General features: G+C 41.1%; 5 protein-coding genes, 3 long non-coding RNA genes and 1 pseudogene across 12 annotated transcripts; 5 read left to right on the top strand and 4 right to left on the bottom strand.

Annotated features, from left to right (window-relative positions):
• The first annotated feature begins 7,512 nt into the window (after positions 1-7,512).
• On the top strand, positions 7,513-30,405 carry LOC149998144 (U3 small nucleolar RNA-associated protein 6 homolog). The gene is made up of 19 exons (XM_090292346.1): positions 7,513-7,721; positions 8,945-9,029; positions 12,141-12,182; positions 12,420-12,512; positions 13,403-13,450; positions 13,894-13,957; positions 15,330-15,448; positions 18,549-18,626; positions 19,373-19,454; positions 19,927-20,008; positions 20,856-21,040; positions 21,586-21,665; positions 22,022-22,099; positions 24,578-24,757; positions 25,580-25,660; positions 25,866-25,975; positions 26,769-26,835; positions 28,831-28,903; positions 29,813-30,405. Exons 1-19 carry the CDS (start codon positions 7,630-7,632, stop codon positions 29,968-29,970), a joined length of 1,797 nt encoding a protein of 598 aa, XP_090148472.1. The 5' UTR covers positions 7,513-7,629; the 3' UTR covers positions 29,971-30,405.
• Positions 30,406-33,621: 3,216 nt separating this feature from the next.
• On the top strand, positions 33,622-39,542 carry LOC149998145 (coordinator of PRMT5 and differentiation stimulator-like). The gene is made up of 4 exons (XM_090291468.1): positions 33,622-33,772; positions 35,792-35,862; positions 38,385-38,602; positions 39,123-39,542. The coding sequence occupies exons 1-4, from the start codon at positions 33,674-33,676 to the stop codon at positions 39,290-39,292; spliced, it is 558 nt and encodes a 185-aa protein (XP_090147594.1). The 5' UTR covers positions 33,622-33,673; the 3' UTR covers positions 39,293-39,542.
• Positions 39,543-73,816: 34,274 nt separating this feature from the next.
• Positions 73,817-152,480, top strand: LOC149998146 (SKA complex subunit 2). 5 transcript variants are annotated; one of them, XM_090291111.1, is made up of 6 exons: positions 73,817-74,029; positions 77,163-77,249; positions 82,220-82,396; positions 95,230-95,283; positions 109,452-109,521; positions 120,871-120,945. In XM_090291111.1, exons 1-6 carry the CDS (start codon positions 73,997-73,999, stop codon positions 120,888-120,890), a joined length of 441 nt encoding a protein of 146 aa, XP_090147237.1. In that variant the 5' UTR covers positions 73,817-73,996; the 3' UTR covers positions 120,891-120,945. The 5 variants fall into 5 exon arrangements, with proteins under 5 accessions (XP_090147237.1, XP_090147238.1, XP_090147239.1 ...); XM_090291112.1 differs by lacking the exon at positions 95,230-95,283 and having other exon boundaries at positions 73,819-74,029; XM_090291113.1 differs by lacking the exons at positions 95,230-95,283; positions 109,452-109,521; positions 120,871-120,945 and adding an exon at positions 148,710-149,019 and having other exon boundaries at positions 73,820-74,029.
• On the top strand, positions 83,325-84,052 carry LOC149998147 (enhancer of rudimentary homolog pseudogene; annotated as a pseudogene).
• On the bottom strand, positions 104,321-106,828 carry LOC149998148 (uncharacterized). Its single transcript, XR_016514156.1, has 3 exons — positions 106,781-106,828; positions 104,734-104,788; positions 104,321-104,652 (listed from the first exon to the last, which is right to left on the bottom strand). It is a non-coding gene; the product is annotated as an uncharacterized LOC149998148 (long non-coding RNA).
• LOC149998149 (leucine-rich repeat-containing protein 37A2-like) lies at positions 131,141-142,243 on the bottom strand. The gene is made up of 6 exons (XM_090292299.1): positions 141,896-142,243; positions 140,948-141,657; positions 138,564-138,635; positions 134,932-135,003; positions 131,864-131,935; positions 131,141-131,225 (listed from the first exon to the last, which is right to left on the bottom strand). Exons 1-6 carry the CDS (start codon positions 142,241-142,243, stop codon positions 131,141-131,143), a joined length of 1,359 nt encoding a protein of 452 aa, XP_090148425.1.
• Positions 152,481-155,510: 3,030 nt separating the features above from the next.
• LOC149998150 (uncharacterized) lies at positions 155,511-158,427 on the bottom strand. The gene is made up of 3 exons (XR_016514080.1): positions 157,971-158,427; positions 155,924-155,978; positions 155,511-155,842 (listed from the first exon to the last, which is right to left on the bottom strand). It is a non-coding gene; the product is annotated as an uncharacterized LOC149998150 (long non-coding RNA).
• A 23,906-nt stretch (positions 158,428-182,333) lies between these two features.
• Positions 182,334-225,616, bottom strand: LOC149998151 (HEAT repeat-containing protein 6-like). Its single transcript, XM_090257551.1, has 26 exons — positions 225,389-225,616; positions 222,841-222,948; positions 220,949-221,089; positions 220,339-220,454; positions 219,400-219,514; positions 217,519-217,620; positions 216,515-216,652; positions 214,285-214,583; positions 213,360-213,537; positions 207,862-208,068; positions 207,412-207,511; positions 205,177-205,532; positions 203,569-203,691; positions 203,114-203,200; positions 200,087-200,221; positions 199,176-199,298; positions 198,091-198,215; positions 196,939-197,035; positions 195,685-195,889; positions 193,636-193,751; positions 192,906-193,371; positions 192,146-192,725; positions 189,762-189,833; positions 186,125-186,196; positions 183,057-183,128; positions 182,334-182,418 (listed from the first exon to the last, which is right to left on the bottom strand). The coding sequence occupies exons 1-26, from the start codon at positions 225,605-225,607 to the stop codon at positions 182,334-182,336; spliced, it is 4,437 nt and encodes a 1,478-aa protein (XP_090113677.1). The 5' UTR covers positions 225,608-225,616.
• A 6,189-nt stretch (positions 225,617-231,805) lies between these two features.
• Positions 231,806-252,115, top strand: LOC149998152 (uncharacterized). Its single transcript, XR_016514038.1, has 5 exons — positions 231,806-231,940; positions 234,218-234,411; positions 245,347-245,418; positions 248,981-249,052; positions 252,049-252,115. It is a non-coding gene; the product is annotated as an uncharacterized LOC149998152 (long non-coding RNA).
• The last annotated feature ends 36,243 nt before the right edge of the window (positions 252,116-288,358 follow it).

Genomic DNA, 288,358 nt, shown 5'->3' on the forward strand with positions numbered 1-288,358 from the left:
AATTAGATTCCAAAGTACATGCCCTTAACTACAGCCCCAGAGCTCTGATACTTGTGCCTGGCCCTATCCTGGGGGATAGGTCTGCTCCTAAAGATTGTGGGGCCCAGAGAAAAAGTGCAAGTAGATGCTCATGTGCCTTATGTTGAAATAGTTACAAGTGATAAATGAACAGTTTGTTTATAAACTTAATGTATATCATATAAATAGGTAACTTAGCTATAAATCAAATTAATGAACTGTCATAAAACAGGATCCATCCTCCCATCATTCAAATATATCTTCATAACAATAAGTTCAAAATATAATGGACAAAATTGAAAATCAGTAGAAAGCAGACTATTTTTGATGGCTAAATACAAATTGCTTTGTTGATGGGCCAGTGATATTTGGATGAGTAGTAAAATAAAAACATGCATAATTCACTATTCATGTATTTTATATCATTTATTTTTGCCTTTTAAGAAAAACTTAGCTAATATTTTCATATAATTTGTGTTCTATTTATAGTAATCTTTTAAAAATAAAATGTAGTTGTACTCAAAATGTATGACATTTAAATATATTTTCATCAAATGCATAAATTAAGGTAAAAGTAAAAATTAAAAACAATTTATTTTGTTTAAAAACATTTTTTTAATCTACTAAACCAGGGCCATGGGCTAGATGTCTGTTTTTGTAAATAAAGTTTCACTGAAGTACCTGTTGATCTGCATATTGTCCAATGTCTGTTGAGTCGTCATAACAGAGACTGAGCAGCCTGCAAAGCCAAAAGTTTTTACCCTCTGGCCTTTTGAGAAAATGTTTGCTGGCCCACATTCCGAATCATTCAAAATTATCTATTTAAAATTGAAGGTGAAATGCAAATTATAATTAATGTCAAAATATTAAAATAATTTAAGTAAAGCTAGAACCATTTGTATTTTGGGGAATTGAATTAAATCTTATTAAATATGTGTATTAAAAACTTTTTGCAGTTTTGAAGTCCAGTGTCTATCTAGTTGCAATGTAAAGAATTGGTGTCACGCTTCATGTGTATCTAGACCTGGGTATATTCAAATTTAACATAAATAGGAATTGTTAAATATTGCAAAGTCCTTTCTCAGTCACTTTTGTGCAACTCTTGGGAACACCATAGCAATTTGTGAGTAATGCTAGAACCACTTACAGGAACCAGAGAAGGAAAACTCTGATTCCAAAAAACCTCCGCTGCCTTGCGGCATACCTCTTCAGGGGCAAGGCTAAGGGAGTAAACCCCGACAGAAAATCCGGAGCCGGAGTCCCTAAGGCGGTTTGACGTTGTAGTCAACACCGGCAACTCCTGCGGCGCACCTGAAGCCAAGCTGTATTGACTCCGTCTTTCCCTTGGACCCTTCAGCTGCGAAGAGAGGGGGGGTCTGCTGCATGGGCAACAGCAGACCCTCCATATCACCCAGCCCAGGCTCTGTAGCTTCAGCTCCACTGGAGAGGACACTCCAGCGTCATCGCAAGATGTCGATTCAACACGGGAGGAGACAGATACCGTGTCACTCCCGAGTCGGACTGCACAGCCATTCTCGGCGGTGCAGATAGACTCTTAAGAAGCTACACCATCGTCTCTCGAGACGGACGGCTGCCGACGACGACGACGACGACTTACAGGAACACAAAAGGAAGCGAGAAAACTACTTAGCATTCCTGGGAAATGACACACAGAATGCAAGGATGCATTCCTGCCGTGTGAGAGGAAATGTTTCACAAGTTATTGAATTTGTCTTTTCTCTCACCCAAGTGTGTCTGCTCCTTGTATCCTCTCTGCACAGTGTCCCGTCCACCCTTGGCGGTGGCGAAGCCCACAAACCTTCGTGGTATGTTTTCTGGGGCCTGAGCAGTCAGACACGAGAGCAGATGTTCAGGGTTGGGGCTGAGGGCCAGATCCCGAGTGACGGAAGCACTGGAGTATTTGTTAATAAATATATTTGTGTGCATTTGTCAAGCCCATGATGGGGGCCCTTCTTATCTGGTGTCAGGTTGATTCTGGTAGGTTTGCAGCTTTCAGGACTTCAAAACTAGGAATGTTTACTCTGGGGAAGGAAATTTCCTTTTTCTCTGCCTTGTCTTTATCCCTTTCTCTCTCCTTCCCCTTCCTCTTTTTATTTTTATTTTTTTGCCCCTACCCTCCCTGAAAGGGTATCATGGAAACACTTAACCTCGTGCTGCTGCAGAAGCCTGGAACTGGACCAGGAGCTGGACATTACATGGAGAAGGCTTTTGGCTCAGCGACAGTCAGAAGGTTCTAGCAGTGAGGCCTGCCTGACATTAGATTAGGCAGCCGGCAGAGGAAGGGGGCGTCCTGCCCTGGAGGTGCCCAGTCAGAGGTTCATGGTGCTAGATAGAGAATTTGTGTTGGGTAGGGAGGTGGGCTAGAGAAAGATTCTTCCATTCTGTTGCCCCCAGGGAACCCTCACTAGTCTGTGGAATATCACCCATTCCAGTCTTAATCTGGGTTCTGAGTTAAGGGTGGAAGTGGGGATGATGGTGAGGGTGGGCTGAGACTTGAAGGTTAGCCAGCTGCAGACCAAAATGGTCAAGGATAACCCCGGCATGACTGACCTTGGGAGGATGGAGGTTTCCAGCAAGGTCCTGGGTAGGGTTGCCCCAGTCTCCCATCTCTGTATAATTTCCTGAGAAGCCACTTGCTTTCCCAATCAAACCTGCTCCTGTTGTTATTATTCTTAATCCTCACGCAAGGATGTATTTATTGATTTGAGAGAGAGAGAAAGAAAGAGAGAGAAACCTCAATGTGAGAGACATCAATCGGTTGCCTCTCACATGTACCTGGATTGTGGACAGAACCCACAACCCAGGTATGTGCCCTGCCTGGGAATCAAACATTTTGGTGAATGGGATAATGCTTCAATCAACTGGGCCACCTGGCCAGGGCAAACCTCTTCCTATAATTAATGCTCTGAAGCTCATCAATGGGAGGCAGAGATGGATGCAAGCCCCAGTTCTGCCACTTACTAGCTTTGTGAACTTGGGCAAGGCACTTAAATGCTTTGAAGCTCAGTTTCCTCATCTTCCAATGGAAATAGGAATACACTGTCTACCATATGTTTGTTGAGTGGAGCAAAAGGAGGAATGGGTCTACATGTGGTCCTGTCCATCAAGAAGTGTTTCCCCCACCCCCACTGGCTACCCAGGGGGAATCCCAAAGTCGATGGAAGCAAGCCCCCTCCCACTAAGAAAACCAGAGAGGGAAGGTGCGCTTCTCTACTCCCTGGCACACAGGGAGTGCCAATGACCTAGACTCAACTCTATGCTCTTGCCTGGGTCTTTGAACCCTGAGGAAGTAACACAAAGACACCTTGCCCTGCCATGGAGAGTTAGAGACTTCTAAGGTAGCGGTGGGAGAAGAGAGGTCTGGAGTTCAGGGTTGGTGCCATCAAGAATGGCTACTGTGAATGTTTAATTGCAGCAACACCGATGATGAATACAGTACATGGTCGGGTGCCTTCTCAGCATTCATTTTCTCCTTTTTACTTATTAAAAAAACTATGATTTTATTCAGATAGCCATTCCTTCCCATTCCTTCCCCATGTGGCCCATGTGCCTCAGGGAAAGCTGATCCCACCCCAGCTATTGGGGTGGACCTGAGCAGTCCAAACTTAAGAAATCTCATCTCTCTTGCCAGGGATTGGTTCAGTACTCCAGACATAAGCCAATCAGTTCAAGAGATTCCTCTAACCGTAGTTATTGGTCAGTGCTGGGCGCAGGGCTTAGGTTGTACCAATCAGACTAAATGAAAGGACTTCAATTTCATGATTAGGGAAGAGGCTCATTGGACTTGAACACCTAGAATATTGCCAGCACTCCACGAAGTTCCTGTGTGTACTTTTTCCATTGATAATGCTCTTCTTCCCCCATAGACATAATTACTGTCCTGATTCTTATGATAATATTTTTCATGCTTTTTGTTTGATTCCTTCCTAATCTTAAGGGTCTAGTGGAGATAAATGGAGACTTGACTGGAGTTGATGAACACACAATAGATGCATTATAGATTTGTACACCTGAATAGTGTATAATTTTATTAACCAATGTCACCCAATCAATTCAGTAAAAATAAAAATAAATTTGTTTTGCATATTTTAACATACACATTTTAGAAGAAATTGAATTTTACTAAATGTATCCTTTCGTATTCATTGTTTGCTCAACATTATATTTGTAAGCTTCATCTATGCTGTTTTTTACGATTTTGTTCATTTCCCTTGTTGCATAGTACTCCATTTATAAATATATCCAATCTACTATATGGAGATTTTAGCTGTGTCTAATATTCTGGTTTTGGCCCTGGCTGGTTTAGCTCAGTGGATTGAGCGTCGGCCTGCGAGCTAAGTGTCGCTGGTTCGATCTTCCAGTCAGGGCACATCAGAGAAGGAAAACTCTGACTCCAAAAAACCTCCGCTGCCTTGCGGCATACCTCTTCAGGGGAAAGGCTAAGGGAGTAAACCCCGACAGAAAATCCGGAGCCGGAGTCCCTAAGGCGGTTTGACGTTGTAGTCAACACCGGCAACTCCTGCGGCGCACCTGAAGCCAAGCTGTATTGACTCCGTCTTTCCCTTGGACCCTTCAGCTGCGAAGAGAGGGGGGGTCTGCTGCATGGGCAACAGCAGACCCTCCATATCACCCTGCCCAGGCTCTGTAGCTTCAGCTTCACTGGAGAGGACACTCCAGCGTCATCACAAGATGTCGATTCAACACGGGAGGAGACAGATACCGTGTCACTCCCGAGTCGGACTGCACAGCCATTCTCGGCGGTGCAGATAGACTCTTAGGAAGCTACACCATCGTCTCTCGAGACGGACGGCTGCCGACGACGAATATTCTGGTTTAACAACAAACTTGCTGTGGACATGTATTGCTTATGACTCTTGGTGCAGATATATACAAAAGTCTCTAGGTATGCTTATATTTAACTTTACCGAGAATGTCAAACTGTTCACCAAAGTGTTTGTAACAATTTATTGGTCATGTAAGCAATATATGAGAGTTCCTGCAGCTCCACATCCTCACAAAATACTTTATAGTGTCAGAATTTGATATTCTTTATGGTACATATGTAGTCCTATCACTCTGTGGTTTCAGTTAGCATCTGCCTGATTGTTAATGACATTGTGCATCTTTTCATATGTTTATGAGTCATTTGGATTTGCCCTTTTATGAAATGCCTAGGAAATTTTTTGCTCATTTTCTCTTGCGTTGTTTGTTATTTATATAATTTTGATATTACTTTTTGGGGTCTATTCTATGAGTTGTGAAACCTTCTCTCTGTGAACTGTCCTTTTGCTCTCTTAAGAACGGGAGTTCTTAATTTTAATGTAGTCAGGATTATTATTGTTTTCCTTTATGATTTGTGCTTTTTGTGAGTGTGTTTAAGAATGTCTTCTAAAAAATGTTAAATTCATGAAAGCTAAAACTGTTCCAGATTAAAGGAGACTAAAGACACATGATAACTCTAAAAAAAAAAAAATTCTTCTCCTGACATCTTGAAGATGTTATCCTATATTATCTTCTAAAACTGTTGTCTCTGACATGCAGGTTTTTACTCCATCTGAAATTGATTTTTGCATATGGTGTGAGATTGGGGTTTACCACTCTTCCAACCCCTACATAAGAATGCTCAGCTGTCCCAGTGCCATCTATTGTCATTTCGGTGGGCATTATTCAAACATAGTTTCTTTTGCTGTGTTGGGCTTCCTCTAGTAGGTGCTTTTTACCTCTTCAAGAGCTCCTTCTTGGGTTGATATTTGAAAATATTTGTGATAGCAGGTTAGTTAATATATAAAGAACTAGAACAATGCCCATTGTAGCCAGGCATGCAGTAAATCCTAGATAAGTAATAGCTTATTATGAGGTGCAGAAGAGACAAAAGAAGACTTTACCATTATCATTATAATGATTCTTACAGCAAGATAAACATAGAAGCCAAATTTGAAAATCAAAGAGGAGAGTGTTTTTGGTTGTGTTGATTTAAAAATCAATTATCTATCAAATTTGCCTTTAAATGAAAGATTACAATCTTTCAGAGCTTCTTGACTCCCTTGTACCTAAAGGAATTTATGAAGTGCCTTTTCTTATTCTGTCATGCATTTATCATGTTTATTACATTCTAGGCATTGTTCTAGGCTCCCAGGTTATCTAGTGAACAAAATAAAAATTCCTTGCCCATATGGAACTTACTAGTGGCATCCCCACTCCTACTGTTAACGCAAGCCACAGAGATTTTCCTATCACAAGGAAATTTCATCTTTGTTTTACTTCCATTATTTCCTTCCACTTCCCTAATGTCTTAAAGCTGAGGGAATTAAGAAATGATGACGCTCAAGCCAACCTTTGCCTCAATTCTGACACCAGTAGGCTAAAATGTGAAAGGGTGGGGGGGGGGAGAAAGGTACAGAGGTGAAACATGGTTAACGCTAAGCCTATTCCCCTTTTATAAATCACACAGAGGATCAAGGTGCTGATGTGAATCTGGAAATAAACAGATCTAGCAAGAACTCCTGCTTTGGTTCTTTACCATCTTAAAAAAGAACTAAGCCATGTAATTTTGAGTTCAGCAATTACACCAACAATGTGGCTTCCAAGCTGGGTTGTCTGATGGTTTTCTTAGAAATGCTAAATTGTTTGGGCAATGGTTTATTGATTTATTTGGGTAACTCACAAACATTCCAATACCAGAATCTTTCCTAAAAATCAGTTTCTGATATCCACCCAGGGCTATGAGTTTTGAAACGTTTTGTCCTACACAGCAAGAATAATTATTTAAATAATAAAAATATCTCCCCATTTAAAAATTAATAGATCAATTATTGGTTCTAACTGGCATGTGAAAAACTAGTGTTGTACTGGTTTACTAAATCTAGCCGAAAGCAAAGACATAGTGTTTAGAATAGCCTAGTCAGTTTTAATGCTCCCTACGATTTTCATTACTGACTTTTTGAAATGTTTACTATAATTATACAGGGGTGGGCGGAAGTAGGTTTACAGTTGTCAGTTTGTGAAAGTTTATTCTTATATTGTTTATTAACTATTGTATTATTTTCCATACTAACTGTAAACTAACTTTTGCCCACCCTGTATTATAATACCCTCTATTCTTCTCCGTTGCTTCTTTTGGGGGGGGCTGGCAGTTATTGCTGTCGGAAAGCAAGGATGTGGGAGTGAGCGTAACAAAAGGAGACAATGCCTTTGACATCTTTCCCAGGTAACTCTTGCAGACCGCTTTTTTCCAACTCCGCCGACGTCTAGCCTCGGGTGGATTTACCCCGCCTCACCCTAGCCCCACTCTAGCCCCGCCCTAGCCCCGCCCAGCTCCGCCCTAGCCCCGCCCGTCCACTCCAGTCCACTGGAGCCCTCCTGTGCGGGAGGGTCCCTCGCTGCAATGCCACAATCAGCCCCAGGGAGGAGACCGCGGCCGCGGGGGCCAGAGGGCCTTCTCCGGCGGCGGAAGCGGAAAAGGCGGGACCTAGAGCTCACGTTACGCCAGCACGTGCGAGCGTTAGGGCTGGGTCTCCGGAATAGAAGGTGGGCGCTACAAGTGTGTGTTGGCTATTGGCAACCTCTCTGAGGTTCTAGAGTTTGGCCCTCATGGCGGAGATAATTCAGGAACGCATAGAAGATCGACTTCCCGAATTGGAACAGCTGGAACGCGTTGGACTGTTCAGTCATGCAGAGATTAAGTGAGCTGAGGAAGAGGAATGGCTGGGGAGGGCAGAGAGGAGGTTGCGGCGAGTGTGTGTGGCGGGGGCAGGGATGGGGAACCGCTTGAATTTTGTTTATTTTTCTTCACGCGGCGGAAGCTTATTTCTGATATTTGATGATGCCTAGAGTTAATTTCTCTTTATTGCAAAGTTATCCGTCCCACCAAACTTACTGACAGCTCTTCATTGGAGCCAGGTCTGGGGGCTATAAAGGTGATAAAACCAGGAACCCTTCCCATCAGGAGCTAAAGCGCCTTGTGTATGGTGGGGGAGACAGATGAATTAAGCGTTTTGACTGCAGTGTGGTGTACTCGCAGTTGTTTATAGTAGAGTGTACTGCTCTAGAGATACGAAGAGAGGGCCGAGGGGAGCCCCGGAGTAGATCAGTCTAACAAGACTTGAAGACGGGGACCATTTACTTCAGTTTCGTATTCTACCCTAGGGCTCAGTCAGCAGTATCTGGCACAGAGTTGGCATTCAGTAATTTGTTAAAGTTAAGTTTAATAGTTTTAAATGATTTTCCACCACTATTTCTTAATTTTACAATGACTGAATGTAGTAATGTGACTGGGATCCTTAAACATTGTTAATGAAACGCAACATATCTATGTGAAGTCTTAATAAGGACTCAGTAAATGTTATTGTTTTAATTAACTAGAGACAATTATCGGTCTTGCATATCTTGTATTAAATTCCCCTTATATGCACGTGTTGTGTGTTCATTCCTTAGCTAAATACAGTGAATCTTCTCCCATAAGTCCTTTGTAGATATAATAAATTTTTTTAGGTAGAGACAATGTAAAGTTTTTAAAAAAATTTTCATGTTGGAAACTCCAAAGCAAGAGGAATTTAAGAACTTATTAAAGTTTAAGTGACCTGAATTTGGAGGAATCTTTATTGATACTATATGTAAAAAATGTAAAGTACTTAAGATTATTTGCTTTGCTGGTGGGACTGTTAATCGTCCTGGCAATTGATTAAGGTAATTTTCATGAAAATTTTAAAATATTCTGATGCCTTTAAGAACACTGAAGTGGTCCTGTAAGAGAATATTTGGTTATGAAGAATAATTATTTGGGAATTATATGCTTTGGTAAATATATTTTAAATACATAAAAAAATTTAGAAACTTAACAAAAACCCCAAAGTTATTTAAGTCTTGTTTTTTGTAAGTGTTGCACTTTAATTGGCTTTCTCCTCAGGGCTATCATTAAGAAAGCTTCGAATCTCGAATACAAAATACAGCGAAGAGCTCTTTGTAAGGAAGACTTTGTCAATTATGTTCAAGTAAGTGAATAATTTCACTATCTTTTAATCTCACACATTTTAAATTAATAATAGAATGACCAGCTTGATGTCAATTTTCAACAAACTTCTGGAACTGGTCATTAGAAAGGTAACTTATGGACAAAAACAGGTGGTCTGGGAATAGCATTGCTCCATTAAGGCTTTATAGTCCTTGGCAAACTGAACTTATTTTTTCTTTTCTTTTATGGGGTTAGTGGATCAGAGACTGCCAAAGACATATGTCAGGATTTCAGCAAGAGATTTGACAGACCACCTTGTGTGGGGAACAATAAAGGAGAGTGAGTTTGATGATAGTAGCTGGTTGGAAAGTTAATACTTAGGTGTCTGTAAGTCTGTCAGCTTAGAAAGAAGTATGCTGCAAGATTCTTCAGTCCTGTAAGTGAATGGAAGACTTGAGTGAAGGTAAAATACATGTGCTAGACCTATTTTCAGGTGGGAGAGAATGGCTTGTATGTTGGATGACAAAAGCAGGATTCATAAAGAACCCAATAACAAGATGGAATGTTTTAAGACTAAAGGCTCTAAGCTTAGGTTAAAAACAACTAACGATATAGGAAACCTGGTTAAGAGTCTTGTATTTGGAAGAAGTCCTAGGGCTCATAGTAGATTGCTTATTCAATGAGCATATTATGTCAAAAAATATAATCTAACTGATTACATGAACAAGGTAGCTGAGCGGAGAACATTGCAAACAGTAAGCACTCAGAAGATGCTGGTTTGAAAAAGACTGTTCTGCGCTTATCAGACCATGCCTGGCGCAGTGTTTGAGACTCAAGGCTACATTTTAAGAAGGACTCTGAGAGGTTGGTTGGAAGGCAGCCAAGATAGAAACCTCGTTCTAGGAGGAATTGTTGAAGAAAATAGAGATGTTTAACCTTGAGACTTAAGAAGTGGCAAATCATTTCACTCTTCAAATATTTAAAAGTTTTGTGTGGGTTAGATTAAAACCACGATTAAACACTCATATATATTACCACCCACCTCCCCCCACACTTGCACAGAACCATGTAAATTTGCTATAAGGTATAAGTGACATTTTAAATCAATGAGTTACTGGTTACCTACATTAAAAAAAATTAGGTCTCTTCCTCACATAGTACACAAAAATAAATTCCTGCTGAATTGGCAAGCTAAATGTGGGGGAGGGACTTTAAATCTGCAAAAACTATGAAAGAATGATTTTAGGTAGGGGAAGAGTTATTAAATGAAACTGAGAAAAATTACTTGCCTGTTAAAAGTAAAAATCGCTGTGCAGACAAGATACCATAAATAATGTGAAAAGACAAGCCACAATATGGGAGAAAATTTTGGAACATGTAATTAAGATCTAGATTATATAAAGGTATACAAATCAAGAAGAAAATGACAAAAAACTAGAAAGAAGACGGAAAGAGCTGGAAAAATGTGAACATCCAATTTTCAAAGGGGAGACATCATTTGTTGGGCAATTTATGAAAAGCTGTTAGCCTCATTAGTAATCAGGTAAATATAGATTAAAACCAGGGTGCAGTACTACTTTATATCCATCATATTAGCAAATGTTTTTAAAGACTGATATTGTAAGTATATGATAGGCACAACTACTTGGAGAGCAACTTGGTAATATTCCATAAAGTTGAAAATACATCTACTCTGACCCAGCAATTTCATTCTTTTAGCCATAGAGTAAATATTGAGTACCTACTCTCTACATGGCACTGATTCAATCCAGTAGAGCTACAATAATAAATTAAGCAGACAAAAGTCATTGACGTGAAGAGCTTATGTATTAGTGGTGGATGTCTTATTAGTGGTGGATGTCAGTGTACACCCTGGAAAAGTTCCTGGATATGTCCACAAGACGATATGTACAGGAATATCAGTTATAACTTTTCGTAATAGAAAAATTGGAAACAAATATACATCACCAGAAAGGACAGGTAAATTGCACATTCATACAATGAAATACTGTGTAGCAGTTAAAATGAATGGACCGCAATTTCATGTGTCAGTAGGGATATATCTAAATTTGATGCTGAGTAAAAATATGCAAGATGGGTACAATATGATACCATTTATGTAAAGTTTGAAAGCATTCAAGACAGCATTTTAATAAAGTCCAAAGTCATGCTTGGGAGTGATAAACAGTTACATCAAGATAGTCATTTCCTCTGTGGAGGGAGAAGAGTGGAATCAGATGTGGTACATAGTCTTATTTGAATATTTTCTTTTAAATAAGATTTGAAGCAAATATAGCAAATGTAGACTTTGATGTAGCTAGCTACATGAGTATTCCATGTGCTTGAAATATTTCATTAAAGCATGCAATCTTGTGAGTTTCTGAGCTTTCAGCCTGTAATAACCTTTAAGCCAAGGCATGGAGAGGAATTGTATAGTAGTGGGTTTTAGAGAGCCTTAGAGGTTCTAAGCGGTTCTTTAGTGGAGAGTAGAGAGCCAATTATGCATTCTTTTTCAGCTGGTACAAACCTATTTGTTTTATTTGGTTGTGCATCAGCTAAACTTTTTGAAAGGTTAATTGCTAGAAGTTTAAATACACTGTTATAGACCAGGAAGTTAGCTTGATGTTATAAACCTTATGTCTTTTGATTTTAGTAAAATGCTTTCTTTGTAGCTAAGATGTTTATATGCTTGCTAATGTATGTACTGTATTTTTGAATTCTGCAAATGTAAGGTGAATTTTCAGTGAATGCTAGACATTTACTGTAGATTATGCTTTAAAAAAAATTTATTTACTCATTTTTAGAGAGAGGAGAAGGGGGGGAGAAAGAGAGGGAGAGAAACATAGATCGGTGTGCAATGGCTACATCTGTAAATCAGCTGCCTCTCGTACGCCCCCAGCTAGGGATCTGGCTTTCAACCCAGGCATGTGCCCTGGTGGGGAATTGAACTGGTGACCTTTTGGTTTGCAGGCCTGCACTCAGTCCACTGAGCCACACCAGCCAGGGCAGATTATCCTTCTTCACAGCAAATTATGTTCTGTTTTATAATCTTAATTTTATTTACTTTATGATTTTAACTAAATGTATTTTCTGTGCATGTGAAAGGATATGATTTTCCTTGTTTTTCTCTTTTTTTCTTTTTCTTCCATAGTATGAAATTAATCTCTTGAACTTGATCCAGAGAAGGAGAACTGTAAGTAGATGATTTTCTGGAAGTTGGAAAAGTATATAGAATGAAATAGGATGGCTCTATAGCTAGATCTTGGGTTTGGGAAGCAGTTGGCATTGATGAATTGCAATGCTGGTGTATGCATAATAGATATTTGTAATTATTCGCTTTTTCTGTCATTACTGTTTAATGATCAGGTAGGAATGCCACTTTGGATAAATGTAATTAAACTGAGGCTTTGTTTTTTATGTTTATTTTTAGCGCATTGGGTATTCATTTAAGAAGGATGAGATTGAGAGTTCTATTGTACACCGGGTGCAGGGTGTCTTCCGACGTGCTTCAGCAAAGTGGAAAGTAAGTGATCAGAGCTTCCTTAACTCTTAAGAGATGTGAAGATATGTATTACGCATTTATGACTTGGATAGTCAAATGTATGGTTGTCTGTTCTTGTCTTTTGTGTCTCAATACGTACTCTTTTTATTTTAAAGATTTTATTTATTTTTAGAGAGAGGGGAAGGGAGGGAGAAAGAGAGGGTGAGGAACATCAGTGTGTGGTTTCCTATCCCATGCCCCCAACTGGGGGACCTGGCCCTCAACCCAGGCATGTGCCCTGACTGGGAATCGAATAGTGACCCTTTGGTTCTCAACCTGGCACTCAATCCATTGAGCCACAACAGCTGGGACTCAATACTTATTCTGACGATGATGTCATTACTTGAAACCACTTATCAAACCATTAAGAAAATTGATCTAATTACCTTATATTTATTCTGTGAGGATGGTGCTGAAAACTGGGTTTGCTACATAAGTAATGATCAGAAAATTGTCTGGGATTTGTTTGTATGTATCTAAAGTATACCAAAGTCTTGGCTGTGGATGATAAATGGTTAGAATAGGGGCAGTACCTTAGTAACTTGATTTTCTTCACATTTGGCTCTGGAACTGGGACATATTATATGGGAAGTACATTAGATTACTAGGAATGACAAATTTTGGGTTGCTTCCCTTGATCGAGGCCATGTACAAGCTGCATTGAACAAATTGGATAGACAACAGATTTTGTCTTGGAGCATGGTAGGGGGGAGTAGGGAACAGACTGAGTTATTGTGGTTAAGAGACCTAAGGCCTAATAGGCTGAGGGCTGTTGTAACACAGTAGATATTCTGAAATCTGCTTCTGTTTAGGTGTATGTGTTATATATAAAGTTCAAACTCAGGGAGCTTACTGCATTTCTTTTCTTGCAGGATGATGTTCAACTTTGGCTATCCTATGTAGTCTTTTGTAAGAAATGGGTGAGTATTTGGGGAGCTGTGTCATACTCCCTTTCCTTCTTTTGTTTAGTTGGCCTTTTAAGTCCCATGCTTGATTACTAAATTCTGAGTTTTCTTCAAAGGCGTAGGGTTAACAAATGGAAAAAGAACCCAAGGAGGCTGACTGTCAGAGTAACAACATTTGCATATCTGAATGAGTCGGTGGCTTTTACTTCAGTAGAAAAGAAAATTATCTTGATGTGTATTTTGTTCATTAAAGTTGAGAACTTTTTTGATATTTAGAATGTTTATATAGTGAGCTTTAGGTAGAAGAAAGCTGTGTCTGTATGTGTTTCTATGTCCCTGGCAGTAGCAGATCTTGCCCCACTGGATTTTACAGTTGGTAATGGTACGGGACAGATCACTTAGAGAGTAGTAACAGTGATTTGCTGTGTAGGAAGTGCAATTTTTCTTTTTCTTTTCAGGCTTCCAAACCTCAACTTAGCAGGGTATTCTCTGCCATGTTGGCCATTCATTCAAACAAGCCAGGTATGGTGAAATCCTTGTCAGTTCTTTTCCTACCTTTTAGGTAGACTCAATACTGTTTTGGAATTTACTTTGCTTCATAAACCTAAAAGAATTTATTTTGTGAACCTGAGCTTAGGCACTTGGCCTCAGCAGATTTGGTTCCTGAATAGCTGGTGTGTGTTCATCCCTGTCTATCATATACTAGTTAATGTGCCAGATATTATATGTGTGGGCATGTAGGAATGTGCTTCTGCTTCAGTTAATGCTTAAAGAAACTCTTTGGTCCTTTGAGGGACATTCTATTTGAAGGCAGTCATATGTAAGGGATTTCAGAAACTTAACAGGGGAAAAGATAAATGTAGATTTTACAAGAGTGCCTGGCACAGAGTAGGTGCTCATGTGTTGTAAGAGAAAGACTTCTCTTTGTGTATATTGTGTGAATGGCACATGATTTTACAGTGGAGGTGCTCCAGTGTCTTTTCTCAAGTATTCGGCTCAACCAGACATTTTACAATACAGAAGACTTATAGGCTACATTTGGCACCAGTTTATTCAGAAGACTGCAGCAGGACAGCTTTAAGTGCATTTCTTCAGGAGGATACTCTTAGCATCTCGGAGGCTAGTAACAGTTCAGGTGTGAGGGAAAGAGTGAGTAGAGGAGCCCCTCTGCCTTAGAAGACCTGGATGAGCATAGCTTCCAGGGATCCTAGGGAGGACCGTGCTCAATTTCAGGAATCACTTGCTCAAGAAAGCCCAAAGCAGTGGCCCTCTACCATTTATAGTCCTCCTCCTAGTCCTGATGTAGTTGCCAGTTGTAGGTCATTTTTACCAAAAACAATCACAATCTTGCCTAGTAACATAGCTCACCTTTATTAAGTTTCTAGGGAAATGGTTAGAATGCTAACTCAAGGTTAATTTCCCATGTAGAAGGACAAAAGATTTTTTTTTTAAAGTTTTTATTTCCAGTAGGTATAATAAAATTTTGTTTTTCAAATTGTGAGCCATTAAAAAAATTTATGCGTTACTCTATAGAGAAAAGAGCAAAATAATTTTAGTTGATTGATTCTAAGATGCACAATTTTTTCCAGCATTTTAACACTTAAAATTTGTATGTGACTTAAAATGATGTTGACCTTAGATCTGATGAAACAGTAATAGGCACATAATAAGTACTTTCAGATGTTAACATTTACCTATTTCCTTTATGATACTCATGTAATTTTAGATAAAGCAACAGTATTTTACAGATAACTATTACAAATTTCTTCTCCCCATTTCCTTCCTCTTGATGGGATTAAGAAATTCTTTTAAGCATTAAAATTGGAGCATTGGCCTTTTTTTTGCCTGAGTTGATTAATTTATTAAAATGCAGTATGATGTTTTTCATTTATAGCTTTGTGGATTATGGCGGCCAAATGGGAAATGGAAGATCGCTTGTCTTCAGAAAGTGCAAGACAGCTTTTTCTTCGAGCTCTGCGCTTTCATCCCCAGTGCCCAAAACTTTATCAAGAAGTGAGTGTGTGTGTACATAACATGGCAGAATGATGTCTCAGTTTGATCCTCTGGAAACACATATTCTTTAAGTGAAAAAAGACTTTGAATTGCAAAGGCTAGGAATTAGCAGGGAGCTGCTGTAGAAACGGGGCCAGGAAGGTATTTTTTGGCCAGTGGTAGGTTTTGACCATGTGCATCTTCCAGGTTCTTAGTGAGAGATTAGAACGCCTACCTGCCCATTACGGTTGGGAGGGGTAGGGAACTGGGCCTTCCCTTTTTTAAATTGGAGGGCCAGGGTTCAGCCATCTTCATACCGTTGTTCTAATTTTTTTCTTACTCCTTTGTCCCTTTCTCTTTCCCTCCTTTCCTTCCTTACCTTCCAGCCCTCCCTATACCCCATTTGGCTTCTCCGCTTTCCCCCTACCCCCCCAATTTTCTTCTCATTCTCTTTGTCTCTCTTTCTTGAGATAAGTACTTCTTTCCCCTCTTGGTAGACTTATTCCCCCGTGGAGGGGGTACACTAGAACATTGATGACCATACTTTTGCTGAAAGAAAACCAAGCAAATGCTGGAAATGGTGTATTACTGGAAACTACACCCTTTTTTCAGAATAAGGGAGAAATTGCTGTTTAGTCTTCAAATGAAAAGTTAAGCCTGTGTGCTGAGGGGAAAAAGATACGGGTTTTCATGCTAATTGGTATTATAGGTGTCCCAACCATATATTTGGTCAGGTAGTAATTTAACAATGTTTTATATTATTGTCTTGCATCCCTTTGTTTTTTTCATATTCTGTTAGACATTTCTTTGTTGGCTTTATTATTCTTATTGAGGAACTATTGTAAGACTCAATCCTCCTGTTGTTAGAGGGTTATTCTATACTGCTCTTATTTTATATGTTTTTTTTGGAGGCTTTCATGAATGCTTATATTTGTATTTTCCAAAATGGTAGTAGATTTATTGCTTTTTCTTATCAAAAGTAATTAGAACTTAGTTATTTTTTAAAAGATTTTATTTTATTTATTTATTTTTAAAGATTTTATTTTTATTTATTTTTAGAGAGAGGGGAAGGGAAAGAGAAGGAGGGAGAGAAACATCAGTGTGTGGATGCCTCTTGCACTCCCCCAACTGGGGACCTGGCCTGCAACCCAGGCATGTGCTCTGACTGGGAATAGAACTGGCAACCCTTTGGTTCTCAGGCTGGTGCTCAATCCACTGAGCCACACCAGTCAGGGCTATAATTTGTTTATTAAAAATAGTTCAGAAAAAACAGTTCATGAAAAAGTAACAGAAAAAGTACTTATATCTTATCATCCATACATTATGCCTATCACAAATATTTAAAACAGGTTTTATTTCTGAAAAGTGGGATTCTACTATGTATTATTGTATTCTGTATTTTTACCTAATACAGCATGAATATAGTTCCATGTTTGTATGTATTGATCTATAATATAATGATGGTGTTCAAACTTGGTCTTCTTTCAATCTTAAATTACTGAGGAACTCAAAGTTCTTTTGTTTATATGGGTTATAGCTATAAGTTTTTATTTTATTGAAAATTAAAACCAAGAAATTAAAAATACTTATTTAAAAATAATAAACTCATGATTTGTTAATGTAGATTAGTTATTTTTAAATGAAAGTTGCTCTTCTAAAACAGTTTAAAAAGAATGGCATTATTACACATTTTTGTTAATCTCTTGAATATCTGACTTAATAGAGGACAGCTGGATTCTCAGATCTCCTTTTGTTAAAATTATTGTTTATTGATTTGAGAGGGTGAGAGGCATTGATTTGTTATTCCACATACTCATGTGTTCATTGGTTGCTTCTTGCATGTGCTCTGACCAGTGATTGAACATGCAACCTTAGTGTATCAGGACGGTGTTCTAATCAACTGAGCTGCTTGGCCAGGGCCTCAGATCTCCTTTTGCATTCAGTATGGGTGATAGGACCCATCATAGAGCCTCTGAAAAACTTTAAACTCTTAACAAGAGCAAAGACTCTTGTTAGTATTATTATGCAAGTAATTTTGACCTTGCCGACCCCCTGAAGGGGTGTCAAGAACCCCTGTGTAGCCCCAAGTCACATTTTGAGAAACTGATGAACATTATCTGTTCTAATAGTCACATTTAAAAAAAAAACCCTAAGTATTTTTACTTAACACTAGCAAAGTAAGGTGTTTGTAGAAAATCTTGGAGAAAAAAATCAGAAAAGCAAAAGCCCTGAGAGGGAATAAGTTTGATTGAGGACAAATGTTATTAATAATATGGTACATTTTTTTTCCTGTGCAAAATTTTTCACATAGTGATAATTGTGTGATATGAAAATTTGTAGCAAGCTTTTTAAAAAAAATTCCTCACCTGAGGACATTGATTATTGATTTTTAGAGATGGGGGGAAGAGAGGGAGAGACACATAGCTGAGAGAGAGGTAGACCGATCGGTTGCCTCTCGTATGTGCCCCAGCTGGGGACTGAACCTGCAGCCTACGTATGTGCCCCAACCAGGAATCAAACCTGTGAACCCTTCGGTTCATTGGGTGATGCTCCAACCAACTGAGCCACACCAGCCAGGGCTAAGTACTTTTTAAAACCATGTCATTTTAATATGTCTTATAACAGAGAATTCAGAGTATTAAAACTTATGGATAAGTCATCTTTACAGTACATGTTAATCATGCATTAGTTTTGCTTTATATACCTGATATTACATATTTACCATAGATTTTTACTTCAAAATAATTATGGATTCCCAGGAAGTTAGAAACATAATACAGTGAGGTCCTGTGTACCATTTACTCAGTTTTCCCTGATGGTTACATTTTATAAAATTACAGTATAATATCAAAGCCAGGAAATTAACATTGGTATAAAGTGCATATGGTTCTGTTTTTTTCCACATGTGTAGATTTGTGTAGCCACTGCAATAAAAATATAGAAATGTTCCATGATCACAGAGATCTCCCTTCTTGTCAGTGTCAGCTAGTTTCATAACAAATATACCACTCCCCCCCCAACTTCCAGATCCAGTAATTATGGGTAAAAAATGGCATCTTATGTGTTTCTGATTTAAAAAACTATCTCCCAAGCTTTTCAGTTCATCTTTTCCCTTCTGTAGTACTTTAGGATGGAGCTGATGCATGCTGAGAAATTGAGGAAGGAAAAGCAAGAGTTTGAAAAAGCCAAAATGAATATGGTAAGATCCTAATATATTGTCACTTATTAATGTATAGTGCTTTGAGTCTGCTTAGGAGTAAGAGAAACTCTTTACATAGTTTTCTTTCCAATTTAATGCTATATTTTGAGACTTTAAGATGAGTCTAGAGTTGACTTAATAAAATGGGCTTAGAAATAAAATGGAATTTGTGCTTTAGAAGTAGACATTTGGACTAATTGAAGTGGTTCTCAAAATTATTACTGATGGAATGGTCAAATGCTACTCTTTTATGCTTTTATGATTTCATGAAATGACTTATTAATGGGTTGAAGGAGTTGGAGATAGGTGGGGAATTCTAGTCTTATTTATATAATTTTTTATGTGACGGAATAATTTAAAAAAAAGTTTTAGAATGTTAGAACTGAAAAAGCAACTTTGCTTTCATCTGTTACTGTGGTTTCCAGTTCTGAAATTTTTTATACAAATGAAGTTGTACACAGAAGGGTCAACAGGGCATGTGAAAGTTGACCTATTTTGGTCGAAATGGAGAGTGAGATCTTAAGCAGAGTGATCCTGCTACCACTCCAGGAGCCCGAGAGAACAGAGTTTGAAGATCAGTGGTCTTGTTCAAGTACGCACTTTGCAAGTGAGGGAACTGGCCCAGAGAGAGACGGGATTTGCCAGAGGTCGTATGGCAGCACCATAGGACTGTTCATATTTACCCTAGTGCTTTTTCTACTTACGGACACTACTTGCTAAGTTATGTGCAATGCGACACTCTTTAGGAAAATCTTGATTATCCTGAAGAACTCCTTACAGGCGAGTTGGCACGGATCATCTATAAAAATTCTGTAAGCATAATTAAAGGTAGGTATTTTTTGAAAACTTATTTATGATGGGAAAGTGAAACAATCTCTTTATAATGAAGAAGACCTTTAGCTAGTTATGAAAATATGTTAGAAATTCCATTAGAATGTGTATAAAACTTGGATTATAGAAATAATATCCTATTTCTTTCAGAAGGCTTTTTGCCCCTTAGGATATACTTGAACATTTCAATAAGTTTTTATTTAGTACTTAATTGCTGTGGGGAATTGAAAAGAAATAGATGAGTTAATACATTCCTTTATGCCTTTAAGAAGTTTAGACTAAAAGCTACAAGTACTTAGGAATACTCCAAAATATTTGTTTTGTTTGTGTAATGGGACTGTGGGTGATTTTTTTGTTCTTTGTTCTATTAATCAAAACAAATAAACTACAGTACATCAAGAAGGCGGTACTTTCAGAGTAAAGTGATACTTGAGAGTCTTACTCCCCTCTCCCACTTAAAAAATTTTAGGTGCAGAGTTTCATGTGTCACTGCTTTCAATTGCACAGCTATTTGACTTTGCCAAAGATCTGCAAAGAGAAATTTATGAAGAGTAAGTAAAATATTGGAAAGGTGAATGTGGCCGTTTCTTATTTTGTGGTAAGGGTTTGAGGTTGGGTATTTAGAAAGTGGGAAAGAAAATACCCCACTAAATCCTTGGAGGAAAGCTAAGTTTTAGGACCATTGTATCATAGTAAATCCTATTTAAAATATATTCCTGGAAAAGTTGACTCACTTAATGGCTTTCCTTGGAAAATGGTTTGCCTTTATTCAACAAATAGTACATCTTACAGCTTTTATAAAAATCTGTATTTCTGCTTTGCTGGCATGTCTTTTGTCCATAAACTAAGAGTTGTACTCATGAATGTTTAAGTTGAGTGCTGCAGGTGATTTCATACTTTAATGTCTGATTCCATAGTTTGAAAATTAGTTGCAGCCTACCTGTGGGTACTTCACTCTTAGGTAGTACCCCTTACTTTCACAGGAGATAAAATAGGACTTGAATCCATTTTCTCTTTTGACATCTTCAGGGTTTTGGTAGAGGATTAGGTTGTTGCTTTTTCTCTGCCTTTATTATAGAAATGGAAGAGCCTGGATAGAATAAATTTCTCCAGGGCTCAAGGAGGATTGTCTCGTCACACCTCCCTGCTGATTTGATTTGAAAGTTAACATTTGTGAATGATTTCTGGAACATTCTGAAACCTAATAAATGTGTGACAACTCTGATCCATAGACAAAAAGTATACAGTGTGTGTGAGGATATCTGAAGAGCCTGTTCATGGTAATGGAGTTGTTCGAGGGTGTTCTGGGTACATTTTTAGAGCATAGGGAACTGCCTCTGTTTGATATTCTGATTTAGTCTTGTGCCGTACGTCTCACGCCTGCACTCTGCTTTTCAGCCTGCAGGCTATGCACACAGATGACCCTCTCACTTGGGATTACGTGGCGCGGCGGGAATTAGAGCTCCCCTCGCAGCCAGGGGCAGAGCCACCCGTGACAAAACAAGCCAGAGCGGAGGAGGTGGGCCGGCGGGAGGAGCGGGGCTGTGCTGTGTACGAAGAGGCGGTGAAGACTCTCCCTACAGGTAGACTGCACCTCACCGTGGTGTGGGATAGAAGCAATAGTGTTTGTGAACGTGAAGCTGAAGCTCCCGTTCCCGTGACTGAGATCGGCTTCAGGAACCCGTCTGGTAGTTTACAGTGCGCCTGGCTTCCCAGCGTGCTCTTTCTGGGTGGTGGAAGATGGGCCTTTTATGACCTTCCTGGATAGTAGTGGTATATATGTGTTCATTTATTTATGGGAAATGATACCTAGGAGGATTGTTTAATTATAATTCCTTAATTATCTTCTGATATAGATTTACTTTCTAATTTTGTAATATTGGAGTATTAAGGTAGAGGGGATATACAACATGGATGGGCTTTTCATTTTTATATTTATATCATTACTCAGTTGTTTTTCCCCCAGTATTTGATATGGTTTATTGGCTGTAATCAGAATAACTTTTTTTTTTAAAACCAGTTAGTTTAAACTCTTTTTTCAGAGGAGTTCTCCCTTAAAAGATGCATGATGATCATTCAACTAAGAGAATTGGTGATCTGATCTGTGTGATCTTTCTGGCTTTTTCAGAGGCCATGTGGAAGTGTTACATCAACTTCTGCTTGGAAAGGTTTGCTAAGAAGACAAATAGTCAGTCCCTCAGAAGAAAGGTAAGGGCATGGCTGTAGTGGCTGACTAGAAAATGACTGTCTTTTGAAAGAAGGACAGACTCTTTTGGGGCCTGGGGCAGCTTCCGAGAACTTCATGCTTAATTGCTTTCTCCTTGAGTCACCTGTCATTTTGAAGGTCTGAGTCTGCTGTGCCCTTACACTGGCCACTGGTCTGGGAGGTGCTCTCTCCCTGGGCTGTGCGTGGTGTGGCTGTGTAACTCCTCTAATCATAAGTGAAGCCACCTCAGCCCCTGCCCTCAGTTCTCAGAAATGTGCAAAGTGCTTTTGTTCCTGTCAGAGGCCAAAGACCCTTTTGGGGGTCTTTGTAATGACCTGAGGCGTTTTTCTGATTTCAGAGGCTGGAAAGAACCATGACTGCATTCAGGAAGGCACATGAACTCAGACTTCTACCAGAATTCCTATACAAGCAGTGGGTAAGGATATGAACACATTCACTGTCAATTAACGTACTTAATTCTAATTGGTTCATGTTGGTAGCATGTGTTTTTATACATGTAGTTATGTGACTAAGGCCATTTGGAAGTTTGGTGTGATAGCTATAGAGAGTATTTACATTTGGCTGTCAGTATTTGGCATATGTCAAAAGTGAAATCTGTACCAGTAAAGAGAAGAATGTTATGTATCAGAAAACACTCACAACAAGGAGTTACAATTTGGCTTTATTTTGTTTGTCCACGCTTCCATTTTTTACTGAACATCCCTTTCCTGAGTTTTCAATCTAAATGCCCGGCCCAGACTAACCATTGGTACAGTGAAAACAAGTTAGATGTATTCCTTGTGTTTCAGAAGCTGACATTCTAGTAAGAGGCATGTTGATCCATCCCTACCTCTGGGGTGGGTAAGGATTGTGATAAGAGACCAGAGTAGTGTCCTGTGGAAGATATAATATAGTTCTAGAACAGGTTTTGCCACTTAATAGCTTGGTGACTTGGGCAAATCACTTAACCTTTCTGAGTTTGTTTACTTAACTTTAAAATAGTGATAGTGAGCCTTGTTTTTGCCATGTCACAGAGTTGAGAGTATAACAGGATAACGGATGTGTTAGTGTATTTAAATACCTTTGTAGGGCTAACAGGGACAAAAATCTTTATGTTATCTAGTGCCTTTAACTTGTATAACTCCTTATTCATATCATTATACAATTTTTATGTAATTACAACTAATGTTTTGCCATTTTGTATTTTATTTTATATTAACATTTAAAAATAATTTTTAGCCCCGACCAGTGTGGCTCAATTGGTTGGGCATCGTCCTGCAAACCAAAAGGTTGCTGGTTCCATTCCTGGTCAGGGCACACACCTGGGTTGTGGGTTTGGTCCCTGGTCAGGATGCATTCGAGAGGCAACTGATTGGTGTTTCTCTCTCACATCAATGTTTCTTTCTCTCCCTTTATGTCTCCCTTCTCTTCTCTCTAAGATAAATAAAATCTTCTAAAAACATTAAAAAATACTTCTTACATATAGTCATGCATATCCTGTATACTAGTTGATTACATTATACCACTACTGAGGTCCCCTTCTCCCTCTATGGCATCTGTCTATCCAAAATCCCAGACCTAGGTGAGTTCAGCTGCCCTCGTTTGAGTTACTGAATGCTGGCAAGACAGTCACATGCCGTATATCCAGATGTGCTTTGCTTTGAGTATTGTCTAGGCAGTCCTGCTCTCTGTCCATTATTGCTTATTTTGCCATTCACCACTCTGGCTATTTGAAACATCCTCTGCTCTCCAAATCTCTCATGTTGCCCTTCTGAACTCTACCACCTAATCACTCATTTGGTGACTTTAATGAGAGTTCCTCAACATGCTGCCGCTGAACTTAAGAAGCTTTGCTGATTCTTACATCCATTTTCTCCAGATTAATTGCCACAGAGTGATCTTTCAAAATTGATTATCAGATTATTCTGTGACTGGTCACTGTCCTTTGGATAAAGCTGCTCAGTCTCATTAATTTGGCCCCTGCCTGTGTTTCTAGCCTCATCTACCAGTTCTCCAGCTTATATTCTTCCCTGCCAGCCGTTCTGAACTTTGATTTCCTTTTGCATCCCAGCTATCACCTGCAGTCTCTTGTACATACTGGTTAGGATCTCTGATTTCACTTGACTGATGCCTGCTCTTTCTTAAGCCTAAATGGTGCTTCCTTTTTTGGAGTCCTTTCTCATCACTGCCACCTTGTTGGGTGCTCTTGCTTTGTACTCCGATGCCTTTTCTGTCATGGCAGATATTAAGATGGCTGGACTGGAGACTGGGTGGTAGATAGTATGTAATACAAATGCTTATTGAATGAATAGATTGTACACTGTCATTTATTTGCTGTTCCACAATTTCATAATTAGGTTTCTTTTTTTTTCCCTTCTGTTAAGATAGTGTGGATACAGGCATTTTGAACAGATGAGATTTTCTTCTGTTCATGTACTTGTTGGGTCATATTTGTTAAAAAACAATCCTCAAGTTTAAGTTATGACGCTTTTATGATTCTTGCTACATAATGCCAAATTATACTTCAGAGAAATTGTACAAGTTTATAGTGTGCCCACCTCTGAGTGAATAAACTTGTTTCCTTACCAACCCACAAATACTGATTTTATCTTTACTGATTTTTATATTCTGTTTAGTGGGTATGAGTTTTAGTATACTGTAGGAAACTATTTTATTAAAAACTAAATTTTCAGTCGAAATGATTTAGGCCCTCTACTTTTTACCTCTTTCCTATTTTTTGATACCCCTTGGAAGTAGGAGCAGGGAATGGAGGAGGAATTCCAAATTGTGCACTTTGTGCCTGTTTGATAGCCATGGTGAAAGGCCATTGAAATGATGGCCTCATTTGTCCCCCATTATACAGATAATATAGCTTTCAGTAGTTAATTTTCCAGTGATCCCTTGTCTTACCTAGATTGAGTTGCTGTTGCATCAAGACTTCCTCGAGGAAGCTCTGCAGGTGGCAGTAGCTGGGATTGAGCTGTTTAGAGACTCGGTGATGATGTGGCAGATGAAGCTGCAGGTGCTGATTGAAGCCAAGAGCCCGGATGTAGCCATGCTTTTTGAAGAAGCCTTTGTGCACCTGAAGCCCCAGGTCTGTGAGTTGGGTCTTGTGTATTTCACTGTTTGGGAAACCATTTAAGACTGTCAGCGAAAGCTTATTTGGAGCGTACTTGTCTGATGAGAGCTGGCCCTCGAGTGCGTTTGTGCTGATGGCTTAGGGGTTGGAGTAGAAGAACTTAGTTCCATTTAATGACCCATTTCTAATTCTTTTTTTGAAAATTGACTAATTATATAAAATTTTATATCCCATCTAGATATCTTACAAGTGAGAAATATTAATAGAATATTCTCACTTGCTTCCAAAGCTAAACTTAAGCCTGATTTTTAAACACACACGTATTTCTGAACCTTAAAGTTGAAAAGACTAAACCTTAAAGTTTTGCTGTGAATCTTCTATATTAGTATGAAAAAAGTATTCCAGAAGTTAAAGCAGGAAAAATAAGTCTTAATTATTTTACAGCTTGTGTGTGCCTCTGAGACACACATGAGTGAAGATCAGGGAGTTCAGCCTGAATAGTTAGTACTTGTGTTGTGGGTCCTAAACAGCAGGGACGTTAGCTGGGTAGTCCTGGGTCTGACTAGCTATGGGTTGTTAATTGCTTAATTAATTAGCAGGTAATTGATGATGTTAACTGTAGGCAGCATTCCCCAGCATAAGGGAACTAGCATTGACAGGACTTGGTCAGAAGGCTGTGTTCTTGCGTGTCATTTCTGTTGGGCACAGTGTGGACAGACTGGGAATGAATCCGTATTTTATGTATTGATTATCTTAGGATGAACCTGTCTTTATAGTGATTAGTTTTCAGACTGTAGTGCTAAGCTGCCATTTTCTAACTTATTCTTTTGTGAGCAGGTTTGTCTGCCATTGTGGATTTCTTGGGCAGAGTGGAGTGAAGGTGCCAACAGCCAAGAAGACACCGAAGCCATCTATAAGGTGTGGGCCCGGTGTTCTCTAAGTCTTGTAGGGTGTGGGGAAGGAGCAGGCAGCTTTACTAGTTGGCTAGCTTCAGGCTTATTTCTGTAGCAGCTATTCCTAAAAGCACTGTTAATTGAGCAGCCTGGGATGATTCTGGGAAAATTTGTTTTGATATTTATAAATCTCCTCACACAGCTTGTGTCTTTTTTCTTTTTAATTATAGAAAGCTATTCTAGCTGTCAAGGGTGCTGACTCAGTCACTCTGAAGGATAAGTACCTGGATTGGGCTTATCGAAGTGGTGGCTACAAAAAGACCAGAGCTGTGTTTAAAAGGTACTCACAGATGTTCATAACTGTTACTGTTCTCTCCACTCTGCTCAGCTCCTCATACCCAGGTTTTATGTATCACAGATAGGATCTGAGGAAGTAATCTAAGAGACTTTTTCAAGAAGTTTCATTTTTCTTTTTTGGAACAGTAAAAGCAGTTTATACCTATTTTGGAAAATTAAAAAAAGATAACTAATAATTCATTGTAATCCCATCATTGAGGAAAAACCATGTTGATACATTATATTAAAATTTGTCTTTCACATATGTGAGATTATCCTATAATCATATTTTGTTTATCACTTCTGTTGGTGAACATTAAGACTGGCCTTTTCTCTATTGGCAATAATTTTTCATTAACATCATTTATTAAAATAGCTGTATGATATGCCCCTCTGTAGATGTGTAGTAACTTATTTGGCACAGTAATACTGCTTTGATGAACATTTCTACACAAATATTTATCCACATTGGGAATTTTTTCCCTAGAATATATTCTTAGCAGTGGAATTATTTGTCTCCTTCAAAAGACCTTGAGATATAGTAGAAGAGGGAACTTAGACTCTGAAAGTGAGAAAGAACAGGAGGAAAACAGGATGGGAAAGGATTTGGGGTGGTGAAGAGTGTCATCGGCGTTTGAAAGCGTTGAAAGGACTGATGGCAGGCCCGGTCCTTGCACAGCCTGCAGGCGGGCTTTATTAAACCGCGCTTTGTGGAGGCGCCGGCGCGGGTATCATGTCCACGGCGTGTCAGAGGCTTTCTGTCACGGAGGAAGGTAACAGTTGCCCCCTCTTTCTAGTTTACAGGAAAGCCGTCCATTTTCAGTTGATTTTTTCAGGAAGATGATCCAATTTGAAAAGGAGCAAGTAAGTGTCCTATCTGTGCATTTCTTGTCTGGGAAAAAGTATTGGTTGTTACTAATTTATGGTGGCATTTTGATGTTTAGAAAGCTCTCATTTTAATACCAGATAAATTTCTGGTCCCTTTGTGTAATTCTTTTTTTCACGGAGATGGTTTAGGAATGGTAATCAAGCAAAGAAGAGGAAGTGCCAGTCTGGAAAATAGAAAAGTTAGATTTCACCTCTTATAGGAAGCCCTCCTTGCCAGGCTGGGTGAGAAACTCGCTCCTGCCTCCACAGCATCCTGCCTGTCTCTTGTGTTGGGCTGTGAGGTAGAGTAGGCACTCAGTAAATGTTTCTGGTATGGGTAACGACATGTGAACGAGGAAAATGCATGAAATCCATATGTATCTGTAATCCCATCATAGGAACACAACTAACCATGTTTCTTTTTCCTTTTATTTTCTTTAACTTTTTGTTTTCTTATATGCACACAGTTTTGTACTATTTTATTTCTGACTTCTGTGCTGTATATAGAAGTTCTCTTTTTAACTTTTTTTGTAAACAGATTTTCTGTGTTTTTACATGGTTATCATTTTTAATGGTTGTAGTGTTAAAACCATAATTTTCCTATTCCATTACATATAGGTTGTTTCCAGATTTTTGATAATGAAAACAAAGAGTGTTGCTAGCATTTTGTTTATATAGCTTTTTTTCTCTTTTGATTATCTTCTTGAGATAAATTTCTAGGACTGGAGAAACTAATTTTTTATGGTTGTTTATATATTGCCAGATAGTTCTCCAAAAGAATTATACTTATGCATAGTGATAATCACACCTTCTCAAAGTATTCAGTTTTGCTTTTTCTTCTTTATTTTGGCCTTTTGATTGGTGTTTATTATTTTTATTTGAATTTGGAAAAATTAGAGGTTGAACTCTTGTTTTCTTAGTTTTGATCATTGTGTGGGTCAATTATCTGTTCTTATCCTATAGTATAAGAGGTAGTATAGAATAATAATTAATAGCTAGGCTTTGGGTTGATAACATAATAGTTTTGTGCCTTGGGCTAGTCACTTAATTCCAGGCCTTGGCATCCTCATCCGGAAAGGAGGTCGTAATACTTTGCAGGGGCGCGAGGGTTGTAAGGCAAAGAGCTTATTGGACAGAGAGGAGTTTGCCCAGTGCCATGCACATTGTGAGCCCTTAGAAAAGTGTGGTTCTGATTTTCATGCATGCTTAAGATAGGAGGTTAAATTGACTTTCTATAAAATAATAGTGTCAGTGAAGAGAAATTTGAACGAGGAACTAGTTATTTGACTATACAAAAGGATTTATAAACTGAAGATGTTAATCTGCTTTGAAAATGAAAAAGGATGCATTTAAGTGGAAGTAGAGGTAAAGAATTAACATTTCTTGACTATGAAGTTAGTACCAGCTATTTGGCTAGGTGTATAATTAATCAGCATTTTAATTTAATCTTTGCAGTTACTCTGAAAAATCATTATCCTTATTTTATGGGTTATGAAGCTTTTAAGATCAGAGGGTTTAAAAAATTCGCTGAAGGTCATATAACTAGTATTTATATATACTTTGGCATGATATAAAAAGTTTTAAGGTGGATATAGCTACTATGTGCTAGAGTCCAGATATTTCAAAAGAAAGAAGTCCCTAGCTGTAGGGAGTAAAACTGTCTCCATTTATTTATTTCAATAGTACTCCTCCCTTTGGGCTTTCAGATACACTTTTCTGTGAAGCTGCCCATGTTCCTCCAACTGAGAATTGATTATGCTTTTTATATGCTACCATATAGCAAAGTGCTTTTTATCACTGTTTAGCATTTACTTGGCTCTGGATGTAAATGCATATAACTTTTCTCTGGGTAAGTTGAAAGCCAGGCTGTGCTCATCTTAAGCCACACCCTCCTCTCCTTCAAATACCTGCTTAACAGTGGTTGAAATGAATTTGTTACATTGTAAATTAAGGTTTTTGAGGCAAGATTGTCTGATTATTTATTTTTGATAGGAATCCTGCAAGATGCCAAACTTAAGAGAATATTATGAGAGGGCTTTGAGAGAGTTTGGATCTGTAGATTCTGGTAAGTAAACTTAAGTTATAGACACACAAGTCTGTATGTGTGGTCTGTAACCTATCAGTATGGTTAGAAGAGTGTTTCTTAACTCTTCTGGGTCATAGTTGTCTTTGAGAATAAAACTTGCATTTCCCCCCTGCTTCTTCCCTCATTTTGGGCACAAATACTTGCAGATATAATTTTATTTCAAATTTCAAATACACAAGCTCAAGAGTCCATGGGTCTTGCATTAACTCTGGCTTAGAGAAAGATTTGCTTGGTTTGGTTCTCTTTAAAAAATGTATTTTTAAGGGAAAGGTTAATAATGTAGGTCAGAACAAAAAGGAGTGGGAATCACAGTAAAGGGGTAGTGTCAGGCTAATCGACATCAGTTGTCATTGGCTGTTGCTACATTGTCCTCGTTTATAGGACTGGTGAAACGTACTTCTGGGTGTAGGTATGTCACGTAACACCTGACATGTGTAGTTGTTTAACTCACATTTAAAAAGATACATTAGTTCTTAAGAGGTTTCAACAGACCTTCTGATGGAGTGCATGAAAATAGCATTTTTACTAACCCAAACAAGTTTTGGTAATGAGGTTATAGTGAGCTCATTGAGGTCAGTATCACCCTGAAAGAGATTCAGCAAAATCCTGCCTTTAAAATATTTAGTATATTTGAGGTTGTCAGATATATAGACTATATCATCATTAAAGTGAAGTTTAATACTTTTAAAAAATAGTTTTTATATACCGTAGTGTAAAGATGATGAGAGGTATTGTTTCACATAGGGTTCTGTGGAAATAACAAGAAGTTAAGTTTATTAACTTTATTAACTTGTGTTGAATTTGTATTAAATAATTAAGTTTACCTAATAAAGCCTCATCAGTTATCTAATTGTATGTTTATGGTCATTTTTTTTGTTCCCTTGAAAGATCTTTGGATGGATTACATCAAAGAAGAATTGAACCACCCCCTTGGCAGACCTGAGAACTGCGGACAGATATATTGGCGAGCCATGAAAATGTTGCAGGGAGAGTCAGCAGATATGTTTGTAGCTAAACATGCTATGCATCAAGCGGGCCATTTGTGAAAGGAGTAAGACCATAGCTAGCTTTGTGAAATAGTGTTGTAAGCCCTCTGGGAAGGTTTGTGTTACGAGTTCATCTGCAATTTGCAGACGAGATTTTGAGACCTGTTTTAATTGTGTTACTATGTTAATCTTTAATTCCAGAAACAAGAACTGCTATTTTGTGGCCAGAGGCTATTTTGTGTTGAGGCTGGATCTACTGTAGGTCCTAAGTGTTTTCCAAAATATGTGGAAACTGTACAACTGAATTTCTTTTATTACCCCAGGTTAGGAGTGAATCACTCTAATCTAGACCTAGGGGCCAGATGAAATGGAGGAGAAAGTACAGTTCTGTTTGTTTATTCTCTCCTTATTAGAAACGTATATATGGTATGTATTTGTTGTAGAAAATATGGTGAGAATAGAGTAATGAAAATAAAATAAAAGCATTCTATAATATCATTTGTAATTAAACCCAGTAATGTGGTGTTTTTTTTTAAAATCAGAATTGGACTTATCCTATTAGATCATTTACTTATTCATGCATTGAATGCCCATCATAAGGCAGGAAAGAAGGGAAGTCTTTGGGATGGAGATAGGGGTGAGAGTAACGGAGCTGGGTGTCCTGAGAGCTGGCTGAAACAGCAGAGAAGGATGCTGGGTATTGGGGGAAAAGTTATCCTTTAAGGAGATTAAGACATTGTCAAAAGTGTCGTCTATCTCTGGGACTGAGCTACAGAGAAATATTTACAGTGGGAATGAAACTGGAAAAGTTTGTGCTGCCTGTCACTACCAGAACCAATAAGTAGAGACAAGGATTGAATCTTCATGGGTGCTTTATTTAGATGCTGGTGATCTGGGAAGATAACAGGTTATATGTCCTAAAAACCATCTTCACATCTCATCTCAACCTGACCTTTTTCTGAGGAGAAGAAAAGGGCAGGTAAGGAGTTTGGAAAAAGGTTAATCAGATAAGAGTTGCAGTCCAGCTAGATTTTCCTAGCATTTCTTCGTCTGCTGACCAGTAGTTCTTTATCTGCCTCACAGGTCACAGGCATTTGCTCCCAGGAACACAAGGGCTCAGATACCCCATTGCTTGCTGACCCCCGGGAGCACAAAGGTTGAATTGTTTGTCAACCTCCTGGAGTCACGTGGGTCATGTATTTCAGTTCCTGGAATAACAGCTTTGCACATGCATCAATCACTTAGGTCTATCAACTGTAACTGAAGCTAAAATCTTTACCTCTTCAGTTCCCCTATCAGGAAGATCCAGCAACCAAAGAAAGGTGGGCAGGGGTAGGGAGTAGTTTAGAGCTGCAGAGAAGGGCTTCAGAGGCATTGGTGGAGGGTGGATGGCTTGGAGCAGGGAAGGGCATTCTGGGAACAGGGCAGGCCATTATTTGAATTTTATATCCTTTAACTTAATGTTATGATGTCACTGGGAAAAGTATTCAGTACAGTTCACTTATTTCACTTAATGTTATTTTTTCACATCATTAAAATAGCCTTAAAAACATTTCATTCATAGCATTCTATTGTATAGATGAGCCATGACTTACTTTATTAATCCCCTATGGTTGGACCTTGTCATTTCTCATTTTTTTCTTATTATAAGTGTTGTTGATGAAGATTTTTATAAATCTTTATTTATATCCCTGGTTATTTTTTAAGGAGATTGACATCTGACAGAATTATTGGATTAAAGGATATAACTTATTAAATGAATGTTGATATATAGTGCCAATTTGCAATGTATGAAAATACTTTCAAGCAATGTACGATAATGTCAGCACCCTTAGGTACAGTGGATATTTTTAATTTTTATCATTTTAATAGGTAAAAATGGTATATCATTGTTTTGTGCATTTCTTTGACATTAATGAAATTAAAGTGTTTTTCCTGGTTCTCTATTTTTTTCATGTTTGACAGTTTTTAAAAACTTCTTACTAATTTATGAGTTTTTAATATATTAAGAATATTAATCTTTAGGTTGTCTCTCCTTTATTGCAAATTTACCCTAGTTGGTTTTTCTTTACTTTTTTTTCTTTCTCTTTTTTTCTTTTCCTGCATGATTTCTACTTTTGATAACCCTTTTTCGTGCCAAGTACAACTCAGATTTTTCCCTTCAACACCATTTGTGGCCATTTTTCTTTCTGCTGATTTGTAATAATACCTTCATATTAAATATCTATGAATATTAGAGTCTGTTTTAGGGCATTTTTATTTTGAGCTTTTGTACTCTAAATGTTTACTTGTCATTTGTTTTAAAATAAGAAAAATTTCCTTTTTCTCATTAAGTCCGCGGATGTTTATCATTCTAAATCTGTACATGGCATTTTTATTTAGTAAAGTGATACATGTTGCATGTGAGAGATGAGAGCAAAGAGGGTGGTGGCTGGCTTTGGGTCCCCGGGGTTATCACCACCCTGCATGTGGTTCTCACCCTCGCAGGTCATGAAAATGCATCTAGCTAGTTCACCTGGAGCTACTCCGTTAGATGTGGTAGTTTCTAGCTACATATAGCAATTTAAATTTATTACAATTCAGTGTCTCATTTACACTGGCAACATTTCAAGCGTTTAGTAGCCCTATGTTTACCATATTAGACCTCATAGATAATAGAACTTTTATTTCTACCACTGCAGAAGGTTCTACTGGACAGAGTTGATCTAGATAAATACAATTAGATTTGGGGAAACTGACTCATGGGTCAGAGCAGAGAACACATTAATCTGTCACATTCTCTTCCCTCTAGGAAAGTATACATAGTGGAAAAGAAAAGGGAGTATCATGTACCAACTGTTACACTAATTTTTTCAAATATCTTACATAGTTTACAAGCAACACATACTTTGAAGGAGATGATGGAATAGGTTCTATAACCTCCCGAAGGTTGTATGAAGGGGGTCTGGTAAGGCAGTTTACAGCTTTCTGCTACTTTAATGTTAACGTGATTATCACACCTTGAGCTGGTTTGTGAAGAGTTCAGGCCGTGTGGGTAGGGAAAGGCAGTGAAGCCTGACCTTGCCTATCTTCTGCCACCTTCAGGTTGCATAGGGCCACACCCGAGCAATTAAAAAAGGATCTTTTCCCGGGTCAGATTACGGGCTGCACAGAATCTTTAGGGTTACTATGACCAAGTGTCATAGCATACATGTTGTGTTCAGTACATTGTCGGTTTGTTTTTATCAACAGCCCTGGTTTCTCATGGACTGACTTTAAGAACTATCATTAAGTCAAGGTGGAGAATCGCTGGGCTGCTGTGTTGTGTCATCCATCTGTGCTAGTCCAGTTCCAGCACGTGGCCTGGAGAAATTTGTAAGGTCGAAAGTAAAATGTGGTTGGAGCTACAATTGTATTAAAAGTTGTTACAGCTTAGCTTTATACATTAAGTGGACCCGGGTAACAGGAATTGGGGGTTTTGAAGCTGCGTAGGGGTAACAGTTGGCATTCTAGGCTCAGTCGTGCAGCCCTCGGACCTGCACGGCCTGGCCGGAGCTACAAAAACGGTATTGAGGGCTGCTAGGTGGGCTCTGGCTGTGCGGGGTGCCCTGCCTCTCCCGCGCTGCCCCGCCCCCCGCTTCCTCGTGACCGCGTGTCCCGCCCCCTCCGCCGGGAGCACCCCTGGCTGATTGGCCCCTCCGCGGCGTATCCTCGGGCTGGCAGCAAGGCCGGTGCGTCACGTGGCCGAGCGGCGTCCAGGGCGCGGAGCCGCGGGCCGCCGGGCATGGACCCGCAGAGCGCCCGGAGCGTGGCGCCAGGGGCTGCGAAGCCGCCTCGGGGTCCACAGCTGCGGAGCGCGCGGGAGGCGCCCCCCAGCCCGGAGGTGAGCGCCGCGCGGGGGCCAGGCACAGCCATCACCTGTGGCCGGAGGTGGGAAGTTGCGGGGGCCGCGGAGCCGGGGAAGCATCTGGGGCCGCTCTGGGAACGTTGAGCGCCGTTTGGACATGCGCTCGAGCTGGACGCAGCCAGGCCAAGGGACCATGGGGTGCGGGGCTTTGGGGCGGGGCACCCTGAAGGTGTGGGTGGGCGTGCAGTGCTGGAAAGGAAGGCTTGGGCCCCCTGTCGCCGCTGCGTACTTGCTAAATGGGAGGCGATATGGACCGCTGCGGGGGGCCTGGACAGGGGCCAGGTGAGGGTGCTGAGGAGAGACCTTTCCCGAAGGACCTGTGTCCACTGGTGAGGATGCCCAGCCAGCGCTGGGCTCCAGATGACGTCTCAGGCCGTCTCTTCTTTTCTATTCAATGAAACCTAAAGGCCCGGCTTGACGCAGGGTTTTCAGAAACTTGTTTTCATTGGTGCACCAGGCAGCTCCTGGTTTTCAAAGACCGTTATTACAATCATACATAGCCTGTCCTTCTTTGCAGTCAGTAATTTCTGGTAGGTGGTGAACTCCTTGAGGGTAGAAATAACTGTTTACTGCTGTTAACCTGGTGCCGAGCACAGTGCCTGGCACGGTAGACACGCTTATTAATTGGTTGGAGGAGTGGCGTGCTTGTTTAAGCATCAAAGATAGTACGTAACCAAAATAAGAAGAAGATTGTAGCATTAGACTTACAAAGCAAATTACTTTGGATTGCAGTTATGATGAGACTAATTTTGTCAGGGCACCGTAGGAAGGGACATGCGCTCCCTCTCCAAGGTGAGAGGGAGGTGGTGCCTGCAGAGGTGTGATGTGGGAAGTGTGGAAAGGCGGGAGCATGCAGCAAATGCCGGGACCTTGGGCTGCAGAGCTGGGCAAGTGCTATGCTCAACAGGTTGATGGAGTGTGAGGGGGAGGTGTCACTGCCTTGGGTATTTGCTCCTGCAGTAGAGCTGAAGATCAAAAAAAAAAAAATGTTTATTTATAGAGAGAGAGGGAGGGAGGGAGAAAGGGAAAGAAACATCAGTGTGTGGTTGCCTCTCTTGTGCTCCCAACTGGGGACCTGGCCTGCAACCCAGGCATATGCCGTGATTGGGAATTGAACCAGTGACCCTTTGGTTCGCAGGCCTGCACTCAATCCACTGAACCTCACTAGCCAGGGCTGAGCTCAAGATTTTTAAGGAGAGTAGTAATTAACACTGCAGGGCTAGGCAGGATGGGTGAATGGGGAGGCAGTTAGGGGGTTATGGCAGTGGTGGAAGTGAGAGGCCCCACCAGCTGGTCTGCAGTAGTGACCCAAGTGTTGTCACTGACTATAGGAGGTGGAGGTGATGCTTTAAATCTAGGTATGACTACATCATGAGCTAATTGGGACAGGTGCCAAATGCAGTGTAGATGTAGGGGCAAAGCAGGCGGGCTTAAGAGTCAACAAACATTACATTCCTGTTCTATGCCAGGTGTTTTCATAAATGTTATGTTATCATAAGCCCCCTGTTAGGTCAGAACAGCCATCTTCAATTTCCGGAGAAGGAAACCCAGGCAGAGTGGTTGAATCACACGCTGAATGAATGGCAGAGCTGAGATTGAAGTCAGATCTTCTCATGGAGGCTGTGAACATTTCTTGTTCCATTTAGAAGGAGGTCTTAGAGGTGATAGGACTTTGGGAACTTTGGAGTGGTGAGAGCAGAGAGGCGTATGATTGACTGTGGGGAAAAAAGATTTCCCTCAGCATCGTAGAGAAATGAAAGCTCTCTTGCCCCTGTGTATCAGTCAGGAGACAGATAATTTGATAGGATAAGTTGTTAAGACCCTCCGTCCTTGCTGAATCTTGACAGGGCAAAGCAGAAGTGTGGGTTGCAAAGTCCCAGCCCCACACGCAAAGCGGGGGAGTATGGATGGGTGGGTTTGCGGCTGAGAAGAGAGCTTAATAGTGGGGATACCCCAGTTGTACAAGTCCTGGGTAATTGTTTCTTCTTCCAGCAGGCTGGCTTTGGCCCAGATGACCACTCCAGTCAGGAGAGAGAAACAGAGAAGGCCTCGGATTGCCTAGGCAAGTAGATGGCAGAGCCTGGGTGAATTCTGGGAGAGACCCAGGAAGCAGCAAGAGGGACGGACGGCCCCTATGTGTTCTTTATCATCTCTTTTTAGCAGGTCTTCTTAGCTGCCAGATTGCCTTTTTTTGCCTGGTGTTTCAATAGGGCTCTTGTTTGGAAGCTCCAGTGGAGCTTCCTTAAGGGAAGTCCTGAACTTGTGTCCAAACTTATCCCTTCTGCCGAGGAAGGCAGCTTAGGAAGGCAGGAAGATAATCGGCTTTGGAGGCAGGCGAAGCTGCCACTTTCAGCTCCGAGTCAGAGCCCTGGTCTGAGTTTTGTGGCCTTAGATAAGTCACTTTTCTTTATTTTTATCATTATTTTTAAAGATTTTATTTATTTTTTAGAGAGAGGGGAAAGGAAGGTGAAAGTGGAAGAGAGAAACATCAATCTGTGAGAGAAACATTAATCAGTTGCCTCTCGCATGCCCCCAGCCGGGGACCTGGCCCACAACCCAAGCATGTGCCCTGACCGGGTTTGAACCACTGACCTTTCAGTTCAGCGCTTAATCCACTGAACGATACCATCTAGGGCTATCTTTTCTTTATCTTTAAAATGAGGACAATAATACTTACCTCAGAGGGTTGTTCTGAGATTAGATGAGAAGATCTAGAACTGCCATTGATTCTGGTGCAGTTTAAATTTAGGCTAATTATAATACAATAAAATGAAACAGTTCCTTAGTTGCACTAACCACATTTCAAGTGCTCATAGTCACATGTGGCTAATGCTAGTCTGTTGGACATCACAGGAAGTGCCGTTGGATAGTGTGGTCTAGATGAAGCTCCGGACACGTAAGGGTAGTCATAACAACTCACACTTTGAGTTCTCGCTATGTATCAGGCGCAATTCTGTTTTTTCTTTTTCTGTTTTTAAAAACTCACAAGAATCATATCTCCATTTTACAGATGAGGAAACTGAGGCACAGAGTAAAAATTTTTTAAAATTATGATAAAAGACACATAACATAAAACTTACCATTTAACAATTTTAAAGCATACAGTTCAGTGGCATTTAGCACAGTTACAATCGTTATGTAACCACCACCACTACTTAGTTCCAGGATATTTTCATCACCCCAAAAGGAAACCTTATACCCAGTAGGTAGTCACACCCCATTGCCCCCTTCCTTGTGCCCCTGGCGACCACTACTCTGCTTTCCGTCTTTATGGATTTACCTGTGCTGGACTGGCAAATGTAAATTGCATGTAAATGGAATCACATATTATGTGGCCTTTTATGTCTGGCTTCTTTCAGCATAATATTTTCAAGATAAATACATGCAGCATGTATCAATACAGGCATACCTCAGAGATATGCGTTTGGTTCCAGACCACTGCAATAAAACTACTATTACAATAAAGCTGGTTGTAATCTTTTTGCTGGTAGAGGGTTTTGCCTTCAGTTTGTAAAAATCTGTGAAGTGCAGTAAAGCAAAATGCCATAAAACAAAGTATGCCTATACTTCATTCCTTTTTATGGCTGAATAATCCCACCGTATGTGTAAACCAAATTTTACTTACCCATTCATCGGTTGGTAGGTATCTGGGTTGTTTCCACCTTTTGGTGATTGTGAGTAGTCCTGCTATGAACATTTTTTACAAGTTTTATTTGAACACCTGTTTTTAATTCTTTTGGGTACACATTTAGGAGTGGGTTGTATGTTAATTCTGTGTTTAAGCTATTGTGGGAATCAGTTGAGTATATTTAAGCTCAGTAACCCTTTTAGTAATTAGCAAGCCTGGGATTTGGATCCAGGCAGTTTGGCTCCAAAACACATGCCCTGAAGTATTAGTTTATTCATTATAGCTGTCATTATTATATAGTGTTAATAGGCTGATTCATTTTCCAGCTCTGACCTGGTGTCTCCGTAGCACTGTATGCTTGTAGGTTCATTATCCTCCCTAAACTTTCTCCCATTATTTTGAAACCTCTTGAAAATGTTCCTCCCAGCCCTCCTCATGTTGGGGGGTGGGGATGTGGTGGCTTTCCTTTGTTACTAGATGGGTTCTGCTCCTCTTCTGTGTCCTTTGTCACTAGATGGGTTCTGCTCCTCTTCTGCCCACTTTTATCCTGATCCCCCTTATCCTGTGCTCACCTCTCACGTGCTCTTTGAGGATAAAAGGAGGAGGAATAGAAGAGCAAAAATTTGTTTCACACCTGCATTGTTTTGCTTTAATGACATGTAAGCTACCTAAAAATGTAAACTGTGCCCAACTCCCTATGTGAATTACAAGACCAGGCAATTAATGGCCTTGTTTAAGGCAAAACATCCTATTGAACATAATTGATCAACTCTACTTCTAAAAATGCCAACAGACTTTTTTTTTTTTTTTTTAAGTACTCAGGTGGCTAAAGAACTCTGCACACTTGTTTTACTGCTACCCTTTTAGTAAGTCTGCCAAAAATTTTCCAAGCACATGAGTAGGCCCTCTGGTTTTCCAGTTGTTTTAAGACCTCCTTCCTTTTGTTGATTTCTTAACGAGGGGAGCACAGAGCATCCCTAACGATAGTCCTGCGGGTGGTGAGGGCACCCATTCTGAAGAGGAAGGCTTTGCTGTGGGCGGTGAAGATTATGATGGGGAACTGAATTCCTGGGAGCTGCCAGAAAGGATGTCCAGCTGTCCGCCCAAGGAACAGCCTGCTGAACTTTTCAGTGAGGACTGGGACTCGGAGTTGAAAGCAGATCAAGGGAATCCATATGGTAGGTGTGGAGTTTCTGGGGTCCTAAGCAGGGTTTCAGACCCTCCTACCAGGTTACCCCTAAAGGCAGATAGGGTTAGAAGAGGGACCCACATCTGCAAGCTTAGCCTGATATCTGTTACAGATTTGCAATTTCTGTAACAGCTTCTTTTTGAAACAAAAAGTACGTGCAAATTTTTACATTTGACTTCATAATGTATCAGTTAGTTTGAACATTGGAACAATGTTACTCTCTCCTAATATCTTTTGTGTGAACTGAGCAGCTGCAGACAGAAGTGTCTTGTTATCCAGTTGCTTCCTCTGCACTGCCAAGAACCCTTGGCTGAGAAGCACAGCTGTGGGTTGCCTCAGAAACAATATGCTTGCAATTCTTTGGGAAAGGAGGAGTGAGTGTGTGAGTGTGTGTGTGTATGTGTGTGTTTGTGTGTATAATTCTTTGGGAAAAGAGGAGAGTGTGTGTGTGGCTATTTGTTTTCACCTTCACTCCTTCCTTTAATCTTGTCTTTTAAAATGGCCTGCAGATGCTGACGACATCCAGGGCTGCATTTCTCAAGAGGTCAAGCCTTGGGTGTGCTGTGCCCCACAAGGAGACATGCTCTATGACCCCAGCTGGCACCATCCACCTCCACTGATACCCCATTATTCCAAGATGGTCTTTGAAACTGGACAGTTTGATGATGCTGAAGACTGAGTGTGTAGCTTTTACCTGGCGGATAGGTGGACCCTCAAGATCAAGGTGTCTCTTCCTTTCTTTGAAGTGAGATATCATATGTGTGGAAATATTCCCAGTGATCCCTGAGTCAGGCACACAGACTGGTGTTAAAACAAGGTCCCACTGTCCCATAGTTCTTTTGTTGTTGTTTTTACGAACTCCTCCTTGGGTGTGTTTGTTTCTGTGTCAAGAGTAGTTGTGTTCTTTATAAATAAAATAGCAAAAACCATCTGTGTCTTTGTCTACTACCCTACCATCCCCTTTAATTAGATTCCTCCGAACAAAGCCTTAGTCCTTCATTGAAAGCCCCTGACTTACATTTTCAGGATTGGAGGACCTGGAGACTTCAAACTACTTTGTGAAAGAAAATACTTCTTTAGTTTTGCGTCTGTAGATCTGGCACCATTGGTCAGGGATTGGAATCCAAGAAACATTGGTGACTTTGTGGCTGATTTCTTTTCCTATTGATGGAAAATTGATCATTCACTTACTTAACAAGGACTTTCTGTGGGCTAGAACACTAAATGGCAAATCGATTATACCAGCAATTATATAACCCTCAATTGGAATGAAAGAATTTTAAAATTATTTTCCATTTAATGTTTTAAGACTTACAATTACTTATATGAAGTCACTGTTTTTTAAATTTTTGAAAAATTACCTCATTTGAGAGATGAGGAAAGTAAGACTGACAATGTTGACCTGTTCAAGATCACAAGTAGGAAATGGCAGAGCTGGGACCTAACCCCACGGGTGACGTGAAGCCTGTTCTGTTGGTTGGCCCTGTGTGTGTGAGGGCCCAGAGGTGAGATCGGGGCTCTGCCTTGGCAGGTCTGTGATGCATCAGACTGTCAGCTTCCTCTTTTTGGCAGGCTGAGGGATTGCTTCTTACCTCCCTGCCTTCTTATTGAAGCTGAATCAAGAAGTTTCAGATCTGAAGTCTGAGCCAACTCCGTGGCAATTCAATGAACATTTAACCTTTTAAACTACTTTTTCAGAGGTGCCACAAAGGTGAACAGGGAAGACCCTTAATGCGGAAAGGCAGTGGTTTTGACTTGAGGGGCCTCATGGCCAAGGTTGTCCTAGGAAGACAAAATGTTCCTTCCACTGTCCTTGCTGAAGGGACAGTCGTAGACCCTTTCGCCACACTGCTCTTTCCTCCTCTCAAAGCCATAGCTGAAAATGAGTATGTCTGGCATGATAAGGTGAACTTGAGAAACTGAACCATGACCTGTTGGGGGGCTTGAGGAGAATAGCAGAATTGCTGAATGGGAAGGCTGTGTTATTGATGGGTGACTTTGGCACCTGTGTGAGCTGAAACAGTAAAAGGAGGAGTCTTGAGGTGGGGAGAGTACGTACGTGTCCGAGGGAGGGAAGAAAAACAGTATGAGAAGCCCCCGCGCATAAGGGACAGCAGAGGATGCTCACAAGACTCTGCTGTGACCCACGGAGCAGCTGTGGATCTAGGACTCCTGCTTTTTAGACGTTAATCAGTTTCTCCTAGTTATTTTCAGCAAAGCGGGTGTGAGGGAAGTGGGGTCTACTGAAGCAAGGACCTAGAAAACTTAAGAGTTAAAAAGAAAAACAGCAGGGCTTTTATGGCTGAATGTTGGGTGTGTCAGGAGAACAAGAAGGGGGTTGCTCGTCAATTGTTCTGATTTACATATTGTTCTAGTGCCCCCCATAGGCGAATCAAGCCTAGAGAAAGATGTTGAACGATAACTTCCCCGGCTGTGAACACTGGTTATTTCAAGGGGGTGAGAGGGGAGTAAGGAAAAAAGGTAGTGAAATGGAAAACTAATGACATAAGTGGAAATAAGTGACTGAAAAACTAGTCGGATAATGTTGCGAATATAGACACATGGAAACAATTAGATTACATTGTGGAGGTGTAGGCAATTCGCTTTTCTAGTTTTGTTATTTTAATACAGGTTTTGCAATGAGGTATTTAAAATAAAGACATGGCAGAGTTGCCTCCTCTGCCTGGTCTTTCCTGCTCTCTGACAAACATCAGAGCACCTGCCTTCTCTCTCTGCTGCAGTGAGGGTTTGAGGGTCTGCCTCCGTCTTGAGGGCGGAACTCTTTGCATGTAGGACTATGTCTTAGTCCTCAGCACCCCTGTTTCATAGCATGCGTGGAGCCCAGCATGGAATTGTTCAGTAAATACTGGCACAAATTCAATTCAGTAATGGTGTACGATTTGCCTTGGCTGTATAGGGGTGCGGCAAAAGTAAGTTCACGGATGTGAGTACTCAAAACATAATGTATTCTTTTATTATTATTTATTAATTATTGGATTAGTTTCCATATGCACAACTGTAAACCTATTTTTGCCCACCTCTGTATTTACAATTGAACATCCCAAGCTGGTGATGAAGAATCTGGGCTGCTGATGAGTAAAATATTTGAAGAACTTTTAAAAAATCTGTGTTACATCAGATTAGGATTTATTTAGGTTTCCTTTTCTATCAACTTATTATTTTTTACAATGTATGGAAATAGAGCAGAGAGAAATGCCTAGAAGCAGTGACCTTTGCAACCATGCATTAATTGAAAGCCTTCAATCAATGACCAAGTAAATTGTGCTTTAAAAACTAGGGTGTGGCCCTGGCTGGTTTGGCTCAGTGGATTGAGTGCAGGCCTACAAATCAAAAGGTTGCCAGTTTGATTCCCAGTCAGGGCACATGCCTGGGCTGCAGGCCAGGTCCCCAGTTGGGGCGCACAAGAGGCAACCCCACACTGATGTTTCTCTCCCTCTCTTTCTCCTTCCCTTCCCCTCTAAAAGTAAATAAATAAAATCTTAAAAAAAAAAAATACTAGAGTGTGTGTATGACAAATGAATCTATAATACAAATTATTTGATAAACAACAAACCATGATTATAAAAAAAAATTGAAAAAAGAACTATCACAATTTCTAAACTGTTTTAAAATGAAGAATTGTAATTTTATGTACATAACAAGAAGAAACCCAAAATCCTTCTATATATCCAAATTTCTGAATGCTGAGCTGAGAAGTATCAGTCTCAGAAGAGGGAGAGAATGTGAATATTGCTTGGTTCAGCTTTGTGCTATATGCAGGAGTCCTCTCTGCCCACTTCCACTCGTGGGGGCTCACTACCTTAGAAGGAGTCTATCTGTTGCTGGCTAGTGCTGTTGGTTAGAACATTCTCCCCTGGACTGAGGTAAAATCTACCCATTTGGTCCGGGTCTGCTCTGTGACCCTAACACTTTCAAATACAGAGAATTAGCAATTTATTCTCTCTCTGGCCTTTTGTTTTCTAGGCTAAACAGTCAACAGGAATGTGTGTGGAATCAGAAAGGGAGATGAAGAGGGGGAGGAAGGAGGAGGGAGGGAGAGGAAATGTCTTGGGAATGTTTGAGGTTTGGGTAGGTGTTATGACACTGAGAGAGGCTGAGTTGTTCATGGAGGGTATGTAGAAAGAAAAGGGGGGTGAGGACAGGAATTAGGGCGCATTAGCAATCAAAGGATAGATGGAAGGATCAGCTTCCAAGGGCAGCCTGTGGCAGTGGAAGGGGAGGGAAACCAGGTGAACATCATTCAGGCCAAATCTAAGAAGAGAGTTCTAAGGAAGAAGGAATGACTGTCTTTTATGTAGAGGCCAGGTAAGATGAAGGCTAAAAAGGGTATTTTGGGGTGTGGGAATTAGAAAGTGTTCACATAATGTAATGACATGGGCCAGGTGCAGGGGTGGGTGCATGGACGTTGCAGGCTAAAATGTTTGGGGGTTGTGTGTGGCCACCTGAGCTGTTGCCTTTAGTACTATTGTTGCTCTCGACTGGGGGGCAGTGGTGACTTCTGGCCAGCTTCTCAGAATGTGTGAGCCAGGCTGGGAAGTGGCAGAGATAGGAGAGAAAAGTAGGGAATGGAGAGAGGTACAGAAGTAGACAGAGACTTCTGGCCAAGATGGAGACATAGGTAGACATGCTTTGCCTCCTTGCACAACTGAAAGAAGGATTACAACTAACTTCAAAACAAAAAACAACCAGAACTACCAGAAAATCGAACTGTATGAAAGTCTGACATCCAAGGATTTAAAGAAGAAATACTCACCCAGATGGGTAGGAGGGGTGGGGATGGGGAGCCAGGATGAAGAGGAGAATGCAGTGTGGCAGCGGCGACCAATATAATGGACAGGTCCACACTCACATGTAGTGAATAAAAACTAGGAGGGACACTTGGGGAGTGATCCCAGCCCCAGGTCAGACTGCGCAGCCCAGTGTTCAAGTGCTGGGAAAATAAAGCCTTGTAGCTTCTGCCCATGAAAACCAGTGGGGGTTGGAGCAGGGGAAGAAACTACCTGTCCCTTAGTTCTAGAGACATGGTTCCAGAATGTAGGCAAACTCACCCACTCTGGGAACCACAACCAGGGCAACAACTAGAGGGGTGCCGGTTGCATGTGGGAAGTGGGTGAAGTGACTGGGAAAGGAGTGAGTGCTGAGCAAATGGTATTGTTCCCCACGTACAGCACCCCAAAGCAGTGAAACAGGTTGCCCAGCACAGACTAATACCTAAGGCTCTGTCCCTTACAATGTATTAGGTGCACCAAAACAGGGAGTCAAAGCAGCTCTACCTAATACACAGAAGCAAACATAGGGAGGCTGCCAAATTGAGGAGACAAAGAAATATGGTCCAACTGAAAGGACAGATCAAAATTCCAGGAAAAGAGTTAAGTGAAACAAATATCCAACCTATCAGATACAGAGTTCAAAACACTGGTGATAATGATGCTCAGAGTAATGACTGAGTATGGCGAGCACATAAGGGAAGAAATGAAGGCTACGCTAAGTGAAATAAAAATCCACAGGGAACCAATGGTGAAGGGGAGGAAGATGAGGTCAAATCGATGAATGGGAACATAAGGAAGAAATAAAGTCAACCAGAACAGAATGAAGAAGCAAGAGCTCAAAAAAAATGAGGAGAGAATGAGAAGACTGGGACATCTCTAGAAGTGCCAATGTCTGATTCATAGGGATGCCAGAAGGAGAAGAGAAAGAACAAGAAATTGAAAACTTATTTGAAAAAATAATGAAAGAAAACTTCCCTAATTTGGTGAAGGAAATAGACATACAAGTCCTGGAAGCAGAGAGTCCAAAAGAAGTTGGAACCAAAGAGGACCACATTGAGACACATCATAATTAAAATGCCAAAGGTTCAAGATAAATAGAGAATCTTAAAAGCAGCAAGAGAAAAGTAGAGAGTTACCTACAAAGGGGTTCCCATAAGACTATCAGCTGATTTCTCAAAAGAAACTTTGCAGGCAAGAAGGGACTGGCAAGAAATAGTCAAAGTGATGAAAAGCAAGGACTTAAAACCAAGACTACTCTATCCAGCAAAGCTATCATTTAGAATGGAAGGGCAGATAAAGTAAAGCTAGACAGACAAGGTAAAGCTAGAGGACTTCATTATCACCCAGCCCTTATTAATGAAATGTTAAAGGGTCACATTTAAGAAAAAGAAGATCAAAGTTATGAACATTAAAATGACAACAAACTCACAATTATCAACAACTGAATCTCAAAAACAAAAACTCAGCAAACAACTAGAACAGGAACAGAGTCATATGTTTGGAGATCATATGGAGGTTTATCAGTGGGGAGATGGAAGAGGGAGAAATGGGGAAAAGGTACAAAGATTAAGAAGCATAACTAGTAGGTACAGAATAGACAGGGGGATGTTAAGAATAGTAAAGGAACTGGAGACACCAAAGAACTTATATGCATGACCCATGGACATGAACTAAGTGGGGAATTGCTGGAGGGAAGGAGGGTAACAAGTGGAGGGGGGCAAAGGGAATAAATTTGTGACAACTGTAATAGCATAATCAATAAAGTATACTTAAAAAAGAAAGTGGACAGAGGCTGCTGGAGAAGTACAGCTACTAAGGGAAAAAAAAAGAGAGACTTATTCTGACATTTCTTTCAAACATATCATTTACCAAGGAAGAAATCACAACCGACCATAGTCAAAATCTTGGGTGACTGAAAAAGAGTGAAATTGTGTTTATCAAGTGTGGCTGGATGACATATGAGATCTGCTCTTGTTTCTCTCATGCAAGCCGGCAGTTGGCCCTCTGCTCGTTTCCTTAGTGGAGGCATGTGACAGGGTCGAAACAGCCAAGACATCTTTCTAGCTTTTGTTTTACAAAAAAAATTTTTTTTTGGTAAGGAAGCAATGGGTTTTAAGCCAACAGATTATGTGTCTTTAAAATTTTTTTTATTGTATTTTTTCCATTATCATTTATCCTCTTTATATCCCCTCCTCTTGCTATCACCACCCTATTGTCCATGTCCATGAGTCCTTTTTCTTTTTTGCTTGGATCTCTCCACCCAGTATGCCCCCCACCCCAACCTGGAGCTGTCAGCATGCTCTCTATCTATGAGTTTGTCTCTACTTTGCTTGCTCATTAGATTCTGCACATGAGTAAAATCGAATGACATTTGTCTTCCTCTGACTGGCTTATTTCACTTAGCATAATGTTCTCCAGGTCCATCCATGCTGTCACAAAGGGTAAAATGTTCTTTTTTATGGTTGAGTAGTATTCCATTGTGTAAATGTCCCATAGTCGTTTTATCCACTTAGATTATGTGTCCTGAAGAAATCTGGCGGGAAAGAATTTTCCCAAGGTCAGTGCCTCCCACAGCCCCAAACAGAAAACCCAGGGTGTGAGAAGAAAGATTCGAATAAGAGAGACATCTGAGGATGCTAAGAGCAGAACAATTGGGAGCCTGGCTTCCTGGTGTGTCCCTGGGGAGTTACGTACTCAGAGAGTGATAGATGTTGGTGCTTCTAGGCAGTCAGGACCGTCTTACAAAAAATGCCTATGCCCTTGAGGATGTCAAGTGCAGCAGAGGGAACACAGTCGATAATAATGATGTATGGTGTCAGATGGGTATGCGAATTATCGGGATGATCACTTAGTAAGTTATATAATGTCTACTCACTGGGGTGTACTCCTGAACTAATATAACATTGTATATCAACTGCAACTGAAAAATAAAAATAAGTGCCCATGCCTTGAGTCTACAGAGAATCTGGTGGATCCAGAGGGGCCGTGGGACAGGGAGGACCTCTGAAGATGGACATTGGATGACCTACTGTCCCACCCCCATTTGCTTTGGCACTGCATGGGCAAGTGAGGAGAGACCCAGAAGGCCCGGATGGAATCTTGGGGTCAGGAAGTAGGACGGTCAGAGAGAACCACACTTTTATTTCTTGAACCCCCAAGATAAAAGAGATGCAAAGTTCACAAGCCTGTATGAGAACAAGTATTTGGGGGCTGGGGGCAGATGGTCAGCTAGGTAGAGGTGGTATATATTCAGTATCATCATGGGTTGATTAATACCAGAGTGCTGATCACTTTTTCTGTTTATTTTCTATCTGGATGAAAAACTTGCAATTTTTGTGCATTAGCGGAACAAGCAGAATTGCCATTCACAATTGGTAAAGGTAATTTTGTATATTTTTTATGGCTCCAGTGTATTTCTGTCTGTCATGACTTTCTTCCCTTTGGAAAATTGTGAGGGAGCAAACTCTTTCACCCCACTCCTAAATTAGTTTGGTGCTGTGTTTTTGGTGAGGACCCCAGGAGGTTATAGTGGGCAGTGCTTCCTCAAGCTTTGCTCTCAGACACTTGCGTGGCTGGGTGTGTTGGCTGTAGAGGCTGCAGAGACCACTGTCTTTATGTCCAGAAGCAATTGGCTGGACACAGCAAAGCCCCACTGCCCCGAGGAAATCACAGCGTGTCTTCCAGGAAAGCAGAAACCCACTCGTTGGCTAAGGAAACGTCTTGGCACTGCAGCCCTGGTGTTCCCGAGTCTGCTTTTTTGGGCCCAACTTCTCACCGAGTGGTTAGAATATGGAGAAAAGAGGGGAAAAAACAAAAAACAAAAAAACAACCCCAAACTCTGGCTATAGCCCATCTGGATTCTGCCTCCCAGTTCTCCCAGAACAGATTCCCCACCCAAATAACTGAGGATGCTGGAGCTGGAGCGCGCATCCAGGGGGGTAGGGGGTGGGGGTGGGCGGGGGAGAGGGAGAGAACTTGCGTGTGAGTGTGGCAGGCCAGGGAGAAGACGTTGGAGGGTGTAACAGGAAGGCAAGCGGCGGGGCTGGCTCCCGCTTTGTTGACTTAGCGAGTCTGGCTGCAAAGCCAAGGCCTTTGGAAAGAATGGCCTCCCCGCTTCCGGCAGTTTCTACTGAGCTGTTCTGGTACTGAGCGAGATTCTGCAGGTGTTTATGGGCTGGAGTATAGTTCAGTTGGGTTCAGGGCACCAAGGTTTGGAGAATTCCACCAGGATTTGTACTTGATGGTGGCCTGGGACGTAAGACACAACCGTGGTTTCAGAAGGTGCTATTTCTCCCCACCTCACGGGGTTGTCTGGTCCTCGCCTTGGAGCTCATTTCCCCAGGAGGCCTGCTTCCACTTTATGACCATTACAAGGTGCAGTTGGTTTTCCTTTTTTTTTTTTTTTTTTTTTCTGGTGAGGTGATTTGATTTCAAAAGCAATTTCCTCTGACAACTTCTCATTGGCTGTTGAACAAATGTGGCAGATATAAGTTAGAGCCATGTGTTTGGCAGCTCCAGGCAGGCGTCTGAATTTCGGGCCGCTGCCTGTGGGCTTATTCTGTTTTTCCACCAGGTGGCGGTAAAGACCCGTTGACTGGGCTCTCTCTTGCGAGCTGGAGAGGAGAGTGAGGGGCCCTGGAGGAAAAGCAGAGCTGGCTCAAGGACTTCCTGCTGGCTGGCAAACTCACCTGTGAATTTATGAGTAGGATTTACTTCCGATTTTATAGATGAATCTTCTCAGAAAAGGATACTGTGAAATCTAGGGTCAGGGTTGTCATTGTTACCACTCAATTCCTATCCCAGAGTCTGACACAGAGTAAGTGCTTAATAGGTGCTTGTTGACGTCAGCCAACGTGTGTGCACGTGTGCAAAGGAAAGAGAAATGCACTGTGTCCCACCTCCCTGCCAGATGGTGTGTTAGGTGGTTTTTCTGATGAAGTAAGGCTTATAATTCTCATTTTATAGAAAGAGAAATTGAGGCCGAGGGAGATAAGATAATTGGCCAAAGTTCATAAAGATGTGACCCACGATTTATATGCCTGCTCTACCGGGGCTGGTGATCACTAGATTTAGCAAAAGTCTAGGATGAATTTTATTTCAGAAAAAACAAGGGAATCCAGTGTAGATTTGATCTTTATTCATCGATTTATTTCTGGTATATACTATGTACTCAGGATGGAGAGGGGTAAGACCTGGTTCTTGCTTTTGGGGAGCTTTGAGTGTAGGGGGTAAGGGACGGCCCACAAATGAAGCACCACAAGAGAACTCCACAAGCCCAGGGTGCAGGGGAACCCTGAGGAAGGGTTAGGAGGTCAAGGAAATCCCCCAAAGGAGAGAGCCTCAAAGCTGAGTCCTGGAGGACTTGGACAGGCAAGGCGTAGTGAAGGATCATCCAGGCAGAGGGAGCTGGGGTGCAAAGCCCTCCCCACCCCATGAGAGAGAACCTGTGTATTTGGGGAACTGGTAAGGTTCAAGGTGAGGGATGAGGTCAGGTAAGCAAGGGGCTTCAAAAGCTATGAAGGGGCTTGAAGAGTTTTCAGCAGAAACGTGACATTTTTAAAAGTTCCTTATATAATTTAATTAACCAATGTCACCCCAATAAGTTCAATTAAAAATGAAAGATCCTTCTAGTTTCTGGTGGGGTGGTGGGCGGAGGCTGAGGCTAAGCCAGAGAGGCCACCCAGGACTGTCTCCTAGTAGGAGAGGATGGTCCAGGTCTAAACTAGGGTCATTGCTCTGGAGATGGAGGGAGACAGACAGACTGGAACGACCTGTAGAAGGTAGAGCTGATGGGAGTGGGGACAGATTGCCTGTGAAGGAAGGGTGAGGGGGAAGGAAGAGTCTGGGATGACTTTGAGGCCTGTCCTGGCTTGGGCAACCAGGTGGATGGAATGGTTTCCAAAGTGTGAATGATGTTGACAGTTCATAAGCACATTCACACCTTTTTCAAGAGGAAGCTGCTCCATGTTCCAGATGCTCAACTTTGTTTTCAGAGTTCGGAGGCTGCCCTTGGGCTTTGTGAACATGTGAAAGTCACACCTTTAGGGTACCCTTTGTCTTTCATTTGCTCTCTTCTCTCAGAGCAGATGCTCAGGATATGGTACTTTTTTGTTTTTGTTTTTTAAGATTTTATTTACTTATTTTTTAGAAAGAGGGGAAGGGAGGGAGAAAGAGAGGGAGAGAAACATCAGTGTGCAAGAGAAACAATCAGCTGCCTCTCACACGGCCCCAAAGGGGACCTGGCCCACAGCCCAGGCATATGCCCTGACCAGGAATCAAAGCAGCAACCCTTCAGTTTGCAGGCCTGCACTCAATCCACTGAGCTACACCAGCCAGGGCAGGCTATGGTATCCTTCTAGAACAGGTGTCTGCAGTGGACACTCTGGTAGCCTCTCCTACATGTGATCCGCTCCTCTAGATGACCAACCCTTCCTCATGCATCTCGTGGACCTTGGGGCAAGCTAACCCCACCCTGGACATAAGGGCAGAACATGAGGTTCAAGCCTAAACTGACCCGAATAATTGTGTTTCTTGTCCTCTGTATTAGTCTCCTGGCTGTGCCTAACAAATTACCACAAACTTGGTGGTCTAAAATAACACAATCATTTTCTCATAGTTCTGGAGCCCAGATGTTCAAAATCAAGTTATCAGCAGGGCTGTGCTCCCTCTAGAGGCTCTGGGAAGAGTCTGTTCCTTGACTCTTTCAGCTTCTGGGCACTACTGGCAGTCCTTGGCTTGTGGCTGCTCACCCTAATCACTGCCTTGTCTTCACAAGGCTCTCCTCTCCGTGTCTGTCTTCTGGCTCTTATAAGGATACTTGCCATTGGACTTAGGGCCCACCCGGGTAATTCAGGATGATCTCCTCTCAAGAGCCTTAACTTAATTGCATCTACAGAGACCCTTTGTCCAAATAAGCACATTCGCAGGTTTTAGGGTTTAGGAGAGAAAACTATCTTTTTTGAGGCTGTCATTCAACCCATACTGCTTCTGTGGCTGGCAAGACAGAATGAACTTGGGACTGTGATGACATCGCTGAACTCCTGTCTGCCATCCTGGAAGCCTGCCTGCTTCAGGACTTCAGTTATGTAATTCAATAAATCCTCCTTATTGGTTTAAGCCAATCTGACGTGCCCTTTCCTGTCGCCTTCTGCTGAGTGTACCCTCACACATGTGCCCATCTGGAGTCCTGCATGCAGGCAGTTCGTTGGGTGTGGGGCAGAGATCACAGCAATTGGAATTCTCCTCTGCTGGACTCCATTGTTGTCGCTCTGTGTGACCTTGGGCAAGCCACAGCCTTGCTGACCATCAGTCTGAATACGTAAATGGAGCCCTTGTCCCTGCAAAAAGCTCTTCAAATCGAAGCTGCTGTGGTTTGTGTTGTTATGGCCTTTGCATTCCAAGAAAGACGTAATAGAATTGGGAAAGAGCCAGACAATGGAGTGATGAAGGGCTTTTACCATGAGGGCAAGCTCCCCATTTAGGATTCTTCAGCCTGGAGAAATGGAGGCTGAGGAGGAACGTAATTGAAGTCCTTTATGTGAAAGGTGTATTGATAAGGTGGGACAGACTTGTTCATCAAATCCCAGAATCCTTAGAAGCCTAGGGTGCTGCTCCTGAAAGTTTGAGCAGTGGTTTGAGGGCAAACAATGGAGATACTCCTTTACCCAGTGCAGAGGCGAACTCAAGGCACTGGAGCCGCGTGGTGTTGCGCACCTGGGGTCAGGAAGACGTGGGTTCTGCTCCTGGTTCCAGCTGTGTGACTGTGAGCAATCCTCTTTCTCCCTGAATCTCAGATTGTTCGTTGGTAAATTGGGGACAATAAACCTGGTAATAAACCAGGAGTGAACTTCCACAGATTAACCACCCCCTCCCTGCCCATCAGCACTGGCCCAGGTGATTAGCGTCCTGCTTGTTACTATAAACGGACTAACTGCAGATCCCCCACCCAGGCATGCGATCTCATCTCTCCCTTACTCAAGACCCAATAAGCAATTCTCTCCTGCTTCTCCTGCATCTCTGTGTCCCCCTCTCTACCCTATCATTGTCATAGGCACAAAAGCCACTATCATTTCTCCCACCTGAAAACAGCCCTCTGTTGATTTCACTTCCCCCTCTAGCTCCTGTCCACATTCTCAGCTCCACTGTGCAGCCAAACTACTTGGAAGAATTGTCTATACTTGAGCTGAACAAATCTTTACAAAATGAACACACTCATGACACTACCATCCAGATTAAAAAAAAGAGGAATATTACTAGCACCCTAGAAACTCTGAGTTCCTCCCAGGCACTTACCCCTTTCTATCTCCAAGGAAATCACTGTCCTAACATCGATTAGTTTTCTATTTTTAATTTTATCATTGAACGTTACCATTTTAACCCTAACCATCACCTAGTTTCAGAATGTTCTCATCACTTCAAAAGGAAACCTCAAACCCATTAGCAGTCAGACCCCATTTCCCACTCTGCTCAGTTCCTGGCCACCATTAACCTGCTTTTTGTTTCTGTGGACTTGCCTATTCTGGGTATTTCAGATGAAAGGAATCATACGATATATCGCCTTTTGTGTCGGGCATCTTACTCAGCATAATGTTTTCAGGGTTCATTCATGTTGCAGCAGGTATCAGAACTTCGCTCTTTTTTATGGCTGAGTAACCTTCCATTGTATGGCTGTACAACATTTTTTTTTATCCATTCAGCAGTTGATGGACGTTTGGGTCGGCTCCACATTTTGGCCATCGTGAGTATTGCTGCTGTGAACGATCACGCTCAAGTTTTGCTTGAACGTGTTTTACCTGTTTTTTTTTTTTTCCTTCTTTATATTTTATTTATTTATTTTTAGAGCGAGGGCAAGGGAGGGAGAAGGAGAGGGAGAGAAACATAAATGTGTGAGAGAGATACCTCGATCAGTTGCCTCTTGCACGCCCCCACCTGGGGACCTGGCCTGCAGCGCAGGCCCACGCCCTGACTGGGAATCAAACTGGCGACTCCCTGTTTTAGAGGCTGGTGCTCAGTCCACTGAGCCACACCAGCCAGGGAACATTGTGCCTGTTTTTGAGCTTTAAGTTGGCCACATGACTTATACTGCTTTTCTGTCTGTCTGGAGGCCCTATTCTATAATGGGAGATCCATCCGGCTGCAGCACTGCACATCGGGAACTTGCTCACTTACATTTACTGGGCAGCATGTCACTGTGTGAATGGACCACCGTTCATCTCGCCTGTTGTCGACGGGTTGTATCCAGTGTGAGGTGGTTATGAGGAGTGCTGCTCCACACGTTCTTGTTCCTTTCTTCTGGTGAGCACACTCACAGATTGCTGTTAGACACATACCTAGGAATGGAATGTCAGGGTCACAGATGATGCACATGTTTAGCTTTACAGATACTGCCAAAGGGTTTTCCTAGGCTATTCCAATTTTCACGTCCCCAGGAGTGTGTGAAAGTTCCAGTTGCTCCACAGCGTCGCCGACATGTGACATTTCCACCTGAATGTTTAATAGACATCTCTAACTCAGCAGGACCCAAGCTTAACTCCATGTGTCCTCCTCAACCGGTTCCCTCTTCAGTCGATGGCAGCTTTGGCCTTCCAATGTGCTCAGGCCAGAAACCTTTGTCATCTCTCTCTCTCTCTCTCTCTCTCTCTCTCTCTCTCTCTCTCTTTTTCTTTTTTTTTTTTTTTTGATTTCTTACATTCAGTGTCAGGAACCTATTTGGCTCTTCCTTCCAACACACCCAAAATATGACCTTATCCCTTATCTGCTCCCATCCTTGCTGGAGCCACCATCATTTTTCACCTAGTTTACTAGCATACCTTCCTGCTGGGCATCCCTGCTTCCATGCCACACATTCTTAGCACAGCAACTGCGATAATCGTTGTTTTTTTTAATTGTTATAAAATAACATATAATTTACCATTTGTATGTGTACAGTTTAGTGGTAATAGAATATTCACGTTGTGGAGCGACCCTCATTCCTCCAATAGCTCTGCATTTCAGAGGAAGACTCCAGCATTTTACAATGGCACACCAAGCCTTGCCCAGCCTGTCTCCTGTGACTTCTGTCACTTTATCTCCCACGTCTCCTTCTCCTTGGTTCTCTCCACTCCAGGCCCTTATGTCTTCTTGTGTTCCTGGAACAAGCCAGGCATGATGCTGCCGTAGGGCCTCTGAGTTGGCCGTTGCCCCTGCCTGCCCCAGGTATGCTGATGACTAATCTCTTGCCTCTTGAAAGTCTTGCTCAATTGGCTTGAGGGTTTTTGACCCCTGCTGATGAATTTAAATAGAAGAGCTGACTTTTGGTCAAAGAATTCTCAGGGTAAAAATGTTATTTTCCTTTCCACCTTCTTTCAGTGTTTAACATGGGCCATTTCCCTTGCTCTTCTGTGGGGATCCTGAGTTTATTTCTAAGTATTTCTAGCCCACTCTTGTCCTGGAGTCGTGGCCAGTTTCACAGGAAGTTCCTCTTTAGATTCTCCATCTTGAACAGGCTTGGGTTTGTCTCCTCTTTCATGTGCTCTACCAGGCCTTGAAAGCCTAAGTTCACAATTGCTTGGCTTTGGCACATTTCCTCAGGGAGAATGGTAGTTTCCACATCCTCTCCTGGTTCTTGCTTTTTCTTCTCCTTTGGCCTTTTAAACCCTTTTTGCTAGCTCACTTCATTGCCTTTAAATGATTGAAAACATTTTATTCAGCATTTTAAATATTTCAGTAGGAAGTAGTTCAGAGTGTCTAGTCTTTATTGCCAGAAACAGAAGTCCATTAGACATCAGCTTTAGGAATGCAGCCCATTATAGGAGAAAACACAGGGGTTCAGGAATCCTTGGTCCCAATCCCAGCCCTGCTTTCAACTAGCTGGGATTTTAGACAAGTCCCATGGACCCTCTAGGCCTCAGCTTCTTACCTGGTAAAGTAAGGGCATAGGGTCTGTGGCCTCAGAGATTCTGTGATTCCATGTTACTGAGAGACTGTTTCTGGGTTTTGGTTTTTGTTTTCTTTAATTCTCATCCAAGGATATATATATTGATTTTAGAGAGAGAGGAAGGGAAAGAAAGAGAGAGAAACATCAATGTAAGAGAGACACATTGATTGGTTGCCTCTTGTATATGCCCGGACCAGGGATCGAACCCACAGCCTAGGTATGTGCCCTGACTGAGAATCCAACACACAGCCTTAAAAAAAAAAATTTTTTTTTAAAGATTTTACTTACTCTTAGAGAGAGGGGAAGGGAGGGATAAAGAGTAGAGAAACATCAGTGTGTGGTTGCCCCTCATGAGCCCCCAGCTGCAGTCCTAGCCTGCAACCCAGGCATGTGCTCTGACCAGGAATCAAACCGGCGACCCTTTGGTTCACAGTCCGGTGCTCAATCCACTGAGCCACACCAGCCAGGGCAACACACAGCCTTTTGGTGTACAGGATGATGCTCCAAGCTACTGAGCCACTGAGTCAGGGTGAGACTGTTTCTGTTTTGATGAAACTCATGGCTGTTAGAGGCAAAGCTCCCAGCTCAGGCGGGCTGTCTGTATTCTCTCAGTATCTGCCAGGCCCTGGGCCTGGTTTGTGAAAGAGATGACAAATGTAGAATGTCAGAGGCAAAAAATGTGAGATAAAGAACAATTAATCAAAAAAAGAAAAAAAAAAAGATCTGGGGGAGTGTGTGGCAAGGGAGCAGGGAAGAGACTGATATTACACACTGGATAAGGGCCACTGTTTCTAGGTAGGTAGGTGGTCAGTGTGTGGGCGAGGCTGCCTCGGTGCAGGGATCTGCCATCCTGCTGATACCTTGGGGCCTTGCAAAAGAAGGTCCTGGAGACAGAGGCTCAGGACCTGGTCAGCACCCTGCTCCCTCCCCCTCCTCTCCTTCATTTTATATATATGTCTATACACATATGATTTTACATTTTGTAATTTTACATATAATTCTATGTATTTACGTAAAGTTATTTATAGACTATTTTAATTAATAGGCTTTATTTTTTTGATTTTCAGGAAAATTCCGACAATAGTACAGAGAGCCCCCATATGCCCCACGCCTAGTTTTCCCCATTATTAACATCTTACGTGAGTGTGGTACACTTGTTATAATTAATGAAATAATGTTGATACATTACGGTGAACTAAAGTCTATAGTTTATTCAGACTCCCTAGACTTAATGCCTTTTTCTGTTCGAGGGTCCCATCCAGGATACCATATTACATTTAATTGTCGTGTCCTTTTAGGCTCCTCTTGACTGCTGTGGCAGTTTTTAGACTTTTCTTGTTTATTTATTTATTGATTTTGATTAAAAAATCACGGTAAAAACATACATAAAATTTACCATTTCAACCATTTTTAGTGTACAGTTTAGTGGCATTCAGTGCATTCACACTGTTCACCTTCAGAACTTTTGTATCAACCCAGACTGAAACTCTGTACCCATTAAAGAACAAGTCCCCACTACTCCTCCTCCCAGCTCTATGCTAACCGCTGTTCTACTTTCTGTATGAATGTGACTATTCTAGGTACCTCATGTAAGTGGCATTGTGCAGTCTTTGACCTTTTGTGTCCTTCCTGCCTTCCTCCCTTCCTGCCTTCCTCCCTCCTTCCCTCCCTCTCTTCCTTCCTTCCTTCCTTCCTTCCTTCCTTCCTTCCTTCCTCCCTTTCTTCTTCCCTCCCTTCTTTCCTTCCTTCTTTCCTTCCTCCCTTTCTTCTTCCCTCCCTCCTTTCCTTCCTTCCTTCCTTCCTTCCTTCCTTCCTTCCTTCCTTCCTTCCTTCCTTCCTTCCTTCCTTCCTTCTTTCCTTCCTTCCTTTTTAACCCTCGCAGTTTGGAGAAGAGTTACTTACTGGTCAGGTATGTAGGTTGGCCCACTATTGGAATATCCGATGTTTTTCTTATAAGATTTGGTCTTCGATGTATGTCTATCATTCTATTCCAAACAAGATGCCAAGTGCTGAAGACTCGAAGATTAAAGTCTAGAGGCTCAACTTATGCTCATTTTACAGATACCACCTGATCTCAGAGAATTTTAATTTACTTGCCCAGGGTCATGCAGTCGGTTAAAGGCAAGAATGGGATCTAAACTCTCCTTGTGACTTCAGACTGCACTTTTTCCTCCTCACTCCCTTTCTCTAGGCCAGCCAGAGCCTGTGCCCCGATGCTCTTCTGCAGGCCTTTGCAATTAGTGGGGCCTGGTCAGGGCTGGGCAGGTGCTGGGCTACCTTCACTGAGCAAGCAGCAGCTCCTCACTCAGATTTTTCTTAAGTTTTTTAAAAAATTTGAAATATTTGATATATGCACATGAGTGTATGAGATCAGTTTAAAGAGTCATATTAAAAATAAAACCCTTGGACCCAGAACCTAACTTAACAAAGACAGTGTTTTCAATACTCTATAACCTCCCCGTGTGCTTCCTTCAAACCCCAGCCTCACTGCTTCAAATAATCATCATCCTGAATATTCTGTTTTTCATTCTTTTGCTTGTACAGCTTTACCACATAGGCACATGTTCCTAATCAATATGTTGTTTAGTCTGGAGAGTTGGTGGACTTTTATTAAATGAAATCGCACTGTATTTATTATATTGTGACTTGCTTTATTCATTCAACATTGTGTTTATGGGATTCATTGGAAAATTATAGCTTATTTGTTTTTCATGGCTAGATAGTATTCTGTTGTATGACTATATATTTTCTAATCCATTCTCATGTCCATGGGGTGTTTAAACTATTTGTAGTTTTTGTTTTTATGAACAATGCTGTTATGAACAATGTGGGGCCCACATGGTGGGAGGGTTTCTCTAGGTCAGGTTATGATGCGTAGAACTGCTGGGTGTCCCAGATAATGCTGCTGTGTTTTCTGAAGGCCTGAGTCCATTGACACTCCTGTCAACAGTATATGAGGGTCCTCAACACAGCATGTCCTAAGCTGTCTTTGGTGTTGGTTTGTCTCCCACTCAGCTGTGTCCACGTCTCAGAGGCCCCTTGGCTATACCCAGGTCTCCCTGGGCCTCTGGCCTGAGTGTCTCTGGCTTGGTCACCTCCAGGCCCACCTGGACTTCCTGCTTTCCCGAGAGTTGGAGCCTTTGCTCGTATTGTTGGCTCAGCCTCTAGGAGCTCTCAGCACAGTGCTCCAGATTTGGGTCCCAGGGGTGCGCTGTGTCTCTGGGGATCAGGATGGTTAGACATCACTTCCTCTTGCCAAGCCAGGTGGCATTGGAATTTTCTACCATAGAGGGGGACAGTGTTGTTTCCCCACACCCCCTGAACCAGGAGTCTGCAAAGAGAGCTTTAGAGGCTTTCATAAAGGCCTTTTGGCAGGTTAGCGCCAGCACTGTCAGTGCTGGCAGGAGCATGTGACATCTGTGCTGGCTGCAGACCAGGCTGAGTGAACATCTCTGTGCACAGAGTCAGCCAGCTCATTTAGCCGAGGGCCTCAGGTGTGTGAGGACGCCCAGAGCTGGGCCCCCTGGCGAGGCCCGTCTGGGAGCCCACTTCCTACTGCATTCGTCCTCCTGAGAGATGCTCCTTTTTGACAGGGCAGTGCCAGAAGTGCTGTCCGCCCTCCCCGGCCCAGAGTGCCTGGGTTTTCCTTGTTGTGGGAAGTTACTGTGATATGGTGGGAAGAACTGGGTTTGAAGCTAGAAGGACCTGAGGCTGTCACCTCTTAGTTGCGTCACTTAGCCTGTCTGAGCCTCAGTTGTCCCCATCTTCACAACGGTAATAGGAATTTCTGCTTCATTGGATTCATCGAAGTAAAATAAGTAAAGAGCCTGGCAGACAAGAGTCGTTCAATAAATATCAGTGACTATTATTACATGAGATAGAGGGGATTTACTTTCACTAAAGGGAAATAAAGGCAGAGTGACATAGAGACTGATTATGTCTTATAAAACAGCCCAGACTTCAAATTTTCAAGTATTTAAAAACATATTTTCAAAAAGAATACATCATAAATATTTTAGAAAAGAGAAAAGGAGAAAAAAAAACACCCCAAACTGCCCTAAGAGCCCACCACCTGAACACTGCACCTGGAACATGGTGGTGTACTTCCTTCCAGGGTTTTTTCACAGCATTTTATTAAGTGGTTGTCATTTTAGGATACACACATCTCTGTATTCCTTTTCCTTTACTTAACATTGTACCATAAACATTTTCCCATGTTGCTACATGCTATTCGTAATTGCAATTTCTTATGGCTGCCTACCAGTCTTAATTAAGACTTTTATGCGGAAAGTTCTCCAGTATTTCAGGTCTTTCCCTTAGGATTCCAGAGGCAAATAACTGGGTCATAGGGCATAAACACTTTTTATAGCTTCAGATTTATATTGCCAAGTTGCTTTCCAAAAAGGTGGTATCAATTTGCAACGCAATAATGCCTGATAAAGCTCATCCAACTGCATATTCTTTGGTATTGGGTATTATAAATACAGTCTTCTTTTGGCGGATTTATGAACTGGGCCTTGTCTTTACTGGTAGCAGTTGCCAAGTGAAAAAAGTAAAAAGGAGTTAAGAAACCATAACAAATTTCATTAATGCAGAATCATGGAGCTGGAAAGAACTTGAGTGGTCTATTAACTTCTTGTCTCCCTTGATTTTACCTTCTGCACGTATTTTAATTTAAATTAATTTTTAATTTTTATTCTAACATAAAAGTTTATTTTTATACATGAATAAAATATAATTATTAAAGACATTTTGGAAACTACAGAAAAAGTTGAAAGGTAAATCACGCTTAGTCCCAAGGTTAACATTTGAGCGTATTTTTCATTCCCCCCCTAGATATTTTTCTCCTTTTATTTAATTGCGAGTATACTATATGAGCAATTTTTAAGTTATATATTCTTATGAGTATAATATAGTTATTTATCTATGTAACTGTAAAGATATATAGACACCCTTTTTATAGCCCATTTGTTTTATTTTTATTGGCTTAAAAAAAATCCTGACCCGAGGATATGTTTATTGATTTTAGAGCGAGAGGAAGACTGGGGGAGGGGGAGGAGAGAAGCATAGATAGGTTGCCTCCAGTATGTGCCCTGACTGGGGATTGAACCTGCAGCCTTTTGCTGCACAGGACGATGTTCCAACCCACTGAGCCACCTGGCCAGGGTTTATTGGCTTTTTTTTTTTTTTTTTTTTTTAAGAAACTACATACTCATGATTTAAAAAAATTCAAATAGTGCAGTGTGTACAATGAAGGGCAGTGTTCCAACTATTGACCTGTCATCCTCCCCAGAAGAATCATTGTCATTATTTTCTTATGTATTCAGAGAAGTTCTGTGCATATTTAACATAAAAAAGCTTTTCTACACGAATTGTAGAATACCAGACATATTGTTTTGCACCTTGCTTTCTTGTCTTTTTCACTTACTATATCTTGGAAATCATTCCACAAAAGCATATATGGTTTTGACATAGTCTTCCTTTTTAACAGCTAATAGTATATATTGCATGCATGTAGCATCATGTATTTTCCAGTGTCCTATGGAAGGCTATTTCTTTTTTTGATCCTATAGACAATGTGTCAAGCAACAGGCTTGCCCTTCATGCACACATGTGAGTAATATCTGTAGGATAAATTCCTAGCAGTGAAGTTTTGCTAGGTCAACAGATGCATTTAAAAATGTACACTTTACATTTTGATAGATATCATCAGATTGCCTTCCACAGGAGTTGTACTGATTTAAACTCAATAACATGTAAAAGTACCCCTTTCCCTATGCCATTGCCAACCCAAAGTGTTAACAATGTCTTTGGTCCTGGACAAACTGAAAGGTGAAAGTAGCATTTCGATTTTGTTTTAGTACATATTTTTTCTTTAAGAAAGGCTAAATAACCTTTCAAAGCTGCTTATATTTTGTTTTCTGTGAACTGACTAGACATTGTTTTCAATTGCTGAAAACAATCCCATGGAGAGGATTTTCCATAACGTACCTGACCATTTCTGTGTTCTTTCTAAACTTTCTCTGTTACAAATAATACCGCGGTGGACTTTTTCGTGTGTGTGCATAAAACATCTTCAGCATTTTGTTTTGTTTTCTTGGAGAAGATTCTTGGAAATGAAATTTTTGGGTCAAAGGGTATTTATTAGTATTTTAAAGACATGATTGCCAAATTGTTCTTGGAAAGGTTGTACTAATTTACAACCCCACAAACAATGTGCCCATGTGGCCAGCTCACTGCCCCATTACCAGTACTGGCTTACCACGTTTAAAGGATCTCCCAGGCTTCAGATTCTACAGATGTATTCCACGCTCTCATCCAGCATTCACCTAACCTTTAAAGCCAGGAGATGTTCCCTATTTGTATGGCAAACCAAATCCCTCCTGTCAAACCGAGGCTCAGCTTTGTTCTGGAAGGACTTAGAGTTCTGCATCAGAGATGGCAATGTCTGTTTTCCTTTCTCTGTCAAACCCCACGGCCAAGTTTGTGTGACTCATTGTAGAAGAAAAACGCTGCTGCTGTTCCAAGAAATGCTCAGATGCTTCTCTGCTGGATAACTGATTGGAACAGAGGACCTGCCGCCCTGGAGGTATGGGCAGCACAGGGTGCTGGGCTCAGCCCAGGGAGGTATCATCCCATTCACTCTGGCTGGGGTGCGGCAAGTCAGTGAGGGCGGCCATGGGGAAGGTGTCCTGTGTGTTGGGCTGCATCAGAGCAGGTGTCACCTGGGAGAGGAGACATTTGTTTTTATCTGCTCAACATCTCTTTCCTCTTCTGGTAAGACAGGGGCGTCTTTCGCTCTTGCAAACTATTGTATCGTGACCCAGCCCTGGCCTAATAGAATCCCCTTTCCTCTTGGCCAGAGTGACTGACTCATGAGCAGGCACTTGACCCAAGAAGGACCAGTTACAATCCTTCCTGGAATTTGACATATGGATGCTGGAGGAAGAAACTTGGTTTCTCCCACAAAGTCTGGTAAACTGGGATGATTTAGGCTTAAGGCTGCTGGTAGTTCTCTTTCCCACCATGTGCAAAACACAGTCTGCAGCAGAAGTCTGGGAATATGGACTGAAGGAAAGACACGGAGATGAGGCTAGAGAGGGGAAAGAGGCTGTTTTTACTCCAGCCATTTGTGCTTGTCTGAACTGTATTTCTTTTGGGAATTATAACAGAAAAACTGAAGTTCACCCTGAGAGGCCAGAGAATTTGCAATGTGAGAGGTGAGTCCAGAGAGTTCTAGAAAGAGGGAGCTGAGGGCTGATGCTAGAGGCAAATAGCAGTTGTCAGATTCAAACAGCTCAGATGTTTGAGTTGATAGGATGGAGCAAGGTAAGAACTGGTGGCTGGGAATACGAGAAGCTAGTCAGGAAGTGCAAAGCCAGAGAAGATGAGGGAGTCCTTTGCGTTCACCTCGGCACAAGGTGAGCTTGAGCCATGTTGGCAGTGGTCGCAAGGAGAATTGTAAAGGAAGAATCCACAGGACTCGGAGACTGATTGGCTAACTGTATTGATCTGCTTGGGCTGCCATAACAAAACCCCACAGACTGTGTGGTTTAGAAACTTTCTTCCTCACAGTTCTGGAATCTGGAAGTCCCAGGTCAAGGTGCCAGCAACATTGGTCCTGGTGAGGCCTCACTCCTTAGCTCAGAAATGGGGCTTTCTCGCTGCATGCTCATATGACCTTTTCTTTGTATGAGGGTGGACAGAGAGCACTTGCTTCCTCTTTTTGTAAGGACACCAGTTCTATTGGATTAGGGCCCTACCCTTATGACTTGATTTAACTGTAATTATCTCCTTAAAGGTCCTATCTCCAAATATAGTTGTATTGGGAATTGGGGCTTCAACATATGAATTTTAGGCAGGGGGCTGGGGGTGGCGGTGGTTACAATTCACTCCATAACACTAACCAAGTAGAAATAAGTCTAGGGTAGAATGATTAATTTAATTTGTTTGGGTTTATTTTTCCTTGTGCTTTAAAAAGATATTTGTAATCACAGGTACATGTGATTTAAAAAAATCTCGTTCTTTTCACTTGTCATTATATCATAAGCATTTCTCGGTATTGCTATGTGGTGTCCATAACTAGCCTTTTTAAAAGCAATTTGTGTTCCTGGTGGCCGGTACCCTAGCATTATTCCTAATCTTATCTTAACTACATTCGCTTAGATAGCCCAGTAGCTGCAAACCCTATCCACTTTTACTTTGCTAAGCTCATTGTAGCCATCCCTTTCTCCTTACCTGACTGCTAACAACACCCTGCCTTAAGGCCAGATCATCTCCCGCCAGGGCCTTCCCCACTGGTCCACAGGTCACCCTGCCACTCCACCCCTCAATACCCAACAAGAGGAGGCAAGTGTATTTTAAGGCTTTTCACCCTACTTCTCCACCTTAACATTAATTGGATGATGAAGTCCAAACTCTTAAGCTAGGCATTAGATGTCTTCCGCAATCCAATAAGACTTCCTTCCAATTAGAAGTATTCCAATCCTAACTTGGTTCCACTCACCTACTCTGTTTCTATAGGAACCTTTTCTAGAGTCTGACAGGCCCTTCACTGTCCTCCAATAAGATATCCTGCGATTCCCAGCCCATTAACTTTATTTTATCTAGATGTCCTTCTGGATTATCTAGTCATGCAAACACACCTACGTGCGTATTTGACTTTCCTGCTAGACCATATCCTTGCAGGTAAGGACTGTGCCTGAGTCACACAGTCCAATGTGCCGACTCAGATAAACCCAAGTTCATCTTGATTCAAACCCTGGCTCTGTCCTGTACAAACTATATGATCCTGGACAAGCTGCCTAACATTAAGCCTCAATTTTCTCATCTGTAAAATTGGGAAAATAATGGTACCTAATTCATATGGCTATTGTGTGTAACATGTATTGAACGTGGTTATATGTAAAAGTCACCTCACCAGAACCTGGGATGTTAGCGCTTACTTGTTTTGATGATGATGATGATGATGATGATGATGATGATGATGATGATGATGATGATCGGCACTCTGGAAATGCTCGTTGAGTGAATCTCGGACTTGGCTCATGCACAGACAGCAAGGAGCAATGGCTTTTCTTTCTCTTTTGTGATCCTCAGCCTCTTCTCTGCTCAAACATACCCGTCTTCCAGCCCTGACTCAATATACGTAGCCACCAGCGAGAAGCCTCCAATGCTTAGTTTCTGTCTGGGTAGCTTGAGTAGGCTTACCCTTAGGGCCCAACACTTTCTGCCCAGGAACCAGCTTTATGGGGTTGCATTGACTTTTCAAATAGGACATCCTGACTCACCTGGCTGGTACCCTCTGCGAGAGTCCCCTGGAGTCAGAAAATGGTTCCCGGCCCACGGCCACGACCACCGCAGTGCCTCTCATTACACCTGCCCCTACAGCTGGAGGAACTCATGACACAAAAGGAGCCCTGTATACCATCTGTTCAAAAGGTTAAAAGTTGTAAGTCAAGCTATCAAAGTGTTAAATGTGTTCCATCCCCCTACCTTGTCAAACGTACTCTTGTAATGACAAGATTTAAAAATATGTGGAAATATGTGTAAAAATAATGTACACAGCTATGTCACTCCCATTGCCGAAATTGACGAAATAGTAAATATGACTGAATTTAATCATAATTGTTTCTGTTTGGATGCTCTGTAGTGGGCAAGCCATGTTTGAATGAATATAATACAAATGTGAGAAATTAAAATTGTTTTATATGTTTTCAGAAAGTTAATATTGAATATTTTAGAAGAAAACTGTATTAAAATTAAAAGGTATCCATAAAACTCCCTATTTACTTAGATTTTCTTTAATTTTTTCAAAGGAGTTTTACAATTTTCTCCATAAGGCACTACCTAGCTTTTGTTAGATTCACTTATTTTAGTTTATATTTTTGGTATGATTATCTTTTTAAAAATTACTTTTTAAATTTGTTGCTGGTTGTAGAAACTCATTGACTTTTTTATATTGCTTTTTTAAATTCAGCAACCTTGCTAATAATTTCTTCATAGATTTTTGCATTTTCCATGTTGCTGATAACATACGTAAATAATGAATGTTTCATTTCTTCTTTTCAATACTTATACCTTTATTTCTCTCCTCTTCCTTCAATACATTATTGAATGAAAGTGTTATAAGCACTTTTGACCTCAATCATTCACTCTTTCACCATTAAATTTTTGCTGTCAGTTTTCTGCAGATATACTTTAGGAGGTTAAAGGAATTCTACCGTAGCTTTCTTAGGGTTTACTTTTATATATTTATTTTTATCATAAGTGGAAATTTAAGTTTATCAAAATTTTTTCATTTACTGAGATGTACCTGGGTTTTTTCTCTTTTAATCTGTATGAATTATGTGAATTTGGTTTTCTAACATTAAAACAATCTTGTGTTCCTGTGATAAACCCAACTGAGTCATGATTCTTTTACACATTGCTGGAATTACTTTGTCAATTTTTTTATCTTCTCCCAAAGACATACTTATTGATTTTTAGAGAGAGAAAAAGGACGGGAAAGAGGGAGGGAAAGAAACATCAATGTGAAAAAGAAACATGTATTGGTTACCTTTTATATGCATCCTGATCAGGGACCAAATCTGCAAACCAGTCATGTGCCCTGACTGGGAATTAAAGCAGTGAGCTTTTGGTTTGGAGGCTGGTGCCCAATCCACTGAGTCACAGCAGCCAGGGCAGTAGTATTAATCTTTTAAAAGAACCAAATTTTGGATTCTCTCTCAGGCCTCATAGCACCATCAAGAGGTAGGAAATACTAGACACATTTTAAAGCTAAGGGAATTGAAGCTCAGAGAAAGGAAGTCACTTGCTTAAGGTTGCAGTAGCCTCAGCACTGGCTCTGTCCTGCCCTTGGCCTTGTGCTCTGCTGCCTTGGTGGGAGTCAAACTGAAGAGGAGACCATCATTCCACCTCATTTCCCCCTGAGCCCTGGGTCCTGGGATCCCTGCAGAGGGTCTCAGTCATCAGCCAGATTGTTCTCCTGTGCAGGGCCTGGCGCTGCCTCAACAATCAGTTCCTTTTTCCCTTTTGAACCTCAACCCAAACAGAGCCATGGATACAGAAATAGAACCTCAGCATGGGGAGGTAGGGAGGGATGTGTGTGTGCCCGCGAGCACGTACGCATCCCTATGACCTGGGCCACTATAAAGGAAACTTAGACATTAGCCTTCATTCTTCCAACTCCTACCCCCACCGCTGCCTAGCCTGCAACTCTACTTTTACATGTACCAGCAGTATGGATGCTTCCCACCCGGAGGAAGCACGCTGAGTGCCCAAGAGAAATCATAGTGTTCGTCTTGCTCTGTGAATTGCCAGTGGGGTTTCTGGAAGCCATTTCTGGAATTTGTCTTCCAAGCCTATAGTGTCCAAACACTGTGGTTACAACTGTGTTTAAAAAAAATCATATAAAGGAAAAAAAATGGGGTTATGAGTTTTTTAATTTTCAAAATTTTCTGTAATGTGATTATTTTTATAATTAAGAGTTATGAAAAAATGCAATGAACTGCACAAGCTCTATGTTGCTTTGCTCTGTGTAAAACACCTGCCGATTGCTCAGCGTTGCTTTTGACAAAGTGGTATGTAATACGATATTGCCAAGGTTTCTAAAAACTGTTTTAATTTTTTATTGTGGTAAAATATACATAACATAACATTTACCATTTTAACATTTTAAGTCTATAGTTCAGTTCCATGAAATGCACTCACATTGCTGGGCAACTGCCACCATCATCATCTCCAGAACCTTTTCATCTTCCCCAAATGAAACTCTGTCCCTGTTAAACACTGACTTCCCCACAGCCCCTGGTTATGTCTATTCTACTTTCTGTCTCTGTGGATCTGACTATTCTAGATACTTCATAAAAGTGGAATCATATAATACTTGTCCTTTTGTATCTGTCTTATTCACTTGGCATAATGTCTTCAAAGTTCTTCCATGTGGTACCATATGTTGGAATTTCCTTCCTTTTTAAGACTGAATAGTATTTCACAGTATGTATACACATTTTACTTATCCGTTCATCCATGGATGAACATGTGGGTTGTTTCTATCTTTTGGCTCTTGTGATAAGGCTGCTATGAACATGGGTGTACAAATATCTACCTAGAGGTGGAACTGTTGCCAAGGAGATTTTTAAAACTTGATTTTGGGACTTTCCTTCGGACCTTATTTTGAAATAACCCAGCTAAGGCTGCTCATTGTCCGTTGAATGTAGATTTTACTTTTAGAAACTTCCAGCAGTTTTGCAGGGGCATCAAAATGGATTGGTTTCTTACTATGTGTTGCCCTGGTGCTACAAGGTTTAGACATACTGCATCTTCTAATAAAGCAAGGCTGAGAAGTAAGGACAGGTGTCTTGCTTTCCAGACGAGGGAACTGAGACAGAGGGGAAGAGCCTGCCCAGTGTACAGTACCAGTCACAGGGTCAGGGTTCGAGCTCAGATCTGTTTGAGCTCAATGCCTGGGCTTGGCATTTTACCATGTTCTCTTACTTGGAAGCAATCGTTGGGCTACCAAATTAGAAAATACCATTTTGGATCAAAAAGGTATGATTGTGGAGACAGATATTAGAATATTCATTATAAAATTTTCCAATCAAAAGGAAAATAAATGATCATTTGTCTAAATTTTGGAGTATAAAGAAAAGCAGAAAGAGAAAAGTTACCCATGGTTGTGCCCTCACTGTCAATCAATCGTACCGTTGCATAAAATGTTGAATTGCATTTCCTCCACAGTTCAGCTGGGCATGGTGCTCATTTGATCATTGCAGGTCAAGAAGAGAAGCATTTAGTCACCTTAACGAAGCTGTGTCTTTTCATTTACAAAGGATTACTCTGTCAGGAGACGTCAGAGTGTGGCAGCTGCACAGAGCAGGAAAGAACTTGCGAAGTGCTTGCCGCAGCGAGAGAGGGCTTTTAGCTGAGAGCCTCCCGCTGCCCCGGTTGGAGCCAGCCACATGCCTTGCCCAGGCAGCTCTCCAGCCCGGACCGAACGCGGTGGGGGCACCAGCACCCACTGTTTCTGCCCAACAGGGGACTCCTCGAATGGGCAACTGTGCTCCACTGCCCACGGGGTTGCCCAAGACTTCGCATAATTTGCGCTGCGGTCTGAGACGTTCCCCTCCCTGTTTTTCTCACTCCCCTCTCTTTTTTCACAGGTGTGGGTCTGCACGGCACTCTGAGGGCTTTCCCTGCCCAGGCCTGCCTCCTCCCCCTTTTCCTTCATAGTTATTGTCCCCCGATAAACCTCTCAATCCTGACTCCCGCTCTGCACCTACTAACTCCTAACTCCACCAGCCACTACCGGGAGCACCCGGCTCTGGGAACACAGGTGGCGACTGTTGATGGCAAGCTCCGTGCACATTTCTGAGTTTTTCTTTAGTCTTTCAAAAGCAAAGCTTAGGATTTCTACATGAAGTGATGTTCAACATACCACCAGTTTTGGACTTAATGCAGAGCATAAAAGTATATATTTATAATAATGGTGTTTTCTATTTTTTTTGACTCAACCGTATGTTTTAATATTTTAAGAAGTATAAAATGGTAGTCTAACAGAGTGAAATCCTCGTCTCCCTGTCTCTATCTTAATTGTAGCCTGCATTTCTCCTGTGGCCTTTAGGCGAATAGCTCCTGCTATCACACTGATAATTATTAAAGGAATTCTGCTTGAAGTTTGAGCTTTCAGCAAAAACTTGCCGAGTCTCAAGACCAGATTCAAATTAGCTGGGGTCAACAAAACTGGGCAACAAAGAGATGTAGAGATTTCCCGCTCTTCCTTGGATTCCTGTTGGCGCCTAGGTGTCTCGTTCCTCTTGGCCATCCATACCTCTTGGGCTGAGCCTCCTCCCTTTTCTTGACATTAGAGACACCTGAATTCTGGGCTCTTTTAAAATGGGTTTGCCGAAGCTCTATGCCCACCCCCTCCATTTTCTCTAGCTGGGGTCTCCTGGATCAATAATCTTCTCCTCACTCCAAGCTCTGACATTTTGAATATTGGCCTCTTTTATTGAAGCATTGGGCACACGAACCTTGAATTGGTGACAGTAGAATAATATGTAAGAACTCCGAGAAATCATAGAAGAAACACTAATGAAAGACTGGAAATGAAAGAGAATGAAACATGGAAGCCAAACCCTGCAATAACGAAGATGGACAGATAACACTATAAACGAGGGGAGTGGTGGGACATGAGGCAACTGTTCTCTGGAAATCCCGGTTGTGACTAATCAATAAATTCTGATTAATGTGGAAGAGGATAACATAGTAAAAATGTGTTAACAGCTGAGTGTCTTATAATGCAAGCTAGTGGAATTAAGTGCTAAACACATAAAATAAATATATGAAAGTAGCTGTATCTGCTGTAACTCACACCACTGCAGGGGCTTTGAAGAGCTGCTAATACAATAGGAATGCATTTTCTGTCTCTGTGTTTGGAGATACAACAGGCCATTCCCAGGAGGCCACGCTCCCCACCTCCCACAGTCAGGAAGGGCAGTCGGGCCTGTTCACCACTCCTTTGCATTCCGTGTACCTAGTGAGCAGCTCCCATGATGAAGGCGGAGCGGAGTCTTAGGCTGTTGGAAGCATTTTCATCCTGACTGCACATCTAAGGCCTGGCCTGCGATGTCTGCAGCTGCCCACTGGGAGGCAGGGGCTCCATCTTGCTCCTGTCTTGAGTGCCTGGGTCGTGTGTCTGGGACATTGAGATCACAGGCCTGGGCATTTTCTTTGTTGCTCCATTTATTTCCCTGACATGAAACCTACCCCCTCATGCTCCCTCCTCCCCCAGGATGTCCTGATTGGCCCCAGAAGCTCATCTTTGCTTAGCCGGGCTGCTCATTCACTAATGCCCAGGCCGCACTCAGAGCCTCCCAGGTGTTAACAATGTACAGCCAAGGCTAAGAATTGCCGGCTTAGCTAAACCCATTTTCCCCTCTGGGAGGAAGGAAAAAAGGCCATTTCATTGGCCACACCACTGCCCCTCAGGACAGAGCCAGGTCACCCTCACCTCATCCCATTCAGCAGTGCCTGCCGTAGCTCTTACATGCACACAGTCTTGTCCTCTTATGGAGGGCCCTTAGGTTTAGTTCTCTCCACCCTCCCACCCAAACCCTCAAATGAGCCAGATGGGTGTGGAATTTAGGGTAAAAACCCAGAATCAAGATCTATCCTTGACCACAAATGGACAGCTAGCTCTGGTCATGCTCTCTAACCCCTATGAGGCTGAGACTTTTACATCCAAAAATGAGAGTGGTACTTTTGCTCATCAGTCCTCCTTTCCTGGGAGCCCGGATAAGAGCTAAGGCTTGACATACAGCATTTGCAATCCTCTCAATACCCAGTTAGGTAAATCTTTTCGTTACCTTTTTGCTAATGGGAAAATAGACTCAGCTGAACGCACTTGTTAGGGTCATGCAAGGGGGTGGGCTTTGGGATCAGACAGACTAGGTTCAAATTCCCGCTTCACTTCTTGCTAGCTGGGGAATCTCCAGCATGGTAATGAACCAGTCCAATGGTCCATTGCAATGGGAACCCTAAGAATTTTCTGCTGTACTCTCAAATCTCTTCTGGGCAGGCTCTGGCTGGGCAGTAGTAGGGTCAAGAGAGCAGCGTAGGAAGCTCAACCCAAACTGAGGGAGTGACCTTCTCCCCTTCTCCAGTCTGGGGCTCCCTCCAGGCAGAGGTGCTGAAGAGAAGAACACATGAGACCGTTTGGATAAGCGAGTGCACAACTGACAAGTCACACAGGCTTTGACCAACCTCAGGGGGAGCGGCAACAGGTATGGGATGAACCCCCACGTTCCTTTGAGTGTGCAGCTCCAAGATGTTCCTTTATTATGTGTAATTCCGATGATATCTCCCACAGCCTCATTTTATGTTGTGGCACAAACTACTCTCAAACTCCTGCTCAGAACTCTCCCTAAGGTGGAGCCAGCTGGACTCTGTGAGGCCCGATGGGAGCGATTGTTTACTTTATTTGCATGTGGCTTTTTCAATAGAATGTCATATCCTAAGGTGCGGGGCCCGTTGCCAGGGTGACAAGATGTAGGGCATATACCGGTTTAGCCTTTGCTGAGTTCTGACTCTCTTGGCTTACACCTCTCCTGTGTGCTAGACTGTTCTAGACCATTTCCATGGTCACAAAAACATAAACATGCTGAAATTTCTCCTTATTTTCTCTGATTCTCTATAGGTTCTCCTGGAGCTTCACCTTATCCTGAATTCACCGACTTCACTTTTTATTTCTGTTGACGTATTCTGATACTGTCCCCACTCCAGTGTAATAAATTATTAGCTCTGAGCGATACAGGCACCCAACCTGTCCCTCACAGGTAATTGTGAGGAGTAATTGAGATAATGTGTGTAAGCACCAAGCACATTGTAAATGCTTATACAAATTAGCTATAATTATATAAACAATAGTCATACTGTGTGGCAGAGCTATGCTAGCAGGAAGTACAAAGTACACTAAAAATGCTCAGTAAACTGAGAAATGGTAAACAGTGATGGGTTGTAACTACTGCGTGGTGTCTGGGAGACCTGAGCCCCAACTAATACCTTTATTTACTTATTCACCAAACGTTTACTGAGGTTAGTGGTGGCAACTTGTCACATTCACAGCTGCCCCATGTTTCCTTTTCTTTTTTCAATTGCTAACTTAAAAAATACTTTTTTATCCTCATCAGAAGATATGCTCATTGATTTTAGAGAGAGGAGAAGGGAGAAAGAGAGAGAGGGAGAGAAACACCGATTGGTTGCCTCCTGTAGGTGCCCTGATGGGGACCGAACCCATAACCTAGGCATGTGTCCTGAATGGGAATCGAACCTGCGATCTTTCTGTTTATGGGACAATGCTCCAACCAACTCAGCCACACTGGCCAGAGCAAAAAAAAATTTTTTTTTAAATTGTGATAAAATACACATAACAATATCTACCACCTTAACCATTTTTAAATGAATGGGTCGGGGCATTAGGTACATTCACATTATTTTTGCAGCCAGTCACCATCTATCCAGGGCGCCTTTTTCATCTTGCATGCTAATGTCTTTTGAATTGTCTTTCTGTCTCTGGGGAAATTCCTCTTCTGCCTTCCCAGCGAGAAAGTCAGAACTCATGTTTCTACCTGTCCTGGGACTGGGCTGCAGGTCTGTGACCAAGCTCCACCAACCAGCAATCAGATGCGGCTGTGTAGACCGGGGTTCAGACGGGAGCCAAGGAAGAAATAGGCCGCAGGGGAAGCCGCCATATTTGCTGGCATAGGTGGCAGCAAAGATGTCCAGCTTTTGGTGGTGGTGGCTGCAGTGGTGGTAGTTCCCGCAGGTGGCAAGGTCAGGTTTCTGATGCAGAAGTGAAAACAGCGCAGCTGCTGTAGCGATTGCAGGATGACAGGTTCTGGGCACTTCAAGCTTGGCATTGGCAGTAGTTTCCGTATCTCGCCATGGTTTTGGGTGTCACATCTGGATTGTTTTGTCTCAAGTCTACTCACGAGTAAATTTCTTTTCCTTCCTTCCTTCCTTCCTTTCTTCCTTCCTTTCTTCTCCTTCTCCTCCTTCTCTCTCTATCTGGAACTCTGCCAGTCATTTGCATCAAAAGGGCCACAGAGAACGGTGAGACCAAGGCTGCCTAGCCATCTTGTTTTTGGATGCTGTTGGCAAAGCTGCTCCACCCTTGAGCTCCTTTCTAATGAACTGGTCAGGCCCCAGCTCTTCCCTCGTCTCTCCTTGACTCTAGTCCAGGCAGGGAGGGCTCTGGGATGCAGTAGCTCCTCCTTATTGTTGGGATTCCTGGGAGAGAAATTATTTTCAGAAACTGTCACTGTTCAGATCCCAGGCGGCTGGGCGAGAGGGAAGACGAGCTCTAGTCTCACTGGGTCTGCAGATGGTTGACCATCCGGCCACAGGACAAGCTTCATGCAGTCAAATTTCTGAAAAGTTCTGCAAAAGCTGATGTATATCATTCTGGAGATTATTTTTCAATGAAAAAAAAATCTAGGAACTAAATAATCTTTTCTCCTCTTCTGTGGCTGTGTGCATATGATTGTGTGTGTGTGTGTGTGAGGGAGGGAGAGAGAGAGAGAGAGAGAGAGAGAGAGAGAGTGTGTCTTGAGCTCTGGGTCATTGTCACTCTAATAGACTTCTAATTAAATACAGTAATCAGCACATGCAGAGAATTTAGAGACTAAGTCAAATCTGTTAGTATCAAAAGGTGCAGTCTGAGATATTCTCAAATTAATGTTACATTAAAATATAACCACAGGTCTATCAAAAATTAAAGATAATTAATTCCTACCTGAAACATGACAGAGGACTCAGCGAGCTAAGGTTTGTATTTATTATCATTGGTTTATTAAAAGTATTAGGTGTTGTGTAGAGGACAACTGACCAACTGAAAGAGTATACAGCAGTCTTCCTTGAGGTTAAAATACATATACTTGTTCCCTTTCCAAATGAGTAATGAGAGATACAAATTCTTTTTACTGGGTTAGGTAAGATTCCAATTGCTCATACTAGGTAGAAGCTCATTTTCTTATGATTATTCAAAGTATTTTTCCTTTTTTTAAAAAAAATTAAAAAGTACTCTTCCTTGCTTTTTACCTCCCTTGTTTTGAAAAGATTTTAAGGGCAACTAAAAACACCCTGCATCACCCTGGCCCCAGTGGCTCAGTTGGTTGGAGCATTCTCACACACCAGAAGTTTGTGGGTTTGATTCTGGTGAGGGCACATACCTACGTTGCGGGTTCTAACCCCAGTCGGGATGCAGCCGCTCAATGTTTCTTTTTCTCTCTCTCTCTCTCTCCTTCTTTTCCTCTCGCTCAAATCAGTAAACATATCCTGGGGAGGGGGTTAATAAAAAAGAAGTATTAGAAATATGGTTAAGGTAGAACTCGGCATGACAGTTTTAACCGCCTCAGACCTCCGCCCGGCTCCATCTCCCCTCGAGTGCAGCCAGTCGCCACCTCGGAAAATCTTAACAACACAGGCAGCAACAGGCCCAGCCACGGAAGACGCGAGCCGGGGTAACACAGGAAGATATCCCTGCACTTACTAGTCTAAAAGCCCACGGGTTAGCTGAAGTCCAGGGAGCGGCCTCGCCCTCATCATGAAGAAAATTTCAAAATTGAAACCTTACTGTGGAGGGACCAATCGTAGCCACGTTCTCTCCAAGAATGGCGTTCCCAGTGACGTAAGAGCACAATCTGGATTGTGATTGGCTGAGATAGCAGCACGCTCCGGCCAATCATAGCTGAGGTGCTTTGGTATGAATAAGCAGAAGGCGGGAGCGAGGGGAGGAGAAGCAGGAGAGGAAAGAAGGTGTGTCACTTCCTCCTGTGCGGTTTGTGGAAGCCGCTGTGTCATTGGTTGGCTCTTCTTCCGATTGCACCAATCGCAATCTTCTCTGCTGAGCCCTAACTAAGAAACTGAAAGCAGAGATGAGGGTGTAACCAATGAAAAAAAATAAAAAAAAGAGTGCAGCAACCAATCTTTTTGCCCAACAGGAAAAGGAGTTTCCTAAGGAAAGGTGTTACCTAGTCGCCAATGGGCGGGCGCCGCCGAAGCGGAGGAGCCAACGAGTGCAAGACGTTGAGTGACAGCTGTCCAATAGGGACCCTCAGTGCTAGTACGGTTTGTGGTTTAAGCGCCGCGGCGGCCTGAGGAATGTCAATTATTCAACATGGAGGAGGAGGTCGATAAGCTGGAATTGATGGTGAGTGTAAAGTGAAGGAGATCTACTGGGTAGTTTATGTTTCCCCGGATGGCCGCCAAAGTGGGACGCAATTTGGAATCGCCGGAAACCCTGGGCGGAGGCTGGACCAAACCTGAGTTCCCTCCTCCTGCACCAAAGGGAGCTGCCTGCTCTTTTAACCGCTGGGGGTGGGGGGGGGGCGTGCAGAGAAGGGGTTACATCCGGGCAACTAGTGAGGGAAATGTCGGGAGAGGCTGAGGGTGTGGGGCCATTGAAATAGTTTGTTCCTTGCCCTCACCTTTCTGCCCCTCAAGGAGCTGTAGCTGGTGTGGACGTTCGTATTTCCACCCAAAGATGTGACTGGAATGGTCCCCACAGGCCCCTAGAAGGGGAGAGGTCGGTCACACTCCAGAAAAAGGGGGTGGAGGGTGGGGTTTGGTGGGGATAACGGAGTGTAGCGGAGAGAAATCTGTTCGGGCCTGAACTGTTCGCATCCTCCTAGGCGGGCTGGGAAGTCTGAGAAAGGATGCCAGACTTGCGGGCTCAACTTCCTAGCGGCCAAGAACGCCCCTAGACACGTTTTTGTTTGGCCCACAGGGGCAGGCAGTCCTTGGGCGGGGGAGCGAGCGATGGGCACCTGGACCTTAAGCTCCTTTCCTGGAGCACGGGCGGGATCGCACGAGGAAGGCTCCCTGCTCCTGAGGTGCCTGGTTTCGTTCGTTTGTGAAGGTAGGGGGCGGGGGCGAATCGTTGGAAAGGACTCCCTCAGTGCTCGTCCTGCACGGGGGCGCCAGCTGGAGAGTGTCCTAGTTTTCTTCTATGGACGCTTCTCCACTTGCCCTCTTTATTCACTCCCTTCCGTCCCTAGGCTACTAGCTACTAGCTTGATCGGCCGCGTTTTTTAATCTTGTTAGTTCCCTTATTTTACCTTCAGCGTTACCAGTTTTGTTTTTTCAATTGGGCTGGCTTCCTTTAAAACATGGAATTTGGCGGACTCACCCGTCATTGAGCTCCTGTCGGTTTTTCGGTAAAGAAAAATAAGGTTAAGAAGCCAAAAGCTTTCTCACCCCGCAGTCCGCCCCTCCCCCCCTTGCCATTCGCCGGCATTGCTCCTTCGGAATCACACATTTATGCCTGCGTTGCTTTCTCCAAGCAACGCTTTTGCACTGTTGGTGGGAATGCAGATTAAGAATATTTACATTGCTGTGCAGTCACTACCATCCATCCCCAGAGCTTCATCTTTCCAAACTAAAACTCTGCACCCATTGAACAGTAACCCTACATTCTCCCTTCACCCCAGTATCTAGTGACCACCGTTCTACTTTCTCTAGGAATTGAACTACTCTAGGTACTCATTTAATATTTGTACTTTTGTGACTGGGTTATTTCACTTAGCATAATGTCCTCAGTGTTCATCCATGATGTAGCATGTATCAGAATTTCCTTCGTTTATAAGGCTGAATGATATTCCATTGTATGTATGTACCGCATTTTGTTTCCTCATCTGTTAATATGGACACGTGTTGCTTCCACCTTTTGGCTATTATGAATAATGGTCCTATAAACAGGGGTGTACAAATATCTGTTTCCGTGCTTTCAGTTTTTTTTTTGGTGTATACCCAGAAGTAGAACTGCTGGATTGTATGGTAATTCTACTTTTAATTTTTCGAATTTTCTGTCTCTTAAAGCCTGTTTATAATTTTATTGTCTTCTCAAATATTTTGTAATTGGAAGTGTGTATACATTACTTAAAAGGGGCATGGGAAATTTTTTTTTAATCCTCATCTGAGGATATGTTTATTGATGTATTTACTTATATTTTTTAGGGGGTGGTCAGGGAGGAAGGCAAAAGGAGAAAGAGAGAGAAAAACATCAATCAGTTGCCTCCTGCACACCGGGGATTGAACCCAGCAGCTTTTGGTGTATGGGAGGATGCTTCAATCAATGAAGCCCCCTCGCCAGGGGCTAAAGGGGCATGGGAATTTAAAAAAATAAAAAACCGAAAGCAGTGGTATAAACCCCTGACTTTTAGCATTTGCCAAGTTTCCTGTGTAAATATTTCCATCCTGATCAAATTTTAGCTACCCCTATGATGTCCTTGAAAGTAGAGTTGGAAAGACATGTGTATTTAGCACATGATATTGTATTTCCTCTATACAGTTATGATATACCTCAAGAGCACAGATAATAGTAAAATAACTGGGAAGTTATGATTTTTGAGTATTTATTTGTTTTAATAGATTAATTATAAATTCACATAATTTAAATCTTAGTGATACCTGTGTTTAACAACTGGCTTGCAAAAGTCCTTGAAAATTTAGCTGACTCCATCATCCACCCAACTGTCAATTGAAAGCACACTCTGTTGTATCTTTCTTTTTTTTTTAAATATTTATTTATTTTTAGAGAGAGGGGAAAGGAAGGAGAAAGAGAGGGAGAGGAACCTCAATGTTGGAGAGAAACATAGATGAGTTGTTTCACACACCCTGACCAGGGATTGAACCTGCAACCCAGACATGTGCCCTGACCAGGAATTGAACTGGTGACCTTTTGCTTTGTGGTAGGACACCCAACCAACTGAGCCACACCAATCAGGGCTCTGTCATATCTTGTAAAATATAAGTTACTCAAAAGCAGGAACCACTATTTTTTGTTACTATTTGACAATGTTAATACATTGTGGACTTCCAGGTATTACAAGAAGTCATTGCTGAAATGACTCTCTTAAAAAAAAGATATTGTTAAATGGACTATGGGATTATGCTAGTTAAACTTTAAGCAGAAGTAAAATATCAAGTTAAAGAACACACATAGGCTTAAGGGTTTCTGGTTCATAAATAAGTTAAGGGCTTCTAAAATAGAGATTGTTTTAAGGGAACCCTGAAGCCACACATGTGATAATCTTAAGAATTCTGTGGTAATAGAGAAATTTTCAAAATGTTAAGTAGTTTTAAAAATTTTAATAGACCTTGGGTATTATATATAGACCATGGAAGATTTTTATATATTTTTTATTTCCTTTTTTTCAAAACGAGTTATATATCACATTATCAAAATATTAAAAAATATAAAGAGAAAAGAAGGAATAGTTGCAGAATTGTGTTTATTAATATGCCTCTTACTTCACAAAATAATGATTTATGCTGATTTTTAGTTCCAGAAAGCTGACTCTGACCTGGATTATATTCAATACAGGCTGGAATATGAAATCAAGATTAATCATCCTGATTCAACAGGCGAGGTAATCTGGAAAATCAATGTCTTTTCAAAAGAAAATTTTATTACAAGATTTTCTGATAGTATTTCTAATAATAGTGGTTATAACAATTACAGTATTAAGTACTAAGTTTATAGAATCTTAAAATCTTTTTATGTGGGAAACTTGGTCACAGCATATGAGAACACACTATTGTTTCCATAGTCAAGGGAATTTGTGGCTACCTTTTTTTTTTACACTTAAAAATAATTATTGAGTCAGGAAATAATGAACCATTGTGGAAGCCTCTGACATTGTAACATTTTTTTGATTGAGTGGAAGTACAAATTAACATATTATTTTATATAAAATTGGTAAAGCATGGTGAGTGTTTAGTTTTTACTGAACATTCTAGCTCCTTACTAGGACTATTCTAGCTCCTTAACTGACTTAGCTTTTTCTTTGTTTTTCTCCTCTTTTCTCTGACTGAAGAACAACAAACCAATTCTGGTCCAGTGGTACCACCAAATGACTGGCCAAAGGACTCCTCTGAGTCAGTGTCCTTCAAGAACTATGTGGAAGGCATTTCACATGATGCTCCAACTTTCTCTCCATTTTCCATCTCATCTTTGTTCCACTTCCAGTTATTTTTCTCTTCTACAACTTGTTTTCAAAACAGCTTTATTGAGTCATAATTCACATAACTATAAAATTCATCCTTCCAAAGTATACATTTCAGTGGTTTTTAGTATATTCAGAGATGTGCAGTCATCGCAACAATCAATTTTTGAACATTTTCATTACCTCAATAAGAAACACATGGCCATTAGCAGTCACTTACCAACCCCACCCACTGCCTGCTCCAAGCAGCCACTAATTAATTACTTTATATTTCTGTACATTTGCTGTCTGACTATCTAATGTGAATGGGATCACCTATATGTTTTTCAGACACATTTCATATCTTTTAAATATTCATCCATGTTGTATCATGAATCAGTACTTTATTCTTTCTTAGAGCTGAATAACATTTCATTGTATGGCTATACCACATTTTCTTATTTATTCATTAGTTGATAGACATTTTGGTTCCTTTTTTTGGCGACTATGGTAATGCTACTCTAAACATTGATGTACAGGTTTCTGTGTGGAAATTTGCTTTTATTTCTCTTGGGTATATACCTAAGAGTAGAATTGCTGACCAAATGCTAACTCTACATTTAATACTTTCAGGAACTGCCTATTATTTTATTTTCCAGAGCACCAACACCATTTTACATTATTATCCTTTTTTGTTTTTGGTGGTAGACTATACATAACAAAATTTACCATTTTAACCATTTAAGTGGTATTAAGTATATTCACATTAAATGCAACCATGATTACCATCCATCTCCAGAACTTTGCGTCTCCCCAAACTGAAAATGTATCCACTAAACAATAACTCCCCGTTTCACCCTCCCTCCAACCCCTGGCAATCACCATTCTGCTTCTTATCTATGAACTTGACTACTCTTGGTACATTAAAAAGTGGACTCAATACAGTATTTGTCCTTTTGTGATGGCTTATTGCACTTAGCATAATGTCCTCAACATTCACCCGAGGTGTAGTATGTACCAGAATTTCCTTTCCAAGGCTGAATAACATTCCATTGTCTGTAGGTACCACGTTTTGTTTATACATTCATCTGTCAGGGGGTGCTTGGGTTGCTTCCATCTTTCGAATATTGTGAATAATGCCACTATGTACATGGTTGTACATATATCTGATTGAGTCTTTGGGCTGTTATAACAAAATACCACCAACTGGGTCTCATGTAAATAACAGAAGTCCAAGATCAAGGTGTCAGTATGACCAGGTTTGGGCCCTCGTCTCTGGTAGACTTTTGATTATAATCTCACATAGCAGAGGAGAAAGATCTCTCTGAGGCCTCTTTCATCAGAGCACTGATTCCATTCATAATTACTCTGACCTAATCGCCTCCTGAAGGTCCTACCTCCTAAGTCCATCTCCATGGGGGTTAGGTTTTAACCAATAAATTTTGGAAGGACACATTCAGACCACAGTGATTATGACTCTGCAAATATTGCTTTTATCTAAAGTCATAGTATACTGTATTTGCTTTTCCTTTCTTACACACTTCTTTTTCTGAAGCTTTAAATTATTTTTTTTTCTTCAATCTCTTTAGTTTCCCTGTGCCTTTATCATTCATTCAGCCTCAGACTTTCCTAACAGAACTGTAAGACTTGTCAACATTGTCAGACACATCACATGATCCCTCAGTTCCATTTTCCCCAGTTCTTTCCCATATCCCTTCTTGTGCTGTTTTTCTGCTCCAGTCCGACCTGCGCAACAGGCCCCCTGCCTGGCTGTGTTTCTGGGATTTCTTTACCAACATTTCAGTAATTTCTTTAGTTTTTCTCCTCGTTTGGATCATGTGTTTCACTCTTTCTTGTTTTACTCCCTTGATTAGGTGAAGCATATCCTTCAGAAACTTTGAGGAGGAATACACAAAAGGTTAACTTTTTGAGATATCAGATGTTTGAAAATATCTTTATTTAAGCCTTATTTAACCCTTTAGTCAACAGATGGTTTGGTTGAATATGGAATTCTAGATTGGAGATTATTTTTTCTTAATTTAACATTATTGCTTTGTGGTTTTTTAGCTTCCAGTGTTCTTGTTGAGAAATAGATGCCATTCTAATTTCTGATCCTTTGTGTGTGTTCCTCCTTATTCTACCCTCCCCCCATCTCTCTTGGAACTTCTATAATATTTTATTCATGCTGTGAAATTTATTTTATGGTTACAGTATAGGTCCTTTCATTAATTCTGCTGTTACTTGGTGGGGCTCTTTAAATATGAAAACACATGGATCTGAAGTTTTATAACTTTTCTTACCCAGTATGTTCATAAGAAAAGAAATTCTTTGTTGTGGCCTTTAGTATTTCCTTTATTTTTCCAGTTCTGCTGGAGATCTTTTATCCAATACAATGTCTGGCCTCTAGAAATAGGATGGGAAATATACCCCTAAGGGTGACAGGACAGGTCTCAATGTCATTGGGGGCAATATTGAGTAGATACCACAAAAGGCAGCTTAATATACATTTGGTGTTATTTATTATTTCTTTGCCCATGTCAAACATACTACTAAGAGTTCTTTTTTCATACTGTCTTCTGTCCCTTCTTGTAATGCTCATGGCATAGGTCTTGATCACTCTCTGCAGAATTATATTACTTGTCTTCAAGTTAGATCTTTTGTTTTTATTCCTTCCTGTTGGATTAAAAAAACAAAAACAAAAACAAAAAAAAAAACATTTCCATCATTAAAAGCTTAGAGAAAAATCTCCAAGGAAGCGGAGAGGGGAGGGCGATGAACTGAGTCTCTGCCTATAGCCATGATGAAGGGTCCATGAAGGAGATATTTGAAGAGCAGGAAGGTAACTAAGATGATACAGTTTTATGGAAATCAAGAGTTTGTTTTAAGGCCATGGCCAGGTAGCTCAGTTGGTATAGCATTGTCCTAATATGCCAAGATTGTGGGTTTGATCCCTGGACACATACAAGAATTAACCGATGAACACACAAATAAAGGGAACAACAAATCGATGTTTCTCTCTCTCCCCACTTCCTCTCTGTCTCTAAAAATCAGTCAATAAATTAATTTGAAAACTTACAAAAAGAAGGTTATTAAAATTTTATTCCATAGGGCAAGCCTGACCTTTAAATTATTTTAAAGTTTTGCAAAGAATACTAGTCTGTGGGTATGTTAAACTGAGGAAGTATATTATAGGATCTCAAAGGTCAGTGGCAAATGGAAAAAAAATGAAACTGGTTTTGAAGTGACAAGAGAGTCAAGAGAAGGAGTTAATTTTTCCCTTAGTATTGGGGAGATGTCTATATGTATTTGAAGTCTCTAAAGGGTACTGAAATGGTTATTGAAATAATAGGAAAGTCAAGTTACGGAGGCCATGGAAAGGAACGACAGCAATAGTGGCAGTGTTAGGGGGCTGAGTATGGTGAGAATGTCTATAGATGTTCTCCTTTCGGGATGCAATGCCAGGAAGGGAGTTTTTACTAGATGTTTTCTGCCTTCTCAGTAAAGTAGTCAGTGAGGTCTTATGGCAGGAAGGAGTAGGTGGAAATTGAGGGAGTAGAGAAAGTTTGGAATAGCTAGTATTGAAGGTTTGCTAAGGAACCATCAGGGATTGAAAGGAGTTACCAAGTGGCAGAAAGGACCCAGTTCAAATGAAATGTCTTTTATGGAATAGTGATTATATTCCAAAAAGACTTTGAAAAACCACTTAATATATAAATATAGTTGCTTGAGTTGCCATGAATTTTATATAATGAAGTCAGCGAATTGGTATTTATATATACTTTAGCCCCATGGCAGTGTTTAAGAATTTTATAAGTGGTTCACATTGTCTTATTCTTTAACAACAAATTAATATAGTTCCTTTAATCATCTTCTGAATCGCGTTTAAAATTGTATTTTAGAAATACTATGCAATTCATTGGTTTGAACTATGTATCAAACACTATGCATTTAAAATGACCTTATTTGATGTTTAATTGCTTTTTTGTGGACTATTTCTATACGTAGGCTTTATTTTTTTTAATTTTTATTTTTCAATTATAGTGACATTCAGTATTATTTTATATTGGTTTCAGGTGTACAGCATAGTGGTTGGACAATTATATAATTTATGAAGTGATCCTCCCAGTAATTGTAGTACCCACCGAACACCGTGCATAGTTATTAGAATATTATTGACTGTATTCCCTGTACTGTACTTCTGTACCTAGACTTTAAATTCCTTGAGGATAGAATCTAGGTCTTCTACTTACCTCTTTCTTTCCCTTCTCCATCCTTGTCACACAATTGCATAATAAAATATTCACAGTGTTTCTTAAATGGATGGTAGAATGCCTTGTATTTATTTTAATTCTTAAAAGAAGTTTAATTTTTCATTTCCACAATTTAATATACATATATATTTTTTCCTGATGTAGAAAAATCCAGTTACACTCTTACAGGAATTGTCAGCAATAAAGTCTCGATATCAGACTTTGCATGCACGCTTTAAGCCGATTGCTGAGGAGCAGAAAGAGACTAAGAGCCGCATCTGTGCTACTTTCAGTAAGACTATGACCATGATACAAGAACTCCAAAAGCAAACAGACCTGGAGGTAATGCTTTCAATTGACATGTTAAATTTGTAAAGTTTTTATTCTGAGTGTTGCTTTGAAAGATGAATCCTCAGTAATGTTCATTTTAAAATTCATCAGTTTGAACTGTTGATAGAAATGAGGTTTTCTTGATTCCCTTTTAATTTATTATCTCCTTGTATTTTAAAATGAGCATGTGAACTTGGCATGGCTGATTAAGAGGTATGCTGTCTTGGATTATGCTGTCATGGCAGAAAAGGTGATAATACTTATTAAATCTACCAGCTCTGTTGGTTCCATAATGTAAGGGACAAAGAAACTAGTGACCCTCAAACCAGTAGGAAATAATTAATAGCAAAGGACAAATGTAATTGAATCTTGAATTAGGGGGTCTCCGAGTCAACAGTATTAGCATACATACAAGTCAGGAAGTGACATTCTGCAGTTCATCACAAATGTCTCTGAGATCAAAGGGGGGAAGATATTCATCACCAAACACAGGGAAATGGGAAAATGTAGCTAGACAGCTCAACAAACAAGTTAGCAAATCTCCAAGGGAGAGCTGGAGACAGACCTATAACCAGATTACCCTTAGTTAATTACCACCCTCAGTTAATTTAATTAATCAAGTTAGACTGTAACTCCAGAGTATCCAGCATGGAAAAACGGAGGAGGAGGGAGAGGGGAACGGGGTTTTACTTGCATTAGGTTAAAGCCAGCTTGCTTTGTCTGTTGGGGCACGCATATCTTTGTTTCGTGCCCCCAGCTCTGCAGACCTGTGAATGAACAACGCATCGGCTACTGCTGAGTCCTGTGTCCTGGTGTTTTTATTGTGAGCATTTCTCACAATAAGAACTAGTGAGAAGGGAAGGAGGATGGGGAGTGGAGGGAGCTCACCAAACCAACTGAAGGAACGAACTATAAAAAAAAGTCAGTTTTCGGCGTGCGGCTAAGCTCGTGTGAGGTGGTGGTGTCGGCGGCGGCTGCAGTGAAAGAGTTGGCGCGATGTCTCACACCATTCTGCTGGTACAGCCCACCAAGAGGCCAGAGGGCAGAACCTACGCCGACTATGAATCAGTGAACGAATGCATGGAAGGAAGGCGTTTGTAAAATGTGTGAAGAACATCTGAAGAGAATGAATCCCAACAGCCCCTCTATTACATATGATATCAGCCAGTTGTTTGACTTTATTGATGATCTGGCAGACCTCAGCTGTCTTGTTTACCGAGCTGATACCCAGACATACCAGCCTTATAACAAAGACTGGATTAAAGAGAAGATCTATGTGCTCCTTTGTCGGCAGGCCCAACAGGCCGGGAAATAGTTGTGCCGGAAGATTGAGGGTGGGCTTGGAATACAGGTGTACAGTGATCTGTAGTGGGAGTTTTGTATTATAGTAATCCTGTTTCCATTTTGGTACACTCTAGTCAGGGTTGAACGTGCTAGATGATAATGGCATCGAACAAGATCACCCCCCTTTTTTTCTTTTCCTGTTTTTTTACTGAAACATTGTTATGATTTTGAGGAAAGTTTTTCTTCATCAGTTAATGTTCATATCTACTTTGCAACATTCACTGTACTAACCCTTCAAGTTGGGGTCGGGGTGGTGACCCAGTTTAGTTATGTCCTAAGATAAAGTCTTGGTGCAAAATAAATAAATGTTCTTTAGTTAAAAAAAAAAAAAAAAGTCAGTTATAGATGCTTTCCAGACTTCTCAGTCAGAATACTATTTTCCTGTTTTGGGGACAGTAGAGGGAGATCCTCTATTTCAGTTGCAGTAAGGTACAGTAAGGTGACTTTTTCATTTAATCCATGTGAATTTGGGGCAAATGTTGGCTTGATCAGCCAGACCACCTGGGCCATTCAGTAGCCAAATGTGGCTATATAAATTAAAATTCAAGTAATGAAATAAAATGAAAAATTCAGTTCTTCATCTACTGATCGGACAGTGCAGATATAGAATATTCCCAGCATCACAGACAGTTCTATGGGACAGCACTGCCCTGGAGATTCTAATTCTGTAGTTAGTTATATGGGGTGTTCTAGATTTGGCAGTATCTGTAGAGATGACCTAAAGTAGTCCCCTTACCTGCAGTTTGGCTTTCCCCAGTTTCATTTACCTGGAGTCCAAAAATATCAAATGGAGAATTCCAGAAATAAACAATTCATAAATTTTAAATTTCAAGCTATTTTAACATGATGAAATCTTGAACAGTCCCACTCCATTTTGCCTAGGGATGGAAATCACCCCTTTGTTCAGAGTATCCATGCTGTATATGCTACCTGCCCACCTGTTAGTCACTTTTTAGTTCTTTCAGTTATCAGATTGACTGTCCCAGGACAGCAATCCTTGTGTTCGAGTCACCCTTATTTTATAATATTTAATGCAAGAGTAGTGATGCTTGCAATTTGGATATGCCAAAGAGAAGCCAGAAATTGCTTCTTTTAAGTGAAAGGGGTGAGTACAGTACAAGAAGATATTTTGAGGACTTCCGGCCAAGACGGAGGCATAGACAGACATGCTGCGTCTTCCTCCACAACTAAGAAGGAATACAACTACCTCAAAACTAGAAACAACCAGAAGCTCCAGAAAATCAAACTGCATGGAAGTCTAACAAACAAAGACAGAAAGAAGAAATCCTCATCCAGCCAGGTAGGAGGGGCAGAGCCAGGGCGGAGAGGACGAGATGTGGTGGTGGTGGCAGCAGGCCAGTGGAAAGCATAGTTACACATTTCAAAAAGTCAGGAGGGACACCTGGGGAGTGTTCTCAGCTCCTCACCAGACCTCGCAGCTCACGATCCCAGCACCGGGAAAAATCAAGCCTCATTGCTTCTGACTGTGCAAGCCAGTGGGGGTTGGGGCGGAGGCGGAAACTGCCGGTCTCTTAGTGGAGTCCACTTCTTTAAAGGGCTGCTACGGTCCTAGAACATACGCAGATCCACCCACTCTTGGAACGACGGCCAGGGCAATAGCCAGAGGGGTGCCAGTCCCATACGAAAGTGAGAGAGGTGCCTGGAGAAGGGGCAAGTACTGGGCAAGTGGCATTGTTCCCTCTCAGACCCCTCCCCCACCCACATTGCCACAAGGACGTGAAACAGGTCATCCTGTACTGACGAATCCCTAAGGCTCCGCCCCTTGCAACGTAACAGGAGCGACAGCTCTACCTAAGACACAGAGGCAAACAAACATAGGAGCCTGTCAAGATGAGCAGACAGAGAAGTATGGCCCAAAAGAGGGAACAGATCAAGGTTCCAGTGGGAGAACTAAGTGACGGGGAGTTAGCCAACCTAACAGGCACAGAGTTCAAAACACTGGTGATGAAGATGCTCACAGGCTTGACATATGCTTGACTGATATGCTTGAGTATGGCAAACGCATAAGAGAAGAAGGCTATACTAGGTGAAATGAAGGAAAATTCACACAAAACCAAGGGTGAAGGGAAAACCGGGGTTCAAATCAATGATTTCGAACATAAGAAAAAAAGTCAACCAGGGCAGGAGGAGGAAACAAGAATTGAAAGAAATGAGGAGAGGCTTGGGAACCTCTGGGACAACTTTAAACGTGCCAACATCCGAATCATGGGGGTGCCAGAAGGAGAAGAGGAAGAGCAAGAAATTGAAAACTTATGTTAAAAAAATAACGGAGGAAAACTTCCTAAATTTTGCGAAGGAAGTAGACATACAAGTCCAGGAAGCACGGAGCGTCCCGGGCGAGCTGGACCCAGAAGGGACCACCCCAAGAAACATCATGATTAAAATGCCAAAGGTGAAAGATAAAGAGAGAATCCTAAAAGCAGCAAGAGAAGCTGAGAGTTGCCTACCAAGGGGTGCCTATAAGACCATCAGCTGATTTCTCAAAGGACACTTTGCAGGCAAGAAGGGACTGGCAAGCAGTATTCAATGTGATGAAAAGCAAGGACCTACAGCCAAGATTATTTTATCCAGCAAAGCTAGCATTTAGAATGGAAGGGCAGATGAAGTGCTTCCCAGACAAGGTAAAGCTAAAAGAGTTCATTACCACCAAACCATTATTATATGACATGTCAAAGGAACTTAAGAAAAAGAAGATCAAAACTATGAACACTAAAATGAGAACAAACTCACAAATATCAGCAACTGAATCAAAAAAAAAAAAAAAAAAAAAAAAAAACAATCCAACTAAGCAAACCAGAATAGGAACAGAATCATAGGTATAGGGTCATTTGGAGGGTTATCAACTGGGAAGGGCTTAGGGGGAGAAATGGGGAAATGGTGCAGGGATTAAGAAGCATAATCACTTGGTACAAAATAGACAGGGGGAAGTTAAGAATAATATAGGAAAGGGTGAAACCAAGGAACTTATATGCATGACCCATGGACATGAACTAAGAGGGGTGGGATTGCTGGAGGGAAGGACGGTACTGGGCAGAGGGGAGCAAAGGGGAAAAATAATTGGAACTACTGTAACAACATAATAAAATATACTTCAAAATATATACAAAATATAAAAAGATATTTTGCGATAGACCACATTCACATAACTTTTATTACAGTATATCATTATAATTATTCTATTTTATTATTGGTTATTGTTGTAAATCTCTTACTGTGTGCCTTATTTATAAATTAAGCTTTATCATAGGTATATATGTGTAGGAAAAAACAGTATAGATAGGGTTCAGACTATCTCCAATTTCAGGCATCCATTGCGGGGCTTGGAACATGTCTTGGGACGACTGTATATATTTAGGCAGATTTGGAACTATTTGAGTGATTCTTTAGGTTCTACCTCCTATTATTTCCCCATATAACATTTAGTTTCAGCCAGCCTGTTTGTTGGTGCTCTGTGAAAATCTTTTACAAGTTCCCTTTGGCTTCTCTTCTTCCCTTTGCTTTTGCTCCTATCTGCTTTTGTGAATACTATTTGCTGCTTGTTTTCTTAGCATCTGTTCTTCCTTCCTGCCTTACAGAGCACTGATTTTTCGTGAGATGTGTGCCATCCCTCACAGCCTCATGCCTGAGATAAATAACGCTAGCACTATCCTCAACACCAGTGTGTGCCTGATTGGTAATGGGAATGGATTTTCCTTTAACTAAACTTAATCCAGAAATGGGTTTTTAACCGAAATGATATGTAAGGAGGGAAAGTCTGAAAGTAGAAACTGAGGAAGAGTTTCCTCTCACTTCTGAGAAAGCCCTGGGAAAAGAAAACTTTCCTTCTAAACATTTTGCATAAATGTGATGCCTAGATCTATTTTCCTGTCAGCTTGAGGAAAAAGCCACCATCAAGGATGTCAGAGACATGAAATGGAAAAAAGAGTCCTTATATTCTTGAGCTCCTGAATAAACCAGCCCTGAAGTCTGCCCTTCTGTATTTATTTTGCAAAGATAATAACTTTTCTGATCATTTATCTATTTTGAAATATGTTTTTGTTACTTGCATCTAAAAGCATCTTAATTATCCTTCAAAATTTAGCCCAAGTTTCTACTTCTGAGGAAACTTCCAGGTTATTTTTCATTTACATTTGTTTACCAAAATACGTTTACAGTGTGGCATTCAAACATCATATCTTTGGTTCTGTTAAATTATAGTCCTTAAATTGTTTGATTTCTTGGTCTTGTTTCTTCAACTTAATTGCAAGTTCTTTGGAAGTTCAAACATCAGAGTACTTTGTATACAGATAGCTAAATAATCTATTTTTCCCTGCTTCCCTAAATTTGTGATCACATACATAGTATGAGTTTATAGCAATTATTGGTGTGATAAAGAAGTTAACAATTTGACAGTCTGTAAAGGTTTTCATAAAAATAAAGTATATTTGAGCCTTTAAAGGTTTTGAAATAAAGACTTTGTTATTTGTTTTCTAGCTGTCACCACTGACTGAAGAAGAGAAAACTGCGGTACAACAATTAAAATCTCACGTATCAGACTTATGAAGAAATGGACTTGCAGAGGAGAACTCTAATAGAGTAGAGATCAATTTCAGAGAGATTTAGGAGGATATCTTGTTAGCACTTGGTACTTAGAGGTGGGGTATGGTGAAGGAGAAGGTCTGGCCTGGGTAACTAGAAAGTGATGCCTTTCACAAGAGAAGGGAATATGAGAAGGGCAGATGTTCCTAAATTTCAGTCAAAAGGATGTAATGGGAATAAAGGGATTTAAGCACACATATTTAGTTTTGCAATTTCAGGCAAGGAAGTGCTAACATTATTTTGCATCTGTTTTTGTATAATCAGGGTAGCACAGATGTCCTATTGTAAAAGAATGTTTATGCACTATAAGTCAGTCCAATGTGAATAAGCATGCTTTAAAAGATAGAAAAAGTATTTGTATTATGTTATACAATATATTATAGAACTCTTCATTTTTGAAAATTTTGATTGAAGATGTGGTCACATTATCAGTGAGACTGCTATGTGACCTATAGTCTCCCATAAAACCTACCTTTTATAATCTGGTTTTTCTGTTGAGAGCCTTTTATTTTTGTCCTGTTCCTTCTGCTTCCTAATGTTGAACAGCATGAGTTCTGCTTTCCAGTGCTCTCTTAGGCTGTTCCTTTTGTATTTCAATATGACCTTTGTTCTCCTTCAGCCTATATTACTGTAATGGTTCATACTATGTGAAAGCTAAGAAATTGAAATCAGAAGAGCAATGGCGACTGCTGCTTGCCAGTTTTGTGTGTGTTTGTATATGTTTCCTTCATTATTTATTTATTTAAGATTTTATTTAATTTTAGAGAGAGGGGAAGGGAGGGAGAAAGAAGGGAGAGAAACATCAATTGGTTGCTTCATGCACACGCTCTGACCAGGAACCGAACCTGCAGCCCAGGCATGTATCCTTACCAGGAGTTGAATCGGCGACCCTTTGCTTTGCGGAAGGATGCCCAGTGAAGCCACACCAATCAGGGCCCCTTATTTATTTTTTTAATAACTTGACAATAAGGTAACTGTCCAAAGTAGGGGCAGATCTTGATATAAATGTTAATCGCAGGGTTATATATAATAGTAATACACACATCTGGCTAATAGGCAAGTAGGAAAATAAGTCATGGTGTATTTATGCAATAAGAGGTGAGAGTTGTCTATAAATTTATTACTTTTAATGTTCTGGGAAATGCCAAATGGGGGAGGGGAAGCAGATATTGAAGTTGTGAAGTTAAGGTTGGGCTTTGACATGTATCTGAGATGTAAATAGCAGGTTTTAAATTTCAGCTGTGTGACCTTGAGCAAATCACTTAACTTCTATGTGCCTGGATGGTTGGAAGCACAATGAGATGGTGTTTGGTTTTGAAGGATACTTAGCAATCCTTCCATAAGTGATCTTTCCATATATGTAATAAAAATGAAGCATTGAAAGGACTAGGAAAAATGAATACAATATTGGGTCTGTAGGTTATAGAATTATACCTCAATATAAATTTAAAAATTTCTGTTATGAGAATGTATTTGTCTCTTGACCAACTTACAATAGCTGAGAAAACGGGGTTGGGAGAGTAGCTGCAGTTAAAATTGTGTTGTTTTGTTAGAATATTTCAAGAACAGAAAGCCCCCCCCACTTTTATAAAAATTGGAGAAAAATAAGTCACACCTTAGTAACAGATACTAATTTTATCCAGTCCTCAGGCAATTGATATTAAGGAAGTTCCTGTACATAAATTTTGGTGAGAGAATTTTTCAGTCAGATTAATCTTCCTAAATTCTCTTCGTCCATGGCTCACAGTTTAAAAAAACTTCTTGTTGTCCACTACTTATAAGAAAGTCCAGACTTCTGGCCAAGATGGAGGGCTAGACAGACATGCTGCGTCTCCCTCCACAGCTAAGAAGGAATACAACTACCTCAACACTAGAGACAACCAGAAGTTCCAGAAAATCAAGCTGCATGGAAATACAACAAAGAAAGAAAGAAGAAATCCTCATCCAGACAGGTAGGAGGGGCGGAGCTGGAGTGGAAAGGATGTGGTGTGGTGGCAGTGGCAGCATAGGCCACCAGAAAGCACAGTCAAATCTTTTAAAAACTAGGGAGGGACACATGGGGAGCACTCCCAGCGCCAGACCAGACCGAGCACACAGCTCACAGTCCCAGCACCAGGGAAAATCAAGCCTCATTGCTTCTGACTGAGCAAACAAGTGGGGGTTGTGGTAGAGGCAGAAACTGCTGGTCTCTCAGCAGAGTCCGCTTGTTTAAAGGGCCCCCACAGTCCTAGAATGTCTGCAGACCCACCCCTTAGGGCACAACGGTCAGGGTAGCAGCTAGAGAGGTGCCAGTCTGGTGCGGAAGTGAGAGAAGTGCCTGGAAAAGGAGTGAGAGCTGAGCAAGCATTATTGTTCCTTCTCAGACCCCTCCCCACATACAGTGCCTCAATGTGGTGAAACGGGTCAACTCTACTCACAATCCCCAAGGCTCCGCCCTTACAATGTAACAGGAGCGACAGCTCTACCTAAGACACAGGCAAACAAACACAGGAGCCTGTCAAAATGAGTAGGCAGAGAGAAGTATGGCCCCAAAGAGGGAAAGGATCAAGGTTCCAGTGGGAGAACTAAGTGACAAGGAGATAACCAAACTAACAGATATTGAGTTCAAAACACTGGTGATGAAGATGCTCACAGGCTTGACATATGCTTAAGTACAGCAAACGCATAAGGGAAGAAGTGAAGGTTACGCTAAATAAAACAAAGAAAAATCCACAGAAAACCGATGGTGAAGGGAAGGAAATGGGCTCAAGTGAATGATTTGGAACATAAGGAAGGAAAAAAAACAGCCAGCACAGAATGAGGAAACAAGAATTGAAAAAAATGAGGAGAGGCATAGAAATCTCTGGGACAACATCTGAACCATGGAGCGGGGGGTGGGGGTGGGGTGGTGCCAGAAGGAGAAGAGGAAGAGCAAGAAATTGAAAGCATATTTGAAAAAATGAAGCAGAAAATCCCAAATTTGGCAAAGTAAATGGACATACAAGTCCAGGAATCACAGAGTCCCAAACAAGCTAGACCCAAGGAGGACCACGTGAAGCCACATCATAATTTAAATACCAAAGTTCAACATAAAGAGGGAATCTTAAGAGCAGCAAGAGAAAAGCAGAGAGTTACCTACAAAGGGGTGCCTATAAGACCATCAGCTGGTTTCTCAAAAGAAACTTTGCAGACAAAAAGGGACTGGCAAGGAGTATTTAATGTGATGAAAAGCGAGGATCCACATTAAGATTACTCTATCCAGCAAAGCTATCTTTTAGAATGGAAGGGCAGATGACGTGCTCCCAAGACAAGGTAAAGCTAAAGGAGTTCATCATCACCAAGCCATTATTATATGAAATTCAAAGGGAGTTAATTATTAACAAGAAGATTAAAATTATGAACATTAAAATGACAACAAACTCACAAATGAATATAAAACAAAAAAATCCAACTAAGCAAACAAGAATAGGAACAGAATCATAGGTATGGGGATCATGAGGAGGGTTATCAGTTGTGAGGTGGAAGGGGGAGAAATGAGGAAATGGTGCAGGGATTAAGAAGCATAATTGGTTGGTACAAAATAGATGGGGAAGATAACAAGAGGAAGGGGTGAAGCCAGAGAACTTACATGCATGGGCCATGAACATGAACTAAGGGGGTGGGATTGCTGAAGGGAAGAGGGGTACTGGGTGGAAGGGAGCAAAGGGAAAAAAAATTCAGATTACTGTAACAACATAATCAATAAAATATATTTATAAAATAAAATAAAAAGAAAGTCCAAATACTCCCTGACTGGTATGGCTTGGTGGGTTACGCATCATCCTGCAAACAACAAGTTCTCTGGTTCAGTTTCTGGTCAGGGTACATACCTGGGTTGTGGGCCAGGTCCCCCGTTGAGGGCGTGCAAGAGGCAGCCTTTGGCTGTTTGTCTCCCTCTTTATCCCTTCCCTTCCCCTCTCTGAAAATGAATAAAATCTTTTTTTTTTTTTTTAAAAAAAAAGGTCCAAACGCTTTGATACTCAAGAATTTTATAGGTTATTGTTGATTCTCTACATGTGCACTTCTAGGTTGGGTGAAGTGTAATAGTTGTTTGCAAACAAACCAGAAAGAAAAAAATTAAATTCGGATTAAGAATCTGATGCAAGTCCTTCGTCTCATACCTTCAATTCCTGCAATATTTAAGCATGTCCTATACCAGAAAATTGTAGAAAGCAGCCGCCACTATAGGAAAGCTCGATGCAGTTGATACCCATTTGCACTTCGTATAGTTTCATGGCAACAGCGCATCTCAAGCGGCAAGAAATGCAGGCTGTGGTGTGGCACTTAGATCTGCACAATTTATGGTCCCGTTCAGGTACCCCCGAATGAAGAAACGCCACCGCTCTAGTTTTCGCAGTCTTGAGCTTCGGAAGTCTTAAAAACCTGAGACTGGGCTTTCAGAGAAAAAACGACTAGCTAGGAAACCTTTGCACCACGGTTTTGCAAAGGGAGGATCATAAACCATCTGCCAAAATCACCTAGAACGGTTGTTAAAAACGCGGATTTGGTGGGGCCCAAGCCTCTAGAATCATGGAGACCGAGTCCTAGGGATGTGGCTCTGGAGTTTGCGTTTCGCACTGGCATTCCTGGGAGCTGCGGTCTCTGGCCGGCAAGTTTGAGAGCGGTGAGGCTCCGCCCCTATCCTGGCCACGCTCTCCGCTCCCTGCTCCCTGCGTTTTCCGGAGTGGAGGGTACGCAACTGCAGAAGCGAACCGCCAAATCTCGTGTGCGCCCCCGCACCGCAGGAACTAGGTGCAGCCTCTCCGTGGTGCTCCCCTAACACTGCGTCCTGCGCTTCCAGCTGCCCTGGTTACCGTTGGTGTTTGTGAATTCCCTGCAGCGCATTCTTAGCTGGGGACCAGCGCGTCTGGGCTTCTGCAGCATTTCCGTAGGGCGCGCCCCCCAGTATGCGTCACTTGGGCCAAGGCTGCCTCCTGGTACCCAGCGGGCGGTTGAACCCGGAGGAAGGAGCTGCGGCCAACACTTGCCCTCCCACTGCGTCCTAGGGCGGGCACGCGGATAAAAATGGCGAAGTGGGGGTAGCTGGTGGAGAAGCGATGGGGAGCGCAGGTGGGGCGGTCGTTGGAACCTCCTGACGTGGACACCGGGTTGTTCTCCGCGGCAATTTGAAGTGGCGACCTCGGGCTGGCACTTACTAGGTCTGACCGCGGACTCCGTGGGTCACCAAGCCCCGGCAAGAGTCAGAGGCAATGGATGAACAGAGCGTGGAGGTGAGGGGCTTTGAGAAGGTTGGTGATTAGTCTGCCCCTGTCACTCGGGGAGGGCTTTTTAGTCAGGGCGCCTGGTCCTAGTTCTCTGGCCCGGCACCCTACTCTGCTGCTCTGGCTGTGGTGAGGGCTGGCCAGGTGCGAAGGACGTGGTGCTTGTTCCGCAGCCCTCTGGTGTCTGTGCTCGGAACGTTCCCGCAGTCAGGTGGTCTCTGCACGGGTGCGCAGTCCCCGCAGGGTTTCTGCAAACTACATCCTCCTCACAGCAAAACTGCAAATTCATTAGGTGGACGTGCCCTTCCACTCGCAACCAGTTCTTGCGAGTTCCTGCGCGACCCAAATCTCCCTCCAAATGGATAATCATTCCTCCCAGCGGTGCATTTTGTAGACTTTTGTCCTTCCTGTGAATGAAGGTATACTCTTACTGTCTCAATTTGGCTGTTGTGTGCCAGAACAGCTCTATTCTTTTTATATGACATTTGTAAGCTGTGATTTAAAATGTTGTGTGTATTTACGTAAAGGCTAGGAACATTTTTTTAAAAGGATTGGTTATTGGACATAATTGTATAATGTCTAATTTTGAATCTTCCAAATACTAAATAAATTTTTGCTTCTTAGTAAGGGCAACGATGTCACTGGGCACCCCACTTGAAACTAGTTGTCCACGCCTCCCTGCCCCCCCAGCATCTGCACCTCACAGATTCTTTCTGGCCCAGCAGAGTCATGATTAGACTCCAGTAATTTTCTTCTTAATACTTTGTGTGAAGATATTATAAAGGTTTGATAACTTTACCTTGGTTTTAGGAGAGTTCCATTCTTCTAGAATGGAGTAAAAATAAATGTGAGTACCGCAATAATAAACTTAAAATATGTAATAACTTACATTTAATTATATCTTTTCTTGTTAGTTACTTCCTAAATTGGTTCACATGAGACTTCTTGCAAAGATAAGAAGTTTCTTCTATTTACGTGATCTTTTTTTCTTCCCTAAACATTGGTTGTGCTGCCACCAAAAATCTCAGCAGGGACAGAATCTCAGGCTCAGGTAAATTAGTTACTTGGTTACAGCATCAGGGCAGAAATTCGGATTTCTGGATTCTGAATTCGTTTGTTTCTTGACCAGAGTACACTGCTATTAGAACATACATCTTCTAAAAACTTTTACAATATTATAAAAATAATTCGTTCCCCTTGGGGAAATTGCAGAAAAGTAAAAAGTCCATTTGTTCCTTTTTTTCTTACTGTTAAACATAGGCTCCCCCTCCTCCCATATCGTTTCCTGAAATATTTGCAGTGACTGTAAATTAACTGTGACAGTTTAATTAATATTTGGACGCTTGGGTTAGTCAGATTCTTGCCATTCTAATTAATGCTTCCATGAAAATATTTGTGCATAAGTCTGTCTGTTTGCATGTCATAGCCTTTCCTTAAAATAGAACCATTGTGAAGCTTAGATGTACTCAGGTACCCTGGACCTTGGACTGACCAAGTCCTGATATGGAATAAAGTTAAAAGTAAAATTTTATCAAGTGAATTATTTTAAGCATGCTTTTTACTCTTGATTCAGTAACCTAATCTGGTGGACTTTACATCTTTTATTACTTTCAGAGCATTGCTGAGGTTTTCCGACGTTTCATTTGTATGGAGAAATTGCAGGATGCCCGCCTGTGTCCTCGTTGTTCCAAGCTTTGTTGTTTCAGCTGTATCGGGGTAAGTTTTTTTTTTTTTTTTTTTTTTACATGCATTTAGTTTACGTAAGATATTGTAAAAATTAATCGTTTTCTGTATTTTTTTAACATTTTAAAAATTGTGTTTCTATTACAGTTGTTTCATTCTTTCCCCCTGTATTTTTTCTTATTTTAAATTTTGTGTCCTCTTAAAAAATGTCTATATGAATGTTCTTTAATAGGAAGACCATCAATGTATATTGCTTAGTACTGCAGAGATGAATAATCATCAAGTGATAGCTGCCATGAAATGTCTGGAAACCAAAGCTCCATGTAATTTTCATATATTTGTATTATTAAATCACTGCACATTTAACCAGTATTAAACCAATGGACTTTGTGTTTATATTGAAGAATGTGTACTGTCATAGAGAGGCACTAACAAAATACTGAGAGACCCAGAGGAGGGAAAGTTCAAACTTGTTTGGTGGGTAAGACCAAAAAAAAAAAAAAAAAAAAGTAAAGAATAAAATCATATCATCTTATAGTTATAAGAGACCTTAGTGATGACTATAATCCAGTGACTTTAATAATTGAATGTAGATAAACTCCTCAAACAAATTTACAAGGAGGCTTACCAGGTAGGAACTTGTTTCGGTTGTGTATGGGGATTCAATAACACATTTGCAGACCACAGTTGAAAACTGCCCTGCCCACATTACTCTTAGTAGATTATTTTCTTTCTTGAAAAAAACCAAAGCATCTCACATGCTCTTCACCTCAGAATTTCTCTGTGGTTTCTTATTTCTGTCTAAGGAAGATAAATATCCCTTTGTGAAGAGTAATATCTCTAATATATAAATCATTTGCTTCCAGTCACAGCTAGCAAATGGTGGAGCTGGAGTTGAACCCAAGAAGTCTGGCTTGAGAGCCTGTGTTCTTTGCCACTATACCATGTGCAGAAGACCTAGGTTATATACCATGCTAGTTCTCCCACTCATAAACTGAGACTCAATCTTTCTTAGCCTTGTTTCCTCAGCTATAGGAGGTGGATAACAAGATCTTCACAGGGTGGTTGTGGCATTAGATGAGATAAGCTAAAACTAATTTAGAAACTGTAAAATACTATTTTCTTGTAAAGTGTTACATTGTTGTTAAAATAGCAACTAATGCACATACATCTTCATTTTAAAAATTTTTATTGATTTCAGAGAAAGAATTTTCGATTTGTTGTTCTTCTTACTTATTCCTGTCTCCTTTCCTCCTTTCCTCCTTTCTTTCCTCACCAGAGGACATTTTTTCATTGCTTTGAGAAAGAGGAAGGCAGAGAGAGAGAGAAACATCGATTGCTTCCCTCTTGTAGGCTCCCCACCCGGGGATTGAACTTGCGACCTAGGTATGTAACCCATCCCATTGTATGGGATGACGATCCAACCAACTGAGCCACAGCAGCCAGGGCCATTGGTTGTTTTCTTGGATGTTCTCTGACTGCAGACTCAACTGCAACCTTGGTGTACCTGAACAGTACTGCAACGAACTGTGCTACCTGGCCAGGGCCTTGTTGGTTGATACTTGTATGTGACATGACTGGGAATCGAACCCCCAACCTTGCTGTATCTGGATGACGCTGTAACCAACTGAGCTACCTTGCCAGGAATTTGTTTATGTTGATAAATGGTGAAACTGAAACTAGATAAATCAAGTCATTGGCCTCTCCTACTGTAGTTAATTAAGTGATAGAATCTGGATATGGACTCAGTCCTTGTGATGAAGGCGCAGTAGACATACGACCTCTGGTTATTACCTTATAACTCAGTGATTCTTTATTTCTTCATTGTTACCTCTTCCTGTTCCTTATAGGCATATATTTTCTTTTTTTTAAGATTTTATTTATTTTACTTTTTAGAGAGAAGGGAAGGGAGGGAGAAAGGGAGAGAAATATCTGTGCGACAGAATCGATTGGCCGCCTCTCACAGGCCCCCAAGTGGGGACTTCTCTGGCAACCCAGGCATGTGCCCTGACTGGGAATTAAACAGGTGACCTTTTATTTGCAGTCCAGCGCTCAACCCCCTGAGCACTCCTGCCAGGGCGAGGCATATATTTCTTAAATATTGCTGCTGGCATGCTGTACTCTGAGGTTTCTGGGAAAATTTTATCTACTTTAAGACACTTGATTTACTGTTGCAGGTTTAAGTTTCATTTCTGTGAGCAGGGCTCCCAAATTTATTCCTTCAGCATTGACCTATAAATGTCCTCTGATTGTCCTTCCAAGCATCTTCAACTTTCTTCCAGATCAAATTTGTCCTGTTCTTTTCTCAAATTGACTTTTTTGACTTCTTTCTTTTTATTCTATTTTGCCTGTCAACCTTGACATCTCTTACACTGATGGTTTTTAAGTCCTGTCAGTCATCTCCAAGTGTCTCTCCTGTCTGTCCTTTCTCTTCCTATCATTACCATCCTAACAGAGAAATACAGACATTATTACCTTGTGCTCAGGTTATTATAGTTATCTTCTAATTGATATCTCTGTCTTTAATCTTTTCTTATCTCTAGTCTGTTTTGTATCCCGCTGCCATGTTGATGTTTTCCAGTGATGTCATGTTTTCCCTTCCATGCCTGTGAGATTTATTGCCTGAAGGATAAAGTCCAAGAATATTACCCTTGTGGTCAGATCATTTGGATAAAATGGTTCTAATGTTTCTTTCTAGAGCTGTCTTGATTCTTGAAGGTACTCTTCATTTGTTTATTCATCAAATATTAATTGCATGCCTACTTGAAGTTAGGCATTGACTTCCCAAGGAGTTGACTCAGTTGTTGGGATATAGACAGACAAGTGAGTAGATATATGTTAGATACCAATAAGTGCTATTAAGAAAATTGAAACTGAGTAAGGGTTTAGAGCAGGGACACTGAGGAGGGCAGAGGCAGGCTGGTGGCTGTTGTGGATAGGGTTGTGGGGGAAGGTCCCTTTGAGGAGTTGACATTTGAGCAGAGACCAGAATGAAATATGGGAGTGTTGTGAATATCTAGGGGGAGAAAATCCCAGGCAGAGAAATTAGAAGGGGCAGAGGCCTTGAGAAAGAAGTATGCTTAGTGTGTTGAGAAATAACAAAGAAGCCAGTGTAGCTGGAGCAAAATGGACAGAGGAAGAGTAGAAGAGGAGATGAGTTTCGAGATGTTGTGAAGGGCCTTGGTAAAGACCTTGGAGTTTATTTTAAGTGTGATGGCAGTCATTGAAATTTTCTGAGTGATATAATGTAAATTTTTAGAAACTGCCACTCTGGTCCCTGTGTGGAAAGTGGACTGTCAGCAGTTGGGAGAGGAAGTGAGGCAATCCTTTAGGATATGCTTTATCAGTGAAAGGTGAAGGGTGGGTTAGACTAGAATGGTAATAGTAGAGGTCATGAAAGTAGGACCGTCCTGGATGTATTTTGAAGGTAGAGCTTGCAGATGATATGTGAGGAAGTGTAAAGCATCTGGATGGTATAAACGGTATTCCATTCTGAGGTAGAAAAAACTTGGGGATGAGCAGATTTGGGTAGGCTCTAGATGTAAAAGTTTTGTTTTTAAATATATGGAGTTTATGCCCTGGCCAGGTATTCAGTCGTTTAGAGCATTGTGCCGATTTGCCAAGGATGTGAGTTTGGTCCCTGGTTAGGGCACATACAAGAAGCAACCAACAAATGTGTAAATGAGGAGAACAACAAATCGATGTCTGTCTGTCTGTCTGTCTGTCTCTCCCCCTTCTTCTCTTTCTCTAAAATCAAGAAATAGAAAAAAGTAACTTTAAATATATGAAGTTTGAAGTGTTCATTATACATCTAATGGGAGATTTTGACAGTTGGAAATATGACTCTGGAGTGTGGAAGGGGACTTTTGGAGAGATTGAATTGTTAGCATATAGATAGTATTTAAAGCCAGGGGGTTGGTTGAGCTCACCAGGTTACCTCCTTGTAGGAAGATATTTTTAGGTCCAAACTGTGGGTTGCTCACATTTAGAGGTCAGAGGAGGAGGCAGATTCAGCAAAGGATGACAAGAAGGAGCCACAGAATTCAAGTGAGAAACATGTTTGAAGAGGAGTAAGGTAGCTGTGCCATATGGTTCTGGGCTGGGAATTGACCGTTGGACCTGAGAATGTGTGGGTCATTGGTGGTGACCTTGATGTGTAGTTTTAGGGGGAACAGAAACTTGCTGCCAGAGAGCGGGAGGAGTGAGACAGCAAGTATGAAGAGCTCAGAACTTCGTAATAAGTAAAGGGGAGCAATAAGGCTGTGGTTTGAAGGGGGTGTTGAGAGTCAACATTTTCCCCCATTTTTGGAGAAGTTTTATATCTTGCTTTGACTGAACCAGTAAACAGAATAATTAATGATGCTGGAGAGACGGGGGGATAATGACAGGAGCAAAGTCCTTGAGAAGCTGAACTCTCCACCCAACCAAATTGTAATATTCATTTTGATGCCTTCCCTTCTTTCATCCCATCTCTGTTCACTTGACTATGGAAATTTAACTGTCTGTGAAAGGACAGATACTCATGCCCAGACCCGTGAATAAACATGTCCAAAGTCACCGAGTAGTTGGTGACAGACCAGGATTGGACTCCCATTCCAGTGCTCTACCCATGACTCTGGTGTGCCCAGGCACGTACACACACACACACACCCTCAAAAGGTGGGAACATTGTCTGTTTTCAGGCCAGGTCTCCTTTAATTATCTAACTACACTTAGTGATTCTCTCTTATTACCAGTTTCCTTTTATTTGTGTTTATATCCCCGCCCTCTTTTTTGTCCCTGCAGTTCTCATTGTTCTTAGTTTTCGGGTTGGTTTTTTTTTTTTGACTTCTTGATTTTCAACACAAGTAGCATTTTTATGTTTGCCTATATTTATTGACTTCCTTTTGTTTTTAATTTTGCAGCCTTTTTAAAATTAGGTATAATTGACAATAAATTGCACATGTTTAAAGTATATGGTCTGATAAGTTTTGACAAATGTATATACCTGAGAAACCATCACTACAGTTGAGATTGCATTCCTCCAAAGTTTCTTCGTGCCTTTTGGTAATGCCTCCTCCTGCTTGTCTTGTTCCCAGGGAACCTCTAACTGCTTTCTGCCACTATAGATGAGTTTGGATTTTCTGGAATTTTATACAAATGGAATCTTAGAATGTGTACTCTTACATATCCTTTTTGTTTGTCTTATACTCAGCAAAATTATTTTGATATTTATCTGCATCATGTGTGTCCAACAGTATTCCTTTTTATTGGTCCGTAGTAGCATTGTGCTGTGTGCATATGCCATAATCTGTTTATCCATTCACCTGTTTTTGTTTTATATGAGGTATAATTGACATATAAAACATCACATTGGTTTCAGATGTACAACACATTTTTAGATTTGGTATATGTATATGTTGCAAGATGACTATACTAAATCTAGGTAACATCTGTCAGCATATATAGTCAATTTTTTTTTCTTGTGATGAGGACCTTTGAGATCTGTTCTCTTAGCAATTTACAAATCTGCAGTATAATATTATTAACTATAGTTACCATACTTTACACACCCACTTGCTGATGGATACATGGGTTGCTTTTAGTTTTTGGCATTTACATAGAAAACTACTATGAACATTTATATACCAGTCTTTGAATGGACTTAAGTTTGCATTTCTTTTGGGTAAATAATTAGGAGTGGAATGTCTAGATCTTATGGTAGATGTATGTTTAACTGTTTAACAAATTGTCAGACTGTCTTCTAAAATAGTTGTATCATTTTACATTCTCACCAGCAGTTTATAATAGTTCCAGTTCTTCCACATTAATTCCAACACTTGTTTTTTTCAGTCTTGATTTTTAGCCATTCTCATAGGTATGTAGTGGTACCTCAACTTTCCCCCTAAGATCAGGAAAAAGATAAGGATGTCCACTTTTATTACTTCTATCTATTACCTTCTCTCCCAACCCCTGGTACCTACTATTTTTCCTGTCTCTATGAATTGGACTAGTAAGTACCTCATAGAAATCCAATCATGTAATATTTGTTCCTTTGCATTTATTTGTGGACTCTCTATTGCTTTCTATTTCTGTCCTTATCTGAGCACCAAACTGATGATTACTGTAGCTTTGCTGTAAATTGAAATCAGGAAATTCAACGTAGTTTTGGCTATTTGGGGTCCATTGAGATTCTGTTTGAATTTCAGAATAGGTTTTTTTACTTCTGTAAAAAGCACCATTGGGATTTTGATAGGAATTGCATTGATTCTGTAGATTGCTTTGGGTAGTATTGTCATCGTAACAATATTAATTTTTAAATCCATGAATATGGGGTGTCTTTTCATTTATTTAGGACTTCTTTAATTTCTTAATTTTCTTTCAGCAGTATTTTGTAATTTTCCACCTATAAATATTTCAGTCTTGGCTAAATTTATTCCCATGTGTTTTCCTCTTTTTGATGCTATTGTAAATGTATTGTTTACTTAATTTCCTCTTTGTAGTCTTCTTTGCTAGTGTGTGGAAATGCAAGTGTTTTTTATTTGTTGATTTCTATATCCTGCAACTTTGGTGAATTTATTAGTTTTAACAGTTTCTTGTGAAATAGGGTTGTCTACATAGAAGATCATGTCATCACAAACAAATGATTTTTACTTCTTTTCTATTTTGTATACTTTTATTTACTTGCTTAATTGCTCTGGCTGAAATTTTAGTATTATATTGATTAGAAGTGTTGAAAGCAGGTATCCTTGTCTTTTCCCTAGTCTTAGGGAAAAGTTTTCAGTCTGTAACCATTGAATATGATGTTTACTGTGGGTTTTTAAAATAAGGGCTTATTAAGTTGAGAACGTTTCCTTCTATTTTTCTTGAGTGTTTTTTTATCATGAAAGGATACTGGATTTAGTCATGTGTCTTTTCTGTATCAATTGAGATGCTCAGATGTCTTTTTCCTTTCATTTTATTATGTGCTATGTTCCACTGAATGATTTTTGTATGTTGAACTGTCAGTGAATTCCAGGAATAAATTCCACTTGGTCATGGTGTATAATCAAGGAGACTTGAGCTAAGTCACTTGTCTGGTGTCGTGTGGTTAGGATTCAGACTGAGGTCTGAATACTATCTGAAGCTTGTGATTCTTCCATTTGATGGAGAGAAATTGATTATTTAGTCAAATGTGGAGGAAATGCCATAAGGATTATTTTTTTAATATTGTGCATTAATATTGTTCAGTGGTTCTTACCTTTGGTTTTGGTTTGGGAGAAACATTGTTTTTCCCAAAGTATTAAAATTGCCATATTTATTTTTTGATTAAGTGAGATTCTAGAATACAAGGTAAAAATGCCACATATATACAGAGAAGGGAAAGGTCACCAGCTTGGGATAGGCAGGGAAGTTTTATGGGTATAACCAATGGACATTCCCAAGTGACAACATATGGAGGGAAGAAAGGACTGTCTAAGCAGGTACACAGACTTGATGCTGAAAGTTGGATACAAGGTCTGTCCAGAAGGTATCCAGCCATGTAATATGAAAAATAGAGACATTCATTGAGGAAGATGCAAGATACAAATAACATTGTACATAAGACAAGCCTAGGTGTCCTTCAAAGTAGACACCTGGGGACCTCACACAGTTCTCCCAGTTACCACCAGCTGCCCCATCGTATTTTCCTGAATATCATCTACAGTCTGAAATCTCTTCCCTTTCAAAGGTGATTTTAGCTTTGGGAAAAGCCGGGAGTTGCTGCCAGTCACCAGTCACCCTTAGCTGTGGCCTTCTGAAGCATCCAGAGAGTTTCCAGGAGGAATGTTCAAGCTTAATGCAATATTTGATGCAGATTCGTTGCTCTACTTGCTCAGTCATTGTGAAAGTGACGGCCGTTCAACAGTAGGTGTGCTCACTCAGTGGCTTCTACCACCCCCACTGACTAGTGCAGTGAGGTCACCATTGTTCATGCATGTGCATTCCAGTTCACGCATATGTATTCCAGTCCACTCTCCTTGGCTGTCAGGTTACACTGATGTCACGCAAACCATTCTCTTATATTAACAGTGGCTGATAGGTCTGGTCTACAGCTAGGGGTGCTCTCCAGGTGCTTCTCGCCTCCCCTTAAATACAGGTGTCTATGCTTACCACCGTCCCACCATCATCGCCGTTGCTGCCACCACCAGCACAGTTTGACCTCTCCACCCCAGCTTCACACCTCCTACCCTTCTGGATGAGCACCACTTCTTTATAACTTCCTACGTTGGACTTCCATTTATTTTCTGGAACTTCTGGTTATTTCTGGTTTTGTGGTAGTTGTATTCCTTCTTAGTTGTGGAGAGAGATGGAGCGTGTCACTCTAGGCCTCCATCTTGGCTGGAAGTCTCCTGTGTGTGTTTGCCTGTGTCTTAGGTTACATTGTAAGGGGCCGAGCCTTAGGGATTCCTCAATTTTTTATGTTAGCTTGCTATTGTATACTCAACCTTTGACTGAAAGATGAATATAAGCTTTTATTAATTTAGCTGACATTACTAAATTACTTATTTTCTTAATGACTTCTATCTAATTAGAGTCTTAATCTGAAATGACTTTCTTCCCTTAACTGTGAACTTTCTACTAGCTTGTAAGGATGGAGAACCCGTTACACCAAGACAGGGCACAGGTTTGTGCAAGTTTAAGATCTCAGGGGAGAAGACAGGCCTCACCATAAAGGCATGCTCAGGGATCCAAATATTCTGACAGCCCTAAGACCTGATGATGGGGGGCCACAATGGGGGTCAAGTATGTTGTACATAACTGGCGCTTGGTGAGCCAGGGGCCAGAGCACCAGGATAAATTGTTATTTGACTTAATAACCCACACCCCTGGATGATGATGTATCTTCCAGTTCTCGGGGACAGACTATATTGGGGAACATGGGGGAGAGGAGTCCCTTTTCACCCTTGTTTGACCACACTGCTGCTTGAGGAAGTGCTGGCTACCCCGGGAGTCCTGCTTCAGCCTTGTTTTTCTTGCTTATGGCTCGTGCTATTTGTGTGTATATATATTTACCTATTTACATTTTAATTCTTTCCCTCATGGCTAGTGGTGGTTACAAACGTACACATTTCAGTAGAGAAAAACAATTTATTAGTAACCTGGTTCACTCAGCAGGAGGATCAGGTGTCACTTTCTGTTACTACTGATTCCAGGGTTTTAGAGGAGACTCCCTCCTTTGTTCTGGGGAGAGAAAAAGAAGGTCAAAGCTTTTACTCTTGAAAGGAACAATGAAACTATTCATTATTTCCCCCTTTTAGACAGGAATTCTAAATAACTCCCAGTTATTTACATGTCTGAAGGCTCCTCCTCATCAGAGGAACCCATGTTTTGCAGATGCTGTGCCTCTTCTTTTTTCAAAGGGCCATGTGCACCCCGCCGCCAGCTCCAGAAACCGCCCTCCTAGAAAACAGAGAGGGAAACATGAATCCTGCCTGTCCCCCACTTTTTCCCGCCACAGTGCTTGATCCTCCTGAAATTTACCTCCATCTGGCTTTCCACCGGTCGGTCCTTATTCAGGAGTCGCGAGAGAAAGCCCCTTGGAGGAAAACGCATACCAACAATTAGTGATTTGTCCCTCGCCTTATTAGGATTAAATGGGTAACTGGGTCCATACTCAGAGGCAAAGTCACTGTAGACCTGGGACCTTGGAAATGATTCTTTGCACACTGGGCTTCCAGGGGTTCTCTGTGTCTGTTTAAAATGTCCCTGCCATGTCTCTGGGGTGACCTCTGTGGGTGGTCTGGCATGGAGTACAGGTGGGATTTTCAGCCTGAAGCACTTTCCTGGCCCTTGGCCAAGCGCCCTGAAGTGCATTGGGGAAAAACTGCACAGCCACACTGGGCAGAAGCAGTTTGCTCTCTCCAGAAGCATTTCACATCTGTCCCATTTAGACTTAGTCCCACATACACCCTTTGCTGGGGGTGGGGGTGAGGGTAAGAAGGTGCTTTTAACTTTCTAGCTGCTTTATCCTATAAGTTAAATCACACAACTAAATGCCTGAGTCCAAATAGCAGTTAGCTAAGTTAGCTAGCTTGCTGACTTCCGTACTGCAGGCTGTCACCGCTGAGTGAGTTGTGAAATCAGTTTACAAGTCACAACCAGCACTAGACTACAAAGTATTCTTTTTGACTGAAACAGAATAGAAAAAAATCAGAGTGCATAATGAGTCTGTTTTAGAAACGACTTATGTCTGTGTGGTACGTGTGTACTGAGTTCTGACATAAAGTGTAGCTCACAGTCCAAGCACGGGGTAATCAATGGAGAGACCCCCAGCTGGAAAGGCACCATCTTCTTTCTGACACTAGCAATGTGGCCATGGAGCAAGATATTTCCCTTCCTCCTCTCTGTTTCCTTATTATTAAAAAAAAAAAAAAGAAAAGACAAACTACTGCGTAAGGTCTTGCCCAGTTAAAACTCTATGAAGTTGGGATAAAGGGAATAGAGAGAGTAGGGGCCTGAAAACCAGGAGGAGGGGAAGGGAAATTTTCCTGCCACCTTACAGGAAGGACTCATATAGTCTACATTCTGTCAGCCTTGAAGGAGACCAGAGCCTTTACCCTAAGGCCACGTGGCTTTCCCTGTCCCTTCCCCAGAGCTCCACCACCAGCAGGAACAAGTACAACCAAGACCTCCCCCTTTGCTCCCTGTTTCCTTAAAGGACCAGTGGCAGCAGATGCACCTGTGCTAGTCACACTCTCTATCAGCTTTGGCTACGGAGCTCATTTTGCAAAGTCCAGGCAAAGCATCAGAGTTAACAAGTGTTCTTTCCAAACTTAGCGGTTTCCTCACTGTAAAATGAGACTGAGGTAGAGTTCTAAGTTCTCCTCTAGTTCTTTCTTTTCTTTTTCTTTTTTTTAACTTTTCTAAGCATTTATTTTATGATAAATTTACTTTCAAGTTTTTCTTGCTTCAGTTCCTTATGGGACTTTTCTTTTCTTTTCTTTTCTATGCATCTTCTTCTTCTGGTTCAGGACCAATCTGCTCTTTTTCAGGGAGGAGCATCTCAGTGTGGCAGGCCTGAGAGCCCTTGTGGGCGTTAATCCACCATGAGCGCCGTAAACTCTGCGCTGCATCTTGGGAGCTTTGCTCACCTGGATGTGCTCAATGCCCAGAGAGTCTGCACCCCAACCCTTAAGTTCAGCACTGCTCTCTGCAGTTTTAAGCATGTGCAGCAAAAACGCAGCACTCTTTTGGGGGCACCAACCTGCACCCAGCCCCAGTCTTTGGCCTGGGCACTCCTACCAACTCCACCATTGTAAGGACAGAATGGCACACATTGCTTCTGCAAAGTGACATCCTTTAGCTGCTTGGTGGCTTTTCAGATATGCATACCCTTTTGGCCTGGCTGTTTCCCAAGTGTTCTCAAAGTGAACATGAATATTTAAAACTCTTGATTTGCATGATTTTGTGGGGTTTTCTGGGTCAAATGAGTAGCGCACCATTTTCAGAGGTCACTTCAGGCCACCTCCAGGAAGAAGCTCCTCTAGTCGTAAAATCCTACTTTAAAAACTGTCAGACTAATATTTACCTTGGCTTTCCTCCATTATTGCCCACAGGTGTTCTTGCGGCATGGAACTGTTTTAGGAAGAAAGCAACATCACAATTATTCATCACAATGACCACTATCTCTAAATCTTTATTTGTTCCCTTCTAGGTAAGGTGATAACTTTCTTGAGGACAGGAATTTGTTGAATACCCTTTGACTCTTCTTCCATACTCCCTAAGTTAGGATCTTGCAGGGAGCTGGCAATGTGTTTCATTGGCTGCTTTGGATAACGTTCAGCAGTTAGTCCCTAATAAAAGCTCTTAGAAGTAGAAAAAGAAAATAAAAGTATCTACCGGAAACAATGCAGCAGCTTTGTTTTAAGTTCAAGAACAAGAGTAGGATGCCTGTTATTACTGTTACTATTCATCATTGTTGAGGAGGTCCTAATCAATTTAATAAGAAAAGTGAAGTATTGGAAAGAGACAAAACGCATGTGCATAGGAGATGATGCCAAACCTAAAAGTGCAAGAGCATCGACTAGAATTTTAATGTCAAGTAAAATGACAATTCAGTAAGTGAATCCAAAATCAAATGATTAATACGCAAACCTCAAGAGTTGTCCCACGTACCACAAAAGACTAATTAAAAAATGAAAGAAAGATCCCACTTGCAATATCAATAAAAATGCATCAAGTACCTAGAAACAGACTTAACAAAAAATGCGTAAGACCTACGTGATCAAAACATTAAAACTCTTCTGAAGGACATTAGGAAGAATACACGACGTGAAGATACCATGTTCTTAGGTGTTGTGAAGATGTCAGTTCCCTTCAAATGAACCTACCGATGTAATGCAATCTATTCAAATTCCAAGAGAGTTTTTAAACAAAACCTGGCCAGCTGGTATTTGGTAGAGAAAATATGCAGGAATAGCCTACAAAATGTATGAAGAAGAAGATAAAAAAGCAGCAGCTTATATGTTATAAAGAAATTGGAATTACATGGTGATACTGTCACTGGTACAAAAAAAGATAACTAGATCAACAGACTAGAGTCCAAAGAGAGCTTTTTAGATCAGGAAAGAAAGAATGAGTCATTCAATAAAAGATTTTAAAACAATTAAATCTTCACGTAGGGGGAAAACAGTCAACCACACTACAAACAAAACCAATACTAGACAGATTTCTTTTTTAAATTATGAATAAAAGAAATACTATAAAAAGGACTAAAAGAAAATATCAGAGACCACTTTCATGCCATGAGGTAACAAAGGCCTCGCTAACAAAACCCATACCCCATAAGCCAGGAGATGATCGGCAGAGAGGGTGACAGATGATCAATACACATCCTGCTCCGCACAGCCCTTGCCCTCTTCTCCCCTTGTTTGTTTGTTTTCTCCCTGTTGATTTATGGAAGTCCTTTGATATTAAATATCTTCATACTTTCAGTGGTTTTCATTGAATTTCAAAATTTCAAATATTTCTCAGTGTTGTTGTCTTTAAGGAGACAGAAGAGTCAGGCAAACCATCCTCAAAAAGCTTATCATCTAACTGGGGAGAGGAAATAATGAAACCACATAAATAAACACAAATGCGAGATTAAACTCCATAGAAATTAAATGCATTATAGGAGTTTATAGAAAATCCAAAAAAGCAAAGGCCATGTGCCCACTAGAGAGGGAGAGGGTATTGTCTGGGCACTGGCCAATGACTTCTTCCCAGAGGCCTTGGCAAGCTGCCCACATGCTAGTCCCCAGCTCCTAGGCTCAGAAGTCAGACTCTTCACCAAGAGAGGGCTCACTTCTTCCGATCGGGGTAGTCTCACCTTGTCAATACTGCAGTGCTAATAAAAAATCAGAAGGCCAAGATTACGGCCTGAGAGTGAGAATTACATCTGTTCCACAGACAACACCTGTGTCTACACGATCAGGGAAATACACTCTGTGGAGCTAGGCCACATGGCACACAGAAGCACAGTCAGAAGGCTACTTGGTGAGAACAGAATTAGAACAATAGGAATCAGCTGAATCCCGTGTTTAAAGGAAAAGACTGTATTAGCTGGATCCATGCATCTCCCCAACAGGCACAGCCTGGCTAGTGGGCTGGACTCTCCACGTCTGCTGCCTGAGGTGCCATCTCTACTCTTAGGCACTGCTAGGATGGGCAATGCCCATGTCGGACTCTCCCTCACCTGTTCTCTGCTTTTACTGCTGACCAACCCTCCTGCAAATAGACATGTTTTCTTTAGCAGTTACACATCCAGCCAGGTATTTCTCAAGTCTGGTAGACCAGGAGGCCATTTGGTCCATACACATCTCTGCTCTGCTCCATGATGTGTTGACCTTGGTATTTCTCTCTTAGGGAGCTGCCTTTTAAAAACTTACTTACCATATTTTTAAGTTCTCGTGGGAGGGGAATGCCTCACTACTGCCCACGCCCTGAAAGGATGATAAATCTCACAGAAGAAGGAGGACTAGCAGGGCTGAAATAGGAATTTGAGCTGGCTTTTGAGAGATTCACAGGACTTGCAGCACAGGCAGAGCAAAGTAAGGGAGTTTTAGATGAGCAAAGGCACGAACAAAAGTAGAAATGGGCATGGTGTGGCTAGGTTATGGTGGGGGGCTGCCATGACCATTGAAAATGTAAACAAGGTATTAGGTTGGATTAGTAGGGTAGTCAAGATTGTCAGCTAATTAGATCACTTTTAATATTAGCTCCTGCCTGTTGGGAAAACAAGCCATTGTGTAATTGAAGAAAAGGCACACAGGCAAGCTCCAGGAAGAGGTGAGTATAAATACGACAGGCTTTAGAGAGGCCTGATGCAGGATTTAGTTTGCAATGTTTTAACTGAACCTATTTACGCCATGCTTTTTACACACTGGAGAAGAAATCCGCTAAGTAAATCTAGTCAATTGACAAGATCACACTTTTGTCTTTTAGCCATGTCCTTTTGACCAGGGTGACATAACTTTATGAGGGTGGAGAGTCTAAATCTCTCCTCAGTTCAGCCAACAAGAAATCAATGGTAGAAAGAGAGTAATTGGTAATACATCAAATCAACATCATCCATTTTGAGTTGAAGAAATTTTGCTGTCATGTCAACTCTGGCCTATTGTAAGTTCTCAAAATAGTACAGTGGCTTGTTATCTTGATTTCAGTTCCACACAATCTCTGGGAGTGGGCTTCCTTTAAAAATCTTTGGAATATAATGTGTAATAAAATAATAAAGCATATCAGCATTCATGACTAAAGAAAAATATCAGGGAGGAGTAGGTGGGAAAGTGGCTTTGATTTTCAGTTTGTGGGTTCTGACTCTATTCTAAAGACAGAATGTATTCTGGGAAGCTGAATGAACCGTTGTCTTATCATAATGAGACAGAAGATTGCAGTTAAACCTGTCGCCACTACGATAACAGGAGAGGCTAATAGGAGTATCTCCTTATAGCCATATCTTGGCACATTTCTGATGACCTTAAAAGAGAAAAACAAGCAATAATTTTAAAAAACAAACCAAAGAGATGGAAAAGATAAAAGTTAACTATTCTTAAGCCTGTGCTAAAGAATAGCTAACTATTCTTAACTACTACTCTAAAATCCCACTCTTTCAGGTGAATGGCTTATGAGGAGAGACCCAAAAACCCACAGAATATATTTATAAAATATTGTGTGTTTATCCTTACATGCTTAAACTTCAGTCCCCTTTACAGTACTCTCTATTTGATGCAATACACCTATTGAGACGTTTTTTTCCACTGCTCAAAACAGTTTTTGAACTTGTCAATTTTGATGCCATTTAGTGCTTCTGCTGTTTCTTTGTTTCACTGATTCCACATTGGCAAAACAAATCCCCTTGAGGAATTTTTCATCCAGGGAAACACAAAAAGTCACTCAGGGCAAGACTGGGTGAATAGGGAGGGTGGGGTGTGGGGGTCATGCGGTTTTTGTCCAGAACAGCTGAACACTCAGCAAGGTGTGCGCAGGCGCACTTGTAAATTACCCATCAAATATGTTGAAAGAGTCTTCCAAAAAAAATTCACTGATGCCTAACACACCCTCTCACAACAAAACCAGCTGGTACACTCTTACAGATGGGTTCCTAGAATACTCCCCTAGTGGAGGAAACCTGTACTACAAGGGGCCCGCCCTCCAGAAGACAATTCTGGGTTTTGGGGGGTTCCCTCTCATATAGGTTCTTAAAGAGCATACCGTATCTAATGTGTTATGCAATCTTAGTATTAGCATTTTCTTGTGCAATTTATTTATCTTGTGTGTTAGGTCCTCTTGGTGTCTACCCCAGGAACAGTGGCACCACTGTCTAAATGAGCAAAGTAGAAGATCACTGTCTTGGGCCTTGGCCAAAGTCACATGGCTAAGACAAGAGGCAGTCTGGGTGCCTCTGGTCTTCCTACCTCAGTGCTTTCATGGCACGTCCTAACTGACTCGCTGTCCAGGCCTTGTGCCTCAGGAGCTGCCCTTACCTCATGTGGCTCCTCCTCTTCCTCTTCACCCTGGGCTCCTGTCTTTTCATTTGCCCATTTGTTCATGTCCTCTGGCTTGGAGACCTCTTCTTCTTCTGGCTCAGTGAGCAAGTCTGTTAATAAATCTGTTCCAAAAAATAGTTTCCTCCATTTATTTTTGTAACTTGAATTGTAAAATTTAGGTTTAAGAAGGGTCCCTCTATTGTTTTTCAAACGACTCAGGGGCATACCTCCATCTTGTACATTTTAAAAAGGAAGTTTAATGAATGGTAATAACATTGATTCTATACCTGCTTTTTAATCTCCGAGAAATAAGGCAGTCTGTACTGTAGTGCACTAATGACATCACTGTTATCATTAAAGTCTAGCTGCTTACCCAGAATGGCTGACAATTTCTTCTTTTTTTGGCCTAAGGAGACCTCCTCTGGCTGAATTGTCAGCTCACTGCCCGCATTCTTATGTTCTCGCAACGCGCTCATGAAGGAGCCTTTCGGATTTTTTAAATGTGGTTCATCTGTCAAAAAAGAAGAGACCATTTTTGATCATGAAGGACTCATGGGACAGCTTTTTGTCAGTCCAAAGCCCTACATGCCAGTCAAATAAGTTGGGAATCAGCAAATATCGGAATGTTGTTGAGAGAGGAGAAAAATAAACCCCAACTTAAACCTGATTGACAACACAACAAAAGGAGAAAAGCTATGTTTTTAAAGGGCGTTATTGACTCAGAACATTCCACAGCGTGAAATAGAGTAACTATATTTAGGGTTAGTCCCTTAATCCCCGGGGGCCAGTTGCCAGGTACTGAAGAAAAACCAAGGCTGGAAGACCCCACTCAGTTACACTCTCTGCAGATCTACTGCGATTCCTCACGTTCATGGTTCCCACCCTGTCCTGCTCAGATGCAGAGGGAGCATGAGGCGTCCTCTCTCCACCTCTTCGTGTGCTCGTGTTCTTGCTTCCATCACAGGTGAGCGTGATTAAAACCCACGGCTAACAGGTCTTCATCTGGACATGCCCTTCTCCACTTACCCACCAAAGCATTACTTCGGTCATTGCTTCTACACATCCCTGCCCCCAGAACAAAAGGCTCTATACAGAAAAAGAACTCTATGTCCACTCTTGCTCTGTACTTAAATTTAGGCAGGCATCTGGAATGTAGGTGGGTTAAGAGACTTGGCAGGTTGTGTGCCATTGTGGAATGTTCAACACATCTATGGAATAATACTTTGGGGTTCTAATATACAGAAGGGAAAAGGCAACTGTTGTCAGATGCCTACTCTCCTTTCCTTTCATGTCTTTTCTTACATTTTCAGCTTTACTTGGGGAACCATCCAAAGCTTCTGACTGCATGAAGGTCAAGTGTATCATTGTGCAACTGGGTTTCCATTCCAGAATAATGAAAGTATTGCTGTTGAAGCTGAGGGTCAGAGAAGGAGTTGAGGGTCCCAAAGTGGGGAGCTTGTGGAGCCCCAAAAGGAAAGCCAGAGATCTGAGTACTAGGTGACAGCACTTAACACTCTCTAATCTTGTTTTTACTCTCCTGTTAAAGGAGATTAAAATGCCTGCTCTGCCCACCTTTGGGGTAGAAGAGAGTAATATAATGGGCCAAAAATTTGTTTTTGAAAAATGAGCCACACTCTCTTAATATAAGTAGCACAGTGTTATTATTTATGATGTGCCCCAGATCCCTGCCAGAGACCCACATTCACACTATTTGGGCATGAAAGCACATTTTGGAAGTTATCAGATGGTGCAAATAAGCCTAATTTGTAGAAAAATACTTAAAAGCACCCAAGTGTTTGGTGGATAGAAAACCGTGAGCTTCAGAGCAAGTTCAGAGTTGGACACTCTAAGAATACAAGAGGCCTCCCACCCATTAGAAGGATTTGTCAGTAGCTTCTGATAATAAAACCAGAAATTCAGATCCCAAATAGAATTTTCATAAAATACGATCACTCGTACTCTTTTTATAAAATTGCAAAACAAACAGAATAAAAATATAGCTCTACCTGTCCAACGAGGCAAAGGACAAATGAGGCCCAATGCATCCAGAGCCAGTTTACAGGCTGTGCCACTGACCAACAGGTTCTCATTTGGACGGAAAGCGCCAACTGAGCACCGCACGCACTGTGTGCTCATTGCTGTTAATCCCCTGCCCCCTTCCTTTCTCTTTTTCCTTCATCCAACTTTTAGCAAGGAAGCGATTCTCAGAAATATAGGGAGTTAAACTCTGGATGAATGAATAAAAATAACACGGTGACCTTATTTGTTTAAAAACTTACCATCACTGGGACAACTGTAATAGAACAACAATTTTAAAAAAGAAAGAACAAAAGAAAAACAGCAACAACAACGAACCTTCGAAAGGTATTTCCAAAGGAAAACAACTTATCATCATCGATTAAAAATTAAAACAAATAAAATAAAAAAGAAAGAATTTACCATTGGGCAATTCAGACTCACCACAAGTTGTGTGTGTCAGACAGTCAGCGGGGCAGTGTAATTTCACTCTCTGGCTGACCCTCTCAATGTTCTCACTGAATTTGCAGAGGCAGCAGGCCAAATTACGGGGGAGGATCCTATAAAGGGAAAGGCAGAAAATTAAATTATTGGCAGAAAAGCTATTTGAGCAGGTAGAAGAGGTGGGCAGAGGCTACCAGAGGGCTGTGCGAAGAAGCGTTATGGGGGCTTCCCACCTGAACAGTTTGGGGGGCATCAGCTGGCCATCGATTATTCTTTTGGTAATCCTCACTGGGGAACGTGCTTATTGATTTTAGAGAGAAGGGAAGGGAGGGAGAGAGAGGGGGAGAGAAACATCTATGTGAGAGAGAAACTAACCGGGACCCTCAGCGAAACCCTAGGCTGGCTGGAAATGGAACCCGCGACCCTTCGGTTTACAGGAAACCTCTCCAACTCACTGAGCCACACCAGCCAGGGCAGCCATTTGCTCTCTTGAATATTGTCAATAAATAGAGGGGAGGACAGAAGAGTAAGAATGGCAGACTAAAGGTGATAGGCACTAGAATCAGGTGACACTCTGATCTGTAGTTATAATTCAGATGTATCTCCTTCTCCCAACCCAGAAGTCTCACTTTGGGTGGAGAGTGCACTAGGAGGGGGAAATCTTCTAAGAAGGCTCTGGATAAGTCCCTAACTTATAAATCCCTAATTGTGAGTGGTAAATGTATTAGAAGTTACTCTGGGCATAAAGAAAAACATTATGTGGTTAAATAGTAGCAGACTGCATTGGGCAAATCTGGGCAATATGAACATTCAAAAGAATAATGATAATAAGGTATAACATAATTAATTTAAAGAAGAGCCCATGAGTTCACAATAATACTCAAAAAGAAAATAGGTAAACTATTATTTATAGAATAATTCCAGCTAATAAATGTAGTAGGAATAATAAAATTAGAAAAAGAGTGTCACTTTGTAACCACCAATGTAGTAATCGATCAGACACAAATTATTACTGATGCACAATTGGGTAAAAAGTTGAGAGGAGAATGTCCACTGATCTTAAAGCATCATTCAACAGATTATTTATTAATTACCAAGGAAAAAATAACTTTACAATGGAGGGATCTGGAAAATACCATGTTCACCAAAAGATCAAATTTAGCATTATAGGCCACTTAAAATGATGAGGTAGAAAGGATACATCACTTACGTAGTATTCCTTCCAAAATATTTTACTTTGAATCTGATCATGAGCAAACAGACAAATCCAGACTATGGGACAATTCATAAGACAACCATCTTAGACACATCAAAAATGCCAGTGTCATAAGAGACAGAAAATAAAAAGGGTAGATAAATGTTTTAGATTAAAGGAAACGAAGACAAGACATGTGATACCTGATCTTTGATTAGATTCTGGATCAAAACAAAACAGACTTAAAAAATATTATTGAGGCAGGGGGGAGAATATAACTGACTTTAGACCAAGTTGGGATCAATTTGACCTCCTGCCTAAAACAATTTAAAAACCAGACAAAATATATGTAACAACAGTTCTCAAGAAGTTGAAATTCAGGTAATGAAGGACAGTGACTCCCAAGAGATAGGAAACAAATTAAGGAAGCCCTCTGATGCATTGTTCTAACTTACTGCTCTGAGCTTCCAGGTCATGATGTAAGGAAGAAAAAAAACCCACAGAGACTGGTTAACTCCCTAAGGAATGGATATGAGAGTTGGGGAAACCAAGGTGACTGGAATGCACAAAGCAGAATACTAGGAAAGAAAAGAAGTACACAGACAAGCACTCTGGGGATATGCAGAGAGATCTCTTGAGTATTCAACAAAGTACTGGATGGTGCCTGTGTGTGAAGAGTGGTTTGAGCCCAGGAAAAGAACCACATGAAAGGATCAGAGAGAAGAATAACTGGATATCACCCACTGTTAGGAATAGTGCCTGCTCCAAGAAGCTGGAGATTAAAAACTACAGTGTCTAACTGAAAAAGACACTGGAGGGGGGATAAATGGTAATGGAGGAAAGATGCAATAAATACCTACATAAATATAAAAACCAAAAAGAACAAGAAAAAGACACTGGGTAGGATTACTGGCGTATTAGACAGTGCAGAAGAAGAAAAGACCGGTGACTTTAAAATGTAGCAATACAAACTATACAAAATGGAACGCCAAGAGAAACAACCAACAACAAAGATGAACAGAGCCACAGGGAGCTGGGCAACAACTTCAGGTGGCCTAATGTATGTGTGCTTAGAGTCCATGAAAGGGGGGAGACATAAAAATCTGCATAAATAGCCCCAAATCGTTCCTGTTGGTGAATACTGAACACTCACAGATCCAAGAAGGCCAGTGAAGTCCATGCACAAGAATTATGCCCAAAACTATACTGAAGCACATCATAATCAATTTGCTCAAAACCAACAATAAAGAGAAAATATTAAAATCAGTCCAAGGGGGAAAATAAAACCACTATATAAGAGGAACAAAGATAAAAATTACAGTAGATTTTTTTGTTGGCAATAATGTAAGCCAAAACTCCCAGTGCAAAAAAAATATTTGAGATAGTGAAGTGGGGAAGGGGACCCAACAACTATCAAGCTAGAAATCTCTACCCATGACCTTTCAAAAACAAAAGCAAAATACTCTCAGACATCCAAAAGCTGAAAGAATTCTCCACTAGTAGATTTGCACTGTAAGAAATGTTAAAGGAGGTCGTTTTCAGCAAAAGAAAAATGTTACCAGATGGAAATACAGATTATTACAAATTCTGAAGGACACTTGAATTGGAAGTGACTTAGGTTAATATGTAAGTTTTTCTCATTATTTAAATATCTTTACAGATAATTGATTATTTAAACACAAAATATAGTGTAGTGTTTATAATGTAAGTAAAAGTAAAATGTATTGAAAACAACAGCACAAAGGCCAGGAGGGACAAATGGAAGTACACTATTGCAAGGTTCTTATACCATTGATGAAACTACAAAATATCATTGGAAGATAGGTTGTGATAAGGTAAAGATGCATACTATAAACCATAAAGCAATCACTAAAATAACAAAATCTGAGCTATAGCTTTGTAGCCCACAAAGAAAATAAAATACTCAAATGTATTCAATCCAAAAGCACAAATGAAAAGAAAACAACAGCAACAGGCAAACAGATGGGACAAATAAAAAACAAATAGCAAGACAGTAGATTTAAATGTAATTGCATCAATCATTACATTAATTGGAAATGGTCTAATACAGTTGTCACACTAGATAAAAAAGGCAAAAGCCATCTTTATGTGTCTACAAGAACCAACTTCAATAGAAAGATACACATAGGTTAAAAGGATAGAAAATATACTATGCTAACACTAACCAAAAGAAAGCTGGAGTGGAGATATTTCCATAAGACAAAGTCAATGTCAAAGCATATTACCAGGGATGAAGGAGGCTATATTTCATCAAAATAAATATGTCAAATAATGAAGACGTTACCTAGAAACTTATACACCTGATAACAGAGTTTAAACATAGATGAAGGAAAGTGAGAATGACTAGGAGAAACAAACAAATCCACAATTATAATTGGATACTTTAACATTTTCTTTCAGTGATTGATAGAGCAAGTAGATAGAAAATCAACAAGGATATAGAAGACTAGAAGAACACTATCCACGTACATGATGTGTAGAAGACACTCCTCCCCAAATCAGCAGGATGTACACTTTTTTCAAGTGGACGCATAAGATTTGCCAAAATAGACCATATTCTGGCCTATTACCAGAATTTACTGGCTATAAAGTCAGTTTCAATAATTCAAAAAGGGTTTTAGTTATTCAATATACGTTCTCTAACAACAGTGAAAGTAAATCAGAAATTAACAGATCTATAAAAAAAAAAGTTCACAGTTTTGACAACTAAAAAACATGCTTCTGAATAACCCTATGGGTCAAAGAAAAAATTCATAAGGGAAATTAGAAACTATTTTGAACTGACTGAAACAGAAAACATGAGATGTCAATATGTGGGATGTTGCTAAAGCAATACTCAGCTTCTGCAGCTTCCATCTTAAGGAACCAGAGAAAGGACTTCAGGTCAAGTTGCAGGTATAGGCAGACATGCTTCAGCAGCCCCTTGCACGAGCATAAGAAATATCACAACTATCCTCAAAACAAAAAACACCCAGAACTGTGAGAAAATCGAACTGCATGGAAGTCTGACAACCAATGATTTAAAGGAGCCATATTCATCCAGATGGGTAGGAGGGGTGGAGCCGGGGCGGAAAGGACACTGTGTGGTGCTGGTGAGTTGGCACCAGTGGCTGGCAGAACAGGCAGTCCTACATTCATGTGTGGTGCATAAAGATCGAGTGATCCCAATCCAAGGCCAGACCACATAGCCCAGGGCGCCAACACCAAAAATATAAAGCATAATAACTTCTGGCTATAAAAACCAGTGTGGGTTGGGGTGGCGGAAGAAACCACTTGTCACTCAAGAGAGCCTGCTTAGAGGGCCCCCACAGTTCTAGAATGCACTCAAACCCACCCACTCTGGGAACCACCACCAGTGCAACAGCTAGAGGGGTGCCAGTGGGTGAAGTGACTGGAAGCAGGGTGAGTGCCGAGCAAGCCTCCAGAAGCCAGGCAGTGGCATTGTCCTCTCTCTGACCCCTCCTCCACATACAGAGCCACAGAGTGGTGAAATGGGTTGCCCCGCCCTGGCAAATACCCAAAGCTCCACCCCATACAACTTAACAGATGTGCTAAGACAGGGAGTCAAAGCAGCTCTACCTCGTACACAGAAACAAACACAAGGAGGCTGCCTGGTTGAGGAAACAAAGGAATATGGTGCAAATGAAAGAACAGAACAAAACTCCAGGAAAAGAACTAAACAAAATGGAGATAGCCAACCTATCTGATGCAGATTTCAAAAACACTGCTGATAAGGATGCTCAGAGAACTCACTGAGTACTGCAAAAGCATAAGGGAAGAAATGAAGGCTACACTAAGTGGAATAAAGAAAAATCCACAGGGAATCAACAGTGAAGGGAAGGAAGCCAGGGTGCAAATCAATGATTTGGAACATAAGGAAGAAATCAAGAGTCAACCAGAAGAGAATGAAGAAATATGGAAGTTAAAAAAATGAGGAGAGAATAAGAAAACTCTGGGACACCTCCAAAAGTACCAACATCCGAATCATAGGGATGCCAGAAGCAGGAGAGGAAGAGCAAGAAAGTCTATTTGAAAAAATAATGAAAGTAAACTTCCCTAATTTGGCAAAGGAAATAGACATGCAAGTCCAGGAAGCACAGAGAGTCCCAAATAAGTCGGACGCAAAGAGGACCACACCAAGATACGCCATCATTAAAATGCTAAGTGGTAAAGGTAGAGAGAGAATCTTAAAAGCAGCAAGAAAAAAGCAGAGAGTTACCTACAGAGGAGTTCCTTTAAGCCTATCAGCTGATTTCTCAGAAGATACTTTGCAGGCAAGAAGGGACTGGCAAGGAGTATTCAAAGCGATAAGAAACAAGGACCGAAACCAAGATTACTCTATCCAGCAAAGCTATCATTTAGAACGGAAGGGCCAAAAAAAAGTAGAAACAACTCAAACATCCATTAACTGATGACCGCTTAAACAGACTGGTATCTTCACACAACTGGAAAATTACACAGCAATAAAAAGGAATGAACTACTCACAGATGCAATAACATGAATGAATTCCAAAAGGATTATGCTAACTGAAAGAAGCCAACCCAAAAGGCTACACTTTACATGATTTCATTTATAAGAGACTCTGGAAAAGGCAAGACTATCGTGACAAAAATCAAATTGGTACTTGCCAGGGACTAATGGTGGGAGGAGGAACTGAGTGCAAAAAATCATGAGGAGCCTTTTAGGTATGACGAAAGTATTCTGTATCTCAAATATCATGGTGGCACATAAATACACATTTCTCAAAACTCACTGAACTGTATACTTTAAAATAGTGAATTTTATTAAATAAGAATCCGACTTAAGAAAATAATAAGGCAAACCTAAAAGAACAACTAAGTGAAAATAAATATAAGAAAAATCAACTTACAGTTTTTCCAAATTAGTGTTTAGCGCGAGGATGCGCTCAACTGTTGTGAGTGACACATCTGTTTTCCCCAGGTCTCTGAAGGAGAAAGTCCAAACATGCATCAAATGAACCCAAAGACAAAATTCTGTACTTGAAAGGGCACTTAATATCTGCTTACTTCAGTTTTGGCTTCTCTGTCAAGCCAGCTCAAAAGTTTACTTGCTGTGGATAATAATTTCAGAGAGCTCTTCTTGAAGAAATTTACATTTATTTGCATCATCAAATTAATGATGTTGGTGAACAGTACAACCTACTTTTTTTTAGCCATTATTCTACTTCTCATTCTCAGTAGCATCCACCACTTCATTACTCTTTAAAAAATACATAATGTACAAGTTATTCCTTTTTTCTTTCTGAGATCAATGGTATTTCTACATGCTTCTCAAGTTACATATCAGTGTGTGTTCTTTAACATCGCTCCCTTTCTCTGCTGGCTCCCTTGTCCACCTGCATTCTCTCGTAATCATTTTTCTGTGCCAATAACTTTGTTTTTTTTCAATAGGGAAAGATATTTTATTTATTTTTTATTTTTAAAAATATTTTTAAATTTATTTTTAGAGAGAGGGGAAAAGAGGGAGAAAAACATCAATGTGTGGCTGCCTCTCATGCTTCCCCAACAGGGGACCTGGCCCTCAACCCAGGCATGTGCCCTGACTGGGAATAGAGCTGGCTATACTTTGGTTCGCAGGCCAGCGCTCAATCCACTGAGCCACACCAGCCAGGGCTACTATGCCAATAACTTTTATGCAATAAACCAGTTATAATTTAAATTACGACTTTTTAGTCAAAATGCAAAATGCTAACACTTTGACAAAAGTAGAAAGGAGCAGAAATCATCTCACAAACCAAGAGATTATCGCAATACTTACAAATGTTTTAATGCCGGCAATTTGAAAAGATAGGGATCATCAAGACTTCTCAAAGGATTGCGATTGAGGATTCTGAAAAAAATGCAATATAATAAAAATTATCTGCATTTTCAATAACTGCTACGAAAGTTTATATTCATTTTGTTGGTACAGAACTAGAAGGTTAAAAAAATATTATTTTCTGTCTTTACTTATAGATCACCCAGAGAATCTGTAAAACACTCTTTGTTGGGGAACTACCCAGATCTCTAAATGATAAAGTGGGGAAGAGAAAGTGGAAAATAAAAAAAGAAGAAGAAGAAGAAGAAGATGATGATGATTAAAAAAAAAAAAAAAAAAAGTGGATAGCAAAGAAAAAAGTATGCCAAAGAACTTTCAGATGGAAAACCCTAGAGGTGACTATGCTGACAGGAAGCTCTTGCTCTACAGAAAATACTTATTGTAGCGTCCTCCATAATTCAAGTTGCTTTTCTTTCATCTACAGAAAGATTTTTAAATTCCAGTTTAAACCCCCCAGTTAAAAATAAAAATAGGACCAACTCCTTGGTTTTAGAGCCAAAGAAGGGATAAATCTTAAGAGGAACTGGTGAAAACCACACTCTCATTACATACTCCCATGTGTATTCTTATATCACAAACTTCCTTACATTTCATGTAATCACCTGTTTACTTGTCAATTTCTTGGACTGTTAGTGCCTAAAATTTTCTAGGTATTTAATAAATGTTTGTTTAATAAATAAATAACATTTTAACTACATATCAATAAAATGAACAAATGTGATTTTTGACAAAATTTTTTATTTCAAATGCTGAAATAAATTTTATTCTTGACTCTTTAAAACAAGCAAAACAGGCAAAAATAAGAAAGAAAAGAAAGTCTGTTTTTAGGTTAACTCTTCTCAAGAATCATTAGTGTAACCCTCACAATAATCTTACTGATAAATATTATTATTACCCCATTTTACAAATGAGAAAACTGAGGCACAGAGAGGTTGTATTGCTTGTCCTAGGTCATCAAGCTAGTAAGAAGCAGAGGTGGCATTGAACGCAGTTCTGACTCCAAAGCCTGTTTAACTTCTATGAAGAAAAGGGGTTTAAAATAACTTGTAATTTAACCTTACTTGTGAGACCACTAAATAAAGAAATAGATTTTCAAATTTCATGTACCCATCTGGGAGACCCTCAATGATAAATTACATTTTCTGTTTTTATTTCTGTTTCCTAATCATTCCCCACGATTAAATATTTAACTAACGTATAGTCAAGTTTAAAACCATGTTGTAGGCAAATCAGTAAAAATTATGAAGTAAGGACACCTGAAAATTCATTTCTACAAAAGCAACAAAAAATACAACTGGAAAAAATAGACTCAATTGTTTTTAAACTGAAAATTTAACCAGCACGCTTGCAGGAATCCAGGGAACACTTATTCAAGAAAAGTGATTGGTTTCTGTAAGATCAATGATCTGTGTTGCTTTAATTCTTCCTAGAGCTTTGCTCTCCATCCCATGGGTAACATTGAAAAACAACCCACATGCCCAGTACCACAGGGGACAGAATGGAATACAATCTCATTCCCAAAGAACTGTCTGGTAGTTCCCTGAAGACTCACTTAAAAGGTTTGTCTTTGACGTGACTGAGAGCTGGGTAGCACCAAAAGCCTCTCTCCTCAGGGGCAATTTCGTGAAAACAATTGCAGGTAAAAGTTTTAAGAGGGTAGCCGCGGAGGCAACAGATAACGGTTGGTGCAAATTAAAAAAAAAAAGAAAAGAAAAAAAAGAGAGCCTAACAAAAAAGCTTAAAAATCAGAGCTGAGAAATGAGATATCCATAAAAACTCTGAAGGGCTTCAAAATATGCTCAGGAAATTGGAAGACCATGGGACACATTCCTGAGAATCTAGGAAAGAACTATCAGAGCTAATAAATGAGTTCAACAAGGTTGCGGGATACAAGACCAATATGCAAAAATGAGCTGTATTTCCATACACTAGGAATGAATAATCCAAAAATGAAATAAAGAAAGAAACTCCAGCTATAACAGCATCAAAAAGAATGAAATACCCAAAGAAGTGTATGACTCACATACTAAAAACTACAAAACATTGTGTAGAGAAACTTTTAAAAGATGTAAACAAATGGAAAGACATGATGTGTTCGGCATTGGAAGATGATACTGTTAAAATGACCCTCCTCCCCAAATCAATTTATGGTTTCAATGCAATCTCTATTAAAATTTCAACTGACTTCTTTCCAGAAATTGACAAGCGATTTTTAAAATCATATGACAATTCAAGGGACCAAGAATAGCTAAAATGATCTTGATAAAGAGGAACAATGTGGAAGGACACACACATCCTGGTTTCAAAACCTAATTCAGAGCCACAGCAATCACAGTGTGGGACTGGCACAAGGCTAGACATAGCAATCAATGGAACAGAATTGACAGTCCGGAAATGAACCCTCACATGTGTTGTCTATTGAGTTCCCACAAGGGTGCCAAAGCTATTCAATCGTGGAAAGAACCGTCTTTTCAAATGGTGCTGGGACAACTGTATATCCCCACGCAGAATAATGAAGTTGGACTCTGCCTACACGTCACACCATATGTACAAATTAACTCAAAGCAAATCAAATACCTTAATGTAAGAGCTAAAGTTATAACATCCTTAGGAGAAAACAAGGGATAAATCTCTATGACCTTGATTAGACCAACAGTTTCTTAGATATGATACTAAAAGCACAACCAAAGGAAAAATAGATAAATTAGACTTTATAAAAATGAAAAAGATTTTGTGCCTCAAAGGACACTCACTATCAGGAAAATGAAAACACAGACTTCCCGCCAAGATGGAGGCCTAGACTGACACGGTCCATCTCCCTCCACAACTAAGAAGGACTATAACTACCACAAAACCAGAAATAACCAGAAGTTCCAGAAAATAAAGCTACATGGAAGTCCAAGGTATGAAGTTATAAACAAATGGTGCTCGACTGAAGAGGTAGGAGAGGCGAAGCCTGGGCGGAGAAGTCAAGCCGTGCTGGTGGCAGCAGCTACAGCGATGGGTGGAGGGACTGCAGTAAGCACAGACACCCCCTATTTAAGGGGAGGCAAGAAGCACCTGGGAGCACCCCTGGCTGCAGACCAAACCCGTCAGCTCACGATTCCAACGCCAGGGAAGGCAGACCCCATTGCCTCGGACTGTGAGGCCCAGAGGGCGTGGGGACGGAGGAGGAGGCTCCCGGTCTCTCAGTGGAGAGAGAACGGCAAGAATCCATCTTGCACCCCTGCCCCCACGCAAAGCACCACAGTGTGGTGAGAAAGGTTGTCTGGTAGTGACAAATGCACGGGGCTCCACCCCCTATAGCAGAGAAGGTGTGACAGCCCCGCCCAGGGAGCAAAAACCTGCCAAGATGGCAGGGTTAATGATAGAGATCTCAATCATGCAGCTGACTAGAAAGCAAATACATGAATTAACGGACGAACAGATAGATAACATTTCTGAGGCTCAGTTCAGAGCTATAGTTATAAGACAGCTTACAGAAATAACAGCGGGACTTAATCAAGATGGGGAAGGAATGAAGGCTAGTCCTGCTGAAATGAACGAAGACACATATGAAACAAGTGGTGAGGGAAGGAAAACCAGGGATCAAATCAACAAATCAGAACAAACAGTCAACAAATGCAGAAAGAGGAAACAAAACGTGAGGAAAATGAGGAGGAGCTCAGAAACCTCTGGGACAGCTATAAGAGAGCAAACATCTGAATTATGTGATTGCCAGAAGGTGAAGAAGAAGAACTAGAAATTGAAAAATTATGTGAAAAAATAATGAAACAGAACTTCCCTAACTTGGGGAAGGAAACAGATTTACAGGTCCAGGAAGCACAGAGAGTTCCAAAAAAACTGGACTCTGGAAGAACCACACCAAGACACATTATAATCAAAATGTCAAAAATTAAAGATAAAGAGAGAGTCTTAAAAGCAGCAAGAGAGAAGAAGAGAATTATGTACAAAGGGGTCCCAATTAGACAGACTATCAGCTGATTTCTCAAAAGGAACTCTGCAGGAGAGAAGAGACTGGCAAGAAATATTCAAAGAAATGAAAAGCAAAAACCTACAACCAAGATTACTCTATCCAGTGAAGCTCTCATTCAGAATGAAAGGGCAGAGAAAGTGCTTCCAGGACAAAGTAAAACTGAAGGAGTTCATGAGATCCAAACCACTGTTATATGAGATGCTAAAGGGACTTGTTTAGGAGAAGGAGGATCAAAACTATGAACATTAACATGAAAACTGTATCGCAACAACCAACAACAGAAGCTAGGGAATCAAAACAAAGGCAAACTAAGTAGGCAATGAGAGCGGGAAAAGAATGATAGGTAGGGGAACATTATGGGGGGAGGTCAGCGGAAAGGAGGAAGGGGGTAAGAGGGGAAAGGGAGGCAGATGATGCAGGAATTAAGCATAGTAGGAGGGAGTGGAGTAGACAGGAAGATGTTGAGAAGAACTATATTCACAACCAATGGGCATGGACTAAGTGGGGGGTACAACTGGAGGGAGGGGGGGTCACAGGGTGGAGGGAAGCAGAGGAAAAGTAATTGGGAGAACTGTAACAGTAAAATCAATAAAACATATTAAAAAAAAACTGAAAACACCACTCAAAGAATGGGAGAAAATATTTGCAACTCGTATATTTGATAAAAGCTCATATTTAGAATATCCAGAATATGTAAAGATCGCTTACAACTCATTAAAAAGATAATAACCAAATTTTAAGATGGACAAAAGATTTAAAGAGACATTTCTCCAAAAACGATATACAAATGGCCAATAAGCACATGAAAAGATGCTTAATGTCTGAAGTAAGCAGGCAAATACAAATCAAAGCTACCGTGAGATACTACCTTACATTCACTCAGATGGCTATAACCAGACAGACAGACAGTAACAAACGCCGGCAAGGATATGGAGAAATTGAAATCCTCACACACTGTTGGTGGGAATACAAAATGGTGAAGACACTGTGTACAGCAGTTTGGCACTTCCTCAGAAAAGGTAAATGTATAGTTGCTATATGGCTCAGCAATTCACTCCCAGGTATGCACCCAAGAGAATTAAAAATATGTCCACAGAAACACATCCCTAGGTATGGGACTGTCATAATAGCATTATTCATAATGGCCAAAAGGAATAGCAAATTCCTTGCAAAGCTCATAAGTGGCTCTACCACTTATTAACAAGTGTAAGCCTAGGTAAGTTGTTTAACATCTCTGAGTTCCAATGGGAATAATGATACCTGCGTCACAAGAGTTGTTGGGAAAATGAGATACAGCCTGAGGTAACACGTGATGAGCATTTACTGTGTGCAAAGCACTATTCTAAGAACTTTAGTCACGATATCTTACTTGTATCATAATTAAAAGTACCAAGTATACTGCCTGAAACATAATAAGCACCTAATAAATGTAAGTGTTAAAGAAACATGGGGCAGAGGATGAATTACTATGCTTTTGAGAGAAAGAAAATATCTTCTTATAAATGAGAAGACTAAGATGCAGTTGGAAAAAGAGAAGTATCATCGTAAGCTGCTGGGTTTGACAATCTCAAAACCTTTGTACTATTACAAATAAAACGACCCCCCTAGATGATCCTAAAGGACAGATTCCTCACTGCTATTTTTAGTGTCTTGTTTATGCCTTTCAGAACCCAAGAATAAGCTGCCAAGATTCCAGTCCATACCAAAAAGGGCATCCTTTAGTTGCCCACAGCTATCTAAAGGAACCCAATCAAGGTTAGTAGACAAGGGGAGCATTAGGGTGTCTCTGTGATCACTGCTCAATTTGCCTTCAGCGTGTGGCCTGACTTACCTCACTGATATTCTCAAGAGTGGGGTCAATAATTCAACAGGGATAAGGCTTGGATTTTCCTCTCATATCCTCTCAGTGCCTATGATCTTGGCACAATATGGATGTACCACGGACAAGCCAGAATGTGAACGTGCTCTACCTGGATGAGGTACAGCCTTTCTGCATTGTAGAGTCCTTTGTTTTCTAAAATCATGGAGCTCGTATCGTTAGAATCAATGAAGTGAGCTAAAAGCATTTTTTTTTAATGTTTTATTTTATTTTTAGAGAGAGGGGAAGGGAGGGAGAATGAGGGGGATAGAAACATCAATGTGTGGTTGCCTCTTGTGCGCCCCTTACTGGGGACTTGGCCTACAACCCAAGTTTGTGCCCTGACAGGGATTCGAACCAGCAACACTTTGGTTTGCAAGCTGGCACTCAGTGCACTGAGCCATACCAGCCAGGGCTAAAAGAATTTTTTAAAACAAGCCATCAGCCCTGGCTGGTGTGGCTCAGTGCATTGAGTGTTTATCAATAATATAATGACTTCATTCAACGACTTCCGGCCAAGATGGAGTCCTAGACAGACACCCTGCATCTCTCTCCACAACTAAGAAGGAATACAACTACCTCAAAACTAGAGACAACCAGAAGTTCCAGAAAATCAAGCTGCATGGAAGTCCAACAAACAAAGATATAAAGAAGAAATACTCATCCAGATAGGTAGGAGGGGCAGAGCTGGGGCGGAGAGGACGCAGTGTGGTGGTGGCAGCAGCAGCAGCAGCAGCAGCAGCGACAGCGGTGGTAGCATCAGGCCGGCAGAAAGTGCAGTCACACATTTCAAAAAGCAGGGAGGGACACCTGGGGAGCGCTCCCGGCCAGACTGCACAGCTTAGAGGCCCGGCACTGGGAAAATCAAGCCTCATTGCTTCTGACTGTGCAAACCAGTGGGGGTTGGAGTGGAGGAAGAAACTGCTGGTCTCTCAGCAGAGCCTGCTTGTTTAGAGGGCCCCCACGGTCCTAGAACGACTGCAGACCCACTCACTGAGGGCACAACGGGCAGGGCAACAGCTAGAGAGGCGCCAGTCCCATACAGAAGTGGGAGAAGTGCCTGGAAAAGGGGCAAGTGCTGAGCAAGCGGCATTGTTACCTCTCTTTCCCCTCCCCCACATACAGCATCACAACGTGGTGAAACGGGTCATGCTGTACTGATGAATACCTTAGGCTCCACCCCTTGCAACAAACAGGAACAACAGCTCTATCTAAGACACAGAGGCAAACAAACACAGGAGCCTGTCAAGATGAGGAGACAGAGAAGTATGGCTCGAAAGGGGGAACGGACCAAGGCTCCAGTGGAAGAAATAAGCGATGAGGAGATAGCCAACCCACGAGATGAGGAGATAGCCAACCTAGCAGATGCAGAGTTCAAAATGCTGGTGATAAAGATGCTCACAGGCTTGACAGATATGCTTGAGTACGGCAAACGCATAAGGGAAGAAGTGAAGGCTATGCTAAGTGAAATGACGGAAAATCCACACAAAACCAATGGTGAAGGGAAGGAAATCGGACTTCAAATCAATGATTTGGAACACAGGGAAGAAAAATCAGTCAACCAGTACAGAATGAGGAAACAAGAATTGAAAAAAATGAGGAGAGGCTGAGGAACCTCTGGGACAACTTTAAACGTGCCAACATCTGAACCATAGGGGTGCCAGAAGAGCAAGAGCAAGAAATTGAAAGCTTATGTGAAAATATAATGAAGGAAAACCTCCCAAGTTTGGCAAAGGAAATAGACATACAAGTCCAGGAAGCACAAACAGTCCCAAACAAGCTAGACCCAAAGAGGACCACACCGAGACACATCATAATCAAAATGCCAAAGGTGAAAGATAAAGAGAGAAACTGAAAAGCAGCAAGAGAAAAGTAGTTATCTACGAAGGGAGGGGTGCCTACAAGACTATCTGTTGTATTCTCAAAAGAAACTTTGCAGGCAGGAAGGGACTGGCAAGAAGTATTCAATGTGATGAAAGGCAAGGACCTACAACCTAGATTCCTCTATCCAGCGAAGCTATCATTTAGAATGGAAGGACAGATAAAGTGCTCCCCAGACAAGATAAAGCTAAAGGAGTTCATCATCACCGAGCCATTGTTATATGAAATGTTACAGGGACTTATTTAAGAAAAAGAAGATCAAAACTATGAACATTAAAATGACAACAAACACAACTATCAACAACTGAATCTAAAAAATAGAAACAAAATTCAACTAAGCAAACCAGAACAGGAACAGAATAATAGGTATGGGGATCATTTGGAGGGTTATCAGCTGGGAGGGGGAAGAAGTAGAAATGAGGAAATGGTGCAGGGATTAAGAAGTATAATTGGTTGGTACAAAATAGACAGGGCGAAGTTTAGAATAATATAGGAAAGGGTGAAACCAAAGATCTTATATGCAAGATCCATGGACATGAACTAAGGGGGTGGGATTACTGGGGGAAGCGAGGTACCGGGCAGAGGGGAGCAAAAGGGGAAAAAATTGGGACTACGGTAACAACATACTCAATAAAATATACTTAAAAATAAAAAAGACTTCATTCAAGAAACTTACTGAATTATAATTACCTGAACCCCAGGGGTGAATCAAGATTTTGTGGAGTTTGACCATCATCTGTTCTGGGAAATCCTAATACAAACATGCCAAACTAGAAATATGAAAATTGTTAGTGCCCCTCCTAAAACTTTGAAAGGCGCCAATGCAAGTGAAGAGCTCTGAAGCTTAAGTTTCATTCAGTTTATGATAAGTCTACCTCAAACTTGTCACAAACTTGTTTAATGCAGAGAAAAGTATCGTTTCAACGTATAAAAACACCAGTAATACATTGTATAGACGATCGAATGACTCACCTTGAGGGGTGGCATCTTCCCTGGGCAAGTTGCCTTTGGAAAAAGATGCAATTTAGTTTACACCTTATCATGGCAGATGTTTCCTGAAGCAAATTAGCCTTGTCCCTAACAAAGATTTGGCCCCAAACAAAGGAGCCCAGCCTCCAGAACACACTCATGGCATTGTGACAAGCTTTTGAAAATAACTGTGAATTAATTAGTTCTAGCAGTACAGCTCTATGCAAATCACAGGAGTATTTTTATTTCTAACACCTTTTCCTGTCGTTTAAGATGAACCCAGAAACTGAAGAACTGCAAGCTGGTGCCTCCTGGATGACGAATCTTTTCTAACCCACCCCCCACTTCCCACTTAGTCTCCCTCCTCTCCCGTTACCCTGCTGCAGAGATGCTGGCATGGGTCTCCTATATTCTTCCCAACAACATCTGTCTTCCTCCTTCCAGTATCTTAAAGTTTCTTGGGGATAAAGTCCCTGCCCAATTCTTCCTTGTACCCCAGCACTTAGTACAGTGCTGATACACAGTGGGCATGGCACCCAGGAAACCTTTTTTCTTCCTGTGCTGCCTTCCTAACTATAGTGAAACTCAGGTTCTTATGAGAAACTCCCCGTGTTACACAATGCTTGGCAAAGCTGGTGAGTTTACGACATTGTACTCATACTACCGAGACCTCTGGGTGGGAGGACCCCAGAAGCCTGCTGCTCTGATGCGCGCGCCAAAGGAAAACTGACCCTCAGTCTTCTTTCCCCAAGTTAGGGATCAGCAAACTAAACAGGGAAAAGGAAGGCTGCTACAGATGGGACACCTGCGGGAACTGTCAGTCCAGCTCCAGACACACCCTGAACACCTGCATCTAACCCGAAACTGTGGGAAATTGGATTTCTGAGCCATAAGACGGTAAGACAGTCTTTTCAAAGGCAGGTGGAGGGGACAATCTTCCCCATAAGTCCAAAATCCTGTTCAGGCCCCTGAACATATGCATTATGCTTTGCTCGTGTCACTGAGAAATCACAGAATTTTTGAGCTGCGAGGGGATAAAACCCACACTTCTTACTGACGAGTGGTCAGGAAAGAAACTGGAATTAGGCTACGGCGATGTATTTTCTTTATGACTGTTTTTTCACAGCACACCTTAACATAAATAGCATATTTTCCCATACCTCAAAGGTTCCCATTGCCACAGACAATTCGCTTCAGAGTTACATACTTTCTCAAAAAGATAACATTCTGGGTTATTGAGGAGAGATGTGCCCTGTGGCAGGTTTTTAGGAAGACTTCCTGCGTTACCGTTTAAGAGACCCATGGTTGAGGAGAACTCTGAGCCAAGCTTAAACTCTTTCAGTCCTATGTTCCGTACATTTACACAGTTAGAAACTTTGCACGTAAGCAGGAATCTAAGTTCAATTTAGAAGTGGAATTTCAAGGACCATTCACAAGTCAGAGCAGCAGCACCGCTGGGATAGCCAGGACGATGCTACTTTGAATGATATTTGCTTGCTGCCTTTTATCGCCCCCGCCGAAGGTCAGTGCTGGGGAAAGCGGAGCCTGCCTATGAGTCCGACAAGTCCTTGGCCTCTTTGTACCTTAGTTTCCTCATTTGAGAAAAATGAATGGCTCTTAAGCCATACTTCTCAGAGTTCAAACTGGGCTTACACCCAGCTCACCAATCACTGGATGATGTGTTTACCCATAGCTTTTCACGTGTATTTATCTTCTATTTCACTTACAATGTATGTAGAAATCGCATTCCATGCTGGGCCTGAAATGTCCCGGGCCTCAGTTCTTCGACTGAATTGCCACCAAGGTTCCTTCAAAAGAAGACACAAGCAAAAAACAAAAAACAAACAAACAAAAAAATTCAGCTCTTTTGGCAGTGATTCTAATTTATATATGATAAAACAACCTCAATGCTCCCTCTATACATTAAATAAATCTCACTGTGGGAGATATCTCGTATGAGCTAGGCTTTCATGTGTACACATGCAGTGCATTAGATACAAAACAGTAAGTACTTGAAAAAAACTTGCATTAAGTGGTCTTTATTTCTCTAGCACAGGGTTACATAACTTAACATTTTGGGCTAGATAATTCTTTGTTACAGGGGCTGTCCTGTGCGCTGTAGGATGTTGAACAACTCCGCCCTCTGCCCACTACATGCCAGTAGCATATCTACAATCCTGGCAACTAAGAATGCCTTTGGATATTGCCAAGTGTCACCTGGGTGCAAAACCGCCTTGGCTGAGAATCACTGCTGTAGAATGCGTCATTCCGATCTGTGAGATAATTCTCACACTAGTCTGGGCTAGAGACAAAAACGACTTGCTACATAACTTTAGTAGCTTTCTACTAATACAATTTTAATCTCACTTCAAAAGAAATAACAAAGAGATTTACAATTAAGTTTTATAAAAATTCTAGACATAATGAAGTTATAGTTATAACTTACAGAACTTCCAGAAAAGGCATTTCTTCAAAACATTTCTTCCCAATAAAGTTTATATTATTGCCAGATAAATCTCTAGAAAAAAGTAAAGGAGAGATATTGCCTGAATTAGCTATTAGATACCTAAATAGTAGAAATAATTGGTAGAGGTTGGAATGATAATATTGAATACGTAGCTTTAGTCTAAACTCTGAACCTTAGGAATTGGGATTTGAACCTTCCAGAGCTCGTAAACCTGCCCTCCCCTCCCTGAACAATCTCACCCTCATGATCTTTATAAAGAAAATATACAACTATAGATCTTGATAAATTTTGAAGATAATCTTTTCTGAGAGAAGAATTGATTAGATGACATTTCGTGGCCTCATCAAACTTAAATTATAAGCTGAAAGCTTTTATCTTTATATTTAATTACAAATTTCTAGTATGAAAAAGAAATAGCCTCACACTTACACACCTTCCTGGCTTAGTTCTGTTTTTCTAGGCCAATTCAATACCAGAAGAAATAAAAGATCTCTTTTCACATAACTAAAAAGAAAGTTGCTACTTTTTAAAATTCAGAACTTTGAACTAATTCAGAACGATACTTCTATTGTTTTAGCAGAAATTCGTTTTTTATTTTACATGGCTTTAATAACCCATGAATTTAATTGCTTCAGTTGTACAGTGGTGGGAAAACAAAAAACCAAAATGGTACTGGATTTTTATTTGAAAACACCCATTCTTGTCTAGAGTTCCTCTTATTTCCATTGATTCCAGCTTAGTCCCTCACTATTCACCTAGATGAGTATAACTGTCTTCTCACTGGTGTTTCCATTTCTAGTCTCTCCCTTTCTAATCCATCCTGCACATTAACACTCTGGAAGTGGTTCTCCAGTACCGGCCAGCATCACTTGGGAACTTATTGAAGATGCAGATTCCCAGCCCTACTCTGGACCGACTGAATCAGTAACTGTGGGGGTGGAGCTTGAGTTTTAACGGGCTCTTCAAGTGATTCTGTTGCAGGCGAAAGTTTGCCCTACAGCACAGGTGTGATAACATGGTAGCCTGGCATGTTATCCTTGGCTTGGCCTTCAAAGCCCTAGAAGATCTGGCTCTAATATTCTGTTCTTCCTAGCTGTACTCCACAGGCACTCAAGGTATTTTTACTGTATTTTGCCTTTCCCCACGCTCCTTTTGCAAGATTATTCCATCCAAGATGTCTGTGTGATGATCCCTAAGGGCCCTTCAAGGTCGTCTTCAAACAGCATTGCTCTAGTAACATCTTTGCTGATCCAACTTGAAGTGTCTTTTCCCTCTGCTGTGTTCCAAAACCAATTCATATTTCTCATTGCCCATCTCCATTTCTTCTTTTTGATACAGTTATTCTTGCATCCTATTTCCTCTGAGCATAAACTCCTTGAAAGGATGGATGAGGTCTTGCTCACCTGCACTGTCTACCATGTTTAAAAGTGGCACATGAACATATGTAAACTCAAATATTTATAAAATAAACAAATAGCTGGGGAGTAGAGGGAGAAAAATAAGTGTTGTAAAGGAAATGTGGTTTTATTATTTTATGGCTCCCTCTATGCGCCTCTGCAGCACTGTCTTCTGTTTAGTACTAGTGCATTGTGGTATGAGCTTGCATGTTCATTTTCCCTGTGAGATCATGAGTTACTAGAGGGCAGAAGCCATGTCTTACCCATATTTGCGCCTACAATACTAGCGACAGTGCTTGGCATATTCTTTTTTAGCTTGTTTGTTGGTTGGCCTTTTTTAATGAATGGGAATACTTAGGCCGGCATGGAATAATTAGCTTACAAAGTATTTCACAGCAGAAAGGATGAATGACCTAATCGATTGAGCAGTTAGTTACCTCATTTGTCTTCCTCCTGTTTGTAAGGTTTGGAACCCAGATGGCGAGATACCCCAGAAGACCAATTCAAAAGTGCTTATGCCCTGAGACTTGAAAAGTTTCATAATTCAAAGGACTATTTTTAGTGCCTCATGAGGCTCTTTCTACCCACTTCCCTTAAGCCTTCTATATTTTCAAAAAGCATCTATTTGCTAAAAAGCATCATTAATTAGCTTCAAAAAATTAATGACATACACATCTCTGAATGCCATGGACAAACAATAAGAATTGAGTTCTTATAGCAAAGGACATCTCCTTTATCTCTAAGTAAATGGAATCACTAGGCAAGCGTTTCTTCCTTGGCCAGGAGGCTGGAGAGATCTTTATTTTGTAATTAGTGAAGTTAGAGGCATTTCTCATAAGCTTATTTGGTGTAGACATTTCTAAGTATACCACTTAACCATCATTTTAAACATTAAAATCCTGAACACCAAATCTGCTCTCCTGGTAACTTAACATGTTCATAACAATATTGTTTACATAGTTCATCTACTTAGTTAAACATTTGATATGTAAATGTTAATCTAATTTAGATTAAATTATTGAAAATTTCTGGGTTAATAGCATTCAAATTAATGTAAGTGTTCCATATTTTCTTGTCCTTTAGGAGACAATTTGAGGTTAACCTGAATGCTTCTCATTTTACTAAATTAACATTTTAAAACCTTTTCTGTAAAGGCAGACAGTAAATATTTTAGGCCTTGCAGGCCACAGACAGTCTGTCTCGCATATTCTTCTTCGCTTCTTTCTTTCCTTTTTTTTGTTTACAGCCCTTTAAAAGTGTAAAAAGTATTCTTAACTTATGGGCTGTATGGAAACATACCATAGGCTCTATTTGATCCATGGGCCCTAAATTAAATGTAAATACAGGCAGATGATATATGAATACTTATATAACAAGGTTCATATGGGTGTGTATAAGTACTCAGACATTATTACCACTTTTCCTCTATAACTGGAGACAATTTCCTACCTATATCTTGTTTATATGATTAAAAAATTGAAAATGCATTGAGGATAATAAATGCTCAAGATAGGCTGGAAGCCCTATCCACACTTACAGAATTGTAGCATTTTATTGCTGGGAGAAATTGTAAAGATTATCTAATCTGAACCCCTATGTATCTTATAGATAATATAACTAAAAAATTATAAATAAAAACAATTAACTTACAAAGACTTGAGGAACAAAAGACGTTGAAATGAGTCCTTATGAATTTCTTTTAACTTATTGTTACTCAAGATTCTGAAAAATAAAAAGGTTATTTCTGGATCAAAAGGCAAAATAACTACAATTATTTACGACACAGAAATATATATGGAGAAGCCTGGACAGAAAACGAAAGCAAACATAAGAGTTTATAGCCAATGATACGGAGTTAACGGAGGAAGCACAAGAGGACTTCAGGATAGCACAATTAATATCCTCAGAGAGCTGTAAGCAGCCAGCACATCCACTGAAAAGAATGAACTCAGCCTTATACAAATGGAGTGTTGTCATTCATAAAAACAATGCTCAGTATATGCGCAGCAGAAATGACAGTTGAATAAATTAGAAAACTGAGCGATCTGGCCAGAATTCTCCATAATGAAAGAGGAAGGGAACAGGAATGAGCCACAGACAAGCCTGACACCTGGTCTGCCCAAGGAATGTGAAGGCCTTTGCTTTATCTAGTCTCTCAGTAACGACGAGGGACATGCTTGGGGTTAGGGGTGGGGAGTGAGGGGAGTTTCACTCATTTCCTACATGTGAGGAGCAGAAAGGCACAGGGCCAGTGCCTCCAAGAACGGAGCGAGGGAGTGGTAGAGAGCCAGTACGGAAGCAGCTCTGCCAAACGTCAACGTGGGTGTCTCTTGCAGGAGACTCCGCGCTCCTTGCACATGACATTAGGTGGTGCCCCCTTCAGGAGCCTTGGGGATTGGAGGAGGTGCTGTGTTGCCTTGTGAAGCCATTTCCATCAAGTTCAGCGTTTGAAACATTCTGCTTTCGCTCAATGTCTGTTGGCCACATATTTTTATAACCGCATCTTGTAGCATCATTCTACCCCAAAGCTTAATTCTTTACTCATAGCATATGGCAAAATATTACGGCCCAGAAACTCAACAACTAAGATCAGGGACTGTTCTCAGTTATAAGGTAGTTCAGATGACACAGATATAGTTACCTTTAAAAACAAACAAACATGAAAATAAAAACACAAAGACTTTAATTCCAACAAACAAGTCTTGGAGTCCTAAAAAGGCATCAAAGACCCTGGCCTCAACTTGAAATTCACCACATTATAAGGAACAGCAGTGATGGCCAGAATGTGTATGCAGCGGGAATGGTCAGGGGTGATGCTCTGATTCATTGTTTTCTCACCTCCCTTTCTCACCTCACGCTTTCATATTTCCATAGAAATGGTCCAGAAAGAAAAAGCAAAAAAACTGCCATGTCCAACAATGTTTATAGTAAACCTTTTCATAAATGTAAAACATTGGAAAAAATTGTACCTCCCTAAATCACTTAAAACTGTATGCGTATTTTCAAATCACATATTTGTTGCAGATGTCATTCACATCACTACTTAGAAGTTATAACCAGTTATTAGATCTACCACTATAGCTCGTTTCTTAGTATGTTAAGAGAAGCAGATCTATTACTATATCAATAGCTTTAAAAAATATTTGAAAACTTTTTTTCAGTAATAGTTTTCCTTTATTTTCTTATATATTTTTTAAATTTATTTTTTATTGTTTTTCTATTTCATTTAAAAACATAGTCCCCAAGAACAGAGGCTTCTGCCAATCACCAAAGAGACTAAAGGAAAAAACAAAAAGTTGAAGAAATCCTGCTCTGGGGAGCCTATTGACCCTACGTTAGAGACCTCTCCCGCATAAGGTAGAAATCTCAAGCTGACTTAGAAATCTTCAACACTTCCCAGATTCATGCTATTGTCTATAAGATCCCAAACACATTTTTTTTTAAAGTAATGTCTAATTTTTACCTTAAAAAATGTGTAATGTATATTTCTCATGGCTCAAAATCCCAAAGGTATATAGTTACACAATCCAAAGTTTTTTCTCCTACACCATCTTTCAGACTACCCCGTTCTCTCTACTCCTTAAAGAAAACCAATCTTATTTATTTCTTGTGCTAAATGACTTCCGTTTTTCTTACAAGTTTGGGAAATAAAATTTCCAATTCAGACTCTATCATGAAAAATATAAACTATCTATAATTTCAAAGAAATTCATAAGTTAAAAAAAAAAACACCTGCCTGGTTCTAGCATTTTTCGTTACCAATAAGATATCTTAGAGGGTGATCATAAACCCTATTTTTAGATTACTATGGCTAGTAGGTCTCTTATTATTAACTCAGAGGTCGTTTATGACATCTATTCGAGTTGAACTAATAATATGACACACAAACTTGTCATAAAAAATGCCAGTTAATTACTTTGAATGTAAATATTTTTCCCAAACTACTTGTGTACCTAAACTGACTTTTATACAAATTGATTTTAAAAAGATAAAAGAAAAATAGGCAAAAAAGGACAGGGCAAAATCAGAGAAGAAATATAAATGTTCAATATTTAAAGATTTCTTAAAATTGTTGTTCTCTTACAATTGTCCCCATTTTCCCCCCCACTGCTCTCCCCTGCCCTGCCCACCCCCAGCCCTCTCCCACAGCCAACCCCCTCCATGTTGTCCATGTCCATGGGTCATTTACACTAGTTTCTTCACTAGACCCTTCCCCTTCTTTCCCCCCTTTTCCCCCTCTCCCCTCTCCTCTGGTCACTGTCAGCCTGTTCCTTGTTTCCATGTCTCTGGTTCTACTTTGCTCATTGGTTTGTTTTCTCATTAGGTTCCTGTATGAAGTGAGATAATATGGTATTCTTCTTTCACCACCTGGCTTATTTCACTACGCATGATACTCTTCAGTTAAATTTACAAGTAATCAGAAAAATTCAAATTCAGATGGGACCCCTTTTATTCACTCATTGCATCAGCCAAAAAATGGAGACTATCAGTGCTGGAAATGAATGCTGTCGTGGCCTACTACTGACTGGAGCATAAGTTGGCACAACTTCTTTGAGGGCAGTTAAAATGTTATATCAGTATAGTCTTCACCCCAACAATTTCATTTCTAAATATCTATTCTGCAGAAAGCCTGTCCATGTTCACAAAGATGCATGTACAAGAATGTTCATTGCAGCAATACGTGCAACAGGAAAACTAGACGTAATCTAAACATCCATCAATAGGGGTATTTTTAACTGTAACACACCCATCCTGTAGAATATTATGCAGGAGTTTAAATGAATTGGTTAACCAGGAAGGAAACAAATCTAAGACATAGCAAGAGGTGGAAGGACCAAGTTGTTACCGTTTATGTAAAAAGAAAAAAAAAAATGAAAATCATACAACATGCCTATTGTGCTATCAGTATGTAGGCAAAGGCACGGGGAAAGGTCTGCAAGGGCACACAGTAAACAGCTCAGAACAGCCTCACCTTAAGGGTGGGGGACGAGGGCGGCAGCGAAGGTTTCACTATACCTGTATTTCATTTTTATATACTGAGAATATAAACATGTATTACTTGTTACAGTGAAGAATAAGGTTAAATTGATTCATTTTAAAGAGGGCCTGCCAATTTAATTTTTAAAATAAACACAGACTTGGAATCAATAGAGGTTGATTTATGATATGGAGGTGAATACCTTTTCTCAGAGCTACTGACCTCAAAATTGGGGACTAAGAAGGATCTTACAGTGCAGTCAGGTTTGTTTGTTTGTATTCATTTTTGGAGAGAATATACTCACAGTTTCTCAGTTGTATGGAAGAACCTCCATGAATACTTATCAAGGTGAGAAATAGAGTTGCCTTTTAAATTGCTGCAAAGAAACACAGTTAATATCTTTAAATAGGCAGGAAAAGAACAAACAGTAATTAAAACAGTCATGGCAAGCTTGTGGGGATTAATCAAATGCAGAAAATACCAGCTTTCTAATTTCCACAGCTATCAGCTCTCCCAGTCTGCACAAATTAATAAAGACATAATGTGGGGCCCCTGGCACAAACCATGAGGTATCTCCTCAGAACCTCAATTTATTATCTAGGCTAGGTAATGCCAGTTAATTACTTTGAATGCATTTTCTCCCAAACCACCTGTGTCTAAAATGACTCCTTGTACAAACCAACGCAAAAATAATAATTCAACAGAAAAACTTATCATTATCAGCCAATTAACATAAAGAAACCTTGTGTCAGCCAGGCCACAGCAAAACTTTGGGTCAGTGCCCTCTGTGGGAATCTTTCCAGGTGTTAGAAAGATAAGGGCAATTAGAAATGAGAAGGACTGATATGGAAAGATCTCACAGACATATTTGACAAGGAAAAGCACAAATCACTGAGCAAGGAGTAAAGTATTACCTCTTTAGGGGGGAAATTGCAAAAGAAAAAGAAAAGAAGAAAGAGAGAGATTGCAAGAACAGACACATGCCAAAGTGGTAACAGGAGTGGCGGAAAGTGCTGTGTGGGATTTTCACATTTGTCCTGTGTGTTTCTGTGACTTTAACACCAACACCAACAACACAGGGAGGCTGTACCCATGAATTACAAGTGTTTAATAGAAGCTGTGAAATTCCCAAGGTTCAGTCTCAACCACTAACTCTGGGTGACTTTGAATCTTCACCTTTAGCTTTGTCCTTGTCCCTCAGTGACAACTTACCTATCCAGTTTATATGCACGTTTCCCAGGAAGGTGAGAAAAGTCAAACGGGTCCCTGTCTGTCCCTCTGCACAGTGGACACTTCCACCCAACCAGAATCCTTCTGGTTGCTTTCGGCTCCCCAATAAAAACTGCCCAGTCTGAACTTGTCTCCTTCAATCTGGCTCTCCTCTCCAACTGCTCTTTGTCCACCTCGTACACCACTGTGGTTCTCCTCATCACCCAGGACAGAAACTTTACAGGGTCGTATTTGATTTTTATCTTTCTTGTACATCCCGTTCCCCAACTCCAGCCAGTTACTACAGCCTGTCGGTTTTTCTTTACACTGTTCCCAGGATGTTCTTTCTCCTCCTATCACAACCACTCTTCTCGCTTTACTGCTAGATTTTGCTCAAGTATTCTACTGGTCTCCCTGAATCAAACTTTCCTCTTGAGATCACTCTACATATGGAATTTAAAATAACCCTCTTATTTTTACCACCTGTCTCTCTCACTTGAAAACATTCAGGGGCTCTCCCAGTCTCAGTGCAATTTCCAAACTCCTAGAGCCAAAGTTTTTCATAAGCATATTTTTCACCGCTTCCTAAACCAATTCTTGACAGCAAGACTAGCCTGATAAGTCCTGATCGTTCCTGCAGCCATGCTGCTGCCAAGACTGTACGCATTATTTTTCCTCTATGTAACAAACCACAGGCACCTTTAAGTCCCAGTTAAAGTTATAGCTTAGCCATGCAGTCTTCCGACTTCCATAGGCCAGTGACTACAGATTCTGCTGAATTATACCACCTCTGGCCTGTATCTTTTTTAGTACTTAACTATATATCATCTCCCTTTTTAGTCATATTCCCTTTCTTCCCACCTGTCATTGTCATGTTTCATAGACAATGTCATACATCTGTGGCTCCCATAGTACTTAGCCCTGGCTGGACACAGAATGGGTGATATATTTAGAAGCCAGGTGGCAAATGTGAGTTCTGGGTATAACTGCATATATGATAGGCACTGACATAAGTGAACTCATCTAAATCTCACAACAATCCTAAGAGATGATAACTATCATAATCTTGACTCTACGGATGATGAAATTGAATCCAAACACTAATATATGGCATAACTGCATTCAAACTCGGGCACTCTGGCTCTAGAATCTCTTCTCTTATCCAATTTGTTGTATCACCACCAATGAGATTCGGAGAGGGCCACGAAGCTGTAAAGAGGATGGCGTAAAAGTGGGCGGAGAGTAGAGGGTTAAGATATGAAGTGATGGGGCTAAAGAAAAATCACTAAGGAAAAATACGTAGGAGGAAACAATAGTAAGAAGGGGAATGAAGATAAGGACTAGATGACAAACAAAATATAAAAGCAGGAAGTAGTCAGTGTGGGTTTGAGAAGATGAGGACGGCCCAGGGAGACCAGGAGGAGAAGGCTGGCAGGTCAGGCAGGTTGCGGAGAACAAAGGATGAAAGGCAATTCTTACAAGGTGGTGAAGGTGTCATTGTACGTGTCGGGGTCTGGCACAGGCACTCTGTGGAGCTTCTGCGTTGGGCCGAGGCCAGAACAAGACAGCGTCTCATTTTGGCAGGAACAGAGCTCACATATATTGATGATGGTATTCTGTTCAGGCATTGGAAGCCCTGCCTCAGATGACACTGCTTGATGGGCCCTGATAAACTGCTTGTCCCAAGAGGGATCTGTTATCTCAGACCAGGTTGGCTGCTGAGGCTGAACAGTCTCTGGATGTGGAAGTGTCACCTCAGGATGTTTTGGAGGAGCTGTGGCCTGCTGCAGGGGTGTCGGATGTTCAGCCTCCACAGTAGCTTCTGGCTTGATGGTGAGCTTCGGGTCCGGTGGTCGACCGTTGAGCCAGATTGGCTGCTGTGGCTGAACAGTCTCTGGATGTGAAAGTGTCGCCTCAGGGTGTTTCGGAGGAGCTGTGGCCTGCTGCAGGGGTGTCGGATGTTCAGCCTCCATGGTAGCTCCTAGCTTTATGGTGAGGTCCAGGTTCAAATGTAGGCCTGTTACCTCAGGCAAGATTGGCTTCTGGGGCTGAACAGTCTCTGGATGTGGAAGTGTCTCCTCAGGGTGTTTTGGAGGAGCTGTGGCCGGCGGTGGGGATGTCAGACATTCAGCCTCCACAGTAGCCTCTGGTTTTACGGTGAGCTCCGGGTCCGAAGGTCGACCTGTCACCTTAATATGTTTATTATACTTGGGAGGCTGAGCTGGAAACTTCTGCAGGCCTGTGGAAGGGTCTGCATTGTTCCACGGGTAAAGAGGCCATTGGAGCAGAGCTGAGCTGTCTTGCTCCTTCATAGCTTCAGGAGGTTCTCTCATCTCAGGGGCTTTTGGTTCCTGAGTTAGGATCTCCTGAAGTGTTGAAAATGTTTTTCTGTCTAGGAAGTTGTCCGTTGTCAACTTCGCATCATACATTGGCGATGCTTCGGCCAGCAGCCACAACAGCTGCAATTGTACAACAATCAGTGGGGCCCAGAGGTGCAGCCCGGACATGCCAGCAGAGGTCCGGGTGACACAATGAGCAACCCAGGAAAGCTGGGGCACAAGGAGTGACCCGGAGGGGATGGGGCACAGTGAGTGACCTGGGGGCCCAGGGCACAGTGAGCGATCTGGTGTCGGGAGCGGGGGTGTCTGGGGCAGCGCAATGAGACCCAGACAAATGAGGTGCAGGCGCACGCACTGAGCAGGAGCCTACAATTGGCAGCCATGTCACAATTGGCAGCGTGTCACAGTTGGCAGCTGTGTCACAGTTGGCAGCCATATCATGCACGTGCCCCTTAGCAAGAAAGCACCCCTCCCCCACCTCAGGTTCCAACCTTTAGGCAGTTATATTAGTCTGGGGTGAGAGTACTACAGAAGAGCCAGCCTTTTTCTCCAGAATCACTGGGGACCAAGGGGTCCTTTTTTCTGCAGAGAGGACAGCTCCCTCCTGACGGGCCTCCCCTTCCCCCTCACAGTGAGGCAGAACTGGGCTGCACACCTGGTGGCCACGGACGCCAGCAGCCAGGGGCGGTGGATGCGGGCGGTAAAGAGGGTGGGAAGTTGCGGGGGCAGAGGTGCCTGCTGCAGAGCTTCCCAAGGAAGCCACAGGGCCTGGCATCCCAGGAAATTCCCAAGTGCTGGTCAAGCTCCTGCAACCTGAACTCCCCCTTAAAGCTGAAATCTGAGTGACATTCTTCTGCCCTTTGGCTACACTGCTTTTTAAAAAGTAGCTGACCTACAGAATGAACATCAGTGTGGGTGGCTGGGAAGGGGACACACTTTACAGTTCTAAAATGTTGTCATTTCCTGGAAATTCTCAGAATCCACGTCTGATTCTTCACTTGCCACTCTGTTAGGTGGGGGCTACCACTGAGTCAGGGACGACTCCAAAATTTCTGCAGATGGGCTTTGATAGTGAGCAATTCACTCTGGGAAACAGGGTCTGAAACCCAGTATACAACCCTTTACAATGGTTGGGGAAAGGTGCCCCTCCCACTTGGCTCAACACGGCCATTAATCTAGAAAAGCAATGACGGCCTTTTCAGAGGTCAGCCCTGTGCGCACATGTGGAGAAGACACTCCGGTGTGAAAGCTGGCACATTAAACCATTTTCTTCAGACACTATAACTAGCACCCAATTTGCTTCCTTCACAGCCCCTTTTATATTCTATTTTATAAATTACTGTCTGGCACAACGTCTGGCCCATAAACTCCAAGAGAGAAGAGCTGCATCTTATTCCCAGTGTCTAGCACATAGTACTGGTTTCTAAAGGAAACTGGTTCCAGGATTGGCCTCATGCAGCGATGACTCTCTTGCTAGAATTAGGTTTCTGAAAATTTAGCATCAGTATGGAATCCCTTCCTCACATAATTCGAAGGAAGACAGGCTTCTTCAAGCCCAGGATGACACCAGAGCTTTTGTTTCTGTAGCCATCAGAGGTTCCAAATTCAAAATTCCACATAAGTATTCTCAGCAGGCTCACACAAGTGAAATGAAAGAACTATTCTATTTCAACTATGAGTTAATTTTTCTTTAATTAGCAAATGTTTGATTTCAAGGTACTGTCAGTACTTTACTAAATACCTATTCTAAATAGGTTTTCCAGACCAGCCTTCTCAGGGTACTGGAAAAATAGGTCATAAAACCTATAGGCTGAAATAACTTTGAATTTTATCAAGAAAAATAAATAAAAGCCTTATTCAGCCAAGTACCTCTACCTTATGCAAAGCAAGATGATTTTGATTTTGTACTAACAAGTTGGCAGCCATACAACAATGTCATCGGAGTACTTTACATACCCATTTAAAGTTTTCTCCAAAAAAGGAAAACACTTAATCTCCAGTGAATAAGACTTTTTAAATCTATAATTTTAGAAAATTAAGCTAGTGACATCAGTCAATGTCTTTGCACCATCAACAGCTATATTAGCTACAAAGTACTCAATAGATGGCTAGAGGAATGAGTTATTTCTTATACTAGGAATTTAGTATGTTAGTACTTAAACCATCATTCTAGTCTATAGAATGAATATAAAGTACCAGTAAAGGATATTAGTCTTTTAGCCTTGACACTACAGCAGGATTCCAATCCACCAACCACATTTGTTAATGTGCTTTTGGAGTATCTTAAACCAGCCCTAGAATGTTTTTACTTACAAAGCATACACACATACACACATTTACCTGACAGCCTTCTTCCCAGCCTTTATTGTCTGGAAGTACACGTCACAAAAAAACAAAAACAAAAAACTAATGAAACTGGTGTTTAGCCTAGACAACTCACTGTCATGCACTGTTACTCAACTTGGCAAGTGGACATATTCTAAAAGTTGAGAACACCAAGTGTGTTATCCCTTTATCTTAATCTTGAGGAATACTGTGTCTCACAAAGGTAGACATCCAACAACTTAACACCACATCCAATGAACAAAAATGCCTGGCAAGCAACATGAAATAGCAACTCAAAGCATACTAAGTCTGCTACTCAAAACATTCACTGGTCGAATTGCCTATAAAATCTAATTAGATAAAGTTTTAGTTTCCCAAATACAAAATATTTAGAATTATGGCACTCACAGAAGAATGATCAAAACTTCATCTGTTACAAGTTATCACCTACTAACAATCATTTATCCAACCAGTCTTTGATGAGCACCTGCTACTGCTACATGCAAAACATTTTGCTAAAAATGTAGGGGACATAGATTAACATAAGGAAGTAGAATCCTTAATTTCATATAAAGACAGGACAAGGTATATACAAGGTAGACTGAATGTCGTTAAGAAAAATAAAATGTCATGTGTGCCTTTTAAAGTAAACGCAACCACAAATTGTAATCTCAGTATATACACAGCTAACAATCCTAAGTATTGTTTGCTAGGCCTTCAAAGGGAAGTGAATGTCAGCTTCACACTCATGATCTCATCTAACCCTAATTACTTGCCAAAAGAAATAATACTATTGCATTGGGTGGTCAGGTTTCAACATATGAGTTTGAGGGAGAGGGACACAAACATTGGACTGCAACATTTCAATTTTGGACTTCTATACACCAAAACTGTGAGAGGATAAATTTCTGTTGTTTAAGCCAAGTTTATGGTACTTTGTTACAGCAGTTTGAGGAAACTAATAGACTCCAACTACCCGTCAGGAATGGTTTTGAACTCCAGTGATTAGTGTGTATGAGAAATCTTCTCTCATCTCTTGATTAATAAAAAGTTAGCTCACATGTCCGGCCAAGATGGAGGCATAGGTAGACACACTTCACCTCCTTGCACAATCATAAGAAGGATCACAACTAACCTCAAAACAAAGAACAACCAGAACTGCCAGAAAATCAAACTGTATGGAAGTCTAACAACTAAGAATTTAAAGAGTAAATATTCATCCAGCTGGGTAGGAGCAGCAGAAATGGAGAGGTGGGGTGAAGAGGACACGGTGTGGCAGTGGCAAGGCAGCAGCAAGGCAGTGGTGGCGGCTGGTGGAACGAGTGGTCCCACACTCACACCTGGGGAGTGATCCCAGCCCCAGGCCAGACCCTGAAGCGCAGGTTCCCAGCGCTGGGAAAATAAAGCCTCATAGTTTCTGGCTGTGGGGTTGCGCGGGAGAAGAAACCACCCATGTCTGTCTGTTCAGAGGGCCGCCACAGTCCTGGAAAGCACTCAAACCCATCTGCTCAGGGAACCACCACCAGGGCAACAGCTAGAGGGGCACCAGTCATATATGGAAAGTGAGTGAAGTGACTGGAAACAGGGCGAGTGCTGAGCAAGTAGCATTGTTCCATCTCAGACCCCTCCCCAACATACAACACCACAAAGCAGTGGAACAGGTTGCCCCGCCCTGGTCAATACCTAACACTCTGCCCCTTACAACGTAACAGGTGCTCCAAGACAGGGAATTAAAGCAGCTCTACCTAATACACAGAAAAAAACACAGGGAGGCTGCCAAGTTGAGTAAACAGAGAAATGTGGCCCAAATGAAAAAACAGAACAAAACTCCATGAAAAGAACAAAGCGAAACAAAGATAGCCAACCTATCAGATGCAGAATTCAAAACACTGGTGATAAGGATGCTCAGAGAATTCATTGAGCATGGCAAATAAATAAGGAAAGAAATGAAAGCTACACTAAGTGAAATAAAGAAAAACCTACAGGGGACCAACAGTGAAGGGAAGGAAGTCAGGATTCACATCAATGATTTGAAACATAAGGAAGAAATAAACAGCCAATACAGAGTCCCAAACAAGTTGGACCCAAAGGGGACAACACCAAGACACATCACAATTAAAATGCCAAAGGTGAAATATCAAGAGGGAATCTTAAAAGCAACAAAAGAGAAGATGAGAGTTCCCTACAAAGTAGTTCCCATAAGACTATCAGCTACCTTCTCAAAAGAAACTTTGCAGTCAAGAAGGGACTGGCAAGAAGTATTCAAGGTGATGAAAAGCGAGGACTTACAACCAAGATTACGCTATCCAGCAAAGCTATCATTTAGAATGGAAGGGCAGATAAAGTGCTTCCCAGACAAGGCAAAGCTAAAGGAGTTCATCACCACCAAGGCATCATTATGTGAAATGTCAAAGGGACTTACTTAAGAAAAAGAAGATCAAAACTATGAACATTAAAATGACAACAAACTCACAACTATCAACAACTGAATCTAAAAAAATAAAAACAAAATCCAACTAAGAAAACAAGAATAGGAACAGAATCATAGGTGTGGGGATCATTTGGATGGGTATCAGCTGGGAGGGGGAAGGGGGAGAAATGGGGAAATGGTGCAGGGATTAAGAAGCATAATTTTAGGTACAAAATTGACAGGGGGAAATTAAGAATAATATAGGAAAGGGTGAAGCCAAAGAACTTATATGCATGACCCATGGACATGAACTAAGGGGGGTGGGATTGCTGGAGGGTAGGTGGGTACTGGGCAGAGGGGAACAAAAGGGAAAAAATTGGGACTACTGTAACAACATAATCAATAAAATATCCTTTAAAAAAAAAAAAAAGAGGATGCTGACTTGTGTACTTCCTTGTTGCCCTATAAAGGACTATCGTCCAAATCTTAAGCTCTTCGTGGTACCAAAGTTACCACCAGAAAATGAAGCTACATGTCGGCTCTGGACATGCAGATTAGGGTGGAACTGGCTCTGCCACAAACACCATCTACTCATCTCATACAAGCAGAAGCCTGGGGACAGGGACGGGGATGGAGAAAGTGAAAGAACTCTCAGAATAATGAGTCATCATTACTGCAGTTGCCCACATTGAGGAAGAGGGGGCAGTCCTTTAACATTAGGTGGTCAAGGGGGTCGATGACTGGGGGAACCTTCTGTTTGATACTTCTATTCTCCTTCTTTCCTTGGACCAGCATCCACAAAAAAATATTGTATGGAATTGGCGACATTCCCGGACACTGGGTGGGTCCTAATTAAAATAAGCCAATTTGTATCTTTGTTTTTGTTTTTTAACTTATTATAACATAAGTGTTTCCCACATCATTGCATTGTTTGTAAAAGCTCCCAAATAGACAACCAAATGAAGATGCCATAATTTTCTTCGCCATTTCCATATTGTAGATGCTTTAAATTGGGTCCAGTTTTAAATTGCTATCGATGTGCTGGATGCCATAGATTCTTATGAATAAATCTTTTTTCCATATTTGAAGTTACTTACATAGGAAATAGATTCCTAACCATGGATTACCTTGGCCAAAGGCTAAGATCGCCTAAGGTTCCTTATGCACATTAGCACCATATCTAACACATCTTCATGCCCTTTTCCATGTGTATATTGGGGCCCTTGATGGACCTCTCTCGAATGAACCGGTGTCTGAGAGGCTGCCTGTGCTCATGACTCCTGAAGCCCAGGATGTGGCTTCGGTTGGGTTGTGCTGCCCAGGGCTCATGGCATCATTGCACTTTGTCACATCTCTGCAGTTAGAACAGCTGTAGAATAACAGAGAAGTTTCTGCTCTGCTAAGGGAAACAATGACTAGAGAGTTCTAGTGAGAAGAAACAGCTCAGTGTTGCCCCCAGGGTGACATCAACATCTCACCTCCTCTCGCTGTGGAAACCACTTCCCCAGAAACAGCCCCAGTCCAGTGAGTACTTGGAACTATTCTTGCAAATACCCTGAGCCCTGTGGTGACCCAAGACCCCTGTTGCATGTACAAGTCAACAGGCACCACTGTACTTAAAACTTCCTTTCTCACTCAGCTTGGACCCCAGAAGGAGGCTGGCATGGGCGAGTCTTGGTCCCTCACTGTCCTCCTCACCATGGCCCTCTGTCCCCAGGCCTCCTCTGACAAGTGTCCTCCTGCTGCCATTTGCCGGTGTTCCCCCTACTCTCTGGCTCCGCTCAGACCATATACCAAAGTTCTATGGACAGAGGCACCCAAATGAGATCAATAACTTCTTGAAGGGTTTTCAAAATTCCCTGGGCTATCTGTTTAGGGGGCTTTTCTTTCAAAGGACTTTTAGTTTTCTGTTCTATATAGCTGCCAGGAAGGGTGGGGGCTTGTCTTATTTTGGAAATGGTAAAGTGGAGTAGTTTTCAACAAGACATAGAATCTAGCTTCACCTGCTTTCCAGTGATCAGCTGAGTAACAAACTCACCTCAGTGCCACTTTATGGGTGGTTTACAAAGACAGTCTCTTGCTGGAAAAATCTCCCTGGACCAGACTAGGTTTTCCAACTAGAACTGGCACAAGAGGCAGACTGTTCAATTGTATGCCTTCCCTGCAGAGAGAGCTCAAGATCGAAGCTAAGATTAGAGCAAAGATAATACACAGAGGTGTCCAAGGCTGTGAGCTAAAAAGAGCCTGAATTCCCCGCTTCCGCGGACACACCAGATCGACAGCGGCGTATGAAACAATGTCCTCTGGGGGGAAAATCCTGAAAACTCGCTCAGCTGCTGCTTCACATCTGCAAACGAGAAACAAGCCGCATGGAGGTGGTTAGGAGGGGCTGAGACGCGGCTCCCTAATCCACAATCGCGCGGGGACTCACAGGCCCAGGGCTTCTCCATTGGAACTGAGGGCGGGTGCCCCACATCAGTCACCAATGTTTTTAGATTTGCACTCCAGAGACAAGCTCCCCAAACATCTGGCTGTGAAAAGCAACGGGGCTGCATCCGGGAGACCCAAAGGCCCAGCGCGGAAGCAGCCTTCTGAAAAGTGCCCAGATTTTCCACGCAAGAGACTCTCCTGCTGATCTTAGAGCCTTGGCCCGAGGGGCCGGGCCTGCTGGGAAACCCTTCGGGACAGGGGCTGGTGGCAGCCGTTCTCACACTCTCCCCTGCCTTACTACCTTTTTTTTTTTTTAAGCTCTCGGTTTTCTTTTTTCTCATCAGGTGCCGTCTTTACGCTCCAACAGGCGGGCACCATCATCTCTGCGCTCTCCCTCTGCAGCGCTCCACAGCGCCAGCAACACGCGGGCGGTGCCCTGGTTTTTGCAGCTGCCGCTCAGGGGCTGCCCCCTGTACATCTGGCTCTAGTTGGCCGTGGGAGGTGGGGACATGAGCTCCTGGATCCCACAGGACTGTGACAATCAGAGAGACTGTAAGACTGAGCTACCACTCCCAGGGCACTGTACAAACAGCGGCCTGAAATGCACCCAGTCTCTCAGTGAAAGGGGGTTACTTCTCCCTGGGTTTGGAAACAAAAAACAAAAAAACATTCTGTGCAGCTAATAAATAATATAACTAAGATGCAAACGTGTGCCATCATTTCTCAGAGCAGCCCAGAACCCCCTGGGTGGTTGTTTAAAATGCTCACAGTAGAATTTCTTGGGTTTAGATCTGGGAATCTAGATTTTTACTAAACCCCCATGTTATTTCACATGCAGACAGAAGACCAAAAACCGTTGAATTAATCAGTAAGGATTTACCACTCTTTCCTTAATAAGGTGCATATGGTAGTATTTTTTGATAAGCCCCACTTCATTTTCTTTTAACTACATTTTAGTATCAAAAAGTGGAATTTTGGTAGTCAGGACTTTTGAAAGGCAATGACACAGTTTCTAGCAAATTTTAAAGTGAACTTACTCTTCAATCTAGCTATCTTATTTTTAAGAATGTATTCCAAGAAACTCTATATGAGACACAAAGGTACAGGTACACGGATGTTCCTTGTAGCCCTCCTTGTAAAAGCAGCGACAGAGAAACAAATTCATCAGAAGAAGAATAGTTGAAAGCATCATAAATATGAAACCACTGAACAGGATGAAGTACACTTAGATATTAATGTGCAACTATATGTATATAGAATATACATTCCACATGTGTACCGATAATCATACCAATATTTATATGAGCACATATTCGTTAACCTGAGCACCTTAAGAAAAGGCACCCTCTTGGAGCACCCAGCCCTGTGCCAGGTGCAGGACTTTACAGGTGAAGGGCAGACTGGACTTCGGCATCTTTTGTCCACATAGCCAGGGACCTCTCTGGACATCAGCCCTGAGACCATCCCACCAGCTAGCTGTTAGGGTCCCTCCAAGCAGGGATCTCCTATTGGTCGGATGAGCCCATTTTGAGAGGCAAAGGGGATACTGTTAGTAATTATGCTGCCACAACTGATATAAGCTGGGTTTTCCCCAGGTAAGGAGGTTGTATATGATTCTCCAACCTACGTGCAGTGTCGTTGGGAGGAAGGGTCAAGCTCAGCTACCTTCCACAGGGTCACTTGACCAATGGGAAAATCACCTCGTGCGATGGGAGTGCAGCAAATCAAGTTCATGCCAGAAAGACAGACAGACAGAAACAAACAAACAGAAGAGAGTGGCCAGCCTAGTGGGTTCCACCTTTGTGGAGGAGAGGTCATCACTTCTCCTCTGGAAGGGGTCTCAAGAAGGTAACTTGTAAATAGTGGAAGTGTCTGCAAGCAAAGTGACTCTCTTTACAGTTGGATGTTCTAGAATGAAGGACAAACTGAAGGCATAGTTTATGGTGGCACTCAAGGCCCACTGGATCAAGCTTTGCCTGAAGCTAATGTTACTTCTTGAAGTTTTAGTTATGTGAGTGAATGAGTTCCCTTTATTGGTTAAGCCAGACTGAGTCAGCTTTTCTGATGCTAGAACCCAAACCATCCCTAACTGATACAGACCGCAGTGCTGCAAGTAGCAGACCCCGAAACCTGGGATTGGCTGGGCCAGGAGTTGAAGGCAGTGAGGTCACCTCTACCTAGCACAGCAGCTGCTTAGCCCCATGACCTGTTTCAGATTCTTACCAAGGTTGCATCAAGAAGAAAAAGTCAGGATGTTGTAGTCCGGTTACTTCTTGCATAAATCAGTAAAGCCTATTAAGAAAGAGATTAGCTCACTTTGAAGTTGGCTCCTCGGAGAGCAGAGAAGGAAAAAAATGTCATTTGCTTATAAGAGGCCATTTCGGCTCGCTGCCTGCAAATCCAGCTCATTGAGAATCAGTGATCTGGAAGAGAATTCTCCTCTCCAAGCTAATGTTAGTATAAGCAGAAATGGAAAGATGGGAGACTAGGAAGGACAAAAATAGTGGGGTACATAAGCAGCCTGATCCTCCCCCTTTTCAGACTCCTCTTTTTAAAACTCTAGCTTGTGAACAAAATGAACAATCATGTTCTTTGTGAAGGCGGACCTGGGATGCAGTCAGTCAGAGGCAGGGAGCTAATTGTGGTGACCTCCATGCTATAGCATTGCTTCATCAGCAGAAGGCAGTGTGGAGCTGGAAGTCAGGGCGATGGCGGAGCGGTGTGGCGGTGAAAGGATTGACCAGAGGTCCGGGGGCTGAGCTGCGCGAGGCTTTCCACAAAGGCGTTCCTAAAGTGACACTGGACGACAGCGTGGGGATTGCTGGGGGGAGGGGAGTATAAGGGGACGAAATGGTCATGGGGAAAAAAAATACCACAAAGATTACATTTTTTAAAAAAAGTGACACTGGCTGACACATTTTTGGATTCTAATTAGCCGTCCAGTGGGATTGACCAAAAACGACCACCAGGCTTGAAAAATTGAAAGGGAGTTACTTGTATCGCTGCTGAAACCCCGAGGCTGGCCCAAAACAGCCTTCAACGGCACCCCGACTGTGGTTCTCAGACCTGTGTGCATGAACATCACCTCAGGAGTTTTTAAATTCCTGAGCCCAGGCCCCACCAAAGTCCCACTGAATTCGTAACTTCGGAGTGAAGTCGTGGTACTGGGAATTTTTCAAAGCTCGCCGGTCGCCGGAGTGATTCTAATGTGAATTCCATCTCCAACAGGAAATAAGACTTTATACCCATACAATGTTAAGAGAGAGAAAAGCTGTGGCAGAATTTGAGCACCTGAAGAGCAGGGATCTTGCCTTTTATGTCTGTCTCTGTATCCCCAGGGCCTAGAAAGTGACTGCTTTACAGTAAAAGCTCAATAAATAAAGTGAATTAAAAAAGAAACTGAAAACCCTGGCCGGGTAACTCCATTGGTCAGAGTATACGCCAAAGTTGCGGGTTTGATCTCCGGTTAGAGCACATACAAGAATCAACCAATGAATGCACAGGTAAGTGGAACAACAAATCCAACATCTCTCTGTTTGTCTCTCTCTCTCTCTCTCTCTCTCTCTCTCTCTCTCTCTCTCTCTCTCTTCTTGTCTCTTTCTCAAAAATCATTTTTAAGAAAGGTATGGAAAAAGGTAGGTATTCAGAATTTAACATAATTCTTGCTGGGTCCTACATTTTGTTTGTTTACTTGTTTTCTAATTTTATTAGGCAAAAAGAGAAGATATTTGGTGAGCTATTTGCTTGATTTGTGAAATTTTTCTGGGGGGAATGGGGACATCTGTAATAGTGTCGACAATAAAAACAAAGTAAAAAAAATCCTTTGTGGTTTTCATTTAACATGGAGGATTTCTTGTAACATATTCCCATAAAAATCTTTAAAATAATGCTGTATATTTGAAGTGAAATGAGGAGGTTGTTAATTGGTCAATGTTGATTGTTTGTTTACATGAATCATGATCCTATTAACTAAATATTCTTTTCCTAAATACCAGCAATGTTAGACTTATCTAAATAATTAACTCAATTTTTAAAATATGCTTTATTGATTATGCTGTTACAGTTGTCCCAATTTGTTTTCCCTTTATTCCCCTCTGCCCAGTGCACCCCCACTTAGTCCATGCCTATTGGTTGTGTATATAGTTCTTCTCAACATCTTCCTGTCTACTCCACTCCCTCCTACTATGCTTCTTAATTCCTGTACCATCTCCCTCCCTTTCCCCCCTTCCTCCTCCCCACTGACCTCCCCCCATAATGTTCCCCTACCTATCATTCTTTTCCCACTCTCGTTGCCTACTTAGTTTGCGTTTGTTTCCATTCCTTAGCTTCTGTTGTTGGTTGTTGTGATACAGTTTTTATTTTAATGTTCATAGTTTTGATCCTCTTTCTCCTAAACAAGTCCCTTTAACATTTCATGTAACAGTGATTTGGATCTGATGAACTCCTTCAGTTTTACTTTGTCCTGGAAGCACTTTCTCTGCCTTTTCATTCTGAATGAGAGCTTCACTGGATAATCTTGGTTGTAGGTTTTTGCTTTTCATTTCTTTGAATATTTCTTGCCAGTCTCTTCTCTCCTGCAGAGTTTCTTTTGAGAAATCAGCTGATAGTCTTATTGGGACCCCTTTGTATGTAATTCTCTTCTTCTCTCTTGCTGCTTTTAGAATTCTCTCTTTCTCCTTAATTTTTGACATTTTGATTATAATGTGTCTTGGTGTGGTTCTTCCAGGGTCCATTTTTTTTTTTTAACTCTCTGTGCTTCCTGGACCTGTAAGTCTATTTCCTTCCCCAGGTTAGGGAAGTTCTGCTTCATTATTTTTTCACATAATTTTTCAATTTCTACTTCTTCTTCTTCACATTCTGGCAACCCTATGATTTGGATGTTGGCCCGCTTATAGCTGTCCCATGGGTTTCTGAGCCTCTCCTCATTCTCCTCACGTTTCGTTTCCTCTTTCTGCACTGGTTGACTCTTTTTTCCTTCCCTGTGTTCCAATTTGTTGATTTGATCCCTCACCACTTGTTTTGTATGTGTTCATTTCAGCAGGACTAGCCATCATTCCTTCCCTGTCTTGTTTAAGATCTGCTGTTAGGTCTGTAAGCATTTTTATAACCAAAGCTCTGAACTGTGCCTCAGAAAGATTTCCTATCTGCTGTTTTGTTAGAGTAGATATTTGCTGTCTGGTCAGCTGCATCACTGGGATCTCTATCATGATCTGTGCCATCCTTGCAGTTTTATGTTTACCTTTGCTTTCTGGGCAGGGCTGTCACACCTCCTATGCTATAGGGGGCGGAGCCGCATGCACTCGTCACAACCGGGTGGCCCTTCTCACCATGTTGTGGCATTTTTGTGGGGGCAGGGGTCCAAGATGGATTCCTGCCGTTCACTCTCCGCTGAGAGACTGGGAGCCTCCTCCTCTGTCCCCACCCACTCTGGGCCTCACAGTCCAAGGCAATGGGGGTCTGCCTTCCTTGGTGTTGGAATCGCAAGCTGACGGGTCTGGTCTACAGCCAGGGGTGCTCTCCAGGTGCTTCTCGCCTCCCCTTAAATACGGGTGTCTATGCTTACCACCATCCCACCATCATCGCTGTTGCTGCCACCACCAGCACAGTTTGACCTCTCCACCCCAGCTTCACACCTCCTACCCTTCTGGATGAGCACCACTTCTTTATAACTTCCTACGTTGGACTTCCATTTATTTTCTGGAACTTCTGGTTATTTCTGGTTTTGTGGTAGTTGTATTCCTTCTTAGTTGTGGAGAGAGATGGAGCGTGTCACTCTAGGCCTCCATCTTGGCTGGAAGTCTCCTGTGTGTGTTTGCCTGTGTCTTAGGTAGAGCTGTTGCTCCTGTTACATTGTAAGGGGCCGAGCCTTAGGGATTCCTCAATTTTTTATGTTAGCTTGCTATTGTATACTCAACCTTTGACTGAAAGATGAATATAAGCTTTTATTAATTTAGCTGACATTACTAAATTACTTATTTTCTTAATGACTTCTATCTAATTAGAGTCTTAATCTGAAATGACTTTCTTCCCTTAACTGTGAACTTTCTACTAGCTTGTAAGGAAGGAGAACCCGTTACACCAAGACAGGGCACAGGTTTGTGCAAGTTTAAGATCTCAGGGGAGAAGACAGGCCTCACCGTAAAGGCATGCTCAGGGATCCAAATATTCTGACAGCCCTAAGACCTGATGATGGGGGGCCACAATGGGGGTCAAGTATGTTGTACATAACTGGCGCTTGGTGAGCCAGGGGCCAGAGCACCAGGATAAATTGTTATTTGACTTAATAACCCACACCCCTGGATGATGATGTATCTTCCAGTTCTCGGGGACAGACTATATTGGGGAACATGGGGGAGAGGAGTCCCTTTTCACCCTTGTTTGACCACACTGCTGCTTGAGGAAGTGCTGGCTACCCCGGGAGTCCTGCTTCAGCCTTGCTTTTCTTGCTTATGGCTCGTGCTATTTGTGTGTATATATATTTACCTATTTACATTTTAATTCTTTCCCTCATGGCTAGAGGTGGTTACAAACGTACACATTTCAGTAGAGAAAAACAATTTATTAGTAACCTGGTTCACTCAGCAGGAGGATCAGGTGTCACTTTCTGTTACTACTGATTCCAGGGTTTTAGAGGAGACTCCCTCCTTTGTTCTGGGGAGAGAAAAAGAAGGTCAAAGCTTTTACTCTTGAAAGGAACAATGAAACTATTCATTATTTCCCCCTTTTAGACAGGAATTCTAAATAACTCCCAGTTATTTACATGTCTGAAGGCTCCTCCTCATCAGAGGAACCCATGTTTTGCAGATGCTGTGCCTCTTCTTTTTTCAAAGGGCCATGTGCACCCCGCCGCCAGCTCCAGAAACCGCCCTCCTAGAAAACAGAGAGGGAAACATGAATCCTGCCTGTCCCCCACTTTTTCCCGCCACAGTGCTTGATCCTCCTGAAATTTACCTCCATCTGGCTTTCCACCGGTCGGTCCTTATTCAGGAGTCGCGAGAGAAAGCCCCTTGGAGGAAAACGCATACCAACAATTAGTGATTTGTCCCTCGCCTTATTAGGATTAAATGGGTAACTGGGTCCATACTCAGAGGCAAAGTCACTGTAGACCTGGGACCTTGGAAATGATTCTTTGCACACTGGGCTTCCAGGGGTTCTCTGTGTCTGTTTAAAATGTCCCTGCCATGTCTCTGGGGTGACCTCTGTGGGTGGTCTGGCATGGAGTACAGGTGGGATTTTCAGCCTGAAGCACTTTCCTGGCCCTTGGCCAAGCGCCCTGAAGTGCATTGGGGAAAAACTGCACAGCCACACTGGGCAGAAGCAGTTTGCTCTTTCCAGAAGCATTTCACATCTGTCCCATTTAGACTTAGTCCCACATACACCCTTTGCTGGGGGTGGGGGTGAGGGTAAGAAGGTGCTTTTAACTTTCTAGCTGCTTTATCCTATAAGTTAAATCACACAACTAAATGCCTGAGTCCAAATAGCAGTTAGCTAAGTTAGCTAGCTTGCTGACTTCCGTACTGCAGGCTGTCACCGCTGAGTGAGTTGTGAAATCAGTTTACAAGTCACAACCAGCACTAGACTACAAAGTATTCTTTTTGACTGAAACAGAATAGAAAAAAATCAGAGTGCATAATGAGTCTGTTTTAGAAACGACTTATGTCTGTGTGGTACGTGTGTACTGAGTTCTGACATAAAGTGTAGCTCACAGTCCAAGCACGGGGTAATCAATGGAGAGACCCCCAGCTGGAAAGGCACCATCTTCTTTCTGACACTAGCAATGTGGCCATGGAGCAAGATATTTCCCTTCCTCCTCTCTGTTTCCTTATTATTAAAAAAAAAAAAAAGAAAAGACAAACTACTGCGTAAGGTCTTGCTCAGTTAAAACTCTATGAAGTTGGGATAAAGGGAATAGAGAGAGTAGGGGCCTGAAAACCAGGAGGAGGGGAAGGGAAATTTTCCTGCCACCTTACAGGAAGGACTCATATAGTCTACATTCTGTCAGCCTTGAAGGAGACCAGAGCCTTTACCCTAAGGCCACGTGGCTTTCCCTGTCCCTTCCCCAGAGCTCCACCACCAGCAGGAACAAGTACAACCAAGACCTCCCCCTTTGCTCCCTGTTTCCTTAAAGGACCAGTGGCAGCAGATGCACCTGTGCTAGTCACACTCTCTATCAGCTTTGGCTACGGAGCTCATTTTGCAAAGTCCAGGCAAAGCATCAGAGTTAACAAGTGTTCTTTCCAAACTTAGCGGTTTCCTCACTGTAAAATGAGACTGAGGTAGAGTTCTAAGTTCTCCTCTAGTTCTTTCTTTTCTTTTTCTTTTTTTTAACTTTTCTAAGCATTTATTTTATGATAAATTTACTTTCAAGTTTTTCTTGCTTCAGTTCCTTATGGGACTTTTCTTTTCTTTTCTTTTCTATGCATCTTCTTCTTCTGGCTCAGGACCAATCTGCTCTTTTTCAGGGAGGAGCATCTCAGTGTGGCAGGCCTGAGAGCCCTTGTGGGCGTTAATCCACCATGAGCGCCGTAAACTCTGCGCTGCACCTTGGGAGCTTTGCTCACCTGGATGTGCTCAATGCCCAGAGAGTCTGCACCCCAACCCTTAAGTTCAGCACTGCTCTCTGCAGTTTTAAGCATGTGCAGCAAAAACGCAGCACTCTTTTGGGGGCACCAACCTGCACCCAGCCCCAGTCTTTGGCCTGGGCACTCCTACCAACTCCACCATTGTAAGGACAGAATGGCACACATTGCTTCTGCAAAGTGACATCCTTTAGCTGCTTGGTGGCTTTTCAGATATGCATACCCTTTTGGCCTGGCTGTTTCCCAAGTGTTCTCAAAGTGAACATGAATATTTAAAACTCTTGATTTGCATGATTTTGTGGGGTTTTCTGGGTCAAATGAGTAGCGCACCATTTTCAGAGGTCACTTCAGGCCACCTCCAGGAAGAAGCTCCTCTAGTCGTAAAATCCTACTTTAAAAACTGTCAGACTAATATTTACCTTGGCTTTCCTCCATTATTGCCCACAGGTGTTCTTGCGGCACGGAACTGTTTTAGGAAGAAAGCAACATCACAATTATTCATCACAATGACCACTATCTCTAAATCTTTATTTGTTCCCTTCTAGGTAAGGTGATAACTTTCTTGAGGACAGGAATTTGTTGAATACCCTTTGACTCTTCTTCCATACTCCCTAAGTTAGGATCTTGCAGGGAGCTGGCAATGTGTTTCATTGGCTGCTTTGGATAACGTTCAGCAGTTAGTCCCTAATAAAAGCTCTTAGAAGTAGAAAAAGAAAATAAAAGTATCTACCGGAAACAACGCAGCAGCTTTGTTTTAAGTTCAAGAACAAGAGTAGGATGCCTGTTATTACTGTTACTATTCATCATTGTTGAGGAGGTCCTAATCAATTTAATAAGAAAAGTGAAGTATTGGAAAGAGACAAAACGCATGTGCATAGGAGATGATGCCAAACCTAAAAGTGCAAGAGCATCGACTAGAATTTTAATGTCAAGTAAAATGACAATTCAGTAAGTGAATCCAAAATCAAATGATTAATACGCAAACCTCAAGAGTTGTCCCACGTACCACAAAAGACTAATTAAAAAATGAAAGAAAGATCCCACTTGCAATATCAATAAAAATGCATCAAGTACCTAGAAACAGACTTAACAAAAAATGCGTAAGACCTACGTGATCAAAACATTAAAACTCTTCTGAAGGACATTAGGAAGAATACACGACGTGAAGATACCATGTTCTTAGGTGTTGTGAAGATGTCAGTTCCCTTCAAATGAACCTACCGATGTAATGCAATCTATTCAAATTCCAAGAGAGTTTTTAAACAAAACCTGGCCAGCTGGTATTTGGTAGAGAAAATATGCAGGAATAGCCTACAAAATGTATGAAGAAGAAGATAAAAAAGCAGCAGCTTATATGTTATAAAGAAATTGGAATTACATGGTGATACTGTCACTGGTACAAAAAAAGATAACTAGATCAACAGACTAGAGTCCAAAGAGAGCTTTTTAGATCAGGAAAGAAAGAATGAGTCATTCAATAAAAGATTTTAAAACAATTAAATCTTCACGTAGGGGGAAAACAGTCAACCACACTACAAACAAAACCAATACTAGACAGATTTCTTTTTTAAATTATGAATAAAAGAAATACTATAAAAAGGACTAAAAGAAAATATCAGAGACCACTTTCATGCCATGAGGTAACAAAGGCCTCGCTAACAAAACCCATACCCCATAAGCCAGGAGATGATCGGCAGAGAGGGTGACAGATGATCAATACACATCCTGCTCCGCACAGCCCTTGCCCTCTTCTCCCCTTGTTTGTTTGTTTTCTCCCTGTTGATTTATGGAAGTCCTTTGATATTAAATATCTTCATACTTTCAGTGGTTTTCATTGAATTTCAAAATTTCAAATATTTCTCAGTGTTGTTGTCTTTAAGGAGACAGAAGAGTCAGGCAAACCATCCTCAAAAAGCTTATCATCTAACTGGGGAGAGGAAATAATGAAACCACATAAATAAACACAAATGCGAGATTAAACTCCATAGAAATTAAATGCATTATAGGAGTTTATAGAAAATCCAAAAAAGCAAAGGCCATGTGCCCACTAGAGAGGGAGAGGGTATTGTCTGGGCACTGGCCAATGACTTCTTCCCAGAGGCCTTGGCAAGCTGCCCACATGCTAGTCCCCAGCTCCTAGGCTCAGAAGTCAGACTCTTCACCAAGAGAGGGCTCACTTCTTCCGATCGGGGTAGTCTCACCTTGTCAATACTGCAGTGCTAATAAAAAATCAGAAGGCCAAGATTACGGCCTGAGAGTGAGAATTACATCTGTTCCACAGACAACACCTGTGTCTACACGATCAGGGAAATACACTCTGTGGAGCTAGGCCACATGGCACACAGAAGCACAGTCAGAAGGCTACTTGGTGAGAACAGAATTAGAACAATAGGAATCAGCTGAATCCCGTGTTTAAAGGAAAAGACTGTATTAGCTGGATCCATGCATCTCCCCAACAGGCACAGCCTGGCTAGTGGGCTGGACTCTCCACGTCTGCTGCCTGAGGTGCCATCTCTACTCTTAGGCACTGCTAGGATGGGCAATGCCCATGTCGGACTCTCCCTCACCTGTTCTCTGCTTTTACTGCTGACCAACCCTCCTGCAAATAGACATGTTTTCTTTAGCAGTTACACATCCAGCCAGGTATTTCTCAAGTCTGGTAGACCAGGAGGCCATTTGGTCCATACACATCTCTGCTCTGCTCCATGATGTGTTGACCTTGGTATTTCTCTCTTAGGGAGCTGCCTTTTAAAAACTTACTTACCATATTTTTAAGTTCTCGTGGGAGGGGAATGCCTCACTACTGCCCACGCCCTGAAAGGATGATAAATCTCACAGAAGAAGGAGGACTAGCAGGGCTGAAATAGGAATTTGAGCTGGCTTTTGAGAGATTCACAGGACTTGCAGCACAGGCAGAGCAAAGTAAGGGAGTTTTAGATGAGCAAAGGCACGAACAAAAGTAGAAATGGGCATGGTGTGGCTAGGTTATGGTGGGGGGCTGCCATGACCATTGAAAATGTAAACAAGGTATTAGGTTGGATTAGTAGGGTAGTCAAGATTGTCAGCTAATTAGATCACTTTTAATATTAGCTCCTGCCTGTTGGGAAAACAAGCCATTGTGTAATTGAAGAAAAGGCACACAGGCAAGCTCCAGGAAGAGGTGAGTATAAATACGACAGGCTTTAGAGAGGCCTGATGCAGGATTTAGTTTGCAATGTTTTAACTGAACCTATTTACGCCATGCTTTTTACACACTGGAGAAGAAATCCGCTAAGTAAATCTAGTCAATTGACAAGATCACACTTTTGTCTTTTAGCCATGTCCTTTTGACCAGGGTGACATAACTTTATGAGGGTGGAGAGTCTAAATCTCTCCTCAGTTCAGCCAACAAGAAATCAATGGTAGAAAGAGAGTAATTGGTAATACATCAAATCAACATCATCCATTTTGAGTTGAAGAAATTTTGCTGTCATGTCAACTCTGGCCTATTGTAAGTTCTCAAAATAGTACAGTGGCTTGTTATCTTGATTTCAGTTCCACACAATCTCTGGGAGTGGGCTTCCTTTAAAAATCTTTGGAATATAATGTGTAATAAAATAATAAAGCATATCAGCATTCATGACTAAAGAAAAATATCAGGGAGGAGTAGGTGGGAAAGTGGCTTTGATTTTCAGTTTGTGGGTTCTGACTCTATTCTAAAGACAGAATGTATTCTGGGAAGCTGAATGAACCGTTGTCTTATCATAATGAGACAGAAGATTGCAGTTAAACCTGTCGCCACTACGATAACAGGAGAGGCTAATAGGAGTATCTCCTTATAGCCATATCTTGGCACATTTCTGATGACCTTAAAAGAGAAAAACAAGCAATAATTTTAAAAAACAAACCAAAGAGATGGAAAAGATAAAAGTTAACTATTCTTAAGCCTGTGCTAAAGAATAGCTAACTATTCTTAACTACTACTCTAAAATCCCACTCTTTCAGGTGAATGGCTTATGAGGAGAGACCCAAAAACCCACAGAATATATTTATAAAATATTGTGTGTTTATCCTTACATGCTTAAACTTCAGTCCCCTTTACAGTACTCTCTATTTGATGCAATACACCTATTGAGACGTTTTTTTCCACTGCTCAAAACAGTTTTTGAACTTGTCAATTTTGATGCCATTTAGTGCTTCTGCTGTTTCTTTGTTTCACTGATTCCACATTGGCAAAACAAATCCCCTTGAGGAATTTTTCATCCAGGGAAACACAAAAAGTCACTCAGGGCAAGACTGGGTGAATAGGGAGGGTGGGGTGTGGGGGTCATGCGGTTTTTGTCCAGAACAGCTGAACACTCAGCAAGGTGTGCGCAGGCGCACTTGTAAATTACCCATCAAATATGTTGAAAGAGTCTTCCAAAAAAAATTCACTGATGCCTAACACACCCTCTCACAACAAAACCAGCTGGTACACTCTTACAGATGGGTTCCTAGAATACTCCCCTAGTGGAGGAAACCTGTACTACAAGGGGCCCGCCCTCCAGAAGACAATTCTGGGTTTTGGGGGGTTCCCTCTCATATAGGTTCTTAAAGAGCATACCGTATCTAATGTGTTATGCAATCTTAGTATTAGCATTTTCTTGTGCAATTTATTTATCTTGTGTGTTAGGTCCTCTTGGTGTCTACCCCAGGAACAGTGGCACCACTGTCTAAATGAGCAAAGTAGAAGATCACTGTCTTGGGCCTTGGCCAAAGTCACATGGCTAAGACAAGAGGCAGTCTGGGTGCCTCTGGTCTTCCTACCTCAGTGCTTTCATGGCACGTCCTAACTGACTCGCTGTCCAGGCCTTGTGCCTCAGGAGCTGCCCTTACCTCATGTGGCTCCTCCTCTTCCTCTTCACCCTGGGCTCCTGTCTTTTCATTTGCCCATTTGTTCATGTCCTCTGGCTTGGAGACCTCTTCTTCTTCTGGCTCAGTGAGCAAGTCTGTTAATAAATCTGTTCCAAAAAATAGTTTCCTCCATTTATTTTTGTAACTTGAATTGTAAAATTTAGGTTTAAGAAGGGTCCCTCTATTGTTTTTCAAACGACTCAGGGGCATACCTCCATCTTGTACATTTTAAAAAGGAAGTTTAATGAATGGTAATAACATTGATTCTATACCTGCTTTTTAATCTCCGAGAAATAAGGCAGTCTGTACTGTAGTGCACTAATGACATCACTGTTATCATTAAAGTCTAGCTGCTTACCCAGAATGGCTGACAATTTCTTCTTTTTTTGGCCTAAGGAGACCTCCTCTGGCTGAATTGTCAGCTCACTGCCCGCATTCTTATGTTCTCGCAACGCGCTCATGAAGGAGCCTTTCGGATTTTTTAAATGTGGTTCATCTGTCAAAAAAGAAGAGACCATTTTTGATCATGAAGGACTCATGGGACAGCTTTTTGTCAGTCCAAAGCCCTACATGCCAGTCAAATAAGTTGATAAGTTGGGAATCAGCAAATATCGGAATGTTGTTGAGAGAGGAGAAAAATAAACCCCAACTTAAACCTGATTGACAACACAACAAAAGGAGAAAAGCTATGTTCTTAAAGGGCGTTATTGACTCAGAACATTCCACAGCGTGAAATAGAGTAACTATATTTAGGGTTAGTCCCTTAATCCCCGGGGGCCAGTTGCCAGGTACTGAAGAAAAACCAAGGCTGGAAGACCCCACTCAGTTACACTCTCTGCAGATCTACTGCGATTCCTCACGTTCATGGTTCCCACCCTGTCCTGCTCAGATGCAGAGGGAGCATGAGGCTTCCTCTCTCCGCCTCTTCGTGTGCTCGTGTTCTTGCTTCCATCACAGGTGAGCGTGATTAAAACCCACGGCTAACAGCTCTTCATCTGGACATGCCCTTCTCCACTTACCCACCAAAGCATTACTTCGGTCATTGCTTCTACACATCCCTGCCCCCAGAACAAAAGGCTCTATACAGAAAAAGAACTCTATGTCCACTCTTGCTCTGTACTTAAATTTAGGCAGGCATCTGGAATGTAGGTGGGTTAAGAGACTTGGCAGGTTGTGTGCCACTGTGGAATGTTCAACACATCTATGGAATAATACTTTGGGGTTCTAATATACAGAAGGGAAAAGGCAACTGTTGTCAGATGCCTACTCTCCTTTCCTTTCATGTCTTTTCTTACATTTTCAGCTTTACTTGGGGAACCATCCAAAGCTTCTGACTGCATGAAGGTCAAGTGTATCATTGTGCAACTGGGTTTCCATTCCAGAATAATGAAAGTATTGCTGTTGAAGCTGAGGGTCAGAGAAGGAGTTGAGGGTCCCAAAGTGGGGAGCTTGTGGAGCCCCAAAAGGAAAGCCAGAGATCTGAGTACTAGGTGACAGCACTTAACACTCTCTAATCTTGTTTTTACTCTCCTGTTAAAGGAGATTAAAATGCCTGCTCTGCCCACCTTTGGGGTAGAAGAGAGTAATATAATGGGCCAAAAATTTGTTTTTGAAAAATGAGCCACACTCTCTTAATATAAGTAGCACAGTGTTATTATTTATGATGTGCCCCAGATCCCTGCCAGAGACCCACATTCACACTATTTGGGCATGAAAGCACATTTTGGAAGTTATCAGATGGTGCAAATAAGCCTAATTTGTAGAAAAATACTTAAAAGCACCCAAGTGTTTGGTGGATAGAAAACCGTGAGCTTCAGAGCAAGTTCAGAGTTGGACAGTCTAAGAATACAAGAGGCCTCCCACCCATTAGAAGGATTTGTCAGTAGCTTCTGATAATAAAACCAGAAATTCAGATCCCAAATAGAATTTTCATAAAATACAATCACTCGTACTCTTTTTATAAAATTGCAAAACAAACAGAATAAAAATATAGCTCTACCTGTCCAACGAGGCAAAGGACAAATGAGGCCCAATGCATCCAGAGCCAGTTTACAGGCTGTGCCACTGACCAACAGGTTCTCATTTGGACGGAAAGCGCCAACTGAGCACCGCACGCACTGTGTGCTCATTGCTGTTAATCCCCTGCCCCCTTCCTTTCTCTTTTTCCTTCATCCAACTTTTAGCAAGGAAGCGATTCTCAGAAATATAGGGAGTTAAACTCTGGATGAATGAATAAAAATAACACGGTGACCTTATTTGTTTAAAAACTTACCATCACTGGGACAACTGTAATAGAACAACAATTTTAAAAAAGAAAGAACAAAAGAAAAACAGCAACAACAACGAACCTTCGAAAGGTATTTCCAAAGGAAAACAACTTATCATCATCGATTAAAAATTAAAACAAATAAAATAAAAAAGAAAGAATTTACCATTGGGCAATTCAGACTCACCACAAGTTGTGTGTGTCAGACAGTCAGCGGGGCAGTGTAATTTCACTCTCTGGCTGACCCTCTCAATGTTCTCTCTGAATTTGCAGAGGCAGCAGGCCAAATTACGGGGGAGGATCCTATAAAGGGAAAGGCAGAAAATTAAATTATTGGCAGAAAAGCTATTTGAGCAGGTAGAAGAGGTGGGCAGAGGCTACCAGAGGGCTGTGCGAAGAAGCGTTATGGGGGCTTCCCACCTGAACAGTTTGGGGGGCATCAGCTGGCCATCGGTTATTCTTTTGGTAATCCTCACTGGGGAACGTGCTTATTGATTTTAGAGAGAAGGGAAGGGAGGGAGAGAGAGAGGGAGAGAAACATCTATGTGAGAGAGAAACTAACCGGGACCCTCAGCGAAACCCTAGGCTGGCTGGAAATGGAACCCGCGACCCTTCGGTTTACAGGAAACCTCTCCAACTCACTGAGCCACACCAGCCAGGGCAGCCATTTGCTCTCTTGAATATTGTCAATAAATAGAGGGGAGGACAGAAGAGTAAGAATGGCAGACTAAAGGTGATAGGCACTAGAATCAGGTGACACTCTGATCTGTAGTTATAATTCAGATGTATCTCCTTCTCCCAACCCAGAAGTCTCACTTTGGGTGGAGAGTGCACTAGGAGGGGGAAATCTTCTAAGAAGGCTCTGGATAAGTCCCTAACTTATAAATCCCTAATTGTGAGTGGTAAATGTATTAGAAGTTACTCTGGGCATAAAGAAAAACATTATGTGGTTAAATAGTAGCAGACTGCATTGGGCAAATCTGGGCAATATGAACATTCAAAAGAATAATGATAATAAGGTATAACATAATTAATTTAAAGAAGAGCCCATGAGTTCACAATAATACTCAAAAAGAAAATAGGTAAACTATTATTTATAGAATAATTCCAGCTAATAAATGTAGTAGGAATAATAAAATTAGAAAAAGAGTGTCACTTTGTAACCACCAATGTAGTAATCGATCAGACACAAATTATTACTGATGCACAATTGGGTAAAAAGTTGAGAGGAGAATGTCCACTGATCTTAAAGCATCATTCAACAGATTATTTATTAATTACCAAGGAAAAAATAACTTTACAATGGAGGGATCTGGAAAATACCATGTTCACCAAAAGATCAAATTTAGCATTATAGGCCACTTAAAATGATGAGGTAGAAAGGATACATCACTTACGTAGTATTCCTTCCAAAATATTTTACTTTGAATCTGATCATGAGCAAACAGACAAATCCAGACTATGGGACAATTCATAAGACAACCATCTTAGACACATCAAAAATGCCAGTGTCATAAGAGACAGAAAATAAAAAGGGTAGATAAATGTTTTAGATTAAAGGAAACGAAGACAAGACATGTGATACCTGATCTTTGATTAGATTCTGGATCAAAACAAAACAGACTTAAAAAATATTATTGAGGCAGGGGGGAGAATATAACTGACTTTAGACCAAGTTGGGATCAATTTGACCTCCTGCCTAAAACAATTTAAAAACCAGACAAAATATATGTAACAACAGTTCTCAAGAAGTTGAAATTCAGGTAATGAAGGACAGTGACTCCCAAGAGATAGGAAACAAATTAAGGAAGCCCTCTGATGCATTGTTCTAACTTACTGCTCTGAGCTTCCAGGTCATGATGTAAGGAAGAAAAAAAACCCACAGAGACTGGTTAACTCCCTAAGGAATGGATATGAGAGTTGGGGAAACCAAGGTGACTGGAATGCACAAAGCAGAATACTAGGAAAGAAAAGAAGTACACAGACAAGCACTCTGGGGATATGCAGAGAGATCTCTTGAGTATTCAACAAAGTACTGGATGGTGCCTGTGTGTGAAGAGTGGTTTGAGCCCAGGAAAAGAACCACATGAAAGGATCAGAGAGAAGAATAACTGGATATCACCCACTGTTAGGAATAGTGCCTGCTCCAAGAAGCTGGAGATTAAAAACTACAGTGTCTAACTGAAAAAGACACTGGAGGGGGGATAAATGGTAATGGAGGAAAGATGCAATAAATACCTACATAAATATAAAAACCAAAAAGAACAAGAAAAAGACACTGGGTAGGATTACTGGCGTATTAGACAGTGCAGAAGAAGAAAAGACCGGTGACTTTAAAATGTAGCAATACAAACTATACAAAATGGAACGCCAAGAGAAACAACCAACAACAAAGATGAACAGAGCCACAGGGAGCTGGGCAACAACTTCAGGTGGCCTAATGTATGTGTGCTTAGAGTCCATGAAAGGGGGGAGACATAAAAATCTGCATAAATAGCCCCAAATCGTTCCTGTTGGTGAATACTGAACACTCACAGATCCAAGAAGGCCAGTGAAGTCCATGCACAAGAATTATGCCCAAAACTATACTGAAGCACATCATAATCAATTTGCTCAAAACCAACAATAAAGAGAAAATATTAAAATCAGTCCAAGGGGGAAAATAAAACCACTATATAAGAGGAACAAAGATAAAAATTACAGTAGATTTTTTTGTTGGCAATAATGTAAGCCAAAACTCCCAGTGCAAAAAAAATATTTGAGATAGTGAAGTGGGGAAGGGGACCCAACAACTATCAAGCTAGAAATCTCTACCCATGACCTTTCAAAAACAAAAGCAAAATACTCTCAGACATCCAAAAGCTGAAAGAATTCTCCACTAGTAGATTTGCACTGTAAGAAATGTTAAAGGAGGTCGTTTTCAGCAAAAGAAAAATGTTACCAGATGGAAATACAGATTATTACAAATTCTGAAGGACACTTGAATTGGAAGTGACTTAGGTTAATATGTAAGTTTTTCTCATTATTTAAATATCTTTACAGATAATTGATTATTTAAACACAAAATATAGTGTAGTGTTTATAATGTAAGTAAAAGTAAAATGTATTGAAAACAACAGCACAAAGGCCAGGAGGGACAAATGGAAGTACACTATTGCAAGGTTCTTATACCATTGATGAAACTATAAAATATCATTGGAAGATAGGTTGTGATAAGGTAAAGATGCATACTATAAACCATAAAGCAATCACTAAAATAACAAAATCTGAGCTATAGCTTTGTAGCCCACAAAGAAAATAAAATACTCAAATGTATTCAATCCAAAAGCACAAATGAAAAGAAAACAACAGCAACAGGCAAACAGATGGGACAAATAAAAAACAAATAGCAAGACAGTAGATTTAAATGTAATTGCATCAATCATTACATTAATTGGAAATGGTCTAATACAGTTGTCACACTAGATAAAAAAGGCAAAAGCCATCTTTATGTGTCTACAAGAACCAACTTCAATAGAAAGATACACATAGGTTAAAAGGATAGAAAATATACTATGCTAACACTAACCAAAAGAAAGCTGGAGTGGAGATATTTCCATAAGACAAAGTCAATGTCAAAGCATATTACCAGGGATGAAGGAGGCTATATTTCATCAAAATAAATATGTCAAATAATGAAGACGTTACCTAGAAACTTATACACCTGATAACAGAGTTTAAACATAGATGAAGGAAAGTGAGAATGACTAGGAGAAACAAACAAATCCACAATTATAATTGGATACTTTAACATTTTCTTTCAGTGATTGATAGAGCAAGTAGATAGAAAATCAACAAGGATATAGAAGACTAGAAGAACACTATCCACGTACATGATGTGTAGAAGACACTCCTCCCCAAATCAGCAGGATGTACACTTTTTTCAAGTGGACGCATAAGATTTGCCAAAATAGACCATATTCTGGCCTATTACCAGAATTTACTGGCTATAAAGTCAGTTTCAATAATTCAAAAAGGATTTTAGTTATTCAATATACGTTCTCTAACAACAGTGAAAGTAAATCAGAAATTAACAGATCTATAAAAAAAAAAGTCCACAGTTTTGACAATTAAAAAACATGCTTCTGAATAACCCTATGGGTCAAAGAAAAAATTCATAAGGGAAATTAGAAACTATTTTGAACTGACTGAAACAGAAAACATGAGATGTCAATATGTGGGATGTTGCTAAAGCAATACTCAGCTTCTGCAGCTTCCATCTTAAGGAACCAGAGAAAGGACTTCAGGTCAAGTTGCAGGTATAGGCAGACATGCTTCAGCAGCCCCTTGCACGAGCATAAGAAATATCACAACTATCCTCAAAACAAAAAACACCCAGAACTGTGAGAAAATCGAACTGCATGGAAGTCTGACAACCAATGATTTAAAGGAGCCATATTCATCCAGATGGGTAGGAGGGGTGGAGCCGGGGCGGAAAGGACACTGTGTGGTGCTGGTGAGTTGGCACCAGTGGCTGGCAGAACAGGCAGTCCTACATTCATGTGTGGTGCATAAAGATCGAGTGATCCCAATCCAAGGCCAGACCACATAGCCCAGGGCGCCAACACCAAAAATATAAAGCATAATAACTTCTGGCTATAAAAACCAGTGTGGGTTGGGGTGGCGGAAGAAACCACTTGTCACTCAAGAGAGCCTGCTTAGAGGGCCCCCACAGTTCTAGAATGCACTCAAACCCACCCACTCTGGGAACCACCACCAGTGCAACAGCTAGAGGGGTGCCAGTGGGTGAAGTGACTGGAAGCAGGGTGAGTGCCGAGCAAGCCTCCAGAAGCCAGGCAGTGGCATTGTCCTCTCTCTGACCCCTCCTCCACATACAGAGCCACAGAGTGGTGAAATGGGTTGCCCCGCCCTGGCAAATACCCAAAGCTCCACCCCATACAACTTAACAGATGTGCTAAGACAGGGAGTCAAAGCAGCTCTACCTCGTACACAGAAACAAACACAAGGAGGCTGCCTGGTTGAGGAAACAAAGGAATATGGTGCAAATGAAAGAACAGAACAAAACTCCAGGAAAAGAACTAAACAAAATGGAGATAGCCAACCTATCTGATGCAGATTTCAAAAACACTGCTGATAAGGATGCTCAGAGAACTCACTGAGTACTGCAAAAGCATAAGGGAAGAAATGAAGGCTACACTAAGTGGAATAAAGAAAAATCCACAGGGAATCAACAGTGAAGGGAAGGAAGCCAGGGTGCAAATCAATGATTTGGAACATAAGGAAGAAATCAAGAGTCAACCAGAAGAGAATGAAGAAATATGGAAGTTAAAAAAATGAGGAGAGAATAAGAAAACTCTGGGACACCTCCAAAAGTACCAACATCCGAATCATAGGGATGCCAGAAGCAGGAGAGGAAGAGCAAGAAAGTCTATTTGAAAAAATAATGAAAGTAAACTTCCCTAATTTGGCAAAGGAAATAGACATGCAAGTCCAGGAAGCACAGAGAGTCCCAAATAAGTCGGACGCAAAGAGGACCACACCAAGATACGCCATCATTAAAATGCTAAGTGGTAAAGGTAGAGAGAGAATCTTAAAAGCAGCAAGAAAAAAGCAGAGAGTTACCTACAGAGGAGTTCCTTTAAGCCTATCAGCTGATTTCTCAGAAGATACTTTGCAGGCAAGAAGGGACTGGCAAGGAGTATTCAAAGCGATAAGAAACAAGGACCGAAACCAAGATTACTCTATCCAGCAAAGCTATCATTTAGAACGGAAGGGCCAAAAAAAAGTAGAAACAACTCAAACATCCATTAACTGATGACCGCTTAAACAGACTGGTATCTTCACACAACTGGAAAATTACACAGCAATAAAAAGGAATGAACTACTCACAGATGCAATAACATGAATGAATTCCAAAAGGATTATGCTAACTGAAAGAGGCCAACCCAAAAGGCTACACTTTACATGATTTCATTTATAAGAGACTCTGGAAAAGGCAAGACTATCGTGACAAAAATCAAATTGGTACTTGCCAGGGACTAATGGTGGGAGGAGGAACTGAGTGCAAAAAATCATGAGGAGCCTTTTAGGTATGACGAAAGTATTCTGTATCTCAAATATCATGGTGGCACATAAATACACATTTCTCAAAACTCACTGAACTGTATACTTTAAAATAGTGAATTTTATTAAATAAGAATCCGACTTAAGAAAATAATAAGGCAAACCTAAAAGAACAACTAAGTGAAAATAAATATAAGAAAAATCAACTTACAGTTTTTCCAAATTAGTGTTTAGCGCGAGGATGCGCTCAACTGTTGTGAGTGACACATCTGTTTTCCCCAGGTCTCTGAAGGAGAAAGTCCAAACATGCATCAAATGAACCCAAAGACAAAATTCTGTACTTGAAAGGGCACTTAATATCTGCTTACTTCAGTTTTGGCTTCTCTGTCAAGCCAGCTCAAAAGTTTACTTGCTGTGGATAATAATTTCAGAGAGCTCTTCTTGAAGAAATTTACATTTATTTGCATCATCAAATTAATGATGTTGGTGAACAGTACAACCTACTTTTTTTTAGCCATTATTCTACTTCTCATTCTCAGTAGCATCCACCACTTCATTACTCTTTAAAAAATACATAATGTACAAGTTATTCCTTTTTTCTTTCTGAGATCAATGGTATTTCTACATGCTTCTCAAGTTACATATCAGTGTGTGTTCTTTAACATCGCTCCCTTTCTCTGCTGGCTCCCTTGTCCACCTGCATTCTCTCGTAATCATTTTTCTGTGCCAATAACTTTGTTTTTTTTCAATAGGGAAAGATATTTTATTTATTTTTTATTTTTAAAAATATTTTTAAATTTATTTTTAGAGAGAGGGGAAAAGAGGGAGAAAAACATCAATGTGTGGCTGCCTCTCATGCTTCCCCAACAGGGGACCTGGCCCTCAACCCAGGCATGTGCCCTGACTGGGAATAGAGCTGGCTATACTTTGGTTCGCAGGCCAGCGCTCAATCCACTGAGCCACACCAGCCAGGGCTACTATGCCAATAACTTTTATGCAATAAACCAGTTATAATTTAAATTACGACTTTTTAGTCAAAATGCAAAATGCTAACACTTTGACAAAAGTAGAAAGGAGCAGAAATCATCTCACAAACCAAGAGATTATCGCAATACTTACAAATGTTTTAATGCCGGCAATTTGAAAAGATAGGGATCATCAAGACTTCTCAAAGGATTGCGATTGAGGATTCTGAAAAAAATGCAATATAATAAAAATTATCTGCATTTTCAATAACTGCTACGAAAGTTTATATTCATTTTGTTGGTACAGAACTAGAAGGTTAAAAAAATATTATTTTCTGTCTTTACTTATAGATCACCCAGAGAATCTGTAAAACACTCTTTGTTGGGGAACTACCCAGATCTCTAAATGATAAAGTGGGGAAGAGAAAGTGGAAAATAAAAAAAGAAGAAGAAGAAGAAGATGATGATGATTAAAAAAAAAAAAAAAAGTGGATAGCAAAGAAAAAAGTATGCCAAAGAACTTTCAGATGGAAAACCCTAGAGGTGACTATGCTGACAGGAAGCTCTTGCTCTACAGAAAATACTTATTGTAGCGTCCTCCATAATTCAAGTTGCTTTTCTTTCATCTACAGAAAGATTTTTAAATTCCAGTTTAAACCCCCCAGTTAAAAATAAAAATAGGACCAACTCCTTGGTTTTAGAGCCAAAGAAGGGATAAATCTTAAGAGGAACTGGTGAAAACCACACTCTCATTACATACTCCCATGTGTATTCTTATATCACAAACTTCCTTACATTTCATGTAATCACCTGTTTACTTGTCAATTTCTTGGACTGTTAGTGCCTAAAATTTTCTAGGTATTTAATAAATGTTTGTTTAATAAATAAATAACATTTTAACTACATATCAATAAAATGAACAAATGTGATTTTTGACAAAATTTTTTATTTCAAATGCTGAAATAAATTTTATTCTTGACTCTTTAAAACAAGCAAAACAGGCAAAAATAAGAAAGAAAAGAAAGTCTGTTTTTAGGTTAACTCTTCTCAAGAATCATTAGTGTAACCCTCACAATAATCTTACTGATAAATATTATTATTACCCCATTTTACAAATGAGAAAACTGAGGCACAGAGAGGTTGTATTGCTTGTCCTAGGTCATCAAGCTAGTAAGAAGCAGAGGTGGCATTGAACGCAGTTCTGACTCCAAAGCCTGTTTAACTTCTATGAAGAAAAGGGGTTTAAAATAACTTGTAATTTAACCTTACTTGTGAGACCACTAAATAAAGAAATAGATTTTCAAATTTCATGTACCCATCTGGGAGACCCTCAATGATAAATTACATTTTCTGTTTTTATTTCTGTTTCCTAATCATTCCCCACGATTAAATATTTAACTAACGTATAGTCAAGTTTAAAACCATGTTGTAGGCAAATCAGTAAAAATTATGAAGTAAGGACACCTGAAAATTCATTTCTACAAAAGCAACAAAAAATACAACTGGAAAAAATAGACTCAATTGTTTTTAAACTGAAAATTTAACCAGCACGCTTGCAGGAATCCAGGGAACACTTATTCAAGAAAAGTGATTGGTTTCTGTAAGATCAATGATCTGTGTTGCTTTAATTCTTCCTAGAGCTTTGCTCTCCATCCCATGGGTAACATTGAAAAACAACCCACATGCCCAGTACCACAGGGGACAGAATGGAATACAATCTCATTCCCAAAGAACTGTCTGGTAGTTCCCTGAAGACTCACTTAAAAGGTTTGTCTTTGACGTGACTGAGAGCTGGGTAGCACCAAAAGCCTCTCTCCTCAGGGGCAATTTCGTGAAAACAATTGCAGGTAAAAGTTTTAAGAGGGTAGCCGCGGAGGCAACAGATAACGGTTGGTGCAAATTAAAAAAAAAAAGAAAAGAAAAAAAAGAGAGCCTAACAAAAAAGCTTAAAAATCAGAGCTGAGAAATGAGATATCCATAAAAACTCTGAAGGGCTTCAAAATATGCTCAGGAAATTGGAAGACCATGGGACACATTCCTGAGAATCTAGGAAAGAACTATCAGAGCTAATAAATGAGTTCAACAAGGTTGCGGGATACAAGACCAATATGCAAAAATGAGCTGTATTTCCATACACTAGGAATGAATAATCCAAAAATGAAATAAAGAAAGAAACTCCAGCTATAACAGCATCAAAAAGAATGAAATACCCAAAGAAGTGTATGACTCACATACTAAAAACTACAAAACATTGTGTAGAGAAACTTTTAAAAGATGTAAACAAATGGAAAGACATGATGTGTTCGGCATTGGAAGATGATACTGTTAAAATGACCCTCCTCCCCAAATCAATTTATGGTTTCAATGCAATCTCTATTAAAATTTCAACTGACTTCTTTCCAGAAATTGACAAGCGATTTTTAAAATCATATGACAATTCAAGGGACCAAGAATAGCTAAAATGATCTTGATAAAGAGGAACAATGTGGAAGGACACACACATCCTGGTTTCAAAACCTAATTCAGAGCCACAGCAATCACAGTGTGGGACTGGCACAAGGCTAGACATAGCAATCAATGGAACAGAATTGACAGTCCGGAAATGAACCCTCACATGTGTTGTCTATTGAGTTCCCACAAGGGTGCCAAAGCTATTCAATCGTGGAAAGAACCGTCTTTTCAAATGGTGCTGGGACAACTGTATATCCCCACGCAGAATAATGAAGTTGGACTCTGCCTACACGTCACACCATATGTACAAATTAACTCAAAGCAAATCAAATACCTTAATGTAAGAGCTAAAGTTATAACATCCTTAGGAGAAAACAAGGGATAAATCTCTATGACCTTGATTAGACCAACAGTTTCTTAGATATGATACTAAAAGCACAACCAAAGGAAAAATAGATAAATTAGACTTTATAAAAATGAAAAAGATTTTGTGCCTCAAAGGACACTCACTATCAGGAAAATGAAAACACAGACTTCCCGCCAAGATGGAGGCCTAGACTGACACGCTCCATCTCCCTCCACAACTAAGAAGGACTATAACTACCACAAAACCAGAAATAACCAGAAGTTCCAGAAAATAAAGCTACATGGAAGTCCAAGGTATGAAGTTATAAACAAATGGTGCTCGACTGAAGAGGTAGGAGAGGCGAAGCCTGGGCGGAGAAGTCAAGCCGTGCTGGTGGCAGCAGCTACAGCGATGGGTGGAGGGACTGCAGTAAGCACAGACACCCCCTATTTAAGGGGAGGCAAGAAGCACCTGGGAGCACCCCTGGCTGCAGACCAAACCCGTCAGCTCACGATTCCAACGCCAGGGAAGGCAGACCCCATTGCCTCGGACTGTGAGGCCCAGAGGGCGTGGGGACGGAGGAGGAGGCTCCCGGTCTCTCAGTGGAGAGAGAACGGCAAGAATCCATCTTGCACCCCTGCCCCCACGCAAAGCACCACAGTGTGGTGAGAAAGGTTGTCTGGTAGTGACAAATGCACGGGGCTCCACCCCCTATAGCAGAGAAGGTGTGACAGCCCCGCCCAGGGAGCAAAAACCTGCCAAGATGGCAGGGTTAATGATAGAGATCTCAATCATGCAGCTGACTAGAAAGCAAATACATGAATTAACGGACGAACAGATAGATAACATTTCTGAGGCTCAGTTCAGAGCTATAGTTATAAGACAGCTTACAGAAATAACAGCGGGACTTAATCAAGATGGGGAAGGAATGAAGGCTAGTCCTGCTGAAATGAACGAAGACACATATGAAACAAGTGGTGAGGGAAGGAAAACCAGGGATCAAATCAACAAATCAGAACAAACAGTCAACAAATGCAGAAAGAGGAAACAAAACGTGAGGAAAATGAGGAGGAGCTCAGAAACCTCTGGGACAGCTATAAGAGAGCAAACATCTGAATTATGTGATTGCCAGAAGGTGAAGAAGAAGAACTAGAAATTGAAAAATTATGTGAAAAAATAATGAAACAGAACTTCCCTAACTTGGGGAAGGAAACAGATTTACAGGTCCAGGAAGCACAGAGAGTTCCAAAAAAACTGGACTCTGGAAGAACCACACCAAGACACATTATAATCAAAATGTCAAAAATTAAAGATAAAGAGAGAGTCTTAAAAGCAGCAAGAGAGAAGAAGAGAATTATGTACAAAGGGGTCCCAATTAGACAGACTATCAGCTGATTTCTCAAAAGGAACTCTGCAGGAGAGAAGAGACTGGCAAGAAATATTCAAAGAAATGAAAAGCAAAAACCTACAACCAAGATTACTCTATCCAGTGAAGCTCTCATTCAGAATGAAAGGGCAGAGAAAGTGCTTCCAGGACAAAGTAAAACTGAAGGAGTTCATGAGATCCAAACCACTGTTATATGAGATGCTAAAGGGACTTGTTTAGGAGAAGGAGGATCAAAACTATGAACATTAACATGAAAACTGTATCGCAACAACCAACAACAGAAGCTAGGGAATCAAAACAAAGGCAAACTAAGTAGGCAATGAGAGCGGGAAAAGAATGATAGGTAGGGGAACATTATGGGGGGAGGTCAGCGGAAAGGAGGAAGGGGGTAAGAGGGGAAAGGGAGGCAGATGATGCAGGAATTAAGCACAGTAGGAGGGAGTGGAGTAGACAGGAAGATGTTGAGAAGAACTATATTCACAACCAATGGGCATGGACTAAGTGGGGGGTACAACTGGAGGGAGGGGGGGTCACAGGGTGGAGGGAAGCAGAGGAAAAGTAATTGGGAGAACTGTAACAGTAAAATCAATAAAACATATTAAAAAAAAACTGAAAACACCACTCAAAGAATGGGAGAAAATATTTGCAACTCGTATATTTGATAAAAGCTCATATTTAGAATATCCAGAATATGTAAAGATCGCTTACAACTCATTAAAAAGATAATAACCAAATTTTAAGATGGACAAAAGATTTAAAGAGACATTTCTCCAAAAACGATATACAAATGGCCAATAAGCACATGAAAAGATGCTTAATGTCTGAAGTAAGCAGGCAAATACAAATCAAAGCTACCGTGAGATACTACCTTACATTCACTCAGATGGCTATAACCAGACAGACAGACAGTAACAAACGCCGGCAAGGATATGGAGAAATTGAAATCCTCACACACTGTTGGTGGGAATACAAAATGGTGAAGACACTGTGTACAGCAGTTTGGCACTTCCTCAGAAAAGGTAAATGTACAGTTGCTATATGGCTCAGCAATTCACTCCCAGGTATGCACCCAAGAGAATTAAAAATATGTCCACAGAAACACATCCCTAGGTATGGGACTGTCATAATAGCATTATTCATAATGGCCAAAAGGAATAGCAAATTCCTTGCAAAGCTCATAAGTGGCTCTACCACTTATTAACAAGTGTAAGCCTAGGTAAGTTGTTTAACATCTCTGAGTTCCAATGGGAATAATGATACCTGCGTCACAAGAGTTGTTGGGAAAATGAGATACAGCCTGAGGTAACACGTGATGAGCATTTACTGTGTGCAAAGCACTATTCTAAGAACTTTAGTCACGATATCTTACTTGTATCATAATTAAAAGTACCAAGTATACTGCCTGAAACATAATAAGCACCTAATAAATGTAAGTGTTAAAGAAACATGGGGCAGAGGATGAATTACTATGCTTTTGAGAGAAAGAAAATATCTTCTTATAAATGAGAAGACTAAGATGCAGTTGGAAAAAGAGAAGTATCATCGTAAGCTGCTGGGTTTGACAATCTCAAAACCTTTGTACTATTACAAATAAAACGACCCCCCTAGATGATCCTAAAGGACAGATTCCTCACTGCTATTTTTAGTGTCTTGTTTATGCCTTTCAGAACCCAAGAATAAGCTGCCAAGATTCCAGTCCATACCAAAAAGGGCATCCTTTAGTTGCCCACAGCTATCTAAAGGAACCCAATCAAGGTTAGTAGACAAGGGGAGCATTAGGGTGTCTCTGTGATCACTGCTCAATTTGCCTTCAGCGTGTGGCCTGACTTACCTCACTGATATTCTCAAGAGTGGGGTCAATAATTCAACAGGGATAAGGCTTGGATTTTCCTCTCATATCCTCTCAGTGCCTATGATCTTGGCACAATATGGATGTACCACGGACAAGCCAGAATGTGAACGTGCTCTACCTGGATGAGGTACAGCCTTTCTGCATTGTAGAGTCCTTTGTTTTCTAAAATCATGGAGCTCGTATCGTTAGAATCAATGAAGTGAGCTAAAAGCATTTTTTTTTTAATGTTTTATTTTATTTTTAGAGAGAGGGGAAGGGAGGGAGAATGAGGGGGATAGAAACATCAATGTGTGGTTGCCTCTTGTGCGCCCCTTACTGGGGACTTGGCCTACAACCCAAGTTTGTGCCCTGACAGGGATTCGAACCAGCAACACTTTGGTTTGCAAGCTGGCACTCAGTGCACTGAGCCATACCAGCCAGGGCTAAAAGAATTTTTTAAAACAAGCCATCAGCCCTGGCTGGTGTGGCTCAGTGCATTGAGTGTTTATCAATAATATAATGACTTCATTCAACGACTTCCGGCCAAGATGGAGTCCTAGACAGACACCCTGCATCTCTCTCCACAACTAAGAAGGAATACAACTACCTCAAAACTAGAGACAACCAGAAGTTCCAGAAAATCAAGCTGCATGGAAGTCCAACAAACAAAGATATAAAGAAGAAATACTCATCCAGATAGGTAGGAGGGGCAGAGCTGGGGCGGAGAGGACGCAGTGTGGTGGTGGCAGCAGCAGCAGCAGCAGCAGCAGCGACAGCGGTGGTAGCATCAGGCCGGCAGAAAGTGCAGTCACACATTTCAAAAAGCAGGGAGGGACACCTGGGGAGCGCTCCCGGCCAGACTGCACAGCTTAGAGGCCCGGCACTGGGAAAATCAAGCCTCATTGCTTCTGACTGTGCAAACCAGTGGGGGTTGGAGTGGAGGAAGAAACTGCTGGTCTCTCAGCAGAGCCTGCTTGTTTAGAGGGCCCCCACGGTCCTAGAACGACTGCAGACCCACTCACTGAGGGCACAACGGGCAGGGCAACAGCTAGAGAGGCGCCAGTCCCATACAGAAGTGGGAGAAGTGCCTGGAAAAGGGGCAAGTGCTGAGCAAGCGGCATTGTTACCTCTCTTTCCCCTCCCCCACATACAGCATCACAACGTGGTGAAACGGGTCATGCTGTACTGATGAATACCTTAGGCTCCACCCCTTGCAACAAACAGGAACAACAGCTCTATCTAAGACACAGAGGCAAACAAACACAGGAGCCTGTCAAGATGAGGAGACAGAGAAGTATGGCTCGAAAGGGGGAACGGACCAAGGCTCCAGTGGAAGAAATAAGCGATGAGGAGATAGCCAACCCACGAGATGAGGAGATAGCCAACCTAGCAGATGCAGAGTTCAAAATGCTGGTGATAAAGATGCTCACAGGCTTGACAGATATGCTTGAGTACGGCAAACGCATAAGGGAAGAAGTGAAGGCTATGCTAAGTGAAATGACGGAAAATCCACACAAAACCAATGGTGAAGGGAAGGAAATCGGACTTCAAATCAATGATTTGGAACACAGGGAAGAAAAATCAGTCAACCAGTACAGAATGAGGAAACAAGAATTGAAAAAAATGAGGAGAGGCTGAGGAACCTCTGGGACAACTTTAAACGTGCCAACATCTGAACCATAGGGGTGCCAGAAGAGCAAGAGCAAGAAATTGAAAGCTTATGTGAAAATATAATGAAGGAAAACCTCCCAAGTTTGGCAAAGGAAATAGACATACAAGTCCAGGAAGCACAAACAGTCCCAAACAAGCTAGACCCAAAGAGGACCACACCGAGACACATCATAATCAAAATGCCAAAGGTGAAAGATAAAGAGAGAAACTGAAAAGCAGCAAGAGAAAAGTAGTTATCTACGAAGGGAGGGGTGCCTACAAGACTATCTGTTGTATTCTCAAAAGAAACTTTGCAGGCAGGAAGGGACTGGCAAGAAGTATTCAATGTGATGAAAGGCAAGGACCTACAACCTAGATTCCTCTATCCAGCGAAGCTATCATTTAGAATGGAAGGACAGATAAAGTGCTCCCCAGACAAGATAAAGCTAAAGGAGTTCATCATCACCGAGCCATTGTTATATGAAATGTTACAGGGACTTATTTAAGAAAAAGAAGATCAAAACTATGAACATTAAAATGACAACAAACACAACTATCAACAACTGAATCTAAAAAATAGAAACAAAATTCAACTAAGCAAACCAGAACAGGAACAGAATAATAGGTATGGGGATCATTTGGAGGGTTATCAGCTGGGAGGGGGAAGAAGTAGAAATGAGGAAATGGTGCAGGGATTAAGAAGTATAATTGGTTGGTACAAAATAGACAGGGCGAAGTTTAGAATAATATAGGAAAGGGTGAAACCAAAGATCTTATATGCAAGATCCATGGACATGAACTAAGGGGGTGGGATTACTGGGGGAAGCGAGGTACCGGGCAGAGGGGAGCAAAAGGGGAAAAAATTGGGACTACGGTAACAACATACTCAATAAAATATACTTAAAAATAAAAAAGACTTCATTCAAGAAACTTACTGAATTATAATTACCTGAACCCCAGGGGTGAATCAAGATTTTGTGGAGTTTGACCATCATCTGTTCTGGGAAATCCTAATACAAACATGCCAAACTAGAAATATGAAAATTGTTAGTGCCCCTCCTAAAACTTTGAAAGGCGCCAATGCAAGTGAAGAGCTCTGAAGCTTAAGTTTCATTCAGTTTATGATAAGTCTACCTCAAACTTGTCACAAACTTGTTTAATGCAGAGAAAAGTATCGTTTCAACGTATAAAAACACCAGTAATACATTGTATAGACGATCGAATGACTCACCTTGAGGGGTGGCATCTTCCCTGGGCAAGTTGCCTTTGGAAAAAGATGCAATTTAGTTTACACCTTATCATGGCAGATGTTTCCTGAAGCAAATTAGCCTTGTCCCTAACAAAGATTTGGCCCCAAACAAAGGAGCCCAGCCTCCAGAACACACTCATGGCATTGTGACAAGCTTTTGAAAATAACTGTGAATTAATTAGTTCTAGCAGTACAGCTCTATGCAAATCACAGGAGTATTTTTATTTCTAACACCTTTTCCTGTCGTTTAAGATGAACCCAGAAACTGAAGAACTGCAAGCTGGTGCCTCCTGGATGACGAATCTTTTCTAACCCACCCCCCACTTCCCACTTAGTCTCCCTCCTCTCCCGTTACCCTGCTGCAGAGATGCTGGCATGGGTCTCCTATATTCTTCCCAACAACATCTGTCTTCCTCCTTCCAGTATCTTAAAGTTTCTTGGGGATAAAGTCCCTGCCCAATTCTTCCTTGTACCCCAGCACTTAGTACAGTGCTGATACACAGTGGGCATGGCACCCAGGAAACCTTTTTTCTTCCTGTGCTGCCTTCCTAACTATAGTGAAACTCAGGTTCTTATGAGAAACTCCCCGTGTTACACAATGCTTGGCAAAGCTGCTGAGTTTACGACATTGTACTCATACTACCGAGACCTCTGGGTGGGAGGACCCCAGAAGCCTGCTGCTCTGATGCGCGTGCCAAAGGAAAACTGACCCTCAGTCTTCTTTCCCCAAGTTAGGGATCAGCAAACTAAACAGGGAAAAGGAAGGCTGCTACAGATGGGACACCTGCGGGAACTGTCAGTCCAGCTCCAGACACACCCTGAACACCTGCATCTAACCCGAAACTGTGGGAAATTGGATTTCTGAGCCATAAGACGGTAAGACAGTCTTTTCAAAGGCAGGTGGAGGGGACAATCTTCCCCATAAGTCCAAAATCCTGTTCAGGCCCCTGAACATATGCATTATGCTTTGCTCGTGTCACTGAGAAATCACAGAATTTTTGAGCTGCGAGGGGATAAAACCCACACTTCTTACTGACGAGTGGTCAGGAAAGAAACTGGAATTAGGCTACGGCGATGTATTTTCTTTATGACTGTTTTTTCACAGCACACCTTAACATAAATAGCATATTTTCCCATACCTCAAAGGTTCCCATTGCCACAGACAATTCGCTTCAGAGTTACATACTTTCTCAAAAAGATAACATTCTGGGTTATTGAGGAGAGATGTGCCCTGTGGCAGGTTTTTAGGAAGACTTCCTGCGTTACCGTTTAAGAGACCCATGGTTGAGGAGAACTCTGAGCCAAGCTTAAACTCTTTCAGTCCTATGTTCCGTACATTTACACAGTTAGAAACTTTGCACGTAAGCAGGAATCTAAGTTCAATTTAGAAGTGGAATTTCAAGGACCATTCACAAGTCAGAGCAGCAGCACCGCTGGGATAGCCAGGACGATGCTACTTTGAATGATATTTGCTTGCTGCCTTTTATCGCCCCCGCCGAAGGTCAGTGCTGGGGAAAGCGGAGCCTGCCTATGAGTCCGACAAGTCCTTGGCCTCTTTGTACCTTAGTTTCCTCATTTGAGAAAAATGAATGGCTCTTAAGCCATACTTCTCAGAGTTCAAACTGGGCTTACACCCAGCTCACCAATCACTGGATGATGTGTTTACCCATAGCTTTTCACGTGTATTTATCTTCTATTTCACTTACAATGTATGTAGAAATCGCATTCCATGCTGGGCCTGAAATGTCCCGGGCCTCAGTTCTTCGACTGAATTGCCACCAAGGTTCCTTCAAAAGAAGACACAAGCAAAAAACAAAAAACAAACAAACAAAAAAATTCAGCTCTTTTGGCAGTGATTCTAATTTATATATGATAAAACAACCTCAATGCTCCCTCTATACATTAAATAAATCTCACTGTGGGAGATATCTCGTATGAGCTAGGCTTTCATGTGTACACATGCAGTGCATTAGATACAAAACAGTAAGTACTTGAAAAAAACTTGCATTAAGTGGTCTTTATTTCTCTAGCACAGGGTTACATAACTTAACATTTTGGGCTAGATAATTCTTTGTTACAGGGGCTGTCCTGTGCGCTGTAGGATGTTGAACAACTCCGCCCTCTGCCCACTACATGCCAGTAGCATATCTACAATCCTGGCAACTAAGAATGCCTTTGGATATTGCCAAGTGTCACCTGGGTGCAAAACCGCCTTGGCTGAGAATCACTGCTGTAGAATGCGTCATTCCAATCTGTGAGATAATTCTCACACTAGTCTGGGCTAGAGACAAAAACGACTTGCTACATAACTTTAGTAGCTTTCTACTAATACAATTTTAATCTCACTTCAAAAGAAATAACAAAGAGATTTACAATTAAGTTTTATAAAAATTCTAGACATAATGAAGTTATAGTTATAACTTACAGAACTTCCAGAAAAGGCATTTCTTCAAAACATTTCTTCCCAATAAAGTTTATATTATTGCCAGATAAATCTCTAGAAAAAAGTAAAGGAGAGATATTGCCTGAATTAGCTATTAGATACCTAAATAGTAGAAATAATTGGTAGAGGTTGGAATGATAATATTGAATACGTAGCTTTAGTCTAAACTCTGAACCTTAGGAATTGGGATTTGAACCTTCCAGAGCTCGTAAACCTGCCCTCCCCTCCCTGAACAATCTCACCCTCATGATCTTTATAAAGAAAATATACAACTATAGATCTTGATAAATTTTGAAGATAATCTTTTCTGAGAGAAGAATTGATTAGATGACATTTCGTGGCCTCATCAAATTTAAATTATAAGCTGAAAGCTTTTATCTTTATATTTAATTACAAATTTCTAGTATGAAAAAGAAATAGCCTCACACTTACACACCTTCCTGGCTTAGTTCTGTTTTTCTAGGCCAATTCAATACCAGAAGAAATAAAAGATCTCTTTTCACATAACTAAAAAGAAAGTTGCTACTTTTTAAAATTCAGAACTTTGAACTAATTCAGAACGATACTTCTATTGTTTTAGCAGAAATTCGTTTTTTATTTTACATGGCTTTAATAACCCATGAATTTAATTGCTTCAGTTGTACAGTGGTGGGAAAACAAAAAACCAAAATGGTACTGGATTTTTATTTGAAAACACCCATTCTTGTCTAGAGTTCCTCTTATTTCCATTGATTCCAGCTTAGTCCCTCACTATTCACCTAGATGAGTATAACTGTCTTCTCACTGGTGTTTCCATTTCTAGTCTCTCCCTTTCTAATCCATCCTGCACATTAACACTCTGGAAGTGGTTCTCCAGTACCGGCCAGCATCACTTGGGAACTTATTGAAGATGCAGATTCCCAGCCCTACTCTGGACCGACTGAATCAGTAACTGTGGGGGTGGAGCTTGAGTTTTAACGGGCTCTTCAAGTGATTCTGTTGCAGGCGAAAGTTTGCCCTACAGCACAGGTGTGATAACATGGTAGCCTGGCATGTTATCCTTGGCTTGGCCTTCAAAGCCCTAGAAGATCTGGCTCTAATATTCTGTTCTTCCTAGCTGTACTCCACAGGCACTCAAGGTATTTTTACTGTATTTTGCCTTTCCCCACGCTCCTTTTGCAAGATTATTCCATCCAAGATGTCTGTGTGATGATCCCTAAGGGCCCTTCAAGGTCGTCTTCAAACAGCATTGCTCTAGTAACATCTTTGCTGATCCAACTTGAAGTGTCTTTTCCCTCTGCTGTGTTCCAAAACCAATTCATATTTCTCATTGCCCATCTCCATTTCTTCTTTTTGATACAGTTATTCTTGCATCCTATTTCCTCTGAGCATAAACTCCTTGAAAGGATGGATGAGGTCTTGCTCACCTGCACTGTCTACCATGTTTAAAAGTGGCACATGAACATATGTAAACTCAAATATTTATAAAATAAACAAATAGCTGGGGAGTAGAGGGAGAAAAATAAGTGTTGTAAAGGAAATGTGGTTTTATTATTTTATGGCTCCCTCTATGCGCCTCTGCAGCACTGTCTTCTGTTTAGTACTAGTGCATTGTGGTATGAGCTTGCATGTTCATTTTCCCTGTGAGATCATGAGTTACTAGAGGGCAGAAGCCATGTCTTACCCATATTTGCGCCTACAATACTAGCGACAGTGCTTGGCATATTCTTTTTTAGCTTGTTTGTTGGTTGGCCTTTTTTAATGAATGGGAATACTTAGGCCGGCATGGAATAATTAGCTTACAAAGTATTTCACAGCAGAAAGGATGAATGACCTAATCGATTGAGCAGTTAGTTACCTCATTTGTCTTCCTCCTGTTTGTAAGGTTTGGAACCCAGATGGCGAGATACCCCAGAAGACCAATTCAAAAGTGCTTATGCCCTGAGACTTGAAAAGTTTCATAATTCAAAGGACTATTTTTAGTGCCTCATGAGGCTCTTTCTACCCACTTCCCTTAAGCCTTCTATATTTTCAAAAAGCATCTATTTGCTAAAAAGCATCATTAATTAGCTTCAAAAAATTAATGACATACACATCTCTGAATGCCATGGACAAACAATAAGAATTGAGTTCTTATAGCAAAGGACATCTCCTTTATCTCTAAGTAAATGGAATCACTAGGCAAGCGTTTCTTCCTTGGCCAGGAGGCTGGAGAGATCTTTATTTTGTAATTAGTGAAGTTAGAGGCATTTCTCATAAGCTTATTTGGTGTAGACATTTCTAAGTATACCACTTAACCATCATTTTAAACATTAAAATCCTGAACACCAAATCTGCTCTCCTGGTAACTTAACATGTTCATAACAATATTGTTTACATAGTTCATCTACTTAGTTAAACATTTGATATGTAAATGTTAATCTAATTTAGATTAAATTATTGAAAATTTCTGGGTTAATAGCATTCAAATTAATGTAAGTGTTCCATATTTTCTTGTCCTTTAGGAGACAATTTGAGGTTAACCTGAATGCTTCTCATTTTACTAAATTAACATTTTAAAACCTTTTCTGTAAAGGCAGACAGTAAATATTTTAGGCCTTGCAGGCCACAGACAGTCTGTCTCGCATATTCTTCTTCGCTTCTTTCTTTCCTTTTTTTTGTTTACAGCCCTTTAAAAGTGTAAAAAGTATTCTTAACTTATGGGCTGTATGGAAACATACCATAGGCTCTATTTGATCCATGGGCCCTAAATTAAATGTAAATACAGGCAGATGATATATGAATACTTATATAACAAGGTTCATATGGGTGTGTATAAGTACTCAGACATTATTACCACTTTTCCTCTATAACTGGAGACAATTTCCTACCTATATCTTGTTTATATGATTAAAAAATTGAAAATGCATTGAGGATAATAAATGCTCAAGATAGGCTGGAAGCCCTATCCACACTTACAGAATTGTAGCATTTTATTGCTGGGAGAAATTGTAAAGATTATCTAATCTGAACCCCTATGTATCTTATAGATAATATAACTAAAAAATTATAAATAAAAACAATTAACTTACAAAGACTTGAGGAACAAAAGACGTTGAAATGAGTCCTTATGAATTTCTTTTAACTTATTGTTACTCAAGATTCTGAAAAATAAAAAGGTTATTTCTGGATCAAAAGGCAAAATAACTACAATTATTTACGACACAGAAATATATATGGAGAAGCCTGGACAGAAAACGAAAGCAAACATAAGAGTTTATAGCCAATGATACGGAGTTAACGGAGGAAGCACAAGAGGACTTCAGGATAGCACAATTAATATCCTCAGAGAGCTGTAAGCAGCCAGCACATCCACTGAAAAGAATGAACTCAGCCTTATACAAATGGAGTGTTGTCATTCATAAAAACAATGCTCAGTATATGCGCAGCAGAAATGACAGTTGAATAAATTAGAAAACTGAGCGATCTGGCCAGAATTCTCCATAATGAAAGAGGAAGGGAACAGGAATGAGCCACAGACAAGCCTGACACCTGGTCTGCCCAAGGAATGTGAAGGCCTTTGCTTTATCTAGTCTCTCAGTAACGACGAGGGACATGCTTGGGGTTAGGGGTGGGGAGTGAGGGGAGTTTCACTCATTTCCTACATGTGAGGAGCAGAAAGGCACAGGGCCAGTGCCTCCAAGAACGGAGCGAGGGAGTGGTAGAGAGCCAGTACGGAAGCAGCTCTGCCAAACGTCAACGTGGGTGTCTCTTGCAGGAGACTCCGCGCTCCTTGCACATGACATTAGGTGGTGCCCCCTTCAGGAGCCTTGGGGATTGGAGGAGGTGCTGTGTTGCCTTGTGAAGCCATTTCCATCAAGTTCAGCGTTTGAAACATTCTGCTTTCGCTCAATGTCTGTTGGCCACATATTTTTATAACCGCATCTTGTAGCATCATTCTACCCCAAAGCTTAATTCTTTACTCATAGCATATGGCAAAATATTACGGCCCAGAAACTCAACAACTAAGATCAGGGACTGTTCTCAGTTATAAGGTAGTTCAGATGACACAGATATAGTTACCTTTAAAAACAAACAAACATGAAAATAAAAACACAAAGACTTTAATTCCAACAAACAAGTCTTGGAGTCCTAAAAAGGCATCAAAGACCCTGGCCTCAACTTGAAATTCACCACATTATAAGGAACAGCAGTGATGGCCAGAATGTGTATGCAGCGGGAATGGTCAGGGGTGATGCTCTGATTCATTGTTTTCTCACCTCCCTTTCTCACCTCACGCTTTCATATTTCCATAGAAATGGTCCAGAAAGAAAAAGCAAAAAAACTGCCATGTCCAACAATGTTTATAGTAAACCTTTTCATAAATGTAAAACATTGGAAAAAATTGTACCTCCCTAAATCACTTAAAACTGTATGCGTATTTTCAAATCACATATTTGTTGCAGATGTCATTCACATCACTACTTAGAAGTTATAACCAGTTATTAGATCTACCACTATAGCTCGTTTCTTAGTATGTTAAGAGAAGCAGATCTATTACTATATCAATAGCTTTAAAAAATATTTGAAAACTTTTTTTCAGTAATAGTTTTCCTTTATTTTCTTATATATTTTTTAAATTTATTTTTTATTGTTTTTCTATTTCATTTAAAAACATAGTCCCCAAGAACAGAGGCTTCTGCCAATCACCAAAGAGACTAAAGGAAAAAACAAAAAGTTGAAGAAATCCTGCTCTGGGGAGCCTATTGACCCTACGTTAGAGACCTCTCCCGCATAAGGTAGAAATCTCAAGCTGACTTAGAAATCTTCAACACTTCCCAGATTCATGCTATTGTCTATAAGATCCCAAACACATATTATTTTTTTTTAAAGTAATGTTTAATTTTTACCTTAAAAAATGTGTAATGTATATTTCTCATGGCTCAAAATCCCATAGGTATATAGTTACACAATCCAAAGTTTTTTCTCCTACACCATCTTTCAGACTACCCCGTTCTCTCTACTCCTTAAAGAAAACCAATCTTATTTATTTCTTGTGCTAAATGACTTCCGTTTTTCTTACAAGTTTGGGAAATAAAATTTCCAATTCAGACTCTATCATGAAAAATATAAACTATCTATAATTTCAAAGAAATTCATAAGTTAAAAAAAAGAACACCTGCCTGGTTCTAGCATTTTTCGTTACCAATAAGATATCTTAGAGGGTGATCATAAACCCTATTTTTAGATTACTATGGCTAGTAGGTCTCTTATTATTAACTCAGAGGTCGTTTATGACATCTATTCGAGTTGAACTAATAATATGACACACAAACTTGTCATAAAAAATGCCAGTTAATTACTTTGAATGTAAATATTTTTCCCAAACTACTTGTGTACCTAAACTGACTTTTATACAAATTGATTTTAAAAAGATAAAAGAAAAATAGGCAAAAAAGGACAGGGCAAAATCAGAGAAGAAATATAAATGTTCAATATTTAAAGATTTCTTAAAATTGTTGTTCTCTTACAATTGTCCCCATTTTCCCCCCCACTGCTCTCCCCTGCCCTGCCCACCCCCAGCCCTCTCCCACAGCCAACCCCCTCCATGTTGTCCATGTCCATGGGTCATTTACACTAGTTTCTTCACTAGACCCTTCCCCTTCTTTCCCCCCTTTTCCCCCTCTCCCCTCTCCTCTGGTCACTGTCAGCCTGTTCCTTGTTTCCATGTCTCTGGTTCTACTTTGCTCATTGGTTTGTTTTCTCATTAGGTTCCTGTATGAAGTGAGATAATATGGTATTCTTCTTTCACCACCTGGCTTATTTCACTACGCATGATACTCTTCAGTTAAATTTACAAGTAATCAGAAAAATTCAAATTCAGATGGGACCCCTTTTATTCACTCATTGCATCAGCCAAAAAATGGAGACTATCAGTGCTGGAAATGAATGCTGTCGTGGCCTACTACTGACTGGAGCATAAGTTGGCACAACTTCTTTGAGGGCAGTTAAAATGTTATATCAGTATAGTCTTCACCCCAACAATTTCATTTCTAAATATCTATTCTGCAGAAAGCCTGTCCATGTTCACAAAGATGCATGTACAAGAATGTTCATTGCAGCAATACGTGCAACAGGAAAACTAGACGTAATCTAAACATCCATCAATAGGGGTATTTTTAACTGTAACACACCCATCCTGTAGAATATTATGCAGGAGTTTAAATGAATTGGTTAACCAGGAAGGAAACAAATCTAAGACATAGCAAGAGGTGGAAGGACCAAGTTGTTACCGTTTATGTAAAAAGAAAAAAAAAAATGAAAATCATACAACATGCCTATTGTGCTATCAGTATGTAGGCAAAGGCACGGGGAAAGGTCTGCAAGGGCACACAGTAAACAGCTCAGAACAGCCTCACCTTAAGGGTGGGGGACGAGGGCGGCAGCGAAGGTTTCACTATACCTGTATTTCATTTTTATATACTGAGAATATAAACATGTATTACTTGTTACAGTGAAGAATAAGGTTAAATTGATTCATTTTAAAGAGGGCCTGCCAATTTAATTTTTAAAATAAACACAGACTTGGAATCAATAGAGGTTGATTTATGATATGGAGGTGAATACCTTTTCTCAGAGCTACTGACCTCAAAATTGGGGACTAAGAAGGATCTTACAGTGCAGTCAGGTTTGTTTGTTTGTATTCATTTTTGGAGAGAATATACTCACAGTTTCTCAGTTGTATGGAAGAACCTCCATGAATACTTATCAAGGTGAGAAATAGAGTTGCCTTTTAAATTGCTGCAAAGAAACACAGTTAATATCTTTAAATAGGCAGGAAAAGAACAAACAGTAATTAAAACAGTCATGGCAAGCTTGTGGGGATTAATCAAATGCAGAAAATACCAGCTTTCTAATTTCCACAGCTATCAGCTCTCCCAGTCTGCACAAATTAATAAAGACATAATGTGGGGCCCCTGGCACAAACCATGAGGTATCTCCTCAGAACCTCAATTTATTATCTAGGCTAGGTAATGCCAGTTAATTACTTTGAATGCATTTTCTCCCAAACCACCTGTGTCTAAAATGACTCCTTGTACAAACCAACGCAAAAATAATAATTCAACAGAAAAACTTATCATTATCAGCCAATTAACATAAAGAAACCTTGTGTCAGCCAGGCCACAGCAAAACTTTGGGTCAGTGCCCTCTGTGGGAATCTTTCCAGGTGTTAGAAAGATAAGGGCAATTAGAAATGAGAAGGACTGATATGGAAAGATCTCACAGACATATTTGACAAGGAAAAGCACAAATCACTGAGCAAGGAGTAAAGTATTACCTCTTTAGGGGGGAAATTGCAAAAGAAAAAGAAAAGAAGAAAGAGAGAGATTGCAAGAACAGACACATGCCAAAGTGGTAACAGGAGTGGCGGAAAGTGCTGTGTGGGATTTTCACATTTGTCCTGTGTGTTTCTGTGACTTTAACACCAACACCAACAACACAGGGAGGCTGTACCCATGAATTACAAGTGTTTAATAGAAGCTGTGAAATTCCCAAGGTTCAGTCTCAACCACTAACTCTGGGTGACTTTGAATCTTCACCTTTAGCTTTGTCCTTGTCCCTCAGTGACAACTTACCTATCCAGTTTATATGCACGTTTCCCAGGAAGGTGAGAAAAGTCAAACGGGTCCCTGTCTGTCCCTCTGCACAGTGGACACTTCCACCCAACCAGAATCCTTCTGGTTGCTTTCGGCTCCCCAATAAAAACTGCCCAGTCTGAACTTGTCTCCTTCAATCTGGCTCTCCTCTCCAACTGCTCTTTGTCCACCTCGTACACCACTGTGGTTCTCCTCATCACCCAGGACAGAAACTTTACAGGGTCGTATTTGATTTTTATCTTTCTTGTACATCCCGTTCCCCAACTCCAGCCAGTTACTACAGCCTGTCGGTTTTTCTTTACACTGTTCCCAGGATGTTCTTTCTCCTCCTATCACAACCACTCTTCTCGCTTTACTGCTAGATTTTGCTCAAGTATTCTACTGGTCTCCCTGAATCAAACTTTCCTCTTGAGATCACTCTACATATGGAATTTAAAATAACCCTCTTATTTTTACCACCTGTCTCTCTCACTTGAAAACATTCAGGGGCTCTCCCAGTCTCAGTGCAATTTCCAAACTCCTAGAGCCAAAGTTTTTCATAAGCATATTTTTCACCGCTTCCTAAACCAATTCTTGACAGCAAGACTAGCCTGATAAGTCCTGATCGTTCCTGCAGCCATGCTGCTGCCAAGACTGTACGCATTATTTTTCCTCTATGTAACAAACCACAGGCACCTTTAAGTCCCAGTTAAAGTTATAGCTTAGCCATGCAGTCTTCCGACTTCCATAGGCCAGTGACTACAGATTCTGCTGAATTATACCACCTCTGGCCTGTATCTTTTTTAGTACTTAACTATATATCATCTCCCTTTTTAGTCATATTCCCTTTCTTCCCACCTGTCATTGTCATGTTTCATAGACAATGTCATACATCTGTGGCTCCCATAGTACTTAGCCCTGGCTGGACACAGAATGGGTGATATATTTAGAAGCCAGGTGGCAAATGTGAGTTCTGGGTATAACTGCATATATGATAGGCACTGACATAAGTGAACTCATCTAAATCTCACAACAATCCTAAGAGATGATAACTATCATAATCTTGACTCTACGGATGATGAAATTGAATCCAAACACTAATATATGGCATAACTGCATTCAAACTCGGGCACTCTGGCTCTAGAATCTCTTCTCTTATCCAATTTGTTGTATCACCACCAATGAGATTCGGAGAGGGCCACGAAGCTGTAAAGAGGATGGCGTAAAAGTGGGCGGAGAGTAGAGGGTTAAGATATGAAGTGATGGGGCTAAAGAAAAATCACTAAGGAAAAATACGTAGGAGGAAACAATAGTAAGAAGGGGAATGAAGATAAGGACTAGATGACAAACAAAATATAAAAGCAGGAAGTAGTCAGTGTGGGTTTGAGAAGATGAGGACGGCCCAGGGAGACCAGGAGGAGAAGGCTGGCAGGTCAGGCAGGTTGCGGAGAACAAAGGATGAAAGGCAATTCTTACAAGGTGGTGAAGGTGTCATTGTACGTGTCGGGGTCTGGCACAGGCACTCTGTGGAGCTTCTGCGTTGGGCCGAGGCCAGAACAAGACAGCGTCTCATTTTGGCAGGAACAGAGCTCACATATATTGATGATGGTATTCTGTTCAGGCATTGGAAGCCCTGCCTCAGATGACACTGCTTGATGGGCCCTGATAAACTGCTTGTCCCAAGAGGGATCTGTTATCTCAGACCAGGTTGGCTGCTGAGGCTGAACAGTCTCTGGATGTGGAAGTGTCACCTCAGGATGTTTTGGAGGAGCTGTGGCCTGCTGCAGGGGTGTCGGATGTTCAGCCTCCACAGTAGCTTCTGGCTTGATGGTGAGCTTCGGGTCCGGTGGTCGACCGTTGAGCCAGATTGGCTGCTGTGGCTGAACAGTCTCTGGATGTGAAAGTGTCGCCTCAGGGTGTTTCGGAGGAGCTGTGGCCTGCTGCAGGGGTGTCGGATGTTCAGCCTCCATGGTAGCTCCTAGCTTTATGGTGAGGTCCAGGTTCAAATGTAGGCCTGTTACCTCAGGCAAGATTGGCTTCTGGGGCTGAACAGTCTCTGGATGTGGAAGTGTCTCCTCAGGGTGTTTCGGAGGAGCTGTGGCCGGCGGTGGGGATGTCAGACATTCAGCCTCCACAGTAGCCTCTGGTTTTACGGTGAGCTCCGGGTCCGAAGGTCGACCTGTCACCTTAATATGTTTATTATACTTGGGAGGCTGAGCTGGAAACTTCTGCAGGCCTGTGGAAGGGTCTGCATTGTTCCACGGGTAAAGAGGCCGTTGGAGCAGAGCTGAGCTGTCTTGCTCCTTCATAGCTTCAGGAGGTTCTCTCATCTCAGGGGCTTTTGGTTCCTGAGTTAGGATCTCCTGAAGTGTTGAAAATGTTTTTCTGTCTAGGAAGTTGTCCGTTGTCAACTTCGCATCATACATTGGCGATGCTTCGGCCAGCAGCCACAACAGCTGCAATTGTACAACAATCAGTGGGGCCCAGAGGTGCAGCCCGGACATGCCAGCAGAGGTCCGGGTGACACAATGAGCAACCCAGGAAAGCTGGGGCACAAGGAGTGACCCGGAGGGGATGGGGCACAGTGAGTGACCTGGGGGCCCAGGGCACAGTGAGCGATCTGGTGTCGGGAGCGGGGGTGTCTGGGGCAGCGCAATGAGACCCAGACAAATGAGGTGCAGGCGCACGCACTGAGCAGGAGCCTACAATTGGCAGCCATGTCACAATTGGCAGCGTGTCACAGTTGGCAGCTGTGTCACAGTTGGCAGCCATATCATGCACGTGCCCCTTAGCAAGAAAGCACCCCTCCCCCACCTCAGGTTCCAACCTTTAGGCAGTTATATTAGTCTGGGGTGAGAGTACTACAGAAGAGCCAGCCTTTTTCTCCAGAATCACTGGGGACCAAGGGGTCCTTTTTTCTGCAGAGAGGACAGCTCCCTCCTGACGGGCCTCCCCTTCCCCCTCACAGTGAGGCAGAACTGGGCTGCACACCTGGCGGCCACGGACGCCAGCAGCCAGGGGCGGTGGATGCGGGCGGTAAAGAGGGTGGGAAGTTGCGGGGGCAGAGGTGCCTGCTGCAGAGCTTCCCAAGGAAGCCACAGGGCCTGGCATCCCAGGAAATTCCCAAGTGCTGGTCAAGCTCCTGCAACCTGAACTCCCCCTTAAAGCTGAAATCTGAGTGACATTCTTCTGCCCTTTGGCTACACTGCTTTTTAAAAAGTAGCTGACCTACAGAATGAACATCAGTGTGGGTGGCTGGGAAGGGGACACACTTTACAGTTCTAAAATGTTGTCATTTCCTGGAAATTCTCAGAATCCACGTCTGATTCTTCACTTGCCACTCTGTTAGGTGGGGGCTACCACTGAGTCAGGGACGACTCCAAAATTTCTGCAGATGGGCTTTGATAGTGAGCAATTCACTCTGGGAAACAGGGTCTGAAACCCAGTATACAACCCTTTACAATGGTTGGGGAAAGGTGCCCCTCCCACTTGGCTCAACACGGCCATTAATCTAGAAAAGCAATGACGGCCTTTTCAGAGGTCAGCCCTGTGCGCACATGTGGAGAAGACACTGTACTGTACAAGTACTGACTCCCAAACCTCCCTCTTTCCATAGACAAGTCTGCCACATGCTCAGGAGCTCTGTACCCAAATAGGGACTCTGGTAACTTTGAAAGAGGCTTCTCCTCTGGGAGGATGCTGCCTGAGGGGGTAGGGCTTGGTGAGAGAGCAGGGTTGCAACGGCAGCTTCAGTGTCCTCTAAGCTGGCTACTTCTGAGCAGTGCACAAACTGTACATCTGTATGCCCAGCCCTGTTCGTGCTGGGAAAAAGAGTATTCTGACACCCAGATTAGCATCCAGACACTGCTCTGGACATAGCAGGTCACTTGTTTTATTGCAAAATAAAAGAAAATACTCTATAGGCAGTGACTGGGGAACAGAATACTTAGATTACCTGAAGGCTCAATTTTCTAATTTTTAGAAGGTGATGCCCAGATTTCTGTCTTCTTTCCCTTCCTATTTCCTGCTTTCCTCTTCATCAGAGGAAACACTCCCACCACCCATTCCATTTTGGGGGGTTCTTTTTCCTCAGGATGGACAGCAGAGTAGAATGCAGCTTTCCCAGCTCTCCTAGCCCTTCCAACTGTTTTGTTGCCTCCAAAGACGCCAAGCAGACGCCCACCCTAAAAGTCACCTTCAGCTCTTTCCTCAGAGGAAAAAGCCATAAGGCTACTTCTCCACCAGTGCCCGGCTGACTTGGTCCCCCTGGATGCTCTTGGCAGTAATGGGGAGCAGAGCCAGATTCCCCTAACTTAATGCGGGTCCGGAATGGTTTTTCCTCTCCAGGAAGACACCCTTATGTTTCAAATCTTGTCACCGAGAAAAATGTATAAGGTAAATGCTGGCAAATGAAGTGCCTGGGACTTGGAGGCCGTGATCCATATGTCTAAGCAGCTACCAGCCACTGGTGACACATCGCAGTGCATGGCATGTCGTTACTCAGACAGGTGGCCTCCTTACAGGAAGCGCTCCCCTGTAGCACCAACAGCCCTCTTTCCCTCATGCCAGTTTTTCCCTTTATTTTTTTCCCTGCTTGTTAGAACGGTATATGCTCATTAAATAAAATTTAGAAAATGATAGCAGGAAATAATCCTACTCATCACGCCATCCAGAGGCAATCACTGTTAATATTTAGGGTAACTTCCTTTCAGTCTTTTCCTACCCATTTACTGAGATCACACTGTAGAAATAACTTCACATCCTGGTTTAGTTTACTTGACATCAGAAATTTCCCCAGGTTAAAAAAAAAAAAAAATTGTGAATACAACTTTAAAAGGCAACAAAATATCCCACTGAATACATATGCCATGATTTATCTCAGACCATTCCCCTAAACATGGATGTTCAGTATGTTTCCATTTTTTTCTAATAGTGTGATAAATGATATTGTGACAAACATCTTTAAATAACAATGTAGACTGGTGTGTGCTGTCCAAAAAGGAAAACTTTCTTACCCAATGGAAGAGCAGTGTTTTTAAATGCATTTCCCATTGCGTAACAAGCATTCCATCGGACTTTCATGGCGGCCTCAGTCAGGATGGCAGAAATTAAGGCCTGGATAGACTCTTCAATGATTTCAGCAAATCGGGGTTTTTCTATATGAGATGGTTGTAGAAAATGAAGCAGATTTCCAAGGGCCCGGACTGCATTACTTTTTACCTAGAATAAAATGTAAAAGCATTAGAAATCTGTTTTGCCAAAGAGACGGTTCAGAAAGTATAATTTCAGCTTTAAAAAATCTAGGAGGTCCTAGATGTCTTGAAGCAAGAAAGCTCATGAAAAACGCAGCCTGTGAAGGTGCGAGTTCTCAGAACCCTGCAAGGTCTTGTGTGGTTAACATTGTGAGCCATCAGAAAGGTGAGGTTCTACAGAGCTCCTTGTGCTGATATTTTTAGTGTCAGATTGGACGTCAGAGATAGCTATCTTCCTCGAGGTATAGATATGGCAGGTAAAGGCCAGGGGCAACAGGACACTGCTGGTTTGCAGCACAGCTGGGAAGAGAAGCTGGGTTTCGTAATCCCAGACTAAATACTCTTCTACCAGAGAAAAGTATTTTTTTCTTTGTAGCATACTAGAATCATCTGGGGAGCTTTCTGTTTTAAAACCAATTCCCACACCCTACCCCAGAAATTCTGATTGAATTAGTTGAAGGTAGAGCTTCCCAGGTTTTCAGAACCACTGTACTAAATTAAGTCAGGTCCTTTGCTAGGTGCTTTAAGATTAGATATCTCACAGTTTAATGAGGTTTATGTAACAATTTCCATGTTGGAAATGAAGAAACTGACCTTCAGAGAAGTTAAATAATGCACCAAAGGTCACCCACCACTAAAGGGCAAGCCAGGACTTCAACCATGTCTGCCTGACCCTGAAGCCCAGGACAATGCTTTTTAAACTTATTAGTGTAATAGGAAATATTCAAAACCAAGGGCTGCTTATCTTTCTCACTTGTCAATTCTACTTAAAGATCTTTTGAGAAAAACAGATTAATATTAAAACAAACACGGACGTATCATGGAGTGGCATTACAAATGGCACTGATTTTTTTTTATGAGATGGGATATAAGAAACAAGCTGTCCAAGTATGGAGTGGCCACTTTATACCCTGTGTACACTCTCACTCTCCTTTAAACAGAGATAAATCTGATGGAATAAAACTATAATACACTAAGTATCTACCTGACAAATACTAGGTTTTGTTGTGGGTTTACCTTGTCTTTATCCCTGGATGCTTCTATAGCTGATCGCAACATCTTCAAGAGCAGGAGACCAGAAAACTCTTCCTGGAAGCTGGGGTCTGGTGTATCCCTATTCCACCCAAAGCAGGCAAAAGATGTTAAAAGGTAAAACCCATTGAAATGTATACACATACAAATATAGTCACTTAGTATAACTATAAAAACTTTAGGAAAATAGTGTATCAAATCTGTTCAGCTTATACCAAAAAGTTAATAGTTTATACTGTTTGACTTAGTAGGTCCACATTTAGGAATGTAACCAAGAGAAATAACGCCAAGTGGAGATTTCAAGCACAAAAAGTGTGCAGTGCATATAAGACTAAACAATATAAATGTCCAATAATAGGGAAATGGTTAAACAATCATCGCATGGGGATGACTGTGTAATAGTAAATAAAGATTTATAAAAAGTCAGGAGAATGTTTATACGTGCTCTATGTTAGAGTTAAGCAATGAAAAGAGGACAGTTGTGTGTAAGTAATAACAGTTGCCGCTGGGGAGGGAAACTCGGAGAGTGAGGTAAGAGAAAGGCTTTACACTGAATATCCCTCTGTATGCTGATATTTTTTAACCTGTGGATATATTATTCAAACACTTAAATGTGATCTATAAGAAGTAGGGCAAGCCCTGGCTGCTGTGGCTCAGTGGATTGAGCATCAGCCTGCGAACCAAGTGTCACCGGTTTGATTCCCAGTTGGGGCACATGACTAGGTTGCACGCCAGATCCCCAGTTGGGGGCGCGTGAGAGGCAATCGCACATTGATGTTTCTCTCCCTCTCTTTCTCCTTTCCCCTCTCTCCAAAAACAGATAAATAAAATAAAATAAAAGTAACCTTGTAAAGAATGAAAATAAAAAAGAAGTAGGACAACCATTACAAAGGTTCTGAATTTCCACTTTTGTGTTTCCACATTTTTCTATAATGTGGATATATTTCTTATATCAGCATACTGTATTTTTATATACAGATATTAAGAACAGTTTACTGATCTTATTACTTGAAGGAATATAAAACAAAACAAAGCAGGAGGACTGACTACATAATATGGGAGAATTACTGCTAATTCTTTTATAGTAGGGACCTTAGCCTCAGAAGTCACTGAAGGAAAATGGTCTGGGTCACCTACATGTTGACAATCAGAGTGTCCGTCAGGTTGCCCAGGGACCAGGCTGCTTTGGCTCGGACATTCAGAGACTTGTCTTGAAGCGACATCAATATTGCATTTGCTGTGTCTGCAACAAATATGACATCCTATAAGGTAAACAAAATAAAATGATGTAGTTACTTTAGAAATTCACACTGCTACCTGGGAAATTCTGTTTTTCAAAATGATAAGATTTTACCACTTCTATTTGGAAGTCAAAATTCATTTATTCAATCAATTTACTGTTCTTATGTATTGCAATCTGGATACTCATTAAAATCCCAGGGATAGGACTTTCATGATTTTGGGATGTGCCCTACACACCTGAGGAACATACAGACTTGCTCTTGTAAACATCTTATTCCCTGGCCTGTGGCACTTACCTGTGACTTCTGTACCTGGATTGATTTCCACCTTGAGAAATGATGTTGACAGTGAATGCATTTCCAAAACACATCCTACTAGTTACACACTTCTCAGTGAGATAAATGTCACAAGTAAGAGTGAAGGAGAAACTTATTTCCTTCTTAATAAAAACTCAGTCAATCTTCTAAATTATTATTATCACATGATAATGCTGCATCTCATTTTTTTCAATTATTAATTAAACATACACTGGGCACCTAGGGTCGTGGGAAGTGTGCTAAGTAATTAAAAATAAATAAATGAGCCCTGTCTGTTGTGGCTCAGTTGGTTGGGTGTCATTCCACAAAGTGACAGGTAGCTGGTTTGGTCAGGGCACAGGCCTGGGTTGTGGGTTTGATCTCTGGTTGGGGCACATACGGAGGCAACTGATTGATGTTTCTCTCTCACATCAATGTTTCCCATGCTCTTTTTCTCCCTCTCTTCCCCTCTCTAAAAATAAATAAAATCTTAAAAGAAAATAAATGAACGATAGGTATTACAGTATTTTAGTAGCAACTAAGAAAATCAGATTACAAAGCAATTTAATTTCCTTTACTGTCCAACTCAAGAGCTCTATGTCCACCAAAAAAAAAAAAAAAAAAAAAAAAAAAGGACTGATGAGGACTAGGAAGGAGGCACAGCGAGCTCCGGGGCCCACGCACCTGTCTGAGGCAGGGGAAGAGCACGTAGACGCCGAGGGCCCGCGAGGCTGCAGCTTTCACCAGACGGTTCTTGCTGTCGTTCAGCCCCAGCAGCACCGTGATGCACAGGATCTGCCAGTCGCTCTGCAGGGAGAGAGGTTGGCAAAGGAAGAGCAGGAATGAAGTAACTGTGAGTCAATGTCTTTGACAAGTGACTGTGACATGTCTGTGTTTGAGTTCACGTTCAGGAGCTGAACACAGCTGAGACCTCAAGGCTACCTTGGTAGAGAGCAAAGGTTCACTTCAGACCCAGTTACTATCTGAGCGGCCACTGAGCAGGGCACACACAGCATCTGTGATCATTTAACCCTGACAACTGTGCGAATGAGGCCATTTTATTCTCCTCCGTCATTAAAGCTGCCTTCTTTATAAAGCTGATTTCTTTATGTAAAAACAGACATAAATGCCATTGAAAATGCAAGGAAAGGATCAGTTTGGGTGCTCTATGTGTTGGGCACCAGCTAAGTATTTTCATATACTTCATGTTATTACTCACATCATTCCCTTTTTATAGACGATAAAATACAGTTTTAGAGAAGATAATCAAAAAGCCACAAAGCAGAAGACCTAGGATTTAAACCCAGGTCTTTGTAACTTCTGGATCTGAATTCTTTCTGAGACTTCTCTGACTTCAAGGCCTGCACTATCCCTACTTCTACCCCCTGCCTTCTAAGCACAGGAAGGAAAGGCTCTCCTGAGACATTAAGATTTTAAGTTTTCTCACTGACCTCACCCCACACTCAAGTGGAATAAGCATGCCTTCCTCAGAAATGATGTTGAATACTAGTTCAAAACGAAAAGAATCAAAATCAAACTCGAGCTGTGCCGCTCAGGGACCCCGGTGAGGGACGGGACAGCACGCCTGCAGTTACCGGCAGACTGCTGAAGGCTTCCGGCAAGACGGAAGACAGGGCGTCACATGCGCTCGCCTGCAGAGTCGGGTGCTCTGAATTCTGCAGAGCTCTGGGTAAAGGTCCGTTCAGCATCAGCGTCCAGAACAGCACCACCTGGAACAGGGCAGAGTTAAACTGCGGCCCAAGGGCAACAGTGGAACCAGATCGATGCCGAAGCTACACGTGACTGCAGTAATGAAACAGTTTTCCTTCCAGTATAGCTGTTATAAATGCTTTCTCTAGGACTCCCACAGCAGTGAAAAGAACTTCAGGAAACAACTAGGTCAAGCCTTCCATTTTATTGGTTAGGAAACGAGAGTTTGCCAGAGTTACGCAACGACAGAGAAAACGAGGGAGGATGAAGATGATGCCGACAGTGACAACAGGAGCAGCACCAGCTCACGTTCTTCGCGGAGTTTACGATTCGCTAGACCCTGCTCTAAGTGCTTTACATATATCAACTCATTTTAGTCCTCAGCACAACTAAATGAAATATGTATCACCGCCGCATTCACAGACGGAAACTGACGCCCAGAGAAGTAATAATGTGCCTTGCTAGTGGGCAGCAGAGCTGGACCAAACTCCAGACCACTGACAGCCAGCTAGGGCCCCTTCGATCTGATTCTTCATGGGCACAGAGATCACAGTGGCCTGTGGGCCGTGAGCCAGAGGCAGAGCTGGAGCCAAGTCCTTCACTATGGCTTCCTCTCTGTGCAACCTTGGGCGAGTCACTAAACCTAAGCTTCGGTTCCTCTTCAGTAAAACAGGCAAACATCTACTTGGCAGAGCTTCTGTGATAGAACGTAATACTGTGTGCAAAGTTCCTAGCAAAGTGCTTGGTGCACGGTGGACTCTTAAATTGAGCAGTAGGCTCCGTTTTACGCACTTTCAAGAATCATCTACTTCAAAGCCCCTCAAGGCAGCTCTATGAAGAGTACCTTTCCAGTTCCCTTCCGGTGCTTTATCAAAACCCTGGGCTTTCACTTTGCGAACCTGTCTGGGGTTTTGGTGTTTCACTTTCTGCCTCATGGGTACAATCCTGAGTGTTGTCATGTACCCCGTGCACCCGTTCTGTCCTCCCCACAATCCTCGCTCCCAGAAGCCCAGTCTAGGCCTTCCCCACCCAGACCAGAAGAATGTGGCAGCCGTGGTTGCTGACCTCCAGGATGGCTCACAATGATCCTTTGCCTCCTACTGTTTTAAGAGGCAGCCCTCCGCCACACTGACTAGGGCTGACCTGTGTAACCAATAGGACAGTGTGGTAATGACACGGTGACACTCCTGAAGCTAGGTCATAAAAACCGTGCATCTCTACCTATCTGTCTGTTTCATTCACTTGCTGTGGGGGAAGAAAGCTCCCAAGTCAAGGCAACACTCAAGGAGGGCCCTGGAGAGGTCCTCCTGGGGAGGAAGTGAGGCCAGCTTCCAACAGCCAGCACTAACTTGCTAGGCATGTGAGTGAGCCACCTTGGAAGAAGATCCTCCAAGCCTGTCAAGCTCTGCTCACTGGAACCCCATGCCATCATCCTAACAAACAACCTTAGGAAAGAGCCCGAGCCAGAAACACCCAGCTAGGCTGCTCTCAATTCCAGACCCAGAGAAACTATGGGAGAGAATAATATATATTGTTTTAAGCAGCTAAAAGTTTAGGATAATTATTACTCGACAATAGATAGTACAGAAACTATACAGTATTCCCTCACTTATCACGGGTATTACATTCCAGACGCCCCCCCCCCCCCCACGACAGGTAAAAATCTGCGAAGTAGGCACCTTACATTTATTTTAGTATTTATATATATTTTAAGGCTTTATAAACCCTTCCCACACACTTATAAACTATTCCCAGGCCCTTATTAACCTTTCCCACTCCTTATTAACCTTTTCCACACTTTTATAAACACTTATGTTCTTAAACATATTCTACACTCTGAAACCCATGTAACTTTAACAACATATGTATACAGTACCGCAAAATCCCGCGATATAGCAAAAAATCCGTGATAAATAATTAAATATAATATTTTTAAAACTCCCGTGATACAGTGAGGCCACAATAAGTGAACCGCGACATAGAGAGGGACTGCTGTATTCCACTTTTACAGATGAGATAACACTTGACCGCTAAGAGTCTTGCCCAAAGCTACTGATGAGCAAGGGGAGGAGTCTGGACTCAAACGCAGGCCTGCTAGACAGCAAAGCTCAGCTTACCTCCCTCCAAATGGTGACGTTTCAGTGTTTGTAGCAGACTAGGGAAGGGATTGGGGCTAGACATTCTTAATTTACTACAAGTATGATGGAAATTATGAAGGAAAAAGAATAAACAGGATGAGGAGGGCAGAGGGAGAAAACCGTCGAGTTGATTTTGCTTTTGGAACTAAGCAGAAGCCTTTTCAGTGAGGTCATAGGCTCCTCCTCCAAAGAAGACTGGCACATGTGGGGACAACACACGCAAACTAAGATGACAAGAACTTAATAGGAGTCATGGGGGGCAGGGGGCGGCACTGAGGGATTAAGGGCATTAACATTCATTGAACTCTACTATTTGTCAGTGTCTTTACATTTCATTCGATCTTCCAACAGCCCATGAGTTCAGGAATTTTGTTCCTCTTGAAAATGAAGAAACTATGCTCACAGGCACATAGCATTAAGTGGTGCTCCCTCGGTTTGTCCTCTTGCCTCTGATTTCAAATCCTTGTCTCTCCTCACCACTCTAGTCTACCTCTTGGGGAGGCTAAGTAACCAAACTAGGTTTTATGCAAAAGAAATAATTAATTGGCTTTTGCATTGCTGGCTGTATGTTACATATAATCCTACCACATACTGAACCGCAAATAAACTGAAATGCAAATAAACTTATTCATGCTAGTATCTCATTATCCAAGATAATAAACCATGATTTTTGACACTAGAACAAACCATATCGTCCACTCCACTTTATCACTGAGCCTCAAAATAGACTGAAGCGCTAAGAAAAGAGGCGTCTATGAATTGACATTTACTTACCAAGGTGACTGGCACTCTCTGATCAGGTGCTAGGGCAGAATCTGGTTTGTACTGTTGTATTATGCCTGTACCCAGTTCTTCTAGAAGCTGTGAAGAAAAAAGAAATAGATTATCAAAGCAGAGTATTAGAACTATGGAGGGAAAAGACTACTCCAGTTTGGAAATTATTTCAGATCAAGGGGAAAAATAATTTCTAACTGATTTCCTTTCTTTTCTATGTAACTCTGTTAAAGGCATCCTTTCCAGGAGCAAAATCACCAACTCTTTACAGTACTGTTAATTTCCTACTAAGTCAATTCTTTAGGTTTATATGTAGAGCTGAAAATAGAGGAATGCATGACTTCCCTACCTGAAACCTCTTGAAGAAACCTCAATATGGATGAACATATAATATAAAAGGAAGAATATAAAATGTAGGGGGAACAGGAAAGCATGTGGCCTTTAATGAAAATTACCTTTGCTCCATGAAGCTGAATAGATGGATCTGCTTCCCCCATGCACTTGCAAATCACCTCTCCAAGCTCCATCAAGTAGACCCGAGCCACTGAAAAGTAGCCCCTTGCCAGATGGGCCAATACCTGCAAAGAGAACAGAGCATTAACCCACGGCCTCAATGGAGGGCTGCAACATCTGGAAAAGTATTTCGATATTTCAGATGCTGAATGAAATAAAGAACAAGCATAATCTTTATTTTATGGCTAAAATCAATTAACTATATCATAATTTTATGGTGCTTTATAATTTATGAAATAAGTTTCATTAAGATTATCTATATTATCTCATTTAAGTAAGCATGGGTACAATTTTTTGAGGTAGTTCTTAATATTTTAGCTGAAGAAACTAAAGCTGAAAAATTTAAAGGTTAAAGAGGTTGAAGGATATGTTTAATATTAAGCAGATAATTAGCAGCAGACCCAGGACCAAACCCATGTCTTAGATCATACTTGAGTACAGAAAAAGCAAATACTTTAATCTAGGGTTGTTTTCTTCCTTTGAAGGAGCAATTATATTTTGTTGTCTCTAAGCAGGTATAAGACCAAAGAAAAGTTTACAGAGAATTAAACTTCTGCTTAAATTTAAGTTGCAGAAATCAAAGATTAACTATACAATTTCTTTCAGAACTACTCAAGGTCTGTCCAGAAATACTTCAGCCATTGTTAATTTAACCAGAACAGTTTGCGTGACACTGATGTAACCTGGCAGCCAAGGAGAGTGGACTGGAAGGAGCATGTGTGAACAATCACTGTATTAGTCAGTGGGGGCTGTAGATGCCATTGAGTAAGTATGTGTACTGTGTTGCGTCACATTCAAAATGACTGAGTAGAGCAATGAATCTGCATCAGATTTTGCATTAAGCTTGAACATTCTTCTGTAGAAACTATTTGGATGATTCAGAAGGCCACGGCTATGGGCAACTGGCGACTGGCAGTTCCATCATGACCATGAGCCCACTCATGCATCAGGTCTTGTGCAGTTTTTTTGTGAAACATCAAATCACCCAGGTGACTCAGCCCCTTACAGCCCAGATTTGGTGCCCTGTGACTTCTGGCTTTTCCCAAACCTAAAATCATCTTTGAAAGGAAAGAGATTTCAGACTGTCGATGAGATTCGGGAAAATACGACAGGGCAGCTGATGGTGATTGGGAGAACTGTGTGAGGCCCCAAGGTGCCTACTTTGAAGGGGGCTGAGGTGTCATTGTCCTGTGTACAATGCTTCTTGTATCTTGTATCTTCTTTAATAAATGTCTCTATTTTTCATAGTGCGTGGCTCGATACTTTCTGGACAGACCTTGTATAATCATCATATCTACCTGTCATAATATCTGAGGCAAGTAAATTGGCTTGCTACAAAAAGGAATGAATGGACATTTTACAACCAAAGCCCCCACCATGACCAAAAGAAAATAGTAAACAAACAAGGTGCTCACACCGACAATATAACCCCCACTGACACCACTGACACGGAGCTCTGTTTTACAGTATTTTCACACTCACTCCTCACCGACACCCTATGGAGGAAGAATAATTTTCTAGTTCAGAGATGAGGAAATGAAACCTGCTACCTGTAAGGCCTCCAGCCGCATGGGAGACGGCACATAGGTGCTTTCTGCTGCACAGCCAGCATCGGTACCGGAATAGGACTCCTCCCTGGGCAGAATAACAGTGGAAATGCAAAGTCGAATGAGCCAGCAGGGCTCTGAAGACCCCTTTGGTGAGCCAACTGATGCTTCTTCCAGGAAGGGTCCTGAGGGGGCTTTCTTCCACCAGTCAGGCTGGCTGACGTGAGGAGTGGCTGAAGTGCTGTTGCTGAGGCCAGAAGAACAGGGCTGCTGTAGAAGGAGCTGGACTTCAGGTAAAGGGGCCTGAGTGGACACTATGGCTCCCAAGAGGGTGAGGCTTGACACACGAACATTAACATCTGTCAAAGGAAACAGCAAGAACCTGTCACCATGGGAACAGCTGTTATAAGGACCATAGCTATCCCTGCAGGCATTAAGAATGATGGTATATCCTTTTAACATCTGAATCTAATTAAACCTCTAGACCTATTTTGTAGTTTATAGGAAATACATGGGACATAAATATGTTAAACAACATTATGAAGAAACTATCAGACAAGTTGAGAATGTGAGACTTTCTATAAGACAACTGGCTTGGACTTTTCCAAAATTCAGTATCATGAAAAAAAAAAAAAAGAGGGGTGCAGGCTGTTCTAAATTTAAAAAGGCTAAAGTGACATAAAAACTAAATGGAATACATGAGACTTGAATGAACATAGGTTTAAAAAAAAGCCATAAAAGACTTTCTGAGATACATGGGGAAATACGAACATGAATGAGATATTAGACAGTATGGAATCAATATAAATTTCTTAGGAGCAAAAATGGTTTTGTGGTCTTTAGATCGTTATTCTTAGGATATGCATACTGAGGTATTTAGGATAAAATATCATGCTATAATTTACTTTCAAATGGTTCTAGGAAAAAAGTCTACATAATTTTATATACATACACATGTATATATACATACACAGATACATACATGTAGAGAGAAACAGAAAGCAAATATGACAAATATTAACTGTTAAGTCTAAGTGGAGGTATACAGATGTTCAATGTACTATTCTTTCAAATTTTCTGTGGGTTTGAACATTTTAGTAATAAAAAATTGACAGAGGACAAAGCCAAACACTTGGAAGGGACCTCTGAGACATGGTCCACTCCCCTCAGTTTGCAGATGAAGACAAGCTGGCGCAGTGAAACAAGCAGGGGACTGAGCCAGTAGACCTGGGCTGTTTTAATCTCACTTCTGCCACTATAGTGATGAGACACCTTAAGGCAAGATTTATATTTCAGAGTCCCTTTTACACACCGGTAAAAGGAGTGAATTGGACTTAGTTTACACGTCATCATCTCAGTTAAGCCTCATGAAAGTCTTATGAGGCAGGTATAATTCCTCCTGTTAGGAGGATATTAGGGTTCAGAGAGGTCCATGACCATGGGATGGCAGCAGCGGAGTCAGACTGACTCTGGGTCCAGTACCCCTTCCACAATGTCACAACAAAACGTCCACACCTCCATCAAGTCCTGTAATTCTGAATGAAAAACTCAGCTTATCAGCATGTGGTCTGATCATAAAGCTTGCAAAGAAAAAAGACCCAAATGTTTTAAAGGCAAGTGTTTACAGCACATATACAGGGATGCGCAAAAGTAGGTTTAGAGTTATTCGTATGAAAAATAATACAATAATTAATAAATAAATGTTTTGTGTACTCACAACTATAAAACTACTTTTGCCCACCTCTGTATATTATATGTGGGAGGAAGTCAGGAAATAGCAAGAAATAAGGCTCTGTAGTGAGTGGGGGTTTGAGGTTCTGAAATTTTATCTGATCTTCAGAGGAAATAATGTTAAAGAAGTTAGGTTTTATATTCCAGTTTTTTTTTCCAAAAAGATGATGTCCATCCATCTGCTACTATGACTAAAGGATATGAACTATATGTACTAGTGGGATCCCTTGCACTTGGCTCAATCTAAAGGAATACTCTGATTACTGCATGAAGTATCAATGAGGCATTAAACTTTACCGTAAGTTTTCCAGCTCACTTTCTTCCAGTGGTGCTTCAGGGTTCCAATAAATAAATAAATAAATAAAATAAAAAGTGAGGTTCTGATTTTCCTGAAAACTTGAGTAAATAGAGATATCTTAGAGCTATAAAATTGCTGTGAATATTTTTTACCTAATAATCTAGATTTGATTGATATAAAGAAGTAAATAGTTTAAAACTACTACCAACCTTTGTGGCGGATATAAGGCTTTATTTGGTTCCAGACTTTGGTCAGCAGGCTGAGTTTCAAACGGTTATAAGGTGAATTTGATACTAAATTTGCAAGGCACTGCAAAGCACAAGAGTAGTTTGTCAATAGGCCTGATTAAACCCAAACACAGACAAAATTTTAAAATGAAAAGTCTTCACACTTATTTGAAAATCATTTTTTTCCTTTACTGTCTTTTTTTTTTTTGGCAGGGGGAGCACTTGTTTTCTCATTGGAACAACTTAAAACTACAAATAAAGGAGTATTTTTAGTAAATCATTTACTTGGATATACAGAGATGGTAGGTAAGATCAAACAAGTAGGTACAAACAGGGTATCTTTAAATAAAATTACTACTTAGTTATATTCTTAAGTTACTTTTCAGCAATGTAAAAAATACAAAATTGAAAGCGATAACTTGGCACATTTACCTTAATTATCTGAGTAAGGGTCTGTGAGGATGACTCCGCCACCAAAGCTAACAGAAGACATCTGTGCAACTCTCTGATGCTGGAAGCAATCATTACAGAGAAGGGCGTAAAAGCCCTTCTGTGGTCACTGGTGTCTTCGGCAACAGAAAGAAACTGCTTTGAGCCTTCCAAGATGGCAGATAAAACTTGCAGAGCACAGGCACGTGTCTGAAATTTCAGGATGATTCATTTCAGTTAGTTAAAAAACAGGAGTTGAGTCCCCTTCTTCCTATTTATGTTTTTAATTTTCAAAGTTTTTAGGACCTTTGTATTTAGAATAAAGGCAATGGGATTATCTATCAAGTCCTAAAAGTAGCCATGAAGTAAGCCACTTGCACCCCACACTTAAAAAAAAAAAAACCTTGAGAGCAATGGGGGAAAGATGGGACAACTGTAATAGAACAACAATAAAAAAAAATGGGAAAAAAAAAAAAAAACTTGAGTCATTTAGGTTTTCTTACAGTAAGGAATAAGTCTAAGTCAAAGAAAAAAAAATACCATTGAATATAACCTTATGGATGGAAAGGAAATTAGTACCTTGGTCAATGAACGGCTAGGTCTCTTAGGAAGAATGTCACTGCATCAATATATTTTATTTATAAAGTTAGAAGATTACTTTCAACTGATACTGTCATGACTTTGCAGCATTCAAAGTCAGAAAAAAAAAGAAAAGAAAGAAAAGAAAGCCAATTTAACCAAAATGAAATGTAAGGTGACAAATGCAGGACTAGAAATATGAAATAATACTGTACCTTCTTTAGCCTGCTCACTCAAAAATGCCAATTAAACACTTTCTGCCAGATTTTTTTAAAAGCAGAAAACCAACATCATAATTCTAGGATCTAATCTAAATATTCATGCAATACGAAACATATCTGAATTTGGTGGTAAAAGGCTTTCCAGGAAATCTGCAACTATATTGTCTCCAAGTAACCAAGGAATAAATCATTTCTGCATGCCTTTTATAGAGTGGAATCATAAACAAAAAACTAAGAGTTATTGCTTTGAGAACAAATTTGTAGTATAACAGTATGACTCTTTTGAATTAAGCACAATCACTTAAGTCAGGAAGTTGATAATGTACTAGGAAACTGGGGGGTTGGGGGGCGATCGAGAGAGAGATCGTGCTCCAGAGGATCCAAGAACTTAGATTGGAGGCTGGTAACTTCTATGGTAAAGGACCAGTCGCACATATTTCGTATTTTAGACTTTGTAGACCACAGAGTCTCTGGAGCAGCTGCTCAACTCGGCCAAGGTAGCACAGATTCTACATAAAGGAAAAAAATGTGACAATGTCCCAATAAAATTTTCCTTATGGACAATGAAAGCAGAATTTCATATAACTTTCGTAGGTCATGAACTATTATTCTTACTTTGATTTTTAAAAACCATTTAAAAGCATAAAAACCATTCTTAGCTCATGTGTCAGACAAAAACAGGCAATAGGTCAGATGTGGCCCACAGGCCATAGTTCACCAACCCTTGATTAGACTGGTCAGAACTGAAAAAGATACATGTCATGCAAAACTTCCATTTCTTTAGAAGGCAATTTAAAAAAAATCACAATTCCAACAGCTCACAAACCAACTGAAAGTAAAAAACAAGTTGTGGAAAGAAATGAACTGATGTTCAAAAATTAAAAATCATCAGTTCAATCAACTTTGGTACTCTAAAAGGGAAAAAGTACCTATGACAATCATAGATGAAAACCAAACTAATGTCATTGAAATTGGTTATTTTTCACCACTGAAATATAAAATCTATATAGAAATGTGATACTATATCAAATTATACTTCTCATTGTTAATTTAATTTTTTAAGCCATGCTTAATATATCTTTTGTTGTAAAAATGCTATTTATGACCTTGAATCTGGTTCAAGTTCTGCTTCATTTATTCTTATATCAATATTTAATATACTGTTTACAGTTCTAAACAGCACTTTCAGCAGAAATTACTGATGTGCAAGCATTAGTGGTACAGCTCTCCAGAGAGCTCATCTCATTACGTTTTTATCATCTGAGTATTTGCAATGATGGATGAAAGACGATTCAATCTCATAAACATCAGTGTGCTCAGTTTCACTGAAAGGTAGTTTCACCGCCTTGGGCATGAAGGCTTTTTCAAAGGTAAAGAAACAGGAAAGGACTTTTCATTTTCTGCTACTTAAGAATATAGCAGAAACGTCTGCTGAGGTGGCTCAGTCTATCCTTATTTTTTCCTTTTTTATGTATGTTTGATCTCAGAATAGTTCTGGGAGGGTGATGAAGAAGTCACTGCTGGGAGTGGGTACCATGGAGGTTTCAATATAGGGCACCTGGCTGTTCCATTCTTTGGCTTTGTCCAAGTACTAATTTTTCTTCATATATGTTTGGGGTTAATTTCATTGGGTCACATTCCCAAAGTTGGTTGCTTTTAGGTGGAGGCATTTGAACATTGTGTCCGAGCTGCTAGATTTGGAGACACCCAAGCAAAGGCCTTGTGCTCTTGGCTGACCATATAAGAGAAAACCTGATTACCTACCATTCTATGGCAGTTAAATTTTTCAACCCTTTATTTTCTTTCCTGGTTATGCTACCAATTATCTAGATTTTGATTCATTTTCCACATTTCATAGCTCTCTAAAAGAGAAATAAATAATCTTCATGGAATTTGAAAATCAGGATAATTCTTAAAGGAAACAAAAGGAATGGTTGCCTTATAGTTTGTTCCTTAGATCGAGTCTTGTTGCTAAATCTACATATTCTACCTTTGTAACAGCCAAAGAAATCATATGGAAGAAATTCTTAAATTAGTTGCATTATTTTACTGATTGCTCTGTGTTGTCTAGAAACAGGATGTGCTTTCTGAAGCACATTTCCAACATGTAAACATGTGACAATTTCCTAAATTGCCAAATCTTAAAGGAAATCTCTGTTTTCTCCTTCCCAATGAACCATCCTAGAAGCTCACATTTCAATTTCCTGAAAGCAATCTCTGTCACTGTTGGTGTCCTGAATGGAAGAGGCATCTTTCCATCTGTCCAAGGTTCTTTGGAAAATTTCTCAGCATATCAGTGAAAATTATTCTTCTAGCTGCATCTACCACAGGTCATATCAGAGCTGCCACGAACTCAAACTATTATCACTGTGCACTTCAATGACAAGATACACTATTGTCATGTTTCACCCTGGCTAAGAGAAACTTCAATCATCCAACTCTATACTCAATGAGCACCTGAGAAGATGACCTCACAGCCTTTACATATGACTGTGCCTTTTAATCTAGCTCCGATTAATCCAGAATGCTGTTCCATTCCAGTTACATAAGTAGTACTTTTAAGTTTTTGCACATAACTTCCTAGAAGTCTTTTTCAGAAGTGTCTCCCATTGGCATCTTCTACCAGAACACTGTCTTCTAGCATGTGTCTTGGTGAACAATTAATTACACTATGGAGAGTTTGCAGAGGTGTGCTCCAAGTCTCACTGTGTACAATAATAACCACCACACTTATTTACACCCTTATAAACTTAATATCTGCTAAAAATATTGAGTGTAATCATGTCACTTGTCATTACTTTGAACTGATTACTTTTAATCATTATTTTGATCTTTTACAAATCCTCTTTAAGAATGATGCTGGTTTTCCATCTCCAGGACCTTAACGAGGCTTTTGTGCTGGACTTACAACTCCCAGAAGAAAGTTCTGTATTTTGTTTACTCATCGTATTTCTTGCATTCATTGAAGTTAAACAGCAAGACCATATCTAAGAGATACCCAAATCAAAGAGGACCACTTTGAAATATGTAAAATTTCCCATGGCACTCTAATTCAAATGTAAATTTTTTTTTTTTTAAGAGAGAGGGGAAGGTAGAAAGAGTGAGGGAGAGAAACATTGATGTGAGAGAGAAACATCAATTGTTTGCCTTCTGTATGCACCCCGGCTAAGGACCGAACCCACAACCCAGGCATGTGCCCTAACTGGGAATTGAACCAATGACCTTACGGTTTGCAGGATGATGCCCAACCAACTGAGCCACACCAGCTAAGGCTCAAATGTAGATATTTTAAAAACAGAAAGATAGAAACATCATGAAAATTATTTCAATCTACTTTGATCGGGTATGATCTCATAACCTCTCTGTAGTCATATCCCCATCTCACATGTCCCACATCCCCTTAGTGATAGTGCAGGAGGTTTACTTGGCTTGCTACTTGCTCTACAGCACCATCTCCTTGGCTGCTTATGGCAGCTACCCTCAGCTGGAGGGTCTTTAAATATAAATTTAAGACGTGTATGTGTGTATAATTTTAACCTCTACAGCAGTTCTCCTTTCAATTACTGGAATGGCTTCATTACTAATTTATTTGTCATCATTCATTTTCTCTTTTTCTCCCAGGTTCATTCACTATTGATTCAGTTAATTTGAACATTTCTACTTGTTTAAATACTTAGGATATTGGGTATGTGAAATACCCTACAAAGCATGTTTTGTGTATGGGTATAACTGAGGCTAGTTTATTTTTCTTCACCCTGTAAAAGCTTTTGAAGGGTCATTTAGAAGTTTTCTTATATGGTAATTAGCTATTTAAGGAGATAATCATCGGTAGTTCCAGTGGATTGTGAATTGCTAGCCCTCCTCCTTATTTTCAAGGTAAAATCTTAAAAAATAGGAAAAGGAATAATACCACTGGCTTAATCAAAGCTATTCACTTTGAGAGGGTAGTTAGTAACCTGAGGACACCCAGATGCCACTCAGCATCACTTTTAATGTTCATTATCATAAGGGGAATCTACACAGCAGACTATTTTCCTTAGTTGGGTAAGAGTCTAACTTCTGGAGAGGAGTTAATATATCCAAGAAGAGCTGAATACATGATCAGCCATAGACACTTACCCTGCTGCAGTTACCCATGACTGCCAAGTTATTTTTCTTTTTAAAATTCTCATTAAACTATGTAAATATTTATTATACATGAGCTGAAAAATATGGAAAAGTTTAAAGAAATAAAATCATATTTGGGATCACATAATTCTATATTCGGTACTTTCATCAAACATCATAAGCACTTTTCTAAACCTTACATGGCCTTCATAACCATTATGTACATCATAACCAGTATGATAGTCCACTGAGTATTTAAGGCAGTTTTAATTTTTTCCTATCACAAATACCATGGCCATCAACATTTTCATAAAAGAGAGAAAAGCAAAGCTGCTTCAGTGCAGCTCAAAGGGGATCTGAGGCAGTAACTCCTGCTCAAGCTTCGAGCAGGCCCCGGGGCAGAGGGCTCTCCCGAAGCCTGTATCCACATAAGCCCACTTCCTAGTCTCCCGTCCATCGAGTGGGCCTCAAGTCAGGGCCTGGGTTGGTATGAGTGAGGGTTGTGTTCAGATAAGACTGGATAAGGCAGAGAAAACAACAGACTTTTAAGATTTTTCTTCCCAGCATTAACACTTAGAATCCAAATTCTCCTACCTTTGGGGAAGGATCTTTTAATATAAGAGTCATCAAGGAGACAGACTGTGGGCTTCCAAGCTCAGGTGTATCAGAAACAAAAGCTGACCAGTAGCCATAAAGAACTTTTTTTTCTACTGATTTTATAGTAGAAAGAAAACAAGCTAATGCTCCTTGGCGAACTTTGGCTTGGTAAGACCTTTAATAACCAAGATAAAAAAGAAAAATGTCTTTTAATAGTTTTTTAAAAAATATAAGCATGGAATACTATTTATTCCAGGTAACTCAAATTACACATTGAGAAATTCAACATTCTAAGTCCTAACAATGCCAACATGGTATTAAAAATTATTTTTCAAAACATAACTAAAACATGTTAAAGCAATTTGTTTATATAACACGTTAATAAAGTCCAACAATTAAGAAAGCAAGTAGAGAGAAAATAAGAGGGCAGCATGTTCATGTTAAGAAACTAGTGTCAGATATGAGACACTGCAGAGTACCCACACGTATGTGCCAGACACTGTGTGGCACACATAAACCAACCCCCACCACTGACGAGCTTATTACCGGCAGAGACGTAGTTGAAGAGATAACTATAACACATTATTATTGACACTAACGCAGAGATAAGTAAAAGGGTTACACAGCAGAGGTACCTAAGCCAGAGTGGGGGTAGAGGGGGCTCCGAAAAGTCTTCTCAGAGGATATGACTGTTGAGTAGTAGTTAACAAGCCATAAAAAAAAAAAAAAAAGTGAAAGGATATCCCAGGCACAGAAACCACATGTGCAAAGGCAGATCAAGAGAATGAGGTAAAATGCAGAGTAATGCAAAGTCCCACATAAATGCAAATCTTCAAGTTAAATCACATGCAGCAGTCAGTATTTTAAGCAAACTTATAACAACTTACATGCAAGGCATAAAAATATAACAAAATACTACTACCTCATTTTACTCTGCATGCCTCCTTCAGCATCAGAATAGTCTGACTCACTACTGCTGACCCTTTTCCAAATGGAAGAACTGAAGGGTGAGGAGACTCCATCTTTTCCTGCAGCTCCACTTCCATCTAATGGCAAACTCTGGACACCCAGGGAGGAGGGAGGCTGAGTGTTCCCTTCATGCAGGGACACTCTGCCCAAGCCAGCGACCGGGGCTGCTTCTCTTTCACCACTGGGTTCCTCCTCCTCCTCCTCTCCTTGCTGGATTTTCTTTGGTTTCATTTTTGATTTTTTCTTTTTATTCTGATGGTAGGAGCAAATGAAAACACATATCTGATAGCAATTTCAAAACAGCTTCTAATTGATCATTGATACTTTCTCGTTTGTTAATTACCAAGTATGTTCCCAATGTGTAGCTGAAAGAAGTGAAAAAAAAGTGGCACTTACTTAATACCCTGTATGCCAGTCACTATGCTAAGTGCTTACACATACCTGATAGGATTATGAGAAGCAAGGTATGAAAAATGTGGGACAGAGCAACACTTGTGGCCTGGGTTTAAATTTCATCTCTGTGACACTGGGCAAATCATTTAGCCTCTATGAGTTTGGTCTTCACCATCTGCTGAGTATAAGGCTAATTAATACCACCTACCTCGCACAGTGTTTGTAAAAGCATTCGGCCTTCTCAACTAGAGTCCTGCAAGAGAATTAAGGTCTATAGAAAATGACTTGAGTGACTATTTTCTCAGTTCTCCCAAATAAGATACATAGTTAGTACCATTCTAGATATATAGATGATGTTAATCCATTAGATACAATGCATGTTTTAGGGCTTTAGAGCTTTGTAGGTGTAGGTATTAAGTAAAAGCCAGTTTCTTTTTTCCTACTTTCTTTCTGACATCCAAAAATCTTTGGAATCTGTGCCCTCCTCCGCATTCTCAAGGTCCCTGACCTTGGGGAAGAAGGTCCTCATCAGTTCTACCTTAGATTATTAATGTGGCTCCACACTCATACCCTTTCACTTGTTATCAGTGATTTTTCGAAAATGCAAATCTTATCATCTTATTCTGCTAAGTAAGATTCTTCAATGAATCTCCACCTCTTATACGATAAAAGTCCAAATTCCTTAGTATACTATATAAGACCCTTATGATTTGGCCTCTGCTACAGACTTGTCCCACCCCTCCCTTCTGCACACCTGACACTACACCGACTAGTTAACAACGGGCTGTACTCACACTCATTCTCTATATTTATGCAGCTTTTGGTCCTTCAAAATAAAATCATTCCTTTTCTGTACTACCACTCATTCTTGAGTCTCAGTTTAGCCACATCTTTACAAAGCCTTCTTACTCCTCAGTTTGACTGGGTGCCCTGAATGTGTTCCCAAAGTACTGTGAATATGCTGCTGAAAGAAATCACAATATTGCATTGTAGTTGTTTATCCATTTTTGCCTTCTTCCCCTCAAGCTCCTAAAAACAATCTGTATCTTTAATGCTTAGTATAATGTCTGGCCTATCGCAGATGTACGGTAAATACTGAATAGATGGATGAGCTAAATAATTCTTAATTATAAGCATTTTTATCAGATATTACATTTCTAGATATAACTCCTTGGTCATATATCTTATATTCTAGGTTCTCCAACAGAAACATGAGGGAGATGGCAGCTATCTGGAAGGGCTGGGAAATCTGGTGAATATAAGGAGGGTGAAGATAGTGAGTTGACTCATAGTTGGGTTCTAATGGTCCAGAGGTTGGCAAGTTACAGTCCTAAGGCCAAATCCAGCCTAGCACACAGCCTGTTTCTGTAAAGTTTTACTGGAATGCAGCCACACCCATTCACTAATAAAATGTCTATGGATGCTTTTGCACTAGGACATCAGAACTGGCAGCTGCAACTGAGACCTAAAATATGCACTGGCTAGCCTTTCACAGAAGAAGTCTGTTGATTTGTGATCTTGAGCACTTGAGAGACGAGGACGCTTGGCTTTGGGTGTAAAGTGAATGCCCATTTTTATAGCTGTTATACTGACTAGGTATCTTAGAAGTGTAAGATGCTCTGACTGGTATTTTCCGCAGTGTGGTGAATTTAAATTCACTACGTTAAAACTCCTAAACTGAATCAAATTCAAGGTGAGCCTTTGGCGTAGTAGTGATGCAAATCATAGAAAACACATAGCAAGCAATTAAAAACAATCCGCCACTTAAATCTAAATAGACATAAGCATACCGCAGTTGGTCGAGATGCGCTGGATTCTGATAGCTGTGATTTGATAGGCGGTCGCCCATCATACTGAGGAAGCAGAGTGGGGTATAACACCGCGGGCATCTCTATGTTTATTCCAGGGAGTCCATAAAACATGCATTTCTAGTGATGATGATTAAGAAAATGCACAGAAAATGTAAGTCAAAAACCAGAATTATTCATTATGTTCTGGATCACATAACAGATTAATGTTTAGAAGCTTATTAAGCAACTAAAAATGGGACAGAAGATAGATAGCTTGTAGGACTTAACGAAGAGTTTAACCTCATCCAGTTGGGTCAGATCAGGTTAGATTTGATTTTAGTTTACTTATTATTTTTATTTATTAATTTTATAATTTATCCAGTTATATCTAATTATTTTATCTAAATGTAATTTTTTAAATTTAGCTTATCCATATCCACACCTAGATATCTATCTCCCTGACTATCTGGGAGTAGGGGAGATGGCACAGGGGAAAAATTAAAATTTCAGTCATGATAAAGCTAAGTTTTCATACATGGCTTTAATCTGAGGCCAGCACAAAGCTTCTTATTATTTTCTGAAGACAGTTGGGTCCCCAGAGAGGCTGACATGACTTTCCCACTGATTGGCAGGCTCAGAAGCCAAAGGATGGCCTGCCTACTAAATGGAGGTGAGAGCCAAGGAGAAGCCCTGGCTCTTCTTTCAAACATAAAGAGGTTCAAGATCATCTAAAATTAAATTATCTACAGATCATACCCATTCCCTTCCTAAATTAAGGTAAACAGATTAAATTATGGAATTTTGATACATTTACTAAAGCAAGGCTTATTATTTTCAGTTCTTAATTTTAAGTATGTTTGAAGATGAGCATTTTATTCTTCTCTCTTAAGATGTAAGACCCTAAAGCTAGCCTTGGATTGATTAAGTGGTCCTTATACCTGGGGTTTAAATAGGAAAGACACTAACCACAATGAGGATGTGGGTTTAAACAGACAATGTCTTACCTTTAGCACACCTAGGAGAGCTCCAAGTTCATCAGTCTGTGCCAGTTTCATCTTCCCACCATTCAGAAGAGACTGTATACCTTTTAATGCATTTTGTAACAACTAGGGGGGAAAAAGGAGACCAAGTTAAGAGGTAAATGAGATATGGTTGTCCAGGGATCAGCTTTCTAGCACCACTTAGAATGGAGGAGAAAATGTCTCTAGATGATGAATAAACCTTTAGACAGAGAGGGGGAAAAAACCAAAAATGAAAATGGAAAAAAGAAAAAAAATCCAGGGAAGAAATGTGATGAACTAATTATTTTCCAGAAGAACAGAGTGCTCTTATTGAATAAGAGGGGTCTTATCGTACATGTCTATAAACCAGCATGTATAAATGGTGAGTAAGAACAAAAAGAAGACATGTTCGGTGGAAAGAATGTGATAGGAATGAAAAAGTGGCAGCAGAGGTCAGAAGTGGAAAATCTAGAATGCAGCAATCTCAGCAGCTCTTAAAGGCAAAGAAATGAAACGTGGGAACAGGTTTCTGGAGGACAATTCCGATCAAGATTGATTTTTTGAGCCGGTAACTCATTTCCAGAATTCTGTCCTTAAGAAACACTCCTCACATGGAGAGGATGTAAATTGCAGCCTTGTTTGAAATAGTAAAAACATTGAAAAAACTTCCATTTCCATAAATTATGACAATGCTTATATAAGAAGCTAACCCTCTGCTACATGTAAAAGTCAACAGTAAGAATGACAAGCACTTTAAATGCTTTATTTCATATACTCCTCATAGGACCCTTTGCCCCATTTCACAGATGAGGAACACGGAGGCTCAAAAAGTTAAGTAATTTGCCCAAGGTCTGCCAGCGAGAGAAAGCATGAGGTACAGGAATAGGTAATGAAAAGAGGTCCAAGAGATATTAACCTTAAAAAGGAGAAAAGTGGCAAAACTACATATTTAATATGATCATTTACATATAGAAAAAAATCTGGGGGCATGCAGAACAATTTGTTCCCAAGTGGTTGTATCTGAGCAGAGGACTATAAGGAACTTCACCATCTAAAGTCTGTAATTTTTGAAATGTGCCACTCAGAATTTAAAATACTTGAACTATCATATTTATATCATATTTTTAAAAAACATTTTATTTATTTATTTTTAGAGAGAGGGGAATGGAGGGAGAAAGAGAGGGAGGGAAACACTGATCGGCTGCCTCTTGAACACTCCTAACCAGGGACCCAGCCTATAACTCAGGCATGTGCCCTGACTGGGAATTGAACCAGCAACCTTTCAGTTTGTGGGACAACACCCAACTCACTAAGCCACACCAGTCAGAGCTGCATCATATTTTTTTAAAAAGAAATAAAATACTGTATATATTGTGGAATCCACTCTTTATTTCCATCTAAGAGATAGTCACTAGTCTGAAACTGTATTGTTTTTTCAGTCAGGAGGGGGAAAAATAGTTTTCTTTAAAAACCTGGAGTTGTAAAACAAAACAACAGCAAACAAAAAAAAACAAACCAATTTCTTGTAATTTAAACTTGAAAGATATGATTTCAGTCTTTTTATTTATTAATTAAAATATTTTACTGTTGTTCTATTACAGTTGTCCCCATTTTTCCCCCTTTGCCCTCCCCTGCCCCACCTACCCCCACGCCCACAGCCAATACCCACCCTGCTGTCCATGTCTGTGGGTCATTAATACATGTTCCTTGACTAGTCCCTTCCCCTTTTCAGTCTTTTTAGGTTACCAGCATTCCACTAATGCCTGTATCTCTAGATTAAACTAATACAGCCACCAAATCAAACTCTTCGGTAACAGCTTCTGTTCCACTGCTGCTTCTAGACACATCCGTAACGTTCACAAGATTAGTGGTAGTTCCACCTACCATGCAAAACGTGATATCATCCATATCAGATGATTTTGGAGACTGTAAAGTGGTCAAGAAAGCTTGGAAGCAGATATTCTGGTAGGGCTCCTCCAGGTACGGCTGTCCGGGCACACTAAAGCACACACAGAGAAAGCAACTCAAACTCAGTCTCCTTTGAAATGGGGCTTGCAAAAGAGTAAGAGTTGAAAGCAGCAATAATATAGACTAATGGCAGCAATAATATAGACTAATGGAGTTGGAATATGCCCTTGGATGAAACTGTATTATGGAAGACCTGTGCACTTCGGTTAATTAATGCTGTGGGACAGGCCCAAGACTGAAGTGAATAAGAAGAATGATTTGCACAGGGAAGTTACAGAAGTTTGTAGTGGAAGAAGTATGGGGAAAAATCGTATTTAGTTCTGCAAAGGACATGATGCAGACAGGTCCTGTCAAGTCGGAATCACGTAGCTAGACCTGCTTTCCTGGTCACGGGACAACACGGCAATGGAGACAAAATGTCATGCCTCAGTTGGAATCTGCGCTGCTCATTTTCTACTGCAGGAATCTACAAGTGGGCAGCTGAGATGGGTTCTGTTTTCTTAGAAGGAATTGGCCTTGACAGGCAAATCTCATCAAAGCTTCAATTCATATGAATATACCCTTCTAAAAGACTGAATAAGGTCAGAATTTATATCAGCAGGAAACAAAACCTTGACATACTGCACATATATCACATTACTATATTTAGGGATAAGGTCCTAGTCTATTTTTCCTTCATTTCTTTACAAGCAATATGAAAATTAAAAATAAACAAAATAAGATGATATTATTAGCAAAGAACAGTAGGTTATTTTTCTAAGTTGGCTCTGGCTTCAGACAGATTGAACCACCTACAAAGGGCCCACGAGAGGCCCCATATTATTACAACTAGGAAATCTGATTGGATCCACATACCTGAGACATAAGTTTGCCATACAATGTACTGCAGCTCTCCTAACTTCAGGGTCAGACTGAGCCAAGTCACTCAACTTCACCAAGAGTCCACTCTTGCCTAATAAGTCTGGGAGGTACTAAAACAAAATAACGGCCAATATTGGTCAAAAAACTGCTTTTGAAAAATACTACTCTTTAAACAGATTTTTTTTTTTTTACTAAAGGGCAGTTAAACACCAAAAAACTAGCTTCTCGGGACATCTTTCAGATGGGCATGCAAGGATATGCCAAAAGACAACAGTAAGGGCCATCGCTCCTAGCCTAGGGAGTGGCAAAAGGATTTAGTCTTGGCTGCATAGCTGAAGGGTAATGATAACAGATAATAAAGGTTAATACTAATGAAGTGCCAAGCACTTTACAAGTACTGTCTCACTTCATCCTCAGAACTGTTTCACACATGAAGAAATGAGCCTCAGAGTGGTTGAGTAAGGGCTGCTCAGACACATCTAATGGATGGCAGGACAGAAACCTAAACAAAGGCCTGTTGGTTCTGAACCTGTGCCCCTAACCCTTCACAAAACAAAAACAAAAACAAACAAACAAAAACAACCTGGAACACAGTTTAAACTACCTTTTGACATTTTGAGCTATTGCCATAAACCAGAGCTGCCAGGGCTTGAAGAATTTTCACGTGTGTCCAGGAACTGCACTGCTGAAGAGCAGAAATCATATACGTCAACAGGAAATTCAGGTTCTGTTCATCAACAATCACCTATAGGTAGAGGAAAAAATACATATGACCAAATTCAAAAAAGTTTTTAATCCTTTTCAGACATGTATGCTCATCCAAATTAAGCTATGTAAGAGACAGAGAGTGCGATGTGTCCATCTTTCTTGTGTCAAAAAGATTAGCTCTTAAGGCCTTGAAAGTTTGATCAAGACAGAGCCTTCTTGCCTCAGGGCCTTGCTCACTTCTTCCCCTTTACTCCCTCCACTCAAAGTAGGTCCTGACAAATTTCCTTTAACTTTTCCTTGAACTAACCGGACATTGGCAGCTGTAAATATATAGATAGGTAAGACTCAATCGTTGAAATTTCTTAATTCAACTAAATTGCCTTATATATAATAAATGCTCAACAAATAAACTGTGAGTAAATATCTATTAAATAGCTACTATATTTCCACCACAATGTGGTGAATACAATAGGAAGAGATGGCATATGCCTGTCCTCAGGTCATTTATAATCTTGTTGGGACAAAGTAGGCTAATCCAAATATCACCTCACAGACAACTGAGATAAACTGTCATCAAATGCTAGAGACTTGGTTAAGGGCTGTAGATGCCATAGGCAATTAGAAACTATTCCCACTGCCAGTGTGACAAAGATGATATACCTGAGAACAGTAAGTATTTGGAAGTTATCACATCAGTCTGAAAAATTCTAAACTTGAAAACAGCCTTATTCCATTTAAGAAGTCACATGCAGCAGACACTGTTAGTAGCCTACAGACATTCACTTCCTCTTTTTTTGTTGGAAGAGTAATTTTGTCTGGGTGCTCATCTCTCCCACATGAGACCTGAAGGTAAATCCTAATTAGTCTAATAAGAGAGTGGTTCTCTACCAGGGGCAATCTTGTTCCCACAGGAACATGTGGCAATGTCTGTAGACATCTGTGACTATCACATGCGGAAGGATGCTACTGGCATCTAGTATGTAGAGGCCAAGGATTCAGCTAAATATCCTACAATACACAGGATAGTCCTTCACAACAACAAACGATCTAATCCAAAATTTCGGTAGTACCAAGGTTGAGAAACTGTGATGTTAGGGTTGAGCTTCACCCTGTAATCATCTAGGGAGCTTAAGCCATCCAGGTGATTCTAATGTGCAGTCAAGGTTGATACTCCCATTTAAGCCACTTGTGGTCATTAGCATTCCCTGATCAAAATGATGTAGAGGAGTTCTCATAAGTCTCCCCAGCCAAATATCACGGGAGGTCTGCTGGAGTGTCTGTGGGACAAATTTCCCCATTCTTCAATTAAAAAGACACAGAAATAAACATTCTTCTGCTTCTGCTTGGTGTTATTTCTTTAGCATAGGATGCCGGGAATTGAAGCAGCCATCTTATGACTGTGAGAGACGCTGGCTAAGGATAACTCACATACTGCGGGTGGAAAGACGCCAGTAATCCTCTTGTTTCTAAGTGCCCTTACAGCTGCCTCCCTCAGGGCATCATTCAAACAAACAAACAAAAAAACCTGTTCAGCTACTCTGGGCTGGCTATTCTGTTTCTTGCAGCCAACAGCACCCTAAATTACACAATGCTAATTGATAAGTTTTGCGTGGTATAGTTGACATTCTCAAAATATCTAAATCAATAAAGTTATTGGTGAAAATTAAAAATGTGTCTTTTATTTTATGAAAAAGACTAAACAGACTTTTTGGCCAACTCAATATTTCAAAGGTACTTAGTTATTCTCAAAGTTCATAATCTGAATTCTAAAGTTTCATAAATGATTACCTGTAATGTGTTAAGTAAATGGTGGGTAAGCTGAGACACTTTGCTGACAAGATGATTCTGATTAAGAGGCACCAGTCGACAAGCCTGGACAAGAAGAGTACTGACAACCTACGAGAAACAAAAAAGAACAATGAAAAAGTGATATACTTATTAGTCACGTGAAGACCCTCCTCTCTCCCCCCAAAACCATTGGCAAATAGGAAAATAAAGTGACTATTAACACTCAAAATGGGGAAAGATGAAATTTGAGGCAGAGAGTAGGAAATGACATCACAAAAATAGGATGTGCTAAAAAAGAAGGAAAAGAATCAATATGGTTTTTGACAGGCTAAAGACTCCAGAGTCTCTCTATACAGGTAGAAGGGGTATACTTAAATAACCAAAGAGAGGCTTCCATAATATAAAAGCACACACTTAAGTTAAAAATGCCAGAAAGTAGCAAACCAGATTTTCAACACCACTGGGAAAATCAGAAATGATGCTTGTATGAATTTAATGTAAAAATTAGGGAATTCTAAAAAAAAAAAATTGCACTATTCATTCATCCACTGATGTTTATTGAAATAAAAAGGGTCTGAGAACCTACTATGTGCTAGATAGTAAGCTAGCTCTTTGTGCTCCAAAGGTAAACAAACAATATTTCTGAACTCAAAAAGTTCACAATCTAATGAGGGAAACGAAATACTCACAAATACTTAAAGTGAATTAAGTGCTAAAAGGATTAAGTACAAACCCTGGGGAAATAGCAATTAGGGAGGTCTTGTGGAATTGATTTTTAAGCAGAATCGGGAATGATTTGAAGGATGAGTAAAAATCTATAGACAGACAAGGCACTGAAAGGCATTGCAAACAAAGGGAATGGAATGTGCCCTGGCCGGTGTGGCTCAGTTGGTTGGAGTTTCGTCCTGTAACCAAAAGGTTGAGGGTTCATTTCCTGGTCAGGGCACATACCTAGGTTGCAGATTCAATCCCTGATTCAGGAGGCAACCAACTAATGCTTCTTTCTCGCATCAATGTTTCTCTCTTTCCCTTCCTCTTTCTCTAAAAAAGCAATGAAAAAAATGTCCTCGAGTGAGGATTAAAAAAAAAAAGTTTATAAAGCGAATAAAGTGCAAAGACTTAGAATACTAGTGAAGTAAAACACCAGTAGGTGCTTAAGGAACAGTAAGTTATAAGTGATTGCACAGAGAGCGCAAAAGGAGGAGTTACAGAATGGGAAACTGGACAGGCACTTATTTTTGATGCAAAAATATCAAATTATACAAATAAAAAGTCTCCAACTACTCCTTGATTCCACTGTGTTCCTTGGTGACACAAACTATTATTCTGTTGTGAACTCTTTGTACCTATAAATGTACATAAGTTTTCAACCCCCCCACCCTATATTGGTCTTGTACTGTACAAACTGTTCTGTAACTTGCTTTGACCATTTACCAATATGTATGGAAGATCCTCCAAATCAAAGTTTTACTACTATAATCAGATTTCTTCCCCAATTAGAAAGGATCGCTCTGGCAATAAGCAAAGGAAGGTTTGGAGACGAGCTAGACTGGAAGCAGGCAGTAAGAGAAGACTAGTGGAAAAGTCCAAGAAAGAGTCATCTGGCCTGAGGGCCCAAGGCATTGACAAAGGGAATAGAGAGGAGGAGATGGTCTGAGATATATTTATGAGCTAGATTGTAAAGAATCCAGACTGGATAGGACCTGGAGGGAAGGAAAGGGAAGAAACAGTCTGTGCCTGTGTGACTTGGCAGACTGTGCATGTGCATCCTTGTGTGTGGAGGGAACAGGACTAGCTGGGGAGGGTGTGTGTATGGAGATAATGCACCCATTCTTAGGGACAGTCAAGTCTGAGGTGCCTGTGAACACCAGAGGCAGTGGTATGATTGGGTCAAGAGCTCAGGGAATTCAGTAAGTGGCATCCAAGAGATGATGTCCATGAATACTATTACTCAAAGTACTTCTAAAGAGGAGGCAGAGTGGGCAGAGCCTAGCGTGAAGGAACAAAAAAGGCAGGGACTTTGTGACAGATTTAGGTTCCAATTCTAGCCCTGCCTTTGCCAGCAACAGGACATTGGATCTTTATGAGCCTATGCGTTTTTATAAGTAAAATAGAGCTAATTATACCCGTGCTCTACAGTTCCTGGAACTGTGCACGGGAAAGCACAATACGTGATCTGTGTACCGTGTACTCAGTATAGTAGCAGTGACTTTTACATACAAAACATTCTGGGTGCCGGAGCGGAGCGGGAAAGGGGTGGGGTGTGTGTGTCTGGAAGGTGGAACCAGAGATGACACACGCGTTGGTAACAGAAGTCAGCAAGTGGGTTTTGAAAGATGCAAGTTTGCACGGCACTTCAGTCTTCCAGATAGAGGAAAGAGAATGTGCCATGGTCGGAAGGGGCAAACCAGCCTGGAACTAAGTAATTCGAAGTCGGGGTGAGAAAAGCCCCGAGAGGCAGGCGGGAGCTACCCGCTAGGGTCCCTGAGGGGTGGGACCGGGGCCAGCAGATGCTCCCGAAGTCCTCTCCGCCGGGCACCCCGCCTACCTCCGGGGCCACGCCGCCGCCCTCGCTGTAGTTCTCGGAGATGAGCTGGTCTAAGAGCAGGTGGATCTCGGTACGGGAAGCGCTGCTGTCATCCGGGCGCATGGCGCAGAGCCTGGCCGACAGGCGGCGGAACGCCGTGCCCTGCTCTTGGGGTGGCGCCCGCGGCACCTCTCCAGGCGACCCGTTCAGCAGGGAGTTAGCTACTTGCACCATCGCCATCTTTCCTACGTAGAACAACGGGGGAAATACTTCCGGGGCATCCCGGGCTCCCCGCTCTAGTTCCGGAAATACTTTTTTGGGGCCACAACCCAACGCGATTGAGTTCCAAGACTTTGGGGAACGGCTCTTGAGACTAGTACCCAGCAAATACCGATTAGAAATTTGCTTGGAGACATTTTTCGGCGCCCACCTCTCCCTGAACCCTGACTGAAAAGTGGAGATCCTGTTTGTCCTCCCAGAAAGTTTGTTCCTGAGCAGCACTGACATTCCTGTTTCCTACTAGCGTTTCAGATTTCGGCTGGAGCTGGTGAGGGGCCGCTGTAGACGGCAATGGCAGAAACTGCTAGTTTTACCACATTCCTCTACTCAGATCAGGGGACTCAGGCAGGGCTCTTGGTCTCACCTGCATGGAGGATGGGGGCGGAGAGCTGGCTAAATCTCTTCCACGTGCACCGTGTTCAGGCTCTGCAGTCCCGGTCTCTCCTGCGCCGGAGCCCACAGATGCCTGCCAGAGCAGACCCACCAAAAACTTAAGTCTCAGGAGAGGGTGCCAGGAAGGAGCTGAGGCAAAAAATGAATGTAGCCCCTGTAGTGTCTATAATTTGCCACTCGAATGAATTCTGTACCTAGTTAAATGTCTACTATTACGAAAGCGGAAGTGATATTATTTTGAGGGTCCACCCAGTGTATCTTTGGTTCCTGATCCTTCCCAATTTCTGGCTGCCCGGTGACTCTCCCTCTCACTGAGTCAACAGCAGCCCGTTTTGTGGGGAGAGCAGGCCAGCCTGGAATAAAGGGCCAGGGTTCAGCTTTAGTTTCAAATTAGGCTTTGTTAAATTAGACAACAATGGGCTCTGCTGAGAGAGAAAAGTTCTTCATGAATTTCAGAAATGCCCCTTTACATATAAGAACAAGCCTTAGAGATCTGAGCGTGCAGAAGGTTCAGGACGTGACATGAATTCTTGTCCTGCAGAAAAAGGGAAAGTGTGGTTAATGAGGAAGAAGGGATAGACAAGTAGTGAGGGAAAAAGGGAGAGAAAGAGAAGAGGAAGAGAGACTGGCGGGGAGAGGAAGGGAGAGAGAATATTTATGAAAACATAACCTTTGCCCTTATAATTTCACTCCTAGTAATCTATTCTATAGGAAACATTTCCCCAGGTGAACAAAAATATAAAATCTTTTTCCTTACAGCAACCTGCACAATAGCAAAAAAAGTCAAGTTAATAAATAACCAAGAAAAGGATATTGGTTAAATGAATGATAGTAAATGCATTCATTAGTAATCATATAATCCCAAAAAGTGAGATCTATTTGTGCTGACATGGAAAGACACCCACAATTAATGTTAAGTTGTAAAATATAACATGTTATGCACAATAGGATACTTTATATGAGATAATATGATATATGTTGATTTATGCAAATAAAAGCCACAGTGGAGGGCCTGTGCTAACTTCATTATGCTTCACAGACAGACCTGGGCTCTCCCACTCATTCTTTATGTGGCCATGAGTAAGTCATCTTTCTGCTGGAGCCTTAGATTCTTCATATGCATAACTCTGAGATTTAAAAGTGATAATCTTAGAACCTGCCTGGCAAATAGCAGAAGCTGAGAACTCGGTGTTTCTTCTTACAGTGACTGTATGTATTTCAGGGAAGCAGTTAATGCATAAGTTTGGTAAATCCTTCTAGACTCCAAATATAGAATAAGTACAAACTTACTGTTTTCCAAACACATGTGGAACTTGTATGGAATAAAATACAGAGCAGTTTAATAGCATCGTTGGGTCAACAGGATGCTACAACCCTCATGTGGGTTGCCTAACATTTTTTACATTATAATGGTGGCCCTCATGGGCCAATTTGAAAATATGAATCAAAACACTTAAAAGTGTTCATGGCTATGGGTTTGAATGGAGGTTCATCACTGTATTTCCAAATGGATAATGAGGTAATAACAGGAGAAAGTCTACAGCAGCCAGAGATTCAATTAGAGATTCGTGGGACTCCAGACATTCTGGTTTCTCACCATCACATGAGGGTGATGCTTCCTCTTGAGGAAGGGCACCTTCAGAAATAGGGTATATCTGACTCCCATGCTCCCAGGGTTCTTTCCTGTCATTTAGTGAGTTCCAGTTATTATGCCAGTTTTAGGCAAGTAACTCATATCTTGACCTCATGTATCTGTCACAGATCCCTGTGAGGTAGGTATTCTTAATCCCAATTTATAGAAACTGAGACTCTGGGAACTTGAGTAATTTATACAAGACTACAGAGCTAGGAAAAGGTAGACAGAGAATCTAAACTAAACCTGATTTCCAAAGAAAGATTTGAAAAGATGTCTCCTCACTACCACTGCCAAGTCCCCATGGAGTGAGCAGTCATATTCACCCCTAAATCAGGATAGTGACGACAGCCCCAGGAGTAGCTGCCCCAGTCAGAACCCCCATGGCCTCCTCAGGATGGGGTTGTGTGGGTCCTGACTAGGGGGAAGAAATGGGGATTTGCGGAGAAAACCTAGTCAGACAGCCAGAGACAGGGGAACACCACTGGGACAGAGCTTGCTTGTTTCAGTTGAGTTTTTCAGACAACAGGAAAAGATGGGTCTGAACAGGAAGGAGTGGTTGCAAGGGGGGAGCTTGGCCATGAGGGTGATTTGTAGCATGGCCAGCAGCTGCCATCCCAGGACACACCATATGCACAGATGCTGGGCTGTTTGTTGTTCAAGTTTGTACGCTTTGCAAAAATGAATGAAGAAAGATGGGGAAGTGGGTAGAAGGTGGCTCTTTAAAGCTACTTCATGTAAAAAGACAGTCTGGTGTTGAGAAAGTGTTCTGATTTTTGAGTGAAAGAGAACAGCTGGGTGATGTGAACAGACCACATCACCTCTCTAAGCCCAACGTCCATGTCTGTGAAATGAGTGTGGCACCATGACTTCAGAGAAATGTAACAAGGAATAAAGGCACAGCTGTACACCTCACTCATACTTTCACCTCCTTCCACTTCGTTGTAACCAGGGCTACCATGTGTGGTTTTATAGCTTGTGTACTGCACAATTCTCTGTGGTGACAGATAAGCGGGACTGCAATCCATCCCTGACTTCATTTCTAAAGTCTGACACTTGGCACTGCCTCCACCCAGAGGGAAGGACGCTTTTACTAAATAGGATAAGGTGCTGTCTGTTTCCCAAACTGAGCACACACTAGACTCCGTCCCCTGGAAGAGGGCCTTTTTCTAATTCCCACAAAAGTGTCGTTTGAGCTAGTGGTGGTCTCTATCCAGCCTGTCATGACTTCCTGTATTCCAACACAGGCTATTGCCTCATAAATTCCTCACCTTCTGTCAATTTGAGGCAATGGTTTTCCTGTCTGGAATCAACCTACTCCTTAGTACATATTGGGGGCCAATTATAAGCGTGGAAATCTAATGAAACTCTGTTTACTCTGGGAATAGGGTAGAGATAAACCCTGGCAGGAATGAGGGAAAGGAAAAAAGCCTGAGTCATCCCTTTCAGAGAGGGGGCTTTTGGCAAACTGGGGTTTGATCTTTTCTGAGTTCTGGGCTGCAGCTGAAATTTTAAAGGATGACAAAATTTGTAATGTCCACTCCCAGACTGACCCTCAAACTCCAGTCCATGTCACAAGCACCCAGGGAAGCCAGAGTGGGGACCCAGCACTAGAAAGACAAGCTGTTGGGGGCTAGCTTCCTAAACTTTGTACACGCCAGGCAGCATCAGACAGCAAGGTTAATGCATGTGGCTAGCAAGTCCATATGCAACCCATACATTGCCTGCAGAATGAAAAAAGAATACAATAGTCTCTTCAAACATAAGTACAGAGTGCTTAGCAGTAATTTGGTCCCAACTTTAAAAAGTACAGTCAGCTTCTCGAGAATGGACAGACCCACTAGGCAATTTATCTATTTCCTGTTTTGTTTTGTTTTTCTCTTAGAGACATTGTTACCGAAGTCCTGTTATACCCCTGCTCACTTCATTGGCTATGTGTGCTCTAAGCCTGGGGTCAGCAAATTGTTTTTCTAGGTCTCATGAACTAAGAATTGTTTCACAATTTGTAATAGTTGGGAAAAAAGTCAAAAGACTAACATTTTGTGACACGTGAAAATGATATGAAATTAAGACTTCGGTGTTATTGGAACACAGCCACGTTCGATTGTTTAAGAATTGTCTGTGGCTGTTTTGGTGCCACAGTGGCTTTACTTCCAAATGAAAACTTGTTGATTAATGTCACAGTTTATAATCTGGCTTTGGATGCATTAGGTCCCATTTGTCCTTTGCCTCATTGGACGGGTAGAGATATATTTTTATTTTGTTTGTTTTTGCAATTTTATAAAAAGAGTATGAGTGATGCTATATTATGAACATTTTATTTGGAAACTGAGAGTTTCTGGTTTCATTAGCAGAAGCTACTACCAAAACTTTCTAATGGGTGGGAGGCCTCTTGTATTCTTAGAGTGTCCAACTCTGAACTTGCTCTGAAGCTCACGGCTTTTTATCTACCAAACGGTGCTTTTAAGTATTTTTCTACAAATTAGGTTTATTGGCACCTATTTGATAACTTCAAAAATGTGCTTTCATGCCCAGATAGCATGAATATGGGTCTCTGGCAGGGATCTGGGGCACATCATAAATAATAATACTGTGCTACTTATATAAAGAGAGTGTGGACAATTTTTTGGCCCATTATATTACTCCTTTCTACCCCAAAGGTGGGCAGAGAAGGCATTTTAATCTCCTTTAACAGGAGAGTAAAAACAAGATTAGAGAGTGTTAAGTGCTGTCACCTAGTACCCAGGTCTCTGGCTTTCAGTTTGGGGCTCCGCAAGCTCCCCTTTTTGGGACACTCAGCTCCTTCTCTGGTTCTCAGCTTCACCAGCAGTACTTTTCATTCTTCTGGAATGGAAACCTAGTCGCACAATGATACACTTGACCTTCATGCAGTCAGAAGCTTTGGATGGTTCCCCAAGTAAAGCTGAAAATGTAAGAAAAGACATGAAAGGAAAGGAGAGTAGGCATCTGACAACAGTTGCCTTTTCCCTTCTGTATATTAGAATCCCAAAGTATTATTCCATAGATGTGTTGAACATTCCACAGTGGCACACAACCTGCCAAGTCTCTTAACCCACCTACATTCCAGATGCCTGCCTAAATTTAAGTACAGAGCAAGAGTGGACATAGAGTTCTTTTTCTGTATAGAGCCTTCTGTTCTGGTGTCAGGGATGTGTGGAAGCCATGACCAAGCTAACGCTTTGGTGGGTCAATCCAGAAGGGCATGTCCCGATGAAGACCTGTTAGCCGTGGGTTTTAATCACGCTCACCTGTGATGGTAGCAAGAATACGAGCACAGAAAGAGGCGGAGCGGGGAAGCCTCATGCTCCCTCTGCATCTGAGCAGGACAGGGTGGGAACCATGAACGTGAGGAATCGCAGTAGATCTGCAGAGAGTGTAACTGAGTGGGGTCTTCCAGCCTTGGTTTTTCTTCAGTACCTGGTAACTGGCCCTTGGGGATCAAGGGAATAATCCTAAATATAGTTTCTCTATTCCATACTATGGAATGTTCTGAGTCAATAACACCCTTTAAAAACATAGCTTTTCTCCTTTTGTTGTGTTGTCAATCAGGTTTAAGTTGGGGTTTATTTTTCTCCTCTCTCAACAACATTCCAATATTTGCTGATTCCCAATTTATTTGACTGGCATGTAGGGCTTTGGACTGACGAAAAGCTGTCCCATGAGTTCTTCATGATCAAAAATAGTCTCTTCTTTTTTGACAGATGTACTATATTTAACAAATGCAGAAGGCTCTTTCATGAGAGCATTACAAGAGCATTTAAAGAGTGAACCCTAAGGGATTAGTAAATGAGAACTGTTAAATAATCCAGTTCCAGAAATTTCATATTAAAATTTTTATATTGTAGTTTTTGTTGGACTAAAATGAATATAATGAAGTGTAAAGTCACCATAATGATAAAATTTATTTAGGAAGCCTAATATATTGTCACTTGCTTTTCTTATGTGTATTTAGTCAAGGCTCGGTGTTTGGGTTTTTGTTTGTTTGGTTTTTTCCTTCTTATTTCCAAAATATTGTTTGGAGAAATTTGGGGGTTAGAAGCTAAAGAATGCAAAATAAATTTGACTCTGCATTGTGTGTGTGAAATTATTAGTGACTTACATTTTCCAGGAGAAAACCAGAGGCTGAAAGGAATCCTCCTGTGCTATATCACAATAGCCGCGCTCGATCCATTGGTGCCTGTAACTGTGGAAGGAAACAAGCACCTCGAGATGATCCCTCTGATATCAAGGCAGCTAACTTTTATCAGGTAGGCTGGATTATTTTCTTGTTTCTTTTTTTTCCTTTTTTTTTCTGTTAACTATCAATTGAGTAAAATCATATTTTCAGGAGTAAAATATCTAGAAAAATAAATGTGACTGCTGTGTGATATGTAAACAAGGGAAAGTTCTTGACATGTACTTATTTGCTTACTCATTAATTGTTGATCTAAACTTATGTCCCCACCCCCCACCCCCAGCCCACTTCTTCCTTTATAGCTTCTGGAAGAAAAAGGTTATGGAAAATTGGATTGTATCAATGTCCCAATATTTGAACTAAGTACTCCAGATCCTGCACCTGCCAAAAATGAATCTTCTGCCACTCCAGATGCAGGAACTGACAAACTTAAAGAAAAAGAACCTCGGACCCAAGGAGAGAGCACAAGCCTGAGTTTAGCTTTGAGTTTAGGCCAATCCACAGATAGTTTAGATACCTATTTAGTTTATCCATAAGCAGGAGGAAATAATCCAGAAGTTCATGGTCAAAGAGAAGTAAAATCTGAGAAGAGACCAAACTTGGTTGATCGACAGGCATCCACAGTTGAGTATCGCCCAGACATGCTGCATTCAAACTGCCTAAAGATCTGCTACCCAAATTCTCAATCTGGTCTTTGGTTAAACTAGGCCTTGCTAAGTCTTTCAACTTTCACACAGATTTAGACCAACAGGGCTTCATTCCAGGAGCAAACTATTTTATGCTTTGGGACATTGTCATCAGGACCAGAGCCGAAGATGAAGGAGACTTAGACACAAATTCTTGGCCTGCTCCTGTGGGGAACTGCTCCTTGTGGTTTAGGGAATTGTAGCCCCGGCCGGCCATGAGCCTGACTTGCCCCCCACCCCCACCCTGGCTTGTCTTTAAGTCTCAACAAAAGACTGCGCAGGAGACATAACTGAAAGCCACTCAGGATTTAAAGAATGCTTATTATGCTTTAGAACTTGCCCTGCTTTTCTTATCTCTTAGTTAAGTGTAAACAATCTCTAGCAAGGAATGTATGAAACCTTGCACTAATGCCAGTGTGGCATCAAGATGTTTAATAGACTCTGACACAGACTGGTCACTGTGCCCTGTGTACTGGTACTTGTAATCTGCTATTGTCAACTGTAATCCAAGTGCCTAAAAGCTATTGATGATTCATAAATTTTGACCTTGTATCTCCCATGCATACCCTTCTCAATGAAAAGCATGAAAGACAGAGGTCTTGTGCTATTCTCCACTAGAGGGAACAGCCGCCTCCCTTATCCCCCAGACAAAATACAGTGTTCTGGATAGATTTGTTTCCCTGTGGTTGTGAGACCTCTGCTGGACAGAGTAGTTTCCATCCGAGCCTGGGCGTTTGAGGCAACTCTGCCTTAGGCTCCAAATAAAGCTATTCCTGGAAAGAGAAGTGCAGTTATAATGGGAAGAGGAGGATGAGGAGATGACACAGCTCGAGCATCTGTTGGCTTTGAATATGAAGACTCTCGAGGTCAGAGGTTTATATGCTCAGGGCCTGACAAAGTAGTGAAAGTACTAGGAAGTGGACCAAAGGAATCAGCTGTAAAAGCCCTGAATAGTGATATGCCCTTATATATGCTGTCATTGTCTCAGGGCAGAGGGCTAAAACCACATTATGCTCAACTTACGGGGCTTTTTGTTGTGGTTCCTGATGCTCCTTTGCAGATAATACTAATGCCTCAAGTAGGAAATTGGCCCGTTCTGTCTTCAGAGACAAAAATGCTGTTGCCAGTGTTTGGGTTACTTTTTTTCCTTAATTTTATTTATTGATTTTAGAGGAGGAGGAATGTTGATTTGTTGTTCCACTTATTTGTGTATTAATTGATTATTTGCTTCTTGTGTGTCCTGACCGGAGATCAAACCCGCAACCTTGGCGTATTGGGACAACACCCTAGCTGAGCTACCTGGCCAGGGCCTGATGCTTGTTTTGATTGTTTTTAAAAAGTACAGGATAATAGCAAAGTAATTATTTAATTGAGCAGGCCTTAATTTTAAGTACTTTTTATACCTAATATTCTTTTTCTTGAAAAATAAATTATGTGTTAATCAGTTCATGCCATCAATTCACATCAATTGGCTGAGACAGAACTTGAAGTTAAAATTTGTAGAAAAGCAGGGTAATATTTGAGCCTAAATAATGACGTATTAGATATGACTAAAATTAGGAGTGTGCCCATTACCTACTAACCTATTGTTTGTTTAGGCGTTTACCTTTCAGGTGTTTCTTATTGAAAAATGAAAAAAATAATTCTATTTTTCTGTTTTTCAGGTATAACCAGGCCCACCACCATGTCCAGTATTCTACCCAGGAAAGCAAGAAATCACTCTCCCGCCAGATGGCCTCTGGGTTTTGAGATTTCCTTGTGCATATGTGACAGAGAGAGAACCATGTTTGCCCCCAAAGGAAAATGTGCAGTTAATGAGTTACGGGGTGCTCCATGGGATTCTTAAAGCAGTAGCACAGTAAGTGTGTTCCAGCCAGTTCATTTCTAGACTTGAGCTGGTTTTTGTTTCTGGTGTATACGGAGTTATTGATTTGGTATGTGTATACAGTGTTTTCTTGAACCCACAGTGGGTTTTGTTTACAGAAGCTCAGTATTTGGACAATAATTGTTCTACTGTTCCGTGATAACATTGATATTTATTGTCAGTGGGGCTACAACTCTCTAATAAACATCGGTCATTCTAGAAAAGGACTTAAAATATATGGTTGATACCTCTGTTTTCTCTTGTGTCTGTTTCACTGTCCATAATAAAACATGTTTCTATCAAAACTAAATGTTGCATAATCATGTTGAGCCAAAACTTTGTTACTGCTAAAATTATGTTTTATCTGGGATTTTCCTTAAGATGCTGTTCCTGAAATTATCTTGAAACAAGCCCTGTTGTTTGGTTTACAGTTTTGTTACCTGAGTTAGATTCTTCTATATTTTTTACCATTTTATTCTTGGACTGCTGAAATACTTTATTTTAAATGAGTGCTATCTGAGTTAAATCTTTTCAGTCCAAAATATTACACACTTTGTTCTTTAAAAATTTCAATACTATGAAACAATTTTTAAGTGATACAGATCTTATTAATCAATGATAACTTTCACGAGCATCAACCTGGTAACACTGGTATATCACCAATTAGATAAATGTGCAAAATGAGTTAACATACCAAAGTTTTAGAGTAATTGTTTATATTTTCCTAAACACATTGATTCTGAAATGCTGGGCAAATAAAATTGGAAATTTTAGTCTTAAAATATATGAAACATAACATTCGCATAATATGTCTTACTAATAGTTTAAAGCAGTTATGTAAGTTTTGATTAATAAGTGCAAATTAACCCTGACTGGTGTGGCTCAGTGGATTGAGTGCCAGCCTGTGAACCAAAGGGTTGTCAAATCAATTCGCAGTCAGGGCATATGCCTTGGTTGCAGGCCAGGTGCACAGTTGGGGGTGTACGAGAGGCAACCACACTTTGATGTTACTCTCTCTTTCTTCCTCTCTTCCTCTCTCCCTAAAAATCAATCAATCAATTAATAAATAAAAATATTTTAAAAAAGTGCAAATTGGCAGTTATAAAAATAGTCATGATGTTATAAAGTACAGTATAGGGAATATAGTTTGGGGGGGGGGTCTCACTCTGAAGAATTCAGGTGAGAGACAACGTGTGTAGTGGAAATAGCAAGTTTATTTATGAAATACACTTGAGCACAAAGCTGCAAGTGGGCACCCAGCTAGTCTGAGTGTACTGCCCATTGGGGTTTTAGGGGTTTTCTGCTCGTAGCCAGTTTCTAGGTTTCCCCTCCTCCCATTTTCAGACCTTGGGATTAATATACAGTTTAAAAGCCTTTTCCAGATAGTGGAAATGATACAGAAAGAATTTCAAGGGCTCCCCTCCTGTGCTCTCATGTTTTTTTTCCTTGTGATTTCTGGAACACCTGGCAATCTTACTAGACCAGACTCAGAACTGCTGAGTTAATGGGTGAGACATGTCTCTCTCCCACTCCCTGCTTTGATTGGCTATCCTGCCAAACAGATCCCTAGAAAATAATTGATTTGATTAATTGCATCATTTTTGCATTTGTGGTATATGATATGTAATAAATTTTATTTATGTTTTAAAATTAACTGACCTCATCTGGGGCTCTTCAAATTCCTCCTCTCTGGTGGTTTGTGGATCACCTATGGATAGCACAACTCCCTGGGGACATGGTTCAAAATATGCAGATTCTGTTCTGCCAGCTCCAAACTGTGAGTTAATTGTGGGCTCTGGCTGAGAAATCTTCATTTGTAAAGGTAGTAAGTAATTCTTTCATCTGCTAAAGATTAAGAAAAGTTCCAAAGTATATACCATTTTCAGTTAACTTTCTTTTAAGTTCCTCAATCGTTTATTATTATTTCAAAGCAATTTTAATTATGCTATTAGAGTTGTCCCAATTTTTTCCCTTTGCCCCCCTCCACCTGGTACACCCCTTCCCTCAAGCAATCACCCCCGTTAGTGCATGTCCATAGGTCAGGCAATTATGTTCTTCGGCCTATCCATTTCTTTTAATATTCTTAACATCTCACTGTCTATTTTGTATCTACCAATTATGCTTCTTAATCCCTGCACCTTTTCCCCCATTCTCCCTCTTCCCCCTCCCTGCTGATAACCCTCCATATGAACCACATATCTATGATTCTATTCATGTTCTAGTTGCTTGCTTAGTTTGTTTTTGTTTTTCTCTTTTTAGATTCAGTTGTTGATAGTTGTGAGTTTGTTGTCATTTTACTGTTCATAGTTTTGATCTTTTTCTTAAATAAGCCCCTTTAACATTTTATATAATAAGGGCTTGGTGATGATGAACTCCTTTAACTTTACCTTCTCTGGGGAGCACTTTATCTGCCCTTCCATTCTAAATGATAGCTTTGCTGGATAGAGGAATCTTGGTTGTAAGCCCTTGCTTTTCATCACTTTGAATACCTCTTGCCAGTCCCTTCTTGACTGCAAAGTTTCTTTTGAGAAGGTAGCTGATAGTCTTATGGGAACTACTTTGTAGGGAACTCTCATCTTCTCTTTTGTTGCTTTTAAGATTCCCTCTTGATCTTTCACCTTTGGCATTTTAATTGTGATGTGTCTTGGTGTTGTCCCCTTTGGGTCCAACTTGTTTGGGACTCTCTATTGGCTGTTTATTTCTTCCTTATGTTCCAAATCATTGATGTGAATCCTGACTTCCTTCCCTTCACTGTTGGTCCCTGTAGGCTTTTCTTTATTTCACTTAGTGTAGCTTTCATTTCTTTCCTTATTTATTTGCCATGCTCAATGAATTCTCTGAGCATCCTTATCACCAGTGTTTTGAATTCTGCATCTGATAGGTTGGCTATCTTTGTTTCGCTTTGTTCTTTTCATGGAGTTTTGTTCTGTTTTTTCATTTGGGCCATATTTCTCTGTTTACTCAACTTGGCAGCCTCCCTGTGTTTTTTTCTGTGTATTAGGTAGAGCTGCTTTAATTCCCTGTCTTGGAGCACCTGTTACGTTGTAAGGGGCAGAGTGTTAGGTATTGACCAGGGCGGGGCAACCTGTTCCACTGCTTTGTGGTGTTGTATGTTGGGGAGGGGTCTGAGATGGAACAATGCTACTTGCTCAGCACTCGCCCTGTTTCCAGTCACTTCCCTCACTTTCCAAATATGACTGGTGCCCCTCTAGCTGTTGCCCTGGTGGTGGTTCCCTGAGCAGATGGGTTTGAGTGCTTTCTAGGACTGTGGCGGCCCTCTGAACAGACAGACATGGGTGGTTTCTTCTCCCGTGCACCCCCACAGCTAGAAGCTATGAGGCTTTATTTTCCCAGCGCTGGGAACCTGCGCTTCAGGGTCTGGCCTGGGGCTGGGATCACTCCCCAGGTGTGAGTGTGGGACCACTCGTTCCACCAGCCGCCACCACTGCCTTGCTGCTGCCTTGCCACTGCCACACCGTGTCCTCTTCACGCCACCTCCCCATTTCTGCCACTCCTACCCAGCTGGATGAATATTTACTCTTTAAATTCTTAGTTGTTAGACTTCCATACAGTTTGATTTTCTGGCAGTTCTGGTTGTTCTTTGTTTTGAGGTTAGTTGTGATCCTTCTTATGATTGTGCAAGGAGGTGAAGTGTGTCTACCTATGCCTCCATCTTGGCCGGACATGTGAGCTAACTTTTTATTAATCAAGAGATGAGAGAAGATTTCTCATACACACTAATCACTGGAGTTCAAAACCATTCCTGAGGGGTAGTTGGAGTCTATTAGTTTCCTCAAACTGCTATAACAAAGTACCATAAACTTGGCTTAAACAACAGAAATTTATCCTCTCACAGTTTTGGTGTATAGAAGTCCAAAATTGAAATGTTGCAGTCCAATGTTTGTGTCCCTCTCCCTCAAACTCATATGTTGAAACCTGACCACCCAATGCAATAGTATTATTTCTTTTGGCAAGTAATTAGGGTTAGATGAGATCATGAGTGTGAAGCTGACATTCACTTCCCTTTGAAGGCCTAGCAAACAATACTTAGGACTGTTAGCTGTGTATATACTGAGATTACAATTTGTGGTTGCGTTTACTTTAAAAGGCACACATGACATTTTATTTTTCTTAACGACATTCAGTCTACCTTGTATATACCTTGTCCTGTCTTTATATGAAATTAAGGATTCTACTTCCTTATGTTAATCTATGTCCCCTACATTTTTAGCAAAATGTTTTGCATGTAGCAGTAGCAGGTGCTCATCAAAGACTGGTTGGATAAATGATTGTTAGTAGGTGATAACTTGTAACAGATGAAGTTTTGATCATTCTTCTGTGAGTGCCATAATTCTAAATATTTTGTATTTGGGAAACTAAAACTTTATCTAATTAGATTTTATAGGCAATTCGACCAGTGAATGTTTTGAGTAGCAGACTTAGTATGCTTTGAGTTGCTATTTCATGTTGCTTGCCAGGCATTTTTGTTCATTGGATGTGGTGTTAAGTTGTTGGATGTCTACCTTTGTGAGACACAGTATTCCTCAAGATTAAGATAAAGGGATAACACACTTGGTGTTCTCAACTTTTAGAATATGTCCACTTGCCAAGTTGAGTAACAGTGCATGACAGCGAGTTGTCTAGGCTAAACACCAGTTTCATTAGTTTTTTGTTTTTGTTTTTTTGTGACGTGTACTTCCAGACAATAAAGGCTGGAAGAAAGCTGTCAGGTAAATGTGTGTATGTGTGTATGCTTTGTAAGTAAAAACATTCTAGGGCTGGTTTAAGATACTCCAAAAGCACATTAACAAATGTGGTTGGTGGATTGGAATCCTGCTGTAGTGTCAAGGCTAAAAGACTAATATCCTTTACTGGTACTTTATATTCATTCTATAGACTAGAATGATGGTTTAAGTACTAACATACTAAATTCCTAGTATAAGAAATAACTCATTCCTCTAGCCATCTATTGAGTACTTTGTAGCTAATATAGCTGTTGATGGTGCAAAGACATTGACTGACGTCACTAGCTTAATTTTCTAAAATTATAGATTTAAAAAGTCTTATTCACTGGAGATTAAGTGTTTTCCTTTTTTGGAGAAAACTTTAAATGGGTATGTAAAGTACTCCGATGACATTGTTGTATGGCTGCCAACTTGTTAGTACAAAATCAAAATCATCTTGCTTTGCATAAGGTAGAGGTACTTGGCTGAATAAGGCTTTTATTTATTTTTCTTGATAAAATTCAAAGTTATTTCAGCCTATAGGTTTTATGACCTATTTTTCCAGTACCCTGAGAAGGCTGGTCTGGAAAACCTATTTAGAATAGGTATTTAGTAAAGTACTGACAGTACCTTGAAATCAAACATTTGCTAATTAAAGAAAAATTAACTCATAGTTGAAATAGAATAGTTCTTTCATTTCACTTGTGTGAGCCTGCTGAGAATACTTATGTGGAATTTTGAATTTGGAACCTCTGATGGCTACAGAAACAAAAGCTCTGGTGTCGTCCTGGGCTTGAAGAAGCCTGTCTTCCTTCGAATTATGTGAGGAGGGGATTCCATACTGATGCTAAATTTTCAGAAACCTAATTCTAGCAAGAGAGTCATCGCTGCATGAGGCCAATCCTGGAATCAGTTTCCTTTAGAAACCAGTACTATGTGCTAGACACTGGGAATAAGATGCAGCTCTTCTCTCTTGGAGTTTATGGGCCAGACGTTGTGCCAGACAGTAATTTATAAAATAGAATATAAAAGGGGCTGTGAAGGAAGCAAATTGGGTGCTAGTTATAGTGTCTGAAGAAAATGGTTTAATGTGCCAGCTTTCACGCCGGAGTGTCTTCTCCACATGTGCGCACAGGGCTGGCCTCAATTGCTCACTATCAAAGCCCATCTGCAGAAATTTTGGAGTCGTCCCTGACTCAGTGGTAGCCCCCACCTAACAGAGTGGCAAGTGAAGAATCAGACGTGGGTTCTGAGAATTTCCAGGAAATGACAACATTTTAGAACTGTAAAGTGTGTCCCCTTCCCAGCCACCCACACTGATGTTCATTCTGTAGGTCAGCTACTTTTTAAAAAGCAGTGTAGCCAAAGGGCAGAAGAATGTCACTCAGATTTCAGCTTTAAGGGGGAGTTCAGGTTGCAGGAGCTTGACCAGCACTTGGGAATTTCCTGGAATGCCAGGCCCTGTGGCTTCCTTGGGAAGCTCTGCAGCAGGCACCTCTGCCCCCGCAACTTCCCACCCTCTTTACCGCCCGCATCCACCGCCCCTGGCTGCTGGCGTCCGTGGCCGCCAGGTGTGCAGCCCAGTTCTGCCTCACTGTGAGGGGGAAGGGGAGGCCCGTCAGGAGGGAGCTGTCCTCTCTGCAGAAAAAAGGACCCCTTGGTCCCCAGTGATTCTGGAGAAAAAGGCTGGCTCTTCTGTAGTACTCTCACCCCAGACTAATATAACTGCCTAAAGGTTGGAACCTGAGGTGGGGGAGGGGTGCTTTCTTGCTAAGGGGCACGTGCATGATATGGCTGCCAACTGTGACACAGCTGCCAACTGTGACACGCTGCCAATTGTGACATGGCTGCCAATTGTAGGCTCCTGCTCAGTGCGTGCGCCTGTACCTCATTTGTCTGGGTCTCATTGCGCTGCCCCAGACACCCCCGCTCCCGACACCAGATCGCTCACTGTGCCCTGGGCCCCCAGGTCACTCACTGTGCCCCATCCCCTCCGGGTCACTCCTTGTGCCCCAGCTTTCCTGGGTTGCTCATTGTGTCACCCGGACCTCTGCTGGCATGTCCGGGCTGCACCTCTGGGCCCCACTGATTGTTGTACAATTGCAGCTGTTGTGGCTGCTGGCCGAAGCATCGCCAATGTATGATGCGAAGTTGACAACGGACAACTTCCTAGACAGAAAAACATTTTCAACACTTCAGGAGATCCTAACTCAGGAACCAAAAGCCCCTGAGATGAGAGAACCTCCTGAAGCTATGAAGGAGCAAGACAGCTCAGCTCTGCTCCAACGGCCTCTTTACCCGTGGAACAATGCAGACCCTTCCACAGGCCTGCAGAAGTTTCCAGCTCAGCCTCCCAAGTATAATAAACATATTAAGGTGACAGGTCGACCTTCGGACCCGGAGCTCACCGTAAAGCCAGAGGCTACTGTGGAGGCTGAACGTCTGACATCCCCACCGCTGGCCACAGCTCCTCCGAAACACCCTGAGGAGACACTTCCACATCCAGAGACTGTTCAGCCCCAGAAGCCATTCTGGCTCAACGGTCGACCACCAGACCTGAAGCTCACCATCAAGCCAGAAGCTACTCTGGAGGCTGAATATCTGACACCCCTGCAGCAGGCCACAGCTTCTCCGAAACACCCTGAGGCGACACTTTCACATCCAGAGACTGTTCAGCCCCAGAAGCCATTCTGGCTCAACGGTCGACCACTGGACCTGAAGCTCATCATCAAGCCAGAAGCTACTGTGGAGGCTGAACATCCGACACCCCTGCAGCAGGCCACAGCTCCTCTGAAACACCCTGAGGCTATACTTTCACATCCAGAGACTGTTCAGCCCCAGCAGCCAATCTGGCCTGAGGTAACAGGCCAACATTCGGACCTGGAACTCACGATAAAGCCAGAAGCTACTGTGGAGGCTGAACATCTGACACCCCTGCAGCTGACCACAGCTCCTCTGAAACACCCTGAGGCTATACTTCCACATCCAGAGACTGTTCAGCCCCAGAAGCCATTCTGGCCCAAGATAATAGGTCGATCTTTGGACCCGAAGCTCACCATAAACCCAGAAGTTACTGTGGAGGCTGAACATCCGACACCTCTGCAGCAGACCACAGCTCCTCCAAAACACCCTGAGGCTATACTTCCACATCCAGAGACTGTTCAGCCCCAGAAGCCAATCTGGCTCAACGGTCGACCACCGGACCCGAAGCTCACCATCAAGCCAGAAGCTACTCTGGAGGCTGAACGTCCGACACCCCTGCAGCAGGCCACAGCTCCTCCGAAACACCCTGAGGCTATACTTCCAATTCCAGAGACTGTTCAGCCCCAGAAGCCAATCTTGCCTGAGGTAACAGGCCTACATTTGAACCTGGACCTCACCATAAAGCTAGGAGCTACCGTGGAGGCTGAACATCCGACACCCCTGCAGCAGGCCACAGCTCCTCCGAAACACCCTGAGGCAACACTTTCACATCCAGAGACTGTTCAGCCACAGCAGCCAATCTGGCTCAACGGTCGACCACCGGACCCGAAGCTCACCATCAAGCCAGAAGCTACTGTGGAGGCTGAACATCCGACACCCCTGCAGCAGGCCACAGCTCCTCCGAAACACCCTGAGGCGATGCTTCCACATCCAGAGACTGTTCAGCCCCAGCAGCCAACCTGGTCTGAGATAACAGATCCCTCTTGGGACAAGCAGTTTATAAGGGCCCATCAAGCAGTGTCATCTGAGGCAGGGCTTCCAATGCCTGAACAGAATACCATCATCAATATATGTGAGCTCTGTTCCTGCCAAAATGAGACGCTGTCTTGTTCTGGCCTCGGCCCAACGCAGAAGCTCCACAGAGTGCCTGTGCCAGACCCCGACACGTACAATGACACCTTCACCACCTTGTAAGAATTGCCTTTCATCCTTTGTTCTCCGCAACCTGCCTGACCTGCCAGCCTTCTCCTCCTGGTCTCCCTGGGCCGTCCTCATCTTCTCAAACCCACACTGACTACTTCCTGCTTTTATATTTTGTTTGTCATCTAGTCCTTATCTTCATTCCCCTTCTTACTATTGTTTCCTCCTACGTATTTTTCCTTAGTGATTTTTCTTTAGCCCCATCACTTCATATCTTAACCCTCTACTCTCCGCCCACTTTTACGCCATCCTCTTTACAGCTTCGTGGCCCTCTCCGAATCTCATTGGTGGTGATACAACAAATTGGATAAGAGAAGAGATTCTAGAGCCAGAGTGCCCGAGTTTGAATGCAGTTATGCCATATATTAGTGTTTGGATTCAACTTCATCATCCGTAGAGTCAAGATTATGATAGTTATCATCTCTTAGGATTGTTGTGAGATTTAGATGAGTTCACTTATGTCAGTGCCTATCATATATGCAGTTATACCCAGAACTCACATTTGCCACCTGGCTTCTAAATATATCACCCATTCTGTGTCCAGCCAGGGCTAAGTACTATGGGAGCCACAGAAGTATGACATTGTCTATGAAACATGACAATGACAGGTGGGAAGAAAGGGAATATGACTAAAAAGGGAGATGATATATAGTTAAGTACTAAAAAAGATACAGGCCAGAGGTGGTATAATTCAGCAGAATCTGTAGTCACTGGCCTATGGAAGTCGGAAGACTGCATGGCTAAGCTATAACTTTAACTGGGACTTAAAGGTGCCTGTGGTTTGTTACATAGAGGAAAAATAATGAGTACAGTCTTGGCAGCAGCATGGCTGCAGGAACGATCAGGACTTATCAGGCTAGTCTTGCTGTCAAGAATTGGTTTAGGAAGCGGTGAAAAATATGCTTATGAAAAACTTTGGCTCTAGGAGTTTGGAAATTGCACTGAGACTGGGAGAGCCCCTGAATGTTTTCAAGTGAGAGAGACAGGTGGTAAAAATAAGAGGGTTATTTTAAATTCCATATGTAGAGTGATCTCAAGAGGAAAGTTTGATTTAGGGAGACCAGTAGAATACTTGAGCAAAATCTAGCAGTAAAGCGAGAAGAGTGGTTGTGATAGGAGGAGAAAGAACATCCTGGGAACAGTGTAAAGAAAAACCGACAGGCTGTAGTAACTGGCTGGAGTTGGGGAATGGGATGTACAGGAAAGATAAAAATCAAATACGACCCTGTAAAGTTTCTGTCCTGGGTGATGAGGAGAACCACAGTGGTGTACGAGGTGGACAAAGAGCAGTTGGAGAGGAGAGCCAGAATGAAGGAGACAAGTTCAGACTGGGCAGTTTTTATTGGGGAGCCGAAAGCAACCAGAAGGATTCTAGTTGGGTGGAAGTGTCCACTGTGCAGAGGGACAGACAGGGACCCGTTTGACTTTTCTCACCTTCCTGGGAAACGTGCATATAAACTGGATAGGTAAGTTGTCACTGAGGGACAAGGACAAAGCTAAAGGTGAAGATTCAAAGTCACCCAGAGTTAGTGGTTGAGACTGAACCTTGGGAATTTCACAGCTTCTATTAAACACTTGTAATTCATGGGTACAGCCTCCCTGTGTTGTTGGTGTTGGTGTTAAAGTCACAGAAGCACACAGGACAAATGTGAAAATCCCACACAGCACTTTCCGCCACTCCTGTTACCACTTTGGCATGTGTCTGTTCTTGCAATCTCTCTCTTTCTTCTTTTCTTTTTCTTTTGCAATTTCCCCCCTAAAGAGGTAATACTTTACTCCTTGCTCAGTGATTTGTGCTTTTCCTTGTCAAATATGTCTGTGAGATCTTTCCATATCAGTCCTTCTCATTTGTAATTGCCCTTATCTTTCTAACACCTGGAAAGATTCCCACAGAGGGCACTGACCCAAAGTTTTGCTGTGGCCTGGCTGACACAAGGTTTCTTTATGTTAATTGGCTGATAATGATAAGTTTTTCTGTTGAATTATTATTTTTGCATTGGTTTGTACAAGGAGTCATTTTAGACACAGGTGGTTTGGGAGAAAATGCATTCAAAGTAATTAACTGGCATTACCTAGCCTAGATAATAAATTGAGGTTCTGAGGAGATGCCTCATGGTTTGTGCCAGGGGCCCCACATTATGTCTTTATTAATTTGTGCAGACTGGGAGAGCTGATAGCTGTGGAAATTAGAAAGCTGGTATTTTCTGCATTTGATTAATCCCCACAAGCTTGCCATGACTGTTTTAATTACTGTTTGTTCTTTTCCTGCCTATTTAAAGATATTAACTGTGTTTCTTTGCAGCAATTTAAAAGGCAACTCTATTTCTCACCTTGATAAGTATTCATGGAGGTTCTTCCATACAACTGAGAAACTGTGAGTATATTCTCTCCAAAAATGAATACAAACAAACAAACCTGACTGCACTGTAAGATCCTTCTTAGTCCCCAATTTTGAGGTCAGTAGCTCTGAGAAAAGGTATTCACCTCCATATCATAAATCAACCTCTATTGATTCCAAGTCTGTGTTTATTTTAAAAATTAAATTGGCAGGCCCTCTTTAAAATGAATCAATTTAACCTTATTCTTCACTGTAACAAGTAATACATGTTTATATTCTCAGTATATAAAAATGAAATACAGGTATAGTGAAACCTTCGCTGCCGCCCTCGTCCCCCACCCTTAAGGTGAGGCTGTTCTGAGCTGTTTACTGTGTGCCCTTGCAGACCTTTCCCCGTGCCTTTGCCTACATACTGATAGCACAATAGGCATGTTGTATGATTTTCATTTTTTTTTTTCTTTTTACATAAACGGTAACAACTTGGTCCTTCCACCTCTTGCTATGTCTTAGATTTGTTTCCTTCCTGGTTAACCAATTCATTTAAACTCCTGCATAATATTCTACAGGATGGGTGTGTTACAGTTAAAAATACCCCTATTGATGGATGTTTAGATTACGTCTAGTTTTCCTGTTGCACGTATTGCTGCAATGAACATTCTTGTACATGCATCTTTGTGAACATGGACAGGCTTTCTGCAGAATAGATATTTAGAAATGAAATTGTTGGGGTGAAGACTATACTGATATAACATTTTAACTGCCCTCAAAGAAGTTGTGCCAACTTATGCTCCAGTCAGTAGTAGGCCACGACAGCATTCATTTCCAGCACTGATAGTCTCCATTTTTTGGCTGATGCAATGAGTGAATAAAAGGGGTCCCATCTGAATTTGAATTTTTCTGATTACTTGTAAATTTAACTGAAGAGTATCATGCGTAGTGAAATAAGCCAGGTGGTGAAAGAAGAATACCATATTATCTCACTTCATACAGGAACCTAATGAGAAAACAAACCAATGAGCAAAGTAGAACCAGAGACATGGAAACAAGGAACAGGCTGACAGTGACCAGAGGAGAGGCGAGAGGGGGAAAAGGGGGGAAAGAAGGGGAAGGGTCTAGTGAAGAAACTAGTGTAAATGACCCATGGACATGGACAACATGGAGGGGGTTGGCTGTGGGAGAGGGCTGGGGGTGGGCAGGGCAGGGGAGAGCAGTGGGGGGGGGGGAATGGGGACAATTGTAAGAGAACAACAATTTTAAGAAATCTTTAAATATTGAACATTTATATTTCTTCTCTGATTTTGCCCTGTCCTTTTTTGCCTATTTTTCTTTTATCTTTTTAAAATCAATTTGTATAAAAGTCAGTTTAGGTATACAAGTAGTTTGGGAAAAATATTTACATTCAAAGTAATTAACTGGCATTTTTTATGACAAATTTGTGTGTCATATTATTAGTTCAACTCGAATAGATGTCATAAACGACCTCTGAGTTAATAATAAGAGACCTACTAGCCATAGTAATCTAAAAATAGGGTTTATGATCACCCTCTAAGATATCTTATTGGTAACGAAAAATGCTAGAACCAGGCAGGTGTTTTTTTTTTTAACTTATGAATTTCTTTGAAATTATAGATAGTTTATATTTTTCATGATAGAGTCTGAATTGGAAATTTTATTTCCCAAACTTGTAAGAAAAACGGAAGTCATTTAGCACAAGAAATAAATAAGATTGGTTTTCTTTAAGGAGTAGAGAGAACGGGGTAGTCTGAAAGATGGTGTAGGAGAAAAAACTTTGGATTGTGTAACTATATACCTTTGGGATTTTGAGCCATGAGAAATATACATTACACATTTTTTAAGGTAAAAATTAGACATTACTTTAAAAAAAAATGTGTTTGGGATCTTATAGACAATAGCATGAATCTGGGAAGTGTTGAAGATTTCTAAGTCAGCTTGAGATTTCTACCTTATGCGGGAGAGGTCTCTAACGTAGGGTCAATAGGCTCCCCAGAGCAGGATTTCTTCAACTTTTTGTTTTTTCCTTTAGTCTCTTTGGTGATTGGCAGAAGCCTCTGTTCTTGGGGACTATGTTTTTAAATGAAATAGAAAAACAATAAAAAATAAATTTAAAAAATATATAAGAAAATAAAGGAAAACTATTACTGAAAAAAAGTTTTCAAATATTTTTTAAAGCTATTGATATAGTAATAGATCTGCTTCTCTTAACATACTAAGAAACGAGCTATAGTGGTAGATCTAATAACTGGTTATAACTTCTAAGTAGTGATGTGAATGACATCTGCAACAAATATGTGATTTGAAAATACGCATACAGTTTTAAGTGATTTAGGGAGGTACAATTTTTTCCAATGTTTTACATTTATGAAAAGGTTTACTATAAACATTGTTGGACATGGCAGTTTTTTTGCTTTTTCTTTCTGGACCATTTCTATGGAAATATGAAAGCGTGAGGTGAGAAAGGGAGGTGAGAAAACAATGAATCAGAGCATCACCCCTGACCATTCCCGCTGCATACACATTCTGGCCATCACTGCTGTTCCTTATAATGTGGTGAATTTCAAGTTGAGGCCAGGGTCTTTGATGCCTTTTTAGGACTCCAAGACTTGTTTGTTGGAATTAAAGTCTTTGTGTTTTTATTTTCATGTTTGTTTGTTTTTAAAGGTAACTATATCTGTGTCATCTGAACTACCTTATAACTGAGAACAGTCCCTGATCTTAGTTGTTGAGTTTCTGGGCCGTAATATTTTGCCATATGCTATGAGTAAAGAATTAAGCTTTGGGGTAGAATGATGCTACAAGATGCGGTTATAAAAATATGTGGCCAACAGACATTGAGCGAAAGCAGAATGTTTCAAACGCTGAACTTGATGGAAATGGCTTCACAAGGCAACACAGCACCTCCTCCAATCCCCAAGGCTCCTGAAGGGGGCACCACCTAATGTCATGTGCAAGGAGCGCGGAGTCTCCTGCAAGAGACACCCACGTTGACGTTTGGCAGAGCTGCTTCCGTACTGGCTCTCTACCACTCCCTCGCTCCGTTCTTGGAGGCACTGGCCCTGTGCCTTTCTGCTCCTCACATGTAGGAAATGAGTGAAACTCCCCTCACTCCCCACCCCTAACCCCAAGCATGTCCCTCGTCGTTACTGAGAGACTAGATAAAGCAAAGGCCTTCACATTCCTTGGGCAGACCAGGTGTCAGGCTTGTCTGTGGCTCATTCCTGTTCCCTTCCTCTTTCATTATGGAGAATTCTGGCCAGATCGCTCAGTTTTCTAATTTATTCAACTGTCATTTCTGCTGCGCATATACTGAGCATTGTTTTTATGAATGACAACACTCCATTTGTATAAGGCTGAGTTCATTCTTTTCAGTGGATGTGCTGGCTGCTTACAGCTCTCTGAGGATATTAATTGTGCTATCCTGAAGTCCTCTTGTGCTTCCTCCGTTAACTCCGTATCATTGGCTATAAACTCTTATGTTTGCTTTCGTTTTCTGTCCAGGCTTCTCCATATATATTTCTGTGTCGTAAATAATTGTAGTTATTTTGCCTTTTGATCCAGAAATAACCTTTTTATTTTTCAGAATCTTGAGTAACAATAAGTTAAAAGAAATTCATAAGGACTCATTTCAACGTCTTTTGTTCCTCAAGTCTTTGTAAGTTAATTGTTTTTATTTATAATTTTTTAGTTATATTATCTATAAGATACATAGGGGTTCAGATTAGATAATCTTTACAATTTCTCCCAGCAATAAAATGCTACAATTCTGTAAGTGTGGATAGGGCTTCCAGCCTATCTTGAGCATTTATTATCCTCAATGCATTTTCAATTTTTTAATCATATAAACAAGATATAGGTAGGAAATTGTCTCCAGTTATAGAGGAAAAGTGGTAATAATGTCTGAGTACTTATACACACCCATATGAACCTTGTTATATAAGTATTCATATATCATCTGCCTGTATTTACATTTAATTTAGGGCCCATGGATCAAATAGAGCCTATGGTATGTTTCCATACAGCCCATAAGTTAAGAATACTTTTTACACTTTTAAAGGGCTGTAAACAAAAAAAAGGAAAGAAAGAAGCGAAGAAGAATATGCGAGACAGACTGTCTGTGGCCTGCAAGGCCTAAAATATTTACTGTCTGCCTTTACAGAAAAGGTTTTAAAATGTTAATTTAGTAAAATGAGAAGCATTCAGGTTAACCTCAAATTGTCTCCTAAAGGACAAGAAAATATGGAACACTTACATTAATTTGAATGCTATTAACCCAGAAATTTTCAATAATTTAATCTAAATTAGATTAACATTTACATATCAAATGTTTAACTAAGTAGATGAACTATGTAAACAATATTGTTATGAACATGTTAAGTTACCAGGAGAGCAGATTTGGTGTTCAGGATTTTAATGTTTAAAATGATGGTTAAGTGGTATACTTAGAAATGTCTACACCAAATAAGCTTATGAGAAATGCCTCTAACTTCACTAATTACAAAATAAAGATCTCTCCAGCCTCCTGGCCAAGGAAGAAACGCTTGCCTAGTGATTCCATTTACTTAGAGATAAAGGAGATGTCCTTTGCTATAAGAACTCAATTCTTATTGTTTGTCCATGGCATTCAGAGATGTGTATGTCATTAATTTTTTGAAGCTAATTAATGATGCTTTTTAGCAAATAGATGCTTTTTGAAAATATAGAAGGCTTAAGGGAAGTGGGTAGAAAGAGCCTCATGAGGCACTAAAAATAGTCCTTTGAATTATGAAACTTTTCAAGTCTCAGGGCATAAGCACTTTTGAATTGGTCTTCTGGGGTATCTCGCCATCTGGGTTCCAAACCTTACAAACAGGAGGAAGACAAATGAGGTAACTAACTGCTCAATCGATTAGGTCATTCATCCTTTCTGCTGTGAAATACTTTGTAAGCTAATTATTCCATGCCGGCCTAAGTATTCCCATTCATTAAAAAAGGCCAACCAACAAACAAGCTAAAAAAGAATATGCCAAGCACTGTCGCTAGTATTGTAGGCGCAAATATGGGTAAGACATGGCTTCTGCCCTCTGGTAACTCATGATCTCACAGGGAAAATGAACATGCAAGCTCATACCACAATGCACTAGTACTAAACAGAAGACAGTGCTGCAGAGGCACATAGAGGGAGCCATAAAATAATAAAACCACATTTCCTTTACAACACTTATTTTTCTCCCTCTACTCCCCAGCTATTTGTTTATTTTATAAATATTTGAGTTTACATATGTTCATGTGCCACTTTTAAACATGGTAGACAGTGCAGGTGAGCAAGACCTCATCCATCCTTTCAAGGAGTTTATGCTCAGAGGAAATAGGATGCAAGAATAACTGTATCAAAAAGAAGAAATGGAGATGGGCAATGAGAAATATGAATTGGTTTTGGAACACAGCAGAGGGAAAAGACACTTCAAGTTGGATCAGCAAAGATGTTACTAGAGCAATGCTGTTTGAAGACGACCTTGAAGGGCCCTTAGGGATCATCACACAGACATCTTGGATGGAATAATCTTGCAAAAGGAGCGTGGGGAAAGGCAAAATACAGTAAAAATACCTTGAGTGCCTGTGGAGTACAGCTAGGAAGAACAGAATATTAGAGCCAGATCTTCTAGGGCTTTGAAGGCCAAGCCAAGGATAACATGCCAGGCTACCATGTTATCACACCTGTGCTGTAGGGCAAACTTTCGCCTGCAACAGAATCACTTGAAGAGCCCGTTAAAACTCAAGCTCCACCCCCACAGTTACTGATTCAGTCGGTCCAGAGTAGGGCTGGGAATCTGCATCTTCAATAAGTTCCCAAGTGATGCTGGCCGGTACTGGAGAACCACTTCCAGAGTGTTAATGTGCAGGATGGATTAGAAAGGGAGAGACTAGAAATGGAAACACCAGTGAGAAGACAGTTATACTCATCTAGGTGAATAGTGAGGGACTAAGCTGGAATCAATGGAAATAAGAGGAACTCTAGACAAGAATGGGTGTTTTCAAATAAAAATCCAGTACCATTTTGGTTTTTTGTTTTCCCACCACTGTACAACTGAAGCAATTAAATTCATGGGTTATTAAAGCCATGTAAAATAAAAAACGAATTTCTGCTAAAACAATAGAAGTATCGTTCTGAATTAGTTCAAAGTTCTGAATTTTAAAAAGTAGCAACTTTCTTTTTAGTTATGTGAAAAGAGATCTTTTATTTCTTCTGGTATTGAATTGGCCTAGAAAAACAGAACTAAGCCAGGAAGGTGTGTAAGTGTGAGGCTATTTCTTTTTCATACTAGAAATTTGTAATTAAATATAAAGATAAAAGCTTTCAGCTTATAATTTAAGTTTGATGAGGCCACGAAATGTCATCTAATCAATTCTTCTCTCAGAAAAGATTATCTTCAAAATTTATCAAGATCTATAGTTGTATATTTTCTTTATAAAGATCATGAGGGTGAGATTGTTCAGGGAGGGGAGGGCAGGTTTACGAGCTCTGGAAGGTTCAAATCCCAATTCCTAAGGTTCAGAGTTTAGACTAAAGCTACGTATTCAATATTATCATTCCAACCTCTACCAATTATTTCTACTATTTAGGTATCTAATAGCTAATTCAGGCAATATCTCTCCTTTACTTTTTTCTAGAGATTTATCTGGCAATAATATAAACTTTATTGGGAAGAAATGTTTTGAAGAAATGCCTTTTCTGGAAGTTCTGTAAGTTATAACTATAACTTCATTATGTCTAGAATTTTTATAAAACTTAATTGTAAATCTCTTTGTTATTTCTTTTGAAGTGAGATTAAAATTGTATTAGTAGAAAGCTACTAAAGTTATGTAGCAAGTCGTTTTTGTCTCTAGCCCAGACTAGTGTGAGAATTATCTCACAGATCGGAATGACGCATTCTACAGCAGTGATTCTCAGCCAAGGCGGTTTTGCACCCAGGTGACACTTGGCAATATCCAAAGGCATTCTTAGTTGCCAGGATTGTAGATATGCTACTGGCATGTAGTGGGCAGAGGGCGGAGTTGTTCAACATCCTACAGCGCACAGGACAGCCCCTGTAACAAAGAATTATCTAGCCCAAAATGTTAAGTTATGTAACCCTGTGCTAGAGAAATAAAGACCACTTAATGCAAGTTTTTTTCAAGTACTTACTGTTTTGTATCTAATGCACTGCATGTGTACACATGAAAGCCTAGCTCATACGAGATATCTCCCACAGTGAGATTTATTTAATGTATAGAGGGAGCATTGAGGTTGTTTTATCATATATAAATTAGAATCACTGCCAAAAGAGCTGAATTTTTTTGTTTGTTTGTTTTTTGTTTTTTGCTTGTGTCTTCTTTTGAAGGAACCTTGGTGGCAATTCAGTCGAAGAACTGAGGCCCGGGACATTTCAGGCCCAGCATGGAATGCGATTTCTACATACATTGTAAGTGAAATAGAAGATAAATACACGTGAAAAGCTATGGGTAAACACATCATCCAGTGATTGGTGAGCTGGGTGTAAGCCCAGTTTGAACTCTGAGAAGTATGGCTTAAGAGCCATTCATTTTTCTCAAATGAGGAAACTAAGGTACAAAGAGGCCAAGGACTTGTCGGACTCATAGGCAGGCTCCGCTTTCCCCAGCACTGACCTTCGGCGGGGGCGATAAAAGGCAGCAAGCAAATATCATTCAAAGTAGCATCGTCCTGGCTATCCCAGCGGTGCTGCTGCTCTGACTTGTGAATGGTCCTTGAAATTCCACTTCTAAATTGAACTTAGATTCCTGCTTACGTGCAAAGTTTCTAACTGTGTAAATGTACGGAACATAGGACTGAAAGAGTTTAAGCTTGGCTCAGAGTTCTCCTCAACCATGGGTCTCTTAAACGGTAACGCAGGAAGTCTTCCTAAAAACCTGCCACAGGGCACATCTCTCCTCAATAACCCAGAATGTTATCTTTTTGAGAAAGTATGTAACTCTGAAGCGAATTGTCTGTGGCAATGGGAACCTTTGAGGTATGGGAAAATATGCTATTTATGTTAAGGTGTGCTGTGAAAAAACAGTCATAAAGAAAATACATCGCCGTAGCCTAATTCCAGTTTCTTTCCTGACCACTCGTCAGTAAGAAGTGTGGGTTTTATCCCCTCGCAGCTCAAAAATTCTGTGATTTCTCAGTGACACGAGCAAAGCATAATGCATATGTTCAGGGGCCTGAACAGGATTTTGGACTTATGGGGAAGATTGTCCCCTCCACCTGCCTTTGAAAAGACTGTCTTACCGTCTTATGGCTCAGAAATCCAATTTCCCACAGTTTCGGGTTAGATGCAGGTGTTCAGGGTGTGTCTGGAGCTGGACTGACAGTTCCCGCAGGTGTCCCATCTGTAGCAGCCTTCCTTTTCCCTGTTTAGTTTGCTGATCCCTAACTTGGGGAAAGAAGACTGAGGGTCAGTTTTCCTTTGGCGCGCGCATCAGAGCAGCAGGCTTCTGGGGTCCTCCCACCCAGAGGTCTCGGTAGTATGAGTACAATGTCGTAAACTCAGCAGCTTTGCCAAGCATTGTGTAACACGGGGAGTTTCTCATAAGAACCTGAGTTTCACTATAGTTAGGAAGGCAGCACAGGAAGAAAAAAGGTTTCCTGGGTGCCATGCCCACTGTGTATCAGCACTGTACTAAGTGCTGGGGTACAAGGAAGAATTGGGCAGGGACTTTATCCCCAAGAAACTTTAAGATACTGGAAGGAGGAAGACAGATGTTGTTGGGAAGAATATAGGAGACCCATGCCAGCATCTCTGCAGCAGGGTAACGGGAGAGGAGGGAGACTAAGTGGGAAGTGGGGGGTGGGTTAGAAAAGATTCGTCATCCAGGAGGCACCAGCTTGCAGTTCTTCAGTTTCTGGGTTCATCTTAAACGACAGGAAAAGGTGTTAGAAATAAAAATACTCCTGTGATTTGCATAGAGCTGTACTGCTAGAACTAATTAATTCACAGTTATTTTCAAAAGCTTGTCACAATGCATGAGTGTGTTCTGGAGGCTGGGCTCCTTTGTTTGGGGCCAAATCTTTGTTAGGGACAAGGCTAATTTGCTTCAGGAAACATCTGCCATGATAAGGTGTAAACTAAATTGCATCTTTTTCCAAAGGCAACTTGCCCAGGGAAGATGCCACCCCTCAAGGTGAGTCATTCGATCGTCTATACAATGTATTACTGGTGTTTTTATACGTTGAAACGATACTTTTCTCTGCATTAAACAAGTTTGTGACAAGTTTGAGGTAGACTTATCATAAACTGAATGAAACTTAAGCTTCAGAGCTCTTCACTTGCATTGGCGCCTTTCAAAGTTTTAGGAGGGGCACTAACAATTTTCATATTTCTAGTTTGGCATGTTTGTATTAGGATTTCCCAGAACAGATGATGGTCAAACTCCACAAAATCTTGATTCACCCCTGGGGTTCAGGTAATTATAATTCAGTAAGTTTCTTGAATGAAGTCTTTTTTATTTTTAAGTATATTTTATTGAGTATGTTGTTACCGTAGTCCCAATTTTTTCCCCTTTTGCTCCCCTCTGCCCGGTACCTCGCTTCCCCCAGTAATCCCACCCCCTTAGTTCATGTCCATGGATCTTGCATATAAGATCTTTGGTTTCACCCTTTCCTATATTATTCTAAACTTCGCCCTGTCTATTTTGTACCAACCAATTATACTTCTTAATCCCTGCACCATTTCCTCATTTCTACTTCTTCCCCCTCCCAGCTGATAACCCTCCAAATGATCCCCATACCTATTATTCTGTTCCTGTTCTGGTTTGCTTAGTTGAATTTTGTTTCTATTTTTTAGATTCAGTTGTTGATAGTTGTGTTTGTTGTCATTTTAATGTTCATAGTTTTGATCTTCTTTTTCTTAAATAAGTCCCTGTAACATTTCATATAACAATGGCTCGGTGATGATGAACTCCTTTAGCTTTATCTTGTCTGGGGAGCACTTTATCTGTCCTTCCATTCTAAATGATAGCTTCGCTGGATAGAGGAATCTAGGTTGTAGGTCCTTGCCTTTCATCACATTGAATACTTCTTGCCAGTCCCTTCCTGCCTGCAAAGTTTCTTTTGAGAATACAACAGATAGTCTTGTAGGCACCCCTCCCTTCGTAGATAACTACTTTTCTCTTGCTGCTTTTCAGTTTCTCTCTTTATCTTTCACCTTTGGCATTTTGATTATGATGTGTCTCGGTGTGGTCCTCTTTGGGTCTAGCTTGTTTGGGACTGTTTGTGCTTCCTGGACTTGTATGTCTATTTCCTTTGCCAAACTTGGGAGGTTTTCCTTCATTATATTTTCACATAAGCTTTCAATTTCTTGCTCTTGCTCTTCTGGCACCCCTATGGTTCAGATGTTGGCACGTTTAAAGTTGTCCCAGAGGTTCCTCAGCCTCTCCTCATTTTTTTCAATTCTTGTTTCCTCATTCTGTACTGGTTGACTGATTTTTCTTCCCTGTGTTCCAAATCATTGATTTGAAGTCCGATTTCCTTCCCTTCACCATTGGTTTTGTGTGGATTTTCCGTCATTTCACTTAGCATAGCCTTCACTTCTTCCCTTATGCGTTTGCCGTACTCAAGCATATCTGTCAAGCCTGTGAGCATCTTTATCACCAGCATTTTGAACTCTGCATCTGCTAGGTTGGCTATCTCCTCATCTCGTGGGTTGGCTATCTCCTCATCGCTTATTTCTTCCACTGGAGCCTTGGTCCGTTCCCCCTTTCGAGCCATACTTCTCTGTCTCCTCATCTTGACAGGCTCCTGTGTTTGTTTGCCTCTGTGTCTTAGATAGAGCTGTTGTTCCTGTTTGTTGCAAGGGGTGGAGCCTAAGGTATTCATCAGTACAGCATGACCCGTTTCACCACGTTGTGATGCTGTATGTGGGGGAGGGGAAAGAGAGGTAACAATGCCGCTTGCTCAGCACTTGCCCCTTTTCCAGGCACTTCTCCCACTTCTGTATGGGACTGGCGCCTCTCTAGCTGTTGCCCTGCCCGTTGTGCCCTCAGTGAGTGGGTCTGCAGTCGTTCTAGGACCGTGGGGGCCCTCTAAACAAGCAGGCTCTGCTGAGAGACCAGCAGTTTCTTCCTCCACTCCAACCCCCACTGGTTTGCACAGTCAGAAGCAATGAGGCTTGATTTTCCCAGTGCCGGGCCTCTAAGCTGTGCAGTCTGGCCGGGAGCGCTCCCCAGGTGTCCCTCCCTGCTTTTTGAAATGTGTGACTGCACTTTCTGCCGGCCTGATGCTACCACCGCTGTCGCTGCTGCTGCTGCTGCTGCTGCTGCCACCACCACACTGCGTCCTCTCCGCCCCAGCTCTGCCCCTCCTACCTATCTGGATGAGTATTTCTTCTTTATATCTTTGTTTGTTGGACTTCCATGCAGCTTGATTTTCTGGAACTTCTGGTTGTCTCTAGTTTTGAGGTAGTTGTATTCCTTCTTAGTTGTGGAGAGAGATGCAGGGTGTCTGTCTAGGACTCCATCTTGGCCGGAAGTCGTTGAATGAAGTCATTATATTATTGATAAACACTCAATGCACTGAGCCACACCAGCCAGGGCTGATGGCTTGTTTTAAAAAATTCTTTTAGCCCTGGCTGGTATGGCTCAGTGCACTGAGTGCCAGCTTGCAAACCAAAGTGTTGCTGGTTCGAATCCCTGTCAGGGCACAAACTTGGGTTGTAGGCCAAGTCCCCAGTAAGGGGCGCACAAGAGGCAACCACACATTGATGTTTCTATCCCCCTCATTCTCCCTCCCTTCCCCTCTCTCTAAAAATAAAATAAAACATTAAAAAAAAAATGCTTTTAGCTCACTTCATTGATTCTAACGATACGAGCTCCATGATTTTAGAAAACAAAGGACTCTACAATGCAGAAAGGCTGTACCTCATCCAGGTAGAGCACGTTCACATTCTGGCTTGTCCGTGGTACATCCATATTGTGCCAAGATCATAGGCACTGAGAGGATATGAGAGGAAAATCCAAGCCTTATCCCTGTTGAATTATTGACCCCACTCTTGAGAATATCAGTGAGGTAAGTCAGGCCACACGCTGAAGGCAAATTGAGCAGTGATCACAGAGACACCCTAATGCTCCCCTTGTCTACTAACCTTGATTGGGTTCCTTTAGATAGCTGTGGGCAACTAAAGGATGCCCTTTTTGGTATGGACTGGAATCTTGGCAGCTTATTCTTGGGTTCTGAAAGGCATAAACAAGACACTAAAAATAGCAGTGAGGAATCTGTCCTTTAGGATCATCTAGGGGGGTCGTTTTATTTGTAATAGTACAAAGGTTTTGAGATTGTCAAACCCAGCAGCTTACGATGATACTTCTCTTTTTCCAACTGCATCTTAGTCTTCTCATTTATAAGAAGATATTTTCTTTCTCTCAAAAGCATAGTAATTCATCCTCTGCCCCATGTTTCTTTAACACTTACATTTATTAGGTGCTTATTATGTTTCAGGCAGTATACTTGGTACTTTTAATTATGATACAAGTAAGATATCGTGACTAAAGTTCTTAGAATAGTGCTTTGCACACAGTAAATGCTCATCACGTGTTACCTCAGGCTGTATCTCATTTTCCCAACAACTCTTGTGACGCAGGTATCATTATTCCCATTGGAACTCAGAGATGTTAAACAACTTACCTAGGCTTACACTTGTTAATAAGTGGTAGAGCCACTTATGAGCTTTGCAAGGAATTTGCTATTCCTTTTGGCCATTATGAATAATGCTATTATGACAGTCCCATACCTAGGGATGTGTTTCTGTGGACATATTTTTAATTCTCTTGGGTGCATACCTGGGAGTGAATTGCTGAGCCATATAGCAACTATACATTTACCTTTTCTGAGGAAGTGCCAAACTGCTGTACACAGTGTCTTCACCATTTTGTATTCCCACCAACAGTGTGTGAGGATTTCAATTTCTCCATATCCTTGCCGGCGTTTGTTACTGTCTGTCTGTCTGGTTATAGCCATCTGAGTGAATGTAAGGTAGTATCTCACGGTAGCTTTGATTTGTATTTGCCTGTTTACTTCAGACATTAAGCATCTTTTCATGTGCTTATTGGCCATTTGTATATCGTTTTTGGAGAAATGTCTCTTTAAATCTTCTGTCCATCTTAAAATTTGGTTATTATCTTTTTAATGAGTTGTAAGCGATCTTTACATATTCTGGATATTCTAAATATGAGCTTTTATCAAATATACGAGTTGCAAATATTTTCTCCCATTCTTTGAGTGGTGTTTTCAGTTTTTTTTTAATATGTTTTATTGATTTTACTGTTACAGTTCTCCCAATTACTTTTCCTCTGCTTCCCTCCACCCTGTGACCCCCCCTCCCTCCAGTTGTACCCCCCACTTAGTCCATGCCCATTGGTTGTGAATATAGTTCTTCTCAACATCTTCCTGTCTACTCCACTCCCTCCTACTATGCTTAATTCCTGCATCATCTGCCTCCCTTTCCCCTCTTACCCCCTTCCTCCTTTCCGCTGACCTCCCCCCATAATGTTCCCCTACCTATCATTCTTTTCCCGCTCTCATTGCCTACTTAGTTTGCCTTTGTTTTGATTCCCTAGCTTCTGTTGTTGGTTGTTGCGATACAGTTTTCATGTTAATGTTCATAGTTTTGATCCTCCTTCTCCTAAACAAGTCCCTTTAGCATCTCATATAACAGTGGTTTGGATCTCATGAACTCCTTCAGTTTTACTTTGTCCTGGAAGCACTTTCTCTGCCCTTTCATTCTGAATGAGAGCTTCACTGGATAGAGTAATCTTGGTTGTAGGTTTTTGCTTTTCATTTCTTTGAATATTTCTTGCCAGTCTCTTCTCTCCTGCAGAGTTCCTTTTGAGAAATCAGCTGATAGTCTGTCTAATTGGGACCCCTTTGTACATAATTCTCTTCTTCTCTCTTGCTGCTTTTAAGACTCTCTCTTTATCTTTAATTTTTGACATTTTGATTATAATGTGTCTTGGTGTGGTTCTTCCAGAGTCCAGTTTTTTTGGAACTCTCTGTGCTTCCTGGACCTGTAAATCTGTTTCCTTCCCCAAGTTAGGGAAGTTCTGTTTCATTATTTTTTCACATAATTTTTCAATTTCTAGTTCTTCTTCTTCACCTTCTGGCAATCACATAATTCAGATGTTTGCTCTCTTATAGCTGTCCCAGAGGTTTCTGAGCTCCTCCTCATTTTCCTCACGTTTTGTTTCCTCTTTCTGCATTTGTTGACTGTTTGTTCTGATTTGTTGATTTGATCCCTGGTTTTCCTTCCCTCACCACTTGTTTCATATGTGTCTTCATTCATTTCAGCAGGACTAGCCTTCATTCCTTCCCCATCTTGATTAAGTCCCGCTGTTATTTCTGTAAGCTGTCTTATAACTATAGCTCTGAACTGAGCCTCAGAAATGTTATCTATCTGTTCGTCCGTTAATTCATGTATTTGCTTTCTAGTCAGCTGCATGATTGAGATCTCTATCATTAACCCTGCCATCTTGGCAGGTTTTTGCTCCCTGGGCGGGGCTGTCACACCTTCTCTGCTATAGGGGGTGGAGCCCCGTGCATTTGTCACTACCAGACAACCTTTCTCACCACACTGTGGTGCTTTGCGTGGGGGCAGGGGTGCAAGATGGATTCCTGCCGTTCTCTCTCCACTGAGAGACCGGGAGCCTCCTCCTCCGTCCCCACGCCCTCTGGGCCTCACAGTCCGAGGCAATGGGGTCTGCCTTCCCTGGCGTTGGAATCGTGAGCTGACGGGTTTGGTCTGCAGCCAGGGGTGCTCCCAGGTGCTTCTTGCCTCCCCTTAAATAGGGGGTGTCTGTGCTTACTGCAGTCCCTCCACCCATCGCTGTAGCAGCTGCCACCAGCACGGCTTGACTTCTCCGCCCAGGCTTCGCCTCTCCTACCTCTTCAGTCGAGCACCATTTGTTTATAACTTCATACCTTGGACTTCCATGTAGCTTTATTTTCTGGAACTTCTGGTTATTTCTGGTTTTGTGGTAGTTATAGTCCTTCTTAGTTGTGGAGGGAGATGGAGCGTGTCAGTCTAGGCCTCCATCTTGGCGGGAAGTCTGTGTTTTCATTTTCCTGATAGTGAGTGTCCTTTGAGGCACAAAATCTTTTTCATTTTTATAAAGTCTAATTTATCTATTTTTCCTTTGGTTGTGCTTTTAGTATCATATCTAAGAAACTGTTGGTCTAATCAAGGTCATAGAGATTTATCCCTTGTTTTCTCCTAAGGATGTTATAACTTTAGCTCTTACATTAAGGTATTTGATTTGCTTTGAGTTAATTTGTACATATGGTGTGACGTGTAGGCAGAGTCCAACTTCATTATTCTGCGTGGGGATATACAGTTGTCCCAGCACCATTTGAAAAGACGGTTCTTTCCACGATTGAATAGCTTTGGCACCCTTGTGGGAACTCAATAGACAACACATGTGAGGGTTCATTTCTGGACTGTCAATTCTGTTCCATTGATTGCTATGTCTAGCCTTGTGCCAGTCCCACACTGTGATTGCTGTGGCTCTGAATTAGGTTTTGAAACCAGGCTGTGTGTGTCCTTCCACATTGTTCCTCTTTATCAAGATCGTTTTAGCTATTCTTGGTCCCTTGAGTTGTCATATGATTTTAAAAATCGCTTGTCAATTTCTGGAAAGAAGTCAGTTGAAATTTTAATAGAGATTGCATTGAAACCATAAATTGATTTGGGGAGGAGGGTCATTTTAACAGTATCATCTTCCAATGCCGAACACATCATGTCTTTCCATTTGTTTACATCTTTTAAAAGTTTCTCTACACAATGTTTTGTAGTTTTTAGTATGTGAGTCATACACTTCTTTGGGTATTTCATTCTTTTTGATGCTGTTATAGCTGGAGTTTCTTTCTTTATTTCATTTTTGGATTATTCATTCCTAGTGTATGGAAATACAGCTCATTTTTGCATATTGGTCTTGTATCCCGCAACCTTGTTGAACTCATTTATTAGCTCTGATAGTTCTTTCCTAGATTCTCAGGAATGTGTCCCATGGTCTTCCAATTTCCTGAGCATATTTTGAAGCCCTTCAGAGTTTTTATGGATATCTCATTTCTCAGCTCTGATTTTTAAGCTTTTTTGTTAGGCTCTCTTTTTTTTCTTTTCTTTTTTTTTTTAATTTGCACCAACTGTTATCTGTTGCCTCCGCGGCTACCCTCTTAAAACTTTTACCTGCAATTGTTTTCACGAAATTGCCCCTGAGGAGAGGGGCTTTTGGTGCTACCCAGCTCTCAGTCACGTCAAAGACAAACCTTTTAAGTGAGTCTTCAGGGAACTACCAGACAGTTCTTTGGGAATGAGATTGTATTCCATTCTGTCCCCTGTGGTACTGGGCATGTGGGTTGTTTTTCAATGTTACCCATGGGATGGAGAGCAAAGCTCTAGGAAGAATTAAAGCAACACAGATCATTGATCTTACAGAAACCAATCACTTTTCTTGAATAAGTGTTCCCTGGATTCCTGCAAGCGTGCTGGTTAAATTTTCAGTTTAAAAACAATTGAGTCTATTTTTTCCAGTTGTATTTTTTGTTGCTTTTGTAGAAATGAATTTTCAGGTGTCCTTACTTCATAATTTTTACTGATTTGCCTACAACATGGTTTTAAACTTGACTATACGTTAGTTAAATATTTAATCGTGGGGAATGATTAGGAAACAGAAATAAAAACAGAAAATGTAATTTATCATTGAGGGTCTCCCAGATGGGTACTTGAAATTTGAAAATCTATTTCTTTATTTAGTGGTCTCACAAGTAAGGTTAAATTACAAGTTATTTTAAACCCCTTTTCTTCATAGAAGTTAAACAGGCTTTGGGGTCAGAACTGCGTTCAATGCCACCTCTGCTTCTTACTAGCTTGATGACCTAGGACAAGCAATACAACCTCTCTGTGCCTCAGTTTTCTCATTTGTAAAATGGGGTAATAATAATATTTATCAGTAAGATTATTGTGAGGGTTACACTAATGATTCTTGAGAAGAGTTAACCTAAAAACAGACTTTCTTTTCTTTCTTATTTTTGCCTGTTTTGCTTGTTTTAAAGAGTCAAGAATAAAATTTATTTCAGCATTTGAAATAAAAAATTTTGTCAAAAATCACATTTGTTCATTTTATTGATATGTAGTTAAAATGTTATTTATTTATTAAACAAACATTTATTAAATACCTAGAAAATTTTAGGCACTAACAGTCCAAGAAATTGACAAGTAAACAGGTGATTACATGAAATGTAAGGAAGTTTGTGATATAAGAATACACATGGGAGTATGTAATGAGAGTGTGGTTTTCACCAGTTCCTCTTAAGATTTATCCCTTCTTTGGCTCTAAAACCAAGGAGTTGGTCCTATTTTTATTTTTAACTGGGGGGTTTAAACTGGAATTTAAAAATCTTTCTGTAGATGAAAGAAAAGCAACTTGAATTATGGAGGACGCTACAGTAAGTATTTTCTGTAGAGCAAGAGCTTCCTGTCAGCGTAGTCACCTCTAGGGTTTTCCATCTGAAAGTTCTTTGGCATACTTTTTTCTTTGCTATCCACTTTTTTTTTTTTTTTTAATCATCATCATCTTCTTCTTCTTTTTTTATTTTCCACTTTCTCTTCCCCACTTTATCATTTAGAGATCTGGGTAGTTCCCCAACAAAGAGTGTTTTACAGATTCTCTGGGTGATCTATAAGTAAAGACAGAAAATAATATTTTTTTAACCTTCTAGTTCTGTACCAACAAAATGAATATAAACTTTCGTAGCAGTTATTGAAAATGCAGATAATTTTTATTATATTGCATTTTTTTCAGAATCCTCAATCGCAATCCTTTGAGAAGTCTTGATGATCCCTATCTTTTCAAATTGCCGGCATTAAAACATTTGTAAGTATTGCGATAATCTCTTGGTTTGTGAGATGATTTCTGCTCCTTTCTACTTTTGTCAAAGTGTTAGCATTTTGCATTTTGACTAAAAAGTCGTAATTTAAATTATAACTGGTTTATTGCATAAAAGTTATTGGCATAGTAGCCCTGGCTGGTGTGGCTCAGTGGATTGAGCGCTGGCCTGCGAACCAAAGTATAGCCAGCTCTATTCCCAGTCAGGGCACATGCCTGGGTTGAGGGCCAGGTCCCCTGTTGGGGAAGCATGAGAGGCAGCCACACATTGATGTTTTTCTCCCTCTTTTCCCCTCTCTCTAAAAATAAATTTAAAAATATTTTTAAAAATAAAAAATAAATAAAATATCTTTCCCTATTGAAAAAAAACAAAGTTATTGGCACAGAAAAATGATTACGAGAGAATGCAGGTGGACAAGGGAGCCAGCAGAGAAAGGGAGCGATGTTAAAGAACACACACTGATATGTAACTTGAGAAGCATGTAGAAATACCATTGATCTCAGAAAGAAAAAAGGAATAACTTGTACATTATGTATTTTTTAAAGAGTAATGAAGTGGTGGATGCTACTGAGAATGAGAAGTAGAATAATGGCTAAAAAAAAGTAGGTTGTACTGTTCACCAACATCATTAATTTGATGATGCAAATAAATGTAAATTTCTTCAAGAAGAGCTCTCTGAAATTATTATCCACAGCAAGTAAACTTTTGAGCTGGCTTGACAGAGAAGCCAAAACTGAAGTAAGCAGATATTAAGTGCCCTTTCAAGTACAGAATTTTGTCTTTGGGTTCATTTGATGCATGTTTGGACTTTCTCCTTCAGAGACCTGGGGAAAACAGATGTGTCACTCACAACAGTTGAGCGCATCCTCGCGCTAAACACTAATTTGGAAAAACTGTAAGTTGATTTTTCTTATATTTATTTTCACTTAGTTGTTCTTTTAGGTTTGCCTTATTATTTTCTTAAGTCGGATTCTTATTTAATAAAATTCACTATTTTAAAGTATACAGTTCAGTGAGTTTTGAGAAATGTGTATTTATGTGCCACCATGATATTTGAGATACAGAATACTTTCGTCATACCTAAAAGGCTCCTCATGATTTTTTGCACTCAGTTCCTCCTCCCACCATTAGTCCCTGGCAAGTACCAATTTGATTTTTGTCACGATAGTCTTGCCTTTTCCAGAGTCTCTTATAAATGAAATCATGTAAAGTGTAGCCTTTTGGGTTGGCTTCTTTCAGTTAGCATAATCCTTTTGGAATTCATTCATGTTATTGCATCTGTGAGTAGTTCATTCCTTTTTATTGCTGTGTAATTTTCCAGTTGTGTGAAGATACCAGTCTGTTTAAGCGGTCATCAGTTAATGGATGTTTGAGTTGTTTCTACTTTTTTTTGGCCCTTCCGTTCTAAATGATAGCTTTGCTGGATAGAGTAATCTTGGTTTCGGTCCTTGTTTCTTATCGCTTTGAATACTCCTTGCCAGTCCCTTCTTGCCTGCAAAGTATCTTCTGAGAAATCAGCTGATAGGCTTAAAGGAACTCCTCTGTAGGTAACTCTCTGCTTTTTTCTTGCTGCTTTTAAGATTCTCTCTCTACCTTTACCACTTAGCATTTTAATGATGGCGTATCTTGGTGTGGTCCTCTTTGCGTCCGACTTATTTGGGACTCTCTGTGCTTCCTGGACTTGCATGTCTATTTCCTTTGCCAAATTAGGGAAGTTTACTTTCATTATTTTTTCAAATAGACTTTCTTGCTCTTCCTCTCCTGCTTCTGGCATCCCTATGATTCGGATGTTGGTACTTTTGGAGGTGTCCCAGAGTTTTCTTATTCTCTCCTCATTTTTTTAACTTCCATATTTCTTCATTCTCTTCTGGTTGACTCTTGATTTCTTCCTTATGTTCCAAATCATTGATTTGCACCCTGGCTTCCTTCCCTTCACTGTTGATTCCCTGTGGATTTTTCTTTATTCCACTTAGTGTAGCCTTCATTTCTTCCCTTATGCTTTTGCAGTACTCAGTGAGTTCTCTGAGCATCCTTATCAGCAGTGTTTTTGAAATCTGCATCAGATAGGTTGGCTATCTCCATTTTGTTTAGTTCTTTTCCTGGAGTTTTGTTCTGTTCTTTCATTTGCACCATATTCCTTTGTTTCCTCAACCAGGCAGCCTCCTTGTGTTTGTTTCTGTGTACGAGGTAGAGCTGCTTTGACTCCCTGTCTTAGCACATCTATTAAGTTGTATGGGGTGGAGCTTTGGGTATTTGCCAGGGCGGGGCAACCCATTTCACCACTCTGTGGCTCTGTATGTGGAGGAGGGGTCAGAGAGAGGACAATGCCACTGCCTGGCTTCTGGAGGCTTGCTCGGCACTCACCCTGCTTCCAGTCACTTCACCCACTGGCACCCCTCTAGCTGTTGCACTGGTGGTGGTTCCCAGAGTGGGTGGGTTTGAGTGCATTCTAGAACTGTGGGGGCCCTCTAAGCAGGCTCTCTTGAGTGACAAGTGGTTTCTTCCGCCACCCCAACCCACACTGGTTTTTATAGCCAGAAGTTATTATGCTTTATATTTTTGGTGTTGGCGCCCTGGGCTATGTGGTCTGGCCTTGGATTGGGATCACTCGATCTTTATGCACCACACATGAATGTAGGACTGCCTGTTCTGCCAGCCACTGGTGCCAACTCACCAGCACCACACAGTGTCCTTTCCGCCCCGGCTCCACCCCTCCTACCCATCTGGATGAATATGGCTCCTTTAAATCATTGGTTGTCAGACTTCCATGCAGTTCGATTTTCTCACAGTTCTGGGTGTTTTTTGTTTTGAGGATAGTTGTGATATTTCTTATGCTCGTGCAAGGGGCTGCTGAAGCATGTCTGCCTATACCTGCAACTTGACCTGAAGTCCTTTCTCTGGTTCCTTAAGATGGAAGCTGCAGAAGCTGAGTATTGCTTTAGCAACATCCCACATATTGACATCTCATGTTTTCTGTTTCAGTCAGTTCAAAATAGTTTCTAATTTCCCTTATGAATTTTTTCTTTGACCCATAGGGTTATTCAGAAGCATGTTTTTTAGTTGTCAAAACTGTGGACTTTTTTTTTTATAGATCTGTTAATTTCTGATTTACTTTCACTGTTGTTAGAGAACGTATATTGAATAACTAAAATCCTTTTTGAATTATTGAAACTGACTTTATAGCCAGTAAATTCTGGTAATAGGCCAGAATATGGTCTATTTTGGCAAATCTTATGCGTCCACTTGAAAAAAGTGTACATCCTGCTGATTTGGGGAGGAGTGTCTTCTACACATCATGTACGTGGATAGTGTTCTTCTAGTCTTCTATATCCTTGTTGATTTTCTATCTACTTGCTCTATCAATCACTGAAAGAAAATGTTAAAGTATCCAATTATAATTGTGGATTTGTTTGTTTCTCCTAGTCATTCTCACTTTCCTTCATCTATGTTTAAACTCTGTTATCAGGTGTATAAGTTTCTAGGTAACGTCTTCATTATTTGACATATTTATTTTGATGAAATATAGCCTCCTTCATCCCTGGTAATATGCTTTGACATTGACTTTGTCTTATGGAAATATCTCCACTCCAGCTTTCTTTTGGTTAGTGTTAGCATAGTATATTTTCTATCCTTTTAACCTATGTGTATCTTTCTATTGAAGTTGGTTCTTGTAGACACATAAAGATGGCTTTTGCCTTTTTTATCTAGTGTGACAACTGTATTAGACCATTTCCAATTAATGTAATGATTGATGCAATTACATTTAAATCTACTGTCTTGCTATTTGTTTTTTATTTGTCCCATCTGTTTGCCTGTTGCTGTTGTTTTCTTTTCATTTGTGCTTTTGGATTGAATACATTTGAGTATTTTATTTTCTTTGTGGGCTACAAAGCTATAGCTCAGATTTTGTTATTTTAGTGATTGCTTTATGGTTTATAGTATGCATCTTTACCTTATCACAACCTATCTTCCAATGATATTTTATAGTTTCATCAATGGTATAAGAACCTTGCAATAGTGTACTTCCATTTGTCCCTCCTGGCCTTTGTGCTGTTGTTTTCAATACATTTTACTTTTACTTACATTATAAACACTACACTATATTTTGTGTTTAAATAATCAATTATCTGTAAAGATATTTAAATAATGAGAAAAACTTACATATTAACCTAAGTCACTTCCAATTCAAGTGTCCTTCAGAATTTGTAATAATCTGTATTTCCATCTGGTAACATTTTTCTTTTGCTGAAAACGACCTCCTTTAACATTTCTTACAGTGCAAATCTACTAGTGGAGAATTCTTTCAGCTTTTGGATGTCTGAGAGTATTTTGCTTTTGTTTTTGAAAGGTCATGGGTAGAGATTTCTAGCTTGATAGTTGTTGGGTCCCCTTCCCCACTTCACTATCTCAAATATTTTTTTTGCACTGGGAGTTTTGGCTTACATTATTGCCAACAAAAAAATCTACTGTAATTTTTATCTTTGTTCCTCTTATATAGTGGTTTTATTTTCCCCCTTGGACTGATTTTAATATTTTCTCTTTATTGTTGGTTTTGAGCAAATTGATTATGATGTGCTTCAGTATAGTTTTGGGCATAATTCTTGTGCATGGACTTCACTGGCCTTCTTGGATCTGTGAGTGTTCAGTATTCACCAACAGGAACGATTTGGGGCTATTTATGCAGATTTTTATGTCTCCCCCCTTTCATGGACTCTAAGCACACATACATTAGGCCACCTGAAGTTGTTGCCCAGCTCCCTGTGGCTCTGTTCATCTTTGTTGTTGGTTGTTTCTCTTGGCGTTCCATTTTGTATAGTTTGTATTGCTACATTTTAAAGTCACCGGTCTTTTCTTCTTCTGCACTGTCTAATACGCCAGTAATCCTACCCAGTGTCTTTTTCTTGTTCTTTTTGGTTTTTATATTTATGTAGGTATTTATTGCATCTTTCCTCCATTACCATTTATCCCCCCTCCAGTGTCTTTTTCAGTTAGACACTGTAGTTTTTAATCTCCAGCTTCTTGGAGCAGGCACTATTCCTAACAGTGGGTGATATCCAGTTATTCTTCTCTCTGATCCTTTCATGTGGTTCTTTTCCTGGGCTCAAACCACTCTTCACACACAGGCACCATCCAGTACTTTGTTGAATACTCAAGAGATCTCTCTGCATATCCCCAGAGTGCTTGTCTGTGTACTTCTTTTCTTTCCTAGTATTCTGCTTTGTGCATTCCAGTCACCTTGGTTTCCCCAACTCTCATATCCATTCCTTAGGGAGTTAACCAGTCTCTGTGGGTTTTTTTTCTTCCTTACATCATGACCTGGAAGCTCAGAGCAGTAAGTTAGAACAATGCATCAGAGGGCTTCCTTAATTTGTTTCCTATCTCTTGGGAGTCACTGTCCTTCATTACCTGAATTTCAACTTCTTGAGAACTGTTGTTACATATATTTTGTCTGGTTTTTAAATTGTTTTAGGCAGGAGGTCAAATTGATCCCAACTTGGTCTAAAGTCAGTTATATTCTCCCCCCTGCCTCAATAATATTTTTTAAGTCTGTTTTGTTTTGATCCAGAATCTAATCAAAGATCAGGTATCACATGTCTTGTCTTCGTTTCCTTTAATCTAAAACATTTATCTACCCTTTTTATTTTCTGTCTCTTATGACACTGGCATTTTTGATGTGTCTAAGATGGTTGTCTTATGAATTGTCCCATAGTCTGGATTTGTCTGTTTGCTCATGATCAGATTCAAAGTAAAATATTTTGGAAGGAATACTACGTAAGTGATGTATCCTTTCTACCTCATCATTTTAAGTGGCCTATAATGCTAAATTTGATCTTTTGGTGAACATGGTATTTTCCAGATCCCTCCATTGTAAAGTTATTTTTTCCTTGGTAATTAATAAATAATCTGTTGAATGATGCTTTAAGATCAGTGGACATTCTCCTCTCAACTTTTTACCCAATTGTGCATCAGTAATAATTTGTGTCTGATCGATTACTACATTGGTGGTTACAAAGTGACACTCTTTTTCTAATTTTATTATTCCTACTACATTTATTAGCTGGAATTATTCTATAAATAATAGTTTACCTATTTTCTTTTTGAGTATTATTGTGAACTCATGGGCTCTTCTTTAAATTAATTATGTTATACCTTATTATCATTATTCTTTTGAATGTTCATATTGCCCAGATTTGCCCAATGCAGTCTGCTACTATTTAACCACATAATGTTTTTCTTTATGCCCAGAGTAACTTCTAATACATTTACCACTCACAATTAGGGATTTATAAGTTAGGGACTTATCCAGAGCCTTCTTAGAAGATTTCCCCCTCCTAGTGCACTCTCCACCCAAAGTGAGACTTCTGGGTTGGGAGAAGGAGATACATCTGAATTATAACTACAGATCAGAGTGTCACCTGATTCTAGTGCCTATCACCTTTAGTCTGCCATTCTTACTCTTCTGTCCTCCCCTCTATTTATTGACAATATTCAAGAGAGCAAATGGCTGCCCTGGCTGGTGTGGCTCAGTGAGTTGGAGAGGTTTCCTGTAAACCGAAGGGTCGCGGGTTCCATTTCCAGCCAGCCTAGGGTTTCGCTGAGGGTCCCGGTTAGTTTCTCTCTCACATAGATGTTTCTCTCCCTCTCTCTCTCTCCCTCCCTTCCCTTCTCTCTAAAATCAATAAGCACGTTCCCCAGTGAGGATTACCAAAAGAATAACCGATGGCCAGCTGATGCCCCCCAAACTGTTCAGGTGGGAAGCCCCCATAACGCTTCTTCGCACAGCCCTCTGGTAGCCTCTGCCCACCTCTTCTACCTGCTCAAATAGCTTTTCTGCCAATAATTTAATTTTCTGCCTTTCCCTTTATAGGATCCTCCCCCGTAATTTGGCCTGCTGCCTCTGCAAATTCAGTGAGAACATTGAGAGGGTCAGCCAGAGAGTGAAATTACACTGCCCCGCTGACTGTCTGACACACACAACTTGTGGTGAGTCTGAATTGCCCAATGGTAAATTCTTTCTTTTTTATTTTATTTGTTTTAATTTTTAATCGATGATGATAAGTTGTTTTCCTTTGGAAATACCTTTCGAAGGTTCGTTGTTGTTGCTGTTTTTCTTTTGTTCTTTCTTTTTTAAAATTGTTGTTCTATTACAGTTGTCCCAGTGATGGTAAGTTTTTAAACAAATAAGGTCACCGTGTTATTTTTATTCATTCATCCAGAGTTTAACTCCCTATATTTCTGAGAATCGCTTCCTTGCTAAAAGTTGGATGAAGGAAAAAGAGAAAGGAAGGGGGCAGGGGATTAACAGCAATGAGCACACAGTGCGTGCGGTGCTCAGTTGGCGCTTTCCGTCCAAATGAGAACCTGTTGGTCAGTGGCACAGCCTGTAAACTGGCTCTGGATGCATTGGGCCTCATTTGTCCTTTGCCTCGTTGGACAGGTAGAGCTATATTTTTATTCTGTTTGTTTTGCAATTTTATAAAAAGAGTACGAGTGATCGTATTTTATGAAAATTCTATTTGGGATCTGAATTTCTGGTTTTATTATCAGAAGCTACTGACAAATCCTTCTAATGGGTGGGAGGCCTCTTGTATTCTTAGAGTGTCCAACTCTGAACTTGCTCTGAAGCTCACGGTTTTCTATCCACCAAACACTTGGGTGCTTTTAAGTATTTTTCTACAAATTAGGCTTATTTGCACCATCTGATAACTTCCAAAATGTGCTTTCATGCCCAAATAGTGTGAATGTGGGTCTCTGGCAGGGATCTGGGGCACATCATAAATAATAACACTGTGCTACTTATATTAAGAGAGTGTGGCTCATTTTTCAAAAACAAATTTTTGGCCCATTATATTACTCTCTTCTACCCCAAAGGTGGGCAGAGCAGGCATTTTAATCTCCTTTAACAGGAGAGTAAAAACAAGATTAGAGAGTGTTAAGTGCTGTCACCTAGTACTCAGATCTCTGGCTTTCCTTTTGGGGCTCCACAAGCTCCCCACTTTGGGACCCTCAACTCCTTCTCTGACCCTCAGCTTCAACAGCAATGCTTTCATTATTCTGGAATGGAAACCCAGTTGTACAATGATACACTTGACCTTCATGCAGTCAGAAGCTTTGGATGGTTCCCCAAGTAAAGCTGAAAATGTAAGAAAAGACATGAAAGGAAAGGAGAGTAGGCATCTGACAACAGTTGCCTTTTCCCTTCTGTATATTAGAACCCCAAAGTATTATTCCATAGATGTGTTGAACATTCCACAGTGGCAAACAACCTGCCAAGTCTCTTAACCCACCTACATTCCAGATGCCTGCCTAAATTTAAGTACAGAGCAAGAGTGGACATAGAGTTCTTTTTCTGTATAGAGCCTTTTGTTCTGGGGGCAGGGATGTGTAGAAGCAATGACCGAAGTAATGCTTTGGTGGGTAAGTGGAGAAGGGCATGTCCAGATGAAGAGCTGTTAGCCGTGGGTTTTAATCACGCTCACCTGTGATGGAAGCAAGAACACGAGCACACGAAGAGGCGGAGAGAGGAAGCCTCATGCTCCCTCTGCATCTGAGCAGGACAGGGTGGGAACCATGAACGTGAGGAATCGCAGTAGATCTGCAGAGAGTGTAACTGAGTGGGGTCTTCCAGCCTTGGTTTTTCTTCAGTACCTGGCAACTGGCCCCCGGGGATTAAGGGACTAACCCTAAATATAGTTACTCTATTTCACGCTGTGGAATGTTCTGAGTCAATAACGCCCTTTAAGAACATAGCTTTTCTCCTTTTGTTGTGTTGTCAATCAGGTTTAAGTTGGGGTTTATTTTTCTCCTCTCTCAACAACATTCCGATATTTGCTGATTCCCAACTTATCAACTTATTTGACTGGCATGTAGGGCTTTGGACTGACAAAAAGCTGTCCCATGAGTCCTTCATGATCAAAAATGGTCTCTTCTTTTTTGACAGATGAACCACATTTAAAAAATCCGAAAGGCTCCTTCATGAGCGCGTTGCGAGAACATAAGAATGCGGACAGTGAGCTGACAATTCAGCCAGAGGAGGTCTCCTTAGGCCAAAAAAAGAAGAAATTGTCAGCCATTCTGGGTAAGCAGCTAGACTTTAATGATAACAGTGATGTCATTAGTGCACTACAGTACAGACTGCCTTATTTCTCGGAGATTAAAAAGCAGGTATAGAATCAATGTTATTACCATTCATTAAACTTCCTTTTTAAAATGTACAAGATGGAGGTATGCCCCTGAGTCGTTTGAAAAACAATAGAGGGACCCTTCTTAAACCTAAATTTTACAATTCAAGTTACAAAAATAAATGGAGGAAACTATTTTTTGGAACAGATTTATTAACAGACTTGCTCACTGAGCCAGAAGAAGAAGAGGTCTCCAAGCCAGAGGACATGAACAAATGGGCAAATGAAAAGACAGGAGCCCAGGGTGAAGAGGAAGAGGAGGAGCCACATGAGGTAAGGGCAGCTCCTGAGGCACAAGGCCTGGACAGCCAGTCAGTTAGGACGTGCCATGAAAGCACTGAGGTAGGAAGACCAGAGGCACCCAGACTGCCTCTTGTCTTAGCCATGTGACTTTGGCCAAGGCCCAAGACAGTGATCTTCTACTTTGCTCATTTAGACAGTGGTGCCACTGTTCCTGGGGTAGACACCAAGAGGACCTAACACACAAGATAAATAAATTGCACAAGAAAATGCTAATACTAAGATTGCATAACACATTAGATACGGTATGCTCTTTAAGAACCTATATGAGAGGGAACCCCCCAAAACCCAGAATTGTCTTCTGGAGGGCGGGCCCCTTGTAGTACAGGTTTCCTCCACTAGGGGAGTATTCTAGGAACCCATCTGTAAGAGTGTACCAGCTGGTTTTGTTGTGAGAGGGTGTGTTAGGCATCAGTGAATTTTTTTTGGAAGACTCTTTCAACATATTTGATGGGTAATTTACAAGTGCGCCTGCGCACACCTTGCTGAGTGTTCAGCTGTTCTGGACAAAAACCGCATGACCCCCACACCCCACCCTCCCTATTCACCCAGTCTTGCCCTGAGTGACTTTTTGTGTTTCCCTGGATGAAAAATTCCTCAAGGGGATTTGTTTTGCCAATGTGGAATCAGTGAAACAAAGAAACAGCAGAAGCACTAAATGGCATCAAAATTGACAAGTTCAAAAACTGTTTTGAGCAGTGGAAAAAAACGTCTCAATAGGTGTATTGCATCAAATAGAGAGTACTGTAAAGGGGACTGAAGTTTAAGCATGTAAGGATAAACACACAATATTTTATAAATATATTCTGTGGGTTTTTGGGTCTCTCCTCATAAGCCATTCACCTGAAAGAGTGGGATTTTAGAGTAGTAGTTAAGAATAGTTAGCTATTCTTTAGCACAGGCTTAAGAATAGTTAACTTTTATCTTTTCCATCTCTTTGGTTTGTTTTTTAAAATTATTGCTTGTTTTTCTCTTTTAAGGTCATCAGAAATGTGCCAAGATATGGCTATAAGGAGATACTCCTATTAGCCTCTCCTGTTATCGTAGTGGCGACAGGTTTAACTGCAATCTTCTGTCTCATTATGGTAAGACAACGGTTCATTCAGCTTCCCAGAATACATTCTGTCTTTAGAATAGAGTCAGAACCCACAAACTGAAAATCAAAGCCACTTTCCCACCTACTCCTCCCTGATATTTTTCTTTAGTCATGAATGCTGATATGCTTTATTATTTTATTACACATTATATTCCAAAGATTTTTAAAGGAAGCCCACTCCCAGAGATTGTGTGGAACTGAAATCAAGATAACAAGCCACTGTACTATTTTGAGAACTTACAATAGGCCAGAGTTGACATGACAGCAAAATTTCTTCAACTCAGAATGGATGATGTTGATTTGATGTATTACCAATTACTCTCTTTCTACCATTGATTTCTTGTTGGCTGAACTGAGGAGAGATTTAGACTCTCCACCCTCATAAAGTTATGTCACCCTGGTCAAAAGGACATGGCTAAAAGACAAAAGTGTGATCTTGTCAATTGACTAGATTTACTTAGCGGATTTCTTCTCCAGTGTGTAAAAAGCATGGCGTAAATAGGTTCAGTTAAAACATTGCAAACTAAATCCTGCATCAGGCCTCTCTAAAGCCTGTCGTATTTATACTCACCTCTTCCTGGAGCTTGCCTGTGTGCCTTTTCTTCAATTACACAATGGCTTGTTTTCCCAACAGGCAGGAGCTAATATTAAAAGTGATCTAATTAGCTGACAATCTTGACTACCCTACTAATCCAACCTAATACCTTGTTTACATTTTCAATGGTCATGGCAGCCCCCCACCATAACCTAGCCACACCATGCCCATTTCTACTTTTGTTCGTGCCTTTGCTCATCTAAAACTCCCTTACTTTGCTCTGCCTGTGCTGCAAGTCCTGTGAATCTCTCAAAAGCCAGCTCAAATTCCTATTTCAGCCCTGCTAGTCCTCCTTCTTCTGTGAGATTTATCATCCTTTCAGGGCGTGGGCAGTAGTGAGGCATTCCCCTCCCACGAGAACTTAAAAATATGGTAAGTAAGTTTTTAAAAGGCAGCTCCCTAAGAGAGAAATACCAAGGTCAACACATCATGGAGCAGAGCAGAGATGTGTATGGACCAAATGGCCTCCTGGTCTACCAGACTTGAGAAATACCTGGCTGGATGTGTAACTGCTAAAGAAAACATGTCTATTTGCAGGAGGGTTGGTCAGCAGTAAAAGCAGAGAACAGGTGAGGGAGAGTCTGACATGGGCATTGCCCATCCTAGCAGTGCCTAAGAGTAGAGATGGCACCTCAGGCAGCAGACGTGGAGAGTCCAGCCCACTAGCCAGGCTGTGCCTGTTGGGGAGATGCATGGATCCAGCTAATACAGTCTTTTCCTTTAAACACGGGATTCAGCTGATTCCTATTGTTCTAATTCTGTTCTCACCAAGTAGCCTTCTGACTGTGCTTCTGTGTGCCATGTGGCCTAGCTCCACAGAGTGTATTTCCCTGATCGTGTAGACACAGGTGTTGTCTGTGGAACAGATGTAATTCTCACTCTCAGGCCGTAATCTTGGCCTTCTGATTTTTTATTAGCACTGCAGTATTGACAAGGTGAGACTACCCCGATCGGAAGAAGTGAGCCCTCTCTTGGTGAAGAGTCTGACTTCTGAGCCTAGGAGCTGGGGACTAGCATGTGGGCAGCTTGCCAAGGCCTCTGGGAAGAAGTCATTGGCCAGTGCCCAGACAATACCCTCTCCCTCTCTAGTGGGCACATGGCCTTTGCTTTTTTGGATTTTCTATAAACTCCTATAATGCATTTAATTTCTATGGAGTTTAATCTCGCATTTGTGTTTATTTATGTGGTTTCATTATTTCCTCTCCCCAGTTAGATGATAAGCTTTTTGAGGATGGTTTGCCTGACTCTTCTGTCTCCTTAAAGACAACAACACTGAGAAATATTTGAAATTTTGAAATTCAATGAAAACCACTGAAAGTATGAAGATATTTAATATCAAAGGACTTCCATAAATCAACAGGGAGAAAACAAACAAACAAGGGGAGAAGAGGGCAAGGGCTGTGCGGAGCAGGATGTGTATTGATCATCTGTCACCCTCTCTGCCGATCATCTCCTGGCTTATGGGGTATGGGTTTTGTTAGCGAGGCCTTTGTTACCTCATGGCATGAAAGTGGTCTCTGATATTTTCTTTTAGTCCTTTTTATAGTATTTCTTTTATTCATAATTTAAAAAAGAAATCTGTCTAGTATTGGTTTTGTTTGTAGTGTGGTTGACTGTTTTCCCCCTACGTGAAGATTTAATTGTTTTAAAATCTTTTATTGAATGACTCATTCTTTCTTTCCTGATCTAAAAAGCTCTCTTTGGACTCTAGTCTGTTGATCTAGTTATCTTTTTTTGTACCAGTGACAGTATCACCATGTAATTCCAATTTCTTTATAACATATAAGCTGCTGCTTTTTTATCTTCTTCTTCATACATTTTGTAGGCTATTCCTGCATATTTTCTCTACCAAATACCAGCTGGCCAGGTTTTGTTTAAAAACTCTCTTGGAATTTGAATAGATTGCATTACATCGGTAGGTTCATTTGAAGGGAACTGACATCTTCACAACACCTAAGAACATGGTATCTTCACGTCGTGTATTCTTCCTAATGTCCTTCAGAAGAGTTTTAATGTTTTGATCACGTAGGTCTTACGCATTTTTTGTTAAGTCTGTTTCTAGGTACTTGATGCATTTTTATTGATATTGCAAGTGGGATCTTTCTTTCATTTTTTAATTAGTCTTTTGTGGTACGTGGGAAAACTCTTGAGGTTTGCGTATTAATCATTTGATTTTGGATTCACTTACTGAATTGTCATTTTACTTGACATTAAAATTCTAGTCGATGCTCTTGCACTTTTAGGTTTGGCATCATCTCCTATGCACATGCGTTTTGTCTCTTTCCAATACTTCACTTTTCTTATTAAATTGATTAGGACCTCCTCAACAATGATGAATAGTAACAGTAATAACAGGCATCCTACTCTTGTTCTTGAACTTAAAACAAAGCTGCTGCGTTGTTTCCGGTAGATACTTTTATTTTCTTTTTCTACTTCTAAGAGCTTTTATTAGGGACTAACTGCTGAACGTTATCCAAAGCAGCCAATGAAACACATTGCCAGCTCCCTGCAAGATCCTAACTTAGGGAGTATGGAAGAAGAGTCAAAGGGTATTCAACAAATTCCTGTCCTCAAGAAAGTTATCACCTTACCTAGAAGGGAACAAATAAAGATTTAGAGATAGTGGTCATTGTGATGAATAATTGTGATGTTGCTTTCTTCCTAAAACAGTTCCGTGCCGCAAGAACACCTGTGGGCAATAATGGAGGAAAGCCAAGGTAAATATTAGTCTGACAGTTTTTAAAGTAGGATTTTACGACTAGAGGAGCTTCTTCCTGGAGGTGGCCTGAAGTGACCTCTGAAAATGGTGCGCTACTCATTTGACCCAGAAAACCCCACAAAATCATGCAAATCAAGAGTTTTAAATATTCATGTTCACTTTGAGAACACTTGGGAAACAGCCAGGCCAAAAGGATATGCATATCTGAAAAGCCACCAAGCAGCTAAAGGATGTCACTTTGCAGAAGCAATGTGTGCCATTCTGTCCTTACAATGGTGGAGTTGGTAGGAGTGCCCAGGCCAAAGACTGGGGCTGGGTGCAGGTTGGTGCCCCCAAAAGAGTGCTGCGTTTTTGCTGCACATGCTTAAAACTGCAGAGAGCAGTGCTGAACTTAAGGGTTGGGGTGCAGACTCTCTGGGCATTGAGCACATCCAGGTGAGCAAAGCTCCCAAGATGCAGCGCAGAGTTTACGGCGCTCATGGTGGATTAACGCCCACAAGGGCTCTCAGGCCTGCCACACTGAGATGCTCCTCCCTGAAAAAGAGCAGATTGGTCCTGAGCCAGAAGAAGAAGATGCATAGAAAAGAAAAGAAAAGAAAAGTCCCATAAGGAACTGAAGCAAGAAAAACTTGAAAGTAAATTTATCATAAAATAAATGCTTAGAAAAGTTAAAAAAAAGAAAAAGAAAAGAAAGAACTAGAGGAGAACTTAGAACTCTACCTCAGTCTCATTTTACAGTGAGGAAACCGCTAAGTTTGGAAAGAACACTTGTTAACTCTGATGCTTTGCCTGGACTTTGCAAAATGAGCTCCGTAGCCAAAGCTGATAGAGAGTGTGACTAGCACAGGTGCATCTGCTGCCACTGGTCCTTTAAGGAAACAGGGAGCAAAGGGGGAGGTCTTGGTTGTACTTGTTCCTGCTGGTGGTGGAGCTCTGGGGAAGGGACAGGGAAAGCCACGTGGCCTTAGGGTAAAGGCTCTGGTCTCCTTCAAGGCTGACAGAATGTAGACTATATGAGTCCTTCCTGTAAGGTGGCAGGAAAATTTCCCTTCCCCTCCTCCTGGTTTTCAGGCCCCTACTCTCTCTATTCCCTTTATCCCAACTTCATAGAGTTTTAACTGGGCAAGACCTTACGCAGTAGTTTGTCTTTTCTTTTTTTTTTTTTTAATAATAAGGAAACAGAGAGGAGGAAGGGAAATATCTTGCTCCATGGCCACATTGCTAGTGTCAGAAAGAAGATGGTGCCTTTCCAGCTGGGGGTCTCTCCATTGATTACCCCGTGCTTGGACTGTGAGCTACACTTTATGTCAGAACTCAGTACACACGTACCACACAGACATAAGTCGTTTCTAAAACAGACTCATTATGCACTCTGATTTTTTTCTATTCTGTTTCAGTCAAAAAGAATACTTTGTAGTCTAGTGCTGGTTGTGACTTGTAAACTGATTTCACAACTCACTCAGCGGTGACAGCCTGCAGTACGGAAGTCAGCAAGCTAGCTAACTTAGCTAACTGCTATTTGGACTCAGGCATTTAGTTGTGTGATTTAACTTATAGGATAAAGCAGCTAGAAAGTTAAAAGCACCTTCTTACCCTCACCCCCACCCCCAGCAAAGGGTGTATGTGGGACTAAGTCTAAATGGGACAGATGTGAAATGCTTCTGGAGAGAGCAAACTGCTTCTGCCCAGTGTGGCTGTGCAGTTTTTCCCCAATGCACTTCAGGGCGCTTGGCCAAGGGCCAGGAAAGTGCTTCAGGCTGAAAATCCCACCTGTACTCCATGCCAGACCACCCACAGAGGTCACCCCAGAGACATGGCAGGGACATTTTAAACAGACACAGAGAACCCCTGGAAGCCCAGTGTGCAAAGAATCATTTCCAAGGTCCCAGGTCTACAGTGACTTTGCCTGTGAGTATGGACCCAGTTACCCATTTAATCCTAATAAGGCGAGGGACAAATCACTAATTGTTGGTATGCGTTTTCCTCCAAGGGGCTTTCTCTCGCGACTCCTGAATAAGGACCGACCGGTGGAAAGCCAGATGGAGGTAAATTTCAGGAGGATCAAGCACTGTGGCGGGAAAAAGTGGGGGACAGGCAGGATTCATGTTTCCCTCTCTGTTTTCTAGGAGGGCGGTTTCTGGAGCTGGCGGCGGGGTGCACATGGCCCTTTGAAAAAAGAAGAGGCACAGCATCTGCAAAACATGGGTTCCTCTGATGAGGAGGAGCCTTCAGACATGTAAATAACTGGGAGTTATTTAGAATTCCTGTCTAAAAGGGGGAAATAATGAATAGTTTCATTGTTCCTTTCAAGAGTAAAAGCTTTGACCTTCTTTTTCTCTCCCCAGAACAAAGGAGGGAGTCTCCTCTAAAACCCTGGAATCAGTAGTAACAGAAAGTGACACCTGATCCTCCTGCTGAGTGAACCAGGTTACTAATAAATTGTTTTTCTCTACTGAAATGTGTACGTTTGTAACCACCACTAGCCATGAGGGAAAGAATTAAAATGTAAATAGGTAAATATATATACACACAAATAGCACGAGCCATAAGCAAGAAAAACAAGGCTGAAGCAGGACTCCCGGGGTAGCCAGCACTTCCTCAAGCAGCAGTGTGGTCAAACAAGGGTGAAAAGGGACTCCTCTCCCCCATGTTCCCCAATATAGTCTGTCCCCGAGAACTGGAAGATACATCATCATCCAGGGGTGTGGGTTATTAAGTCAAATAACAATTTATCCTGGTGCTCTGGCCCCTGGCTCACCAAGCGCCAGTTATGTACAACATACTTGACCCCCATTGTGGCCCCCCATCATCAGGTCTTAGGGCTGTCAGAATATTTGGATCCCTGAGCATGCCTTTACGGTGAGGCCTGTCTTCTCCCCTGAGATCTTAAACTTGCACAAACCTGTGCCCTGTCTTGGTGTAACGGGTTCTCCTTCCTTACAAGCTAGTAGAAAGTTCACAGTTAAGGGAAGAAAGTCATTTCAGATTAAGACTCTAATTAGATAGAAGTCATTAAGAAAATAAGTAATTTAGTAATGTCAGCTAAATTAATAAAAGCTTATATTCATCTTTCAGTCAAAGGTTGAGTATACAATAGCAAGCTAACATAAAAAATTGAGGAATCCCTAAGGCTCGGCCCCTTACAATGTAACAGGAGCAACAGCTCTACCTAAGACACAGGCAAACACACACAGGAGACTTCCAGCCAAGATGGAGGCCTAGAGTGACACGCTCCATCTCTCTCCACAACTAAGAAGGAATACAACTACCACAAAACCAGAAATAACCAGAAGTTCCAGAAAATAAATGGAAGTCCAACGTAGGAAGTTATAAAGAAGTGGTGCTCATCCAGAAGGGTAGGAGGTGTGAAGCTGGGGTGGAGAGGTCAAACTGTGCTGGTGGTGGCAGCAACGGCGATGATGGTGGGATGGTGGTAAGCATAGACACCCGTATTTAAGGGGAGGCGAGAAGCACCTGGAGAGCACCCCTGGCTGTAGACCAGACCCGTCAGCTTGCGATTCCAACACCAAGGAAGGCAGACCCCCATTGCCTTGGACTGTGAGGCCCAGAGTGGGTGGGGACAGAGGAGGAGGCTCCCAGTCTCTCAGCGGAGAGTGAACGGCAGGAATCCATCTTGGACCCCTGGCCCCACAAAAATGCCACAACATGGTGAGAAGGGCCACCCGGTTGTGACGAGTGCATGCGGCTCCGCCCCCTATAGCATAGGAGGTGTGACAGCCCTGCCCAGAAAGCAAAGGTAAACATAAAACTGCAAGGATGGCACAGATCATGATAGAGATCCCAGTGATGCAGCTGACCAGACAGCAAATATCTACTCTAACAAAACAGCAGATAGGAAATCTTTCTGAGGCACAGTTCAGAGCTTTGGTTATAAAAATGCTTACAGACCTAACAGCAGATCTTAAACAAGACAGGGAAGGAATGATGGCTAGTCCTGCTGAAATGAACACATACAAAACAAGTGGTGAGGGATCAAATCAACAAATTGGAACACGGAAGGAAAAAAGAGTCAACCAGTGCAGAAAGAGGAAACGAAACGTGAGGAGAATGAGGAGAGGCTCAGAAACCCATGGGACAGCTATAAGCGGGCCAACATCCAAATCATAGGGTTGCCAGAATGTGAAGAAGAAGAAGTAGAAATTGAAAAATTATGTGAAAAAATAATGAAGCAGAACTTCCCTAACCTGGGGAAGGAAATAGACTTACAGGTCCAGGAAGCACAGAGAGTTAAAAAAAAAAAATGGACCCTGGAAGAACCACACCAAGACACATTATAATCAAAATGTCAAAAATTAAGGAGAAAGAGAGAATTCTAAAAGCAGCAAGAGAGAAGAAGAGAATTACATACAAAGGGGTCCCAATAAGACTATCAGCTGATTTCTCAAAAGAAACTCTGCAGGCGAGAAGAGACTGGCAAGAAATATTCAAAGAAATGAAAAGCAAAAACCTACAACCAAGATTATCCAGTGAAGCTCTCATTCAGAATGAAAAGGCAGAGAAAGTGCTTCCAGGACAAAGTAAAACTGAAGGAGTTCATCAGATCCAAATCACTGTTACATGAAATGTTAAAGGGACTTGTTTAGGAGAAAGAGGATCAAAACTATGAACATTAAAATAAAAACTGTATCACAACAACCAACAACAGAAGCTAAGGAATGGAAACAAACGCAAACTAAGTAGGCAACGAGAGTGGGAAAAGAATGATAGGTAGGGGAACATTATGGGGGGAGGTCAGTGGGGAGGAGGAAGGGGGGAAAGGGAGGGAGATGGTACAGGAATTAAGAAGCATAGTAGGAGGGAGTGGAGTAGACAGGAAGATGTTGAGAAGAACTATATACACAACCAATAGGCATGGACTAAGTGGGGGTGCACTGGGCAGAGGGGAATAAAGGGAAAACAAATTGGGACAACTGTAACAGCATAATCAATAAAGCATATTTTAAAAATTGAGTTAATTATTTAGATAAGTCTAACATTGCTGGTATTTAGGAAAAGAATATTTAGTTAATAGGATCATGATTCATGTAAACAAACAATCAACATTGACCAATTAACAACCTCCTCATTTCACTTCAAATATACAGCATTATTTTAAAGATTTTTATGGGAATATGTTACAAGAAATCCTCCATGTTAAATGAAAACCACAAAGGATTTTTTTTACTTTGTTTTTATTGTCGACACTATTACAGATGTCCCCATTCCCCCCAGAAAAATTTCACAAATCAAGCAAATAGCTCACCAAATATCTTCTCTTTTTGCCTAATAAAATTAGAAAACAAGTAAACAAACAAAATGTAGGACCCAGCAAGAATTATGTTAAATTCTGAATACCTACCTTTTTCCATACCTTTCTTAAAAATGATTTTTGAGAAAGAGACAAGAAGAGAGAGAGAGAGAGAGAGAGAGAGAGAGAGAGAGAGACAAACAGAGAGATGTTGGATTTGTTGTTCCACTTACCTGTGCATTCATTGGTTGATTCTTGTATGTGCTCTAACCGGAGATCAAACCCGCAACTTTGGCGTATACTCTGACCAATGGAGTTACCCGGCCAGGGTTTTCAGTTTCTTTTTTAATTCACTTTATTTATTGAGCTTTTACTGTAAAGCAGTCACTTTCTAGGCCCTGGGGATACAGAGACAGACATAAAAGGCAAGATCCCTGCTCTTCAGGTGCTCAAATTCTGCCACAGCTTTTCTCTCTCTTAACATTGTATGGGTATAAAGTCTTATTTCCTGTTGGAGATGGAATTCACATTAGAATCACTCCGGCGACCGGCGAGCTTTGAAAAATTCCCAGTACCACGACTTCACTCCGAAGTTACGAATTCAGTGGGACTTTGGTGGGGCCTGGGCTCAGGAATTTAAAAACTCCTGAGGTGATGTTCATGCACACAGGTCTGAGAACCACAGTCGGGGTGCCGTTGAAGGCTGTTTTGGGCCAGCCTCGGGGTTTCAGCAGCGATACAAGTAACTCCCTTTCAATTTTTCAAGGCTGGTGGTCGTTTTTGGTCAATCCCACTGGACGGCTAATTAGAATCCAAAAATGTGTCAGCCAGTGTCACTTTTTTAAAAAATGTAATCTTTGTGGTATTTTTTTTCCCCATGACCATTTCGTCCCCTTATACTCCCCTCCCCCCAGCAATCCCCACGCTGTCGTCCAGTGTCACTTTAGGAACGCCTTTGTGGAAAGCCTCGCGCAGCTCAGCCCCCGGACCTCTGGTCAATCCTTTCACCGCCACACCGCTCCGCCATCGCCCTGACTTCCAGCTCCACACTGCCTTCTGCTGATGAAGCAATGCTATAGCATGGAGGTCACCACAATTAGCTCCCTGCCTCTGACTGACTGCATCCCAGGTCCGCCTTCACAAAGAACATGATTGTTCATTTTGTTCACAAGCTAGAGTTTTAAAAAGAGGAGTCTGAAAAGGGGGAGGATCAGGCTGCTTATGTACCCCACTATTTTTGTCCTTCCTAGTCTCCCATCTTTCCATTTCTGCTTATACTAACATTAGCTTGGAGAGGAGAATTCTCTTCCAGATCACTGATTCTCAATGAGCTGGATTTGCAGGCAGCGAGCCGAAATGGCCTCTTATAAGCAAATGACATTTTTTTCCTTCTCTGCTCTCCGAGGAGCCAACTTCAAAGTGAGCTAATCTCTTTCTTAATAGGCTTTACTGATTTATGCAAGAAGTAACCGGACTACAACATCCTGACTTTTTCTTCTTGATGCAACCTTGGTAAGAATCTGAAACAGGTCATGGGGCTAAGCAGCTGCTGTGCTAGGTAGAGGTGACCTCACTGCCTTCAACTCCTGGCCCAGCCAATCCCAGGTTTCGGGGTCTGCTACTTGCAGCACTGCGGTCTGTATCAGTTAGGGATGGTTTGGGTTCTAGCATCAGAAAAGCTGACTCAATCTGGCTTAACCAATAAAGGGAACTCATTCACTCACATAACTAAAACTTCAAGAAGTAACATTAGCTTCAGGCAAAGCTTGATCCAGTGGGCCTTGAGTGCCACCATAAACTATGCCTTCAGTTTGTCCTTCATTCTAGAACATCCAACTGTAAAGAGAGTCACTTTTCTTGCAGACACTTCCACTATTTACAAGTTACCTTCTTGAGACCCCTTCCAGATGAGAAGTGATGACCTCTCCTCCACAAAGGTGGAACCCACTAGGCTGGCCACTCTCTTCTGTTTGTTTGTTTCTGTCTGTCTGTCTTTCTGGCATGAACTTGATTTGCTGCACTCCCATCGCACGAGGTGATTTTCCCATTGGTCAAGTGACCCTGTGGAAGGTAGCTGAGCTTGACCCTTCCTCCCAACGACACTGCACGTAGGTTGGAGAATCATATACAACCTCCTTACCTGGGGAAAACCCAGCTTATATCAGTTGTGGCAGCATAATTACTAACAGTATCCCCTTTGCCTCTCAAAATGGGCTCATCCGACCAATAGGAGATCCCTGCTTGGAGGGACCCTAACAGCTAGCTGGTGGGATGGTCTCAGGGCTGATGTCCAGAGAGGTCCCTGGCTATGTGGACAAAAGATGCCGAAGTCCAGTCTGCCCTTCACCTGTAAAGTCCTGCACCTGGCACAGGGCTGGGTGCTCCAAGAGGGTGCCTTTTCTTAAGGTGCTCAGGTTAACGAATATGTGCTCATATAAATATTGGTATGATTATCGGTACACATGTGGAATGTATATTCTATATACATATAGTTGCACATTAATATCTAAGTGTACTTCATCCTGTTCAGTGGTTTCATATTTATGATGCTTTCAACTATTCTTCTTCTGATGAATTTGTTTCTCTGTCGCTGCTTTTACAAGGAGGGCTACAAGGAACATCCGTGTACCTGTACCTTTGTGTCTCATATAGAGTTTCTTGGAATACATTCTTAAAAATAAGATAGCTAGATTGAAGAGTAAGTTCACTTTAAAATTTGCTAGAAACTGTGTCATTGCCTTTCCAAAGTCCTGACTACCAAAATTCCACTTTTTGATACTAAAATGTAGTTAAAAGAAAATGAAGTGGGGCTTATCAAAAAATACTACCATATGCACCTTATTAAGGAAAGAGTGGTAAATCCTTACTGATTAATTCAACGGTTTTTGGTCTTCTGTCTGCATGTGAAATAACATGGGGGTTTAGTAAAAATCTAGATTCCCAGATCTAAACCCAAGAAATTCTACTGTGAGCATTTTAAACAACCACCCAGGGGGTTCTGGGCTGCTCTGAGAAATGATGGCACACGTTTGCATCTTAGTTATATTATTTATTAGCTGCACAGAATGTTTTTTTGTTTTTTGTTTCCAAACCCAGGGAGAAGTAACCCCCTTTCACTGAGAGACTGGGTGCATTTCAGGCCGCTGTTTGTACAGTGCCCTGGGAGTGGTAGCTCAGTCTTACAGTCTCTCTGATTGTCACAGTCCTGTGGGATCCAGGAGCTCATGTCCCCACCTCCCACGGCCAACTAGAGCCAGATGTACAGGGGGCAGCCCCTGAGCGGCAGCTGCAAAAACCAGGGCACCGCCCGCGTGTTGCTGGCGCTGTGGAGCGCTGCAGAGGGAGAGCGCAGAGATGATGGTGCCCGCCTGTTGGAGCGTAAAGACGGCACCTGATGAGAAAAAAGAAAACCGAGAGCTTAAAAAAAAAAAAAAAAAAAAAAAAAAAAAAGGTAGTAAGGCAGGGGAGAGTGTGAGAACGGCTGCCACCAGCCCCTGTCCCGAAGGGTTTCCCAGCAGGCCCGGCCCCTCGGGCCAAGGCTCTAAGATCAGCAGGAGAGTCTCTTGCGTGGAAAATCTGGGCACTTTTCAGAAGGCTGCTTCCGCGCTGGGCCTTTGGGTCTCCCGGATGCAGCCCCGTTGCTTTTCACAGCCAGATGTTTGGGGAGCTTGTCTCTGGAGTGCAAATCTAAAAACATTGGTGACTGATGTGGGGCACCCGCCCTCAGTTCCAATGGAGAAGCCCTGGGCCTGTGAGTCCCCGCGCGATTGTGGATTAGGGAGCCGCGTCTCAGCCCCTCCTAACCACCTCCATGCGGCTTGTTTCTCGTTTGCAGATGTGAAGCAGCAGCTGAGCGAGTTTTCAGGATTTTCCCCCCAGAGGACATTGTTTCATACGCCGCTGTCGATCTGGTGTGTCCGCGGAAGCGGGGAATTCAGGCTCTTTTTAGCTCACAGCCTTGGACACCTCTGTGTATTATCTTTGCTCTAATCTTAGCTTCGATCTTGAGCTCTCTCTGCAGGGAAGGCATACAATTGAACAGTCTGCCTCTTGTGCCAGTTCTAGTTGGAAAACCTAGTCTGGTCCAGGGAGATTTTTCCAGCAAGAGACTGTCTTTGTAAACCACCCATAAAGTGGCACTGAGGTGAGTTTGTTACTCAGCTGATCACTGGAAAGCAGGTGAAGCTAGATTCTATGTCTTGTTGAAAACTACTCCACTTTACCATTTCCAAAATAAGACAAGCCCCCACCCTTCCTGGCAGCTATATAGAACAGAAAACTAAAAGTCCTTTGAAAGAAAAGCCCCCTAAACAGCCCAGGGAATTTTGAAAACCCTTCAAGAAGTTATTGATCTCATTTGGGTGCCTCTGTCCATAGAACTTTGGTATATGGTCTGAGCGGAGCCAGAGAGTAGGGGGAACACCGGCAAATGGCAGCAGGAGGACACTTGTCAGAGGAGGCCTGGGGACAGAGGGCCATGGTGAGGAGGACAGTGAGGGACCAAGACTCGCCCATGCCAGCCTCCTTCTGGGGTCCAAGCTGAGTGAGAAAGGAAGTTTTAAGTACAGTGGTGCCTGTTGACTTGTACATGCAACAGGGGTCTTGGGTCACCACAGGGCTCAGGGTATTTGCAAGAATAGTTCCAAGTACTCACTGGACTGGGGCTGTTTCTGGGGAAGTGGTTTCCACAGCGAGAGGAGGTGAGATGTTGATGTCACCCTGGGGGCAACACTGAGCTGTTTCTTCTCACTAGAACTCTCTAGTCATTGTTTCCCTTAGCAGAGCAGAAACTTCTCTGTTATTCTACAGCTGTTCTAACTGCAGAGATGTGACAAAGTGCAATGATGCCATGAGCCCTGGGCAGCACAACCCAACCGAAGCCACATCCTGGGCTTCAGGAGTCATGAGCACAGGCAGCCTCTCAGACACCGGTTCATTCGAGAGAGGTCCATCAAGGGCCCCAATATACACATGGAAAAGGGCATGAAGATGTGTTAGATATGGTGCTAATGTGCATAAGGAACCTTAGGCGATCTTAGCCTTTGGCCAAGGTAATCCATGGTTAGGAATCTATTTCCTATGTAAGTAACTTCAAATATGGAAAAAAGATTTATTCATAAGAATCTATGGCATCCAGCACATCGATAGCAATTTAAAACTGGACCCAATTTAAAGCATCTACAATATGGAAATGGCGAAGAAAATTATGGCATCTTCATTTGGTTGTCTATTTGGGAGCTTTTACAAACAATGCAATGATGTGGGAAACACTTATGTTATAATAAGTTAAAAAACAAAAACAAAGATACAAATTGGCTTATTTTAATTAGGACCCACCCAGTGTCCGGGAATGTCGCCAATTCCATACAATATTTTTTTGTGGATGCTGGTCCAAGGAAAGAAGGAGAATAGAAGTATCAAACAGAAGGTTCCCCCAGTCATCGACCCCCTTGACCACCTAATGTTAAAGGACTGCCCCCTCTTCCTCAATGTGGGCAACTGCAGTAATGATGACTCATTATTCTGAGAGTTCTTTCACTTTCTCCATCCCCGTCCCTGTCCCCAGGCTTCTGCTTGTATGAGATGAGTAGATGGTGTTTGTGGCAGAGCCAGTTCCACCCTAATCTGCATGTCCAGAGCCGACATGTAGCTTCATTTTCTGGTGGTAACTTTGGTACCACGAAGAGCTTAAGATTTGGACGATAGTCCTTTATAGGGCAACAAGGAAGTACACAAGTCAGCATCCTCTTTTTTTTTTTTTTAAAGGATATTTTATTGATTATGTTGTTACAGTAGTCCCAATTTTTTCCCTTTTGTTCCCCTCTGCCCAGTACCCACCTACCCTCCAGCAATCCCACCCCCCTTAGTTCATGTCCATGGGTCATGCATATAAGTTCTTTGGCTTCA

Source organism: Furipterus horrens, unplaced genomic scaffold (assembly GCF_987537825.1).
Source record: "Furipterus horrens unplaced genomic scaffold, mFurHor1.1.pri manual_scaffold_11, whole genome shotgun sequence".
Taxonomy (NCBI): Eukaryota; Metazoa; Chordata; class Mammalia; order Chiroptera; family Furipteridae; genus Furipterus; species Furipterus horrens.

Coding starts and splice junctions, on each gene's coding strand:
- LOC149998144 (XM_090292346.1), top strand. CDS start 7,630: ATGGCGGAGATAATTCAGGAACGCATAGAAGATCGACTTCCCGAATTG. Junction 7,722..8,944: donor TTCAGTCATGCAGAGATTAA/GTGAGCTGAGGA, acceptor CTTTCTCCTCAG/GGCTATCATTAAGAAAGCTT. Junction 25,661..25,865: donor ACACCGAAGCCATCTATAAG/GTGTGGGCCCGG, acceptor TTTTAATTATAG/AAAGCTATTCTAGCTGTCAA.
- LOC149998145 (XM_090291468.1), top strand. CDS start 33,674: ATGGACCCGCAGAGCGCCCGGAGCGTGGCGCCAGGGGCTGCGAAGCCG. Junction 33,773..35,791: donor AGGCGCCCCCCAGCCCGGAG/GTGAGCGCCGCG, acceptor TTCTTCCAGCAG/GCTGGCTTTGGCCCAGATGA. Junction 35,863..38,384: donor GCCTCGGATTGCCTAGGCAA/GTAGATGGCAGA, acceptor TTTCTTAACGAG/GGGAGCACAGAGCATCCCTA.
- LOC149998146 (XM_090291111.1), top strand. CDS start 73,997: ATGGAGGAGGAGGTCGATAAGCTGGAATTGATG. Junction 74,030..77,162: donor TCGATAAGCTGGAATTGATG/GTGAGTGTAAAG, acceptor GCTGATTTTTAG/TTCCAGAAAGCTGACTCTGA. Junction 77,250..82,219: donor ATCCTGATTCAACAGGCGAG/GTAATCTGGAAA, acceptor TTCCTGATGTAG/AAAAATCCAGTTACACTCTT.
- LOC149998149 (XM_090292299.1), bottom strand. CDS start 142,243: ATGGCTGCCAACTGTGACACAGCTGCCAACTGTGACACGCTGCCAATT. Junction 138,636..140,947: donor AATGACACCTTCACCACCTT/GTAAGAATTGCC, acceptor GTTTCTTTGCAG/CAATTTAAAAGGCAACTCTA. Junction 131,936..134,931: donor CTTTTGTTCCTCAAGTCTTT/GTAAGTTAATTG, acceptor ACTTTTTTCTAG/AGATTTATCTGGCAATAATA.
- LOC149998151 (XM_090257551.1), bottom strand. CDS start 225,607: ATGGCGATGGTGCAAGTAGCTAACTCCCTGCTGAACGGGTCGCCTGGA. Junction 197,036..198,090: donor GACACTCTGATTGTCAACAT/GTAGGTGACCCA, acceptor TGGGTGGAATAG/GGATACACCAGACCCCAGCT. Junction 186,197..189,761: donor TTCCATACAACTGAGAAACT/GTGAGTATATTC, acceptor TTTATTTTTCAG/AATCTTGAGTAACAATAAGT.